The following is a 207690-nucleotide window of genomic DNA, read 5'->3' as shown; positions in this document are numbered from 1 at the left end:
GTTTTGGTTAACATTTGTTGATAAAAGGATAGGCATAAAAATATTTATAAACAGCATTTGAGGTATTAACGTTAAATCTAATCTGGATTATTCCATTTATTATATTAGCTATATCTCTATAAACGATATCGAGATTAAAATATGTGAATAGTTTTAGGTGTTTGCTAATTTTGCTAAGCTTATAGTATTAAATATAATAATTAAGTATATAATGACTATTGGTATCTGAAACAAACAAACACTTTGGTTTAGTGCTCTCGGGTCTGTTTTTATCATAAATAAGCTTTTAGTAAGGTTTTCATCTAATTTGCTAAATATGTCACAAAAGATTCTTTATTTCTCGGTTGTGTGGATGACATTAGTTAGAAAAATTCATATGTTGAAGAGTAATAGGGCACATTTTTAATCGATACCAACTCATCAGTTAAGTCAATAGTAGGGAAAGTTAAGCGTGAAACAGAACAAAATTAAGAAGTAAAAAAGGCAGGGAGTGAAAATTTCCACCCAGTGCTCTGTAACAATATATCTATCCAACAAGTCAAACTGTTTCAAATTTCTTTTTCTATTAATAATCTATTAGAAAAGATTATAGAGTTAAATAAACTTGAAAACTTCAAATAAAATCATATTAAGTGACTTTCCTTATCGTCAATCTAGTTGTCGTAAAGAGAGCAGAAAGTATGATTTTTCGTCTGTAGATAGCGCATTACAGTGAAAATTTTAACTATTAATAGAGACTAATTGAGGAGAAACATTCAGTTTTCCTTATGTTTGTTGCAGCACTTTGAGACATTTATTTGTAATTTTATCATTGTTTTTTTACAACGTTATATTACTTACACACATCTTTAGAGTTGGGTCAGACACTTTTAATTTTTTAGCGTCCGTACACAAATTGATTCTTACATAATTACTAAATTCGTTTTTCTGGCATTCTTTGTTTGTTTGTTTGAATTTAAGCACAGAGATACACAATGGACAAATTGTGCTGTACCTACCGTGGGTATCGAAACGCGGTTTCTCATGTTGTAAGTCTAAAGACTGTGTCACTGAGGGGCTTAGTATATGTCTATAAATTCCAACAACATTGTTCATAAAATAACATCGTGGCGTATTCATAGAATAATTATTGATAAAAATCAGTCAGGTTAATAACTTCTAATACATAGTAAAGCCATTGCGTTTTGGTAACACTACGTTCCAACAATGACTTTTATTGTTCTTAACTTTGTTTTACACAAGCTGGAGTTTATGATGAGATATATCTGGTTTCTTTACGTGTATAGAAATGGTTTTTATATCATGTCACTTAGCAACAAAAGTACAACCGAATATTCTTGTTAGTCTATGTATTGAAAGGATAAAATGAAATGTACAGACGACAAAACTCGAAAAATATTTGTTGATTTCTTGAGTTAGAGTCTCCGTTAATTAAAGGGGTTTATTTTTTATTAAAAACACTGGTGATATAACAGAAAATAGCTTAATTCAGAAATGATTTAAGTTTAAAATTAAATCGATATTTTTCATGCGCTTTACCTTAGGTTTATTTAACTAACACTCACTACACTTGTAAGGTTTTACGGATCTCTTGCATACACACACACACACACCGACACTAAAACCGTAATAGGTAGGCAGTAATAGAAATATTCTATCTGAATAAATGCATTTTGGCTTTTATCACTCCTCCTATTTTGAGAAATCAAGATTGACATGAAACAAACTGGCGTTTATATAGATTAGATAAACTCTTGTTTTCTTATAAAACTTCTGTAGTCTTTAGAGTCTGTTTGGTGTCATCAGATGATAAAGGCTTTTTAATAACAGGTGGATGTTTCTAAATGTTTATGCTATCAGCCAAGTGTGCTTTGTTAGTATATATTAAAATGCATTTCCAAAGTTATGTAGCATTCATGTGTTATGTTTTTTGTACACATATTTCGAAGTAAAGCACGACTTATTTTAATAAATAAAAATATGTTATAAAAACTACATTGTAACTTATATTAAAGTTCACTAGCTATTTTAACTTTTCAGAATTGCATGAGCGTCCAATAAAATTTATATCAAGTTACGACAAAAAGTACACATTTATTTCACATTAATATTCATTAGACTTTATAAATACATTATTTTAGAATTTTCTGAAAAAGAAAACTTGACGTATTGATTATATTTTAATCATACACCTAGGAAGATTTTTACTCGTATCAGATTTGTTACTGATATTCAGCCACTTATCCATTATAAGGGTGACAACTAATTATTAATGTGTCTAAAAACCTATTCTTATATCTTTGACACTTCAAAAGTATTTTCACGGACGCAAAATAGCTTCTTAATGAAAACTCGTTCAAGCACTTGAGTTTTATCATCATACAATGCTATGCTGACCTAAGATCAGTGTTACCATAACAAAGTCGGAAATAAAGATTTGTGGAAAAAGGCTAGGCCACTAGAATAATATATTTTTCTAAAGAAAAAAGGGCAACTTGTTATTTTTACATTTTTTTGACAGAAATTGTTAAGCCAAATAACAAAATATTAAGCTACATCTGACGTGCGTCTAAATCTCGAACGAAATGAAACATGACGTCATACAGCTCAATGGAACCAAGTTTGTGTAATTAAACTAAAACGAATCAAACCTAACCTAACAATTACCAATTATAATCGTCATAAATATAATTATACTTCATATAAATATACTTTAAAATTGACACTGCATCTAACTGCATCACAATGTTTAAAATATAGACAAGTTTCAGCTATGACGTCATGTTCCATTTGTTTGTTTTTTAATTTCGCGCAGAACTCCAAGAAGGCTATCTGCACTAGCCGCCCCTAATTTAGCAGTGTAATACTACAGGAAAGGCAGCTAGTCATCATCCATCCATCACCAACTCTTGGGCTATTCTTTTACCAACAAATAGTGGGATTTACCGTAACATTATATCGCCCCCATCATTGAAAGGGCGAACATGTTTGGTATGACGGGGATTCGAACCCGCGATCCTCGGATTACGAGTCGAGTACCTGAACCACCTGGCCATTTTGTTTCATTTTGTTCGAAATGTAGCCGCTAATCCAGATCTCGCTTTTAAAAGACAGTTGGTATCACTACTCAAGGTTGACCTTATTTCATATGAAAATTGCTAGGCTATCTTACATCTCCAATGACGCATGCGATTTTGAGATGATGCCATATCTATTATCAACCAGTGATGCTACTGTCAAAGTTAATTGAAATTGTATTAACACTTTCACCGCCAGAACGTTTCCTAAACTGAATAAAATCGCCTGACACTAAGCAGAATAAAATATTAAAAGGCCCAATACGCGATAAACGTGTTATAGTAAAGACATATTCTGCTTTTTATTCTGATTTAATGTTATAGTTTTAAGAAAAAATATTAACATTCTAAAATTTCCTCGCGGAACCTCAGATAACTATGGCGTAGTCCATGGGCTCCGCGGAGCATAGTTTGGTAAACCATGGTCTCCTCTATGGCTTTGGTCTTAATATTAAACAAACATTTTTTTTTAAATTCTTTGCCTTTTTTTATTATCAGAAGGACACTGTGCATATATCATGAACATCTTCCAAGAATGGCTACCACGTATTATAGGAGGGAGTGGAAAAATAGTCCAAGGTTAAACACAGAACTATGGTGTAGATGTTTTAAGTCTGACATGTTACCGTGCACACTACATATATATTTTAGTTTGCACTCCACACAAGCCACGCCCATATTTGTTGAACTTTCAACTCTAAAAGGAGGGTAAGGATTACCCATGGCAGATGCAAATAGAGCCATCACTATGGGGGACATGCATAAATAATTCTACGAGAGTTTCTTTACGACGAAGCAAGAAATCCTTCAAACCACACGATTAACGGAGCTGTACGTCGTTCTGTTGTACATTTTCCGTTCCATTTCGTCTTTATTGTCAAAGACTATGAGAGGCCTTACACTTTTGTGACTCGTTAAGAGCCCTTACAGTGCATAATGACGGCCCCGCTCGTATCCGAACATTCTCTGTATTAGAAGTGGCAAATATGAGGCTAAATATTAAAGCACGCATATTCTCGTTCTAAAAACAAAATTAAACAAAGTATTAGCAAAAGCACTGGAAAGTTCAGCAATTTGTATTATGAATAAAAGGTTTATTATGGTTGGGGAAAAAACAAAAGTGGAGAGGTACATTTTGTTGGCACTGACAGGGCACTACCCCTTTGCAATTCCTTCCATCGGGGTGCTGGCCCTTTTGTTAGTAACGTATTCGCAAATGACGTTAAATCATGCTACGTGATTAGATCATAGTATGTTTCTGCTGTTATGGTCATGTGGTGCCATCTGTACTATCTTTAGGATACAAGTGGACACTGAAAGCTAGTTGACTTATTGTTTATAATTTCTTATTTTTCAATAACAAGACACTTATGCTTATCTAATCCCACATAGTTATAACTTATCTGTAGTGTGATTCTCTACTGTTAACTACGAAATGTCAACTCTGGAATTACTAGTTCCAGATTTTATATAATGAAAATGTACATAATTACTTTTGCATAAAATAGTAGTTAAAAGATCAGTTTGTTTCTCAGTGTCAAATATCTGATAATAATAATGAATATCTGATAAATAACAAAAAAGTCCTGCACGTCGTTTACACTCAGTCCCCCAGTGTCAGTGCGGACACAATGCTAGAAACTGGGACTCGATATCCGTGGTGGACAAAGCACAAATATCTCATTGTGTTATTTTTGATTCTGTGCTACTTTAATGCGATTGCATTTTAAAGAGGTTGTGAATGTGAAATGATCTTAGTTTGCAGCCGAAAACGCAGAAATTTGTTTTTTGTTTGTTTTTTAATTTTGTGCAAAGCTACGGGAAGGCTATCTGCACTAGCTATTCCTAATTTAGCAGTATAAGACTAGAGGAAAGGCATCTAGTAATCATCACCCACTGCCACCTCTTGGGCTACTCTTTTACCAACGAATAGTGTGATTGACCCTCACATTATAACGCTCCCAAGGCTGAAAGAGCGAGTCTGTTTGGTGTGACAGGGATTCTAACCCGCGACTCTCAGATCCCGATTCGAGCACCCGAACCACCTGGCCATGGCGATCATAACTCAGAAAATAGCAGCTTATAGATAATTTAAGTAAAAACCAAACACTGGTTATTTTGGGTTTTTTTCCTCTAAAATTGCAAGTAGAACATAAATAATTGTTTATTTTCTTTACCTTACCCAATTTCAAATTGCGTCAAAAAACATAAACAGATAAGGAACTTTGTTCGTATGAAAGATATTGAAAGACGTATGAGGCACTGCAACAAATTCGAGAACGCATAAAATAACCACGAAAAATGTATTTACAGTGATTTCAACAGACGTATAAACCTCACTTTAAATCGTATGGTTGTTGGAAGCTCACACGTGCATCGTAAAAAAAATAATAGCGATGTAGAAGAGAAAAGGATAATTCTGTTAGTAGAAACATCTGGACTTTAGTTTTGAAGAATGACACAGAAATATGGCAGTTGAAGAGAAACTCTAAAGTAATAAACCTTCAGTGGTTTGCACGGAAAAGTTTTGTTGTCAGAGTACAAACACTAGTTGCACGTGCGGATTTCTAGAACAAGAGATAAGGGAATACGCGGTGCCCTCCAATTCGTGCTATTGTCCAGCACATAGAACTGACATAAAGGGCTAACTACCCATGCATCACAGAATAACTTAACAAATGGTTAGACTTTCATTAAAGTGAAACGCAAGCGTATGTATTAGTTCATATTCGGTCCTGTGGAACATTTGTATTTTTAGTACAGAATTTTCTAATAATTAATGCTCGATTTGCAAAATATATACAAAATGTATTTAGGTAATCTATACCTATTTATAGAATGAAATGGTACAATTTTTTCACATTGTCAGTTTTGTTTAAAGGGACATGCACTGCTTTAACGAAACTTAAAATACGTCAAAAAGATTCATCTGTTGTTTCGAGATCCGCTGTAGACAGATGATAGATAGCCCATTGTGTTGCTTTGTGCTTCGCTTCGAACAAACTAACATTTACTAATGCACAGAGAGTTAAGTGTACTTTGTATTACAGGAATGTCTATTCTAATACAGCGACTAATCGTTGTAGTTGTAGACATTTATAGTATGAGCACTGTTTTTAGTTAAATTCTATCCAGACCATTCAACAGCACAATATTACCGCAGCAAAATTTTATCTGGAAGGATAAGTCATTGCCTTTTCCAAGGAAGGATACTTGTATAACGAGAATAACAGAAGATGTAGAGTTAAAAGGACACAAAATTTTGAAGAACGAAAAAAAAAACACTTCAATCTCCTTTCTGAAAAAAAAAAAACTCGAACAGCAGCTTTACTTAAGATGTCGCCTTCTTATCATTAACATTTCATTCACACACCCATCTCTGTATCAAAACATTTTGTTATTAATGTTGAGTTTAATCATGAGGGCCAATACACCATTTATCAACTTGTTACCCCCCCTTTTTTTATGAGGTCATCCCTTAAGTGTGTCTGTTTCGTGTAGTTTCTGCTGCACTGTTACCTTTTTTAAACACATAAAGCAAAATGTGCTTGATGTGCTTCTCGGACACATCCATCTTCATAAAGGTTTATTTGAACTGAAAAAGTGGAGTTGGGTTAGTTTATTTTATTTGTCTGAACATTTTTATACATGTCCTACTATATATTTTAATCGTTAAAGCCTTGTACGACAGAAATGATGATGCACTTTTTGTATTAAGTTTTCGGACATTACTTATGGGATGACCTGATAATTTTCAGCTTTATTAAAGAAAGGATTAAATACAGCTCCACTCAATATTCTGAGATATCGATGTCAGTAGAATTAAGTTGTGATGTCCATCTAACACATAGAAAATTAACACATTTGGAATATCTTTGGTATGTAAGAAGGTTGATGCGTATCTTGTTATGAATGTAACATACAAGTGTTATTCTTTCAATCTTATCATTAATTTCAAATTAAGAAGCTAGTCATACTGTCAGGGCCCACAAGCTTGTAATAAAAATAACTAAAACAAGTACTTTTCCAAGGGGGCCCACCGTTGTCTCATTAAGCCAGTCTCCTCAGTGTAGTTCTGATTCCACAAGTTCTTGTGTCCCAGTGTTCATGTGAAAGTGTTGTCTTCATGTTGAAACCAATCAGTTCAGGCAGTTTTGAAATATCTCCAATCTTTCGAGCCAAATCCTGTCAAGCACTGTAACACTGTTCGCAAACATTCAAGAAATATCTCGTAAAACATCACCTCTAAGTTCAAATCCTTTTATGCCGTATTCAACTGTTAGCTTTCGTATTCTGTCAAGCAATGTTAAATTGTTATCATTTTTAAAGCTTTCAGTGAAGGATGTCACAAATTACCAAACTGACTAAAATTATAGTAGTGTTCACATAACCTTGAAAAAGACGTTAACCGAAACTTTAAGTACAAAAAAAAATAAACATTTATATGAAATTGTTCGTAGTTTCCTCAACTGTTCTAGTCGCATTTTGTCAAGTGTTATTGAATTGTTCCGAAGTTAAAGCATTGCTGAATTATCTTCAGCTGTAAATGTTTTATCAAGTGTTTATTGTTATCATCCATTTAAGTTATCACGTTTCTTCTCTGACGTTTCATTTCGCCTTCACACACTGCGATTATTTGAATATGCTTTACCCTTTTCTAAGAACATCCGATTATTTCACACTGTTCGGCGGTTGCACAATATTACTGTCTCGGAAAAATAGAGCATACTATAAGAGTAGTTGGCTACAGTTAACCCAGAGTCAAAGATAAACATTTGAAACAGTTGCTTCTAGTCCATAACTATCAAACTTACATGACGAAGTGATATTATATTAGATTGTCCTGAAATAAATGTCGCAATTCTCACAATGACATTTAGAAGCTGAATATTGAGTAACTTATCGTTGGTTGGTTGGTTTAATCCAACGTTCGTCGCTTACAAGGTGTCTTAATTGTCTGCTGTTTCAACTCTACTCAGAATAAGTTTCGCAACCTCCAAGGGAGCGTGAACAAAAATGACTTTCGTCTGATTTTCCTCTACGACTTCAAACTTGAACGAAAAGCTACCGAAACTACAGGAACATCAACCAAGCATTCGGCCATGGATCTGTTACTGATCATACAGTTGCGTTGGTTCCAAAGGTTTCGACATGAAGATGAAAGTCCTGAAGACCACGAAGGTTGTGGAAGGAAGCAATTCTTAGATGAAAAGACATTAAAGGAAGCAACTGAGACAGACTCTCGCACAACAGTACGTGAGCTTGCAGAAAAACTAAGCACAAGCAAATCAAACATTGCCAACCACCTGAGTGCGATTGGAAAGACGAAAAACTTGGATAAGTGGATTCCACATGAGCTGACTAGAGATCAACAAAATCTGCGTTATGAGACGACGTTCCAACAATTGAACAAATTGGGAATCGAGGTTCTGCCTCATTCACCTTATTCGCTAGACCTTTCCCCTACAGATTTTCATATTTCAAAAGCATTTTCACAACTTTTTGAACAATAAACGCTTTCAAAACTCGGCAGCTGCAAACGAAGCTTTCTGGGGGTTAATTGACTATAAAAACTCAGATTTCCACAGCAGGGGCATAAACAACATCGGTACACCTTGGCAAAAAGTGTATTGAAGCTAATGGGGCTTACTTTGATTAAGTATGTTATTACAACACTGGTTTATACTTTTTTCCAACTTCGTAGCTCAAAAACCACCTTTATTTCTGGACAACCTGATAACAAGAGCAGTTACGTACACGGCTAAAATAATTAGCCCTTGAAATAAACTATAACTGCGTCACCCTCATCTTGAAAGACTTCTGGTATGTTTTGTGCAGTTGCAGATATCTTAAACTTCGTTTTGTTCAGACGGGTTAACAGTTCTCTTTTAATGGGTTTAATATATTCATGTTGTAATCAGGGAAGGTAAATGCATTAACTACATTTGATGGTTTTTTATAAAGGAATGTGGTCTTTAGATATAAATAAATCTCACAGGCGACAACTAGGCTTAAAAATATATCCAAACTCATGAGTGAGAATATTTCCTACGAAATTTAGTTCTCAACTAATTTTTTTCCTGTTTATGAGAATACATAAATGGTGTTTTGTAATTTCATGTATGGTTTTCTGAAACTTCACTTACAGAAACAACCGTTTGAAAAACAATAGTTGGAAGACTGCAGCTTTTGGAACTGTTTATATTGTAGGTATATAAATAAATCTTTTACAATCTTTCGAAAGCGATAAATCCCTCAACTGCTCGGGTACTTGAACAAAAAAAATCACTGATGAGCATCAACAAAATCAATATTTCAATAGTCACCATGTTTGTAAGAAAGAATGCACTTAAGTGTATTGTATGAAACCAACTCAATTTCAAAATTTTGCAGAACTTTGTAGGAGTTGTATTTTAAAATTCATTGCAACATGTTAACTATTTTGCAAATAAATACAGAACTGTAACTATCACAGACTTTGACAAAGCTTGGAAGATCATAAGCTGTAAACTTCATGGCTTATAACGAAAACGTTCGAGTTTACTACACACAGGTAGTCCATTGTGTAACTTTATGCTTAAAGAATTATTCTATGAAAGCAGAGTACCTATTCGTTTTAAAACATTCTATTACATTTTTATTTTTAAACTGTCATCTTTTATATATCCCCCCCTCACGACAGAAGCTTGTACAAAACTACAGTTCATTTTGCAAGATAACAACTTTGTTGCTCTTTATTTATTCAATGGTTAACTACTGGTGGTGAGGTATACTTGGTGAAAAAAAGGCTTAATTTTGTGGATGTAGAATTATTCTCCAAACTACATCAGTAGAGCACTAACTTCTGAACTACACCTACTGCCATCTACAACTTTCATACATACAAAAAAGTCAGTCTTCCTACCAGCATATCCCCACCATCAACAGCTCCCACTGAAAATTAAAGTAGTAACAACATTACTCCAAATGATAACCTAGCACAGGGTGTTCTCAATCGAGGAGATCATGTGCACCTGCAGTGGACACACAAGGTCTTGACAATTCAAGACATTCTTGAGGCTGGAACATACCATACTACACAGTAGCCCATAGAATGTCACAAGACTCCTAGAACTTACAGCAGAATAGCTGAATGAAACATAACTGCAAGGATTATGTTAATAAATGGACAGATGTCTCGCTCAAAGTGTAAGAAAGAAGAAAAGAGGATCAGGATTAGACAGGATTAAGAGTTTCATCAGCTTCAGGAGGTACTTGGCATGACCAAGGAAATCACAGTCCAGCCTCTTGAACTGAAGAACGAAACGAGATTTTTACTTGACCACAACCAGTGTACATCTACAAGATACTACACACACACACACACACACTTGAGGGATAATTTATTTCATAATATTCACCATATTCTAAGTACGTTTTACATGCAGAATTTGTATACGTTGTAATTAAGGCATATTTCACTGGCACAAGAATTAGATCCAGACATATTGCTGGTTTACAGTTTTGTTTTATGTAGAGTTTAAAGTTAGGAACACCCAGCCTGAAAGTTAAAAGGAAGGAGAAATGTGGTATGTAACATACCAGGAGGACTTTTATTTTTAGTTTAGCAAAATGGATGTTTTCTTCTTGACAAAACAGCACCAATGTGCAATGAACTGTTTTGAACCAGTATTTTATGTGAAGTACTAAATTAACATTATTATTCTGAACCAGTAGAATGTTTAACATCAAACTTTGTTGTCCAAGCCTTAACTAAATAATTAAATATCCTTATTCATTCTTTAACACATTTACTGCTAAATCTCTTGTTAGAGCAGTCATTACACTTACTTATAAAAGGTCAGTAGTGGGAACGTTGCTCATTATCAGTTTTCAAAGTCTCTACCAAACAAGTTTCAAAGAAATTCCTGGGATAAGTGGTAATGTAAATAAAACAATGAATACTAGCAAAACAACTTTCCACAATTACGATACTTTATATTTCAATGTAATTTTAGCTTTATGTTAATGAAAAACCACATTTAAGAATTTTAATAGAACTAATGCTTCACACCACAAGAGAACCATAAAATATTTTTGTAAATATAAAATTATTGCAAAAAGTGATAACATTTCTTTTCTCTCATGAAATAGCTGTTTCTTGTTGCAATATTTATAATCACTTCAAATTCATGAATAACATAGTATAAAAATAAAATGTGAGAAGTGATTTTGTATTTTAATACTTGTATTTCAGTGTAATGTCAACTCTTTCAGTAAACTAGAATACCCATACATTTGGTTTATTAGTAAAGTTGAGTGGTCAACTATGATCATTATGTCTTGAAATAATAAATTCAACAGTTTGAATGATACTGGCTCAGCAATATCATAGATCTGATAAGTTTAATTACAGTAAGTAATGTCCTGTGCTGGAAAATTGTAATCTATTGCTCATCAGACTGTAGAACATTAAATCATGGTAAGACTACAAATACTTATTTACTCATCCTTGTATTAAAAGGAAACTTTGTACAAAATCATTGTGAGGTAATATCACAAATCTACCAGTTGACTGAAAGATGTTTAAGTTCAGAACATCTGATCTTTGTTTTAAAATTACAAAAAAAATACTATCATATTTAATGAAAATTGACTCAATAAATGTTCAAATTCAACAGTAACTCAAATATGAGGGAAAAAACACCTCAGAAATGAGGACTGCAATTGTAAAGGAAAGCTCTACTCAGTTACAATTGAGATGCTATTAACAATGTCACTTTAAGGGTCACTATACATTTCTTTAAATACAGATATTCAACTGGGATAGTCCTTAATTATGCAACTGTCTTTATTAATATACTTTACAGAACTGTTACATCAATAAAATTCCATAATAACAAATGAATGTCAACCCAGAAATTTATTTTCCAAAGCAATGTATGCATGATAAAATAGTATTTCATGCAAAACCAGATGTGTCAAAGCAAAAGCACTGTGTCTTGTAATACAAGAATCTACAAAAAGCCATCCTCAATGTATATGAAATTCAGCTGCCACTACAGAAATTCTTGTTTACTTATTAATATTAAAACAATAAGCTAGTGGATTTAAGTTAAAATTTTTAAAGTTCACTACAGTAATTTTAGAGAATAAGTTATTCAAAATCATACAAGCAAGAAAATACACAGTTAACTTTAACTGAGAGCTGTAGAACACATGACGGCAACACCTCTTTCATAAAAACTGTGCTTATTTTGTCCTTCTGCTGCAGCTAAATCAACAGTGAACAACAGTTCTGCACGAGTGGAGTTTAAATATACAGGCAAGGTGACCTGAAAAAGATGAGTCAAAAGTGTGCTCACTGCCATCCTATTCTCAAAATGTTAGTAAAGTGCAATATTTTATTTTTTAAAAAACAGTTAAGAATACATGATTTAAACACAAGTTTTTAGATAGTATATTAAAACTTAATCCAGCAGATTGGAGACAATTTGCCAAAGTGTTTTATAAAAATCTTCACACACCACAACAGTTATCCTCAAATTACCACAAATAAAAGAATTTCCAAGATGAATCATCATACACCACACAAGATTCTCTTGAAAACTAGATGTACTTCTACCAGATTCCCTAAAATTCTCTTTCAAGAGTAAATAAAGCCAAAATTGAGAGTAAATATTTTTATTTCTTGCTTTTGAAATTCAGGTTATGCCATGTTGTAGACCAGAGTGCATAACTCTTCTTATAATTTGTGGCATGCACAGGTTTTACATATGTTACGATAGCAAAAATTGCAATGTTAAGCATCCCTTAGGTGACATCACTTTAGTGTCTACTAAGTGACTAACATACAATGCACTACTATATAGTGGTATGAGTGGTTAAAAAAAGTGACCAACAACAGCCAGAAAATTGAAGCCATACAATGTGTTTTACAGATTTAAGTGGTGGAAAGCTTTTTTAGGACATTAGGACACAATGAAAATATTCTAACAGCTTACTTTTATGATGTCACAAAAGCATGCAAGTTCAAGAAGTCTTAATACAAAATGAAAATAACCTCATAACCCAAGTACTTTTGAAAGGTGGATTTTTCTTCTTCTGAGATAAAATGATGAAAGGTCCTTTTGAAAATACTTTGGTAAAAGGGTTTTTACCATTTTATGTTCTAGAAATTTACTTTTTACTGCAAAATTTTTCATCCATAAATACAAACCAGAAAGTCACCAACAAAAGATAAACTTCATATTGCTAAAATGAAGCATTAAACAAAATGTTCTTTTCAAAACAAAAATAGTCAAAAGTCCAAAAGCCTATTTTCTCAGAAATAAAAAACAAAGATTAATTCAACTAAGATACTTATAAAACTTTAAAGGCATATTTAAAGAAAATATACATATAAAATAAAATTATTACTAGAGTATACTACATATATTGCATAACAGAAAAGAAAGGATTTAATTTAGAGTTCAACCTTACATTCTACCAACTCCATTCTACATCAGCAATTTGTGAACAAGAAATACTGTTCAATAACACTTCTACATTTCTCTACAAAGTAGCTAAAATTAAGCATTTCATTTCCTTCCTCATAACAATTAAGAGGTAGCATGTTTGAATTGAAGTTATTAAATCAATATTTATTCATTAGGCATGTTCTGAAAAGAAACATTATTAGAAGCAAATTCTATTAAATAATCAGTAAACTGAAACACAGGATAAAAAAAAATAAGTGTAAGTAAATGACTGTACAAGGTAGTAACTATAACAACATGCTTTATTATCTACAGGGTTTTGAGTCAAGTTTACTTCACTGCAGTAACCTAAATTAATTTAATTACATTAACAATGCTATAAACCCATAGATATTGCACACACCTTATCACTACAAGGGGCCTAATGGTATTTATTTTCTGATCAATGCTGTGTGACAAGCCTCAAATAGACAGAACTGACACAGCAGAGGGTACAGCCAATCAAAGAATGCATTAGGCCTCTATGTCACAGATTCTCTTCTCAATTTCATCACTGGTGAAGGAGGAAGAAACGATTGTTTGGTTGTTTGATGTTTTATGGCACAAAGCAACTAAGCTATCTGCATCAAACAACCAGCAAAAAATTAAAAATAAAGTAGGATTATTAAAATTCACGAAAATGAATCATGTTAGAATAAAACAAAGTTCAATTTTTGATTTAAAAACTTAAATAGTGTTAAAAAAGTCAATGGCCTTTAAAAAAACTAAAAACATTTGTAAGGTGGACAGTGATACCATTTCCAATGACACTATCCAGTGTCAGGGGTAAACCTGTGCATGAAACACATCTAAAATGGTGCAATTGTTTAAAGTTGTAACTACAGCACGATAATAAAATGTGGGCTGTTGTGAGGGTCACATAGACCACACATTGGTACATCAGTCCCAGATAAAAGAAAACAATGAGTTAAAAAACTGACCAATGAGTAGTCTAGTTAGGACAACCTCCTCCTTCCAACTCTTGCAGAAACAAAATGGCCAAGTCCAACAGAGGGTTTTATCTGGAAAAGCTTCTTATCACATTGCTTGTTCCAAGTCAACTGCCCAGTAGTGCAGAGTCTAGCCTTGAATATAGGACCATAGTCCTGGTATGGAACAGGCACAACAGTGATAGCACCAGAGCAAACACTTAGCTACAGTGTCAGCAAGCTTGTTTCCATGAATACCCATGTGGCCTGGTATCCAGAAGAACTGGTTAGAAATAGATGATAAAGACAAATGGGCAGTTTTGAATATCAATGAGAACAGGGTGAGAACTAACATGAAGTGATTACAGGGCCAGTAGAGAGATAAGTGAGTCAATATAAATAGTACAATTCATATACTGCTTAGTTTCTATGTGATTCAGGGCATGAAGAATGATATACAGTTCAGCGGTGAACACAGAAACTGTAGAGAGGATTCTGTGTGCAGCCACTGAACCACAACAAACAATGGCAGTGCCCAAAGAGTCATCTGATTTTGAACCATCCATATAAATGGAAAAAGAAGGATGGTTTGAAAGATCTCCAGCAAATAGAAAATGGTAATTCCAATTAGGAGTATCAGCCTTTTTCAGATGACTCAAAGAAATGGTCACACTTGGTAAGAGTAATGAGCCATGGTGGGATGGGCTGATCAGTTGATATGGCAATGTCATCTAAGGACAGACCTAATTCATCTAACTGTGCCTATGTAGGAAGATAAAAACAAACAATAGCAGTTCTTCCATTCTGAAATAAACATGGCCCACTGAGGAAGGAAAACACAACCCCATATGGGATGCTGTGGTAAGGACCAAAGTTTTGAAGCATACAGAAGAAAGAGAAGTGTAGAGGAGGTTCATAAGAATATATCTGGACTGGGGAAGTGGGCAGAGCCAAAGCTCCTGATGAACAGGGTCCAGCACCTCCAAAGCTGAGGTCCACAAACCAATTTCAATTGAATAGAGTATGATATATCTTTAACACAGAACATTGATCCACTCCCTAAGAGGTGGAAGAGAGGACATGGAGGATGTTCACTGCTCTTATACACTCGACTCATAGCTGCTTGATGTGTGGTATAAAGGATAGCTTACGGTCAAAAATAAACCCCAAGAACTTTGTCTCAGGGACCACAGGAAGCACAACTTCACTGACACAGAGTTCAGAATCTAAGTGAATACCTCTGTTGGTGGCAAAAATGCATACAAATTGTTTTGAAATGAGGGAAGTTAAAACCATTTGCTGTGGTCTACATCAGTACACAACTGAGGGAAGTCTGTAGCTGCTGCTCAATAAACCTCATGTTAGACAACTGACACAACTTGCAGAAGTCATTGAAAAAGAGCACATTCAGTGACAGCATTAATCTTTATACTGAAAAGTGTGATACTCAAAACACAGCCCTGAGGGACTCCAAGTTTCTGTAGGAAAGAACAGGAAAATGTCAAATCTACACACTCTTGGAATGCCATGCCCACAAAAACAAAATTAACAAAAATGGGCAAATGGCATGCAACCCATATCAGTGGAAGTCTCACAAAATGCCACACCTCCATGTAGTATCATAAGCCTTCTCAAGGTCAAAGAATACTGACACAAGATGATGTTGAGAAAGGGTTCTCTGATTGACATTTCAAGTTGAATCAGGTGGTCCACGGTTGAGCACTGTCATCAGAATCAACATCAGGTGGGCAAGAGGAAGTTGTTTGATTCGAGGAACCAAACAAGATATTCATTAGCTATCCCTTTCCAAGGTCTAACATAGACAACCCAAAGCAATTGGATGGTAGTTTGAAGGAATCCTGGGATCCTTCCCAGGCTAAGAGAAAAATAGGACAATAAACTGGTGCCATGCACCAGGAAAAACATATTCCTGCCAGATTCAATTAAAAACAACCAGAAGTGTAGCAACAGAAGCAGGAGAGAGATGGCACAGCATTTCATAGAGTACATCATCAGGTCCAACTGATGTACTGTCAGACCAATGAAGAACTAGCTTGAGTTCCACCATTGAAAAGGGCAGTTATAGTCAAAGAGAGAGGAGGTGATTGCTCTGCTAGTCTTTATTGCTAAGAAGGTAGAGAATGAAGCAGAAGTGCCAGATACCCAGCAAAAGCTTTTCCAGGGTCAAGTATCATGAGAGCAGTGAAACAGGGCAAGTTGGCTTGGTCTACCTTCCACCAGGTTGGGTGGCATCAATCATGGCCAGTCTTTCTTAAAATGATAGGAAAATTATTACTGGCATGTGGGTTATTGTCAACCCTACATGAAAAGTGAGAGAACAGTGATAGGGAGCAGATCAAGAGATCAATAGCAGTAAAAGACTAACTTGGTGATAAATATAAGTATAAGAACCAGTATTGAAAAGAAAAAGGTTGTGATCAGAGAGCATATGCTCCATGGAGCAACCCTTTCCCAACCAATATCAGCACTTCAACTAGGATTAAAAATGGAGATGCCAACTGTTCTATGAGCGCATGAAGGTCTGATTGATCATACGTCTCATCAGGAAACAGGTAGAGAGAACAAACAGTGATGTTACGACCCAAGGAAACACGGGTGGCTACAGCCTCCCAGGGTGTGTCGAGTGGCAAAGACAGGGTGGGCACGTGCTGAGCAACCAACAGTGCCACCCCTTCATGCACTCGTCCATTACAGAACTTGTGCTTTCTGTACAAAGAAAACTGCTGAAAGGTGGTGACTGTATTGGCAGGTTTCAGAAATGTTTTCTGTGAGGTAAGGCATACAAGATGATAAGAATCAATCAGTGCTTTGATGTCATCCAGGTTAGAACATAAATAGACAGTTCCACTGTATTGAAGTGGCCATTTTTGTTTATGTGTCAGTAAAGTGGGTGGACAGCCCTTCTATTTTCGACCAAATCTTTTTTCTTTATTTGAGGGAGGTCTATCAATCTCCATGGATCCTGCCATGGCTTGATTGGGCAGGTCTTTGTCATTGAAAGAAGATTCCAGCAACTGAAGATATGAACGAATGATCATTTTGCATCTAGGGGCTGAAGAAAATGTAGCCAATGAAATGCCCATACCCAGAGCCAAAAGAAGTGGATCTGCAGGTTTTGCTGGAATGAATGGTAGGAACAGAGATAGATGTTGACAATGACTGATTAATTTTCTTAACCATAGAAGGCAAAACACTTTTCATATGGTTTGAAAACAATTATTTTGGACACACGGAGAGATCTATCTGCACTCCCACTGTAGCATGGAACAAAGTGAAGTAGCATACATCCAAAATAGAGCGATGGACTGTAGCTGTTGAGCCTCAGGGTAAGAAATGTTGTGAACAATTTTCAAACATTGTATCTCTTTTTTCTTCCACCCACCTGGGGCATGAACGAAAGAAAGATGGGTGAAAGCCACTACAATTAACACAATGAGGGTCTAATTTCACACTCATAGACATCATGGTCCTTGCTACTGCAAGAGCACACATCAAGGAACCAAGACATGATGTCTTTAAGTGACTGAACAGCTGACATTGGAAACACCTGAGAGGGTTCGGAATATATTACCATACCTTGCAATTTAGATAACTTGCCTTGATTGTGACAGGTGGACGCAGTGATGTAAACATCAACATTAGGACACTGATCAGCATCATAATTCCATCTTTGCAAGTGGAGATTTGTCTCACTGCAGAAATTCCTTGTGTGGAGAATTTCTGACTCAGGAATGTTCTTAAAATCCCCCTCAAGAATAACTTCATGACAAATTCAAAATAGCATGGGAAGTAACTTCAATGAGTATGTCCCTAATGGCCATCAATTGCAAGAGGAGTTCACTGTGTTTGAATGAATGTTTCCATCAATATGTCACACGAATGAAGCTTTTTTGACTGACCTAAGAGAGCCAGCAAGCCCCTATAGTCCCTTCTGAATAAAAAAGGGAAACATTTGCCTTAAAGATTTGTCTGAAAGAGAATGTAGTATCAGAAAATGAAGTACAGTAGTTGAAGAGATTGAAGATTGCTGTTCAGAATGTTCAAGAAGAGGTCATTTACCTATGGTCTGTTTTTCACTATTTTATTTTGATTTTTACTTGGGGGGAATCCATAATAAAGGAAAAATATTTTGGTGCCCACTGATCCCACCCACCATGGAGCCCTCTAATGGGACACACTACAATGCCAAACAAGGACACTGCAGCAATACCATGGTTTCATGAGCACTATACCCAAATATTAGCATCAGACACAATGTCCACAACACCCATTGAGAATGTGCAACACTGGTACTTGGTTGACCCTAGTCAAAGTGGGCCAGCTGACTGATCCTAGGAGGGCCACCCCAAAACTGCTCATCTACAGGAATTCAAGGCCAAAGTGGTGCTTAGGGATGGACCCCTCAAGCACCAAGATCCTCTCCTTCCCTTCACTGTTCTATCAGTTTACCTCCTAGGGGAGGTCCTCTCACTGCATGCAGGAATCCATACCAAGGGGAAGAAAAAAAAACTAACACATATATACACAAATGCTTTGTTTCTAGATATGTTTACAAAATGTACACTTTGTAGATTCCTCTAAGATCATTTTACCACAAGAGAAATATATTTCTTGTGCTATTGGTATGGATAATGATATGTTGTATCACTAATTGTCTTTGTAATCTTAAGAGATATACAAATCACTTTACAAATAATAATGACATTTGAGTATAAAGTAAAATACTGACATCTCAGGTTTCAAACTATGGTTATCACATGTAAACTCTTCAAACAGATATATACATGTTTACAAACTTACCATGTTTTTAGAAAACTCTTCTCCAGGTTGGATCCTGATTAAAGAAAACAAAATTTAATTCATTGACTGTGTCAATAGTTACCAAAATACCAGAACACCATTTTTTTTAATAAACAAACTTTAAGGAATATTTATCTGAACAGTTGCACTTAAGTAAAAGAAAATGACAAAAATATGTCTGCAAGAACATTTAAAAATCTAAGTTAGAATCATGCACTGCTCCTTAATATCACACCTTTAGGAAAATACTATAAAAAAATGGATGATATTTGTTGAGAATTGAGTTTACACCATTTAAAAGTGCACTTTTATCTTAGCCCAGATTTCAACACAAAATTATTCCAGTAAATAAAGAAGCTATTTTATAACCATATGATTAAAGAAATAAAAATTTGTTCACTGAACACCCTCAGTTTTCTCCTGCGTGATTATATAATAAAAGAACGTATTCAACTACTCCCATTCTTTAATAACTGATACCTATGTAACACTCCCCCATAAACTGTGTAATTCCTCACTCAACTGAATGAAAATACTGTACACAAAGAAGATACAACTGATGAAACACTGTATTCTAACCTTTACAGGTAAGAATGTAATAAAGTACATTTAATTAGCTATACTCATTACCATATTAATTAATTTTAAGTTTTGCTTCAGGTAGGCAGCTTGTTTTGATTAGAAATTAATAGCTGTTTCAGCCTCATGTACGTGGCTTAAATGGAAGCAGGAATTTTAACTTACTTGAACCAGCGTAGAGTGGTTAAGCAGAGATCAGTGAGGATCGTGGGTGAAAGATGTAGTTTATTATCTATACAGTCTGCTCCTTGGAGTTTCAGCCCTAGGTGTAAAAAGGTATAATTACATCACATGCTAGGAATGCTTCTCCATACATGTCATTAAGTGCTTAACTACCATATATAAAAGCACACACACACACCCCTACACAGAGAGAAAGAGAATTGAAAATAAAATTGCCTCACACTAATTCAAATAAGCACATTACTCAAGAGCACGTCAGAAAATATTAAAATGCAAGTAATTATTACACCAATTCTAATATACATTTGAATAAATGACTTTTCCAATTACAGAGCACCTAATAGCATATGAATTAATAAAATAGTCTAAGCAAACATAACACAAGTTCTACAGCTATTATCTTTAATTAGTGCATTTTGTGTATAAAATGAGTGATTGGACCCAATTTTTCCAAGTTAGGTTTGATTAAAATTTAACTCTTGAAATGCTGCACGGACCTGCATTTAAAAGTATATTTTTTCTTGAGAATGATCTCCAAATAGAGTTAATGAGGAACTTGAATGCTTTTACAGCCATTTTCAGTATCTGGGTACTGCTTTTACACAATTTCACGCAAACCAATTACTTTAGTATTTTATAAATTTAAATAAGTCTTACAAAAATAACATGAATGAAAACATTCATTTGTATGAATATAACTATGGTTGAACCTACCTACAGGTAAGCTGTCTGCATAAACAGGTTCAAAGTTGAACTTACCTACAATACCAAAACTACATTCATCCATCACTAAGTTTTCGTCTTTTTTGTCAATGACCTTCACCTGTCAGAAAACAGAAAAGTTAGTGTTCTAAACTTATATTACTGAAACTCTCTGGCTTCAAAGGTACAGGTAAAAAGCAGAAGTTCAATAGGAAAATAAATGTGCATTGGTCTAACATCTACACATATACTGGCATGAAAATAACCCTATATAAAAAAATATATTCCTATTCTTACAGTCATCCAGTTATAATACACAAGTACAGCACAAGGTACTTTCAGCAGTCTTGCAATCAACCAGTAACAATACACAAGTACAATATAAGGTACTTTCAGTAGTCTTACAATCATACAACAGATAAATATAATAGTGTTAAAATACCACAAGATGATTTTCGTACAACAGGTAAATATAATTTTCTATTCATTTTTCTCTGGTTTTTAACATTGATAGATCAGCTTTACTTTGAACTTCAAAGCCACTCTACCTTCAGTTTTACTTTTTCTTCTTAATTTCAAATTCATAAAATACATTAAGTATTCTGCAATATATTTAAATTTCACTGGGTTTGTGTTGAGAAACCTAGTGACACATTTTAAATTGTAAATTTCATTTCATTCAAAAACTGATGGTTTCAACCTAAATAATTATAAATAATAACAAAGAATACTATCTTTTTGCATATAATACAAACCTCAAGGTCTAATTCTTCAAGTGACCAGCCATTGGCCTGGGAAACATACTGTCTAGTAGCAGTAATATAAGCCTCGGGGTTAAAAAGCCCTCCTAACCACACATGTTGTGCCTGTTAAAATGAATCCAATAATAGTTATCAACATTTCCACTTACAATATCAGTTTTTATTCAGAGGCTTGACTCATGAAATAATAAGTTACAATGTTTACAAATTTCATTAAATGTGTGTATATACACACAAAGGTCGGAACAACAGTGCTCATAGTTTAGATAAAATATATGAAAGAAAAGTTCTTCATCTCAAATAAAAAAAAGCTATTAATGACAATACATAAATGACTCAAACCAGACTGAGATAAAGTCCAAGCAAACCAGATAAAAACACTTCAATTACAAAGAGAATGTTTCATGCTTAGATATGTACATTCAAACTGTTGGAATAACTGATATAAAACACCTTTAAAGTATTTACCCTGATGGGTCATACGTACAGGTGAGTGACATGTACAGATAACTGTTTACACTCACAAAGAACATCCCAAATTGGAAGAATAGTTTTGATATCAAACACCTTAAGCATTTATTCTGCAATAAGTAAAAGTACCTGACCCTAGCAGCAAGAAAAATATTTCATGTACTTTTAAAAATGTTAATTGTGTTGCACTCATGGTTTTACTCTGAGCTACTTATACTGCCCACTGCAAAAAAAATAATTGTTAGGCTTTTCAGTTAAGTCACTCAACAATAACATACAGTAAATCTAAGTTTTTATTCTTTAAATTACATCACATTTTGGAATGTGGATGATAGTGTAATTAATTCCTAACAATTTAGTGTCGAATATCCTGTTTGTGAAATAAAAATATAACATCAACATTACTCATCCCTTTTCTTAATACCATTTCAAAAGTGAATGTTGAGCTTTGTCTGCATGTGCAGCTTTTCAGACAAGAGACAGAGGAACACTTAGATAGACACTACAGTTCACAATATGTATAAGATATTGCTTCTATAACTTCCTGTATTTTATTTTTATACACAGGATGGATAAAACGATATCATACAGTTGGTATATTTTGTATAAAAGAAACTGTTATGTAAGTAACTGAAACCAACTGAATTGTTTGTTTCAGAGTAAGAAACTAGACATTAAAAACTGTGTTCTAAAAGACAACTATCATTACTTTTCTCTCCCATTTGTTAGCTCTCAGATATTCACTCCTAGCTATTCAAGTGTTTCACAATTTATCAAGGACATGTTTTATTTCAAGAACTAGTATGCTGTGTGATCCTAGTCCTTCTACCACATTGTGCTCTAAAGCCAAAAGTATGATATTTTTATATGTGTTATGCCTTAGAATCTATGGAGCACACTAAACCTTACTCTATACCCTCACACACAGATATTTATCTTGGCTGTGTATATACTGCATCCTAATTTTACTTGTGGTTACATAATTATAGATCACATATTAACATACTAAAATTATTGAAGTAGCAAATGTTGGAGGAGCTATAGGATTTACCCCTCACAAGTTCTGAATATTAGATGCCTGTAAAGTATAAGCTGAATGTATGTATATTGTAATAAGGTATGCAGGTGAGAGCATTATTTAAAAAAATACCATGTAAACAGTATTTAGGAATACTAAGAATGAATACACAACTTTAAAAAAGAAAAAGTTATTCTTCCAGGAAATAACCTGTTTCAGTGATTTTAAAACTATGTAGCAAAACCCAAAAGTTATAACTAAACAATAACATGAAATAAGCACTGCTACTGCAGTGAAGAGATTATAGCAACAACTTCACATGAATTTCAACACACAAAACCAACTTTTGCAAAGCAGTTCACACTTACATCTAGCTACCTAGAAACTCCTTACACTACAAGTTTGGCCTGTACTTACAACAATGATAGTTGACAATAAGACAGCATCATTTATATTTCTAACCCTACCTTGAGAGCTGTTGCACCCCCAGTTGTTGAAGCAGCAGATATCTTCTGAAGCAACTTAATACGATCAGAAAAGTCAGTTATCCACTGAATCACAGTGCACTCTGGTGGTACGGTGTACTTTCTCCAGTGTGAGGGTAACATTCCTGTAGATCAAAAACTAACATCACCCACAGATATTTATAATTCAACAAGTGACGATTTATTTATACATGCACATAAAGAAAACAGCAGTATCTTTACCTTTTCTAAATCCAACAATTTAGTTTTTAAAATGTCTTATTTGCCAAATAGGTAACAGTAGTGAGAACAGATAATTTATATAAAAAGAGTAGCTATACCCCATTACAAGTCTATAATCTTTTATCCTGTTCTATACTACAAGCGGTGTAGATAGCCTAGTTGCTTTGTACCATAAAACACCAAACCAACCAACCAAACTGCACAGCTAACTTTACACAACAGAGATGGTGGTAATGAAGTGTAGTGGTAAATGACAATAAAAAATACATAAAAATCACTTTATATAAAATGGTAATAGGAGGAACAGTAAAATACTGTAAAAACCATTTTTCTTTGACAACAATAGACAATAGTAGTTCAATAGGGTTAACAAAAGCAAGACTGTGGATGTTTATTTTTTGTCTACAAAGCCTGCTACTGTGTACACAAACAAGTCTTTAACATACTTAATGTTGTTATAAAAAGTAATTTTAACACCTTTGATATTAACAGTATTTCATATAGATTACTACTCTACTTCAATACTCACTTCTACATTTTTTTTTTTTTTTTGATCAACAAACATTACTGCTGAAAATTTAAGTTCAAGAATTTCCTTATCACTTGTGATAATGCCAAATCATTAGTTCAGGAGAGAATGAAATAAGAACAGTCAAAAGTCTAGAAACTTTGGATGTGAATGGTGAGTATGGATGAATTGAGAAGTATTTATGTTTACAGCTTTGTTTTAAAATTTATTAAATGCATTTTGTTTCATCTAGAAACACTTTTTGATTCATATAGGTCACTAAATAATTGTTACTAAAGTTGTGTTCTATTCCCCCCCATTTATTTAATTACTTATTTATTTTTTGGTTAAAAATAATAGAGGTGGATTATTATAATAATAAGCATACAAACTTCTGGTAACTGATTTTCCTGGTTCTTTTACTTTTTATTCAATCCATATAACATAAATTTGATTACTGACATCAACAAGTTTCTAACAAAGTCACATAAATTAATATATACTGCTCTCAAGGAGAATATACATCTCTTCAGCTTCTTGAATTTAACTTACCCAAACATAAAGAATATTTCCTGTAGAATTCAGTCACATAAGTACTTTTAACTCTAGAAAAGAAGGTTGTAATGCAAATATCTAAAGTCACTTATTGAAGTAATTCGTGATGCGAATTTGTTGACCTCAAGATGATCTAAGAATGTTGAAATATTGTTCTGTACTTTATTTTAATTAAAATTTTAATAACCATACCAGCCATCTTAAGAATATATTTATTACTGAAGTTGAACTAAAGTAATAAATCTATTTTTAAAGTTATTTTTCTTTTGAAAATTTTAATAAAATTACCTTTTGCTAGTTCACTAAGAATGTTACGATGATAATTGGTTTGTTTTTTCTCTCCTTTACAGATGAGAATTACATCTTCCAGATCCTTACGAACGACTTGGAGTAAACTTGCTCCTGCATTAACCTGGCAGACAAGAATGTACTCAAAAATCTTTCAATGGAGAATCTATTTAGACTATCATATAAGTTAGCAGTGCCAAACAAATAATTGAGTTTTTGGTCTAAATGATTTCTCCTACCTGGTTATAAAGTGGAAAAAGTTTTAAATTTTATACCCAAAGCCTTCTTTGATTTGAAGGCAGCCTCAGGGAATGAATCCTAATCATCATCCCAGTGAACTACTGTGTCTATTCTACCTAGTATCCTTGAAACACCAAAAAGATATGGTTCGAGAAACAAGGCAAAATTAAAAATTAACAAAACAAACACACAATACGAAACCTTAAATCAGTGAAGTTGGAATATTACATTTGACTTAATTGCATGTGGTTTCAGGCTATTCAACTGTATATTCCCAAGTTTTAAAACCTATTTAAAGACATGCTTAGAAACTGAACATTGTAAACAATACATATGTTATAACCTTTAAACCAAAAAGAATAGGTTTAGTGGTATTATTTGTTAAAAATATTGAAAGATATCATACACATCTCCTATACAATATAGCTATGAGCCATCTTTGACTGAAATTATTTGATTTTGATTTCACTGTTTACATAAATACAAATTCTCAGGTTTTTGAAGTACAGTGCAAATTTTTAAGATGCTATGAACTTTTTCTATACTGAAATTTCTTAAGTTCTCCACCTCATAATCACTTATTAAAAAAAACAAAAAACACATAATACTGCATGTACTTCTCTCTCAAAGTATCGATACAATGGGTCTTTGATATTTTCAACTGTACGTCTAAGAGTCTGGAGGCTCTGAGGTACTAATCTCAACCAAGTAGAGGCAGAATTGTAGAGAGTACGCATCCATGCTGGACGGCCATCAGCCTCCTTTTTGTTAGCTTCCTCATCATCTGCTGTGTACACTACCTCGTCATCATCTTCAAGCAACTGCATCCGCAAAAGTTTGGAAATCAGGTCCGAACCTGTAAAATAAGCAATAATCACACACAGTAATTCACTGTAAAAATAACATTAATTTCTAATTCAAGACTCATTTCAGTTGCCAATAAAGTTATAAATTACACACATTATTTATAATTATGAATAAATCTAATACAACAATAAAAACGTTTTGCTAAATTTTGTGCAAATCTACTAAAGAACCATTTGCAATTTTGAAGTGATATATTAGAGAAAGCATCTAATCCATACTGTCATCTTACTTTATTCTTTGTCAATGAATAGTAAGATTGACCCTCATATTATTAATGACTTGCAACACATTCAAGAACAGATTTTAATCCCATTAACAGCAGACTGGGAGTTCAGTGCCTTAACCATCATGCCATGCCAGGTGTGACAGAAATATGAGAGAATATATTATAAAGATAAACATATTTTATTAGACTCACCTCGATTAGTCAACAGAACATTCTCTGCATTATTAGGAAGGCCGAGCCAGGATGGAGTCTGGTGGTCTGAAAGACTTTCCACCCAATGAAGGAACTGGTCACGTCTAATATAATGTTGACAAACACAGAAAGACAGCTATTAATACAAGTTCACAAAATAGTGGCTAATTCAACTAAGACAATTAATAAATTCACCCCCCCCAGCCATATACTGCAGCAGTAACTATATTTTCTAACCAACCAGGTATGATTTTATTCTGTATTAACTAGCAATCCCACCATTCACAACTGACATCAAGTACAATACAGTAGTTACACTTTATTGTAATAACAGTAAAGATAAATTGTGCCATTTACAGTTTTAGAAACTCAGAGGATATATATATTTGTACAGGTTATATTAATCAAACTCTTGCTGTGTGAGGGAGTATGAAAGTTTTTAAAAAATCAGGTACTGTCAGGTTACCACTGTGATAGGTTATTCAGGTGGTGTTTGTGTTTAGCTTTACATTACCAATGTTTCAAGCCACCAGAGTACACATCTCATTACGTGCTTCAAGCCATTTGTATTTGACCCAACAGACACTAAATGTAATAACATAACTTTAGAATCATCTCACCGAATTCCTTCAGGCATGGTTATACATTTCTTTAAATCACCATCAATGCCAGACACAAGAGCAAAATCTGGTTCAAAACTATGAGATGTGAATAGTTTCTCTAAGAAGGAATTCAGAAGTCTCTGAAAAATAAAATGAGTGCAGAATATGATTTGTTCAAAAATTTGCAACAAAAATATTTTTTTTTCTATTCTAAAACATGAAAATTTAGTGAAACTAATACCCAAAATAAAACTAATGTCACTGTCTATAAAATTATTTGCTATGAATAATTCTTTTACAGTTAAAAATATGTACTATCAAAACTTAAGTGATATAAAGGTTTCTGTTTGAAATAACAATCTGCAGCTAGTTTCACAACACAACATTAGGTAAAATATATATGAAAAGGAAAAAAAAAAAGAAAAACTCATGAGGAACACTTACTGCAATTATGTGAGTATAATTAGATATAATGTTCTATGAGAAAGTGAAATATTTTAGTAATCAAACATTTTTAAATAATTCAATAGATATTAAATTCCAGTACATGTGACATACACTGCTGTATTAAATATTTGTTCCAGGTTATACACAATGCTAGAGTATTAAAAAATTATATAAAACTACGGTATTTCCTATTTCTGTTTATGATCAAATGTAACATAGAAAATATTGTGAAAATTGTACAGCCTTTAATGAAGCAGAAGGGGAGAAAAGGAGCATTTTGAAATTTTATAAGTAGAAAGTGGTTACTACTTTAAATGTGCACATCTTCCCTGCTCTCTACACTTCATCCACAATAGTAACAATGCTCTCTATACTTCATCAACACATATAAATAAATCCTTGATATTTTCCTGTATGTGAACACCATTGTAAGTTGTAATATCAGTACAATATGTGTCAAGTATTAATGTAAACGTTTTAGCAGTGTTTACTACAGACATAATAATAAATACCACTCAGTTTATGCAGATTAAGAACTTATTCAGTCTGATGAATTTTTCACATCATAGTAATTTGAAAGTGTAAAACATTTATATTTAGTAACATAATAGGGTTGAAGAGTATATGGTAATACAATAACAACAATAACAATTTATAGACATTTTTATATTTTCTTATCAATGGAAAGCATCAGTGATTATTTACAATTGGTCATTAAAGTATGCTAAATGAAACTGGAACACATGTTTTGTATTCACCCAGTAGAAATGATAACTACGTAATTCTCCTGGTAAATCTCTTAAAGACTTGCATTACTCACTTTAACTCTGGAAAAAATGTAAATTTACCTCTTAAAAATATTTAGTATCAACTGTTCTAGCCAAATCTCAGGCTACTGCTAGAATTTATAAAGATGGCTACCTGATCAAAATCATTATCAATTTTCCCACCATAGATACACTGACCAAAGAGAGTGCACAGAGCATTCCATGGAACCTTTTCTGGGGGTAAGTTGGCACGCCCTAAACAAAAACAACAACAGAAATCACACAACTTCTGAACATGAAATATTTATGTATTATTGCACTCCTTACAGATTAATGACTGACACACACCTTAAATATCACAAAAATTAGTTAATTTTTGTATAAAGAATGTCATCAAGCATTTATTTATTCACATTAATTAGAAATACATATCACAGTAGGCTTATGTACAAAACCTGAACCAGAATCCTCAAACAGTTACTAAGGTGTCAAATTGCATTGTTCTAACTATTAAATCAAATACTAATTAAAATGGTAATAAAGAAGATTTAATTGTAATAATATATGTGTAATGCATCTCAACAAGTTCAATATTTTGTAAGTAAAATCTTTTCTTATATTTCCAATAAAATAAACTTAGTTCTGAAGGTTTCTTAGAAAAAAGTGTCTCCATCTACCAATGAATAAGTGTTTAATAATTTTCGTGGTATAATCTGAATTCAAATATGAAACATGTTTTTGACAAACATACAAAACTACAAGAAGATTTGGTAGAATATTTTCACATAAAACAAAACCTCTTTAAGTTTTAAATATTTTTTGTGAATCTTATTTTAACATTCAACTCATCTTAGTGATCTAATCACTGATAAAAACTGTACAAGTTGAAAAGTAGATTACTTTACACTTAACAATTAAGCTTCAAAGTCCTATTGATAAGTGACTTATACTTCGCTATTGATTCATGAGTAATATTTCTTACCATTGCTACAGTTTCAATCCAGGTGTCAAGGGTATCACAAGCCACTCTTAAGTCAGACTCAGTAAATTCATAGTGCTTAGCCCAACCTAAGGGTGAATAACGGAGTCTTTCTTGAACAATAGCATGGAACCAAGCAAGAAGAAAGTAGAGTCTGGCTCGTTCACCAGGAGCCTGGAACAACAAGATGAAAAATACATTTATATTAGTTAGTTACCAACAGATTAACTAACTTTGATCTTTCACAAATGATATCTTCTGTACTATAAAATCATGTGATCGTAAGAAACATTCTAACTGCATACAATCTCTCTCTGACAGCTTCGACTTCAAAAAGTCGAAATTTCATAAATGCTACCTAGTTTTCTTGCAATTCCAGATTCAAACCACCCTGTTTGATAAAGACCTAGTCCTCCTGCTTTGAAGAAGACAACATTACAGATTGCTAAAAGTAAGAACAATTTTAAATTTCAGCTATTTCACAAAATATTTAACTATCATTAAACAGTCTTGTGTAGCTCATTATTTAATTTCTGTGGTACATATTGGTGATTAGAATATATATTAATACTGGAAATAAATGATCTTATAACACCAAAATGTTTTTATTTCATTAAATGTTCAACACTTTGGATTACACTTCTTCACAAGATCCCAATAAAACACAAACTGAAACTAACAGGATAAAGTTAAACCATTTGAAGTTTTGTATTATCAGTTGTGGTTTGTGTTTAACTGAATGCTTGTATGGAAGCTGTAAAGCAAAATGTCAGTTGTCTAATTAAATAAAAACAACATTTTGGTGTTACAAGATCATTTATTTTTAGTATTATGAATTCATGGGTAACAGATGCTATGTCTGAATTTAATACTTTTGTGACTTGCAAAATTTACATACAATTGTGTTCAGGTTTATAGTGTGCAGAACAAAGAACCAGAAAAACAAGATGAAATCTTCTATTTCTTAAACATTAATCTCAAATGTAACAATTTAAAAATATATATTTACTTAGCATAAATAGCCAATGAATTTTTATAGAAAACTAAAAGCCTGAATTTAAAAATGAAATCCAGAAATCAAGTGACTTATCCTGCTCACCAGTAAAAAAGAAAAACAAATCTCACCTTCATCATACGTTGAGCAGGAACCTGGCTGAATGTTCGTAAAAGGTTAGCCTTGATGCCTGGTGGAGGCTCAAACACAAAAACTCTACCTGCTCGAAGAAGGTTGACAGGGATCTTGGGATGGATCTCCAGTGTCAAAAAGAGACGGAAAGCTGGATGGGGTTGGAGTGTGTGAAGTTTCTTCTCTAGCTGCACAAGCCACTGAGGTGCAAGATGAACATTCTTCAACATCACCCACCTGCACACAAAACAATCACAAAGAGATGACATCAATCTGCAAGATGAACATTCTTCAACATTATAAATGAGAGTATTTCAGCATTGCTAACTTGAGAACAAAAGAATATCAAACTAACATTGACAGAATTCTGTATTCTTTCAAGAAAAGCACAAAGTTTTTAAGATTCTACAAATGATTTTATAACCATAAATAATGAAAATGTCTGTATACTCTAACTACAAGGCCATTAAATGTGGCTATGGGAATTTGCTGATATCCTTGTGTGTACATTCGTTTAGCCTCTATTTTGTCATTCATTTATTAAATGACTTAATAACTTTATTAAAGTCATTCGTTTGCCATTATTTTGCCATGGTGAGGTTGTGAATATGGCATAATGACAACTGCTGAAAGCCCTGGCAGTCCTCAGTAAGAGTGACAGCAAGGTGAGGCACTGGAGGAGGAGGGTGGAGTGATGGGCAACTTATGCTTTTCATATCAATTTACTAGCATTTAGCATGTCTAATCACTATTGTTTATTCTACATGCAATTTCCACTTCAACATTATACACAATACCACAAGTGTACAATATCACTTCACGATATACAATTGCACTTTAGTGTGTGAAAGAGAGAGAGAGAACAACAATTAGCTGATTCTTGGACAAGGAATCTGTCAGGTAGATTCACACTATGTTCTCCATGGCCTGGTCCACTTTTCTCAAGAATTTGATACACCACATTGCAAATAAATTTTTTTTTTTTCTCACTTTTGACCAGGTATACCTTATATACATTGGAATGGTAACATCAACCATATGCAAAGAGTTTGTGATACCATTTCAGAGTTTTCTTTTACACTCTACCACTCCAATCTGTGGATCACTTTTGCCAATAAACCTCATGTTTTTTGTATAATGAATCACTGCATCTGGTTTCATCAGAGGTTCCTTAGTTTTAGTCTACTTTGTCACTGTCTTGCATTTCACTGATTGCTGTCACATCATATCTGTCATGCCAGTTCACTACTAACACTTTACCCAACTTTCTTTGCTCACATTCACCATACTGCAAGAATGCAGTAAATTTCGACACACATTTCCATTTTATTTTTCTCGCAGTTCCACACGCACCAATTTCTTGTGCACACGTGAAATTATTCAGGCTTAGTGATGAATACCAATTATCATTCCATAATAAATGCCCTTTTCCCATATACTATGTCTAAGCTTCTTCAACACAGTACTGGAGACTCCAAGAGGGTTATTTTAGGGAGTGTCAATGTCAGTATCTGTATACACAATGACATTTAGGACAATTCTAGTTGTACAACAGCATAAAACAGAAAAGGTTTTATTCCAAGTCAATGGTATTTTGATGATATGTACTACTTTAAACCAAGCACACCTTTGAAAAAAAAATACTAGATTCAACAATCATTAGCTTGTGGAATGAATAAAAGAAATTACTGGATCTTGAAGTTATCACAAAGAACTTCAAGTTTCCATATTTGATCATTTGCAGATGATTGGTTATTGTCAGCTAAGTGTAAAAACCTTAGGAGGAGGAGAAACTGTCCCTGGTCATTTATTTTCCAAATATTTGGATTCCAAAAGATGAGTCAATTTACCAATAATCCTGAAACTTGTTTCTTTACAAGGGGCATCAATAAAAGTAAGCCAAAAATATATACAATTCCTGCACGTGTCTACCCCATCTACAAATGTGGGAATTTCACATTAATATAAAATTATTCACTACACAACTGATATTTTCTGGCTTCTATGGCAATAAATGACAACTCCTGGTCAAAGAAGACATCAAAACAGTTGAGTTCTTTTGCATCATCACCATAAGACCAGTCCTCAATCACACCTGAATGTTGCTTGTCAAAATCAACATCTGGCTGAAAAATGTAACAACCAGTCCACACAAGGAATTCATGGGTAGTCTCAAGTGGAAGAACAGATGCAAGTGTCTCCAACATCCTCCCTTAAAGACTTGTAACCACTAACTGCACCATCATGAACCCAACATTCTCCCTCACCACCCAAGTTCTAATCCTTGTCTTCTAATTCATGGAGTAAAACATCTCTATTCCAGAAAAATCATGGGCATTCAGTTAAAAGGCAAAGTTTTTTCATCCTTTAGTTGTTTGGATGCACAGGTGGTGGTAGGTGCTTGGCATTATGACTGAATCACTGAAATCTTCCTCACTACTACTTATAAATTGTTTTTCTATCTTCTCTTTACAGACACACTTTTTTTTTGCAATACTTTTCCTGACTGCACCACCACTACCATGAGAAGTTTACAGTACAGGCTCACTAATAGAGAAAGAGACACATAAAATATCTCCATGATGTACAAGATGCAATTGAGTCCTTGGAAGAGTGTGGATGAACACAAGAAAACAGGACTTAACATATGGGACTAAGTATAACTGAAACATCTGGCACACAATTGAATTATAGGTGATGAAATTTCAAAGTTCACAAGATGACCATAGCAGCTTTATGAGTTAAACGTAATACTAAGAGTATCAGTGATTTTAATACCTGTAACTACAAGGCTACAATTAAATGTAGTACTAAGATCAAATATTATAATACTTGTAACTATGATGCTACTATTAAATGTAACACTTAAGATTATCAAAAATTGATTTCCAAAATAGTTTTGCCTTAAAACTGTGCATATAACAGTAACAGAAAAAATGCTAACCTGCCAGTCTTAGAGGCAGAATTGATAGCTTTTTCTGCCTGACTAAATCCTTCAGCTGATCCAATAGCAATTGCTGTCATGGTTTTTCCAAGTTCTGCTGAGAGATCATCCACTCTACCACTGGCATCATACCCAGGAACTGAACACATGAGAACTGGAGTGTTGGCTTTAACCTGAAAACATAACATAATCAGGTATTAATGTCTTAACTTCTTTTGTAAGATTGATAGATTAATTACTTTAATGGAATATTCTATATCTTACAAAATGTAATGAGGATTTGATTCTTTTTAAACAGTATTCCTTCATATTTTAACAGAAACTCAACACTTGTTAAATCTAAACTTCAAGTCACATTATTAAAATGTGGTGCATGTAAAATCATGCATGCAAGCACTAAAAATAATGTAACATTACTTTGTTTTCACTGAAGTAACAATTTAGAAAACCAAAGACTTATTACAAAACAATAATTTTAATATTTATTGAAATGTTGCTATGGAAAACTTCAAGTACAGACCACTTAGAAAGAGTAATCATTATTGTACTTAGTATTCAGTTTCAATCTCAAGGTATTTCATTATTTATTTCACCTACTAAGTCAAAGTCACAAGTTTAGTATTAAAATTAGTTGCCAATGTTTTGAAAAGCAACATACAAAGAGTTGTTTTCCTGTCACGGGTAAACTGTTTTCTTCTGAGAAAATAATTTTTTTTATAAATTCAGCTTTAAATATATGCATTGCTTTGATAATTAACTTTACATAATAGGAAAAATGTTTTTCACATGCTGGCCTAGATTACTGACGATAATTATAGAAATAGACATACTGTAATAAAAACTCATTAATTAAATGTGAATACCAACAAGAAGTTAACATGTGAAGAGTAAACAAGTATGGTTATAATGACAAACATATTTAATAATGTTTTGAAACAAATCGAACTAGTAGTGAAAGAAACTATAAAATTGTGAAACATTTAGGTAAAGTTACATCATCAGGTATGTAACCTCATTGAAACTTTCGTATTTGTAATAATGTTTCTTTCACAACCCATTTGAGCCATCTCCAAACTTTATTTTCTATAAAATAGGTTTCTCATCAAATATACTTAATCATAAATTCAAATATTTCAAAACATAACAGTTTTAATATCTATAATTAACTTGACTGTCAAGTGGAAATTAAATAGGAAGCAGATAAAGTTTGTAGCTCTTCTACTTTAGCCAAACCTCATTTTCCACTGCACTAGCAAGATCCAATTCCATTCCTGAAGCCTGAGTAAAAGTGTCTCCCAATACCATAGCTACTACATGTTGGCTCATGGCAATGATTCGGTCTGGTCGAAAGGCCTGAATGACTAAGAGCTGGTACATAGCCAATCCAATGTTAGAAAGAGGCTTGTCTTCCTCCCACAAAATAGGAATGTTTTGTTCTGGCAAGCTAGCTTCTACCCAGTTCACAAAGTCCTTTCATGATGAAGAAGATAAAAACTGTTAGCATAGTCAAGACTCAAAATAAATATGTGAAACAAAACAACATTGAACTATAACACTAAATAAACAAGAGTTGTGGAAAGAAGAATTACTAGTCACAGTTTTAAGGAAAACACATACAGTATATGTAGCCTGTCACAAAACAGGAACATAGAAAAAAGTTTATTAATTAAACATGTCTTGGCCTTATATGTAAAAGAACAAACTGAATTGCATCAACCAACAAAGCACCAAAAATGTGAAGTGATACAAAAATCATGATCATCCAAATTAAGCAGATTCTGAAGATAAAACTAATTTTATGGTCAAAAATAAAATGTTAAAAATTTAATTAATACATTAAACTTTCAACTACAAGACTTTTTTCCATACTAAAGACCTCCTCTCAATTTCTATATGTTCATGGCTTATACATGTTTACACTTGGAGACTGTAAGACTTCGTATATTGGGCAAACTAAACATCTACTAGTTATAGCCAATGAACATGTAGGAGTTACCATAAAAACAAAAAGAATTTGAGTAATCCCTGTGCTTCCTCTATACACCAACACAGAGAAGAAACAGGACATGGACTTATCAAATTTCAACATTCTGAGCAAGGCCAACTCTAACCTAGAATTAAAGAAACCCTTCACATCAAACAACTTTCATCAACACTGAATAACATGTAGTTTTCTTTTAGACTGCACTTTTTAATATATACAGTATTTTTGTTCTTCAGTTTTTTACTTTATACATGTTTGAGTTTTGGTTAAATTATCTTCAATGTAACAATGTATTTGTTATTCACTTAGGATAAATGTAATTGTTTTGTTTTAGGTAACAAAAATGTTATCTGTAGAGTTCCAAAATATTTGTCTGTGTTCCCTTTTGTTACAAATAAACAATAGTATTCATTTCAAATATTGTTATCCTGTTGTATTATACAACTATCCTGCTATAAAAAAAACTAGTGTTAAAAATTTAACGCATAAACATACTTTTCGTGCTTTAAAATAAACCTAAATTACAGATAATCATAGACCTAATATTTTCTTTGTTCCACGAAAGTGATTTCACCTAAGAACTAAATTCTCCGTCCCTTGTTCCATTCAGTCATCTACAAATTAAATTCTCCGTCCCTTGTTCCACAAAAGTGATTTCACTTCAGTCTTATTAGTTAAATGACACAAGCTTGATTTTATTTCTATAGACCCTTCTCTTGACACCTTGTTATCAAAGTCATTGTACACAAATTATGGTCACAGCTTACAAAATTCCACTAGTTTCTCTATCAGTTATGTAAACTGACATATTTAAAATTAATGGATTAACCTTTTACAGGATTTCTAATAGTTCTACAAAACAAACTGCCAATCAACGAAAACAGATATCAACAAGTATACAACAGATGTTGTGGCAAACACTCTGTCAGAGAAATACACAAAAAGTTTTCATTTTTAATGTTCTGTTTATTACACAACTTTGATTTGAAGTTTAACATACTCTAGTTTATAGTCTATAGCTTAATACTGAGCATATAATTATAGCTTAAGCCTTATATTAAGACACACTGATGTAATAATAAACTAACAACTTTTCTTTTAACTTTTCAGTGTATAAATTCAACTTCTGTTTTTATTTTATAAAATATTTAAAAGTAGCAGAGAATGGGATAAATAACAAATGAACTTTTTGAGCAGTTGTTTCAGAAGATCAGTAGCCATCTTAACTTACAGTTGTATGTGATAACCAATCTTGAACTATATTTCTGTGTAATTACTACTGGTATCATTGAAGTTTAACACAACTAATGAATAAAGTAAGTGATTAAAATCAGTTATACAAAGCTTTAGTATCTTTCCCCTTTAACTGCAGCTGGAAAATATACTTTCCAGTACACTGAATGGGTTAAAAATTATGATATTCAGATAAATCTTATTTAGTGTCATTTTCTATGATCACAGGCATCTAGCATCATGGTTATATTTATATTCTTTCCAAGCATAACAGTTGCAAAGTTTGTGTTAAAAGATTATGATAAGGTTTTGTTAATCATATAATAATGTTACATGTACAACCATCCACTCTGGTGCTTGTTTAATTATAATAAATATACCTACGATGGAAATCCTTGATTGTTTTTCACACCCATCCTGATAGTGTTGTCTCCTTTGATTGGCAGTGTTGTGTTATCAGTCCTAATATTATTAGGCCTGCTATTAAAGATATCATGGTCTGAATACAAATGCTAATTCTACTAGGCCTACTACTATTAAAGATACCATAGTCTGAATATGAGTGCTAATTCAACTAGGCCTACTGGTGTTAAAGACATGGTCTGAGTACAAGTCCTAATTCTACAATGCCTACTGCCATTTCATGTTCAAACTATTAACTTAATATTTTATCAGAAAGGTGATAAAAACTCAAACCAAAAGGACTTTGTAAATTTTAGCCAATGCAGTCTCTTAGTGGTAGGTACAATGAAAACATCAAGCATTGACATTCAGGTTAAATAGGTAGCACACAGGATCATTTACTAAAGTAGTAATATTTTTCAAAATGAGACCCAAAATTTGAGCACTTTTGAATAGTTGACTGTTCTTCAGGAGAATAAATAACAGTCAACTATTAGAAAATGCTAGAATTTTAGGTCTCACTTTGAAAATGTTTCAAGTACTGACAATGCTCGTGAACATGAGAAAAGTCTATAACCAATGAATTTTACTAATGCTGTGACCTATGAACACTTACAACAACAGCATCTATCTTCTTCTGTAAGTTTCTGAAAGTTGGTAGTCTAGATAGAGCTGTGGCTCCTTCTAATTGGTCTAAACTCAATCCAGGAACATGAATCGTGGGTTGTCCAGGTAAGATACCTTCTTTTCCTCGTAGGAAATGGTTAAATTCATGTTCAAAGTTTGGCTCACTGTAAATTATAGATATTATAAAACAATACGAAGTGCATAATCTTAGCTAAATAGCTAATCGACTTTCAAATCAGGCTTATAAGAAAATATTCCAAACCATAAAATTTCAGGCAACTTTCTTAGATACAACAATCTTGAAGGAAAAAAGCCAATCAAAACAGTCTTTGAAAAATATGTCAAAAATAAAAACACTAAATTTTTAATTTGGGTTAGAAATTAATGAAACTTATCATGTTAGTGTGTGCAATAATGTGATAGATGAATTAATAATCAACTGTTATATATCTCTTATAAAATTTTCAAATAAAAATAATTATTTCTGCCCTAATTCACTTTACCATAAAGAACAGACCAAAGACCTGAAGAGAGATGTTATGTATGTGTATATTGATAAATAATACAAATTAAAGAGTTCAAGAAATATATCACAGTGCTACTTAATCTAATATGAAACTACACACAAACTTTAAAGTGTTTATATCATTACAATACAAAGTATGTTGAAAGTACACACATCTATTAAGAGCAAAATTATGTTACCTAGAAACACCTCTCAAATGTATTTTACTCAGCAACAAAGCAAACACAAGACGGTCTTGATGGAGCATTCCTTTTGTTACTCGATTGTACACAGTCTGTTCAAAATACAGATATTCTTAAAGGAAACTTTCATTTAATGTATTCATTGCTAATGGAAATAATTAAATGACAATAAGACACATTAAACATTTTATTTACTTTAAGTTTCAGTCATGCCTCTACCACAACTTATTTATGTACAAGTTCTATAAGATATGAACATTAACAAGGAATCGTATTTCTCTTCTCTTTAACCCTTTCGCCGTGGTTGGCGACCTCAGACAACTTGAAGGCTCAAGCAGAGCAGGCATCATCGTCGACAAGATGTAAACAACATACCCTCATGGCTAATTATCATAACCACAAAGACTATCGACAGGCTGCTGCACAAATTGTATACAATTTATAATAAATTATTGTGCTTTACATGGCACTTCGTTGTGTATCAGGGTGTCTTCCTTTATTCCTGTTATTCTTATGTATTGAATTTAACATATATAGTATTGGGTACAATACTTTTGTTGAGTTACTACCGAGATATCATGCTTTTAGTACTGATAAATTAGTTGAAGTATCAAAAATATATATTCAGCGCCGAAAGGGTTAAAGAAATTAAAAACAAAATGTTGCACTAGATACAGTTAAAGTTAAAACAGTAATCAGTAATAAGTATTTTATGTTTACACATTCAAGAAAACAAGATTTAAGGTTACCTGGTAGAAATCTGTTGTCACTATGGACAGTCTAGTACTAGAATCTGACACACCAGTCAGACCTGGGTTGTTGGTCAAAACATCATTATAAATGTCCAGAAAGAAATGCAGGGAGTACTGATATAGGAAGTGGACCTACAAAAATGGATTGAATATGGATACAAGGTGTGAACCTATCAGTGGAATGAATTTGTCTGTAAGACACAAAAGTGTTGAAATACAACAACAACAAAAAATACTATGGAAAAGCTAAAGAAACAAAGCTAAAACTTGACAGACATAGTAAACAAATAAATCAAAACTCTCCGAGCTCAGAAAAAAACTCAGAAAAGGATTGATATGTTCTGCCCTAACAAGACAAAAAACAGAAAAAATAAGGGTTTAAGCTTGAAATAAAACCCATTTTGATGTAGCAGTTAGTATAAAACTGTAAATAAGACAAAATCAGTTGAGCAACAATTATCACACAAAATAGAAAAGAGAATTATGACAAGAGGTTAACCATTTTAATTCTGATATACAAGTTTAGCAAACAAAAAAAATAAAAGGCTTGAATTAAGATTACAAACCAACTGGCAATACACTCTAAATAATCAATTTTCATAGATTTAGTTTGCTTACTAAATTTTGTACAAAGCTATTCAAAACTTACTGCATTAACTATCCCTAATTTTGAGCTGATGGACTAGAGAGGAGGCAGTTTATCAACATCACCCACTGCCAACTCTTGGGCTACACTTTGGTAACAAACATAGGGAATGACTGTTACATGATTCCCCCTATTGCTCAGTGCAATAGCATGTTTTGTAAGGTGATTGAGAGTTGAGCTTCCTGGCCATAAGACCATGCCAGAATCAATCTTTGTAGAAATCAAATTAAAGTGTTATTCTGGTAATTCATTAATTCTTGGTTATTATGAAACAATTTTTTAATGAATTTAACTCAATTTCAAAATCCAAATAAGAAACCATATGATAAAAATAGTTTTATGTATATACTAAATGTCAAGATACCTGGTGCAGGCCTTCCAGAGTAAAATAGATACTACTACAAGCTTGGGACAAAGGCATATACTGCTGTGACACAGTTTCTACTTCAGTCATCACTTGATCTGTCTCTTCCATCTTCCTTGATATTTCTGCTGCCTCATGCTTCAGCTTTTCCAATGTGCTGATTACACTATAATCAGAAATTTTCCATTTATATGAAATACCAATAGAAATCTGATAACGCTGCTTCATTTTCTAACATTCTTTTAATAACTGAAGTTGCATTAGGTGGCAACAAAAACATATCACAATTTTTATTTTATAGTTTTGCTTCTCTGATCATAGAAAACATCTAAATGTTTCTTACCTATCATCATCCAAAATTCGTCCCTTGGCATCATTCAGTGCTTGTAACAAACTCTTCTCTAGTTGTCTTAAACGAACATTGAACTCTCCTACAGAAGATTGCAACAAGTATTAAACAATAATATTTTTCCCCCACTATCTAAGCTATTTTTCAATAAGCTCTTTCTTAGGGAAAGTAAGGTTTAAGATGTGCACACATGTATGTATTACTCAATTACTGAACATTACATGAACTTCTCTGAACAGTCAAAATTCCACTAATCCATTTTACGAACTCTAATGATCATCACATTTTTGAAGAAACATCACTATAGTGGTGCCTCATTAGGTAAATATATAATTAAAGAAATACCTTACTTTTATTTACATGGTCCACCTATAAAAATAAAATATCTTTATCCACTTCCATAGGAATAATTGGTATCTGTTATACATTAATTAGCCTAAAAAATTAATCAGTATTGTGGCTAATTAGGCTGATCACAATTCTCTGTTGATTAGTTAGCACACCTCTTTATTCTGAAGCATATTTAGCTTTCTTAAAATCTTTCTGTACACACTAATTTTTGTAGTACAATAGATACTTGGAAAATAATCAGTTGCAACCATTTAATATCAGGTAATCTAGCCAGACAACTTAAAATTTTATTTTTAAATGTGAAAAACTGTTCAAACTAAATTAATTCTATGATGAAACTTAGTAGAATGGATAGCAACTGCCTGTTGTGGAGACAAGTGTATAGGATGATGTTTCAAAACTTCGTCCTCTACCCTTGTGTCTCCACAACAGGCAGTTGCTGTCCATTCTACAAAGTTTCATCATGAATACTCTGCCTAAACAATTTATCAAAGAACAAATTAATTCTAATCAAATCAACATTTTACACTGTAACCCAAAAATAAACTCAATGCTACATACTAAATTCACTTATCCTATTGCAGTATTTATGACGAATGGCACTATACAACATTGTATTTTTTTTTCCTTTTGTTAATGGTGCAATAGCTTACTGGGGGTAGAAAATCTAACTGTATGGCACCAATTGAATCCAATAACATTTGTATTCCCAACAAAAACGTAAACAAACCTTGAAGTTTCAATAGGTCAGACCTCTTCTCATCAATGTCAGGTCGCTCAGCTTTAAGAACCTAAAATTAACAGAAATTAAATATGACAATGTAGAAACAACTGCACCTTCCAAGTTAATTTTAATACAAGCATATAGCTACATGTTCAAAAAGTAGGAAGTGGGATGTGGGAAATTATTAACAGGAGCAATGAGAAAAGCTGAAACACACAGATGTTCAATTAATATTTAAAAAGTCCATATCATTCTTATAAAATCTTGGTTCAATTACATTTAAATCTTTCAGACTGAAATTGTTCTCTAACATGTGCTTAATAAAAGCACTGCAAAAGCATTTTTTAAATTAAAAAACAAGACCTGCAAACTTATACAGCAATTATATTAGTTAATTTTACCAGGAAAAATAGTAATTTTTACACACGTTTCTCATGTGCCTCTGTAACAAGTTTCTAGACATCTATTAGACTAACAGAGTCATGATGTTGCATGCCTAGAGTATCAAAACATATGACCCAGGCCAAACAAGAGCCTCATCATCTTCAATTACAAATGTTAGTATACTTTGTTAACATATGTTCTAGACACTCTTGATATATTTAAATTCTGCAAAGGTTTACAAAAAAATTCCCTAAAATAATACTTTAATTATATTTGATAACTTGCTTTATTTCAATGTTTTTCAACTGTCACTTGTGCTAAGCTTGTGTAATAAAAATACTTACTTGGTTCAAACACTGACTTTGTAAGCTACTTCGGGTGACAGTAAAGTTAACAAATGTCACTCTGGAACAAATGTCTGGTGGGAACTCAACCTGTAGAGGAAAAAGGAGAGTCCACAAAAAAAACAACCGTGTCCTCACACATACAGATCTTTCAGTGATTGACAAGAGATGTATAAATTCATTTATTACTTAATATTCAATGTACTTTAAATATTTTCAACATGGATAAAAATATTATACAAAATAAAATACTTATATGCAAATCCATGTACAACTTATACAATAAACTGACATTCTAGTCATGATTCTTTATTACTTAAATTTAAAAAATAGAATTTTCAAATGTGTCAAAACATCCAGATTTAGAGTATACGAGGGCTGTTCAAAAAATATGCGGACTGTTTGAATTTGCGGCTCCAGTTGGTTCCAGGGAAATTCGCTTGGTGTCGCTAGGTTCGCACAGATCAGCTGATTACGACGCCATTTCCAGATTGCAGATATCTTCATTTGTGTATTAGCTACGAGGTTTTAAGTGAAGTGCGATTTTTTCGTTTGGCAGATTTCAGAATGAATGACCTGAAGGAGCAACGACTTGCTGTGAAATTTTGTGTTAAACTTGGAAAATCTGCGACTGACTCTTTTGCTGTGCTTAACACGGCTTACGGTGATGTTGCTATGAAGCGTACGGCATGTTTCAAGTGGCATGAACGTTTTAAGGATAGTCGAAAGTCCATTGACGATGATGAGCGTCCTGGGCGTCCTTCCACGTCAACTGGCGACCCACACGTCGACAACATCAACACCCTGGTGCGGGTAAATCGACGTCTGACTGTCAGGGAGCTTGCTGAAGAGTGTGGGATATCAGTTGAATCTTGTAACAAGATTTTGACTGAAAAATTGAAGATGCACTGCATTGCTGCGAAATTTGTGCCCATTCAGCCCTCAGAACTCGTGAGTTTTTGGCCAAACACTCGATCACTGTTCTTCCCCACACCCCCTACTCACCTGACCTGACTCCTTACGATTTTTTCTTGTTTCCCAAACTCAAAAGACCCTTGAAAGGAAAAAGATTTGAGACGATTCCCGAGATTAAGGCAAATGCGACAAAGGAGCTGGAGGACATTACAAAAGAAGCGTACCAGGACTGTTTCAACAAGTGGAAACACCGTTGGGATAAGTGTGTGCGTTGGGGAGGAGAGTACTTTGAAGGGGTCCCAGACCTGTAACTTCTAAATAAAGTACATTTTGTTTTATGACATCAGTCCGCGTATTTTTTGAACAGACCTTGTATATTTAAATGTATGCATTTTTATCAATTTTTTCAAGTTATCCTACAGATATAAAAACAAAACAGAATATTTTTTTCACTCTGACACAATGATTTTAAATTATTTTACAATTAAAATTTAAAACTGTAACATTGGCACTGACTTACAAATCTAGGTGTTCTTTAAATGTTACAAAGAATTTTTTTTTTCAATTACCTTTTGAACAAAAGATCAAATTAATGTTTTTGAATACAAAACCTTTTATCTGTTATCTGCTTTTGGATCTCACAAAGCACCAAAGTTAAGAAATAATACTGATATATTAAAATACAGATTACTTACAGTAGGGTCCCTGGTAGAAAGGAAAATACAGAAAGAGGGAGACAAATCAATGTCCTGGTCACCCAACGTTATCAGCACACGGCCTCCAGTCTTCCTGACCTCTCGGTTTAGGACAGGATTTAAGATGGGATCATAACTCTCTACATCCTATATAAATTGATACAAAATATTTATTGTTAGAAAAGGGAATTTCTTTATAAATGGTTGATTTTATTTTCAAATGAAAATGTGTTTCAGCAGGTACAACTGACCAGTTATATTTTATATTATAATTTTAAAATTGCATAAAACAAAAGCCTTTTATTAACTTTGCCTTTTATTGAAAAAAAAAAAACAACACAAAACAAATGTACAAAAATAGTGGTTAGTTTAACACCTATTTTATACACCAGATGTTAACATAATAAAGCTGAGCACAGTGGTGTGTAAACTTAGGGTAACTTTACTTTCTAAATGTTTTTTATTCCCCAGAGACCCACACTGCTGATACTGTATGTGCCTATGCTAATTGCTCTTGCTATATTACATAGTAGTAGTATCTGTACAGTAGTTTTCAAATTTCTTTATTTCTAACTGTGAGGGGACACACAACTATGACTGTACAAACATACGAGTTACTAAAAGTATGACTCTCCATGTCTCCCCAACACACACAGTTTTCATTAAAGAGGGTATCTTCTTAAGAAACACACATATGTTGAGAAACTATAATTCTGAATTTTGAGATGAAAATATATAAACACAAACAAATGTGCTAAAGAAAATAATCTAATGACAGCTATATTAAGATACCTACCTGAACAAGAAGTGGATTTCCAAAACGCAGAGCACTTTCAAGGTTCTTACGGAAAGAGTCATCTAGAAAACTGTAAAATCACAAAAAAAAAAGTGACATAAGCAGGCATTGATAGCTACATTCAAGGAAATAATACAATGAAAACAGACCATTTGAACTATTAATGTATCAAAACATTACCTTTAGCTTGACTACTTTTAAAATATATTACATTCGTCCCAAGAGTAAAAGTTAATACAGTGGAAACTGTTTAAAACAAATGAGACAATGCAGAGTTAATACAACATCAGTTGATTACAAACATGTAGGATAATGCAACAAGTTTCTTTTTTATGTCAAACTGGACAGGCTGAATTTTTCTAGTCATTTAATTTATCAGACAGCAGTAGTTATTTGTGTTAAAACGATTGCAGAAGAAAGAAAACTTTAACATGTGTTACTTGACTGCTCTGATGATCTTACAGCTACTATGGATATACATCTGAAAATGTTCCAAAATGCTGCAAGGAAAAACATACGAGTTTCAGTTAAGTGGTTTCATTGGGATCTAAAGGAAGGAAACTTATTACAGTTTAAACACTGAAAGCTGGCAGAGCAATGGAAACCAATGGGCTAGAGATAAAACTAAAGATTTTTGTTAAAGTAGTTTAACTTGTTATTGTTGTTTTGTATAATAATGAATATCAGTTCATACAGTAGGTGTGGTGCTGGTTTTCTGAACAATAAAACCACTTTCTCTTTTGTGAAAGATATAGATGTAATTCATCTATACACTGATTGACATATTTTCATTACTACATGCTCTTTGTAAATTAAAAGTGAGTAAATAACAGCTTTTTTTGTATTAAACAATGACAGCTTTAAGAGTAAGTGTTTTTGTTCAAGGAATATACAGAACTGTATTAAATAACAGATGCAATAGTCTACAAGATTTTAGCAGACTGAACTGGAAATAAAAACGTCTAAAATGAATTTGGTATAGTATACTAAAACCTCCTCCTGGCTAATGCAAAGTTCCACAATGTGCAGAAAAGGACTGAACAGAAGGAGGAAAAGTTGTAATTGTAGATCAAGTTTTCACCTGGTTTTGGTAATTTTCTTCTCACGATACTCATTCATAATGTATTCTGTAGCCTGTCCTGATGGATCAATTATTAAAGGATATCGATTGAAACGCTTTAACATGATGGCGTTTTCAGTACACAGATCATCACTAGGTAAGGCATTAGCCTGCCACCGTAATCGTTCGTCAGCACTGGACAGGTACTAAAAGTGGTACAAAGAAATAAATAACAATCTGATTTAATTACAAGACAAGAGTAAAGAAATTTAGCTGTTAAACTAACCAAAAGTTGTTTCAAAAAATGTTTTGGGCACTGCCTTTAAAACTCATAGTTTAACAAAGTATGATATGCGAGTTAGTTTTACTTCATCCCCATTTTAGTTGAATGACTAATAGAGAATCATTTAAAAACCAATCAAACCTCAGTTCGGGCAAGATCTGTTCTGAACTGTATCCCTGCTTGCTGGAGATGAGTACACCAATTGCTGAACAAATTATGTCGGAACTGTTGATCAAAGTAACCTAAAAAATGGTAATTTTCAAATCATACAAGTCATAATAAAAAATGTAAAGAAAAGATCAGAAAAATAGAAAGTATAACTTTATACATATCCATCTGATAAAGAATCACACTTCATTACTAACAAACTAACATGCAACTCACAGAAACAAATTATCATCCGTTTTCAATATAATTCAAATTTTTGTTGTTGCTTAATTTACTTTCGCTTTTAAGATTATCAACAAAACCAACAAAGATCCGACTCTAAAACCTAGCAATTAAAAGGAAAATTACTGCACCTGATCTGAATATAATTAAATTAGAACATTCACTATAAATTAGTTTAGTCAATATTCTCTAGGAACTTTCATTAAGAGGTGACTGGAGTTTTGAAAACTATTCAACCATTCCAGTGAACTAACATATAAAATTCTCAAAATTATAAATTAAATATCACTTAGAAATCTTTTCAGAGAATTACTCTTAAAATTTGTAATAACTATAACTCTGAATGTTTCTACTGTCTAAAATATCACTAATGATTAAAAAAAGAGCGACATCTTAACTATCAACATAAATTTTTAAATTACTTAATTAATGATACATATTAAAATTCATCTTTTCTTAAACAGTTTCCTGCCCAGAAACTGAGCTTTAGAAGAAATGGAAAGCATCCTAACAGCACATCCTTCTTGTACAAGGATTGTTACCTGCTAACAATCTCAGTACAAGGATGTTACTCACTAACAATCTTAGAAAAAAAAAAAAAGGGGTCTTTCAATTAACATCTAAGTCATCATTACATGTTCAACTTAAGAAGAATTTAACTCAATAACTGATGAGCTTATAAAAATATTTACCAGCATAAGCAAGAAATGCTGAAGACAAAAGAACATCTCCTATGATGGTGGCCATCTGGTTTTTAAAGGTTTCACTGGTGGCTTCCCATCGTTCTTTCTCTGAGCTCAAACTTCTCAATAAAGCAATGCTGCGATCAACCTTAGATAATTAATCAAAGTATTAGTTTAACAAAACAATGCTGTGATCAACCTTAGATAATTAACCAAAGTATTAGTTTAACAAAACAATGCTGCGATCAACCTTAGATAATTAACCAAAGTATCAGTTTAACAAAACAATGCTGCGATCAACCTTAGATAATTAACCAAAGTATCAGTTTAACAAAACAATGCTGTGATCAACCTTAGAGAATTAACCAAAGTATCAGTTTAACAAAACAATGCTGTGATCAACCTTAGAGAATTAACCAAAGTATCAGTTTAACAAAACAATGCTGTGATCAACCTTAGAGAATTAACCAAAAATGTTAGTTAAAAAGGGTAATGCCACAATCAGCCTAAGAGAATTACACAAAGTATTAGTTTAGAAAGTCAGTGCTACAGTCAATAACAGAGAATTGATCAAAGTATTAGATGTTTTTGATGTGCATAAATTAAAAAGAAACCTTGGAAGAATTCCACAATAAAAAATGTACAACATTTGTACTTTTGTTTTTATTATTTAACTAAACATTATTACCTGTTAAGAGTTGCAAATGCAATAAGTTCTAAGATGGTCTAATTGAAATTCACATCTGTACAAAATATAAGATTGTTAAATGTGTCTACCTTAGCCTGCACAGAAGCAAGGTCAGACTTGATAGCTTGTGCTTGGCTTACAAGGCTAGCATACTCCTCTTTGTACGAGGCAATACTTTTCTCCAGCTGAGCAATAATGTCATTCATCTCCTTTGCTTTCTGCTTGTTTTCATCAGCTTCTGATTCTAAGCTCTTGAGCTCATTACGTAACGGTTCTACCCGCTTCAGCATGTCAGCATAGCTAATCTGGAGAAAGATGAGAATCATATCCAAGAACAGTTAACCATACAGGACTATATATGAAAGATATTAACAGCATTTTAACAGAGGCAGAGAAAAATATCTGTATTGACCATTAATATATTTTCCAAGTAATACTAGACATATTTATATTGCCTTGTGTGGATCAGTCTTTAAACCAGCTGTTAATGTAACTTACACTTTTCTTGTCCAAACATAAGTACAGATAACCCCATCTCTTTCATTGAAAAGAACATTACCAATGCACTTAAAAACCAAACAATATTTCACAAACACATATGTAGCAATTAGTCATGCTTCTATCTATAAACATGTATAGAATATCAATTTATTAAAAACACAAAACAATGTTAGTAAATTGTACAGGAAACAATGGTTCCATAAAGCATATATTAATCACATGTAATCAAAACAAACCCAGCTCTTTCATCATGCATACTTGTACAGATACCCACACAGACATACAATAAATACAACCCTAATGTGTGATACATATCTGTATCTATCAAGTGCATTACTGTTCCATCACATATACATAAATGAATGTAAAGTACTTACTCTTTATTTACATCTCTGTAGGAAAAAGAGTACTTCATATACATCTACATTTGTGGTATTATTTATTGAAACATATACAACCCACAAATATTTACTTCTGTTCTTACAAGTTTACAATGAAAATAAATACAAGAAAAATATATATATACATAAACAAAATATTTCTTGCTACAACACAGTGATATCACTGCTATCTTACTTGAGCTATAGCCCATTTGACCATTGGTCCACAGGCCAAGCTGGCACGATTGACTTTCTCAAAGTTGTAGTCTGGATTGTTCAGGTATCTTGTTTTCATTTTGTTCCGTATGTCATCTCTGAAATAAAACCAGGAAAAACATTGTGGTAGGTACAGGTAGTGTTAGGTCATCAAAAATATCAGTAACAAAATTGTTATGCTATTTCTTCATTCCACAATTGTAATGTTACTGTGTGAAGAACTCTGACAAATCAAACAGTTCAGTCTACCCATGAATGTTAATTAATTGGTACATAATGTTATACTAACCTATTTCAGCAACTTTGCTTCAATATACATTCTTGTGATTAAAGTCAAAATCTACATAGTTTATTAAAGTAGGATCATAATTATCAAATTTATGAAGATATAGAAATTTGAAAAACTTGGATTTTTTTTATGAAAAATTGTGTAAGAATTATATAACTGGAACATATTATGAATAATATTTTTATTAAATAAAATGTATTTTATGGAAATCACTGATGTAACAAAATCCACTTTCACATTAAATGTAGTTGAATATTTATTTGCAAGTTAGATTACCTGTACCTATGAATCCAGTGAGTAAAACTAATATTTTATGGCATAAATTTAAAGATCAATTTTAATTTTAATATTTCTCCTAAATTTTTTACATTTAATAAAACTGTTAAAGAAATATAAATTTTCAACACCGTTCAAATTATACTTTTACACAAAAATTACCAAAAATCATAAAACTTCAGTATTCAAAATGCTACAATATTCCGTATTCAAATCAAAAGGTAGCTAGTGTAATTCAAAATGTTCAAAGCATCTTTTCTACACAGAGTAATGAAAGAATATTCTAATATTTCATTATATTTTCTGAAAGAAAGTTCAAGTAATATAACATCCTCCTTAAATGACATGCACCAATACTTGCAATTTTAACATTTCTACTTTAATCATGTCTATATCACTGCAAACTGTTCTACATGGGTATTATTAAAAATTTATATGCAATCACGTGAAAATGTTACGTAGATATTTTTAAAAAAGAAAATAAAAGTACAGCTTCTGTACACTGATATAAAAACAAAAGTTTAGCCAAGACCGTGCTGTCACAGGAAATGTCCCAGTGCTGAAAAGCATAAAACACAATAAAATCAACCTTACGAGAGATTTTCACAGGCAAAGTTGACAATGGTGGGGATGAAGTTGTCACGAATGATGACTGCACGAATAGCCTTCCAGTCAGGGGCTGGTTCCCCAAGCAAAAGGCATATAGACTCCAAAGCCATCTTAACGGGTGGTGGAGGGTTGGCCATTGATCGAACCTCCACCAAATGTTGACGCTTGATTCCTTTGACCGCTGTACGTGGGACAAAGTACACTCTAGTACACTTGAACATTTTACATTATTATCTGACCCATGGTACTGAATAATAAGTAAAACATTACAAAAGTTTGTATTCAACAAAAAGTGAAAGAGAAACTAAATAATCATTTTATTGTTTACCTTGATCATTTTAAATTTCAAATCGTTTTTTCAAAATACAAGGTGATTCCATTACAAAATGAAAACATGTTCTCTCTCTCGCTTTCTTGAATAGAAACCTTTTGGTAAAAAATGAAAGGGCTAATTTAAATTAGTGGGAATGGTGAAGGTTTATGCAGCTATGATACCAGACTGTTTTGAATTCTGTGTGCAACTTTGTATTTTGTTCTTTCACAGAAAGGTTTCAGAATATCTAAAGAGCTGTTATTAATTTTGTATAGATATTACACTTATAAAAATAATAAAATAATTTGGAAAGGTCTATTGCTTAATCTATATTTGGAAAATTCTAATTTCAACTCAATGATGCAATCAAATGAACACTGGATTTAGCTTTTCAGAAAAGAAATATTGAATATAAAGTCAATGATATGTAGAGCCTAACAGGAAGGCCAAATAAGCCAACATCGCTTGCTGAAAGCAGCATGAAATGTGTGTTAAATAATTCTCAATTACAGTAGAATTGAATAATCAAAACAGTGTCAGCATCATTTTCCACATAAAACACCCACCAGCTGCATAATACGAATTATTTACAGCTTCTACAATCTTACGTGATATCATCAGTGGAGAAGTTGACAATGGTGTTGATAAAGTTCTCACGTATAATCACTGAACGGATGGCCTTCCAGTCAGATGCTGCCTCACCCAACAACAAACAAATGGATTCTAGAGCAAGTTTTACTGGTGGTGGGGGATTAGCCATTGACCTGACCTCTACCAAGTGTTGCTTCTTGATTGACTTGACAGCTAAGCAAATAACACATAGCACAGCCAAACTCAGAGACATCAAAGCCTTATAAAAATGTTCTCATAATGTAGAACCAAATTAAAATGCAAAAGTAAACAACTGCCATAACTAAAAATAAACAAATTCAACTAAATCATACTTAACATAAAAGAAATTAAAATGTGTGTACAAAAGAATGCAAAAACTAATGAAGATAAATCCAAGCATAAAAGACTCCCTTCACTCTTTCCAGTATAATATGGTTCCAATAATAAACAGGTTAGCTCAATATCTAGTTCTGACAGTATGTTTAAAAAATAACTAAGTTTTTCCCACAGTAACAGTTTCCATTAGATAACAAGTGCCAGGTAAAATAATGATCCCCCACCTGCAAATATCTTCTATTGTCTTAATAATCACAGGAATGGTAGTATTAGAAAGTAAAAATACCTGCTGCTTTTGCCTAATAAAAAAATGGGCTCATATCTTTCTCTATTTCAGGTTTGAATCTGAATTTCAGGATTTTTAGATATACAGAGCCTACTATCACCTGAGACCTTAATTCTTTGTGCTGTGCCAAGAGTTTATCATGATATAGTTCATTATTTCCAAAAGTCTATTGGACTGATAAAACTGTTTACTCCTTATGTCACATTAAAGGATATATTTTCTGCGTTCACTATTCACCAAGAAAAATTTATACAATTTAACCCTTTTGCAACAGGCTGAGTATAATATACAAGAGTTCACACACACATTTGCACATTAAGCATTTATACTATGACTTTAACGCAGTATGTGCATCTTCACAAAATTTGGTAGACGTTTAGTAAAGATTACAAGTATTTTGTACACACACACGAAATCAAATTTTTTAATGAAGAATTTTTACTAAAGATTTGCTTGTGAAAATAGAGTATATATTGTTACAAGTCCAAGTACAAAGTGATTTTTCATGTTATGATTAAAAAACTGTTCTTCTACCCTAAAACCTCAAATATTATTTGTGTAATCTCTAAAAACTCCCGAAGTACATATCAAATGTTTGTTTTCAGTAAGACTTCATATTTTGTCTCTTATTTCTTTAACCCTAACCAAGCAATTTGACAATTTAACCGACCTTGTAATCATCATAAAAATATCAGAAACTAAATATAAATTATGCCTTTCAATTCTTTTTTTCATTCTAGGACTATAAATTATAACAAAAAATTTCAGTTTTATTCTAAATAGTTTAAGACTCTTAATATTATATACTTATAATTTTTATTATATTAACCTACCAGTTGTGATTACTTACATAACTTGCATTGATGAGGCATACATGCACTCATGTCACCATATCCAATAATATAAAAACTGACCTTTAGTCTTTACAAAGTGGCCCTGTCTTGGCTGCATTTTTGTGTACTAATATTTTATGATATACAGTCACATTTCAATTACATGTGTATATAGATTATAACTATTTAGAAATAAGTTATTCAACTTGTTTTTCTTAATATAGAACAATAAATAAAGAAGTCAAGCAAATAATTATATCTTCTATCTACAACCTTTAAATTCAGTTGCTGCTTAATGTAGGTTGCTAAGCCTTTCAAAATTTCGTATATGGAGGATATGAAACAATTTTTTTTTTTTTTTAGGTTTTATAGTAAGATTGAATAACTCAAAAAAAGAATAAAATACTATATTGATACAAAATTCTACTGTAACTAATCAAGCTCAATAACTAAACTGTATGCAAGTCTCAAAAAAAAAATAATGAAATTTTGAGCAGATTAAATACACAATGCACCTCCTCGAAATCTTGGTTCAAAAGAATGAGGCAGCTTTTTAACAGATTAAAGTGGTTCAGAAAACCACTAGGGGTATATTCAAAACTGTCAACTGGTTATTCAAATCATATATTGAAGTAAGTGTGCATAAGGAAGTGCTCCCAAAAATGGAAAGAGTTAAATGGGGCTAAAGTACTTGACTCAGTACATAAACCATATCTCAATAAAATATAAAATACAAGGTTCTTATTTTATATTCGAGCTTGATAATATCAGTAATTAGAATTCCTATCTTGTAAAAAACTACTGAAATAGTATTTTAACATCACAAACATTTAATTTGAACCAGTGCTGATTTCAACATACCATGTGACTCTCAAAAATTGATATTTAGGTGTTCTTTTACTATTTACTTTTAAATTAAGAAGTTATCTAATGTATAATACTAAAATTTGAGTTATAATCTACTATTAGATTCCGAACTTAACATAAATTCATAGAATAGTACTTAAATAAAATTTTGAATGCAAGTCAACAAAAAAACAATGACAAGTCTGACTCCATAAGCTAGAAAACCTGAAAGATTGTTATTGTGCTTCTAAGATGGCTGCAATTAATGGTTTTAACTTCAAGCCAGAAGTTAAAAATTTACTTGTTCAGGAAGACAGGTTTTTATTAAAACTTACACTTATGTTAAGCAATCTAATTTACCTTTCCTCCAAGATATACCTTGTTCTAATCAAAACAATTATTTGAAGAATGACTAAAACTTTCTACCAACTCACTTTCTTATTATTTTGGTACATTTAAGGTTTGAAAGAAAACTACGTTAATACAGAAATTAGTATTCCTCAAAATTTCTCAATTCGAGACCATACTTTTTCAGTCCTTTCTAAAAGTGGCTTAACTTTCATGAAGCACTAACTACCACGACAAAAAGCCTCACAAAAGAAATAAAATAATATTTTGAGGACAATCACACAACAAGCAAGTATGGATGGGTCAAAATAAAAATGTTCTTTCACTCTAGAGCTCCAAAGATGTCACTTCACATCAGAAAAACACTTAAGTTCCAACAATCTTATCATAAACCAGTAAAACCCTTAAACCAAGCATATTTGAAAGGTGAACCTCTTAAAAGCACTTGAACTACAAGGATTTTATAATATTGTTTGTTTAATAATGATTCAGCTTCAAGTATAAACATAAGTTTGTTTGCTTAAAGAATTCCTCATCAATCAAGAATATCAAAATAAAACTACAGACATTAAGTACCAGATCAGTTCAATATTTCTTATTATACTAATAATATGATACTTATATTATTAACAAAAAAGCACTGAAGTAATATAAGTGATGTATATATTAGAAAGTTTCTGAAAACAATACAAATATTATAAAAACATTCCATTTAAAGAAATTTTTAGCCTTTTACATTGCGATCTGTGTAAACACAAAATGAAATAAATAAATCAGCACATTACACCAAACAAAACGTAGTGCACAAAAAAATAAATCGGGGAATAAAAACCAGCTTCCCTAATCCGTTCACATTATTTGAAACAATATCATGGCCTGAATTGGTGGATTAAGTCCATTTTAACAATTCAAGTATTAAACTGGAGAATGTTTGCACAATTAAAAATGAACTTATTATTAAGTGGTCAGAAAATTATATAATAAGTGAAACAGATTCAGCTGACAAGTGAACCAGAACACAACTAAACATCCTCTTCCTTTTCACAATGTTTAATTCATTTTGATATAATTACCTAAATGGGATAGAGAAACTAGAATATACATTATGCAAGATTTTTTTTTTCATATTACTTAGTAAATGTACAGAGTTTTACAAAGTGAAGACAATTAGACCCAAGGTTAACACACAATATATGTTACACATCTTAAACTGTACTAAAAGCTATGTTAGTCTTCTTTGGTTCTTTCTGGCTCCAAGATTTAGATGTTTTAATGTCAACAAGTTGTCACCTTCAGAATTTACACAAGATTTATATTTTAAGTACATGTTTTGTTCAAATTACTTTAATGGTTGAAAAGCTATGAAAAAATAAATACTATTTGGTGCAAGATATTAAAAACCTTTACAAAATCTTTCATTTGTACAAAGCCTAACAAAATTAGTAATTTTTAATTAAAGGGTTTAAATGGTTCCTAGTATATTTGTTATGGGAAGTATACTTATTTTGGATATTCAGGTTTCACAGCACAAAATATACTGCATAATTTGAGAGGAAAAAAAATCACATCATTTAAACAAAATTAAAATATTGGTCTTAATATTATGTTGTCTAAAATGTTAAATATCTTATAAACAACATGATGTCAACATGATTACAAGTACTGCTACTAAAATAGCTTCTCTCAACCAATATGCTTACAAGTTATCCTAAACAAATTTAAATACTTCATTTATTTGGCAGTGATATCCAAAAAATCAATGCATATTAAGGAATAAAATAATTAATAAACATTATCTAGACAAGCAAAGATCAGTGTCAGTATGTAATATATAACATTGGAGAATCTTTGTTTTTAACCTTTATTCAACACTAATAAGACAAAGTAGTTTAAATAACAAGTAAATCATATAACAATTAGTGGCAGTGTTTGTTAACTATATTCTGCTGTATGTTAATCATGTTTATTAATAAAAATTCTAATTGTAAATAAAACAACATATATCCATTCAGGAGATACAGATTACTTCACTTGCATTTATAAAAATGCCTCATACTGAACTCCAGTTTGTGTTAAGTCGAGAATAATTAAAGTATAAACTATATTTTAAAAGCTTGCACATTTTTTCTATAAATTTAACAAAAAATTAAGTTTCTTTTTTCTGTCTACAAAAGTAGGTTATTTATCTAAAAGAATTCCAACAGTTTACAAAATACAAGTTGTTTGTTGATGAGCTGCATAGACTGGGTTTAGCATCTGAAAGGTTATCCATGACACCAAACTGACCAGTAAAGATTTAAAAGTACGTGTCATGCATGTTTCAGTGTTACTAAATATCTTTTGAAAGCATGGAACAAATATGAATTGCAAGTGTTTTATTAGTTAAAAATAATTATTTAGATAGTTCATTCTTTCTAGTAGTTATATGCTCTAAAGATAAACATATATACATAATTACGTCAATTTGAATTCTGCAACAACAAGCTTACTACAATACCTTGCTGAGCTTCAATAACAGCTGGCTCCACTTGTGCTAGGTCCTCCATTACACTAGCTCGCTTCTCTTTTATTACAGCTTCTTGTTTCTGGAGAACAAAACAAACAAAAATAACAACCATCAGACTTATAATAACTACTTCTATACCACATAGTGTTTAATAAAGAAATTAGAAAAAAGAACCTAATTATTCCAATGCTTGTCAAAAACTATAAACAAATGTTTGATGCAGAGCCAAATTTATGTTAGAAAAATACACACACACAAGACGTTAGTGTGTGTATTATATATATACTGTTTAAGTTGCAATTAGTTTACTTTAAGTAACTAAGTTACAGTCCAATGTTTACAGTACATTATTAATGTAGTCCTTGAATCTGATAACTAATTAAACAGAAAAGATTCGACAGACCTTTTATATAAATTATACAAAAATTAATAACTAGGAAGTTTTAAATTATATTCAGATCCTTTACAAAGCATCTAAAATAGTAAAAATCTTAGCAAGTGTACCCAATTTATATAAAAGTAACTAAAACAATTGCTGACTTCCATATGACTGCTAATACTGTACTACAGAAACCAATATAATTCACTCAGAGTTACCAATATCTTCAAACTTTTATACAGATAAATCATTATAAGTGAATTAGAAACACTCAAAATGTTTGGATTATGCTTTTATGATGGTACATTTAGGAAGTGGATTGTTTTTATTGAATTTCGCACAATGCTATACTAGGACAATCTGTGCTAGTCGTCCTCATTTTAGCAGTGAAAGCCTAGAAGGAAGGTAGCTAGTCATCACCACCGACCACTAACTGTTGGACTACTCTTTTTATCAACAAACAGTGAGATTGACTATACATTACAATGCTCCCACAGTTGAAAAAACGAGCATGTTTGGTGCGACAGGGATCAGAATCCACAGCTTGCAGACATAGTTGAGCACCGTATTTAGAAAATGTAACAATATCATGACATATTACCCTTAGAGCATCTTGTATCTCATGAGATTGCATTTTCTTCTTTTCAGCTTCTTGCTGGTCTTTCAACTAGAGGAGAAAAAATATACATTGTTAATAAAAAAAATAAAAATGTTCATTCACAATTTAATATAAAAACAAAATATTGAACTAATAAGTATGGAATGTTTTACATATGCACTTAAGATTGTTTTGCTGTACAGAAACCTGTTCATATCCTATATCTCATTAGTTTACAAAACATTTAATGTAAAAAAGTGAAATAAAAACTTATATTTTATTGTTAGGTTTTATCACAGTTGAAAAACAAGCAACATCAAAAGACAGTCCACACATTTCTCAAAAAAGACCAGCCCTACAATTACAAAAAATAATTGAATGATAAATGTTTATTTTAAAGTATTTTTTCACAAGAAAACTCTGTTCTATTATTCTTAGATTTGGTATTGAAACACTGTATGAAATAGTTTACTAAAAAATAACCTTCAGTTTAATATTAGGTTCTTAGCCTCCTGTTCTTAGTTTTAAGTTTCATGATTTAACTTGTACAACAAGAGTAACTACGCATTTTTCAAATAATTACCATTTCCTTCAGTTTAGCATTAGCAGCCTGGTTCTTGGCTTCCAGTTCCTGACTTTTCAGAGCTAGAGATTTCTGTAGTTCTTCCACTTGCTCAACAGTTTCTCGGATCTTTTGGAGACCTACGTTGAGATGCAACTGTTGTTCTTCCAACTCTGAACGTTTCTCGTTAAAAAGTTTCACCTGAACAAAGAAAATCATGCTTAAATATGTCAAAGAATTAAAACAAGGATGCTATAAATACCACATTTATTGGATACCACAACCTACTAAATGAATAGATTATCTTCAGGTTAAGACTAAATTAACTTCAACACAGCACTTAAGCCTTCAAACTTCAAAATCAGAACTCACATAATGATTGATGAAGTCCAAGTAGTGACGTGGTGTGATTGTAGAGGTATGTCCGCCTCTCTTGACCAGACGAGCATTAGCATGATGTAGAGTTTGGTGAACATATACAAAAGCATTAATGATGGCATCTCTGTGGCCTGGAGGAACAGACAACCCAGGAACAACTACAGGAAAGTAGTCAGGTGCCCTGTACTGTAAAATAAAAAATAAATATTTGTTCAGATTCACAGGAAATTAATTTGATATTCTGTACTGTAGTACTTGTCTAGTTTTACAGAAAAATAACCAAGTGTCTTGTTCTGTAGAAAATAAATACAGTATTTGTACAGCTTACAGCTTCAGATCATGAATTTTTTTTTGGGAAAATATATATTAAATTTCTATTTGAAACATAGTATGTTCATAGTAGTTATTTGTTATTTAGATGTTAAGTAACTTGTATTTCTAGCTTGAGGAGGTTATGAATAGGTCTCAAAACAGTAAAAATCTACATTTAAAAAAAAAACATCACCATATCTTGTTTTAGGTAATTACATAACTAAAATGCTAATTCTCATGTAATACTTTCAAATACGAATGTATAACAAATCACAAAAATCTATGCAAACCCAAAAAATATAAAATGGACTAGTCTTAGAAAATAAGGCATATAAAAAAGGCATTATGTAAAAATTTAAAATTTTTCTCACAGCATTTTATTTTTTGTAATATTGTACTTATATTACACTGTTTTGGATAAAAAATGTTGACAGGAAACCTCAAACAAGCATTATTAAATACACATATTCTAGATACAACAGCTGCATGGAGAGAAACTTCCAAAGTGTATTATGCCAATTTTGGTCTTATATCCCTAAAATCTCTCCAATTAAGTTTCCTGTTCTAAGAGAGAAAAGATTAGTTTATAAAAACACACAACAAACATTACTTACAAAACTCTTGTCCAAATCCAGTTTGGAAGTAAATTCTTTTCCCACCTGGAAGAGGGCACTGTCAGACCAGTCTCCAAACCAGTTCAGTACACACCTACAGGTTAAAAAAACACCAACAACCATTGAATATTGCAGGGAACATTGGATGAAGTAAACTTGAACCTTCATAAACAGTTCATGTTGTCTCAAGAAACAAGACTAACAACATTAATAAATGACATAATAACACCAAATAAATGACATGACACCAAATTTCTTACTTCCTTCATTAACTTAACATTTAATTTTACAACTTCAGGAGTGTTCACTAAAACACTAACCTTGAAGTCCTTAAGAGAAGAGCTGTGTATTCAGTTTAGGGAAAATAAAAAATTTGGTGTTATAAGGTTATTTATTACTACCATTAAAATGTCTCATACTCTAAAATACCTTACAGAAATAAAATCATTTGAATTGTGATTATAAAGAAGTCAAATCCATGCATCGCTGTAGAATTTGTTTTCAAACTTGTGAACTGGCAATGGAAAAGCATAAAAAAGAATAAAACCTAAGATTTAAAGTAAATTTTTTTGTGTGTGTGCTTACATGGAGACTTTGAATCCAAAGGTAATGATTTAAGGGGAAAGGTTTATGGTTAGTATATTGCACTAACAAAAATGGAACATACACATTTTATCTGCAAAAAATACAATAATCTAAAAACAATTAGATAAAAAAAATTTAAAAAATGAAATGAACAAAATATCTTCAAAAAGAAATTAATATTGAATTATTTTTTTATCATCATAATAAAAATGCACTAACTTTTGAATTCAAAGAAATGAAAGTTTCATAATACAGAGTTTTGGATAATTTAATTTTACAATTCATTCTTATAAAAAAAAAATCCAAAATATAATAAATCATTCATGATAAAACTATTAACGTAAAACATTGACTAAGGCTGTAAATCTTTCATGAATAATGCTAAAACTATAAGCTGTGTAATGTTTAAGCATCAGTTTGTTTCATAACTTTCATGTATATCTGGATGAGAACCAATCCTAATTTTGAACTCAGAGAGATAACTAGCAAACAGAAACCACCATCGGTTTTGGAGTACCCTGGTCTAGCCATAGTGGGATGTCATCATATATATTACAATTTACCAACTGCCCTTTCCTCTTTCATTGAGGAAAAGCACGTTTTGGTAACAACTAGCTACAAAGTCTCAGATTCACAGTCCAAGCATGTTAAGCTAAATGTGTTTTCCTTAAAACCAGTAACATTTAGTTGAAACAAAAATAAAACCTATTGTAAACTAGTCTGTATTCTCACAAATACAAAAATAATAAGTGAAAATTCTTTATTAAAGCTTTGCCATCAAAAGGTAAAAATATTGTATAATCCTAACTTTCACAGATCCATCTATAAACACAAACCTGTTGAATAAAGCTGGGGAAGTGGCTGCTCTATCTTTTAAGCCTTCTGAAGAAGGGTTCATAGTGAAAACCACGTGCAGATTACGCATAACCTGTTTCAGAGAAAAACGTTTATTAGCAAAATTAATACAGCAATTTCATCTAAGTACTACATTTACTGGTATAAAATGAAAAATATTATGAATTCAAACATATGCAACTCAATATAAATTAAAACAGTGGTCAAAAAAGTTGAGTATTTTCATTCATACACAGTTCAATAAACACATCTGAATCTGCTTACATGTCAAAACTTCGTTAAACAAGTCCACAAAAAGGAATCACAACACATCCATCATTTCATTTTTACATATAATTATCAATAATTAAGTGTTGTTGGTCTCTTAAAACTTTAAGGCAAACTAATTCTATAACATATTCCAAAATTCTAACTTGCCTACATCACAACTTTAAAGATCTAAACACCACTCACTACTCTGTTCTAAATAATGTTTTTAGGAAATCAATTACAATACCTGACAAATTTGTTTTGAATTCCACACTTAAGTATATTCTACTAGTGGAGACTTGTCATAAGTTATTGCACTTGTAAATACATTTAAAAACAAACCAGTTACAACCTTCTAGAGCTTAACAGAAAAATAACTTTACATGATTTAATTCAGAAAATTCAAAATTAATTGAAAAAGTTCTTTTACATAAAACATAAATTTGTTTCCATACATGTATTTTTATTTTATGTATTATATTTATTCATAAAGCTGCATAATTTAACATCCCAGGGAATAATAAAAAGATAAACTACAACAAACCTGTTGAGTGAACCATTTGTATAGCTCCTCATTGGAGTCCAACATGAGCCCTTCTCTTTGGGATCCCTCCTTACACTGTGTCATCAGGGTAGTAAACTCATCACCCTCAAACAATCCAGGAACTTCTCCATTGGCCAAAAGCGTATTCATTCTTTCCAAGAAACTGGAATCCAGCACGTTGGACTCGTCCAGAATAAAACAAATCTTTTCATCCTGCAAGATAAAAGTTATTAGTTTACCTTTACTTAGAATTATTCTCTATTTTAAAAACATAACAGTGGATGTTAATATTATATACACAATACTGGAAGTACGTCACATTCCACAATCCAAGTTAAAGTTTTAAACAACTAACAGCAATTAAAAATCAAAAAGTACCATTAAACCCAATCTTTCACTGGTATCTAAAATGGGGTCAGTATACAGAAATATGATTAGTTGTCTACACACTGTAATGTAGTATTACACTTTACAACAAATGTTTCTTTTCGTATTAAAGTATCAGACCAACAAACACTTTGCTGTGTTTCAAGTATAATAAGTGAATAAGAATTAATTTTCCAAGGAATTTTTGACTATGCCCATTAAACATCTGCAGAACTAATTAATTCACTACACATGCAAAATATTGTAATAAGCATCCATATAGTCAAGAAAAGAAAAATATTATGCTGGCATCTTTTAACTTTTTGGCGATACCATGTATAATCAGAACACATGCATTAACAAAGTACAATAAGATCTACCCACGTAAAGAAAATTTATTTCAACCCCATGAATGTAGTGTGTAATTTATTTGTGTGTACATACAAACACATTCACACACAATTAGTACTTGATTTAATTCAAGAATTTACAGTGTGCCTAAGAGCAGCTTTAAAGAGCCCAAAAAACACACCTGACTTAATAATTCATGTATCTCATTAATAATGAAATGAAAACAGCACAAACTACACTCACAACAAAATTAAGAAAAAATTAATGTAATCCTTCAGAATCATTCATATGAAAGATGATAGACTAACAAGAAATCTACTGTTGATCACAGGAACTTTATGTTTTGTTGGCATTAAGAAAAAAAAAAAGACTGTACATGTAGGTAGGCAAACTGCATTTATTGTTGTTACAGTATACTAAGAACACATCCATTATGACAAGCACTGGACCACTAGCTGCAACGTAGTGAAACATGTTACAGTTATGCTTGTAACATCTTTTAAATTTTTAGTGAAACTTCCCTCTGACTTCAAGTGCATGTTTCATCAAAATATAAAATTCCTGCAAATTATGTAAAACATTTGAACAAAGTTCTATTAAAGCTTCCAAAACATTTAACACTAAGTAACAATTATAACATCAAGAATGTAAACCACTTTGAAGCTTTTAACTGTTCATCCAAGATTGTTTTTGTTGCATTTTTTCTAATAACAATATTCTAAGTTCCAGTTCTGTTTGTTTAATACATTTCAATCTTTCTTATTTACTCTTAATTGTTTCTGGAGAACAGGTAAAAGGAAACCTCAACAATTGAGTTGCTGTTTCATAGACCTTTGAGGTTAAGGGAACTCTAAACATCCAAAACATAATTGAAAGAGAAAACATTCTAAGTATTTACCTTGCATCCAGACCTTCTTAGTACACTCCTGAGATCTTCATCAAAATCAACAGCGTGGTACTTGTTATGTACCTACATTCAAAATACATTTGTACCTTTTGATTAAAAACACAACTAATTATCCAAAGATGACAAGAGTAAAACAATCTCTATACTTAATAATTCAATAACTGCTTCATGTTTAAAATGAATTATCTATATGAAATATATCAAATATTAGTGAAAATTAATACATTTTGATCAAATTATGTAAACAAAATCATAAGGTAGAACTGCATTAAAAAGGAAAAATCCAAACCTCTGACTAATTATATCAGATTGTCGTAGCTCTAAAAACAATCTGCAACAAAAATATATTAATCAGTGATGAATGCAGGTTGAAACGTTTACAGTATGTTTCTGTCCCATATATTTACTTGAGATGTACCTGCATAACATCTTCATGTTTTTTTTTATATTTACTGGGTTTAAACTATGCTGTATGTTTCTGTTCCTTCATTTAATTGGAATGTACCTACATAGTATGTTTATGTTCCTTATATTTACTTGATACCCTTGGTAGAAAACAACAAAGATAGCCCATTGTGTGTATTTGTGTTTAACAACAAACAACCAAACATAAAGATGTTAAGGTATATGATAATAATAATAATAATAATATTACTTCAAATCAACAAAACCCACAGTATAAACACTTTTCAGGTCCCCACAGTTAATTTAAGCTTTAGCGACTGTAAATCAATTTATCTTGTTTCTACTTAGTCGCTAAAGCTTAAATGATCTGTTTACTGGTTTAATAACTTATTTTTTTAAAATACAGAACAATTTAGTTTCTATTATTCAAAATTTTAAATAAATTGCCAGTCTCACATATGAATTGAAAGAGTAGCAACAGATATCAAATTAAAATTAGGAGAGCAAGATGTGAGATGCTTTGGGCTTGAGCACCCATATCTTGCTCTTCTATATCACCCTTCACTGCCTGTAGACAGTTGTGGGAAGTTGCCTGCTCTCGAGGTAAAGAAAAATGAGTTGAAATCAAAACAAGAAAATAAGGTACTACCATTTAGGTATAACAAGTTGAAAATTTGTCTCTTGAAGTTAGCATTCCAGCCTCCAATACAGTAGAAAGGCACTAACTGATAGCACATAAGACAAATCATACTAGTATGAAGTGTCCCATCCAGTTATCTACAGAAACTAGTATAGCTCCCAACCACCATCCACTTATTAAGTCTACTGTAACTATCATGCTCTAAACAAGCCTTTATGTGCAGCAAGGTGTAAATCCACATAAAGGAGTGCAAAGTTGTTAAATGACTTTATTCACAACTAAAAATAGTTAGAAATTGTAAGTAAAATTTCTCTAATTTTTATTTATTTATATTTGTTTAATACATTCTCATATTTGTCACAGAATATATTAATTTTATTTAAAGTTTCTTTACTAAATCTATTAACTACTAATTTTTGTGTCAGTAAAGCATTGTAATTTATTACAAGTTTTACACTATCTAAATAATTGTGAAGTTATAATGCTTATAACAGAAAGGTATGGTGTATTACTATTAAAAGAGGGTAAAACCATAAATTAGAAAGTCAAAATATTTTCTTTTATGAAAAATATTTACATTAATATCCTTACCAATTATTTTAATTCCTAAATCTAAATGTACTTCTGTATAAGATATTGAAATATTTTCAATTTCTAATTCTGCTGGATAAGTAGTGGTGATAACTTTATTTCAGGATTATTTATACAAATTAAATCATCTATATATCCAAGTAAAATTATCTGGATTTGTGCAGATTTCAGTAAATCTATTCTCATAATAGTAAAGGTAAAAATTTGCCAAAAAGTAGAATAGTTAGTTCCCATTGGAACTCCTGTTACTTGTTTAAAAACCTGTTGTAAATACAGAAACTTAATATATCTTTTATGTTTTTGGAGCTAAATTTTCTTTCTTCCAGTTCTATAAAAGAATAACAGAACTGTTCTATTAATTAATTTAAAACAAAGATTAAATCTTTTAATGGAATTGTAGTGTACAATGTGGTCAAATCAAATGTTTGAATATTATTTATTTGTTCACAATTTTTTTGATATTTTAAAATAGGTTGATTATTTTTTTTATTATTAACAATTAATATTTTACTTAATAAAATTAAGTATGTAATTTATTTAATAATATAGCAGGTTGTTTGATAATTGTTCTTACTGAATTATAAATTTATGTAGTTTCCAACTCTTTGTTAACCTAAGAAGGTTGAAACGCTGTTCTTTATTTTAACAAAACTTTTAATACTCACACCAACTGTCTTTAGATACATTTTTCCTTAAAATGGGCTTCTTGTCATCACGAAATATTTTCTAATTTATTTTCAACATTTAAAGAATTTTACAAATTTTTGCCAGAGAACACATGTGGATATATATTTTAAAACACAACAATGCTGGATAAGTTACTCTTTATGTTTAAGTTTTTGGAGCACCTGGTAATTTGGCACTTTTATCAATCATGACAGCATGTTAAAATTCAACAACACAATTGCAATGTGATAAAGCCATCCAAACAATGCATTGAAGTAAAAAAGAACCAGGGCTGTGGCAATTTTAAATTCAATTTCTTACAATATAGGTCTGAAAACTGGAAGTTCCTTAGAACAAGCTTCATGATACCAAAACCATAATGATGCTTCAAGGTTGTCATTCAAAAATCTAGAACAAATGGGTTTTTCTGAGAATTACCAAATCTCTTTAAACGTTATCATATATTAAACTCTATGATTCAAACTTTGTTGGATGTTTTTTGCCAAGATTGAACTCTTCACCTAATTATTCTGGCTTTTACTGCTGACATTATGTGCCTATATAACTATGACTACCTGCCAGTGATAGCTCAACATAATCAGATGCTTTTGCCTTTGGAGTTATTATGAAATAAAATTTCTATCTGACAGAGATATATACAAGTGTTTGGCAATAAATTTCATCTGTGATCAAAACATAATAAACTCATGTTTCACTTACTGACTGATGCAGTATGTACACACAATGTATCTGTTACAATAATGTTATCAAAGAGTATGTGAAAAAACTGCCCTTTCAAGTGGCTTTTGTGGCCATCTCCTGTTAAATTTATTACTAATAGAAAACCTAAGTTTCATCTGATTGATTGCAGCATAATACATGCTGCATGTGATGGTAGGAATAATGGACAATTAAACTGATGAGAAAAAAATTTTCCCCACAACACAGTGGGAAACTAAATTGATACTTTAATTGCTAAGTTCACTTTTTCTTAACTGTTGACATATTACTCCTTGTTCTGTGCATGTTACATAAAGAAAAATTATTTTGTGGGCTAACAGTATTGTTGAAAGTGTAAGGGATAACACAAAACAGTTGACAAAAAAGAAAGAAAGACACAAGGTGACAATTAAATACTATATTTTTCTATTTTTCTTAACTGTTCTTAATTTATTATTAGAAAAGTGACTAAAAATGTAAAAATTAGAAAATTTTAGACTAGATAGGGTTAAATTAGTTAACATAAATACTTATAATAAATTTTGCCTACTAGATACACTTGCTAAGACTAGCATCTCACAAGTAGCATGAACTTTATGCAACTTAATTAGTGAAAGAGTTTCTTCAAATTACCATGTATTTTGCAACTTTTTATGGCAGAAATTTCAAAAAACATTGTCCGAAAAGCAATAAAGTGTAATTACAACCACCACTAGATTAAGTTAAGAGTGACAAGTGTCAAAAAGTGGACATAACTGCAATCAACAATGACCTCAAGTCTGATTTCAGTGGTCACAGCATGGAACAGAGATTGTCACTCAGGGAGAGTCTACTGTACAATATAAAGGAATGTTTTTATACAATTATTGCTATTAAAAGTTTTCTAAAAAAATAAAATGACAAATTCATACCAATTTTTATTTTCAATAAACATTTAAAAATTTTTTCACACTAGTATCAATTTTGTTGAAGATAGTTTATGTTAAATACAAAATTAATATTCCGTTTGCTTTGAAGTACAAAGATACCCAATAGGCTGTCTGTTCTCTGCCTACAATGTGCCTATCCAGATTCTAGCACTGCATGTCTGTAGACTTACCACTATGCAACTAGAGAACTACAAAATAATCATACCTTTATCTGAAAAACACTAAGTCCATTCATCCAGGCTACAAAACGTGACAAAGTAGTTTTACCTGCACCACTCACACCAATCAGCAACAAGTGACCCTGAAAAAGTGCACCAAGCTATTCAACAGCACTTCACAATGAGTTTAAAGTTAACTTCATTTATACTGCAATCTTAAATTGAACATAGCAAGTGTGAATTAAAAATAAAATTTTAACATTATTTTATGAATAACAAAATACTACTTCTATATCTTGCAATTATCTAATTTTTAATTATTCTGTAAGTTAAATAATTTAGACTTTTCAGGTTCTAGTAAACAATTTACCTGTGGTTGTCTGAAAATTCTGTCAATTCGCAGCACATGGTCTAATACTTCATTAAACAACACCAGTGGTACGTCCAGTTCTTCTTCATAGAAGACCTATCAGACAGTGAAACAAACCAATCAGTAAACAAACGTTTTCATACAATAGAACAATTGCTACATCTTCTGTGAACCTAATAACAATTTTTTTACCAAGACCATGTACAAGAAAATACTAGAATTAGACATTTGATATTTCCAACTAGTTGAAAACAATAATAATGACAATTTGTACCAGATAACTTAAGGCAGGAAAATACACACCGTACAAGATCAATAAAACAACAAATTATACATATGTACATAACAAAATAAAAAGATTCAAATGTTACCTTGAGTCGAGCTTTTACATAGTCTCTGAGTTCTTCACGATCAACTGGTACGTAGTCTTTCGATAACCAATTACTGTAGAGAATAGGTCGACTAAGGGCTGATTCCCTGTCAATGTTTGGGAAATGTTTAAGTCCAACCATGTTAATATTCTCATCGGTCCAAGCTCTCTCTTCATCTTCCACCAATCTGAAATAGTTTGTTTTTAATAACCTGACCAAAACATGCATAAACAAAAGGTTTTGGAAACACAACTCTACCCCATTCCACATCTAACCCTTTTTGCAACAGGTTTAGTACAGTATACAAAAGTTAAGTGTTTATATAATTAACTTTTGATGTAGTATGTGTACCTTCACAAAATTTGTTGGACTTTTAGTAAACATTGGAATTCTTTTGTATACAAAATCAAAATTCATGTTTTTAATGAAGTATTTTGGAGTCTGTTTTACTACTAGTCCAATAGTAAAGTGATTTATATTATGATTAAAAAACTATTCTTCATCACAAAAATCAAACATATGTGTAATCTTCAAAACATTTTTTCTGTTATTTTCTCAACAATAACTATAGATCTGTTGATTTGACTGACCTAATAACCATAAAAAAAATGGGGGTGAATAAATATTTTGTTCTAGAATGACTACAAATTATTACCTGAAAACATGTGTTTAGACTAAATATTTTAAATTTCTTAACATTATACATTTACTGCTTCTACTAGCTGGGGTACCCAAACCCTGAACAGAAATGATCTAAATCAATGATTAATGAAAGGTTATTTTAGGGCATTAAAAGTTGTTTCCTTTATATATAATTAAAAATTGTGAAACTGCAAATCTGAATTATCACCCCATTGCACCCAACACACCTTCATGCCAAATATTGTGAACATCCATTAACAGGGGTGAAGTAGTGGTTAAAAAAATACCCTGTAAAAACAGTCATAAAAACTGTAAAATGCAAAACTGAAAACTTGTGTATTTCCCTATGGACCTAATAAACCTATACACCAATTTTGGTAAAGATCCATCCACACCTGTGAAGTATTTACATGAACATACAACAGACAGTACTATTATATTCATATAGATGGTGCCAGTGCATTAGATCTGCATGCAATGTGTTCATGAGATGTCATATCTGCACTCTGAGAATGGAGAAAAATAAAGTTCTCTGTGACATGAAAAGGAAGCAAAACACGAAGATCTATGTGCCAATAGGATGAAAATTTTCTGAAGTTAGAGGTTGTACATCATGTGATAAAGTTTTTCCGGTATCACTTAAGTAAGAGTTCCATTATAGTATGATTAAATTGACCTTCCACCATCCATGCCCGATTAATATTAGAAAAGTTTCACTGATGTAGCACATGAGCACTCATTACCATATTCAATAATACAAAATTGACCTTCAGTCTCTATAAAGTGACCTGTCTTGGCTGTACTTTAGTAGACTAGTATTTGGTAAAATACAGTCACAATTCATTTATTGTACATTATACATGTATATAGATTATAACTATTTACAAACAAGTTTTTAAACTTATTTTTCAAAAGACAAAAAAGTATATAAATAAGAAGAGGTATGATGAGCTTTGTAACTTTGTTGTTACATACAGATTGCTAAGCCTATTCAAATTTCATACTTTGAGGATGTGAAAATTTTTTTAAAAGGTTTTATGTATACATTCAAATAATTAAAAAATCAAATACCACAGAATTCCACTATAATTTTTCAAGCTTAATAACTAGCCTGTATTTCATCTAAAAAGTATGTAATTTCAAATAGACGAAAGACAACTTAACTGCTTGAAATCATTGTTTGAAAGAACAAGATGGCTTCCTAGCACTTTAAAATGACTAAGAAAGCAACTAGCAGAACATTCTAAGCTAACAACTGGTTATTAATGTCACACTGAGTAAGCAAAAATAAGGTATTTCAAAAAATGGGAAGAGGTGAGCAGTGCCACTGTATTTCATTCAAAAGCCATATCTCAACAAACATAAGACATGAGGTTCTTATTTTATATTATAGCTTATCAATATCTAAATTGAGTTCTTAATTCATATGAAACTACAGACTTTGTATTTGAACATCACAAACAATTTGAAACAATGCTATATTCTGCATAACACGTAACACACACTATCAATATTTTAGGTGTTATTTTAATATTAATTTCTTAATTCAAAAGTAAAGTAGTATATATTATAATTTGAATTATAATCTACGATTTGTTACCAAACTTTTTCACATAAATTCATAAAACAGTAGTTCAATAAAGTTTTGAATCCAAGTCAACAAATGCAATGTCAACCTTTGACCTGTGATCAGTCATGATAAAGTTAATACAGAATACGATAAAAGAAAAAAAGAAAGGTTTTGATGTCCCATATGACTAATAACAGAGTTTGAGCAAGACCATCAGGATACTGAGTGAAAAATTCAACTGGTCTACTAAGATATCTAATAATTCAAGCTGGTGGTATGAATCTTTCACATTCGTATTTGTTAACAAAGAGGAATGGAAGTTGTATGTAAAGCCATGTGTAGTACTTTCTTTTTTTTTTTTATGATTATTGCATTTAATTTTATGGCCTTCATTTTAACATTTTTTTTCCCCACTACTACATTTTGGAGTGCTACAATATCTTAAAATTTCCAATAGTCTTTTAACAAAAGTGGCTGCTTTGTTACATAGAACCACATGTAAAAACAAAAGCAATGTTACACATTACTTTGAATATATTTCCTACATTGATTTTCATCATCACTAATTTTTTCCAAATGTTTTTTTTTAAATTTATGAAAAACATATGAATGCTTGACCTTTGATGAAACATGCATTGTTTAAAAAAAATGTTAAATTCATTTCAGTATGCAAAAACATTCATCATATGTCATCTAATTTTGTAGTACAATAACTACTGCTAATAATAAAAAACTATGGACTGTGGGTAAAGTGTCTGAAAATTAATTATTACTTACTAAGATTAAAAGCTACACAAATTTCCAAAACCATCTACATGTGTGATACAAAAAGAGAGAGAGACTTTATATAAGATTGACGCACTAACCTATCATTTCCATATTATTACAATTCTGTTGATGGATCTTCATCACTGCAATTAAAAGCCTGTCCAAGTTAAAAGCATTGACAAAGTTTACCAAACATCATTCAATAGAAAAACTGATTCTTAATTTAGACATTTTTACCATGTCTCATTTGTAGTCAAAGATTTTCTGCACAATGATTTACAAATCTCTTTAAAAGTTTTTAAAAGCACTTGCAGAGTAAAACAATCAACAAGAAGATCTATTAAGTACCTGTCTTGGAAGAGTCGCAGCCCTTCATGAGCCCACAGTCTCACAAGCCCCTCAACAGGCAGAGTCTCCATAGGTCTAATTGCTTCACATATTCCTCGAACCCAGCGCGTTAGCTCACGAGGACTGTATACGTAATGAGGCTGCATGTCTTGTGTGAATCTCTCCTAAAAACAAGAAAGTATATGTTGCATTATTAAAAGTGTAAATCTTCCATTTTGAAATGCTTCACTTTATGTACACAATTATAACAATATCTAAATGCAAGACTGAAAAAAATTAATAGTTAACTTTTCATAACTGACCATTAAACTTGATACTGGCAAGAATAACATTAATGCAGCTTTAGCCCTAAGCATTAAAATTACATGTAGATATTTTAATGGTTAAAATCACCAAGCATGTTGTTATCAAATTGACCAAAAAGTTAACAGTTGAAATATAAATCTTTCCTTGTTTTGAACAATACAGTGAATTATTTTTGTATACAATTATACATATACAATATCTTTGGTAATTTTCTAAAATTCGAATTAAAGTTTGCTTTAGCACAGCACCAGATTTCTACCAAAAACATTAAAAACTAATTGTTGTACATGGTGTTTAAAAAACAACGATTACTGTGTTAGTAGTAATCGCAACAGAATACTTTCAAACTCAGATGCAACTACAATAAATAATTTAAAAAATCTAGTTTAAAACTAAACTTTTACTCTCTGTTAATGAAATAAACAATTTACAATGAGTTAGTTCTTCTGTCCCAATTATCACAATGCAGTTACATACAAGTTTGAAAAGAAAGATTCATTTCTCACGTATACACCAGTTACAAAACACTAATACTATCCCAAATTCAATAATATGTAATAAGTCAAAACTATTTAGAAGACAAAAAAAAAAGCTAAAATATCTAAGTTTAAACAAGTTAATCACCTGTGACAAGAGATAGAACTCCACCATGGCTGCTGTAAGTGGTTCGGCAAAAGTTCTGAGACTAGGTATGAGCCGTAGCATAGCTCTGTTGAAGGTACCATAAATCTGTTTTAGCGAAGTCTCACCAGGGTAATCCACATACACAACTGGAACATGTCTCAGGAACCTATATTTAAAGCATTAACGTCATACCATAACACCCACAGTCAACACAAGATTTTATAGGCAATATCAAAATGGCTGAACCATTGAGGAAAAAAAAAAACAACACACTATACAGTTATCAAAAGAATCAACACAATTACTAGAAGAATCAGTTTTTTTAATATACAAAAAATAAAACTTCATAAATGTATAAAAGTACTTTTCATTACTTGCTTGTCAACAGAAAATTATTGTAAATATTACCATTTTAATGGTACTTTAACTGTAAAATATCTGACTTCATAGCATTAGATAGAAATTTATATGTTGTAACAGAAACAAATATTTTGAAAAGCAACAATGCACCACTGAAAAAGAATTACATTTTCGTTGAATTTTACTACCATTAGGAAATTAATAAGAAATTAATCAAGCATGGTTTAAATATATTTAACCCTTTAACCACAGATGCTTTCAATGCTCTTGGAATTTTTACGACCCATATGCTGTATTCCACACACATTCAAATGCTGGAGGCAGACTGTACTCTATGTGATGAATCAGCAGTCAACAGTTAAAGAGTGTAAAACAAAGTTCCTATAAAAACAAGTGTGAGTAGATTTTGACAAATGACTCATGAATCTTGATCATTTATGTTACAAAATACTATCAGTGATTTATTGTGTAAACCTGAAAGATAATTTGACACTAAGTGAAAATTACTTGCAGTTTAAAATAACATGAAAATATTTTTAAAGGAGCTGCACAAAAATTGGGTCACTGGGTTATTTCACATTTCAAGAGTTTACAAAAATATATTAGAAAATAAAAAAGAGCATAGTTCAAAACTAATTAGTCTGAATCAAACATATGATAAATAAAGAGAACAAAGAAATAAAAAAGAAACAAACAGTTGGTCAGTGCTAAAATATTTTCCAATGGAAGAAGATTAAATCCACATGTCGTGATTAATTATGAATTACAAAATAACTGGAGGGTGAACAAAAAACTATCACACGTGCATCCAAGTGTCAATCAACTACACTCCAGACAAAAAAAAGGGAATGAAAGAAAAGGTTGATTTTGATCATTTATTCACATACAAGTTTTTGTATCTCGTATTTATGTTAAGGTATAATAATTGTCATTTCTCTTTAGAGCAAAGTTGGAAGAAAACATAAATACTAATGAACTACTGATTCTTACAAAATGGCCATGTATTCAGCAGCAGCTTACAAAAGCTTTCACTGAGAGAAGACTAAGCCAGTGATAAGTTTTTTTTAAATAAACTTTCAGTTTTACAGCATCTGTGATGAATTTAAATAAAAATCAATCTACTATTATATGAGTGTTTTGTGTTGATATTCCTGGTTAATTGCATTGTTAGTTTTTTGTACTAATAAATGTGAGGATGGTCCCACTTATCAAGTTACATCAACTGGTTTGTTTGTTTGTTTTCTGTCAACTGTTGATGACACTTAACCCACTTTTTTGTTGTTAATACTAATGGTAGTACTGCACTAAATAATCTTTTATTTAATTAAATAATGCACCAAAAACACAGAATAACAACATGCAAAGAGCAGACACTGACCCATAACTATCACGATTTGTCTGGTTTTATAATGTCACAAGAGTTATTAAAATTTTTTCTACACTTGTCAATGTATTTTCTGTAGGAATCAAGCTTGAAATTGTAAGTGAAACTGATAATCCCCTTTACAGAAAACATAATACATATTTGTTACTGACAACCCTGAGTTTCTATTGGTTATAAATAATACAGTATAGAACAGAGAAAACTGTTGATAATTTCTGAAAGAGAATGTGACAGATGGGCATGATAAGACAGGCCTGATGCATTTAATTCTATGTTATTACACACCAATGTGGTCCATTTAAAATCAATATACTGATTTGCTTTCAAATAATCCACCTTGAAAGATCAATTTATTAATAACTTTATCTTACAGATCGAACTATGTTGAGAAGGTACAAAATCTGTGTGTTTTAAAGGTTAACTTACTGACCACATGTATGGTGTTCAGTCCCCTATCAGAAATTTAATACATTGTTTGCAATTCTAACATCAATGGAAAACAATTTTGAAAGAAATACTGACTGCAACATGTTTAAACATGCACTTTATTTTTGTAGAATTGTTTGCCTTTGCATAAACATTAATATTTTTTTACTCTGAATTTTATTTGCTTCCAGTTACTTAAGTTAATCTCTAATTTACAGTGCATCATAAAATGGACCCGATTTAACTGTTAGTAAAAATGGAGTTGAAATTAGATGCATTACTAAGTAATAATATTCTTCAAATCATTTTGTTATTTCCACACAAATTATTATTATTTTCATTATTATTACACATGTATTCATTAAAGTTCAGCTTACCATCTTATAGTCTCTAGTAATCACATGTCATTTTGTATCATATTGGTTCAACTGTTGCTTTATAAGTACAGTATTTCCAAACTATCACTGCATATATTCAAAAGTTTATGCTTTTTTGACTTAATGGCATCTATTCTAAAATCTATTGGCCTTTTGTTTGCTTTTATAACAGAGAAAAAGTAGGTCAATAATGCTTATTATCTTTTCTTCAACACTACACAGCATGTGATGAAAAATTATAAAAACAAACATCACAAGAATTATATTATAAATCATTCTGGAGGATATTAAAGGAGAACATTATATTCCTGAAAAATTATTGCTTTCTAGCAAAAACAACTTTATATAAGAATGTAACTAAAAAGAATTGTTAATGGCTAATTCACCTGGTTTTAATAATAACCCACTGATAAGATTTTAAATGTTGTGGATTTCCCAGATTACATAATTAACAAAAGAAAACCCATATGGCATTAGAAAAATATTAAAAACACACAAAGCAGTTTTAATCATTTCATGTGGCTTGATGTCAAATGTGGAATTAAGACTAATTACTGGTTCTAAATGATGAAGCTAATACTTCATGACGAGAAACCCACTTGAAATAAAAATGTATATTAGAAAGGCTGGTATGGATATTTACACTTATTGATAAGGAGAGAACAATGTTTTGGCCTTCCTAGGTCATCTACAGGAAGGTCGAAATATTGTTCTCTCCTTATCAATAAAAGTGTTAATACCCATACCAGCCATTCTGAGATGAAACTAATTGTAAATGTTATTCTTCAATAAGTAATACAGTACATGACTATAAAATAATGTTTTTTCCTACAGTTGTTTTTTTAATGAAGTATATTTAATTTCTTTTTAAGATTTATATATTCATCTAAAATCTGAACAATAGTGTGTGTGTGTGTGTGTGTGTGCGTGCGTGCGTGCGTGCGCGCGATACAGCCACAACAAATGTCCCACTCAGCTTGACCATGAAAATACATAGTTTGCTCAGTTCTGCATGTTTTACAAAAAATACCTACAGCTGGTTCCTCATTAAATAACAATATATTAAATATTCAAAACAGTTTACAGACTACAAAATCTATGAAACAAACTCTTTACCTGTAGGACAAAGGTTTCCTGCCAGGGTCAGTCGGAGGGTTACAGGCTCCTACAAACTGTATTCTTTCTAGTTTCACCCATGAGTGGTCAAAGGTGCGGAAGAAGCCTCCATGCTCTACCAACTGGCGCAAGAAGGAGATGACACGCTGAGTACCTGTGAAGAAAATCATATTCGTATTAATACTGAAACTTAATTTGAAAGGAAAGCTAACTAGAATATATAAGAATTAAGACTTTTGTATTAAGATCACACACACACAAGTATATATAAGTAATGAACCTTCTTTTGTACCAACATATTTAAAATTCAAACTGAGAGCTTACCTTATACATATATATACCCATTTATTATTATTATTTGCCATTAACCTTTGTTCAGATACAAGAGAAAAAATGTTCTAATTCAGTAAATCTGTAGAAAAATCATACATTTCATTAGCTAATTTAATGGCACACTTTTAATTATAATTAGACATACCATATTTGTCCATATCAGGCAAATTGATTTCATCACAGAACAGAACCAACCACTTGCCCAATTGGATTGGAGCCAGAACAACTCCATTTGGTGTTCTTCGGTATTCACAATAATGATCAAATGTTTTCAGAAGCAGTTCTGGAGTAGTAGCACTAGAGAAATTCAGACCTACAACCTAGAATATGAAACAGGTTTTATTACGTTTTGTTAGCAGTACTGACACCTGGAAATTAAGCCTTTAGTTCCCTGCCCAATACAAATTTGGGTGTTTTGCTGTTATCATTGACTGAAGTTATTATAATAAATGCCAAAGACCATTTCTACAAATCACATATCCTGTTTTGATTCAAGATGTATGTAAGAACAGAAAACTTGAAGAAATTCTGGTTTTATAATTTTCCATATTATGAGTTATGTTATAATTATATTATACTGTATAGACAGTAACTTCGAAAAAGTTATATCATACTAGTATAATCATTAACTTTTAAATTTATATTCAATCCTAAAATATTCACAAATCTGTTACTCCAACAGGATTCCAGAGAACTAAGATATTCAAAGTGAGCTGACACAAACCTCCATATCTGGTAAGGATCTCAAAGCACTGAACAGAGTCATTGTCTTTCCTGAGCCTGGTGGTCCACACAAAACCAAGGGTTTATGTTCAGCCAACCAGGTGTAGAGAAGAGATTCATGACGCACCGTGTCCACAGTAGGAACTACAATGTCAGGAGCAGCCACTTTGTGTGTTTCTACTTCAATCTGAGGTACCTTGTTCTGCCAAGGTAACCATTCTCCACTCACTGTCACCTAATCATCAAAAACCATTGTTTCATGACACAATTAACAAATTTGTCTTATTTCACATTAAGTATAAATCAATGATAAATTTCGTAACACACTGTTCTTGTAGAAACTATAAACACAGTTCTTAAAAGGAATAAATAAAATACATTCAAATTATTATTCTTCCAAGGTAGCAATACTTGCACCTGGTTTACATTTTTTTTTTTTTAAATATTTATACTGGAACTCTTTCAAAACTTTTGCCAATTTATTATTAGAAACTTAAGACACCAGTTAGTAAAATCCAGCTGAAGACACCAAAAGGAAATTTTATTTTTTTTATTCCAAGTACTGTTAAATATTTCTAACACTAACAGATTTTTACTTTTAGAATATAAGTTCATCATCAATATGGAAATAAAAAAATTTCCTAACTTTCTTAGAAAACATAAAAGTATCTTAACACAGTTATATTTTTGAACAATAAATTTTAACTTCCAATAAAAAAAATTGCACAATGAGTAATGTTACCTCAAAGTCTATAACTGGCATAGCTGAGTTGGGGGGTAAGGGGATAGTTGTAGTACTACGAATGAAATCCCCCAAGTCGGAGCGAACTTTCAATTTAGCATCTCCAGCAAATGACCAAAGAAGAGTATAAATTAAGCATTTTGGAATGTAACGTTCCAACTGATCTTGCTGCAAGAAAGATAAGAAAACTTTCTCTTTAAATTGCATGTAATATGAGAAGCATTAAGTTTCACCACCTACCTTTTCATATTTTTGAAACTAGGAAGAAACTATGTACACATAAAAAACATTCAACATACAATCACACTTATAATACTTAACCTAAGCAAAATCTACAAAAATTTTAGGTACACCAAGTTTCTTATTTATTTGAACTTCCTTTAATAACTGAGATTAAAACAGGAAAAACAAAGTTCATTAAATAAAATAAAAATAGACTTAGAACTTTGTGAAGCTTTAAAGACTAGGTAGAGATTTCATTTCTCATGTGTTTCCAATAGTTAACTGATAAGGAACAAAAATGTTGCATCACTTTTCTTCAGTGATATTTCATTTCAGTTTTGATTCTACACGAGATATAAATCTATGGAATGATTAAAACCTCATTAAAATTTATAAATTGATAACTCTTAAAATAAATTAATTACATGCATAGTAAAATAAAGCTTCATAGGTAAAAACAGAACATCTCCCTGTTCCAATATCAGTATATAAAATTACATATGGCAGTTTATTGATATGAAGTTATTAATGTCTAACAATAACTCACCTGCATGGGAAAGTCAGGATGAGTATGGTTATAGTTCAGAATATTTCTGCACGACTGGTTAAGCATAGAAAATAATGATCCCAGAGCTCGTAGTCTGGTGAAGTCCATCACATGCTCCTGCCGTCTAGCAAACTCCAGAGCCCTGATTACTAAACCATCAGATGCAAAGTGTGGAGCAAGAATAGCAGCAACATCTCGCTGAACCTGCAATAACAAGGACAAGATGAAGGTTGAGTGACAATCAATATGTAGTTTTATGTTTTACTATTTGTTAATGCTGGTTCGTTTTTAGAACAAATACAGTTATTAATGTACCACTGTGGTTACAGAATAAAATAAATAAATAACACATACAAACACACACAAATACTCATTAAATAAGAGAAAAAGATATATTTAAAATATGTACCTAACAGATTTCTACCTTTCAGGTACAAGCTTAAGCCCTGAAAGTTGGCTAAATTCTACCTTTTAATAAAATATAATAATTCTTTATTCTGCATTAGAAGTATTAAATAAATGAAACTTAAACTCATTGTTTTCAGATATTCTAATGCACATCTTAACTTACATTTAAATGCATGGGGAAAAATATTGTAATCATAATAACCAATTGAACAGCAACTGTGATGATTGACTCCTATGTTTGGTAATAAAAGTACAAACACTCATTAATATTTCACTAGATATAACTTATGAATTTTAATTGTTTGGTCACTCCATATATCAAAGTCTAAGATCAACCTTGTTCTGATGTTTCAGTAATTCATTTAATTTGTCCATTTGCTTAAAAACTTGATTAAAGTAACAAAACTAGATAATACAAACTGTTCACTCTGAGGCAGGAAATATCCTGAGGAAATTCAAATGTGATATATATTTTTAATAAGTTTCATTAAGCTATTACACCTCATTAAGAGTACAAAACACAAAATCCAAAATTTATTATTATTAACAGTAAAATATTTTACCTTTCATTGTGACATAAAATAGTTTTTGTTTTCTACTCTCACTGTAACAGCTCAGTATGCATGAAAAAAATGGTATCTCACCAATTGACTTCTGAAACCTTAAGTTCCTAGATACAAAAACTTCATAGAAACTTAGGCAATTTTTGTAACTTTTGATATTACATTTTCATTTAATGTGTCACAAAGTAAAACTAAAAGGTAAAACAAACTGTCAATTATACATATGTATGCATTTTCAGCAGCTTTCCCAAATGCCAAAAAAAGGAAGAGTAAGAATGATTCCATGAGTTTTATCTGCTTCTTAAAATAGCTGAAGTTTAAACATAGTGACTGAACAGATGAGCTAAATCTTATTTGAGAGTACTACTACAATATATTTGATGCCAATACCAATCAAGCATTCCAAAACCTAGTCTTAAGTTACAATCATGAAGAACAACATCGTTTATTATTTATATTAAAACAGTAAAACACACAATTATATATATGAGATTGAACTCTATGATTATTTCAATCAATGTTTCCTTACTTGAAGTGTAGGAGACAAAACGTCTTCTTTCAGAGTTTCCCCTTCTCTCTTCTTTTTGTAGGTTTGTTCCTCTTCTGCTTCTTCTAAAGGAATATTTCTCAGCCGAGATAAGAAGTTCTCAAAAATCATTTCGGTTGACAAGACATCTTCACTAAACCAAATCATTCCACACCGGGACACTGTTGCCAGGGTTGCAAAACGTAGATCTTGAACTTCAAACATGATCCGGACCTAAAACAACCAATCATTCTGCTAGCAAGTACACATGTACCAAACATTAACCAATCATTCAATCAATTAATGGGTTTATGGTAAACTGCAACAACTTAATAAAAAACAATTACAATTGCCCTTACAAAACAACTATGCCTCCACTGATATCATACTTAATGTACGGATCCCCCACTTATTGGCTTTCACCTCTGAACCATGACTTTCAAATGTTAAATCTAGAACTTGTATGTTGCACATTTTCTACAATTTTGATCAAAATCCATCACATCTCAATACTGTAATCCACAAAATCTGGATGAACAGAAACCACTTTGCTCCACTCTTTTACAGAGGGACATAAAATGATTTATTAAACTTGACTTGAATATCTAAGAAAAGTATAATGAAATCTTCTTCAATTATTATGAAATTTTCTGGATAATTTAAAAAGTTTAATCAGTAAAAATCATTCAATAATCCAGGTAAACAGTATTGAAATTCAATACCTTTGTTTTTTTACTTTTACTTGAAATACATCAAACAAGAAAGAAATACTTGCCCAAACACAATTCTTTTCCATGTGCAATAAAAACTTTCAATATTTGTTTGTTAAATTCACTTCTACAACACAAATTAAGTATTTATCATTCAGTTTTATCATGAAACAATAAGCATACATTTGGTGGAATGCTGAGGCGCTCTCCGTTTGGCAAGGTCAAAAGCTTGTTGTCATCTAACACGCTGTTTAAATTCTCTACCCACTCTGGATCAACATCCCCATCAAAGATGATCCACTGACGTTTGTTGATTTCCCCTCGTACATTGTCTATTATCCTGTGTTTAAAATGCAAATTAAACTTTTTTTTGAAGACTGAATTTGCAACTTGGGTGAAATTAGTTGCTATCAACAGTCAGATTCAGCTAGGAAAATATTACACAAAGAGCTTTTCTACCACCATCCAAAGAACTAAAATTATCATCTGTTTTGTCTTTGTTCATGTAGGGGTTAAAATCTGTCAGAGTATATGCACTACAGAGTTTGTGTTTAAGTTTTCAAGAATCCACTGTTAGTATTATATATTACAGAAACAATCCACTACATTCAATAATTTTGTGCAACTGTAAATATTAAAATTTTAACAGAAGTAGGCCATATACTTTTATTATTATTATTATTAAATCTGCTCTACAAATGTATGTTATCATTTGCTAAGACTTTCATTCCCATTTGCAACATTCATTTGAAACATAAATTCAACTTTAAAACAAGATGAGGCAGAAATTGTAGTTAAATGCAAATTACACAAAGGCCATCAACACTGTGCCCATCACAGGTATTGAAACAATTTTTGGCACAAAGTATAGAGACATACCACTAAGCCACTAGTGGCTGTGAAGCAGAGAGAGAGAAATTGGTATAAAAAGTACATAAATAATAATTGTTTAATATAAAATACAACTTTATAAATGAAAAGGGAAACAAAAGAAAAAATTAAAATATAGCTACCAATCAGCTACTGTCAAAAACCTTATCAATGTTATTTGCTGTGACATAAGATTATTGTACATACTTTCTCAATATGTGGGTGAAAAGACCATCTGTCCATTCACGTGTGTTTGGATCCAGTGTTCCATACAAAGCTTCTTTGGATATGGCCTATAAAATATATATACATACAAAAAACAATTCTTATTACTAAAATATTCTGAAATATCTTAAGATTATAACAATTACAATGAAAAATCAGAATTAATTATATTTTTTTCCCTTAGGTTAGTAATACAAATAGGAAAATGTCTATACAGAAGTTTATTCTTTCACAATCCTACAAACAGGAGAAAAAAAACTTTTACACATTTTGTACTCAAATTTGGTTAATACATTTCTTTATCAACACTTCAATCATAAAATGGATGCAAGTATATACACTTTATTCATTTACCAATGAGATGAATTAACCTTGCAAAATTATTCATTTCAATCAAGTATTTAAACCATACAGTATTATATTAAAAACTCAATACAAATTATATCTATCTCAGACACTGTTTGTTATTGTGCACAGATCTATTTAATAGGCAATTTATGCTGTGCCTGTATTGGACGTCAAAACACTTCTTTTAACGTTACATGCCTTTTGACTTTTTCTGAACTACTTAGAACTTGTCTACTAGTAGTGAAAATGTTGGGAATACAAACCACTAAGTTGGTAAAATCTTTGGATTATGTGACATCATCATCATATTACAAGAATACCATATTATTATAGTTTAAATAGTATCAAGTAGCAGGGAGGTGTTAAGGATATTTGTAAAACACTTGAATCCTTATCAAACCAGGGACTGTCAATGGTTAACCTCAATATTTTTATTTTCATAGTGGAAATTCTTAGCAAATAGTGAAATGTAGGGTCAAATACAAAATATTATATAGTTTTAGGTTGAAAAAATTCACATAATGTGATTTTGTATTTGTATTATTTTTCATGAGTGAACTTTGCAAAATTTTGTTATAAGTTCAAATTACAAGTACTTCATTTGGACTTGTATCCTAAAACTTTTTTTGATGTTGATAAGAAAGGTCCATTTTATATATCCAATCACTTTCAAATTGATTTACATGCAGACATTTATTTAGATACTTTATTTTGGTGACAGCAGAAGTCTCAACTTTTGAATACAAACTGTAAAAAATGATGGCAAAAACTGACCTGTCATCATGGTACAGGAATATTATTGGTCGAAATCAGTTCATGAATATAAAATAATTTCTTTTGAACAAATTATAATCTCCTATATTTATCTTCAATATTTATATAATCTTAATAGTATTTAATTTACTTCAAAACAGAACCATTTTTAGGAATAATCTGTAAAGAGCCTACAAATGGCAGTACATAACAAAATTTATACTTTTTCTTGTTCCTGGGTTATTTCTCAATTACTTATGTCTAAAGTAAATGGAAAAAATCTATTTCTCTCTTCAAACTTTGTTTTTGTGACCTGGGAGAGTACAATGAAAGCATCATGGGACACTACATCTAAGGCCTAATATGTAAAAGTGAATTACATTACAGTTGCAAATCTCAAAAACACTACTCACTTCTAAACATTTTTGTTCATTTTTGTATAACTTTGGTATAAATATGTAAATCTTGATTCATATGTTGTTTTATTCAGACCTTATGTAAATGAAAATGTGCAAACTTACCTGTTTTTACATACAAAATAAGATTTTAAATTTCATTATCCAGGTCACAAAAGCAAAGTTTGAAGGGAATAATGGTCATTTTCTGTGCTTTTACAACATAAGCAATTGAGAAAACATACTATCCAGAAACAAAATTTGTGTTACACAGTAATCATCATGGGGTTTATTCTCAAGCCTTCTTAGCTTGCATATTCTGTTGTTCTTCTCTGCACAAGAAAAGACTTGTCACTTTACTCATTCTACATTATCTTAAATAGTTTACAATTTACTTCATCTAATAGTATTTAATCTTTGCTGTATGTATTTTAAAGAGAGCAACATCAGTAGTTACAATTTCATGCTGTGAGGTCATAATAGGTGTAATAGAGCCTCCTAACAAAATGAAGGAAAAACAAAACCTTGAGAATTGTATTCTGAAAATATAATAGTTTCAGACCATAACATTTGCAATTTTAAAAAAATTGCTTCTCTAAATAGCATTCTGACCAATACATTTCTTGTATCCTATTCAATTGGACAAGCTTGGTTTGGGGCAAAAAACATGTTGCTGGCAATCAATAATGCAGAAATAGTGTGGTTAATATACTATTCTACACTTATCTTATGAGAAAAACCTTAATGGGCTGAATAAAGAACATAATAGTATTAGACTTATTATTTTATGACAATTTCTTGAACATGTTTACTCCATGGATGTGAAGAAATACACATTTGATCATTTTTAATTTATCTTTGTAAAGTATACCAAATAAATGTTAAAAAAAACAATTATAAATTTTAAAATATTTCCAAGAGAAAAAAACTTCAAGTAGTTAGAATTATTGGTTTATTTAAATTGAAGAATATACAATAACATGATACTACCTTTGGATCAATCACATGAGCAACACCTTCAACACCTTCATATCTCTCTAGCGCTTTCAAAAGCACTTTCCATGCCATTGTTTTCCCACTACCACTAGGTCCAACCATCATTAAACCATGGTTTAGTTGGGAGATACGAAACAGCTGAAGAACCTGCAAACATAAAATGATCACTTGTTTTGGTGTTAAGTGATGAAAAAGGAGTTATTAACACATTGTTGCTGCTATGATAAAAACAGAACTCTTAACAACCATATTGAATATATTATATGCCAGTAATCAAAAGCTTCACTTATTCTCATATATCTATCAGTTTTCTAGTTCTACAAATTTTGAAGAAAATCAAAAAATAAGTGGAAAATAAAAATTTTCTTTTGGGAATATTTTCTAGCTATTATTAAAAACACTGATGGCAAAACATGGGAAATAAATTGAAATTACCAAAATATATTTATAAACTAAACAATCCACAGGATTTGTTGATGAAAAAAATCTTCAAACTAAATTTAGTTTATTATCCTATTTTTAAGTGATCAGTGAGATTTTACCAAGGACAAAACACCAAAACATGTAAAATGTCATCCAAAAATTAGTGACGAGTCTAAAATTCCAATACAGACAACAACTTGTTTCTTTTTTATTTAATGACTACATTACATGTTTAAGTGTATATAAATTTTTTCACAAACTTATGAAAATCACCAACCTTTTCCATCCAAGAACCTCCTTGTTCTTCTCCTTCACCACATGCCAAATACATCTCCTGTGACACTTGGATAATCTTCTCCCTCAGACCTTTCATCTCAGCCCTAGTATACTCTATGCCAGGAAACACATCAGACAACAAAGAAAACAGTAGTGGAATATCTTCTGCTACCAATTTTGGAACCATGGTCTCGCACACGCTCTGGATCAAAATCTTAAAACAAGCAAACAGAAATAAGATGAAGATGGGGTAAAATAAAGTTGTTGATTTTTTGTTTTGTTTTTTTATCAATACTACTTTCTTCAGCATATAAAAACAGAATTTAAATAAATAAGCACAAAGCCAAAACAACTAAATACAGTTAGTAACATTACACAACTAAGTGCACTTCGATTTTCAGCCAATGTTTGTTCTATTTTAGAACAAATATTTTCTGAACAGCAAAGAAGTCACTAATAACATCAGAAAGCAGTTTAAAACATACAACAGTGATGTCCAAAAATTACAATTTGTACCTTTTCACAAAAAACAAAACAATTAACCTAGTGTGATGCAAATTATTTAATGACGACACCATTTTATATTTGAAAAGGTTTTTCCTCTGGATTATAATTTATTTATTATTAGAAACTTACTTTGGTTTTATTCTTGTTTTTTCTGATACTTACATCTTGCTCTGGAAGACCTTCTGCAATAGTTCCCTCATCAACTTCTTCTCTTCTCTCTTTCAAGTCATCAATTACTCTTTGGATACGGTCTCTTTTTATGTTTCCAGCACTTACTAGAACATACTTCAGAGCTCTCAAGCCAAAGTCATAATGTGACTGGTCTGACAACTGTTCATCACAAAGTCTGTAACACCAAACTACAGTTAAGGACAGCAACACGACTATTAGAATACAGGTAAAAAACAAGTTTGGGTGGCCATTAATTAATTAGCATTTAAGAATCAAGTAAAATATTTATGTTTACATCACTTAAGAAAAGCTACCAATACTATACTCTGTTTGACATGATTCTCCCTTAGGCTAGGATCAGAATAGGATAATTCTATAGTGTAATACTAGTGTAATTCTATCATTCTAATTGAAGTTCAGAAATATTTAGCATAATGATACAATCCTACTTAATATCCAAAAAGATCACCAAAATAATGATACAACTTTAACAAGGCTCAGATAAACCCAGACACTAAAGCTATGGTCCTCCTTAAGACCTAGAAGGATCCAGATAAAGATGTATTGATTTTATTTTACTATATCACAGAAGGATATAATAAGAATTGTTGTGATCCTAAGCATTAATGGTTCAGACAGATACACACAGCAATGCTAATATTTCATTTAATAAGGCATAGAGTTCACACAGGAAGATACATTTCAAGCCCAAAAGTATCTAAAAAGTAATAAATGAGGCCCAGTTATTACAATTATTAGCCAGCTTATAAATACCATGTATGCCTTAATTTGTCAAGACTTTTCTATACTAATTTTGATAAATAAATTTCATGTAGCTAACTTCTTTTGTAAACTATGAAATAATATATGGTTTATTTTATAAAACTCTTAAAATTAACCCCATCAAGATAATTTATAAATTACATATTGATTTATTCATTATTATCTACTTACAGCTGATAATATTATGTAGTTGAAAGATTACAATAATCAGTTCCCTTCAAGTTCTTCACAGTTATATATATATATATAAAATGTATACATATATATATATACACACACACACACACACACACACACGTGTGTATTACTAGTACCTGCTACCTTCACTCAGAGGTTAGTCCATCTATAAACATAAATCACCTGAAAAATGGCACAATCTTGCTAGCCAGCTTCTCTGCTGAACGAAAACCTTGAGAATACAACATCACTTGGGCAATCAACTGACGATCAGGCTTTGTCATGGCTAGTGAACGGAACAGTTTCTTGAGATTATCTGGAAGATTTGACCGACCAGCATATCCAGGGTTCATAGTTATGAAGATAGCCATGTCAGAGTTCACTCGAACTTGTTTTCCAATAAGTTCCACTGTCAAACCTGTATAAAATAAATACAACATATCCAAAGTTTCTCTTCACATCAAAACAAAAAAAACAACAGAAGAATTTAAAAACATTTCAAAAGATTTTTACAAACCTTTCACACTTAGTTTGCACACATGCACCAAACATTAATCCATCATGCTGTTAGCAAGTACACACATACCAAACATTAATCAATCATTATGCTAGTAAGTACAAGCATACTAAATATTAACCAGTCATTGTGAGTACTAGAACACCTATAAAATGGTTTAAACCTAATTAAAAACAACTTCACTCAAAGCTTTAAATTCTATTTGTATGAACACCATCAGAGTAACCACAATTCCAGTTTTACAACAAATAAAACAAGTGCAGCATTTTATAAATTAATCGCATTTATAGAGATATTTTAGCACTTCTACATTAATAAGTAGTTTTATTAAAATGTTTCAAAATGGAGAATGCATGAAGTAATATACACTATGGTTCAAAGCTATATTAAAGTTACATGTACTGAAATACTTGGAATGCTCTATCATGAAATATAAACATCAACAGGAAATGAATAATACCACCTATGAAACAGAACAAACTGAGATTTTTCAGTTGCTCTGTAAAGAGTCACTTCATTTGTTCACATTTCAATAAGAGGTTATTTTACAAATTACTCATTTTTTTTAAACACAGTCATGGTACAGAATCACATTCAAATTTATTAAACATTTATAACCAATGTGTCAATAACACTAGTATGAGAATGTAAACATTTATAACCAATGTGTCAATAACACTAGTATGAGAATGTAAACATTTATAACCAATGTGTCAATAACACTAGTATGAGAATGTAGTTATTTTTGTTACCCCCCCCCTCCCATCTATAGAAATTCAAGGCCAAAGTGGTGTGCTGGGGTTTGACTCCTCAACCACCAGGATCCTCTCCTCCCCTTCACGGGGCAACATCCATGGCAAACACGTAGGTGGATGTTTAGATCCCGGAGGAGGTAAACTGAAAGAACAGAACCTTCCCAGAGAGGTCTCCTCACCACATACAGGAATCCACAATGAGGGGACTTTTTAAAGACTTTAGAAATCCCAACAAATATTCATTATAAATACTGTATTAATTTTTGTTTTTCAAACATTTATTACCAATGTGTTAATATGCTGTATTAGCATTTTAAACACTATACATCAGTATATAATTACAAGTCAAATTGGCTTGTAATGTTTAATGAAACATGTAAAATTTTGTGGTGATAACATTATTAATTCAGAGCTTTAGTATGTTAAACATCAAAATAAGTTTTCTGTCTTGAAGACCACAACTTTAATATTGTACGAAATTTTGAAGTAAACAAAATGAAAGTTTTATATCACAAATCTTCATAGCTTACAATGGTTCATACCTTCTTTGCTATTCTGCTGGTTTCTCAAAGTTTCCTGTATCATCTGTACCTGCTGAGAGACAGCAGACAACATTCTTTCTTCCAACCTGTTGAACTCGTCAAAACAACCCCAAGCACCAACTTGGCATAACCCAACAAAGATTCGTCCCATGGCCTACAAAACAAAAAAAAATGTTTGCAAAATAACTGCTTAGATTAATAAACCTATAAAAAAACTTATCACAATACATGTATTGCACCTACTGCACATTCAACACCTATAAAAAAACAATTTCATTCTTACCCTAGTGGTTACCTGATTAAACCTGCTATATAAGAGAGAAATCTTATACAAATGCTTGTGTATAATAAAGCCCATCAAAAATGATGGAACAAATACTATCACCTCTACCTCATAGTATACCTAATCTCACATTCTATAAACAACTTAAATTTTTATGAAATCAAGTTTGACCAACAAGTAAAAAAAAGTGTAGTCATGTAAGTAAATTCTATTACGAGCCAATCAAAATTAACATCATTCACGGAATGAATTTGTGGAATATTTATAGAATAATTATTCTTAAATTAGATTAACGACTTCTAATAGATAAAGGCAGTGTGTTTTGGTAACATAACATTCCAACAATGAATTTTATGCCATGTTAATCAACAAAAATTTAATCTAATATTGTTATTAGTCTATGAACTGAAAGTATAAAATAAAATGTATGGATAATAAAATTGGAAGAAAATGTTGATTTCTTAACTTAGAGTTCCTGTTGATTAAACGTTTTTTGTTTTGTTTTTTATTTAAAACATTGGTAATATAATAGAAAATAGCTTAATACAGAAAAAAAATTAAGTTTAATATTTAATCAATATTTTTACTTGATAAATTTTATGCACTTAGCTCTAGGCTAGGTGATACCACCTTTACTTTAGACTTATTATACCAACACTCACTACACTTATCAAGTGTAATGGCTTCCTTGTACCCAATTCACTACAATCATAATGGGTAGACAAAGTTGAACTATTCTATCTAGATAAATGCATCTTGGCTTTCAGGACGACTTTTTTTTGAGAATTTAAGCATGACATGATATACACAGGCTGTTACATTGGCTAGCCTCCCTTCAGTAAATCAAATGATAAAATCACAAGTTAGATAAAGGTACATTTCAAAAAGCAAACAACTTAAAACTCGCTAGTATATCTAAATTATAACATTACAGTAAATTTCATTAATCCAGTAATTTTTGGTTCATTATTAACATTTATTTTGCTTATCTTTTCTTATTTTTGATTGAGAAAGAACAGAAATATAACATACCTGGAAGTCAAATGTCTCATCACAGTTGAACACAAGAACAAATCTTCCTAGTTGGTGTCCTAATGCTTTCACAGATTCTGTTTTCCCTGTACCAGCAGGGCCTAGTGGTATGATACATTTTATGCTTATATTAATTGTAACAAAAAGCATAATAAAAAAATATTTAGAAGAATTGTTATGAAAGTTTGTAGATGTTCAGAGATCAAGAAACCATGCAGAATATTTTTAATAAGACAATTTCTCCAACCTGAATTATTTAGGTTTACACTAGTCTTCACATAATCTTTGGCTACTACAACACTTGTGGGAAATTAAATTCTTTTTGTATATTAACACATTCACATTCTCCCCCCCCCTCACCACCTCTCATATCATTACCCCTTTTCTACTTCATTAGTTTCTGTTAAAGACATTTATCCCAAATACTTTTCTTTTTATTAAATACTGTAATATAAGGATTCTATGTCAGGCAGCTAACTATACTATGGTCCATCAGTTTTTCAAAAGTTAAACCAAAATTTTAATAAAATGTTAGTCATCACAAATTCCAAATAGCACATCATGAAACATCTTTCTCATTCAATGGGTTTATAGTTCTAAATGATATAGATTCTTATTCTAAGTGTATCATTTCACATAAATGAAACCACAAATGTTGCCATTTTCAAGTATATTTTATAGATTTCATTATTTAAAAAAACAATTATGCACACATGTGTGAGAGATAAAAGGGAAGAGATAGAGGAAGAATGTTTGCGTGTTTCGCAAACTGTTTCATGGTTCAATAACAATGATTAAACCATAGTGCTCTTACCAAATGGAGAACCACCCAATCGAGATTCCAGAGCCTGGGTCATGGTCAAATAACAACGATCCGTGAGTGGGGTTTGCACAAGTTTCTCCTGTACTCCAAGATACTCAAAACCATAGTTGAATTTAGCATTAGCCATATGAATCGACAACTGCTGAAGCACATCTGGTTGCCGGGTCAAAATAGAAACGCATTTGACTGAGCCACTCAAAGGACTTAGGACTAATCACTTTTTTCTTTATGAGAGACCTGGTCACATCTCTTTTGTGAACAAATTCAGTTATCTAAAAAACCCAGAAACACCAATAACTTAATAACAGTAACTTGAATAATATTGCTTTTTTTATTAAATGGAAATTCAAATTCCAACAACTCAAAAACTATAAAATGCTACTAAAGCAAATCCATTAAAAAATAAGATAATATTGTACTGTATAATAAACAGAAAATTTATTTCCATGTAATGCAATTTTAGTAATAAACCACCATGCATACACATTATGTATACATGTATCAAAATGTAAAGTGTAAACTTTCAAGTTAAGATAATGTTCATGGTTATCCACAAGTTAAAATTTCATTCCATAAAACATGCATTCCTGGAACAAGAATTTACCAAATGTTCCAGTTTCTTCCTGCGAACTGGAGGCTGTTCCTGGAGTACAGAGTCGGCTAAGATGTTTAATGTTGATTCCACAGCCTGAAGTACATCCTCCAGGGGCTTCAAGTTGTTTTCATTGTTGTTGGCTATGGTTTGAAGACAATTTTCAACATCTTCTGACCATGAAATCTGTGCTGCCAATACAACAGTCTGTGTCTGCAAGCAAGAATGTTTTATTTTTCATAAAGTGATCTACAAGTCTAAAAAAATGTATTTAAAAATAATTAATACTAAAAAAAACAATTTTCATAACTGGTACAAATGTATATTTATGTTTTTCAAAGCAGATTCTATTATCCTGCTTGTGAAACCAAAGAGCAAGCATGAACCATTGATTTATTACAGTAGTGTAATAAATTAAGGAATTAGAAAAAAAAAATCTAAAGTATTCATAAAAGCCTGGATAAGTATCAGTCTGTAACAATAACAACTATTAAAGACAACTTACAACTGTTTTAATACCTTTGCTCCTGCATTGCTCATAAATGAGTGATGTCATTTTACAGTAATGTGCTGCATCACACACATACAAGTGATGAACAATATGAAATTAAATTCATGTTACACAAATGTGATACATGGTACTTTAAATTTGTAAGTGACTATTTAAGTTTGGTTCATAAAGCTTATTAAATTTTGGTTGTGGTTTTAAAATAATGTTTATGCAGAAAAACTTATTTGTATACACAAGTATTATAATACAAAATGTGATTATATACATTTGAATTCAAGTCCTTCTCAAAAAATATATAAATATTTGTTTTTATTTCTTAATTGAGTTATCTATTACAAAAATAAAACATACTTCTTGTTAGAACAAAAACAATGTGAGTGACATGGTTCTGGAAGCAAATGGACTTTCATAAAGATCCACGTCACTCATTTTTAAAAAAAATGAGCAAAAACTATTTATACTTAATAACCGTAAATTTGGCAAAAACAAATTATTAATCAATATAGAAAATGAAGCTGAGCCAAAGCAAAATTCCAAAAATATGACCTAGGGAGTATGTATTAAACTAAAGAACAATAAATTATTTCCCAATGACTGTATAAATCAAAACAAACCTGATATTTGTCCAGCCAACTCATGTAATCTTCTTGTTTAAATGTTCCTTGCTTAAATGGAACAATATCCGAGACAGCAGAAGCTAAGAGCTTAGCCAGTGTCATTCTCATTTCCTTCTCAACTAATGACAACCATTCATTGATCTTTGGATGTTCAGCAATAGACACTGGAGTCAAATATTTAACCTACAAAACACACACACATTAATATTAACCTTAAATGAGGTTGATAGTATATAATGCAACACTATTCTTAAAATAAAATTTTAAAAGAAACATTTTCTTCACAAAAACATCCCACATTCACCAGATCTTTAACAGAGAAATGATGTCTATATAATTTAATTTAACCCTTACCTCTTCTCCCTCTTTGGATGCAATGCCAGTCACCACTGTGTTGTCTTCATTTAGTAAAATGTTGGCAACTCCTGCAAACATTTTCTTGAAGTGCTTCTGAAGCCGTGGAATATTCTTACTGTTACCAATAATTTCAAGCAAGTCTTCATCTCCCACAAAATAGAACCTGAAAACAGCCCCAAAGCTTGTAAGTATCAGGTAAATGCCCAAAATATTTAAAGAAAAATGACAGCAAATAGTAAAGCAGAATAGTTTGTTTGTCATTAAGCACAGACACAATGTTCTCTCTGTGACATATACCTCATGGGTGTTGCAAACTAATTTTTAACATTATAAGTCTTTTGCTTTAAAGCTAAGTCACTTGAGGGTGGAGAGGTTTAGCAGAATAGTCATTTACAACTATCCTTGACATAACTATATTTGTTGAACAAACTGTATTTTGAGATATAATAAGAAAAGTATTAAAATTATAGTATAGTGAAATAATGTGTTAATTAGAATTGTAACAAAATAAAGGAGAACTGGTAACATTCTAATTAATTACATTTTGATGAGTTAATATTAAACTATAATCCAATAAAAATACAGCCAAAATGCAATTAAGAGAAAAAAACTAAAAAGTATTAATAACAAAGCAAATCCCAAAAATCATGAGTAACAATAATACAAAACAAATATCATTAATTAAATAAAACCAGAAAATAATAAATGACACACTAGTAAACTAATAAGTTATAAACATCAGCAAGCATGGCACATCACAGAAATTACATCTGAGGAAAAAAATAACATCTGAAAAAAACAATAGTCTGAATATGTCAAAAGTAAATGTAGCTTAAAATTTAACACTTGAAACTAAAATATGTAGAAAGCAATGAATAAGCAAAGGTCTTACACAATCAGTCTCATAACTGTCACCATACATTTAATCTCTGAAATGCTACAAGTGCAACTTCACAGGTTAGCAATATATATTTGCTTTAAAACCAACATTTTCACTTTTTGACTTTAAACTGTGGTTGACATTGGAGTTTTGCACAATCACATAAAACATTTTGTTTGAGAAATTCACAGAACAAAAAATTGACCATTCATCTTCAATAAACTTAACTACTCTAAAAATGAAGCAAAAAAAAGAAGCTTAATATTCAGAAGAATAGCAACCACACTAAGATCTAGTGTTAACTTCATATTTACATTGAATCACTCCTCCATACTTCATTAAACAAGTATGTTATAAACATAAGAGCTCTCTCTCTCTGGTATGTATCTTGAAAACACTTTACCTTGGGAAGGAAGAACGTTCTCGTTCCAGATACTCTCCAAGAGCTTTCTGTATCTTCCCAAGCAGGTCTGCAAGTCTCTCTAGTGACCTCTGGACACCAGGAATGTTTAGCACATCCATTACGAGTGGTGACTTTGCCACCTTCTTCATGAGTGTCAGAAATTCTGAGCTAATACTACAAGACAGAAATACTCCAGTTAGCACTAAAAGTATAAATAATCATTTGCATCAAAGAATGCCACAGAAGTATGCATCTTGCAACACAGCAGATTTACAGTTTGTTTATTTTGTTGTGAAGCACATACCTACACAATGAGCCACTTGAGCTCTGCCCACCAGAGGTTTATCGAGTCAAGTTCTACTAAACTATTGTGAATAACTAACTTCGTTTTTAGAACTTGTAAGTTGTACCACTCTTAAAGCCACATATAATAATGCTAGATGGCATTAAGTACTAGCAGCATGAATAAAGTAAGAATAATGATTTTGGAGCAATTTATTTAAAATAGTAAAATTACACCGTTGAATAATCAAAATTAAACACTCCACACAAAGATGTTTTTTTTTTTAAATCATAAAACTCAACATTTCAGCTTCCATGTTTCTTAATTACAGTCAAAGGTAATGTTTGAAGTCTGAATTATCAATTATAATTTAAAACAAATCATTACAAACAAACAAAGGTTTAATGAAGTACCAAGTTATGCTTTTGTATCAACATGAAACTACCTTAATTGTTTGAACATGTGAAACAAAATGAGGGTTAAATTAAAAATGAAAATTAATGTATTAAGGATAAACCTATACCTCTATAAATGTTAAAAGAGAGAAGTATGTGTGTGCATGCATGTATATGCATGTGCACACATTATATACACATGCATAAACATTGTAAATATTAATCAAAAATATAAACTACTGCAGGTCAAGAATGGAGTTTTATCTGTTATATTTTGCAAGCTAATGTTTAGTAGTGGCTTTCATTCATGGAGTCTAGATTATATACTACATATGTTTCCATTAAAACATCCAAATACCAGACCACAAGGTTGTTCCAATTTCCTGAGGTTAAGTACATTAAATTACAAGGAACACAAACTTATTAATTCATTTTTTTTTCCAATCACAACAAATCCTTTAAATTTAACCCTGAATTTTCTAATTAGGTTTTTATTCTTTTTTAAATCATTTAGAGCTAACCATTCATTTCCAAAGATATTTGATTTTACATGACAACATTTGAAACCTTTAAGTTTGAAATTAATTTCAATTTTTTTTATTTCCCAGTACAGTTCTCAATTTTACTTTTTTTCCAGCCTTCTTTGTTATTCCCATATCACTACCAGATCTGATTAATTCTCAATACCCTCTCTTGTTATGTACCTTGCAAAATTTATTGTTGTGAAAAGAAAACCTTACCTTTGGAAGCGTGATGTTTCCATAGGAAGAAGAGTCTGGATATCAGCGCTTCCAGTGAATATTCCTTCCAGGTAGACCCACCTACGCTGTACATCAATCCAAACATCAAACAGGGCACTGATTCTGTTTAGCTTGTCTTCCCAAGCTAGAGCATCTTCTTCAAATTCCTGTAAATAGGCCAAGATTTAAAAAAATGTATACTATTCATTTATTAAACTCCTCATACATTATTAACACAAGTCAACTTTTGTTTATAAAAGAAAAATTGTTTTAAATAATTTTTATCAATGAATCAAACAGAAAAATAGACAAAGAATATATCAGAATTACCACTCTTAAAGCCACATATAATAATGCTACATGGCATTAAGTACCAACAGCATGAATAAAGTAAGAATAATGATTTTGGAACAATTTATTTAAAATAGTAAAATTACACCATTCAAAAACACTAAGAATAACATTAAAAAAAATGTTGGCAGATGACATTTCATTCATATGTATGCATTCCTTTACAAACATTCAAGCACCCACAGCAACTGCAAATGTGGTTCACCTGTCCCTATTATAAAAGGGTAATAATTAACTGTTCCTTACCACCTAAGTAGTAATAGGATCACATTATTTGTATATTAAACAATTTCTAACAAACTAACTCCTCTGTATGTACATTTCCCTCTCAAGTACAATAAGGTAACACTGAGTATTAAACACAACTTTCTAACTGCTATGTACGCACTTTTCCCATTTATGTAGCAACAAGTTCACATTGTATTAATATTAAACAACTTTCATAAGCAAGTCTCATCATTCTAACTAATTCTTCTGTATGTACCTTATAATAAGGAGACAACTTCATAGCAGCAACAGAATTGATGTGTTCCTTGACTTTGTTGAACAGGTCATCCCATCCTCTGATTAATCGGCATTTGTTTTGGTAGTTCACGAGATCAAGTTCATAATTTTGCCATGCTTCACGAACCTTTGAAAGAAAAGCCAATACTTTTATATTACTAAGTATTTGAAAATAATTGGTTTTAATATAAATTTTGGTTCATGTTTTACACAATAACAAAATTTATTTTCTAACTTACATTTTTATAAGCTTTAAAACACTTAAATATTTTAATACATTTAAGTGGTTTAAACTCATAAGAACTTTTGATAAGTGTTTAACTTGTCATTAATAAAATAACTTTTAAATATATACTCTGCAAGCTACATAAAGTAATTTTGGGTTCATATTGTAAAACATCTAACCACACCTGTTTTAAGAATTCCTCCAAAGCCATTTCTCCTTGAGCCACCAGAATTACGTCTTTAATGATGGGTTCATTTCTTTGCAGGTCAACATCCCAAACTTGACCCAGAGTTAGGTCTGACAACACCCAGGTGACTCTCAGCTGTTTCATCAGTTGTTTCCAGTGGCGTTCTTTTAGAGCATCTGATTTCAGCTCCACAATTAACATATTTACCTACATTAAACAATCATTTGTAATAGCTGAACCTCAAACAATATAATTATAAATCTGTCATGAAAACAAAAATTCAATAATACTAATCAGAATGCCTGGAAGTTTCTAACTAAGCTAAATTTAACATTACTTATATAACAATCAGACTACATTTTCTATAAACAACAATATTCAGTTTTGATATGTCAAATGGCTGACTTTGGCACTTTAATCAATATCAAAAATAAGTAATATAATTGTTTCATGTTATTCCATTTCGCTAAATTTTCATAATTAGAAACTTGCACTGAAAAGCAATTACCTGACAGTAGATGAAACTTTGTAATGCCACTTTTTATGTTTAAATGAGATCTAAAATAACTCAAATATGATCTGACACACAGTTAACCCTAACTTAATAACCCCTATAAAAGGAAAACATAATATATATAAATGTAATATTTAAAATACTTCAACAGTTAAATAAGGTAAAAACAAAAGACTTAAAATAACAAACCCAGAGCTGTGGTGGTTGACATTTTAATGAACAAAACAAGCCCAACAAAAAAATAAAAAATGCCATATAAATTAAAAGTATTCCCAAATACAGACTACAATGTGCAATATTAAACGTCCTAGGTTTTAAAAGTGACTGCAGAAATAGGACATGCATTGGAATTACCTCCAAAACCCATGTCACCTTTAATATCCCATATTAATATCCTGCACCCTGAAGATACATTTAATTTGTACGGCATTTGTAATTTTGTATTTTTATTTGGGTTTGTTTTTATTTATTAATATTATATATATATATCAGTTTTCTTATTTGTATCCACAGATGAATCTTACTGTTTTATTTTTACATTACATCAAACCAATGAGCTTAATTTATGTTGTTAACATTTTTTGGAGGTTAGATACAGTAGTGTATAAAAACTCAACAGCTGATCAGTACATCCATTTCTACTTTATATGAAAATGAAATACACACTGGCAGTAAAATTTTGATGTAATTGTTCCAATTATGCTATCACTTTTTCAAACTACTAAGGAGAAAACTAACTAACATGACTGTTATACCTTTGTATACCCTTGAAGAAGGCGTTTCACAAACTCATATGATGCATACTGACGAAGACGTGCTGGAAGTTCTTTCAACTGAGCCAGCAAGCCATCCAATTGTTGTCGAAGCTTTAAAAAAAAAAAAAAAAAAAACTTTTGTATAAAACTATACAAGAAACCTCTTAATGTCATTTTTACAACAAACAAAACATTTATAAAGTGAATGCAACTGTATCAATCATATCTATCAACCTTTTTAAATTATATACACAAACAAATCCACTTATATAATTAGGTGATGATTTAACTCATTTATGTCCACTGTTGCTTAAACACTGAAAGAACAATAAAAATTAAGTACAAGGCAACAGGTACATTCACACATTAAAAAGAAATAACAAATAATTTATAACTAGTACCACATACATTTCTGTTTAAATTGTTTGCACTAGCATACAATAGACTATTGTAAACAAAAATATTTCACAGTTTTGTATTTCACTAAACTTGAATTTTATGAAGCACACCTTTCGAGGTTGAACAGATAACCAAGGTTGTTCCTTCATCTGATCTATCTGTTCCCAAATCTTAGATAATTCTAACCAAACACCTTTTAAATCCTGAAGTTCTTCTAATGCTACTTGCAACCTTTCATCACTTGAAGTCTGAACTCCTGTTAATAACAAGAAAATACCTTCTACCTTATTGCATTTTACTCCTGCAAACACATTATAGATTTTTCAATGAAATAGTACCACAAAAACATTATATATAACCAGCCTATAGCAAAACTGATAATTAATTGAATCATGCAAGGTTTATTTAATGTATAGAACAAAAAAATATTTCTTAAATACAAACATAACATATTGGTAAATTATTAAACAAAATACAATCAATACAAATGGCAGTATTAACAAATGTTCTATGTTCTAAGTAAACAAACTAAGGTGTACCAGGTTCTTGTAGCTCCAATGCTTCCTTAGCTTTGACAATGTTGTCTCTGTCTTCCTTCAGTCGACTAAACTTTGTTTCATATATGGCAAGTTGGCTTGTAGCTTCACTAGGTTTCAAGGAGCCCTAGATTAGACATTTCATGAGTTTATGGACAGTGAACTTACAGTAGCTTTATCAATATTGTTTAATGAGAATTTCACTGCTATGAATAATATTTAACAGGATCTTTATCAATATTGTTTACTAGGTTATTGGTTACTATGCATATTATTTATTTGATATTTATCTACTTCAAATACTGTAAATTGGAGGAAGAAAAAATTCTTGAAATTTCAGGGTCAGACACAAGTCTTTCCTTTAAGAAAAGTTGCAAATTACTCAGTTAATTTTCTTATTTTTACCTCAATAGGTTTACTTTTCTCCCAGTCTGTCAATAAGTCCCCAGTACGAGACTCTACAGATTTGTCCTCAGCAACAATTTTCATCTGCAGGCTAGCAACTTGGGTTTGGATGGATGCATCTTTGCGTCGAATGATCTCGTTGAAGGCAGACCACTCTCCTTCAATGTTGTCCACATGCAGCCAGGAGTTAGGGAACTGGAAACGCTGCCTTTCCAGGATTCTCTGTCCTTCTTTGTAGAGCTAAGTGTAATACAAAAAATATTTGTAAATGGAGCAATGTTTAAAGCCTTGATATGAGAGTGACTTCAGTAACAACTAAAACACCAAACACAATGTATTTGATTATAGTGATTGCTATAAAACTATTTAAAAGATTAAACATAACATCAGTACATACATGCCTGAAGGTTCATTGTTAATATATAAATACACTCCTTCTGGTAACAGAGAGCATTGGGCAATTTGCTTAATACAAATGATTACCTATGAACATCAACCAGTGCCATGTAGAATATATGTACAAGAATTACAATTAAGTCAGTTAATGTCATTAAAATAATCAATTAATTAAAATCAGTCTTTCTCATTACTTTTTATTATTCCAATTACCTAAGTTTCAAGTGAGAGTAATCAATTACTTAATTGTTGTATGATAATTGATCAATTAGAAAATTCCACTAACTGCTCAGCTCAAGTGATTGGTGGCAATTCAGCAAGATGCAACTTTTGTTATGTACATTTCTGAGCATCATATATATACACCATCTAATTAAACTTTAGCCAAATCTTAAGAAACCAGTTAAAAACAAATCAAGAAAAATTTTAAAAACAATCCATTTTTACACTCCAGTAATATACAGTTTTACTCTTTGAACGAACTGTATAAGCACAGTTTGGAAGCTAATGACTGTTAGTGCAGTATTACCTCAACATGTTGCTCCCAGCTTTTCATCTTTCTCTTCAAGGACTGAACATATGTGATGAAGGACACAGCATCTGATGTAGTGGCAGTATCAATAGACTGTTGCTCCAGTTCACTGCGGGACTAAAAGTTTAAACACAACAAACTTTAAAATACTAATAATAAGTATGAAATCCAATTTCACATTTGATCCACCACTTTTGACTAAGTCTGACACACTGATCTGGGAAGGGATTTAATCCTTATCAGTAACCCTGGACAAGAACAAACTAAACAAACAAGACTAGCATTCATATAATGGTGTAAATTATACACAGGATCTTTCAACTTGTCCTTTGCTCACAACAGTAGATATATTTATACAGGACTTGTAGCATCAGTAGTGTACATTCTTTAAATTCTGTATAAATAATGGTTCATTGTGGTGGGTAAAATACAACAAAAACCTTGTTAAAAATGTCAGGTTAAATAAATAATAAAAAACAGTAAAAAACCTTTTTTCTAAACTGCTAACTTATTCTGACACTAATTAAAATACTACTCAAACTTTTTATAACAATGAAGTTTCAGCTTGGTTCATAGATTATATATTACACATGCCCAAAAATTAGTGGTTTTGTCCAATTGAAAATAAACTGAAAGAGGAATAAACCAGAAGTCACAAGACTTTCAAAATGTTGTCCTCTATATTAAAGCCACACAAGTAGATAATACAGTCATCAACACATTTATACATGTATTTAAGTAAATAGTATAGTCATCAATATATTTCTGCACATGTTTCTCTGAAAGGTAGTCACCACTAACTTCAAAGTCATTTTAATAAGAATACTCTTATTACATTAGAAGATATTTAAAATTTTCTAGGTTTCAAAATCAATACACCACTAAACTTGGAGAACTATTGTGATTGTGTCGATTGAAATGGCAGTATACATTCAAACTAAAGATTCTAAAACCCTTAATTTTCTGTCAAAATGTTTTCTTTTTCTGTAGATTCAAATCGGAAAATGATATATATAGTTCTGAAGTATATTTAATCCAAGTAAATTTAAATCTCAAAATGCCTTATTGATTATCAACTTAACCATTTCACTTCATAGTGTTTCCCCAGGCAGAACTGAACAGCCACCAAAACTTTCAGATTTTCCAGTGTTGTACACACACTATTAGAAACCCTCTGTTATTTCAATCATTACTTTATTATTATTATTTGTAAACTAGATTGAGTTATTCTCATACAAACTTCAAAACATAATTACTTCATATAATGATGCAATTAAAGATTATGTATGAAGACAATGCCTCAAAAAATGCTTCATTTTGATTTGAACTTAGTCAAACCTATTATCAAATAACTTAGACAGGAGTAATAAGCCTAAATTACTTTGAAATGTACCAATAATTGCAGAGCTAAGCATGCAAGTTCTAAAGATATAAAAAGGTGGTGGTAGCACAGTTTTTCTGACTTTGATGCTCATGTCCACCCTAATACATTACTGAACCGAGAAAAATAGGTTTCATATGGCATGTTAGTGTAACAGTGTTTTTGATACTGTAAAACAAGTTAAAGCAACAGCTGGCAATGCATATGTTACTAATTAGAGGGTAAAATTTTTTGCTTTGTGTAGCTCCTAAGCCTACATTTTCAACTATTAATTAATTCAAAGCTACTCAATGAATATTAACTATGAAACTTATCAGCATTTACAAACTTTATATACATACAACTCATATAAAGTTTACCTTAGACACGTTGGCATGAAACTGGGCCATATTATTTCCTAGAAGAGATCCAAACTTTCCTAAAACTTCTTTGTGCCATGAGTCATACTTCAGAGACACTTTGCTTTGTACCTAGGGTAGTAAAGAATATAAATATATGCATTATGTATTCTACAGACATCATATTACAGGGTACTGCTTTTATTTGCATTCCTCTATACTACTGAGTTCAGATTCACTACATTAAAAATATTTACAATATTAAAACACAATGTGACAGTTTTTAACCCCACAGCAGACAAACTATATTAGATTTATACAGAGCTTGCATCTAACCTGATGTTAATTATTTCAACTGCAGTGCAATAGCTTTTGTGTTTTTTAAAACAGGTAAGACATTTTGGTAGCTTAATCATAATACAAGTAAATCTTTCTTTTACAGATACTCAAAGGGAATATTAACTTTGCTAAAAGCAGTTTTCTATAACAATTTCCTACTGAAAAGCTGGGACTAAAAATTTATACTTACAAAACAATTTTAATGAGAATAAACTGTAGTCCACAGTTTTCAGTAAAATACAGCAAACTGTTAAGAACACCATTGTCTTTAGGTGAAGATATTTACAACAAAAACAAACAAACCTTTGCATAGTCAATTATGATTGGTCCTATCTCTTTGCGTACTTCTGTGGTGTCAAATGTGGTACGTGATTTTCTATATAAACATTACAAAATTTGAATTAATGAACCTTCTAAAACATGCACAATTTTGGTATAAAACATCATAATAAATAGCAGTTTGAGACTTAAATTAGTAAAAACTTACAAACATGAAGTATATATTTCATATAAATAAACAGTATTCAATACTAACATAGAAGCAAAAACCTATTAAGCTTTTTTGATAAATAGTTTTTATTTGATCTTTTTAATTGTCTATTTACCATACAGTTTACAGTTCATTTAAAAGTTGCTGATATTATAACTAATATTTTCACTACCAATTCATGAATACACAACAAACTCTAGCACCTGATTTCCACAAGAGTGTTCATCCAGCAGTTAATTTCTTCACCTAACTTTGAGTAGAGCATATCTGGTTGCAAGTCCCACAATGTTTGGTAACGTAGCCACTCAGCTACATATTCCTGCATCTGTTTGATAGTGTTTTCTACTGCTGAATAGGCTGATTCTAAGATAGCAGCACCATCTGGCATTTTGGTCAGCAGGTTGCGATAGGTTTGGGAAGTCTGTCGTTCTAAACCAACCTACGGATAAGAAAACAAACATTTTGCAGGTTTTTACCTTCAAATCAATATCTACATCAATGCTGGGAACAGCATGATTGACTGTACCTTCATATGTAGTTGGGCAGCAACCAATCAGCAAGTATACAATTTATTTTTATATTACTGAGAGGCAGCAATCCAGTTTATTTGCATTTTATATCCAAATTTATTAACTGTTTCCATATTTATTTCCTAAACTGAATATACACACAAAGTAAAAACTAAATACCCATAACTTCACTTAACCGTGATACTGCAAATAACAAATAATGTACGTTTACAAAATATTCACACATTACAAATATCAAATAGATATCCAACTTGTTCTAAACAGAAGACCAGTGACATCAAAGTAGTTAACAGCCAAAGTTGATAAAACAATCTTACTAATTAATCTGCCAAAGTTACCAATACATTTCCATAGTTGGGCACATCTGCTGTGAGTAGCCAAAAAGGAGCTCAGTACAAGTGTTTAGTTTACCTCTTTATACAACTGAAATTTGTTTGTTTAGGAGATACACTTAAATATTCTAAAAACAAGAAATTTGTACAAAAATTATTAAAACCAGGCAAAGTGACATATAAACAAATCATGAGCTTAAAATACCGAGCATTTTTTTAAAAATACAGATGATAAAAATATTTACAAATTATTTTTAAATTAACTAAACATTAATATTAGTTAAAAATTGAAAATTAAAAGTGATAACACAAAATAATTACAGTAAATTTAAGACAAAAGTCACTGAGGTAAAGGTACCATCTTTTAGGTGCTCAAAACTGGAGAAGGAAATGGGTAAAAACAAAAGAAGGGGTGGAGTGAGAAATATTCTCAAACTTTTGCATTACTTTAAAAATATGTAAACAGCCAACTAGTGTCAGTCAAGGAACCACTGCTGCTAAAACTAGTGAAAAGACCTGTGCTGCAACTTCCTACTGCACTGTCTCAGAAATTGAAAAAAAAAGATTTTATGACAATAATTATAAAGCTGAAAAGCAGATGAAAGATTGCACAATTATTTGACTTCAGTGATCGAGCTAACTGGCCTAAAATAGAGTTATGGGTGTAATAGTAATTGGGTTAAAAGAGATCAGTACATTGGGCATTCTCATGAGCAAGTTATTACACATGGCAATAAGTCTTAGTGCCCTAGCAGTAGTTCCTGAACTTTAAAATACTACATTTCTTGGAAGTTGTGAGGAGCTATTCTCACCTAGAAACAGAAAGTTTCTGCACTTTGTTGAATATCAAACCCAAGAAATAACACCTAAGCAATACCTGTAAAATAACATTCAGAATGAGTTAATTTAATTATGTTGCAACAAGATACAGACTCGTGTGAGAAATCTGGCAAAGAATGCCAAGTATTACCACGTTATGTTCAACTTTTGACACAAGTCACACAGAATACATAATGATTATTCTATTTCTCACCAACCATTAAAACATCCGTGACTAAAGATGGAGAGGTTAATATCAATGAATGTTTTAGGCTCAATTGGAGCTGGTATGAATGACCAAAATTATTTTAAACAAGTTGCACTGCTCCAAGAAGACTTCAATGGCCAAATATACGATGATGAAACCATCATTAAAAACAAAAAAATGAGACTCACAAGAGCTTTTACTGTACTATAAAAATCAAACTGTAGCAATAAGACAGTGACAAATACTAAGTTAAATCTCTTTTAATCCCCAACAGAAGAGGTCCATACTGCTCTGATGTCTATTTCCTGAGACAATAAATATCCATATAGAAGTTACTGAAACAAAGTAATGATTTGAATTAAAAACTATTAAGAAAACCTGGAGTTTTAAATTTGCAATCAGTCTTGTGGTATGAAAGTGTGTGAACAGAACAGCTACAATGTAAATTCAAACTTTTCCTTGATCCACAAAACATTAAGGTGTATTTCTTTAGAAAATTTTGCCCACACAAGCACTGAACCAAGATACTTACCGATTCACTGTGTTGATCTTGACATTAACTCTTCAAATGGTGAGGAATATCAGTGAAAGAGAACAGTGGAATAATACTCACACCAAAAATATACTGGTTTACATGTGTAAGAAAAATATACTAACTATTTCCTAGCATCATAACCACACTGATAATCCTGTATCAACTTTGTTCATCATCATTACCTGTGTAAAAAGATTTTATTTGAGTTTGGAAAATATTCTGTCTAAAATTAACTACTACAAAAAAACAAGACTAGTTGTTTGATTATTGAATTTCATTCAAAGCTACCCCTGAGCTATCTGCACTAACTGTCCTCATTTAGAAGTGAAAGACTAGAGGGCAAAGAATAAGGCAACACCATCTATTGCCAGATCATAGGCTACTCTAATCGACCATCACATTACAATACCACCATGACCAAAAGGTCAAGCATGTTTAGTGATGGGATTTTAACTTGCAGTTGCAGGTCAATGCCCTAACCAACAACTGAAGCAAGAATGAAACTGCACAACAAATGGCTTTGAAATAAACAACTATGAAATCTCATTGAAACCAAACAAGGTAAAATTTCTATATTTGCAAAATTAAACTTGCATGGCATTCCCACATTAACTGTTGATCAAATATTTCCTGAGGCTTTAATAAATATTTGTAACCCTATTTTTGTTTGACAACTGAAGTAAAATTGAAAGGAAGGTAACAACACATGAATACTTGCCAAAGGCAAAGTAGCTATTACTGGGTCTGAAATAGAGAAAAAATAAACCTTATTCTGGTTTAACTAAAAGTAAAGAAACTGTAGCTAGAACCAACCCAATCGTGCATGTTCATAAAGTAGCTTTTCTCACCTATTAAAAAAATAATAATTAAAAATTAGTACTTAGTATTCAAGAAACTTAAAATATTTCCGATTATGATGAAAGAAGTCAGATAACATAACCAAGCTACAGCGTTACCTGATAACGGGTGCTCTGGATCCGAGCTTGAGACAAAACAACATTCTCCCAGGCAAACATCTGCTGAAGGATATTGAAACGAGCTTCTTCGACGCTGGGACTGACATACATAACCTGGTTGGTGATACGTACTTCGTGAATAAGAGTTGCAATCTGAGGATCGCCTCCTGGTTTGTGTGCTGTGGTAGCTGGTGCATCAGTGTCCATAGAGATATCCACTTCCTCTTCTCGTTTCCCTTCTAGAGCTTTGGTCCATGCACTGATGCCAGCTTGGAGTCGAGATGCCAGCTTTTTCTCCACCTATGAAAGAATCACCACGGACAAACCTGGATAAATTTTCTACTTTATTTTATATGAAACTTATACACATTACTGCACATAATACATTCATTTCACTCTCTCTCTCTGTGTGTGTGTGTGTGTGTGTCTGTCTGTCTGCGTCGTGCGTGCGTGTCTGTCTGCATGCGTGTCCATGCACATGAAAGTGTGAGTTTAACTCATATATTTTCTTTTGCTTTCTATATTATTTCACCTATGTACTCTTGATACAATACAAAGTACTGACCTATTTGAAAGTATTAGTTAACAGACTACAACTGTCAAGGAAGTTTCTTGGATGGCACTTCAGGCTGTTAGAGCTGATTTATCAGCCCAAAACATCACACCCAATAAACAGACAGATACAACCTATTAACAATTCTATCAGATATCCTATTCTCTGTCTAAACCTCCTCTCATGCAAGGATTAGGTTAGTTCTGTTTATGTGAATGTGTGTAATTTTACAGTAATTCTCAACTGTACATATGCATGTTTATTGATTTTGTAACTTCTACAATTATTGTGCTTGTAGACTAAAGTCTAAATATTATAATGAAAATGGTGAAGAGTCCTGAGTCCAAGAAACCTAACATGATTTTTGTTGTGTAATAATTGTAGATGTATATGTTGCCAAGACTCTCCCTTCTGTTTCTCTATAGTTTCCTAGCAAGTACTTCAGAAAGACAGTTTTGATACTGGTACATGGGAAAAGTTCAATTCCTACAACTTACCTAACTGTTCAGCCATTCATTGAGTCCAGCAGACCATCATTTCTTTATACAGATATGCAAATGTGAAACAGAGGTAGAATGTAAACATAGAAAGAAATGACTTATCTGTATTTATATGATATTGAAACATAAAAAACAGGAAAAGAAGAAATTCTCATAACCAATCCAAGTTTTTAAACTTTGAAGGACAAAAAATAGCAGAAGGTAAGAAATAACAGAAAAATATAACTAAAGACAAGGTTTTGTTTTTTATGGGTCCTTCCATTTATGTAGATTATAAAAAAACTAGGACATTTCCATCAGGAAGCTGCTCAGATACCCATCTTCTAGCCCTATTATTGATCTACAATGTCTGTTAAAAATTTTAGAGGTATTAATCATTTCTTGAGGTTTGATGACAAGATTTTCATCTTTAAACAGTTCACATGACAACTTTCAGACACACATGGGATGTTTTCCTTGCTAGCTGCCATAAAAAGGTTTTTTTCCAGTAATTGTGTAACAGCAGATGAGCAACAGATGCATTTAAGTAAATGATGCAAGTTCATTTAATACATGCTAAGAAAGTCAGTGGAGTTTGGGCTAAAGATCTGATTTTTGCAAAGCAAAAATTGTTATGCAAATGTATACACTGTAAAAAAAAAAGTCTGGTGAAGACATCCAGAGGATTCTTTGATAAAACACTGTACATAAGTTGTGCACTCAAATAAGGAATACCAAATGCAAATGTAACATCTTTACAAGCATGCCCCTTGATGAAGTACTATTCCTGAGATGACTGATACTTGTGGGGATGCTCTGCCGCAAGCCAGATATTCCTGCTTTGATGAAGGCTTCCAAGAATTGAGAAGTTCACAGTACTGAGTTAAGTTCAAAAATTCAAGAGTAGGCCCTCCCAAAGAAGAGATGATTATTATCCTTCAAAGAAGGATAAAAAAAGCTCCATGACATGTAAATGTCTTGTGTGCAGGGAGCACCGAATCAGTGTTTGTCAGCTGTCTGCAGTGAACACTTTTGTGGAAAAATACTTTGATAATTTTCTGTCCATATTACATAGCAATACAAGATGAAGAAAGAATACTAAAAATTACAGGTTAGAAATATTTGGCTTATTGAAAATACTTTTGTGTTTGTTTTTTCAGATTATAATTGATCAGTTAATAATATATATTTATTTATTGCAAAGAATTTTGTACAATCATATTACAAAAAAAAAAACCACCAATGACCTTTTGGAGCAAGTACAGGTCTTCTAGGTCTGACAACTGGAACACTGTAAAGTACATTAGGACTGTGACAAAGGGTTTTGGGAGCTTTCAAATTTGAATGACCCAATTTATTTCAAAATTGATATTAACATGCCAAAAGCAATAACCTCTAATCATAAATTTTCAAATTCAAGCTCTAATCTGCTCTGAATTAGCATATTAGTTTATATACAAATTGTCATAGGCATATATTACATTATCTGGATCACTCAAAATATGTACCTATGTTTTGGTGTGTAATGATGTTAGGACCACCTAACTGAAGAACAAGGGAATTATTATGACTGTTACAACTGACTGCATGAATGTATTCAAAACCTGAGAAAAGCATATCTATTGTTCTTTTACATAAAGTGTAAAAATTTTTTTCTACAATAATAGTTTCCTGTGTACTTTCATGGATGATTTAAAAACATGTATACATGTACTTGTACATTTTATAGACGTTGCAAGTATCAATTTACAAAATCATGTATTGCTGATGAAAGTTCAACTGCATATAGTATCCGTATGCCAACTTCTAAAATTCTGTACCACTATTTACCTCTTCATCCAACTTGCTGACCCACAAGTGCAAGTTTGAATACTGGTGAAGACTGAGACCATCCACAGCCTTCTGGATTTTGTTTAAGATATCAGCAAAGGTGCTGGCTGAGTAAGCACTTGTTTCCAAAGATCGAACATCAACATCGATTTGTTCCTCAATTGTAAGTAGATCATCCACCTATAATTTAAAAAAAAAAATTTTACATGTAATTAAAATCATCTGAAAACTATACAAGATTCATGTTTAATACAAGCCACACCATGCAAAGGATTTTAAACTATTAGAATGCTTATTTTCATTAATGTGATGAATAATGTAATATCAAATACAAATTTTTATTTCAAAACTTCTCAAAAGAATCACAAAATAAAATATTACCCCAATTCTAAGATTTGTATTTATACACCACAAAGGCATTTTAAATGTTACCTATAGTTGCAACATACCCAAGTTATATCAATTCCACTAATATTATTTAAGTTTGGCACAATATATGTTTGTGTTTCTTTGATTAACATGTGTCAATTTCATGTAATGGTTTTGAATTTATATCGATTTTGTAAATTTATAATGAGCACAAAAATAATATCTAGAAAAACCAACTGCAGTAACTGGGTTTGTAGTATTTACAGTATATTTCACTATTATAGGCACAACCAATAATCATTTTCACAATGTTGTTTTAACTGAAATTTTAATAACTTAAATACCTTATGCTTAATAGTTTTAATTGTCATTAACAAGTTAACAACAGCATGCTTTCACAGGTATAAAATCTATAATAAAAATATCATGTTAACTTAACTACAAATGTTTGTGACATTCCTCCTCAGTTGTCCATTGTAGATTCTAAATTAAAAGCATATATCAACAGTTTGGGCTGAACAATGAGAAAAAAACATTTCCCTGAAAGCTATTTACACAGGAGCACAATACTTTCAAAACTAAATACACATCAAAAGCCAGAAAAGAATTAAAGATCACTGTGATTTACATTTATGAAAAAAATCACACTATTCTAGTGGATTGTTGATAATGTTAATAAGATATTTTCCATCACGACATAGTTAATCACTCATTTCTCATTGAATTTAAAAAAAAAAAAACACCAAAAGCTTGATGTACAAAGAATAATAACTTGCAACAAAATATTTTTATTTAAACTTCTCATTCTATTTTTATTACCAAGTAAAACATTAATGTTGTCATAAAAACACACAAATAAAACTATTCTGTCAGACACATTACTGAAGTACATGGCTAGCATAATTTAGAACTTAATTGTAAAATGCAAACACATTTATATGGTTTGAAAAACAAGTATTTACAAAATAAGCATACTTCAACTATTGTAATCTATTAATTCTTTATAAAATCTGCAGGTTTTACTGTTGCAAGATAAGTTTACAGCCCTCCTAAAAACATGTGCTGAATTATCAGATAATCACATAGATCCAAAATAAGACAGAATTAAGCATATGAAGGGTCACAACTCAATAATTAGAAAAATTTAGATTCATAACAACTCTGCTTTCAATACACTGACAAGAATCAAACTGAAAAGGCTGTTGTTTTTCTGTAACTTCATACATAAAAATGATAGCAATAACAAAATTTTAAATGCTTTAACTTTTCTGGACAAATATGCCCTAAAATTGTTTTTTCTTTAAACACCAGATAATGTGCCACACAGTGTTCATTTTATATCACACTGCAGAGCACTGAGGTGTTCAAAAAACAGATTTTAGGTTAAGACACTATCACCAGTCTGTACAGCTACCAAATATTTAGTTCTTACAAAAAGCTCAACGTAAAATTGTTTACGGTAATATCCTTTTTGATTTCTTATTATCACAGAGCTACAAAATGGTTACCTACACTACGTATACCTTCAGAAATTGAATGCCAGATTTTGAGCCATAAGTCTATTGTTTTAAAATGTCATGTTAAACATACTGCTGGTCCACATTTGAACTTATGTCAGGGAATTTATTAGTTTAAAATAAAATGGAAAAGAAATTTTTTCCTACAATATGTATTTGAGTGAGAATTCTTTGGTTGTAAATGACTAATGCATTAAATTTACTTCCTAAAAATATTAATTTTGCTTAGCTTTGCTTATTTCACTAAAAAAATGAAACTGTTGATCACTTTTTCCCATCACAGAATAAAACAGTTACAGCTTATCTGGAAATTGTCTTAAAATAAATCATAATAGTATTAATTTTAAATCAAGAGATAAATTTTACCTTTTCTTGAAAGTTAGATACAGTTTCTGCCAAACGTTGAACATAGGGATCCAGCCTGTAGGACTCCCAAATTAATCCAATTCCCTGAAAAGTGACATAATCAATCACATTTTTCTCTCCTTTGATTTTTTTGTTAATTAGCATTAAACTACAAATATCTTGCAACACAAAGAAAACAGGAACCAATACATTTCTACAGTCAACATTTTATATATTATACATTACAGATAGATAAAAGTACACAAAATGGAAAAAAAAAATTGATATTTGTTTGACTCCATTGTAAGGAACTAATGCTGCTCAGAAAGCTAGAAGTGTCTGAAGGTATATTACCCAAAAAATAATTTGAAAATTAGAAACTCTGTGGTGCATTCATCTTTCTTCCCCCTCTATTTAACAGATATGACACTTAAATCTTACAGTTATTAAAATTTTAATATTCATTAAAAAGATATATATCTATCTATGTACAATTTAGTAGACCTACTTGAACACTTTATAGAGCAACCACAAAAAGCACAATTATATTAAATTATATCACATATCATGCATACCTCTAATTAATTAGTCGTTTTAGCACAGGCCTACGTAAGCTACATAAGGTAATTCAATGTTCTTTATGCACCTATGAAAGCTGGCAAGATTTTATTAAACATTTTAGGTATTTCATACACAAAGAATAAGATTTTTATAATTATTTCTACAAAAGATCTATTTTGAATTTAATTGAGTTGTCTCGCTCTGGCTTTGTCAAGTGTGACTGCAAGATAATTTTCATGTTAAGATAAATACTTTTTAATTTTGCAGTTTTCAGAATTCATTTGCACAACCTCTAGGACCTCCCATATGAATAATAAAAGTTTACTTTAAAGTAAATATTTTATCTTTCATTTTCTCTACCATAATAGTAACTGTAGCTACAATCATCAGTGTACAATGTAATAATGTTTTTAAATAAAAAATACTAATATGTACATATTTTTGAATTATTTATCAAACACTATTTCATTTGTTATTTTCCTAATTTCACCTCTAACTTTTCACATGCAGGTTATTTTCATTTTTATGGTTTATTTTTATCATTTATTTACCATTTATTACTTATCCCAACACACCACAACATGAGGATACCAGGATATTACAGTACTACTTGCACAGTCATGTAAGCCTTAGGCTAAATGCTGTAATAAATTTTATTGAGGCAAACTATGGGTTATGTTTAAAAAAATTGTTAAACCTTGTAAATATGCACTTTAAAAAATAACTAATATGTAACTCGCTAAAATATAAAAATTAAACCTAAGTATTATTCAAACTACTATCTATCAAGGTATGAAAAATTGAAAAATGCAATGAAGGGTGAAACACTTTATTGCTATAAAAAGTTACTCACACTTGATAACAACTGCTGCTCACCAATTTCAAAATAACCACTGAGAGCTTGTATTTTAGAATAATATCTTTCTGTTGGTTGCAAACATGTATGATAGATAAGTCTAAGATTATAGGTGGACATATCTCCTGTTACAGGATGTCAATTTGTTTCTGGTGTTCAGTAAGTTCAATCAAAGAACATTAAAACAAGCATATGTAATTAAAATAACAAGCATAAACTGTATCTAGACATGCATATACAGTCTAGATCCAGTGTTATTCAACTTGTAGTAACTAAAACAAAAGAACCAGGAACTTGTGTATATCACTTAACAAAACTTAATATTTGAGTGTTTTTAATAGTTACTTTTAAAATAAATGAGTGAGATGATTCAGCTATGTCTTATTCAGTAAAAAGAAATGTTTACTTTCTTGAATGTAACAAGATTTTTAATCAAAATTATATTTTTTAATTTAAATTATTTTTTTCTTGTAATGAACAGATCTTTATTATCAATATTATTCTAAATGCTGTATAGTAAACAAACTGTTTTACATGTGCTTTTTAAAACTTGTGTGTTAATACATCTTTAAGGATCTATACACCTAATGTGATTTTAATCAAAATTCAAGTATTTCTTATAAATTTCATACATCTTATAAATAAATGCTATAAATATCAATAAATTAATTTGCTGGTATGTAAATTTATACCTTTACCAAAAACATTACAATATTTCCCAGTTCATACATATTAATACAGCTTTTAGATTCTCATACTGATCACTAAAACAGATTGCTTAATTATCAAACAGCTTTTTTTTCTACTTGTGTTAGATAAAAAAAAAGAGTTTAGAAAATACCATGATTTTTAAAAGTGTGATAAAACCAAACCTTCCTTACCTCAGCAATTAAATGCTGCACTTCTTTCTTGAGACCAGCAACAAGAAGTGTGATGGAGGGTCTGTCTTCCACCTTAAAAAATAAAATATCTTTAATCTTCATATATTTAAACCACATGTCACTCATGGAAATATGCACTCCCCTATTTCTTTGGACACAGGCTTTATGCACATTAATATTTCTATTAAATATTTTGTTTAATGTATTACTTTTAAGCACATTTACTTAAATGAAATCTAAGAAAGTCACTAAAATTAAAAAAAAAAAATTTGTGACAAAAAATTCCTTTTCTTCTATTAAATTCAATTTATTACATGTAGTCATTCTATGCTCTTTAACACTTTCCATAAAAGTCTCCTCAGACTGAAATAGTGATATCACAGGAAAAATAAAGAGAGAAAAACAGCAATTTTAAATTGTTTTTTTTATAAATTCAGTAATAAAACATTGTGGAGCCGTGATGTGAATTAGAAGTTTAATTATGAAACTAACATACTGGAAATAAAAACATATTTACTTTTGTACACATTAAATATTTACTTAAAAATAAACTGTGCTATAAAAATCACCCACTCTACAAAAATTAAATTTTAAAACTTGCTATTATAATGCTATGCAACTTCTGCAAACTAGATGCATGTTATATGAAATGTTTCAAATAAAATAGCAAATAATAGTTTGAGAAGCTCTTTATGATAAAGCAAGTGTCATCTTTATGGAGCAGAGGTATTAACAGGTTGGAATATGAAAAGCAAAGCTAATGTTAAGCAAAGCTTTGAAATAAATCAGTTTTAGTACTAAAATATTAATTACCTTTGCTACACAATCTGCTCTACTCCTCGCAAGCTTGGAATAAAAATGCTCGTTCCATATATTATCTACACCTAGCTTTTACTACTCACAAGTATCAGCTTGTATAACATGAAATTACTAATACTTCATAAAATTAAGATAAAAGTTCATTTCATATATATTCACTATTCATGTATTTCTTATTTCTACAATGCTTTGCAAGATGTCCCATATTCTGGATGACTATTTTTGCCAGTTAACTTCTGATGTATCATCTCTCATGAACTATTAAAATATTTTGTACTAAATATCTTACTAATAAAGATAATTAATCTCAAGCACAGCTGCTTGCAATTAATGGCTAGAAAAGTGTGTAAATAAACAATATTAAACTAATAAATACAACTGGATTTAGAAATCAAAAGATTAATATATATTCTCAATGTTTTATAATTTTAAAGCAGGAAGACAGTATAACTGAAAACTGTTCCATGAAATAATTAAATACAGTATCATGATAGGCATATTACAGTCTTTAACATACTAATTTCACTCTACATGAAAAATTATGCAATGTTCATTGGACCTACTAGAAACATACAACTAATACTAACTGTGATGTGTATTTGAATGTATATAGATATACAACTTACTCTTAAAATGAAGTTTCTCACACAAATAAAAAAAATGATTTTTCTTGCATCTCACATTTTCAATGGTTTTAGCAACTAAACAAATATCAGGATTTATTCATTAAACACGAATTTATTATAAAACAATGTTTTGCAACATCAAACTTAATGATTTTACGAGTGAATGTTAGAATAACTCATTTAAGTTTACATAATTTTTACATATTCTAAAACAGATAAAATTAAGAAATTTTTTTTAGTAATGTATGAAACAAGAATCAAAAATGCAAATGAAAAACAGTCTTGTCTACATAACTGCTCATGTTAATGAACAGTATTAGTGGGAAAAAAATGTACATTTTTGATAGTTAGAACCTACTGATTCAAGCATTACCTTTTCACAGGTCCGTTCATAACTCCTTACACTTTCTATCAGAGAAATGGCAAAAGGGTAGAGTTGATTTGCTTGATGGGCTTTATTAACTATTGCTAAAGACACACGGAACCCCATCCACCGTAAGTTGCGCACTTCTTTAGAGAGAGTAATTATTTCTGGCAGAAAATTCACACGCAATTTGAGAATGTTTCCTTTACCACTTCGAGCCCGGGTACTGTCAATTGCAAAAATTCGTCCAGAAACTCCTAACTGTCTTTGTTGCACCTGAAAAATATAAAATGTTTTTTGTACTTTTGTTCTGATGGGAACATGTACATTTCCTACCAACAATATGTAACACAAAAGAGAGGAAAACCACAACATATTTACTAAAGACAAGGATCTTTGTTTGTATCTAAAGGTTTTAGTTCTTTTCACTATTTAATCAAGCACAAAGCTACCACCACAGGTGTCATTTTCATGACATCATTTTGGATCGAAAGTGAAACAATATGCAAGTAGGTCAAATGCATGCATGGTGCTGACATCTAGCATTGAAGTTAGGTATTATTGAGAACGAATTAACTTGTCCATGGCGCTGTGTTACTGATTGGCTTGGATGAGTTATTTCATCTACAGCACTGAACAGTATAAACATGTACAAGTTTGATTTTTTTTATACATAAATGTATAGAAGTATTTTGCTGCATAATTCAAACAAGTTTTAAAAAATGCTTGTTTTCCTCAGCTCTTAAGCAACTTTTATAATAATAATAATAATAATGACATTATTAGAGGTAATATTTTTTTAAATTAGTTTTTAAAATAGGCAGTGATGAAAGCAAATTAATATATATATACATGGTTCACTTTTCAAAATATTAGAAAGAATTGTAGAATGTTATACATTAGGATGAAAGTACATAAGTGAAAAAGACATTGTTCAACTTTCATTTTATAGTAATATCACCTAAGACTTAATTTTAAAACCTTGTTAACACCAAACTTCTATTTACCTGTATAACAGTCACAAGTGAGAAATAAAAAGACCTTTACTTTTTCCTTACCATTCTTGACCACTCATCGAAGATTCCCTGCGTGTTGAGCTTTGATCGAAAACTATCAGCATCAGCTTTCAATTTCTGTCCTTCTACATGGTTTTCCCAGCCTTTACCCAGCACATCCTCTACTCTCTTCATGTATACTGACAGCTGTCGATCAATCTAAACGCAAGATCAAGTTTGAGGTTTAACAGGCGGAAACAGAATAACTGTAGATTCTGTGTTGTGTACAATCAGCATATAACTATTATGGAAATTAAATTTAAAAAATGACAAGCATGATCCATTATGCCTATAACTGACCCTTGTTCTGCAAGCTTGTGGTGATTTTTACACCATAGCAGTTAAGTTTCTTGCACTGTATACAAATATCAATTCACAGAAGAAGCCTTGGCTACCACAAGCTCAGTCTTGCCAAGTTCTGATATTTCAAACATATCCTTGATATAAAAGCTTGTAGAAGGTTAAACAAGGACACATTTACACTTCAATTTCAAACATGCAAATGAATAATCATAAAGAAATTATAAAATTAATTAGTCAGGCATGACAATTTTTAAGACTAATGAACATTTACTTTGTTAGCTTGAATGCTATTTTTTATACTACTGTTTGGATTATTTTAACTTTCAGTTAAAGGATATGTAATGTTGAGATGTTTAAGTTTTGTTTTTGTCAAGAAAAAAAGTCATCACAAATTTGTTAATTTCTGCCCCTTTTGTTTAGTCGAAGTATCTAGAACATATTCCTTACATTGTTCACATCACAACTTAGGATTATTTCTGAACAAAGACAATCTCTTACCAGTTCAAGATAGTAAGTATTCAATGTGCGTGCTCTAATATAATAGTATACAATCACTGCGAGAAATTTGTAGAAGTATCCTAGTTTGCATTTGACTTCCAAGCATGCAATAGATAAACATCATTTAGCACACAAGCACTGAATAAGGTATGCATGGTAACAATTTTATTAAAATTTTTTGCTTATATGGATACACAACATTATTGCTTTAACTGGCACTTTTTAAATACTGAGGAAAACAATACTTGTGAAATTACTATATTTAGTTTCTGATGTCAAGTTATAAAAACAAAATTGTATCTGAACTAGCTATAGTATTTTAGATTTAAACCATACAAAAACTAAGTAAAATACTCAACTAACTGAAAGATGTAAACTATGTTAAGAGTGACATCTTAATTTTGAAAGATTCTTTAATAATACAACAAAAATTGCAAATTCCAACTGCAAATAAAAACTCTTAAATCTAACCAAAGTAAAATTTAGTACAGTGTTATTTAATTATAAGCACACATCTGTCATGTTAAAGTGAAGATATTATCTCTTACAATAACTGTATCCTTCAGAAAACGTTTGGAAATTAATATCCACCTGTACAAGCTTTGTACAGAAAAACTATTTTAAATAGTGTGTGTTGAGATACTAGATTCTATAAACAGTCTATATATCATATGTCCAGCCAAATAAATTTCATTTCATTGATGTCTTTGCTGACAACAACATGGCAAAAGAAAAGTAGTATGTTTCCAATTTATCTGCAAACAACTGCTAGTAAAACATTCTGCAACATGTATTCTTATTGTACAATTCTACTATCTTTAAACATATATACAAACTGAGCTAGAAGTCAAAGTAAACCAGTGTTCTACATCTCAGTTATGGCTTATGTTAATGAACAATTAAAATACTTTGAGAGGAGAGAAAAACATTACTTTTATGTTTAACATCATTGTAAAGCTTCTATAGTTCTTCAACAACTATATTTCCTATATTTTCTCAATGACATCATCAAGATTTATAACTGTATATATTTTGCCATATTGCCATATTCTAAAGTTAATAAAGTATTACTCAATCTTCACTTAGAAACCTGTCTAGAAAAGTTAGATTCTACCAGGAACTGCTAGTAACTGTGAACAAACTGGGAATGCTTTTGTTAAAGTCATCATTGCAACATCACCTTTGAAATAGTTGATGAAAGAAATAACAGGATACAATAATATTTAATCATCACATTTCTTCAAGCTAAGTTAAATAATGGTTAAGATGACCTGATGATAACCTAAGAAGGTCAAAACATTGTTTTGTGCTTTAAAATAATTTTTTTTTAACATCCATGTCATTTATATCTACTATAGATTTACTCCAAGTGTATTTCTGAACATTACAAACATACCTGTTTGGCCCATACAATAGAGCCAGCTACTGGAGGAAGGTCTCTAACTTTACTCATCCGACAAGCCTTACTCTGTGGATACTGAACTTTAAATTTCTCATGGAGTGCTTCAATGTCATCTTTCACTCTTTGGATTAATTGTGTCTGATATTCTCTGATGGCTCCCCGGATGTGAGGACGAACAAACAAAGCATTGAAACGAGAAAATATTCTAAACATTTCATTAGCATTCTTTGCAGTTCCCAGTTGGTCACGAAGACGGGCTGTGATTCTTGTCTCAACACGGTCAATACGCTCTTCGTATCTGAAAATTTCATAAATATTAACTAATGGTGTTTTTTTCCCAACTATGTGAGAACTCAATATATCCATAAACATAAAAATTGTTTTAAGAAAATATATATGCTACAGTGTATATTAAATTTACACCAACTGAAGTGACACTTACTATAGCACTGAAAAATTTACAATTGTCTGTACTTCTATTACCTAAAAATTAAATCTTGAAATAAAAGATGAAAAGATTTATCTACTTTAATAAAATACTGTATCATGACATTACCGTTTGATTGCAGCTTCCCAAGCTTCTGTTCCTTCTTTAGATATGTCCAACCCATCTACTTCTTTCACATTTTCATATGCCAAGTTTACTTCCTGCATATAAATAAGTTAATGGCAAAATCCAATTCATAGTAAAATATACAAAGATTAAAAAAAAAACTATTTTCACTTTGGCTATGCAGTTTCTATCATTCTACAAGCTTATGAAAACCAAATCCTTCTCTGAAATACCTTACGATTAAGTTAAACATTTGTATCTCAAAACAGCTGGTATGGGTATTACACCCAAAGTTTTTCAGATACATTCTCGATAAAAGTATTAATACCCAGACCAGCCATTCTGAGATACATGTTTCAGATATATTTTTTCAGTATCCTTCAAGCAAGAGTTCCATCACTTCTTTAGAAATTTAGTCTACTGTGCAAGCATTTCCTACACATGAGAATTATAAATTTTAGCATGTAGGCCTTTCATGTTTATGAAAAATTTCAGACGTAATTTGTGTAACAAAAGCTCCAGTTACAACACAGAAACACCTTCCATACACACAACAAAAGATCCAGTTTCAATATGTGAATAATCTGCATCCATAATAAAAATTGTAGCTGAAACATTGTAGCAGTTATTTCTGATAAGAGTTTCAGTTGCAAAATGAAGGAGTTTATAGAGATAATACAGATGTTCATTTAAGGGGATTAAAACCTGCATTTAAGTAACTGGTTTTAAGCAATAAAAATATAAAAGTAATGGATTTAACAATAAGTGAAACATCATATGCATATGAATCCAGAAGTTGAACTTCATTAGTGGAATGCCTTTATTACTGAATTACTTCATATAACTAAATATAGTACATGAATAACCAAACAGAATATTAACCTCTATAGCATTGACATCAGCAGTGTCAAGAGCAGCAGGTTCACACTTTTGTTCTACTTTATCTTCATTTGGAGTACTGACAGGTTGAGGTGGGCGTTGAGAGATATTTGGCCGCAACACTCTTACAATGACAGTCCTTAACTGCTCATGCTGACGCCGGAACCTAAAGATTTAAAAGTTTAATAATAGAGAACTCAAGCACTATAAACTTCAATGCAAGATAGCAGAGATGCACAAAAAAAATATATGCTTTATGTATTTAGCTAAAAGTAGAACATTTTAGGATGTCTTGTAAATACTTTGAAACAATTAATATATTACTAAATTACTGCTTAGGTACACAACAGATCGGGCCTCAAAATGTTTTTAGCAAAAGTTAAAAAACCAACATTTTTTAGCACAATGCAAGGTAAAATATTTATTAGTACTTACAACTGACTAGTTTTGGAAATACAATAACCATCATCAGGGCTAATATCTACTATTAGCTTAGAACAAATTGAGGTGCAATGAATACGTTGTAGTTGAATATATTGTAAGCTGACACTGTAGATATCAGTCCTGATGATGGTAACTATGTTAATCTATTTAATACAAATATATGCATAAAATCTAAGTTGAGTACATTACCTGTACTTAACACCCGATCATTATTAACTGAACTTGTTTACACAAATCTAATAAGTCAATTGTTTTCCAATTCCTTACTTTCTCATTTGCTCCATACGAGCTTGCAACCTTTTATGTGCCGGGCTCACTCTCCACACCATCTTAAGATGCTCATCTCTTTTCTTTTTGATGATGTCACGCAAGAGTCCTTGAAGCTTATCGTATTCATCATCCCAGGTGGTAAATACATCAAAACAAGCAGTCATCACCTTAATGTTTCATGTCCAAAAAAAAAAAAAATTAAGTAAACTAGCAATAACAAATTCCATAACTTATCATTGGTGTAAAAAACTTCATTATAGAATTTTCAAAGTTTTACTATACAATTATATTGTGCCTTAAAACTAGAGAAATACCAGTGAAAGAACAACAAATAAAATGTAAAAAGGAGTAGAATAAGTTTTTCACTCAATTAGGAGCATTAATCAACTATTTGTAAAGAACATGAGGTATCAAAAATATTTTGTAAAAATAAAAAGTATTAGTAACATTTCAATACACATACATAATTATTTCAAAAGTTTAAAAAATTCTAAAAATTTATAATTCAAACAATAAGCCATCTAACAGGAATCTAATATTTTTGCAAATAATCAAGATTATTTAATATTCTACTGACAAATCAGTAATAACAGCTATAAAATTTCTGCATAAAAAATAAACTAATACCTTTTCAAATTCTTCAAATGGTATGTGCATCAATCTCCTTGTTCCTAGAACCTACAGAAACAACAATTTCATCTTTAAAAGTAGAGAAAAACTATATTATTAATACTGTTAGTACTGAAGTTATAAAACCACATAACGTCACTAACAAAATAAAACACTGAAGTTTTCAGATGACAAATATAATAAACTATTACAAAATCCTACAAATCTGAAAATAGTCTTTTTGAAATGACTTTTAGTGTAACATTTTCTCAGTAACAAAGAAACTGAAAATATGCTAAGAAACAGCTTTTAAAACACTAGTTTATTTTTTCTTTACATTTAAGCAAATAGAGAACATTTCTAACAAAGCCACCATAATAGTAATTAAATGTAAAATCAGCAAGTTACACTAAAGTATTAACAAAAGATTACCAATACATCATCCTTTTGGAGAATAATTTCAGGATTGACAATTTTATAATGATAATAAAATAATTATACAGTACAAAACAAACAAAACAACCTTGTTGCATTAAAAAGTTATTCATGAATAATAAAATTGCAATTATTTTTATATCATTACTTTAACATATAAGAACTGAAATTTATTTTTTCCACAAATTGAAGTTTATAAAATTATTTTAATGTTTATAGGTTTTTAGAAGTAATAGCACTGTATAATAATACCTTCAGCAGTTGGGCCATTAAGTCTCTAGAAATTGCTTCCACTAGTCGTAGTGCTCGTTGGATAGGATATTTGGTGTTTCGGATCTTCCTCAGGTGAGCGAAGATGCCTTGAAGAGCTATACGTATTTTGTCAAGTTCTGTCGCTGCCAATAAATCATTCAGGGGAAAGTCTTTCATGAGAGGATTGTAATCATTGACTGTTGCTAAAGCTTGCTTTAGGCCTAAGGAGAAATTGATTTTTTTCTTAATACACAGCATCTATCCAAAGTGATAATTAATAAAACTATTTACAGAAGCTTTTACAGTGGTTCTGTATTAAGTAAAAGATCTGGAGAATTACGCAATTTAATATAAAAGCTTCATCATAATAATAAGTGCCAACTGAACAAATTTAACATGTTATCAGAATACTTTTCTATACATATCTATAAAATATATTCTACCTTTGTAAGGCCAGTATAATTCAAAGCCAAAACCAATAACTAGCATGAAATAGTTAAAAATAAACAATAAAAACTATGTTGCATGAAGAGCAAGAGTCACCACCAAACTCTGGTCAAGTTTATTTTCAATGGGATCCAGGATCACCTAGGTCTACCCAAGATTAAGAGACCCACCTGAAAAGTCCAGATGGGTCTCAGCTTCCATACTAAAGTGGTTACATTCATTTATAAGGCAACTACTTATTTTTTCTTTGATATAGGTTAACAGTGCTACACATTAAAACACTATAGCAATGCTTCCAAAGTGGATGCTGCATGGCAGTTAACCAGATCAAAATCCTGCAATCATATAACAATAGAAAAAAAAGAGTATGCAAGTCTTAAAATATTAATAATGTATAACACTTCAAATGACTTGTTTTAAAAATTATAATTGTCTCTCTCTTCTTTTGGTTACATCTCAAAGAAGAAACTCAATAACGTACAATAACTACCATACTGAAAAAAAGAAAACCTTCTAAAAATTAACTTTAACTACTAGTGTCCAAGATACGAGTAGCTTCTGATTCATTAAAGTCACTGACAAGTATGTTAAAATTTTAAAACTTTCTTGAAAAGATTGCAATACTAGTTTCTAGTGTAAAAAAATTACAATAAAAATACCAGGAAAGGTTAAGACAAGAATAATATGATAAAACAATTTTAAAATAAAAAACCAATAATATTTTATATGATTCTAACATACAACTAGTACATTCATGTTGGTATAAAAACTGATAAATTTAAAAACACATGGCATTAATGTTTATCTAAACATTAACAAACTCACCAGTAATTTGTGAAGAGAGAACATCATTTAACAACTATAAAAACTATTTTCTGTACATTATCTACATCATTCTGGATCTATAAATGTAACTACAAACTACAGAGGTAACACACAAATGACTACTACACTCGTGGACTTAATTTTGACTCATTCCAGAGTATGTATAAATCCACAATGAACAACCAAATAAACATGTGTGTATGTAAAACAATGGATGATACCTGTATCTGTATCAAAACTGACAGTTGCATGAAACCGTTTTCCCTTCTTCAAAATATCCAGAGTTAATGCCACTTCGATACTCTCTCGTTTTTCTTGAATACGCAGCAAGGCCCTTTCTAGATTCAACCAGAAACTTATTTCCTGCAATGCAGTACCTGATGAGGGATCTCTATCAAGTTTGGTAACCTGCAATTGTAGTATATAATGTTCACTACTCTTCTACCTTCCACATTTTAATACACTCATTTGTCATAGCAAAGTTGCCATATATTTACAGTGTAAAATATTTACTAGTTATAAACCGAATGTTCATATTAATATAACATACAATACGTAGTTACAAGTATCATTAGGCCTATCTTACATACATAGTTTAGCACCAAAAAAAGTTTTATTTTTCTAAACCAGTTTAATATATACACACAAAACATCCACTTTTAACATGTTTTGAGGTTCAAATGTATATGTCTACAAGACTGAGCACTTAAATTTTAATTTGCAAGGTCACAAATAAAGAACAATGTTTTGTTTTTCAGAGGTAGGTTCTTGGTTACAACAACAACAAAACTTCAATACAGATGAATAACTTACAAACATCTATGTATTTTGAGTTCTAAGTTTAAGAAGCCAAGCAAAAATCTGTAAACTTTAACTTCTGGTAGTGGAATTTCAGCATCTACTGGATTTTTATTCAGAAAATATAAACCATTAATGGACTGGGATACAGTTTCCAGTCCACTCTCACACAGTAAGTTTCAAATTGTTCAAACTGTAAAATACTAAAGATACAAGCATTTGAACAAGCTAGTCAATCTAAGGGCAAAGAATGGTTATATTTTTTTACAACACAAAATACCATCTTAAAATTGTAGCATATTTTAGAATCCATTAACGTCACTGAAATTTTATATTCACAGTTTTAGCATGTTCTAGAAGATTTACAATATCACAAAAAATGAAATTTTTCATATTTAATTTGTGTAAATAAAATTACTTCTTTCAGATATTAGAGATAACTTCATTAAATTTATATAAATTTCTATTCAACAGTTGTACTTCAACATTTCCTCCAATAAAAAACACCAAAAAACTTTAAAATTCACTTCCCTTAAATTTACTTTCACATGTAATTTTTATTGCTGTACTACACCTTTGCAAAAAATTATCTTTTAAAACTACTTCAATGTTACATGTACAAATAGCATTAAGAGAAAATTGCAGTATTCACACGTAATTATTTACCTTCTGTATTTCCCGGATCCATCGGTTCACTCCATTTTGCAGCTGATTCAAGAATGTTGAATCTTCTACTTTGTCACCAAAGTCATTAACAGTTGCTTTACGACCTTCATCAGTGCATCTTTTTATTGTTGCAGCAACCACAGGATGGACAGGAAGAGTGATTTCTGGGATATCAATGTTTTGCTGAAGATGAAGCAAACCCATTTCTAGTTCCGCAATCTTTTTCTCCACAGTAGGAGCCATCTTATCTCCATCTCTGAATTTGTATAAAAATATATCAAACAAATATAAAATTTTATGTTAAAGCAACTTCTACTGCAAAAACAAAAATTCTCTTATAGGTCTTTGAAACAATTTTTTTACAATACAGAGAAACAAATGCAACTCAATTTGACATGAAAGTGAACTTCAATCATACTAGGACATTCTATGCTACAGTTTATAGTATAAAACTCACCTCTCTGCCCTACCAGTTTCTCTCACATAAGATTTGAAATAAGGTGCTACAGCACTGCTTACATAGGAGTGCAGAGTTTCATAAGGAGAACTATCATTCAGATTCATAACACGTAACTGTGATGCTATTCTTTTGTCTGCTTCAATAACAGGTGTTTTCTTGATAATGACGATGCTAAGAAAGTAAGTAGACTGTTACAATAAAATACATTTTTTTCAACTGTTACACCAAACTATATTTGTTTTTCCCTAAATTCTCCAAAAATTAATGTACGTTGGTATATATCACTAAAAGTAAATAAATCAGCAAATTCCAAAAACTTAGTATTTTATGGTATAGTGACTACATTACAGGATATACATTAAAACTTAGTGCACATTTATCTTAATCTATTTTTCAAGCTCCTATCATTTTTATACTCAATTTTTGACAACTAAAGTATGAATAAGTTTTTAAAGTATTCATCTGAAATATCTGTTGTTACCTATTGAATTTTGGATTAGTAAAATGAACTTCATCTGAAATGAGGTAAATGATGTTTTCCTTTTCTTCCTCACCTTCCCCACCAGCTTCTCCAACCTCTTCTTCATCTACAAAGCACATTCAATGTTTATAAACACAGTAAAACTATAGAGATGTCATTAACTGTTTATACTGATGATACATATATACATGTTCTTTCCCTGTACTTTTGAATATGATTCACTGATACATTATCAACACTTTTAATTAAAATATATATGAATTACCTCATTTAAAAGTAAATAAAAATAGAACATCCAAACATTACTATAATTACTCAAAGATTACAGGCATGGTGTTCCAAATAATCTAAATATTTACCTTTGATTTTACTTTAGTAAAGCATGAATACAAAAACAGCCACTGATTCAGTATGTATTAAGGAAGAATATACTTTAATTTCTCATAATGTTACAGCAAAACCATATTGGGATATCTGCTGTGTCCACCAAGGGGACAACACCCACATTCAGCACTGCAAGTCTATATACTTAATGCTGTCTCATCAGTGGGCATTTCTCGAAGCACAGTACAGTTAAAAACTTAACAAATCCTTAGGATAAAGACTTAATATCTCCCTACATTTCAAGACAAAAATGAAAGCCTCCACTCTTTTGTAAATCGGACCAATTTCTCAACGTCTTTCTATGCATTAGTAACACTGCTAATATGATGTATAAAAGTTCCCTTGAAGAGACATCTTTCCCTTTTTGTATACTTTATTTCTAACAAGACTTACTTTGATATTCTGTTACTTATTCTAAATGTACCGGATGAGGTACAAATTTCTATATGGTTGGTATCAGAGAAAATATGGCAAAGATAGTTTCAAACCATTTAACTTATTGTTTGTCTCAAAATAAAATGTTAGATATTACACTAAGATTTAAATGAAAACACTCATTTCTTTTTGAAGTATTAATTCAGTTGTTAAAATATCAATCCATTTGACATTAAGAGATTTTATTAAACACTTGCTGGCAAAACCATTTCATTTTTGCTGAACAACTTTGACTTTCATGTTTCATCTCAATATATTAACACAGACCACACTACTCTCATCATTAGTAATTTTCAGATATTAGCAAACTTTTACAAACCTGAAAATGCTTTACTTTCTTTAATACTTCATTTTTTTCACACAGAATAGAGGATTTTAAAAATACTGTTATTTTTAATGGGCTGGTGATCAGTGTCTATTTTATTAATACAAGAAAATCTTTTCAGTGAAATACTTACATCATCTAAGTCTGTGGTTGTGTTAGTTAAGAAGCAGACATTACTAGTAAGGCTCTTTCTCCTTACATTTTAAGTCAACAGACAGCTGGCAGGAGATAAGAGTTGCCATGGCAATTATAGGTCAATTATTCACACTTATGCAACAGGAAAAAATTCTACAAAGAAGTTCTATAAAATTGTCTAATGAAATACAACACAACAGAAATCAACATGAATACCTTCCCTTGATACTCAGGATGTTAGTATGTTACATGAATGATTATGGTTGTATATTTAGGTGAAAGTGGCTTTTCTATAGCAATAAGAGTATACATGCTGAACAATAGGTGATCCAATAAATATATCTGTTACAAAGCAACACAAAATTCCTCTGCACACATGAACAAAGTAGAGAGAGACGTGACCCAAGGGTTCTGAAAAAGATTAAAGACTGAACAGTAGACAAGTACCAAAGGATTGGAAGTTAGCTGATGTAACTCCTCTTTCCAAGTTATGTGAAAAAAATTGTCCAACTAATTGTAGGCCTATTAGTCATACAAGTTGTTATAAATGTTTTAGAAAGTCTGTTAAATGGCTGAAAAGCATCTTTTATCAAAGTTTTGAATTATACTGGATAGTTAACATAGTTTCACTAATACAAAATATTGACTTACAAATCTTTTGACATTCTTTCAAAAGGTTACTTGTTATGTACATGAGGGTAAAGGTATTGTTTGATGTATCTGGATTTTCAGAAACCATCTGATAAATTGCCACATAAAAGGCTTGCAAAGTAAAAATTATATTTATGGATGTGGAGAATAAGTTAGCTAATTGGATAAAAGAGTGGCTGGCTGGATGGAAGAAAGCAAATGTGTCATAAATAGAGTTCAATCAAACTGAATTAATGTCAAAAGTGGGGTACATCAGGGCTAAGTCTTAGGGCTTTTGCTCTTTCCAATTTACATCACTGACATTGATAAAGAAATGGTCAATGAATTACTTAAATTTACTGATTTAATGTCTCAAGTGTTGCTAGCTGTGAGGATTCTGCTGAGATTAGCAAATAAATGGCAGATGGATTTTATTTATAATAAATTCAATATAATGCATATGGATTATCATAATTGGAATAACTTGAATGAGAATTACCATAAAGGTCACACCAGAAAGGGATATTGGTGTAATGGTTGACAGTCTCTTAAGCCATCCTAGCAGTGTGCTGTGGCTAGTGGAATGACAAATAGGATTTTAAGTTGTATAAGAGATTATAATTTTATTGTATAGGTCATTGGTCAGACCACATTTGGAGTGTTGTGCTCAGTCTTGGGCTCCTTACTTCAGAGAAAGAACAATGAATCATTGGAAAAAAATTCAAAATGCTGCCTAAAATAAATGGGTTGTCATACAAGGAGAGAAATCTTTCATTGTTTTTTCTTGAAATAAGAATAGTTAGAGTGGATCTCACTGAGGAGTTTAAGTTAATGGAATTGGTAGTATTAATTCATCATATTTTTTCATATTTAACAGCAAGAATGACAGGACTAAAGGATGCAAATATAAATTTGGCAGAGGAGTCATCTTCAGCTGAGTTTTCTAAGACTGTAATTGGCCTTTTGAATGAGTTGCTTTCAGATGTTGTGGAGACACAAAATTTAAATAATTTTAGTAAAATAAAACTTAACCAATGAGTGATAAGGGCTCACTTTAAAGTTTTATTTATTTTGTTTAATAGTTTAAGTTTAAGAATGGAACAGCCTAAACTGACAAATATGTCTCATATTGTCCCTAAGCATTATGCTATTGTTAAATACACATACAGGGTGAAGAAACATCCCAATTTTACCAGAAAAATTTTTCCCGGTGTCCTGAATGTTCTTGGGACACAAAACATTCTGGTTTTATGACAATACATCAAGCTGTCAATCACAGCAAATCACCAATGTAATAAGCCTACTTGGCTTGTTCATTGTTGTATTATTACTCTCCTAACAGGAAACCCTTTAAAAAGTTTCATTCCTGCATAGTGAAAAATCCAGGTTTCTGCAGGTTTATTTACTAGTAGTACTGTATAGTGACCAAAACATCTGAAATCATATGCACATAAACTTTTACAGAACAAGCTACTGATGCAGCCCTTGTAATTTGAAACAAGTTTGAATTAACAAAACTTTATGTTTTGATAGCACCATAATCAGTCATACAACTGGAATTAAGAAAACCTGCAAATTACCAATGGTTAGAAACACATTATGGTAGACTTATAACACTTATTAAATGCATGTCTATCACCAATAAAAAGTAGTTGAAGTTGTTTCAAAAACAATACCAATGTTAATATACTAAGTTTGTTTGTTTCTGGTTTGTTTTAAATTTCACGCAAAGCTACTCAAGAGCTATCTGCATTAGCTGTCCTTAATTTAGCAGTGCAAGAATAGAGGGAAGGTAGCTAGTTATCACAACCCACCACTGATTATTTGGCTACTCTTTTACCAACAAATTGTTGGATTGACTGTCACATTATAATGCCCTTACAACTGAAAGAGCGAGCATGTTTGGTGTTACAGGGATTTGAACCCGTGGCCCTCAGATTACGATTCGAACACCTTAACCCACCTGGCCATGCCAGGCCAGGGAATTATCTACCAACTTTGAAATTAAATAAAATTTAAATTATTTCAACTTTCTAACAATTACTCTGATTAAGTCTGGTTGCCATTTAAACACATTGTATGTATTTGCTTAGATGATGAACTGTTGTATCTCAGATTGATGGTACAGGTATTAAAACTTTTATTAAAATAGAGAACAATGTTTCGACCTTCTTAGCCACCTTGAGATACATTTTTACTTCAAATGGGTTTCTTATCATCATGATGAAATGTGGGTTCTACTGGACTGAAACTAATAAGCTTGAGGTCATTTACCAAACTATTTTCCTCAAGAATATACAATATACTATCATCTTCAACATTTATTATTATTATTTAGGAATAATGCTAACTAAATATACTGTTAAAGTCTAAGTTTCGCTTCACACCTTTCAAGTATTCATATTCTATTAAAAGTGTGATTTTTGTTATGAAAAAAAAAAACATTGACTTAAGAATTCTTTACTTCCAAAAATTTCCAATGAAGAACTAGACAAGACCAAATGCATTTCATTATTTTGGGTCTGATGATAAAATCTGTGAAAACTTGACTGATGACATCTTAGATACCTATTTTGGAGCTGTTCTTGTTCAATATACAAATTGTGTAGCTCTGTAAAGCAGGAATATCTATACATATCATTAATGATACAGTGGGAAGGATTAATTCTGTAATTTATTTCAAAAGAACCTTAACAGTCATGGTAACTATGCTAAAATGTGAAAATAAAATGTACAAAATGACACTCGGTAAACTAAGACTTGAAAAAGATTTACCAGAGGCACTGAAGTTACAGCAAAAAAATAAAAGGTTAATGGCATGATTGCTGATAAAAGTTTGAACCCTTTGCTAGTCTTTAGTTCTGATGAAATAACTCTGGAGTTATTTCTTTATTACCATTAAGAAAATTAGGAGACCAATCAAGTGTTTATAATCATACATGGACTGAAAGATATAAATTTTAAAAATTAATAACATATGGTATAGTACCATGGACCACAATTGGTCCCACAACACAAAGTATCATCAACATATTCAAGTTCAAGAAAAGGTTAACCTTATAATAACCACATTCACATTAAATGTGTGTGAAATTTAATCATCACACGAATAGTATCCAGCTTAAGCATTACACAAATGTAGGGACAGATTTTAGAAAGTTCAGGTTCTCTTTTCTCTGGAAAAAATGCCTCATTTCAGGTGGTAAAATTAAAAATCACAAATAATCTGGTAGTAAGCATCTTCTGAAAATGTAGAATGAACAATTAAACACATGCACCCGAGTATCAGGTGTGATCAGTTTATACTTCAAAAGCTTAGATTCAGCAGGCATATTTTTCAGACATTTTCTTTCCACAAATGAGGTGTTCCACCATTAGATTGGGAGAGCTTTATTTTAACCAGGTATGATTAGCTGATGGTCTAAAGAGCAAACTTGAAATTATCAATTGGGAAACTTTATTAGGTCTACATGAATATACTGAACTCTACAATTATTTTTAGCAAATTTCATGTAGAATAATATTTATTAAATTTATTTACAATTTAACAGAAGAATATTTCACAATTCCTTACTATAGTGAGTCTGGAAAAGGAATATATTCATATAAAATTTATGTTAATCATATAAAAACATTAATTATGAAGTTTCTTACAAATTATAATAATGCATTGATGCATCAGACTTATTTGTGTTTGATGCTAAAGGAAGTGCCAGAAAGCCAAGAGATCATGTATTTATGCTTTAACATTTAGAAACCCATAACTCTCCATTTAACCGTTTTATTTCTCCAATGTTATGGTAAATCTGCAGAACACGAGTTAATAGATATTTAAGAGATCAGGACTGGCCTTACGATTAATTTAAGGAAGGTTGGGTGTCAAAACATCCTTTCAATATCTTACAATCTACAAACTTTACATCACGCTCAATAACAAAATCCATCAAGTAATTTCATGCTATTTGTATGATTCCGATTCTCCACTTCCGGTGTTTAAATATTAATGATTAAAGGCGAGACTTGTGTGTCTATCTACTGGACTATGTAAAAGCTCCTTTCAATTTCAAAAGGTTGGTCAAATAATCTTCTAAGCAACACGATGTGGTAAAAATAAAACCTTGTTTCATGAAGAAATAATAATTAAACATTTGACGAAAATTACCTTTACTGGAACTTCTCTGTATAAATAAAGCTCTAACTTGGGGATCAGCTATAAATTTTTTCATGCATTCTTGATTTATTTTTTCTGTGAGACTTGTTTCAAGGGCAGGATGAATGATGTCATCGTCTTCTAGCAACACTGGAACAACTCTCTTTATGTATTTCACTAAAACAGGTAATTCCACAACTGTAACAGCTTGAGGTACCGGTGGTTGTTGTGGGCTTCCTCCTTCGCCTCCCGATTCCGACATTTTCGAAAGACTTACTATTCAATAAATTTTAAAATTTGCTTAGTAGAACTTGCTCACACTCATACAACTCAGAGTCGTATGCATATATACTTATACAGACCACATCACCACCTCACATCATAACTCACGTCTACGCCGCCTAATGACTCATTGCAGATAGGTTGAATGCATGATAACACATCCGGGTACCGCAGTGCTGAATGCAATTAGCACGTCCTCTGTTAGCATATAGATTATTAACAATAAATAAAGTATCTAAAAATGTATTCTCAAGACGGCTGACATGGGTATTAAAACTTTAAGTAGAATAAAGTACAGGAAAACGTTTCGACCTTGTTAAGTAATCTTTAGAAGGTCGAAACGTTGTTTTGTACTTTATTCTATTAAAGATCTAATACCCATACCAGTGGTCTTGATAATACTTTTTTATTTCAAGTGGGTTTCTCGTCATCAAGAGTAGCTAAAATTTTCAAACATTCACAAAATCTCTCTCTCTCTCTTTATATATATATACGTATATATATATATTCATAGCATATTTGTGTGTATATATTTGTTTGTTTTTTGAATTTGACGCAAAGCTTCACGGGGGCTATATGCGCTAGCCGTCCCTAATTTAGCAGTGTAAGACTAGAGGAAAAGCAGCTAGTCATCACCACAAAGTGCCAGCTTTTAGGCTACTCTTTTACCAACGAATAGTGGGATTGGCCATTACACTATAACGCCCCACGGCTGAAAGAGTGAGCATGTTTGGTGCGACCGGGATCCGAACCCGCAGATTACCAGTCGAACGCCTTAACCTACCTGACCATGCCAGGCCCTGTGTGTATATGAATCAGCCTTTAAAAACTAAATATGTAAAAACTCCTTTGATTTAAAAACAGAATGGTATGTAATATGCGAAATAAAAATGAAAACTACTGTTAACAAAATAATTTAAATTAAAATCTTTTTTATGATCACACTGCACTTTTATAAACATAATTTCATAAGAGAGAAATTCTTCAAAATATATACATATACAATTAAGCTTACTTGTATAAAGTATGGTTTTCAAAAATATAACAACTTAATAATTCATAATTCTACTGTGGAGGTGTGAAAACATTTTATGTAAAAGCACATGATTTCACACTTTTTATCCGGATGTACATATGTATACGGCTTCTGTATCAATGCTTCAAACCCATAAATGAGGATAGATTTCCTGCCGATAAAGCAGTTTTGACCACTGGTAAAAGCAACCTGCCATATTCACAATCCCATTTACATTAAATCTAATCACAAATACATTAGGTGTAAGAAAAAGGTGAGATCACAAAAAGGACTGAGCGTGCGACTTAAAGTAATGAAGTCAAAATTGGCCGCAATAATGGTGGCTACACTTATAGCACTGATAACACTGTCTAACAAAATTTTTACTTTTTATTGTTCCTGGGCAGAAAGTGTTATTGCCCAATGCTTATGCCTAAAGTTAATGGAGAAGATCTATTTCTCTCTTCAAACTTTGCTTTTGTGAGCTGGATAATGAAATTTTCAAATTCAACCATTTTCTAGAATATTCCAGGTAGATTCGGTGTAAAGTAGCTGATAGAGAATTTTCAAGAACTTTCAAGAATATTGTAGAACCTACAAGGATTTTCAAGAGTAGAATTTTTAGAATTTCCCATAGTGATACATACACAGGGGCTCACCACTCACCTCTTCAGTTTAGTTCTAGCTGCCTAAGTGAACACATAGACCTATCTGATTTTATCAGAGATGGCATCAAAAAGCTGCAAGCATTCTCCAGACGCATTCTGCTGTGTATGTAACCAATGTATCAAGACAAGAGCGAAAAAGTACTGTCAAAATGTGTGAAGCCTGCAAGGAATATTTCGGCATGCCTGTCGGGGATCAAAACAAACACTGGGCACCTCATTTTACCTGCTAGCAATGCAAAAAAATTCTAGAAGGTAAGACGGACAAGGTTTGCTTCTTTGAATAGTAAGATTTTATATTATACAAATTTTATAATTTTTAAAATTCAAATTTCTTCCGATGCACCTCAAAGAGGAAAACAACAGCGTAAAGACCTTGCTAGAAGTCTTGAAGTATGATGAGTATGGCTGGGAGGTTATTGGAGACTTCAAAATGGTGGCATTCCTGAAAGATCTCCAAGGGGACTTTACCAAGTTTCCCTGTTATCTTTGCCTTTGGAACAGCAGGGACACCACAGTGCACTAAAACAGGAAGCACTGGCCACAATGGGCCTAGTTCTCTACGGGGAGGCATAATGTCAAGTGTGAGCTTCTAGTGGACCTCCATAAGGTGTTGTTCCCACCTTTTCTTATTTTCATCTTTCGAAGCTCTACTCAAATAAGTGGTTGAGTCTAACAACACAAAATGTATATTTTTTCTTTATGTCCATTGACCTTAAGATTTTGGCCAGCAGTGTATATATCACTCGTTTGATTAAACCAACACTCCCAGCTTGCTCCTAAAGAACGGTCCACCCTCCGAAAGCACTCAGGTTACAGGATTTCTATCAAGACTTCTTGAACCTACGTGGTTTTCTAACATCATGAAAAGATTTATATTGGGTATTTTCCCATTTTAATGTATTGTAACATTACTTTCATTACATATTTGCCCACTTTGCTATGCTGTAAAGTTACTTCCTTTATATATTTTCCAATTTTGCTGAGTCGTGCATTCAGTTCAATTAAATATTTTCCAATTTTTCTGTATTGTGCATTCAGTTCCATTATATATTTCCCATTTTGCTATTTTGTACATTCAGTTTCATCAGATATTTGACCATTTTAGTATATTATAGATTCATTTCCATTACGTATTTTCCTATTTTCCGATGTTGTACATTCAGTTCCATTACACATTTTCCAGTTTTACTACATTATAAAGTTAGTTTGGTCAGCTTTTGAAACATGCATGGAGTATTACATAGCCAAAAACACATCAGTTTAAAATAACAAAGTAAATAATTTTATCTACGTTTTCCCATATCTCTCAACCTTCTGGTATCCACACTTCAGGTCAGGTGGATTGAGCTTTGTGTTCTAAGAAGGCATTCAAACATCATATCCTTCGTGCAGCTACTGGTAATAAGTTACTTTTCTAAAGAATATAGGTTTTTCAAGCTAGCTTTCAGCTCATCACTATCTTAGAATGGGAATTTTTTGTACTAATCATCATAATAAACAAAATTATTCACTGTGTTGGAACACCTAAGATGGTTTTCCAGGCCAACAAACAAACAAATACTTCGACAAAAGTTCATTTAATATTCACTTCTAAGTGATAATCATAATAACCCTAAACTGTAGATTCCCAGATAAAAACTTCCTCGATTAAAGGAAAGTATGGAGTGAGTGCTGCTGGGAAATTTATCTTTCCCATCCAAAATCTAACCATGATGTTCATATATTTTGCATTACAGCATTCAACAGTGAATAAGCCTCAGCCCGGGCACGGCCAGGTGGTTAGGGCGCTCGACTTCCAATCTGACGGTCGCGGGTTCGAATCCCCGTCCCACTACACATGCTTTTCCTTTCATCCGTAGAGGCGTTATAAAGTGACAATCAATTCCACTATTCGGTGGTAAAAGAATATCTCAAGAGTTGGCGGTGGGGAGTGATGACTAGCTACTTTTACTCCAGTTTTACACTGCTGAATTAGGTATGGATAGTGCAGATAGTTCTCGTATAGCGTGAATGTAGGATTTACACACAAACCATTTTCCAACATCATGGAGTCGAGTGAATCTGTATCTGCCTCAAGATCTATAGAAAACCCAAACCGTTTTTTTTTCTCTATATCGTTACCTCCTCCTCGATCAGCAGTGAATTATAACCTAAGCCATCATTACTACACAGATATCATTTTATACTGGTGTAAGATATTTCATTTGGTTTAAAAACAATAATAAATTAAAGTGGAATGTCATTTCAAAAATATTAATTTTTGAGTGTGTAATTATTGCACCAGTAATCTATGATTAGCATACTAGCAGTAAACAACGTAAAGGTTTTAGTGGTTTTTTTTTCGAAAATTACTATGTTAATGCAGGGAGGATAATATAGATCCATTTTACATACCCATCCACATGTCAAATTAAACCACACAGATACATACATAAAATATATCTAAAAACATTAGAATAAATAATATATATTACAGATTAAACTCTAATAGTCTAATAAATTTAACGTACGTAAGTTGCGCATAAGAATTAATTTAGCGAGATATTTGTGAGGAAGCTGGGTATTACAGGACAGGTGAGGTGATTAATTGTTGTTGCTACGTGTAATAGACAAAATAATAATGCCAGAACTCTTGAAAGTTAAACGATATGTTTACCAGAAAAAAACATTGTGTCATAAAGCGGTTTAAATTTATATTAAAAATGTTGTTTCATCAGTTTTGAAATTATACTTAAAAAGCTTATTTATTTTTATTTAAGCGCAAAACTACACAATGGCAGAGATGCCAACCATTACGATTTTGGTGTATACATTACGACTTATTGCAACTCCCAAATTATTGGCCTGGCATGGCCGAGCACGTAAGGCGTGCGACTCGTAATCCGAGGGTCGCGGGTTCGCGCCCGCGTTGCGCTAAACATGCTCGCCCTCCCAGCCGTGGGGGTGTATAATGTGACGGTCAATCCCACTATTCGTTGGTAAAAGAGTGGCCCAAGAGTTGGCGGTGGGTGGTGATGACTAGTTGCCTTCCCTCTAGTCTTACACTGCTAAATTAGGGACGGCTAGCACAGATAGCCCTCGAGTAGCTTTGTGCGAAATTCCAAAACAAACAAACCCAAATTATTATATATTATATAGGCCTATACAATAAAGTGATAAATTGTTCCCCCAGGGCTTGAAAGAGGTGAAAAGAAAATTTCTAATGAGATACAACTAAATTTTGATAATAAATAAAAAACATAGTCCAAATGGCCACTTGCGATAATCATGTTTGTGCTCGAAATAATAAAAAAATATTTGTATATCCGACGTCTACCAATAGTTTGAGTGCGGTGCTTCTCCATACTGGAAACGTGGGGGAATCCATAGTTACGTCATTAGTGCTTGTCAGCCAATCATCGCTCGCGTAGATGGGTATTTCTCGTTTTTTAAGCGGCATAGAAACACCAATGCGATCGTTCACAAGTTGGAAAAAAGAGGCCTCGTTCACCAGATTGTCTTGTTTCTGGCAAATCTAAAAGGACTAAAACTGTGAATCAAACTGTGGCGCATGGCGGGATAAACGATTGTTCCAAACATACAAAATCGGCATCTTACCAACAAAAGGCTGAGGCAAAGACAAAAACGATGCAGATAACGACATTTATGAGTAAGAATTCAGAATATAAAACCATAAATGCAGAAGTTATGTTCACGCAATTTGTCATTGCTCATAATTTACCCCTAGCTGTAGCCGATCATGCAGGACATCTATTAAGAAAAATGTTCCCAGACTCTGATATAGCGAAAAAATATGGCTGTGCTAGAACAAAAACTACAGCCATTGTACAAATGATGGGTTGTGAAGATGGCAAAATTATTTCAAGCATACTTACAAACAGTGTTTACAGTTTAGCCGCAGATGGATCCACAGACGTGGATGACTCAAAACTGTATCCAGTGGTTGTACGATATCTTGACCCTTTGCTTGGAAAAATTGTTTATTCTCTTTCGACAATGGTGGAATGGAAAGAAGCTTCAATGGGAGAGAATATTTTCAAGCTTTTGGACCGCGAGCTGACAAAGAGGAAAATTCCATGGGAAAACTGTCTTAGTTTTTCTTGAGACAATGCCTAAGTTATGTCTGGTATAGGTAAATGTGTGATGGGACACATCTCAAGACGACAGCCTAGCATTTACTTCATGGGCTGTGCCTGTCACCTCATGAATATTGCTGCCCAGAAAGCTTCCAGACAACTGCCCTGCCCAGTTTCTGATATATTGACAGATATCTACTATTTTCTGGACAAAAGTGCTAGCAGAAAACAACATTTCAAAGAGTTTCAAGGATTGTATGACAAAGAAACAAGAAACATTCTACAAATTGTTAACACAAGATGGCTATCACTTGGGGTGTGCCTCAACAGAATATTGGACATGTGAAAGCCATTGAAGAAGTATTTTCACTGTGAAAAGGAAAAACTAGATTCAAAACGATCTAAACGTGCAGCTCAGTCAGGCAGCAAGACTTTAACAGGCAGAATATCCTCTCACAGTTAAGACACCCTCTCAGACACACAGGGACACAAGACAATAGTCTGCAAAAGCAGACAAAGAAACATTTGATATAACTCAATATATGTTTAGGCAGTCTGACTTTGAACTAAAGAAGAGACAATCAATGAAAAATGATGGAAAAAACGAAAGCTAGCAAGGAAGCAACCAAGAAAAATTATGCGCAGAGCAAGTTAGATAAGTTAACAGTTTTTTTGGACGGCAAAATAAACTTGTTATTTTGTCTTTTTCTTCAGTCTGCAATTCCCTTATTTGAGCAAGCCAATTTGATATTGCAAAGAGAAGAATCTTTCATACACATTATGCATAGAACTCTGATTACACAAGTTAAAAATATACTTGTCAGATACATCAAGCCAGAATATCTTGAAAACAACATCACTGAACTTGACAACAACAATTAATCCTTACACAAATCTGATGAAGCAGTTTCTATTGGAAATGCTGCCAAGGAATACATTGTTAAATATGAAAAGGACCTGGATCTGATCAGATTCTACACCAGTGTCAAAAAATACTACATTTTGCAGCTACAAATTACATGATGAAATATTTCCCTCTAGATGATGAACTTCTGATTCATGCAGAGGTTGCTGATCCAAAACTGAAAGTCGCAAAGATTTCTTTTATCTACACTTCTTCACAGACAGGTATCCTGTCCTTGTCAATACACATGAGTACGACACTATTGACAAGTTGTAAGGGCAATATTTGAACTATCAAATTGATACTTTATCAGAAACTGTCCTTCAATTGAATGTTGACAAGTTTTGGGTTCAGCTGTCTGCAGTTAAGGATGGAAATGGCAACCAGAAGTATGACATTCTGTATAGGGTTATGCTTTGAATTCTTACAATCTTCCATTCTAATGCTGACAGTGAAAGGATATTTAGTTTAGTAACTAAAAACAAAAGCAAGTTCAGACCAAACTTGAGCACCTCGGTTTTGAGCAGTATTATAACACACAAAATGTGTATGCAGTCAAATGGACAATGTTGTTGTAACTCCCAACCATCCAGAGACATTCTCATGAAAGCAAAATCAAAAGCAACAGCTGCAAAAATATTACAATAAGTGTCATAAACATGATATAAACTAGTCCTTACACAAAGGCTTTTTCTGCTTACTGTTTGTGTATGTTCAATTTTGTTTTACCAGTATGTTTGTTACTCTGAACTAAATAAAAGACATAATTTCAAACGAATTTTTTAAAATTTATTTATTAAATACACAAAACACAGTCATAAATGAGCAATCTATAGCAGTAATAATAACAGTTATAATAATAATCAAATAATAATAAACAACTTCGAGACTTTGGTCAGGCCTAGTAGCCGCAAATGATAAAGGGCTCTGTCTACAATCATTACGCTCAGTCATTTGAAATAATTGGCATCTTTGCAATGGGCTATCCGTGCTGTGTCCGCCACAGGTATCGAAACCCGGTTTCTTGCTTTATAAGTCTGCAGTCTCTCTATCGATTGATGGCATTTAAAAGGGGAAGAAAGTTATCGCTAAATAAAAAGGCTACGCATAACTACCTATTGAATTTGAACATGGGAACCAAACAATACAAGGATGGAAGTGGACAGTATTTAAAGGATATCCACCTCTTCTATAACAACACTTTGATTGAAATAACTCGAAAATTGTCCACTCCTTAGATCCATAAAAGGTACTGGGACAGCTTATTTCATCTACCAGATGGCACGGTAAGCTAATTTTGAATATACTGAAGTCTATACACTTTGATTTGTTGTTAAACACAGTTCGCCCCTCAATGACACAATCTGTGGATTTTTAACGCTATAAACCAGGTTTCGGTACTCGTGATAGGCAGAGCAGAGATAGTTTATTTACACAGTTATCTACACTCTGAGCACTATGAGTTTCAGAATTCGATTTTTAGTATGAAACTCTTTGACATTCCTCTGAGAATCGGGGATCGAACTGTGTATGTATTTCAGTGTCGTAGATACTTTGCAATAAAACACTATGAAAAATTTACTTTATTTAATAAATTACGCTAGACAAATATAAATACTAAAATAATTATCGATCAATAAATTTATTTTCCAAATTATTTGGCAAATATCTAGTATTTATCTGTTCCATATAAAAGTTATATTTCATTATTCTTTCAATGTTTCTTTTATCAAAACAGTTGGGTAAAATTTCTTTTCGTCGACAACGAAAACAAACAAACGTCCATTAGTATTAAGTAAACAAATATTGAAACATATTGAACCTATAAAAAATGACAAGAAAGGTTTATGACAGTTCCCAAGATGTTCACCGAGGAGAGGTCTAGAAGTGACCAGTCATGTCATTTTTAACTCCACGTTGAACTTCCGGCCTATCAGAAGACGAGCCAGCTTGCCACTTATAAAGTCATAATTCTTGACTACTTGCTATCTTAATAATGACTTATGGTCATCTAGTAGCCGTGTCCTACTACTGCGATGAAAGACTGTTACTCTTAACTGACTGAAATTTGTGAAGCCTGCTAGAAAACAACTACCACCGTCAGCTCTTGGGCTATTCTAGTGGAACTAGGGGAGTTGAATCATCTCTCTCACGACATCAACCTACAAAGCGTGATTTTGCAACAACGAGCCAAGAAATAGGGACCTTCAAAGTTATAGTCCAGCATAAACTAGTAAAGTCATGATAGATCCAAATTTGAATGTATGCCTTGTCATTGTTTCTTTATTTGTCTTTAAGTGAGGAATTTAACTGTGTGATGTTTAGTTTCGTTGATAGACTTCGGTCGGGTGCAGCCTTTTGTTAACATTCTAGATAATTGATCGAACAGTGAAAGGTTCAAGGCATTATGCTGCTAAACACAATTTCTGGCATGGTGCACTATAAAAGGGGTAATTAATACAGTTATTTGATTCAAATAACCTGGCAAATCACTTTCGGTATGAACAATTGTTCAAAATGATAGCATCCATACCGAAATTTTATACTCAAAAACACTCAAGGTTTGTTTCGTGGTGTTGGATTTCACGCAAAGTTACTTCAAGGTTACCTGCATTTATCATTACTAATTTTACAGTGATAGATTTAGAGCAGGGGCACCAAACGTTTTTCACAGGGGGCCAGATTATTTGGGGAATGAGAAATATGGGCCATATGATCATTACGTTCAATACTCATAAGCTAGAACAAAAGCTCTCTGTAAAAGACTTAACACTAAGTTTAGGATGCAACATTAGTCATGTGGGAATAGCATGAAATACACACATATAATAAAAAAACAAAAGAAATACAACCAACATTTTTATTCACCAAAAAGTTATCAAAGAAGGTGACAGTAGCAAAAACAATTGTCACATCGCACATAGTGAGTACATATCTGAATTTCACTAAGCCGCAAAAAAGTTAGTGAGATTTATGAAATTGGCGTTTGGCGTTCAAAATATCTTCAACGGTTTTGAATTTCTGCATCCAATCATTTGAATTCCTTTTAAATGTTCATCAGTTCATCGACTTCACATACTTCATTTTTGGAAATGCTTGTTCACAGACATAAGTTGTTCCGAACACTGATGCCATACCAGATGCGAACTGCTTCAGCTTTGAAAAATCATCTTCAGGTATGCAGCTGTAAAATTCAATAAGTGGCCCCTCTCTGTGTTTTGCTTTCAACAAGTCATTTCCTTGCAAATCGATGACCTCCAGCTGAAGTTTCACTGGCACAATCAAAAGGATTCTGAAAAAGGAGAATGTCACTTTCGATTCTGTCGAGATCCGAAAATCTCTCTAAAAATGCTTATTTAAATCACCAATAATCTTTTTCTGAAACTCCAGGTTGACATCTTCTGTGATTCCAGCATAAAACTCATTGAAACACTGAAATTGAGAAAGGTTTCTTCCTTCCAAATGTACTTCAAACAATGACAGTTTTCTCCGAAATCCTTTAATGATTCTATAGAGATCACAGACAAGGTTATTCTTCCCCTGAAGTTTCAAGTTCAATTCATTTATGTGGGATGTGATGTCAACCAAAAATGACAACTTTGACAACCAGGTTGGATCCGACAGAAGTGGATCGGCTCTATATTTCTCTTCTCAGCTTATAAAAACGAGACAAGACTTTACCGCAGCTGAGCCACCTCACTGCCTTGTGATAAGGCAAGTCACAGAAATCCGAATCAAATTCTTCAAGAAACGCCTTGAACTGGCGATGATTAAGTGCATGACCCAGAACGAAGTTCACTGCAGAAATGACTGGTTTCAGTACGTAAGAAATATCTAATTTTTTTCCACAGAGTGCTTGCTGATGTATGATGCAGTGTATGAAGTTTGGAAGTTGAAGATCTTCCAACTGTTTCCTGATCAGCCCCACCAGACCCTTTTTTACTCCAGCCATGTTTTTTCCTCTATTAACTGTTACACCTCCAAGCTGTTTCCACTGAAGGTTATAGTTTTGCAAAGTTTTATGCACTTTCATGAAAATGTCTTTTCCAGTTGTTCTTCCGTGCATGCTGCAAACTGTTGCCAACTCTTCAGTGATCTGAAAGTCCAAATTAACTTCGCGAATGAACACGAGAAGTTGTGACGTACTCGAGAGATCAGTAGACTCATCCAGTGCCAGAGAATACCATAGGAAGTTTCTAGCTTTTTGTCGTATCTGTAATGCGATGTTCTCTCCAAGTTCTTCTGCTCTCCGTACAACTGAAGTTGCTGAAAGGCTGATACTTTCAAAGAAATTGGCTTTTTTCAGGACACAACTCATTTGCTGCTTCCATCATACACTCTTTGATGAAGTTGCCGTAAGTAAAAGGTTTTCCTCGCTCTGCCATCCTATACAATATTTTGTAACTTGTACGAGTGACAGATTCATTTTCAGCAAACTTTCTCGTGAAGAGATTCTTTTGAGATTCAAAAACAAGTTTCATGGATTCAAATTTCTCAGAACGGAACTTTCCTGAAAATTTTAAATATGTTGATAGACATTTTGTTTCATAGTGACGCCAAAGATTGTACACTTTCTAAACGGCAACACTTTCGGTTCATATCACACAAGTAACTTTCTGGTTCTTTGTTTCCACAAAGAAGTACTTTTCTCCCCATTCTTCATTGAAAGCACGACACTCAGAGTCCACTTTTCTTCTTTTAAAAGCAGCCATAACGATGTGAGAAAAGTATTGTACTGGTCCAAGAACGCACAAACAAAATATATGGAAACGTACGTTTGCCACGACACTTACCTAAGAACGAGTTACGAAAAGCGCATAACCCGACTACTAACAGAAATGAGCTTGCTGAAGAGGTAACCCTTGGCCGCTGAATTTACAAGACGAGTCGATAGGACGAGGGTTAAGTCTGTACTTATTTTCGAAATCCTAATACTTTCATAGCTACGTGCCTCGATATGAATAAACGGGCAACAAGGACGAAAGAAGAATTGTCCTTTTGGTTAAAAATGTGAGTGACAGCCTTGTTTCTTTTTATCATAATGTCTTGTGTTTGCCAGCTTAAAGCGACCATCGGTGTGATTTATTTTGTTATGGCAGTCGAACATTTGATGAAATGTCACTTTTTTATTTCCAAACAGCTAGCTGCTGGCGGGCCGGACAAAATGACCTCGAGAGCCGTAGTTTGGTGACCCCTGATTTAGAGCAAAGGTAACAAGTCAGCACCACCTACCGCCAGCTCTTCGGCTACTGTTTTACCAAGGGATAGTGGAAGCGGTCGTTACATCATAATACCTCTACAGTTGACAGGATGAGTATGTTCAGTGATAGGATTCAAACCTGAGATCCGCTTGGTCTAACGAAGTCGAATGCAGAGCTTTTGACATTTAGGCTCAAGGAGTGAGATTTGTTAGATGAAAGTGTGCAAGTCACAAGTCAGAGGAAGCGTTACCGACATTTTTCAAGCTTCTTCACTCGTCAAGATGAGTTCTGCTTCTGCCACAATGTATCCGGTCTGTCACTTTATACCATTACACTCATACCTGTCACTTTATAACATTACATTCATACCTGTCACTTTATAACATTACATTGATACGTGTTATCGTTTGATTTGCGACTACAATAAACAAGTCCAATATTAACTAGATTCCAAAACTTCCACCAACATTCGTCATTTTTAAAATTAAGATAAGAAAAAGTTTTTGTGCCTGATCGAACCATTTATTCTATGAATCGTTTCGCTTTTGTCGTGCGTTACTTCGTCTTAAAATTACGTGCTGATAAAAGTTATAAAAATGTGTGAACATGACTGGCTACCTGCTGCGTCCGTTATTAAGCCTTCTGGTTATAAATAATATGCTGTTTGTCTTCCTTTTCGTTTTTAACTGTTTCCTTATTAACATGCTAATAGTTAATTATCATTTTGAACTCTTTGTTTTACCACTAGGATATTATTGGTTTGGTTTTGAATTTTGCGCAAAGCTGCACGATGGCTATTTGCGCTAGCCGTCCCTAATTTAGCAGCGTAAGACTAGAGGGTTTGTTTTGTTTGTTTGTTTTGAATTTCGCACACAGCTACTCGAGGGCTATCTGTGCTAGCTGTCCCTAATTTAGCAGTGTAAGAAAACAGCTAGTCATCACCACCCACCGCCATCTCTTGGGCTACTCTTTTACCAACGAATAGTGAGATTTACCGTCACATTATAACGCCCCGAGGCTGAAAGGGCGAACATGTTTGATGTGATAGGGATGAAAAAAAATATTAATGCACATCGTTTTAGAAACGTATTATTTATAGTTTTTTTTTAAAAGAGGGCTATCAATTCGCTAAAGGTGGTAAATTATCTAAGGTAGCTCTAGCTGATTAATAGGCCATTAATAGTGCTTCGAGTAGACATTTAGGGAGTCAGATCCGGACGTACACCCCTCCTAGATTTACAGAGCTAAACTAGATCTTTATTTCTCACTATAAAAGAACAAAGAAAGAAAAACAATGTCCGTCTGATTTTCGCAAACACAATTGTTCTCGGCTGTTTGTTTTATGGAATTTCGCGCAAAGATACTCGAGTGCTATCTGCGCTAGCCGTCCCTAATTTAAAAGTGTAAGACTAGAGGAAAGGCAGCTAGTCATCACCACCCACCGCCAACTCTTGGGCTACTCTTTTACCAACGAATAGTGGAATTGACCGTAACAGTATAACGCCCCCACGGTTGAAAGGGCGATCATGTTTGGTGCGACCGGGATTTCTCGGCTGTATGAATTACGTTCAACAACCTCATAAACTTACCACTTTTTTTTTTTTACATCTCTTTCTTTTTGTTTTAAAGTGAATGTATACTGCCGCCATCTTCCTTCGATTTACCGTCCCTCTAGTCTCACACTACTAAATTAAGGACGGCTAGGGCAGATAGCCCTCGTGTAGCTTTGCGCGAAATTAAAAAACAAACAAAAAAAAACTGCCGTTCTTTCCCACCCCTTCATGGTTACCTCGAGGTGATTACAAGATCAAAGCAACTGGCATGCAAGGCGGAGATCGTTTGTTGTGCCTCAACATAACCCTTTTATTTGATTAGCGCAGTTCTACGTTGGTCTTTTGGTTATGTCCGTTCGACAGTGTAAAATTGTGAAAGAGAACAACAATTATTTTTATTACACTGTGTAATTATGGAATGATACCTTTTGTGTAGTACTTTTAATGTTACAGTTGGTGAAAGTTAATGTCCTAAATTTATACAATTGATTTTAATCACATGGACAAATTAGCATAAAAACTTCTTCCCTATTTTTAGGTCATTAAGCCTTTTTGCAAACTAATTTTGTGATTTATGAGCTTTGAGCCTAACCAAATACACTCTTTGCTATAATACCAAGATAACCAAATAACAAACAATACTACCGATTCTTATAACTTAAATATTTTCTGAAACACAACTACATTCTTGTCCAGCAGAACCTTCAGGTGCGACAAATTTTCATTGTTCTCTCTATAACAATTGATGTCTGGACATTCTTCTCCAGCTGAACACTTAGCACATTTTTAATTTCTGTCAGATTTTTTGAACAAATACTAACCACTAAAATCTGAACTGTTCGTTTGTTTGTACTGATAGTTTTACTGCATATTTTATTAATTCGTTTTTAAGTTATATCAGTTCGTTTAATATTTTAATGTTACTTCGTTTAATTTTTCTTAGACACAGTCTTGGCCAAAATGTTTGTAAATTTTGTGACAAATAAGATCATTACTATTAAGATAGAATACAAATACATGTATTTTAAACATCTACATGTGAAATTTATATAATGATACAGGATCTATAGGCATCATTAAAGTTAGTTGGAACAGCAAGCAGTTTAATCAAACACCCTGTATAAAGATGGGATTACCATCTGGAGACTTTGTTGGATACGGAAATTTCACAACGTCATTCTGTTGGAGACGATAATCTTGTGCAAGACACGCTTTGAGCAGTAGCATTGTCATCTTGGAATACGAAGTTACTGCCAAATTTTACCCTAGCGTATGGAAAAATATATCGTCTACATGTGACTTCTGTTGGAGGTGCCATTAATGTTTCACTCTAGGGTATAAAGAGTAGTTTTTTCCCATGATGAATAGCTGCCAAAACATGTTCTACACCACCTTCTGTGTATTCCCTGTTTGAAACACGATCTCTCCTCATCTGTATTCCAGGCAAACAACGAACGCGAATCCTATCATGAGCTTTAACAAGCTGTAAATAGGACTTATTTGAAAATATGATATATCACCAATGTCCTAGCCGTAAGTTGGCATGCTATCTGGCTCAAGTAATATAGCAACGGCAGAAAATTTTGGATAAGATCGGTTCCTACTCACTTTTCTTCTGAATGAATGTGTTCACACGAATCCTATTGTAAGGTATTGCAAGACTTCTTTCGACCTTGACATGCTAACCTGATCAAACACAGTCATCTCAGGCAGTAGATTTTCAGCGTCTACCAGTAGACTTTCCTTGAACAACGTTTTCTGTAGTCCAATACCTCTCAAGATTCTGTATACAGTACGCTGGGGTTATCCTACTGTTCTGGTAATGTCCGTTTGTTTCATCCTATTTCTGGACAGTCGAACAATTTAACGCCCTATAACTTTTGACACACAACGATGCATGACCCTGCACTAAGTACAGAGAATCTGTGTGAACAAAACGTTGATCTGTTTCGATTATAACAAAAGCGTACCATGTGATACAAAAGAGGTGTTTTTATATGTGTGTTTGACGAACAAATCCTCAAAACAATTGTTAATACTAGAGCATTTACTCAATAACTATTCTATGCTTGTAGAAAAGATACAGACAAGTATGCAAGCGTTTTGACCAAGACTGTATTAAAGCCACAAGTGATGTTTAGAACAAGCAAAAACGCCACCTTATGGGTAGTTGTTTTGCTAGTTTTTTGCGGGAGGCGCTCTTGTGGCTTTCGTCCAGTTACTTTAGTGTAACAGTCCCTATCAATGGAATAAACGAGCAAACATTTTATTATTCACTAAATAGCTTCTTGATATAAAACATTACGAGTTTTCTTATATACCTCTATTGTAAGTATGACACATTGTCAGGTGATCACGTTCTTGAATTGCCATATATATTATGTGTGGAAGCTTCACTCTGTTTTCATGAGAGACCCAATTGTAATGCAACTTTGTTAGGAACCTCTTTTATTGGTGTTAAACATTTGTGCGATGTTTTATCCATATCGCACATAAAATGTGGGAGGTGTTCTGCAGACAGGTGGACAGTAGCCTTTTATATACACTGCTGGCAAAACCTTAAGGCCAATGAACATAAAGACAAAGTATGCATTTTACGTTGTTAGACTCAACAACTTATTTGAGTAGAGCTTCGAAAGATTACAATAAGAAAAGGGAAAATAAAAATAAAAAACTTTTTTACCATGTAATAGGGAAAATGTGAACACTATGAAATTAGCCAAAATACTAGCTGGTCAAAAGTTTAAAACCATACCAAAAAGAAGTCCTAAACAGGGTAGAAAATGCCCGACAAGAGGTCTCAGTAGTGAGTTGCACGACAGTCATTGCGAATAACTGCAAACATTTGCTTTGACATGGTCGATATAAGCTTTTGCAGAAGGCTGACTGGATTGTTATTCCAAGTGGTGAAGACAGCTTCACGAACATCATGCACTGTTTGGAATTGACGTCCATTTCTACAGACTTCCCTTGCCATCCACCCCCAAACATTTTCAATGAGGTTCAGTTCGGACGAACATGCTGGATGGTCCAAAAGAATCACGTTATTCGCCATGAAAATGTCCTTTGTTCTGCGGGCATTGTGGATTGCAGCGTTGTTCTGCTGAAAGATCCAGTCATTTCCTCACAAGCGAGGGCCTTCAGTCAATAAGGATGCTCTCTCCAACATGCCAATGTAGCCAGCTGCTGTTTGACGTCCCTGTATAACCTGAAGCTCCATTGTTCCATAGAAAGAGAAAGCACCCCAGATCATGATGAAACCTCCTCCACTGTGTCGTGTAGAAAATGTCTCTGGTGGGATATCCTTATCATGCCAGTAACGTTGGAAGCCATCAGGACCATCCAGTTTAAATTTTTTCTGATCAGAGAACAAAACCTTCTTCCACTTTTCTTTGTCCCATGTTTGGTGCTTCTCAGTAAAGTTTAACCGAGCTGTTTCGTGGTGTGGAAGGAGGCGTGACCTTTGAAGACATTTACGGTTTTTAAAGCCTTTCTCTCGTAGATGCAGTGTTATTGATCTTGAGATGCATTCTCAAGGGCCTTCATCTGGTTCGACGATCGGCTGGTGTCTTGCTGGACAACCCCCGTCGAATCCTCCTGCTCAACGCCGGCGAAATCTTCTTAGGCCAACCACTTGAAATTCTCGTTCCGTATCCGTCAGGGTCTTTTAAGAAATTTGCAACAGCAGTTTTACTACGCCCAATCCCACCAGCGATGGCACGTTGAGAGAGACCTTGCTTTTGCAGCTCGACAATTCTGCAACGTTCAAACTCTCAACCTTTCATCCTTTGCCATGTTTTTACACAATGTAACACAGGAGATGTCAGTGAGAGAAGTTTACAACGCTAACGCTTGAACACAAGTGACTAAATTTCGTTATGTGTTTACCGATTAACGCTTCGTATCAGTATGGTCTTAAACATTTGACCAACTACTATTTAGGCTAATTTCATAATGTTCAAGTTTTCCCTATTAAATGCTGAAAAGTTTTTTCAATTTTATTTTCCCTTTTCTTATTTTCATCTTTCGAAGCTCTACTCAAATAAGTGGTTGAGTCTAACAGCGCATAATGCATATTTTTTCTCTATGCTCATTAGCCTTAAGATTTTAGCCAGCAGTAGTATATATATATATATATATATACAGCAGTAAGATCCAATTTAAAGCAATGACTTTTTACAAAATAAGAAACGACTATAGTACCTCAACTGAAGAAAATTTGTTGCAATGAACCTCAAACAATGTTTATAACACATCTCACTTACTAGAGAACATGCACTGCACGTAGAGCTTCATATTTGTTTGTTTTTTTCGTGTGTATATGCAAAACAGCGGCACAGAAGAATAGTTATTTGTATCCACGATGCAAGTTCGTGAATTAGTGTTGGTATAATGGTTTACAACTGCATGTGGGAAGACCCGTCACATTTCAGACCAAATAGAGTTAACAAACGGTACACAAATGTATGTGTATGAAGATCTATCACAGTTCAGGTCAAGTAGATGGCATACAAGTGTATGTGTGTTTGTTTGCTAAATTTCTTGCAAAACTACATAAGGGCTATTTGCGCTAGCCGTCCCTAATTTAGCAGTGTAAGGCTAAAGGGAAGGCAACTTGTCATCACCACCCATCGTCAAATCTTGGACTACTCTTTTTCCAACAAATAATGAGATTGACCGTCAAATCATGACACCCCCACGGCTGAAAGAGCGAGCATATTTTGGGTGGCGGAGATTCAAACCCAAATTTGTGTGTGAAGAGCCGACAGGGTTCAGGCCAAGTAAATGGTACACAAATGCATTTGTGAAGACCCATCGTGCTTTGGACCAAGAAGACGAGTTATAGACTTTTATCTATGTGAAAATCTATTACACGTATCAAATATTTATCATATTCATAAATCTAAATTTTCAAATTTTGTTTTTGTTTTAGAATTTCGCCCAATGCTACTCTAGGGCTATCTGCGCTAGCTGTCCCTAATTTAGCAGTGTAAGAAAACAGCTAGTCATCACCACCCACCGCCATCTCTTGGGCTACTCTTTTACCAACGAATAGTGGGATTGACCTTCACATTATAATGCCCCACGGCTGAAAAGGCGAGCATGCTTAGTGCGACGGGTATGCGAACACGCGACCCGCAGATTACGAGTTGCCCGCCTTAATCCACCTGGCCATGCCGGGCCTTTCAGAAAGTAAGCCAAAACGAGAAACAGAAAAACTTCCATATCATCAAACCGATAAATACATGGAAGCTGAAAAACGTGTTGTTTTAAAGTATTCGGTTGATTTGGAAAGTGATTTTATTATATCCGTAGTATTATATAAACTTATAAAATATACAATATTTTTTTCTTAAGAAACATTATCTTGATATATTCTATATATTGTAAAAGGCTACATTTTACATACAATTGTACAGTAAGAGAATAACGTGTAACGGATTTACCATTATACGTTTATTTTAACACCAACGTTTGTTTGATGCGTGCGACGTATATTGTTAGATGTATATTTGCGCAAGTCCTCCCTATTCTCTAAATTTCTAGAAGATTCTTGAGAGTAAGAATTAACAATATTTGTTTTACGAAACGCTAAAATGTTTTCGAACATTGTTGAAAGTTCAAGAACCTCTCCTTAAACTGTATATAAACTGACGCCATGAGACACACTTAATTTTATTTGCCAGCTACAATCAATGTACTATATGCCTTAGAAGCTATAACTGTGATTAACACTTATTAATCGGAAAACTACAGAATTTCACCAGGAACGTTTATAGATTTCAAATATTACGAACCGTTCAACTTGAGACAATTAACTTCGGATGTTATTATTTCTACGAGGACATTAGATATATATCTTCCCCTGTGAAAAGTAAGTTTGTAAACCTCATGAGGCTAAATAAGAATAGAGCTAGATAGTATTCCTGTCAAGTGAAGAAGCATCTCTGTGTATCAACATAAAAGTAATTTGCTCGTCATGAACCCAGACCATCGATAAAAGTTTCAGTTCTAGACCGGATAGAAAACTCAGTATAGTTTGTAAAACTCTTGTATATGAACCAATATCTTTCAATAACTATTTGTAATAACCGATATAATAAATGGATACAGAAACGTTACAAATGTACAACTTTTCAACAAGTTTTTTTTGTAATAACGTTTCATTCATTACCCATTCAAGCCGTCTCCAAACTTCATTCTACCCTTGGTTTGTTATAGGCCATCGCTGATTCGAAGTTTCAATTGACACTAGAACTACTGGAAAGTAAAATGCTTGATATGTAGCTACTAAAACGTTTGTAATGATGATCGTGACAAACAATTCGCAAATGTTTGTAATTATAGAACTTAAGGGCCTGGCATGGCCAGGTGGTTAAGGCACTCGACTTGTAATCTGAGGGCTACGGGTTCGAATCCCCGCCACACCAAACAGCCGTGGGGGCGTTATAATGTGATGATCAATTCCACTTTCCATTGGTAAAAGAGTAGTCCAAGAGTTGGCGGTGGGTGGAGATGACTAGTTGCTTTCCCTCTAGTCTCACACTGCTAAATTAGGGACGACTAGCGCAGATAGCCCTCGAGTAGCTTTGTGCAAAAGTCAGAGCAAACCAAACCTATAGAGCTTAAAGGATTGTAATGACAAAGCCGAGAAAAAAACGACGCCGAAGATGGCCAAACGGTTAATATATTAAACTGATATGTCCGAGGATTTCGGATTCGAAACAAAGATATACATTAAGGGTAGAAGATATTTCCGGCAACAGTATCTGGTAAATATAAGTTATAAACATGATTTTGTTTTGCTAAAGTTTCACCACGAAATCTTGTAGAATTTAACAAATCTAAATACACACATTAGCAAGATATTCATATACTACGACATTTCAACAAAGATATATGCAACCTAGAATGGATTATTTTCTACGTGAGTGTACGCACAAGATCATTATCGCCTTTAAAGACCAATAGGTGTATAAATTAATTGAATTGAATCATCTCAAGTGTTTTTGTTTTATCAAAATTATCAAATTATAAAATGACACGTTATTTATTTAATTTATTTTCATTAGACATAAATAAATAAAGTATTGCAGAATTTAAGATAACCAAATTATTTACATAATTAATAGAAATATTATCTACACATGAGCGTATGGTAGAAGGATCGAGAGTGCTGTACAGCCAGTAGTTGACCATCGAAAGTGATTTCTTGTTGTTTTTGGTTAAAGCTAATCGAGGTCTATCAGCGCCATTAGTTGCTGATTTTCAAATGAAAGACTAAAGAAAACGCAACTAGTCAACATTACCCACTACCGACTCGCGAACTGCCGTAATTGAATAGTGAGATTTGACCATCACTAGCGCACACACGGAGGCGTCATTTTTTAATTGGTGGTTACGGAGCGCAAACCATGAACTTATTTCCTGTTATTTTCTACATTGTAACGAGATAGAAATACAATGAAATAATGGGGAGCTCCTCCGTCTTAGACGTTCAGTGATAAGTCTGAGGTACAACACCACTAAAAACTGGGTTTTCGATGCTTGCGATGGACACATCACAGATAATCATTGTGTAGTTTCGCGCTTCACAACAAAACAAACAAACAACATAGCATATTATAGAAGTACTCTGAACGAACTACATGTTTCATAGTTTTAAAAATAACGCCTTTCAAAAGCCTCAGGAGTTAACTTTCCCCAAATCCCCAGTAGCACAGTAGTAAGTCTTCAGACTTAGAACGCTAAAAGTAGAGGTTTGATGTTAGTGGTGGGCACAGCATAGATAGCCCGTCCTGTGGCTTTGCGCTTAACAACAAACGAACAAAAAGTTCTCCGTTTCGTTTGTCTATATTGATGAAGGATAACAATATGAGTGTGTGCGTGTGTATATGTTTCTTATAGCAAAGCCACATCGGGCTATCTGCTGGGCCCACCGAAGGAAATCGAACCCCTGATTTTAGCGTTGTAAATCCGTAGACTTACTGCTGTACTAGCGGGAGGCAACAATATGAAAAAGTAACAATCAGTGATGACGAGAAAACCCACTTGTAGAGAAAATATATATGTAAAAACGGCTCGTTTGGGTTGAGAAAATATTTTTATGTTGATGAGCGAACAACATTTCGGTCGAAGCCCACCGCCAACTCTTGGGCTACTCTTTTTCCAACGAATAGTGGAATTGATCACAACATTATAACGCCCCCACGGCTCTTTACGATCTAGATTGCTAGAATTTTACTGCGTATAAGACCATAATTATTACGTTTGAAGAAAATCAATACCTTTTTTCTTTCCTGTTGAGCCCAAAGTTATGTCTATGCTGTGTTCAACGTGGATATCGAAGCCTGATTTTTAATGTTATAGGCCCTCAGAACTTCCGCTAAATTAGTGTGATAGGGAGCAATGCTACTTCTAGCAAATAATTAACGCATATGATGGTATTGAAATGTTACTTGTAACTTTTAATTGTATTACCTTTCAAGCCCCATTTATTCTTCACATCACATTTAATGGGGCCCGGCATGGCCTAGCGCGTAAGGCGTGCGACTCGTAATCCGAGGGTCGCGGGTTCGCGCCCGCGTCGCGCTAAACATGCTCGCCCTCCCAGCCGTGGGGGTGTATAATGTGACCACGATAATATGTTGTAGTCTTTTTATGGGAGGGTCCGAATTCCCGTCGCACCAAACATGCTCACCCCTTTTAGCCGTGGGGGCGTTACAATGTGACAGACAATTCCACTATTCGTTGGTAAAAGAGTAGCCCAAGAGTTGACGTTGGGTGGTAATGACTAGCTGCCTTCCATCTAATGTTACACTGTTAAATTAGGGACGGCTAGCGCAGATAGCCCTTGTGTAACTAGGCGCGAAATCCAAAAAAACAAACAAAAAAACTTTTATGAGAGAGTTATTCATAGATGGATAAACTGCGAATACGTTATAGAATTCTCTTTTTTTCCTCTGGAGAATAGCAAACGTAAATCGATGCTATTAATATTTTGAGGTTTTCTTACGGCAAAATATCACATAGATGAGAAGATTCCTAGCGTATTTTAACTGTTTTCTTTTAACTGGAGAACAATAAAGAGAATTATTAAACTCCTTTTCAGTTCCTTGTTGTCCTTATTCAGCTATATAATGGCATATTACTGTTTCGTAAATATGAATTTAATTACAGTTTTCATACATAATTACCTTTAGGTTTTGTTGGTTTTGAATTCCGTGCAAATCTACACGATGGTTATCTGCGCTAGCCGTCCCTAATTTAACAGTGTAAGACTAGAGGGAAGGCAGGTAGTCATCACCACTCACCGCCAACTCTTGAGCTGCTCTATTAATAACGAATAGTGGAATTGATCATCACTTTATAACGCCCCCACGGGTTTTCGAAAGACAAGCATGTTTGGTGTGACAGTGATTCGAACCCACGACCCTCAGATTACGAGTCGAACGCCCTAACCCACTTAGCCATGCTGGGCCGTACAGTTGGAAGACAAGTTGTACTAAAGGTGTAAAGTGAACTGTAAACATAGTTATTATTCTTAACCCCTACGGAAACTTAAAATTACGTTCCAAAATGCACCAAATGGCAAGTACAAAACAACAAATAATTAACAAATTCGCGGGGAAGATTTTTGGACTCACGTGCTGGAGGTTACGATCTTTCACTTTCTCCTGCGTTGTGCTCTACTCCTTTACCATGGCCCGGCATGGTCAAGCATGTTAAGGCGTGCGACTCGTAATCTGAGGATCGCGGGTTCGCATCCCGGTCGCCCCAAACATGCTCGCCCTCTCAGCCGTGTGGGCGTTATAATGTACGGTCAATCCCACTATTCGTTGGTAAAAGAGTAGCCCAAGAGTTGGTGGTGGGTGGTGATGACTAGCTGCCTTCCCTCTAGTCTTACACTGTAAAATTAGGGACGGTTAGCGCAGATAGCCCTCGAGTAGCTTTGTGCGAAATTCCAAAACAAACAAATAAACTCCTTTTGCGACAAAAGTTAGCTTGCCATTTACGTCAGTATGATAATATATATACCCTTCACCCCTACACAAAACTTTGGCTGCTCATACCTCCAGCACTATACTGCAGTATATAAGACATCTGAACGGTCATTGTTGCTTAAGCTTTCCAAGTATTGGGAAGGTATTGGTTTTTTTTTTTGTTTCTTTATTTTTAAATTAGTATGTAAAGGTAATCAGGCAAGGAAATAACAGTGGAGCTTAAGCATTAGTTGTTTATTTTTAATGAAGACATTTTAACTCAAAGTTTAAACGAACTCCTGAAGATAAAGAAAATTCCAATAAAACATAATGCGGTAAAATTTTGTGTTTGTGTGCATATATATATATATGGCTCACTTGGTATCTAAATTGCAATAAAATTATCTTATTTTCCAATATTTAAAATGATAATTACGAATCTTATTTCGAAAACCTACGCAAAGTTAAATTGCTGAATTGGCGAAGCTTTGGGTTAAAGAATATTTTTGTTTTAAGGCTATTGATCGAAGCTCTCGCTTCTTGATAAGTAGTAGCTGTATGAATGTTCGTTGGTATTTATTATGCTGTATTCGATAAGTATTTTCTAATGGTTTGGCAAAACGATTTCATGGTTGGTATAAATGATTAACTTAATCAGTCTTCTTGATTACGAGAAACTCGCTTGAAATAAAAAAATGTATCTCGGAACGGCTGGTACAGGTATTAACACTTTTACTGACAAGGAGAGAACAACGTTTGGACCTATCTTCCTAGGTCATCTTCAGGTAAAGAAAGAGAAAGTGTTTAAATGCGACCGTAAACGGCACCCATGTCTTTGGACGAGAGTATACATGAGTACCGTATTGTAGGCGGCGTTGCAGGTGGATGTTAGGTTATTAATTAGTATAGTTTTTTTTAATTTCGCGCGAAGCTAATCGAGGGCTATCTGCGCTAGCAATCCCTAATTTAACAGTGTAAGACTAGAGGGAAGGCAGCTAGTCATCACCACCTTTCGCCAACTCTTGGGCTACTCTTTTACCAACGAATAATGGGATTGATCGTTACATTATAACGCCCCCACGGCTGAAAAGGCGAGCATGTTTGGTGCGACGGGGATGCAAACCCGCGACCTTCGGATTACGAGTCGCACACCTTAACCCACCTGGCCATGTTGGGCCAGTATGGGTATAAAAGTTTCTTTACATGGGTTTAATTTTGGTTTTAGTTGCGGTATAAGTAGGGTTTCTTTGATTTTTTTTTTTTGTTGCATTTGTTTATATTTGTTCCCCTACTTAATATCTGGGTGTCTTCTATGGTTATGTTTATTTGATTTGCAGTGATCAAAAATATGTGAATGTGTTTTTGCGTTCTTTCAATCTGGTTTCCATTTTTCTGCTTATTTCTCCAATATAGAAGTCATGGCAGTTGTTCCATTGTATCTTAAATTATACTTTGTGTTCGTCAGTGTAATTTTTACATAGTATGTACTTTAGTATTGTAGCTGGTTTTTAAATAAATTTGGTGTTTACTAGAATGTTTTGCTAAAAGTTTTTTTTTTCAAAATGTTTGTTATTTTTCGCTGATTTCGGGAACATATGGTAGGCAAAGTATAAGCGTTTATTTTGTTGATGCCATCGTCAGTTTCACTGGGTGAGCATAGTTTTGTGGCTGTATTTGTTTATTTTCTTAATATGTTAAGGTTTTGTTTTGTTTCATGGGCTGAGTTTCAGGGAATGTGTGATCCAGTATGGGTGATTTTTTTTTTTTTTGCGGATTTTTGTTTTGAATCGTGTATCAGTTCTAGTGATTGTTGAGGTTAAAAAATGCTGTTTGGTTAGTTTTTCCCTGTTCACAAGTGAACTTAATTGTTATGGTGTATCGAGTTAACGTGATTGGGGGGGGGGGGTGTTCTGTAAATGTGAATCTAGCAACTGTATCATCATCGTACCTGTACCAGTATAGTGGTCGGTGTAAGGCAGAATTGATCGCTTGAAATTCAATCTGTGTCGTAAAAATGTTTGCTAGAACTGGTGACATGGGATTGATTCCCCATACTTAGGCCATTTATTTGTAGGGAGTTTTGGTTAATGAACATAAAGTTAGGGTTTCTAATTGGTTGCTGTGGGTGTGTATCAATGGGTTGGGGTTTTGGATATAAAGTTCTAAAGCTATCTTGCAGGCTTCAGTTGTTGGGACTTTTGTTAAGAGGGAGATTACATCACAACCAGCAACTAAGACTTTGTGATTTAGTTGATTAAGACTATATTTAAAGTTAAAAAGAGTCTTTCAAAAAGGAGCTGGCTGATGTTACGTATTTAGAAAATACACTTACCGAGGTTGTATTTAAGTGATTCACAGGGCGACATTATTGGTCGTGGTGGACAAGGCTTGGGGGCGCTGTATAGTTGTGGTGTGCATGAGTCGGTCTTTGTAGGTAAGAATAAATGTTTTCTGAGGTTGTTTTTTTAATTTGTAGTAGTATTCGTTTCAATTGGTTTCATGTGTTACTTTACCACAAGGTAAAGTATCCAGTTCTAAATCGTTATTACAATTAACGTATCTCCTTAAGGTGACAAAGAGCATGGTACAGGAAGTACACATCATTGATTTAATAAAAGTTGACTACTTGAGGATCTTGTACTGTACACTGAATTTGTGTCCAATGATGGAAGCAACCTTTAATACTAATGTACGATCTTAATGGCTTGTGCAACTTAACCAGTAGGTATTTATTACGGTTGAACACATCACTTAGCATTTGGTCAAGTCTTTTATCACAAGAAGGTGTACATGACGGATCTTGTTGCATGTTTGGGAATATTTTATGGTATTCATTTGCATGAACAATGACGAACCCTTAGGATTTGACTAACAGACTAAAACAATGTTTAGTTAAAAATATTTTGGATCTTTAGTAATATAAAAACTTCTCGTTGGTTAATAATATCTGGCGTGTTCGTCGACTTGTTTCGTTGACTTTTATGGTGAGTTTTGAGGTTTCTGGATAAACTTGCACTTAGGTTATCTTAATGTGAGTTCTGCAGTTATGTGTTGTTTGTCTGTATACTAATAGTGATTCTGATGTACATCTACCCAGAGTATCTGATTTTTCACACCTTGGGTGTTTACAGATTATGGTTTGTGGAGTGTTGAGAGTATATTCACATAAGGTACGTTCTTTAAGTCTGTAGTTTTCACCAGGAGCGTACTTGCTACACATGAATCAATCTAACCGTTACTTATTGTTACAACTGTTGCTCGATGTTTTATGCGAATAATTTTAAGATATTGGGAGTCGTAAAAAAAACTAGTTTGAACTTGTGGTTGATGCTAGGAATACGTATTTTGTAATGCGCGTGTAATAGATGAATGAATGGATGTCTGTCTTTTCATCAGTAGAAAACTATATCTTCATTTATCTCAATGTATTGGAAAAGGTACAAAAATGTATTTTGGCACGTTTTGTAACATTACTGTACTTGTTTATTATACTAAAACTTAAAGAAATGCTAAAGATGTGACTTAACTTCTACAAACATCCCGGTCGCACCAAACATGCTCGCCCTGCCATCCGTGGGGGCGTTATGTTATGATCAATCCCACTATTCGTTGGTAAAAGAGTAGCCCAAGAGTTTGCAAAAGGTGGTGATGACTAGCTGCCTTCCCTCTAGTCTTACACTGCTAAATTAGGGACGGCTAGCGCAGATAGCCTTTGAGAATTTTGCGCAACATTCGAAAACGAACAATTCTACGAACAATTGAAAGGTTTTGGAAAGTGAACAGTTAGTCAGAACTAAGTGATGACTGCATACATGTTTTATAGTTCTTTGTATATGCTACCTTTTAACAGGTAAATTATTAACATTAAATTTACAGATGATCTTCAAGTGAATAATTATTTTAGTTTGAGTTGAATATTATATTTTTGTCGGTTATTTCCCTCTTCTTCTTCCTCCTCCCCCTTAAAAACAAACAAAAAAAAACAACCCTGAGGGTGAAGCAAAGAGAAGATAATTTACAAACATTTAAAGGATGTTTTTTTTTTGTACCCGCAGCTCTGCCAATACTTTAGTTTCTGCTGACACCGCTAGAATATCACTATGTGGAAAATGTGGGTGATTTCGACGATCAAAGTAATAGTGTGTTTAAATGTTATTCAACCCATCCTGGCGAAGGTGAAAAATGCAAAATCAGTAAGTAAGATTTCTATAACAAAACAAAAAATCCTTAACTCCAGAATAGAGAAACTTAGTGGTAGTTTTTGGTTTAATATATTATGAATTTAAAATGTTTTCAATGTAAGGCAGTGAACTTTAACTGAAGACTTTAAAATAAATGATTTTATTCCATTGAAACCACAAAATTAAGTCTATTTCTGGTGTTTTGTCATATCATTTGAAACTTTTGAAGGAATAACGTTATAGCACTTCATACAATTCACCATAATAAAGAAATTTCCTCTTCTCGTTAGGCCGAAGACTTTGTACAACGTACTTAAAGTTAACTGCAATTTAACTTTTGGTTCAGGTAGTTTTTTTTCCAGTCATAAAGCTACAAAAAATCAAAATGCATTCAAGCCATGTGAAAACAAATTCCCTTTTTTATTAAGGGGGAATTTTTGTAAAACTTTGTTTATAGGAGCAAAAATTATAATTAACGAGACTTAAATATCCGAGGTGGACTGAAGGAAAATGACTAAAGCCTTAATTTTGAACAGATACATAAAACTGTTTCGAGTTTCTTATACACATTTAATTGCGTATAGAAAATACTGACATGAGTAAAAGGTGATTTTTATCAAATACTTGCAAGTTACGAGCAACTTTTATGATTACTTTGATTTTTTTTTTAATTCATTTTATTAAACGTTGTTCACTACAAACTCTTTTACGTACAAGGAAAAAGTTTGAACTTTGATTATGGAACTTAAGTTTCCTCTGATATTTCTCAGTTTTAATACTATTTTTATATAAATTGACGTTTTTAAAGTAATATATTTAAGTATAAACAGCTATTCTTGCCCTTACTTTTCACAAATATTTATATAAAACTTAGTTCAGTATATTTGTGAAGATAAAGTATTTATGTACGGTAATTTTCACGGGGGGTTATATCTTAGTTCGTTTTGTTTCGCCTGAAACTAGTCATATTTGCCAAAACATTCGTACGCGTCCAAATTTAGTATTATAGCATATCAAGATGTGACCGGTTTAAATTTGTTAACTTCTATTGTGAATTAGTTTGTACCACTGAACACGTTCGACAGAAGTTTTACAAAACTATTTCTATTTCATGTAACAGTTATATAGTAACAGGGGCGTAGATCCTACGGGGGATGGGAGAATACATCCCCCCTTCATTTTAGGTGAGTGGTATGGTGCATACAATCATCTCCCCCCCCTACAGTTTAGTCTGAATTGTTTTATTGCATCATAGGCCTACAAATTGTTTGTTCTTGTGATTCTCGTTTTCTTACTAAGCAAGTTATATAATTAGGCCTAGATGTAGGCTTTTTCAACAGCCGAAATGTACATCTTTAATATAGGCGTGCTTCTAAGTTTTTCTAATCTAAGCGATAGTTCGAAAGTATCAGTCAGTAGGCCTAAGTATAAATGCAAATATCGTGGCAACAAGATCACTCTGTGACTGAACGTTTACAGCTTTCACGTTCACGTAATCGGAGATTGCCAATTTGCAAATTGAACAGTCCATATAAGTGGTTGCAAACATCATTCCCTCCCTTCCCCCCCTCCCCATCGGGTGTAAAACATCTACGACCCTGTATAGTAAGAATGGCAACAAAAACTGGGGGGGGGGGGGCAGAAATTGTATTCAAGCAAAGAATATAACACAATGACATGTATTTCTGGATTTGGGTTTTATGATTCTCAATTATAAAGGTAGTGAAAAACAAATTCAATTTTTTTTAAATAACATTTTACAGGACTCTGAAAGTTTAACAGATGAAAGTGATGTCCAACACACGATTTTTAACGAAGCTCTGGAAAAGGCTACTCTGGCTGTTGTAAGGCAATATGAACCTCTCCATTCCAAAGCAACTCCGTGGGTAAGTGATGCGCCAGAACACCAGAATTTCACGTGCACAGAGAACAACAGGAATTGAAACGGGAACCCTTGAACCTACCTCCTTACAACCAAAAGGATGAAAGGACTTATAAGGTTCAAAGGGAAATTTCGGATGGTCTTGAATGGCAAAGAGACTCATTAGAGCACTTATATTTGGAAATCCCAACAATTAACAAAGATATTTGGACAAGTTATATTAAAGGATATGACTTTGGAAGCAGAGAAGGCAAGTTTTCAAATTTGTGAGAACAATCCATAACCCTGTATATGTATTCCAAATATTAACTCGCTGTCAGAAATTAGGTGTATTATACCTAAACATTTATTTACTCTTGTTTGTAAACGCAGTTAAGATTATGAACTGCAAAATTACTTTTTATTTCTTTCCCTTTTCCATGCAAGTACATATACATAATAAAATTTCAACAGAAAGGAAAGAGCTAAAGAGTACCGTTTTAACTTGGATGATGTGTTAATGTTTGAAAATTAGTTTGAAATGGGAAAAATTAAATTGATATTAAATTGTTGTCTGAAATTTGATCAAATTCTCTTTTCCTCGGGAAAAGGGAACTAGAAATGGATCTCTCCGATTGTTAAAGATAGCTAATAAATTTATCTCCTAAAGCTTCCACTCCAGTTTTTATAATAACTGTTTGACAAATACAGTAAAGCTTCAAACAACAATTACTGAAACTGTCAAAATAAATTTTAACAAGTTCAAAAATAGGTTTCCCTGTTACTAGTAAGGTTGGCGTTTAGTTGCATGAAGACTGCTGGATATTGATGTCATATAACCAACATTATAAATGCCTTAGTTACCTATAATAAACAATTATCGGATGTAAAGTACAAATGTTGTTTACCAAAACCTTAATGGTTTGTTATAAATGTAAACCAAATTTCACTTTCGTCTTACATTATTCTAAGTGAAACGTCTAATTTTCACCTCTAATGTGCATCGGAATCTATACTGCTTGTTTCTTTTCTGCTGTTCATTTCGGTTTACAGGTTTTTTTTCTTTCAACTGACATTATTGAATATTTCAGTGGATATTACGTCATTGAAATAAATACAGGATTAGTAACGGAGTAATAAGACTTGTTTCTGAAACGGTTAAAACTGCTTCTCAAAACAATGGAACGAGAACTCAGTTTCGGTATTATGCAACAATCTTGTACTTTTTGTTAACGTTCATTTGTGTGCTCCGGAATGGAAAGTATAATGTGACTGATTCATCGATAACCTAATTGTTATTAAAAAAAATTCAAGTTTTTGTTGGTTTTTTTTTTTTTTACTTTTAAGGGGAATACTCCTTGTATTAAAAAAAAAAAAAAAACTAAAATTGCAACAGGTAAAACTATTAATTATACCTCAAAGTCTAATCTTCAGATTTATAACTTTGCTTCTGTCATTTGTGAAAACCAATGATAGTCGTTCGGATGGAAAATATTTCAGGCTCACTGTAATTGTCTTCTCTGTTCACATCTTAAATGATGTAAGAACGTTAATAACCTGGCGTGTTGGCAACACGTATAAATTTTATTCCTGGGGCATCAAAATTTCCAAACTGAGATAACCCTCCCCCATTTTGGATATTTACAGTTGTGCTAACCGTCGTTTCAAAACTTTCACTTTAAATTTAACTTTGCCATAATATTTCAAAATGTTTACATTGGTATGGTTTTTGAAATAGTTAGTGTTTGTGTGATAAACGCAAAACAAATGAACAAAAGTCAAATTTTTTTAATCTAAAAATTATCCACTTTTAGGCTCATCTTTATAGGCTACTTCATACCTGGAGTTTTTCTTTTTAATACATGGAATATAGAAATGTTAAAATATTCACTGTCTCCACTTTCAGACCCGGGTTGTTTATACCTCGCAGAAGGAGCTCTCGATAGTACATTAAAAAATATAACTGTTTCTAATGTTCTTTACACGCTATTTTCTATTGTTCTTTTACTTTTAAGCTTTTTTCTTCTCTATATATGTAATTTTAAGATGTACAGGATAAAGATAACCAACGTTATTGTAAATAATCAATAGTGCATCTCGATGCTATCACTACACTAACCCCACCACGTGGTACTCTGGGAGTCCATAAATGGAGAAGCACCGTATTTCGAAGCAAAGTTATTTTACTTGCAATCAAACGGAATTCATTCAGCGTGTACGAACCTATACCGGCAAGAACACTAAAAATATCTGAAGTATCTACTATTGAAATGGAAGGTAAGGAATCTAGTTGTGCGTAACTTTTACAAACTGTTTTAAACTTCGTGATGACGAGAAACCCACTTAAATTAAAATGTATTCTCAAGACAAATGGTATAGGTATTAATCCCTATTTTAATTAAAGTTAATACCTATAACATCTATCTTGAATGGTTTTTAATTTTATAATTGCTGTAAGTATGACTGTTTTTGAAACATAACACTCAACGCTGACTTTTTGGCTATCCTAAAAAAACAAAAAAAATCTAATTACCACTGACTATTACAATAATACCAGCAGAAACTCGCACAATATTTGTAGTTAAATAAGGATCTTTCTTCCAACAGCACTACTATAAGAATATGATTTCTGAAATTGATATAAATTACAAATGTCAAATAACGAAATATTTTAAGACCACTTGTCTTAAATCTCAAATTTGTAAATTAACACTAGCATGTGTACATCTTTCGGCAAAATTTTGCTCTAACAAAATTAAAGTACACTTAAACCCCATTAGTACATAACGTTAAATCATAGAAAAACAAACTTAACTTGTTAAAAACTATGCTTCTAATTAATGTTCTCGCACAATATCTGCTAAATTGTTTGTTTACATGCGAATTTTATTTGCATCCGTTAAAATAAAATGCGGTACGCGCGCGGATTTTCAGAACGAACAAATATTGAGTGTTATAACATATTTTAAAAATCTTCCAATGTTATCTTTTTTTTCGTAATTCACAAATGTATCTTTGTTAAATCGTCGAGTTACGCCAGAATGTTTTCGAATTTAAAGATACTTAAACTACGTAATAAGTTGACATTAGTGCATAGCTGATACTGTTTTTATAATATTTGATTAAATGCTTTTTATATAACCCCCATTCGTTGTGTGTTTATTTTCTTATCAGGCTATCTGCTGAGCCCACCGAGGGGATTGAACCTCTAATTTTAACGTTGTAAATCCGGAGACACCGCTGTACTAGCTAGGTGCCCCATTCGTAGACTATTAGTTTCTCACCGCCTACTTCTCAAGCTTTTTGCTGTTGTACAATAATGTTTTTCTCTTCAAAGGTATTCTGAAAGATGCACAATTTTTTCATGGGAAAGACTTTGGTCCAGAATATCTCATGATTTCATCACTTGTTTCGAGGACGTGGAGCAAAACAGAACTTGTATTATACAACTTGACTGACACGGATCATCCGGTGAGAAACTGAATTATAAAATCTCTATTTATTTTGACTACTTTATCCGTTTCAGATCTATTAGAAAGTAAGGATTAATAGTATTGCAGAATACGCTAATTTTTTTCATTACTTTTTTTTCCACCTGGGTCAGCTTCTATCAATATTGGGTAGTGTTTAGCAGATTATATAAAATTATAAATTCGGTAGCTTGTTTGATTATACGTGTTTACAGTGGCTTATTTTTCACAATACCAAAAAACTCTTCCTTCCTCAGATATACTATAGTCATTTTAAATCATTAATATCGTTTAACTTGAGACTTCAACATTCACAGTAGCTCTTCGCCGACAAAATCCCAATCTAGTAAAAATCGACATAAGTGTTTGTTAACAACGTAGTGTAATAAAAATGCTTGAGTAATAATGGACCTAAAAACAAAATTCATTAATCTCCTTTGCTCAACAGTTTTAACTGTAGGGCTGAATTTCAGTATCCATTAAAAATAAAATGCAGTATCTTGTAATGTTAAAATGCAGTTTCGCCAGATAACATTTTAAAATGTTTTGTAAGACCAAGGTGCTTACTTGTATTTTACAAAATAATATATTTAAGAGATGCCAAACCTCTAGTTGCGATTTATAATTGACAATAAAACCTTGCAAATAAGGAACAGATAAGCTTGTCATCTGTTAGATGTACTTGCATAATCCGCCCAACTGATTTTAAACGTATAAACTTAAGTCCCACTCCTTTAGACTAGTACTGCTATACACTTTCACGTATTAAATATCCGTTTAAAAATGTCTACACTGCAGATTAGGCCTTACTTTGCTTTTAATAATAATGACATCCTATTAGTATTAGGATCCCAGATCATTCGGAGTCTTGCATTTGTAACTAAATGCTCACGTACAGATACTGTGATTGCATAACCTCTATTCCGATTTTATTAAATATAAGCGTAATAAATGTACAAGTTAATTTTTTTATCTAAGTTTTCATATCAGCGTTATTGTCCACGTTTCAGCAACTGGTAAACGTCTTTCAAATCGACCCAAGATTCGAATATAATAAACTTATAATTGCAGAAGAACGTTTCGTGAGTTTCTTCCTGATTGACACCAGTCGAACTAAGGATAATACAGTAATGTATTTTTTATCACAAGAAAGTAAGTTTTTATCTTATAAATTGATCTACTGTGAAGATCCGTTAATCTCCTTTCCATCTGATTTTAGGGAAATGACTAATTTTACTTCTATAGTAAACTATTTTAATCATATTTATTTCTATTTTTAAACTGTGTACAGTTCAGTAGTATCCAGCTAATGTAATTGTTCTTTTCACAATTTTTTGTCAGTAAATACTGAACTTGATTTACTTTTGTATGTGACTTCCCCCCCCCCATCGAAATATGGTTAACATCTAGCAAGACTCGGGTCTACAGCTTGCCAGATTTAAGAGAAGGATTACTTTAACAGGTATCTTAAATTCAACTTTGAACAACTATGCAAAAAACACGCACAGGGCAGATGAAATACGTGGAGTTGGTAGGTACACTGTTAAATTCTACTTTTACTCGTGAGCTTCTTGTCTAAAATTTAGAAACCCTGACAGAGACAGACCGTTTAAAATATTCCACACCTCGAAATGCTGTATACAGACAGATGTTTTAGAGACGCATCCTCCTGGAGGTGAAAGGAAATTTAATATATCACATCATCCCTTAAGTAATCTCCGATTATAGGTTCAGAAAAAAAAGGATTTCAAATGTTTTTTGTTATTTAATCAATGATGTGCCTTCCATTATTATTAATTACCTCCTACCAACGATTCACAAACTTCTAAATATTATTTCTATGAAATTCTTGGGGTTTGGGGTGAAACGAATGTAGAGAGTAGTTTTGACATCTTTGTGTTTCAAGCTCTTTTCTATCAAGATAGTCCTGCAAACTTCTGAACAGATGATAATCATATGGGGGCAGTTTCCGGAGAATAAGGAGAATTTGGAAGTTTTTCCTAGTCTAGATCTTCAATCTTTGCAGATCTGATCTTTGCTGTAGTCTTTAGTCATGAAAAATGTTTACCAATGATTAAAGCAGACCTCTTCTTTCAGTGCAACAATCAAGTGCTCCAACTGTTGACAATAGAAGTCTGATGTAATCGTTACATTGAGTGGCAGCAACTTAAAGTGGATCACACCAACAATATTCCACCAAACTCTTTTGGGCTATGCTTTAGCCAGCTTACCTGCACTGAGCCATTGTCTGCGGCGCTTAACATTTTTTGGGCAGGTTAGTGACATCAATGACAGTGTGAATGCCCACTCTTGCTCTAAGATTGGCTTCTTTCAAATCATGGTGGACCCATTTTCCAAGTTTTGGTACATTTGCAAGCTGTTGCAGATGACTGAACTGTTGAATGGGTTGAATTAAGCTTCTGCGCTAGTTATTCAACTGTTACAGCACGATCCTCTTCAAGTGTAGCCAGCAGCAAGTCATCATTGAACTCAACAGGGCGACCTGAACGTGGCGCATCACTTAAGCTGTAGTCAGCTGATATGAACTTCTGAAACCACCTTCGACATCTTCTTTCATTGACAGACTCTGCACCATAAACATCTTGAACGTTTCGTGTAGTTCCTGCTGCACTATTACCTTTTTCAAACTCAAAGCATTATATGCCCAATGTACTCCTTAGACACATCCGTCTTCATAAAGGTTTATTTGATTAATGATCTAAAAATGTGGAGTTTGGTTAATGTCTTTTATTTGTCTGAACACTTTTAAACCTGTCATACATATTTTAGTCATTTAAACCTTCTGCAAAGACGGAAATGATAATTCACTTTCTGTATTAAATTTTCGGACATTACTTATGGGATGACCTCATAGATAAAATTGCCACCAACTAACTGCTGATGGAAGGGGAGTAAGTGATACTCATCTACTGAGCAATGAATTAAAACCTAAGATGTCGAATTGGAGATTATTTTTAACTCTGACTGGCATTTATCTTCCATATTTCGAAACTATTACATCCATTCTGTAGACTTAATGTTGAGTGAGACTAAAGTCGGTTGTAACTGCGAAGAAAATTAAATGTATCTATCATAAACGTCTTTTATGAACTTGAACAAACGAAACTATGGCTTTTTATATTTATTTTTTTAAAGGTAGATGTTAAGTTAACAATCATTTGAATCTTGTGTAATTCAGATCTTGGAGTGATTCAGAGAACTCGGGAGGTGTGGAGCTTCGTTTCTGATGTGGTATGTTTCCAGCAAAACTGTGTGTTCGTAAGAGATGCTCCAACAAATGGGGCTATTGTATATCGCATGACTGTTGATCGAACGTCTGGGCAATTCAGCATGCATGAAATACAAAGGTGAGGTCATGCTGTAGCTATGAAGTTTCATTGATAACGATTTCATATTTGCATCTTGTTTTATGTTGTAAATTCTATTCTCTTCGTGGAGAACATTTTGGAATTTATTCCAATCTGATATTTTAATATTACGATTACAATAATAGTTATTTTAAAAATTTAGATTAGCTATTGTAATTTAAGTGAACGCTTAGCCAACTGGACATTCATAGGTAAAATCCTTCTTTGCAGGTAGGATATTAGAATAATAAGGTGGAATCCTCCATAGCCACGGCTGTAACTTAATATAACATCGGTTAATAAATATATCTGAGTCAAGTTTGTATGAGGGGGGGGGAATTCTGAAACATGATGAGCGTTATAACACGGGTAATAAAAGTCATGTGTAAACTTTGCTGCTCAAATATTGAGTTAGAATAATACTTTCGGATTTATCTCTCGTCCTCGGTGCTACTAGTTAAAGTAACATCTCGCAAAGCTACTGAACTGAGCTGTATCTTTTGGTTTAATAATGTTCTTGGTTTATTTGTTCAAAGTTCTTTTCGTTTTTTCGCTCCTTACTGTCAAATTGTATCTTTCTGGTACCATGTTGAACTTTGGATTTCGTTAAGGTGTTCATTCTTAGTTGTTCATTTACTAACACTACTGAAACTAAGCAAACACTTTAAAACCGGATATATTTTTTACAACAGATAATTTCACTGGAAATAGCTTCTCGAATAATTAGAAACAATTTTTATTTACTCTTCCAAAAGAAGTTTACAACGGTGAAGGGCTTGTACAAAACTGAAATTAAGTGTGTTTTGTTCCATCAACACAGACTTAACAAAAACATGTTTACGATTAACTACATATAGACCTGTTTACGTCACAATTATCATCTAAAGATGGTTTTCTGTTTCAGGGTTAAAGAAGTGCGATATGCCGTTGATGTTGAAGTATTTTTATATGCTTCTGCCAGATTAGTAGCTATAGCAACCAGCAAAGATCAATGGATTTTTAAGTGGGAGAAACCTCAACTTGAGTTTTATCAGAAAATAATAGACCTCCATAAAGGTATTGAATGGAAACACGTTCCCACAGGTGTCTGCCATTCGGAGCCGCTATTGGTGCTTAACAGCGAGACTAGTAAGGGAAGCACCCAACTATCAGTCTTCAGGTTTGTCTTCAAAGACCGGTCTTCACTTCTTCCAAAGCTCGAAAGGTTTCAGAAAGGTGATGGTAAGTTTAAGGTATCGCCTAGGGTAATAGATCTGTTTTATAAACGAAGATAATTAAAAGGTAGCCTTCTAATCTGTACTTATCTGCTCGGCTCTTTCTAATGTAGGAAATTCATTCGCCGAGATAGTTAAAAAAGAAAAATGACTTTACTCAATTTAAAACTTTCTAGTTTAGAAACACCTACACGTAATTGATACTTTTACAGCAAACTTTAGATGGTTGTTTAGGCTGTTAGAATTGAATTTATAATACTATAAACAGACAGTACATTTATCACTGAGTGAGCTACTAATAGAAGACCAAGCAAGGCGTAGAGTTCAAGATGTCTGAGTTATGATCAGAAATTGCGTAATTCTTACTGTTCCCACTTAAAGTGCATCACACTTTAAGGAACTTTTTTAGTTTGGGTGAAGTTGACTTGTTGCCTTCCACTTAGCCTTCACCTTTTAAGATTAAAAATTGGTAGCGTAGATACCTCATAGGTCTGCACGAAATCCGGTAATCCAGTTCTGCATATTTAGGAAGTTTCGCGACAACAAACCCTGAAGTTTTTAAACCACCAGATGGTGTATTGGTACAAGCTAAGACGACATGAAAACACCATAATAATTATTAGTAGACACCGCTAAACACCTGTGATCAAATCAATATCTTTCTTTAATGTAACATTAATTTTTGCTTTAATTCAGGATTTCTATTAAAAAATATATATATATAAATTCTAAACCAAAAATATGAAAGTTCTTATATATCCGATAGAGAAATTAACCCTAACTTTATTAGTTAGGGCAAAGCTTCATCGTACTTAATTTTATCAATAAACTTTATCCTAGTGCTTAATACTATTTTAATTTTGGATAATTTTTTTTAACATTTACATCCCTGTAAATAAAAATGTAAGCACATTTTTGACGAGCAAAAACTAAGCGTTATGATAATACGTGTACATTCCTCAAGAAATATGCTTTAACGTTTGAAATGCTATGGTTATTTACAGGTATTCCAATATGTGTGAGTTGGAAAGTGTTTCGTGGTAGTGGACAACACGACGAACAAAAATTTACAGATCTCAACTCTGCTCAGGGAGAATGTGTGCGGGTACCCGCGTGTAAAGCAATAATAAAGTCCTCTGGAGGTTTCTTCCTTTCTTTTGACTACCACTTTCGATATATAGATCGATTATCTCCAGACATATTTTATGCAAAACAAACTGACTCAGGTAGCTTCATGTTTCAAAATCATTACTTTGCATAACCTGTAAACAAATATGAACTCGCTTTGGACTTTAGTGTAACTTAGTCCTTTTACTTGGATTAAGGTAATCATTTAAGCATAATTTTATCTTTAACTTAAATTTAACACTGCACCCAACTCGATACGGTAGTGTTAATATTTCTATTCCTTTAAATACTTACATATACGTACGGAAGAATCTTTGTAAAATTAGTCCGTTGTTAAAGATTAACTTGGGTATCTTATTTCCTTCTCCTTAAAGGAAGTTGTACACTAATTTCTGTTGTGAATTCAGAATGTAATTCAAGAAGGGTGAAGTACGTTAAGACTACTTTAGTGCATATGAGCTTTAAAGTGTATTTTCTATTTCGTAGGTCTCATTCTAAAATCGTCATGTTTTAAATTCATCCTTCCTTTTACACATGCATTCAATAGCCTGATTACATAGAATTTCATGCGTGCGGTAACTCTGCTACTGTTTTATGTATTAGCATAAATACTAATACTCCATCTGCCGTAAAATAAGCGGCAGTTAAACAGCATCGAGGAAACTTCTGACGATTTTTCGTATCTAGGTAATTTTCGATAATATTGTGCACTGTTGCTTGATATACGTGGACGGCATTTGCTATTGACCTATTTGTTCTTGGGTTTTACCCCCATTAAAAGTTGCTACATTTTTTACTTCCCACGACTGGGGTATGACTTAACTCTTTCTGGATAGATCTGTTTCTCAAGGCGATGCATATTTGTATCTCATTAAGTAGGCAAAACATTTGTATACGAAATAAATCTTCAATCTGAAAACACCTACGACTTGGGTGTGTGTGTGTGTGAATGTTTTGTGTCAAAGTCCTATCAATAACAAACTATTCAAGTGACGTCAAACTATTAAAATACAGTTCTGATGCATTCATAACTTTGTCTCGTTATCACATAGCTTGGCTTTTACTATTCAAAACTCTTCTGATATAATTTTCTTAATCCTCTATCGCTTTGAAACATTCCCAAAGATCTAAAATGTATTCAATTATTATTTACACTTTTATGTTTTAGGGTTTACTTGCCACTACGACATTTGGAATTCTCCAGCCAAAAATAGCATGACTTCATTTTTTACTAGAAACTTTGAAATATTAGTGGTGCCTCACGAGAGACATACCATCATGTACAGGTTTTGGTATCACTACAACGAGGTGCCTAATCCAAAAGTTGTGAGCCTTAGTAACATGGAAAAACTTTTCTTTCATCTAAAGGTAATGACTATCATACAATTCGGTCAACTGTTTCAAGAACTAAAGCTATCACGTATAACTAGCTTAAAATAAACTTTGTCGTTTAACTTTTTCGGTGGTTACTCTTTTCTTTTCTAAAACCAAAAGAAACTTAAAAATTGTAACTTCACCACACACACGCACCTTTATTTTACGTGGTTTTAAACAGTTACTATTAGAACATCACGCTATGAACCGCGGACTATGTCAAATTTCTGTTATTGTCCGGAGTTATTTTGCCACTTAATATATTACCTATAATGTAATTAAATTTCGAAAAGACGAAAATAGTTTTAGATTTAAACATCTAAAGTCGGCAAGCAATTAGAAAATTCTAGACCTACAACTACCTTGTGAAATTTCAATCACTTTTCATATTTAAGTTATTAGCAGCGACGTTTGAGAACTATTTTCATACATTCTTCTAAATTTTATCACTGTGTACTAAACCTCTGTAGCTGTAATTTTTTAAACTGTAAAGCTGTGTACACTAGTTTAGTTACAAATGCTAACTGGTCTTTTCATCAGCCACGGTGTGAAGCAGATGAAATTTAATTTTGGGAAGCTTAATATTTTATACTTATTACAGTAGTTTAAGACTAACTAATAAAACTATCTTCAGAGAAAAATAGATGAACAAGAAAAACGAACTCGTGTGATTGAAGAACGCTTGAAAAACTCTGTCCGTCAAAGAGGAAACCAGGTAATTCAAAATCGCGTAGTCTCCAATCACTTCTCTAGCGACGGGTTTTTTGGTGCCTTAATTGGAAACAAACAAACGTTGCAAACAATGACAGATGCATCTTTATTGGCCAAAAACATCGAGGACTTAGAAATTGAAGTAGAAAAGATGTATTCATTACTGGAAGGTAAGTTGTATGGTTGATTTAGTTTAAATGTAACAATCAATGTGAACAATTGATTTTGTAACTTGGTAACTGCGTTAATTCGTAGCAACGCTAAGGTAATTATAAAATGTCTCTTCTATTAATTAATTAGGGCATATACATTGTTTCTCATTTAGATTTCATGGAATTCAAACACATGTAATATTAACGTTTTTAAAAACTCGCTTGTCTGCTTTATTAAATTTTTTTTTAAAGAAAAATATAATCGCATTGTTCATACAAACTAAATGAAAATTGTAAATGCGCTTAAAGACATCGATTAAATATTATCTTACAGACGTCGTCCTAATAAATTCTCAAATCAAAACGCTTATTAAAGGAACCAAAGTTTTCAAAGGGCAGGTTTTATGTGACGGGGTGGAAGGAAGAGAAATAACTCTATATAGGTCAAGAGATATTAATGTTCAGGAAATGTTGGCAGTAGTTACTAGGTAAGTATAACATTTCAGATGTAATAATTAAGAAAACTTTACTTTATCGTTTTTAAATATAAACTTCTTACTTTGTCCTTTTTAAATCAATAGCAGCGGTGCACAACAGCATAAAGCTCCTTCTGCAGCTTTGTCCTTAGCTTCAAAACATCTACTTTTGTAAACGACTCGATTACTTTAGTTTCCACCCCTTAAGTTACTATACCTTTATTTTAAATTGAATAAACATCTACCCTCTTCATTAATAGTACTCTAATGTACGAGTCTTGAAATATGTTTGACAAAAAGCAATATAACCATTGTGTATGATTGGATTAAGCATCTTAATTTTATTTTGAGGGTAATTAATGTCTGTCCTATAGACTAATATTTCGCACTAATTTATAACAAACTCCTAAAACGTAACACTTCTCGCTGTAAATACCGAATTTATATTAAGTACCTTTCCTCAAACGTATGTAATACAAATGTCTTACAATTCCAATTATATGGATTCAATGCATCTTTTCAGAAAAGATCGGGAACCACTACCTGTGCAGGATATATCTTTCACGGGAAGGGTTCATGTTCGAAGAAATGTGAAATTGGGTTGTTGTATAAACAAGATCGCAACACCTGAATTATTCACCACTAACACTGAGCAGCATATCGACGGTAAGTTTCTTAATCTCGTAATACAAACTAAACCTTACCATGTTCATATAATATCTAATGTAATCATTACTTAATTATCTAACAATACTTCAAAGTCAAATAATAACTTCAAGCCTGAGATTGAAATAATACTAACACGTATCGGAACAAAGATAGTACGATAAACATCTACTTTAAAGTATTCCAACATCTTAAAAGTACATTCGCTTACCAATGAAATTCGCGCACATTTCTTGGCTCAAAGTACGAAGCCTCTTAATACTAAACATCTAAGCGCACTAAATCATTTAAACGATTAGCAGAATGTTAAATGTGTTAAGTACAACTTTTCATATTGCAACAAAACCACTAGACGTAGTTGAACCCACGAATGTGCTATGTCCAGGTTCTCATGAAAATGGATCAAAACAGTTGGTAGTCCAGAAAGTTGTTTACAAAAGTAAAATGCAATCCTAACGGAAAGCTGCTCTTAAACCTAAACAAACGCATAAACATAACCATTTCACCGATAAGAAAGGATTAATGTCAATGTAACCATTGGCAAAAAACATCAAACTAATTAGGTATCTAACATACGAAGAACGTGTAACCAAACTGTTAACCCACATGATAAAATTAACCTCATCTTCGAAACTCATCTGAAAAAATCGCTTGTACCTAAAATTATCAAGCCAAGAACTCGCTCTTGTATCCAAAATTTATTGGAGTTATCAACCATATCCCCTCTTTACATAGATGCATGGTAAATGTAATTACTAAATAGATGAAACATTAAGAATTTTGTTTGGGTAAATAATTAAGGCAATAACCCCCAACATCAAGAAAGGCAACGCACAAAAACATACTTCATAATAAAATTGATATACGTGTAGCTTTTTATCTACGCAAACTATGAATAATATTCAAGTATTCGACAACCCATACAAGTAAAATTTTCAAACTACCTTTTATAGGTTCATGTCCAAGGACTTCACTCAGATATATTTATGTACTCTTAGTATGACTCCACTAAAGATAAGGTTCACGGATCTCGTAAACGAATAACGCCCAGTAACACTCAAAATCCAAAATACTTTAAATCCCACACCCAAAACTTTCCATCCAGAAACTTGGATTTGCAGGTTTAGCTTCTGCTAAGTATTTTTACTACAAATCAAACTACCTGAAGAGTGTAAAACTAGTGTTATGAACTTTCTAGTCTCTGGAACAACTCTTAAGTTATTCCAAAAAGGAAAAAAATTAACCCATCAAAACAACGTGATAACCCCGAACATTCCATGAATAATCCTGTACTTGTGTGTAATCTCCGATACTGGAACTCTTAAACTAAGTAGAATAATTCGATATTCCGTCTAGCATACATTTCGAGTAACGTTAAGTGGTTTACCACGTGTTTACTCGTTTTTCTTGTACATTCAAAAGTCCGAAACATTGGAGAAAGGGACCAATAAGTAATGCCTATGTCTGTCTACCATACTTCAATGTCGCAAGAAAAACACCATATTGCAATAATACTAAAATATTCACAATAAAAGCCACGAAGAAATTAAAATACGCCTGTTAGGAACTGGCTATCTTATTTTACAAACGTTCTATAAAGCCCTAACTGGTGCTTTTATCAATTGATAAGACAACTCTGGCCACAGAGGCCCATCAAATCATTGTACCGTGCATTCGTTGTTTATAACTAGTCTGATTTTCAAAACTTAGATTAAAACTGTGTGTTCAAAATAAATGTGATAGATATATCGCCTACTTTCGAACATGCTTGTCTAAAAGGCGCAAGAAGTTTTTCTTTTTAAATTCATCCCGGTTTTCTTGCAGGAACCCTAGAATTTTTGTCGCCGTTTCAGGCTGAGTCCATAGTTTCAGTAAATCGTATCAACGCCGTTCCTCCGACCAATATCGTCTCCCTTCAGGGAAATACTAGGATAACTACCCACAAAACGTTCTCAAAAATTATAGTTAATTCTATCAGTGGTAACAGCATAGATGGCGTTAACGTCACTCAACTTTCGAAATCAACTCTCTTAACTTCGGGTAAACAGACACTAGAATTTTTACGTATTTCTTCACAGTATGTTAAAACCAACGACATAACTTTGTCTGGTAAAATAAACAATATGTTGTTATCTTCGTTGATCGAAGACTTAGCCAGAGTAGATACGCCTACCATAGTTCCAGGTCATAAAATCTTTAAAGAGAACTTTATAATTGATGAGGAGTTAGTAGCACGAGAAATAGACGGCATTGCTTTACCCCGAGATTTGTTGTTGTCTTCTATGGAACAAACTATTTCGGCCAAAAAAGAATTTCTACAGACTGTTATGACCAGTGTCAACGTAACTGGTTACGTTGACCACGTGAGGCTTCCATATGACGTGGCTTCCTTGAGGGGATCGGACTACTTGCAAAATACAATCACATTTAATCAAGGTTTACTTGTGAACCGTGATATACACGTGTACCAGGAAACGGATGGTGTTGATATATCTTGGTTAGAACGACAAGTGAATGAACTTACTAGGCAAAATCTTGGAAAACTTGGCGTGATTATCAACAACTTGGAAGTTCATGGGAGAATTAACGAAGTAGATGTTCAATTTCTTCATCAAAATAGCATCTCTCACGAGGATGAGATAGTTATTTTATCACGAAAGACTTTCACCCAACTGAATATCAAAAAGGTAGAGGTTATTCAGGAACAAATAAGAGGAGTTCATCTGTCGGATTACATGAACGTACATTCGACGCAGGATATCACAGGTATGAGCGCTATCTTATAAGTTAACTTTATGTAGACGTATTTGTTCAATTTCATTGACCTTTACTTATTGTTGAACAATATAGTAATTAACGTATCAAATATAAGGGAGTTTCGAACTTCAACGCCCCCAACCGACAAATGGAAGGGCACGTCCTTAGTTCACACATCCATAATTCAACCTCATTTTATTTGTTTATCAATAATAGTATAGGAACAACACAGTAAGCCTGGGTTAACGTTTCACTGAGATAACTGTTGCGTATGGTTAATACATTAAACTTGTTCTAAAGAAAGTGGGGAGGAGGGAATCTACATAACTGAAAATCTAAGCTTTCAAGAAAATACTACTTTGATTTTCAGAATAAATCTTAAATCAATCTACAATTTTAAATTTTCATTAACAAAAATTACACATTGAATAGTCCTGCATTACACCCACTTTTTAATAAATCAAGTAGACTTGGAAGGCTACTATAGAAGTTTTTGTAACATCTAGTCTTGTATATACAATTAACTTTTTTTAACAAGTTGAATATTATATTTGATTTTCGAATACTTGTCTTAAGTTCTGTTTCGGTTCTTTATAACAAATGTATTTTTTCTTCTTAGGGAACAAGATTTTTCGTGTTCCAGTTAACTTCAGTAATCTAAAATGTCCAGTCGTCGATAATGTCGGACAAGATATTCTGTCTCTTTTTAAATTAAAACCCATTAGTGATGTACATGTAACTGATTTTCTTGTGGTTCATGGCTACATCGATGGAGTAGACATTAATGCATTTGTCATTAAGAACGTTGCTCAAGAAATTGGTGCTCAAAAGACAATTACCACTCTTTATACAAACACCTTAAACGTTCAAGGTGACGTTTTGTCTTTGTCAGGTAAATTTCATGACTCATTCGGCCGGCTGATTAGTAGTGGGATAAGATTATCCGAAGAGGAAACATGGCGTCAGTATGTTATATTTGGTAACAACTTTTTCACCAGTTTCTATGTAGGTGGAACTGTGAACAACGTAGACTTTCAACACTTGGTTGATAATAGGATGTCTCTCTACTTGCCTCAAAACATCAGTGTGCCTATTTACCTCGAATATAGCCCAGGTGGGTGCCTTATCTGTCCACATATTAAGTAAAGGAGGTATTGGGATGCCAATGTTTTAAATTAACAATATATTTTTTTTAAATTCCTCTTCCACACTTCGATAACGAACATTATGGTAAGATTTGTTAGATGTTACACGTTGAATGGTTTATGCCGTACAAAAGTATATCTTGGGTTTAATAGTGTTTAGAGGACGGGGTGAATGTAAAGTAAACAAACTTTAACGATTAAGGCTTATCGTAATGTAGAATTTCTTTTCAGTGAAACTACTATTTACGAAAGGGACAACTATTCAATGTAAAGTCTAAAGTGCGGTTGTACGTTGTAGTTATTTCAGTAACTTGCAAATGGTATAGTTTTGTTCAAAACACTTCCGAATGCACCCCCTAAAAGGACCCTAAAATCGTTCCTACTTTAAACACTTTTGTGCATCTTAAACGGCTACGACATTTCGTTTAGAATGTAATTTATTTTAATAAAAGCTAAATCTGTCTTGAAATATTTATTTTACAGTTGTTAGTTTTGGAGATGTTAACACCTCTTTCGGAATATCTGGAGTCCGTTTACATATAGTGGACGAACTGGTCGTTAAACTGACATCATCTTCTAGAATTGACCACGTCATATTCTTCCGTGACACGCTTGTATGTAATAATGTAAACAGCCAGCTTATCAAAGGTGTAAATCTGCAGGAACTTGTTGAAGATGTGGTGTTTGTGAATGAAGTGAACACAGTGAAAGGACTAACCGTTTTTCATCGTGAGGCTTTAATTCAAGGAAACATTAAGGCTGCTAGAATATCTTATCTTACGATTAACTTGAAAGAATTGTTTAGTGAAGACAATAAGTGGAACATCTTGCTGATTACTTTACCTCAAAACATCACAGGTTGGTATTTATTTCTATATAGGAATGTCTTAGTTAAACATCTTCTAGTTAAACATCTTCTAGTTAACTAAAACATTAACACTTTACCAAATTACTCCATTTTCAGGCTTCTATACTTTTCAAGAGGACGTTTCATGTAAGAACTTTGACGGAGAAGTGTTTATAGGAAAAATAAAACTTGCGGACTTGGCATATGGTGTAATGAAGACGGATAAACCCACTACAGTGAATGATGATCTGATATTCTTGTCAGAAGTTGACGTTGAAACCTTATTTCTACAACATGATATAAACGATATCCCATTAGAGATATTTTCGTCCTTTTTAATATCTCAAGACTGCACCAAAATCCGAGACGTTTCGGAAAACTCCTTAATTCGGGAAATGATTGTTCAGGGTAACTTAAAACTAGAACTCGTGAATGGCGAGAACTTCGCACACTTTATAAACGACGTTGTTGACATATTTGCCTCTCATCAGGTAACTGGATCAAAATCTTTTTAAAAAAACATTACTAAACTGTTTTCACTACATCGCCTGTTTAACGTAAAGTAATCGTTACTCTACTGTTATTAAATATGAATCAAAATAACTAACTGTAAGTATTGCGTTCAAAAGCACTAGCTCCTCCTTGTGGAGACCGGCGACACCATACCAAACAGTTCCTTTACTGATTTGGGTTGTATACTATACTATTAATTCAATGTCTTCAATTCACTTAACGATATTATACAAGTAATAGCGTAGTTAGTGAAATTAGGTGTTTTACCTCGCGTTCCCCATCTGAAGCGCGTCCATTTCTAGGCACTGTATCTACAGAACCCATCCCGCCTTCAATAACCACACGACCCATATCAGCTGTTTTTTTCGCCCTTTTTCCTCCCTTGTTTATAATTAATTAAATTTTCACTGTTTATCCGTTTCCTTCTCCATCATTATCTCTCACCTCTTCACAATTAAGGCTCTCAGCTTTTTAACAAATCAGCGAAGTGAAAGTAATATTCTGAACAGCTGCGGTTATTTGTCCCCAAATAACTTCAAACTAAAATAACTGCTATGGATTTCTATTCTCTGAAGATAGATATTTAATCGTCTTCCGTTAAGTAGGAGAACATAATTCTACCTGATCCTGGTTTGTAAGCGCATAAAATAAACTAATAATTACAATTCATATCACAATTTGCTATTCATGAAATCTAAGTGGCTCCTGTATATATAGCCGGCCTGATGAGCCCTCGTTGTCATATCTAGTGCCAACATGAAACTTTTTTCAAATAGTGTTAGCTTTTTCTTTCGTTGATGTTGGAATTTCCATTACCACTGAACGTTTTCTTTTGTATATTCTCAGTTAAAATGGCTACATTTTTCTAACTATTTATCTTTTAAGTATCTCTCGTCAAAGAAATTTCTCGACAACGTCGTGTTGTATGGGGATATAGAGGTAGCAGGAAACCTTGAAGTGGGGGACACTGTGAGCGACGTGTATATCCTACAGTTGGCCACTGATGCTGTGTACGTGGGTAAAGATGCATTGATACGCGGTAAGTGTACATTTTGTTTAATAGCACAAAACTACACAGTAAGCTATCTGTACCATTCTTACCACAAACATCGAAGTCAAATTTTGTGTTGACCTAATAAAAGGCATCTTTGTTAATTTTTAAATGACTTCAATTTCTTATATTCTTTACTCCGAAAGCAGTTTTGGTTGATCAGTGTTTTAAAGAAAACACACTTCAATGTTTGTCAATGGGCTGCATTTTAAACCGATTATTAAACTTTTTAGATTTCTAAAACTGAACTATTTTTCTTGGAGAACGATATTTATATTGAAATATTCCTTCAATTTCTGGATCTCGATATGTCATTCAGAAACATTGTTTCAAGATTAATATAAATACGTCACAGGAGTATTTCAAAATAATTCGCAAATCGCTAACTTCCACTCAAGTTCACATTCCTGTCTCTTCCCAAAAAGTTCCCTTTCCTCTTCCTACTATTTATCAAATTCGTTTGTTAAACCACACGTTTTAAAGAAATAGTTATTTCTGATTGTAGAAGTCTAGCATTAAAGTTTTGATGAAAGTTAAATCTAAGTTTCTAACATTTAAAACGTAATTTTACTTTTAAAAAAGTAACTTTCACACTATTAACCTTTTTTCGTATATTTGCTTTAGTAGTATTCTTATTTTATTAAAGACACCTTAATCGGACCCTGTTATAGTGACTTTAAATTTAAGGGCCCTCTCCTTTAAATCATCATAGCCTCTATGTATGAAAAAATATAACATCAGACATTAATTTAAATTCTTAATTTTTCAAAGTTTAAATCATGTTTCAAACTATCCTCCGCGGAGTCCTTGGGCTCCGCCATAGTTATTTGTGGCTCTGGGAGGAAATTTACAATGTTAATTTGTTTTTATAAAACTGAATTAAAATGTGCTGTAGAAGAAGTAAAATCTTTTTAATATAACGTTTATCGTGTATTGCCTTTTAATATTCTGCCTAACGCCAGACAGTTTTTTTTATTCAGCACAGGAGAAAGTGTTAATCCATTCTCAACTAACTTCGACAGTAGCATCACTGGTTGATAGATTTGGCATATCAAGATCGCATGCGTCATTGGAGATGCAAGACAGCCTTGTAATTTTCGTATGAAACAACTATCAACCCTGAGCAGTGATGCCAACTGCTTTTGTGTTTTTTTAAAAAGGCCAGATCTGCATTAATGGCTAAATCTTGAACGAAATGAAACACGACGTCATAGCTTAGTTATCCAAATGTGAAACATTGAAATTGAAATTGATACTGCATGTAATTGCATCAAAGTATATTTATATGAAATACAACTATATTTACGGCAACTATAATTGATAAGTTAGGTGAGATTCGTTGAAATTTTAATTAGACAAACTTTGTACCAATGACCTGTATGACATCGTGTTTCATTTTGTTCGAAATTTAGACGGCCATCAGATCTGACTTAAAATTTTGTTATTAGACTTATAATGTCTGTAAAAAATTGTAAAAACAATAGATTGCCCTATTCCATTGGTAAAATATATTCTAGCGTTATTAGTTATTTCTGACTTCGTTATGGTTACACTAATCTTTAGGTCAGCTAGTCGTTGCATGATGATAAAACGCAAATGCTTGAAGGGGTTTTCATTAAGAAGCTGTTTTGTGTTCTTATATCTTTGGAAGTTCAAAGATATAAGAATACTTTTTAGACAAATTAATAATTAGTTGTCACCCTTATAATGGGTAAGTGGCTGAATATCAGTAATAGATTTGATAGAGTAAAAATCTTCTTAGACCTAGGCCTAACACGAATTCATCCGCGTTATCGTCGTGTGCAAGCACTTCAACCCCGGATGATGCAAGAAATATTGAAACAAGAAGAAAAGAAAGTATGATGAAAGTTTTACTGAATATGGTTGTACATGGATAGGTAATAAAGATAGATCTAGTGGGTTGTGTATTGAATGTGGAACAGTGTTGAGTAACAGTAGTTTGCATCCAGCAAAGTTAAAACGACATCTAGAAACCGAACACTCCCAATTAAAAAATCTAACTTCAGAGTATTTCATAAATAAGTGTTTGCAGGTAAATACAAGGAAAAGTACATATCGTTCGTTTGTCTATGAGAACAAAAGTGCTCTTATTTATTCATATCCTGTTACTTGCCGTATTGCAAATGCAGGTGAACATCATACAGCTGCAAAAGATTTGATAGAACCATGCGCAAAAGGTTTACTGTGTGATTAATGAGAAATTTCTTAAACATTAACTCTGCCCCTTTCTGACGAATCGGATTCTCGAAGAATCAAGGATATATCGGCAAATAGCTTAACGGAGTTGAGGCGAATAAAAGGAGTAACTTTTTCGCCTCAGACGATGAATCAAAAGATGTAGGTTATAGGATTTTGCTTGTATTTGTTCATTATATTCACGAAGCTAGTTTAGAAGAAATGCTAAATTGCAAACCTTTACCTACTCAAACAACAGGCGAAGAAATATTTAAATTGCTCGATTTATTTATGGAAAAACATGAGATTCAGTGACAGCTTTGCTCAAGTATTTGCACTAATGGAGCTGCAGCTATCATTGGAAATTTTCAGGCGCAGTGGCACGCATAAAATAAACAAAACCGGACATCGGGAGTATTCACTGCTGTCTTCATCGTCATGCACTTGAAATGAAACGAATGCCAGAAGACTTGAAGTATTGGATGATGTCGTAAAAATAGTTAATTTTGTGAAATCAAAATCACTCAATGCGAGGATCTTTAGTTTACTCTGTAACAATGTGGGAAATTTCCATAAACATTTACTGCTTCATATTAAGTTAAATGGGTTTCTCGGGAAAAAGTGCTTGCTCGATTTTACGAACTGCGTGAGGAAGATGGATTTCTTTTCATCTGAATGCCATTTTGAACTTGCATACAAATTAAAGGACAAATACTGGATACATAAAGTAGCTTAACTTTCGGGCGTATTTGCCCATCTAAATGAAGTGAATGCTATAATGCCGGGTACCAAGGTAACGTACTTCAAAGCTCGGAGTAAAATGGAAACGCTACAACATTAGCTAAAACTTTGGGGTGAGTGTATACTAATGGAAGAATTTGACTGCTTCGAAAATCTCTGGTTTTTTACTTATGAATGAAATTTCCTGAAATGAAGATGCAAAAGTTTTTCTCAGCACATATATAATTTGTGTATAACTACTGCGGAGTATTTCCCTCATTTAGAAATAGAAATTACTGTGAATTCAAAATCCCTTTAACTCTGCAAGTACCAACGATTTGCCTTTTCAAAAGAAAGAACAGCTTATAGAAATTTCAACTGATTACACCCTAAAAACGAAATTTCAGCAGGAAGAAATTACAAAAATTTGGATTGAAATGGCCATGGAATACCCTGCAATAAGTAACAGAGCTTCGAAAAGTTTACGTTTTTCAACAAATCTTTTGAGCAAACATATTCACTTGACACAGCTACAAGTATCAAATTTTGAAACAGGCTAAATATTGAAGATTGGCGCTTACAGGCAACATCCATAACTCCAAATATTGAACTACTTTGAATAAAAGCAACCCCATTCGAGCCACTGATAAATAAGGACACTGTACGTTTTACTAATGTAAATTTTGCAAGCAGAAATTTTTGAACAAGTAATTTTTTTTAAATATTGATATTGTAATATTTATATTTTAGATGCTTGAAGTAAACTATCTGGTGCTAGTTAGTGGCCGATTGTTTCTGTTTTAAGTGTTTTTTATAAAGGTTTCGGAATTTTTCTTGCGTGAAGCTCCGCAGGTATAAAAATTTTGGGAACCCCTGGTCTAACATTAATTTCCTTGTTTTTTTCAGATAAAAAAACATTCAAACACTTCGCTTTAATATCGGAAATTGTACTTTATGGAAAATTGAATTCCATCAAGCTTTCAGACACCATACTCCCTAATGGTACGTTCACAATATTGGTAGTTTCCAAAAATTCTACCTTAATCAAGAGGTTATATTTTCAATATTTTAAAAGTTGCTTTGGTTTTAAACGTATACTTGAACCACTTTAATGTAAATATTCTTTCGACCTAATTTTAAAATATTTGGGTCATAAGAAAGTAATCCTCTTTTTAAGAGGTTCACAGAGTATCCATTAAAAACCTGTTAAGGAAGGTCTGCTAACGATTCTAGACTTGGCGGTTTCTCAGTTTTAAGCTTTGCATGATTCAATAGTTCATGACAGGAAATAACTTGTGTCATAAAGTTACGTGTTTTACATGTAATTAAAGAAAGGACTCGCCAAGACTTGAAGTTCCAGTCTGTGGTCGTGAGGTCAGAGGTGAAAGTTTCCCAAACGGTTAATGGCGTCTCGTTAATAAATGAATGTACTAACACTTGGTTACAGGATAAAGAACCAACACCTCTCAATCTTGTAACTAAGGTAAGCGTGAAAACTGTTGTTAAACACATTGGACTTTAATATTTTAGTGATTTATCATTTGAATTACAAATATTTGAAACGTACGAGCGGTATTCTATTTACTTGTATTTTTCAATTAAATATTTTTAACATAGTAGGTATAGGTTAAACACTTAATGGAATCTATAAAAACTGTCTTCGCATGGACCTAATGAACCTTCATACTTATTTTGGTTTAAGATCCATGTACAGTGCGTATGAACATGCAGATAGCATCATATTTTTATATACAAATATAAGAAACAACTTTTCACGCCCAAAGATAGCCTTTCATTAATCACGGGTACTCAAGCTAGTTAAATGGTTTAGCTTTTCGATTTAGATTCCATTAAATGTAGATCTTATTCAGTAATCTTAAAATTGTAAAATCTCAACCCTTTCTTAAAATAATTTTGTATTTAAACTTGATGCATACCAAATCCCAGTATTACTTTTGTGCGTGACGTATATTCACGAACAAATCAAACTAATATAGACATTAACCATATTGAACTTAGTACATGAATTCCCTCAACGTATTTACTTAGTTGCAAACAGTTGTTTAATCACATTTTTAAGTGAACGTTATAAGATGAATTTTGTGGTAAAATTTAATTTTATGATTGTTTTATAACCCCGTTTTAACTTTTTTTTTCTTTAATATTAACGTGCCTGTCTGTCTCAAATTAGGTATTTCTGTAAATTACGAATGTCAAGTACTTCTTCACTACGGAAGAAAAACTTAATTTTTGAAGTACTTAAGGAAACTTAATAAATATTTTATATTTTGTTTTGTTGTTATATTACTTGAAACAAAACTGTGTACACGAACAAATCAACAATTATAACTTAACCAACATAGTGTACTTATTCACAGGGTACAGTTACATTTCTTGCAAATGTCTCTACTGCAAAACAAAACGAAGTTCCCTTTTCATCGGATACTTCGAAAACATTTACCTTTCACTTCAAAGACTGTTTCAGAGTTAACGGAAACTTGAAAGGTATGTAATTTCTTACTTGACATAAGACTTAGTGGCGCTATCTACAAAACTGATCCAAAATTTATAGACAGTCTGCAAACTTAAAATTAATTAGCATGTTTGCATATTATCTTAATATCAATTCCATCCGGCTATATCGGACTCTACAAATGTGGCGTTCATGAAACCATTAAATTCAGTGTCCTGAGAAAATTGCTTACAATTATTTATATTAACCTTTATCCTTTCTATGTTAAAGGACACTTTTCGGTAAATGTAAAGTTGCATCTTTTAACTCGAAATATTTTGTTTCCAGTATCTGAAGGTAAACCTACTGACATAACGTTAAACGGTCCAACTAACTGAATCTGTGCAATAATTTATATTATGGTAACAAACTATATTATATAAAATGACTTGTATCACCAGACTTAAGTATATAATCCATGAATATATAATTAAGTTATAGGTTATAATATTAATTCTATAATATAAAAATTATAGGAAAGAATATTCCAAAATCTCTCTTCACTAGATTGCGTAAAATGTGCAGTGAACCCGATGATTTCAATACCCGCTCAAAAGAAATTGGAATCGTTTTTTGTTAATCCTAACTACTCCAAAAATATTCCGGAAAAAAAGCTCTGAATTCTAAATTAATACTACAACTCCTAGTGATCTCTCACGGAAACAAACTCTGCTCATGTACCAGACCGCCCCTTATTCTCGCATCCTATACTTATTACAATATTTTAACCACACCCACCCATAATTTCCTACCGTCACGATGCCAATATTAGAAACCGTGTATTATATAATAGCCTTAAAATGCACACCTTAACATGTTATTTTACGCAGCTATCCATATGTTAATGACAATACTTCATATCTGTAGTTCTCGGATTTACCCTCATTTTGTTACTTGGCTGAGTGAATAACTTCACCCAAACCGGAACTAGTAACAAAACTTAGTTTTCATATCCGATTAACATTACCAGATCTCATACGAACTAAAGATAAACAGTAAACGTTTACAATCCACAAACAAGTAAGCTCGGAAAAACATCTTTGATCTGCTTTTGCCTTTTAAGTACGAAACGACTGTTTATGTAGTGATATGTTTTAATGCATGAAGTAAGGGGATAAAAGAAGCTATTTTCCTATGTGTATATTACTTATTACATCATACTTTACAATTACTGGTGAATTACGTGTTTTTGTTCATCACTGAAACAAGTACCACTAGCGAGAAATTTCGCTACACGTTTATCAAGGTAGGTCTACAACTTGCGTAAAATTGAACGTAACTTCTTTTTAACAACGTTACAGTAATATCTCGTGTGTGTACTGATGATAATGTTTAACTAATTAGTGAATTACTTTTAGTGGTAAAACTTTCTTCTAATAAGATTAATCACCGTAAGTTTTAGTTTTTATTAATTCCATTCATTTACCACATACTAACGTAGACGCAACTACTGGATGTAGGCCCTGCATAGCCAGGTGGACTAACATTTAACTCTATATTACTTAGTATGATACCTGGTGGTTACGAAGAAATACATAAAATATTTATAACGAGTTTAGGCGAGAAATAAGTGTCCTCTTGCAACAATGGACATTCTGAAGTATTGAGACTTGCTTGAACCTGAAGATAAATCTTCACTGATACGGGAAAGTTGACTTTTCGATGGCTACGTATTTTTATTTGAATCTTCCTTGGAAAACTCACGAGCCATTAACTACACTAGTAAGCACCACTACCTCTAAGTAGTTCTAATACTTAATTGGCTAATTCGGTCTTAGTCGCGTGTAACGATTGAAGACAAAAACAACCTCCATCACTCACTTGTCCCAACGAGAGTAGGTGACTCTCCTCTTGTATCTATTCTCCCCTGGCCCGGCATGGCCAAGTGTGTTAAGATGTTCGACTCGTAATCCGAGGGTCGCAGGTTCGAACCCGGTCGCACCTTTCAGCCGTGGGGACGTTATAATGTGACGGTCAATCCCACTATTCGTTGGTAAAAGAGTAGCCCAAGAGTTTGTGGTGGGTGGTGATGACGAGCTGCCTTCACTCTAGTCGTACACTGCTAAATTAGAAACGGCTAGCGCAGATAGCCCTCGAGTAGCTTTGTGCGAAATTCACAAACAAACAAACGCTAGCTTCCATTGACCTTGGTAGCGTCAATTCATTACAGGCTTCGTTAATATAACGTGTATATATAATATACGTTAATATAAGCATGCACCATTCTTTTCAGAGTTTAGCGTCAGCTCGCTATAGCTTAAACATACATCGACTAGTTTCTTCGTGTTCTCTGGAGTCCTTATCGCTATATTAGTCATTTTTTTTTTATATACTTTTTCTGTATTATTGTGATACAACTCCTTATTACATACGATCATCCGAGGCATTTAATATATCCAACTGTGCTTCACTATTTAAGTTTATGGACTTAAAACTCGCCTTCATCTCCTTGGACTGATAGAAATGTTATTTAGTTTACAGCAGAAAATATTAAACGTAAATATGCAACTTATGGGTCGATGATTCCTAATAATAGTTTCAATATTAATTATTCATTTGTGGTTGGACGTGATATCTGACCGCTACAGGCCGCTTTCTTCAATCAGAAGTTCAAAGTTAACAAACGACAAATTAAAATCGACCAACCCCAGTATGTTTAACTTCAATACAACATACGTAATTTTCCAACAGTCTAAAGATACCGCTTATAAACTAATGATTAACTGGTTAATTATTCGGATACCTTGTACTTTATCTTGAATTTTATTACAAAGCCTCCAACATCACTTTAGTTACTTGTCTACGCTGAATGTGTCTAACATTTCTAAACTAGCTACCTAAATCGTACCCAATAAACCTCTGCAAATATTTAATTTTCGAATTGTATGTTTTATGATACTAACTAGCGACAACTTCAATAGTGGTTTTTATTGAGCGAGTAATTTATCTTTTCAGGTTTAATAAATAGTATTAACTTGACATTACTAACCTCGGAAGCAGTCCTGTTGGACACTGAACAAGATATCGAAAAAGAGTTTATATTCGTCAGTCCAGTTCAATTCGGATACGAAGTCGCGTGGCTCGAGAAGATCAGCAGGAAGGCTAAAGAAATATCGGATAAAACCTACGAAAATGAGAGGCTGATAGAATACCTGCAGCATCTGGCAGGTATACTTCTAGAATTAACAGTGAGACTGGGAGGTGTGATAGTCTCCTAATCTTAAAACTAAGACTGAAGATAAAATATTAGTTTGGTTCGAATGTAACTTTTCTATAGTCAGGTGTACAGTGTTTTTAAATTTTAAAGTTTTAGGCTGATGCCCTACCACGTGTGTTTCTAACGTGCATGTCGTTCTTGCCACTGAATGTCCTGTCAAAGGCATAATTTTCCTTGTGTATGATTAGTTTTCGTGATATCTAATTTCGAACACCAAGAAGTAGGAAAATGTCTAAATTCAGTTTTAGTCACAAGTGACGTAACCGTTTAAAGAATGGGAAAGGCACACTACCTTCAGGAACTTGGTCTAGTACAGTGATTTATAGAAAGTAGTTACAAAGTGAGGGGAGGAGTTGCTTAACAGGGTATACAGATTTCTGGAATGAGAAACGATGTACAAGGAGCTACTAAAGTGCAGTTCAATCGAGGTGCGTGCTCCCCATAAATTAATAAGATATATAAAATTTGTGTGTAAAACTGGGGGTTATCTTAGGTGTTCCGACACCTCTACGAAGTTAAATTGATGTTTTTTATCTTACCCTTTTCTTAAGGGTTCGTGATGCTCGATTCAGGAATATTTATTTTATGGAAAACGTTTTTCTTCCTAGCTTCACTTTACTACACACATTATCCAACTTGTTTCATTCACTTGGTCAATCTAGTTTATTGGTGGTCGTCTTCCATGCCATATATCTCCATCCATCCAGTAGATGCGCAATGAGGTTGAAAGATGGGCTTTTACTTGTAGGATTAATTCCTTTACTGATACAACAGCCCTTTGTGTAAATGTATACTTAACTTGCTCCTCATCAATAATTATATATTAGTACAAACGTTCAACCGCGAAAGTAATTCATTAACTTCTATAAGTCCAGGTTATAACGTGGTTATTGATAAAGTATTTTCATTACTTGATTTATTTCTTAATATTATATTAAGTAAAACATGCCTATAATGATTTTATTGTATTAATTTGTTTGCATGTTCTGTAGTAGTTCCTGTACGCTGAATCTGAAAGTTGTATCCGTTTTCTCTATTATGTAGAGATTTTTCAGAAATTCTTTGTTTAGGTTTACATAAGTCACCTTTTTATCTTTAGTATTGACAGCCACTAACTATAGATTTCCTCAGACAAATCGTGACACGAGTTTTATTGATTGTTCAATAACCCAAACATGTTTCATTGTGGTAAACGAAATAGTTTTTCCTCATTTTTAAACAATTTTACAATTTTTCATAATCTTTGTAGCAGAGTTATGGGGGGGGGGAAACCGTTGTTAAGAACAAAACATCTTTTCAAAGTTTGAAATTCGCCAACCTGTGGTATTTACATGTTAGCTTTCTTCTTATAACAAAATACCTTAGACTTTCACATTTGAACTATATGTGCTTTATTTGTAGAGTGTTTCACAACTTTAGACTATTGGGTGATGGACACACAATTTCAACATAGGGGAACTAGACTGCAGTCTTTCAACATGGGAAACTTTCTGATAGTAGTAGCTTGGATTTACGATGAAGAATATCGGTTAAGAACGGCCGTGTATTCCTACCGACCGGACAGTACATTGGTTGAATTCAGTAAGTCAATTGTATACGAACGAACTGGTTGAGGCGAGTTGATCAAAGGTATCACAAACCACTTCTATAACAGCACAGTAATATTATAGTATTTTATCCATGCATTTACTCGGTAAAAGTTCTTATTTTTTATGTAACTAAATATCAGTAACCCAAAATATCTTTACTCCTCGAATTTGAGACAACTGAATGAACTTTAACAATAAATGGTTTTATAGGGGGTGGACTTGCTCTTGAGGCTTAAACACAAGTTAATTATCGAAATTTCTTTATCCAACAGAGCTAGTCCACGACGAGTCGCTTCTGTGGTATGTATCAAAACAGCTAGACAGAGAGTACTTGATATCCGTGACCACTACCTCTCTAAGTGAATACCAAACTCGTAAGTATAATTGTTCTACCTAACAGGTTAAGTACAAGATTCGCATATCCAACATCTCACATGCTTGTTTTTGACTACCAGCACATAGTTGTAGGCTTCAGACTGATATCACTGACCACGCTTAGCACTTTTAACTACGGGTGTCATAAGTAACCACAGATCCCTCTACTAGTTTAACAATGTAGGCGATGGGAAGTTACGGAAGAGAAATCTTTAACATAAAGCATACTCATTAAAATAGAATTAACTGTCATTTGCTATAAACTCCTGACAAAATCCAAAGTTGGATAAAATTCGTTCAGTATGTTTGTGTCATTCATATTTTATAACTTTTACTGACTGTCAAATTCGGTAGAAGGTGCTTTATGAAGTTCCTTTACACTTTTCTCTTTGGCAGATGACGGAACCATCGCTGTCTTCAGGCTACGAAGGGATACCATGACACTTGAGTTCCTGTCGGTTCTTAATCAGTACGTCCAAGAAGCGTTAGTTATTGAGGAAGATGGACATCCTTATATGGTGGTCCTTCGGAAAGATGGGACCGTTGGTTTCTATGATGTTCTCTTTGAGGAAGCGAGGCGCCGTGGAGAAGCAGGAGTCTCGGGCACGTAACTACTTGTCTTCGCAGTCCCCACAATTTTGGGAGTGTGACCCAAAAGGAGGCCAGATTTAGTCAAAAAAAAATTATAATTATAACTACAACTATAGGGAAATGTAGGGTGCACGATTACTATTTGTGGGGGGGGGGTAGAGCATCTTTCATAATAATGTTATTGTATCTTCTACTAAGGCAAAATATTTTTGTGTAATATCTTAACTTCATGTTCCTTTTATATTATTCAGTCTTAACCCAACTGCTTTTCTAGGTAACAAAAGTACATCCTTTTAAAACCGTTAGACTAAAGCTTTTTTCTTTCACACGCAACCGAAAATATTTGTTTAACCTGGAGTTGAACGACCTAAGAATTAAATCTATATAAATTGTTATTAAAGCAGTGACGTAGTTTTATTGTTACCTTTTTTGTTTTTATTACAAGTTTAATGAATTGTTTTTATTGTAAACAATTTCCAATTTGTATAATCGATAACTGTAATACAAACAGTCGTATAGAAATTTAAGTGTACTTTGTATTATGAGTTCTACTAAACTCTAGTCTCTGACAAATCGAACAAGATTACAACTTTCAATGTAGAATTGTTTCGAATTACTTTTCTGTGTAAAATCTATGATAAAGTATCTTCGCTTAATGTATATATTCTATTTTAAAGTCATGTATTGGATTCAGAGTTTTCTTCTCTACTTGTAAGTACCACATTTACCCCAAACAGAATAAAATAAAATTGAATCTTTGCTTCCGAAAAAAATGTTAACTAAAACTATAGCGTTAACCTTCCAGGAGTTAAAAGTCTCTTATCCTTCAACGATAAAAACATCACATATTTGGTGGTCAGTGGTGAGAATGGAGTAGAAGTTCTAGTCCTGAACAACGGACTACTCGTCTCCAAACAGTGGATATCTTGTACTACTATAGACTTCTGTTCTTATTTCAAACGCTCGTTTCATCATTATCTGGTCTGCGGACAAAATAATGCCGACTTAAGCAGTGGAGGAATATTGGTAAGTGTTCTTACTGACATTCTCCACAATCCATTGTCGTAAAGTTTCTTATCCTTTCATAAAACTAAATCTCTAGTTTTTGTTTTCAGTGACTATTTTTCTACAGGTTTTCAAAACCAATGATTATGAAGAATTTAAGCTTTGGCAAGTACTTCAGATGCATCTCGTGAAACACTTGACAGTGTTTACATTTGGGTGTGTGCCAGATGTTTTCCTGGTTGTTCTTGACGGACCAACTACCATGGAAAACCATGAACAATGTAATTTGATTGTTTACCACTTGGTGGGTAAGTAGTTTATTTCTTTTTAACAGAAAAACTGTTAAAAAAAAAAAACCTACTGTATCAGTAGGTGTGAACCAACATAAGATCGTAACGTGTTATCGGTATTCGAATGCTTATAACAATAAGATAAATTTTAAACTAAGTTGATCACGGCTTTGTATACAATACTTGGGTCATTCCTCAAATCTTATTCACAGAGAACTTTCACATGTGGTTAACAATACCAATGTATGGAGGTAGTTTCGTTCATACGTTTGAGATGAATGGTCAACAACACTTGGCTGTATGTCGAGACAAGCACGCGCCTATCGTCATACTCGAAGGAGTTAATTCAGGTAAAGTTATTCGATATTAAATTCGGTTAACTTTAAACTGGACTCCTAAAACGTTATTTAACTTAATTTTCATAACACTAGAACAAGTTTTTTTTTTTTTTTTTTTTTTACATTGTGCAGTAGCTGAAAAATAAATTGCGGGAAATAAAGTAAACATGAAAAATTTCTTAATACTTTATCAGTAGAGGGCTCTTGTCTTATTGTCGCACTACTAGTTTTCATTCTACATAAGTAAATGCTAGCATTATTTCAAGTTCTGTCCACTTTTCCTAACAGTTGACTCGCTTAAAACAGATGGTATTCTTGTACACTCTCATTACAGTATATTGGAAATAGAATGCTAGCTAAGTCTAATAGAAAAGTTCACATAAAATCTTCTGTTTGTTTCCCATTGTCAAAGAATTGCAAACCCTTGTATTACTTAATAGGTACTACTCTAGGTACGCATCTTGTTTACTTAAACCAGTGTTTCATTAACTAGGTTGATTAGTTTAGCTTAAGTCCAAGTAACCAGTTTGGTTACTTTTACCCAATATTTAAGGCAAGAATTAGCTCATCTTATTTGTCTTTATTAAAAATTCGTATTTGAAATTAAGAATAAATTAAGGTATTTCTTACGCTTTGGTTTTCATGTCAGTACCAGCACGGTTTGCAATTAATAGTAATAAGAGTATTTATAATTTCAGGTTGTCATGAAGATGGCGGTATTCCAAATGGTGGTAAACTTATACCGTGATTTGTTAGTTACACTTGCAGCCAATAGTAATTCTTCTGTGAATTGTTGCAGGCCCCAGTCAGATGACAAACCATAATCAATTATCTTTATTTACATGCACGTTTTTATATACATTACATTTTATTTCTTTTTACATTTTGAACAAAAATAAGAACTTTGTGCAGCGTTAGCACAAACTCGTTTCGAATATTAGTTTCTTAACAAACTATCTCTCAGTTTGTTGAATTGGCCTGCTATTTATTTTTTATTTCCTACCGTTAAAATTAATTTCGTTATTCTAATAATTAAGCTTGGCAGTCAGTAGCCACTCTCGAAATCGTCTTTCTCATAGTTCTGTGAAAAAAAAAAAAATCACTTTCGTATTATTGGTTTTAACCAGCTGTCTTAGTGTCTTATTTGTACAAGTACTTTTTATTATAAAAAAAACAAACTTTTACGTGGACGAAGGAAGTTTCTTCTAAATTGTGACTATTTTTTTATATTCGTATTAACTTGTTCACGTTTCAGTTTAATTGTTCGGTGTTTCGAGTTGGAGCACTAACCATACTTAACTGTTGTTGTTGTTTGTTAACTTTGCTGGTTGAACTAACAAATTCAAGTACTAGGAATTCTGATAAAACAAAGGTCCATAGTTGCATATTTGCAGAAACTTCTGTATTCGATCATCCAACAATAATTCTTTTTAAATAAGTGTTCTTTATGGTTGACATTTTTAATTGAACATGATCAAAAACTGATTTTTTAATGTTCTTAAATTACCTTTAAGATTTATTTTCAGTTATTTCGTTTAAACATTGTTTATGTAACAATTCTCAGTTGAGTAATCAAAACTATAACTTAAAGGCTACATAAGTGTCGTTAAGCTATCCATTTTCTCATACTATGATTCTTCACATCTAAAGAGTTGTAGGCGTCGCTTTCAACATAAGATTGTATAAATGGTAAACTTATAAAATGTAAGTAATCTACTTCCTAAATTCTAGGTGTTGGTGGAATAAAAGTATATAAAATCGTACGTTAGTCTCTGATTTATATCGGACACAGACAGCAATTTACACAGGTGTATATCATGATGACAGAGAACTTCCTAATTTTATGTTTTTTGTATAAACTCCTTACTAATAGTCATTCACTACTTCCAATATACCAGCCAAAATAGGTATTATACATTAGTCATTTTCTACGAAAGGTAAATGCTGAATCTACACCAGGGAAGATTACAAAACCCTGCACTTCTAATACATTACAAAGAATGTTAGTTTAACTAACACATACGAACTGATCCTAAACTTGAATTAACGACTTTACCAGATTATGAAATATTCTTGTTTTTAATACTACAGATAATTTATCTAGCTGTAATACGTATGTTTAACATCAATGTTTGGGAAATCTCTGCATATATTCACTCTCCATTTCTTAAACCTTGACTTCAAAGAGCTGAATATAGATTCTATCTGTGCAGTGTTACTGCATAACTTAGTTGCCTTGCTCAAATTGCTTTTATTCACTAACAAACCTATTATGCCAGAAGAAAAATGTTAACGTTTCAGATCTGTAAAATAATAAATGGCTTAAGGGATAACTCCAAATTACTACCGTAAGTGTTCAGTCACGTTGTGATGTAATTGAAGCATAATTTTGTTTTGTTTATCTTAAATCTTAAATTATCTTTGTTTAATTCAGTAGAGGCGATTTGCCTAAATGTAAAGACAAGTATTGAACCTCTTCCATTGTAATTGCATCTGAGAATTACCCCTAAATTTGGTTAATTATAGGGAAAACCAGTTCTGGCACTAAATCACTTCGAGCCTAGTTGAACTGAATTGTAGGGCAGATGACTTCCTTAATATGGAAATAATTGTTAATGAGTAACAATGGGGGGGGATACCGGTTACCATAATTTCTTGCATCCAGAAACTGGAAAGTGTGGAGTTCGCCATCCTCAAATCCTGGAATCCTTCAGAAAAGCTGAGTCTACAGAAAGTATCCACAACTTCCTGTTATAACACCTTACCCTACTTTTAGTAGTGTACACTTCTAGGATATAAAGTTGCATATCCAATTTCAAATATTAAACAAGAGTAACTGCAAGTTGTTTGGAAATATCTCATTTCATACTGTTTAGCGTAATTTTCAACTAAAATTGTGAAGAGTTCCTTACATTTATACAGTACAGGAGCGAGATGACTTTCCTACAAACAACACATATATTTTGTAGACCTTTACTAATTACCCAAAGGAATATGTTTGAGTACTCAAAAACTATCCTACAATGAGAATATGGCGAATTTTCCTTCTCTCTCACATCTTGTTAACATAACCTCCATACTACGTTTTTATAAACTTGTAGCAGGTGGCCTAAAAAGATTATGGTTAATTTCGAGGTAGAGCTTAAATAAATACTTTAAGAAGATTACAAATTACTTGTCAACGTAGTTACGATGTGAAGTGAAAAAAATTAAGATTTTAGGGAAAGTAATTTAGAGAAACCGGGTGCAAATAACAAAAAAGTATTTGGAAATTTTGAAGACTTGATAAAACAAACCCGTTCGTTATAAAATTTATTTTCGTTTTAAGATATTTCGTTGCTGAAATTTATTCTTTTGAAAGTTAAGGAAATCTTCTCCTAGAAAAAGATACCACGTTATTTCTCTTTCGGAGATTACTTCTACTAATAATTCGAATTCCTATTTTATTTAATAGGGTCGCGGGTTCGAATCCCCGTCGCACCAAACACACTCGACCTTTCAGCTGTGGGGGCGTTATAATGTGACGACCAATCCCACTATCCTTTGGTAAAAGAGGAACCCAAGAGTTGGCGGTGGGTGGTGATGACTAACTGCCTTCCCTTTAGTCTTACACTGCCAAATTAGGGACGGCTAGCGCAGATAGCCCTCGAGTAGCTTTGCGCGAAATTCAAAACAAACATTTGGCCACCCCAGTGGCTTAGCAGTATATCTGTGGACTTACAACGCTAAAAACCGGGTTTCGATATCCGTAGTGGGCAGAGCACAGATAGCCCATTGCGTAGCTTTGTGCCTAATTCAAAACAACAAAACAATGTTCCAGAATATATTAAAACTTTAAGACGAATATTTTTTTAAGGATTTTAAGTGTCTTGTATCAAAAATGAAGTTTATGTAAGGTTCTGCATGGGTTCTGGAATTCCATAGATATGCCACAGAAAAATAATTTTGCAAAATAATAAATTAATTTTTAAAGCCAATACTGCATGTTATACTACGTGTGGTGTTGGCTTTTGGAAGTTGCAATCACATCCACTTCAGTTAGTTGAAATTGTAATGATGGTACTTAAATGAATTCATATGTAGAAAGTAAAAATTATTATATCTTAAATATAAACTTTTAATCTGGCTAGCTGGAAAATAAAACTAATTGTAGGAACTTCGGTTCTCGGACTTTAAATAAGTTTGTCAGGGCATCATTACGATGCTACGCCAGCTACCCACTAGCGAGTAGTAGTGCCGTGTTGTACAGGCGTGATACATGCGAGTATATGTAAACATTGCGCCTGAGTACCAGTCATGATTTTAATACTCTAAATGTGTAATCATTTATAAAGAATGAAACAACATTCCACGCATTCTCTTGAAGTATTTGCTCTCGAATGTCAAATATATAGTGAGGCTTCATTGTCAAGCTGTATGAGTTACAACGCTTCTTTTGTTCTTCTACAATTAGATGAAAATAGTACTAGAAACATCATTGGTTTTAAATTATGTACTGCAACATACTTTTATAACTAAACTAATACATAGTATGGTCTTTTACACTTATTTTTCTAGCAAAATTGAACAATAAAATCTTGATGTAACATAACTTAAACATTCGAAAGAACTAAATTTACTATAGCAATTATTTACATTTCATGTTTCATTAAAATGGAAGAATACTGGTGTATTTAAACAGTTAAAAATGTGTACATTGTTTTCTTTAAAAAAAAACTGGAATTTAACATACTTTATCAAATCTCGCACTACTTAGTTCATCTATGTTATTAGAATCATAAAATTAGTCGTCTTGCATTAAACACACTTTATATGAAAAAGAAAGTGTTACATATGCAACAAATCTTTATATACAACAATATTAATAATTTCATCAGACTTCAGTTCACTAAAAAAAACAGCACATTCTCATAGAAAACATTAAAATTTGCGATCTACCAAAAATACAAATTTTAGTTATACTTCAAAGGTAAACGTTTGGGACCCATCAAAAAAATACTTTAACATTTAATCTTTATTTAAAGTCAAGTTCGATAATAAAACTTCTACCTTTAAGCAACATTCAGCAACATTACAGTTGTACATGAACTTGTGAACAAACTTAGTCACATTCGAATTTTGTGTTCAAGATTTTGGTGCTAATAAAATGTTATTTCATGATTTACGTAAAAAACACTATTTAGAAACTTGCAGCATTGGAGTAAGTAAACAATAAAAACCTATTTACCTCACAAAAATGAACCAAACCACTTCAGCATCAGGTCATCATGTGCTCTTAGTTACAGAAAATAATTTATATGTACCTTGAATAAATTCCATTGAACTTTACCATTGTTTATGGTGCAAACATATATTTCACCTAAATTCATGCACTTTATGGAGTTGGCAATGTTACATCATTTCACCTGAAAACTGGGAAGTGTCATACAATATAACTAAGATTATATGTTAAAAACAAACCTACACAAATTTATATATCTATTACAAACTCACTTCCTTTGCCCAACATACCTTTTTCTATGATCTTTAAGTACCTCTATCCCTGATAAAATTATTTTTCTTTTGAATAGAAACCATGTCAGTGGAGTGCACATCTGCAGAACAGCATAAAGACAGTCCACGTTATTTTAGAACCATGACAAGAATGATAAACTGCTGTCTCTATTACACAAACTTTACAAATAAATTTCTTATAGAGAATCAACATAAAATAAAATAAAAATTCAGTTGCAGTGATAAAAATGTATAACTTAATTTAATCTTCATTGTATGTTTACTGGCAGAAAATACTTCCCCTGAAATATTTAATGATCAAGACCACTAAAGTCATGTTGCAGCCCCCTCATTCATAAGTACCACTTCAATGTTTTCATTTATCACTAAAAGGACACTTATGTGAAAGTACATTCCATTGTAAATAAATTGGTGTTTAATTCATTATTTTTTATCTACTCTGTATGTTTTGAGACTCAATATTAGACTACTGTAATGAGTTCCACGTTCTACTATGATTAACAAAAAACTATACACAACCATTTTGAAATCCTTTGTTTTCTGGTCACAGTGTACTGGCTATAGTTAAATATTTGAATCAACAATATATGAAATGAGAAATCTTTCTTTAGACTAAAATAGTCTTTACATAGAAAAACAAAAGTCATGTAACAATTGGTAAGACATTTATTTTGCAATTTCAGATGACACAATTGAACTAAAAACTTTCTTTTTCTTTGCAACTAATTTATAAAAAAAATATATATATATATATATATTGTAGCATTTTTTTATTTTCTTTACCAATAGTGAATACACTTCAACAGAACAGTGCACAGAACTTTATGTAAAAATAAATAATTTAATTGTATTGGATTATAAAGATTACTCAACCAAAATACATTTTAAGACCTAAATTTTTCATCACATAAAAATTATCAAGGAAAACCCTTAATGATAACAGCCAGCTTATTGGTTTTTGATAATGACTCAAATAACTAAGAAAAATATTAAATTAACTTAAGGAGAATTGTTTATGCCACATAAAAAAAAAACTGTTACACTGTATGTTGTTATTCTGCCTCAGAAAAGATGAAAATCATACATACAATAAAGCTCACTGTCAGACTGGAAAGTTGATAAAAATCAGATTTATTTTCTGACAAGCACAACCAAAGAAACTTTAAAATACATAGGAAAATCACTTCTGAAATACAAAACACTATTTATCTTGCACTGTGTAAAAAATACAATCATCAATCTGTAAGACATACACAAACCACTTTTACAGAATGTTTCAGCAACCATACATTTTCTATTAACACTTGCTGCTCAACAATTTTAACCAATCCAGTTATTCCATTAACTATGTTACTTTCATTGACATTGAAACAGGATTCAAAACTAAAGTAGGTAGTGAAATAAATAAAAGAAGCTAATTGAATTGCTAATGTAAACACTGTTCAACCTTTCAGAATTAATCTAGGTCCCAGAATCAGTGATCTTTGTTCATTGGTTTCATCTCTGTCAGAAGAAGAAAAATAACTTTATCCTTTGTTTTGTTTTTTCATGAAATATGAAAACTTATTTTTTTTACCTGTTTTTATAAATTGATTATTATAACATGTTTTTCATACACTCTGGAAATGAGATGCTTATAACACTACATAAAAAAAATAAACTCTGTCTCTCTTTCCACGTATATATATATATATCGTTCGATTACACCATCACTCCCAGTTTGACCTTAAAGAAGTAAGGTCCATCTTTTGAAACCACTTGGGTTATAGGGTGTCTATTTCATTTCTCTCAAGACTTCTTAAACCTATATGTTTTTCTAACATCATGAATCATTTGCACACTAACACCAAGTAGCTCTCTTCTTACCAACAATGTTCCTCTCTCACACATTAATACCAAGTAACTCTCTTCTAACCAATGTTTTCTCACAACCTGGTGTATTTACTTGATTGATATCATAAAAAATACATATTTTGTTACACACTCATTATTTAAATAATACCTATTTACTCAAACATAACAGACTATTGTTTTTCTCTCTTCCAATGATGCTATACACATTATATTAAGCTGAAGATGCTACTGTTAAATTACCTAACATTATTTAAAGAATAGTAGTGTTGGGTTTTGTATTATTAAGTTATTCAATTGATGTTCTTAAAATCTTGTACACTACTCCTGGAAATAAGTTGTTGTTTTTTATTCCTGTACCACAGCACTAGGTTTTTAAGATTATCATACAATACTGTCTCATCCAAAACTGCCATTAAACTAACTGTTAGCATTGTCCATCTATTCTAATCCCAGTAACATAAGAGACTGACTAGTAAGATTACTAGATTGCTGATCATAGGCCAATTTGGTCAGTTCTGGAGGGAATACTCAAAAAGAAGAGTGTGTGATTAGATTAGAATTTCCAGACTTGGCAAGAGGAGTAGAAGAAACTGCTGAGAATGGTTCATGTAAGACTGGCACTGTTGTGGCCAAGACTGCTGAAAGTGCTGCAGTGACTAGTGCTGCTAACTGTACTACCTCTCCCCATGCTGTGCTCACTGACTTCATTTGCATCATCTACAGAATGAGATCCACTCTGAACACTGGAGTAGCTAAACTGTGCTACAAAGATGTTCAATAAAAAGTTACTTGTAAAAAAACAACGTGAATTACAACATCTTTAACAAATGTTATATTATTCCAGGTAATCTTTATATTGTGAAAAATAGCACAAAACTACTAGCCAAGTTTTCCATTATAAATGTCAGTTTTTTTAGGTCTGTATAAATGGTTAATCTAAGTTTTCAAACCTATTTCAATGATACAAAATAGGATTTTGAAAGTTATACTGAGCTCTTAATTTACGAAATACATGAAAAAAAATCAGAGAATATACAAGGAAAACTGAATTAATGGTTGCTAAATAATGAATGAATTATACTATTATTATATCAGTTTTTTTTAGTTACAATCAACATACAAAGCAAAAATCTCAAACCTCATCTCACAAAAAATGACATCAGAATCACTCAACAATTTGATATATATAATGATGAGACGTAATACAGTATGAGCACCACAACATTAACATTAGCTAGACTGTGACACCTTGCTTTCCTTCTTCACCTATCTCTCATTCATTAGAATTGCTAAAATGTCACAAAGTAGATCCTACTCATAAAATCATTCAATCAAATATCTTCCTTCATTTATTACCCAACCAGGATTGTGTTTTAGGTGAAAATTATTTCTTGACCAATTATATTACAAGAAGTACAACAACTGTATCTTTTTATAGTGAAGAAGTGTGTGACCAATGGGAAAACTATGCCTTTTCAAGCTTACTATATCAACACATTATTTTCAGTGCAATCATTTTAGTTGTAATACCAGATATACTGTGTGTACTGAGTGTTAAGTGAGCAGTTCACAATTATTGACATTGTGCTTACTTACCTCAAGGTGCACTTTCTGTAATGTTCATATCACAGAAGGTGGAGAACATTCAAAACCATGAGACACATCACTCGGTTATAGTGTACAAACTTCATGATTAATACTTTTTACACACTGACACATCACTAAATTACAGTGCACAAACATGATCATTAATACTTCTTATAAAGTGACACATCACTAAGTTACACTGTACAAACACGGTGATTAACCCCTCCTTACACAGTGACACCTCACTAAGTTACAGTGTACAAACATGATGATTAACACTTCTTTACACAATAACACATCACTAAGTTATGGTGTACAAACATGGTGATTAACCCTTCCTTACACACTGACACATTACTAAGATACAGTGTACAAACATGATGATTAATACTTCCATACACAGTGACACATCACTAAGTTACAGTGTACAAACATGACAATTAACACTTCCTGATGCAATTCTTGATGACATGAAACCCACTTGAAATAAAAATGTATCTCAGAATGGCTGGTATGGGTATTAATACTTTTATTGATAAGCAGATAACAACATTTTGACCTTCCTGCTGCATTCAACCAGATATTAATGGACTCATATAACAAAACATCAATCAGCTCACTCAAAGGGCATAGATTTTTTACACCCGATGGGGAAATGATTTTTGCAACCAGTTACGTGGACTGTTCAATTTGCAAATTGGTAATCTCTGATTACATGAACCTGAAAGCTGTAAACATGCAGTCACAGAGTAATCTTGTTGCCACGATACTTGGATGTATACTTAGACATACTGACTGATATTTACAAAGTTACAAACCATAACTTAGATCGAAAAGCTTAGAAGCACACCTATATTAAAGATGTACATTTCAGCTACTGAAAAAGCCTATATCTAGGCCTAATTATGTAATTTAATTGGTAAGAACACAAAAATCACAAGAAAAAACACACAATTTGTAGGCCTGTGATGCAATAAAACAATTCAACAGACCAAACTGTAGGGAGGGTGATTGTATGCACCATACCCCCCACCTAAAATGAAGGGGGGTATACCCTCCATCCTGCCCAGGATCTACGCCCCTGAACTCACTAATAAGAATGACAATGAAAAGAAGGTCCACCACAACAACTAGATAAATTGAGGTGCCAACAAGAAAAAAATGACAACATGATGGACCACCAACAAACCTTGTAATTAACAGATCCGACCAAAAGTTAAGCAATGAAGAAATGCACCTACTCAACAAGGGACTTAACTTTGCAGTAACACCTAGAAATATTCCATCCATCGAAATAAAAGCCTATTTGGAAGACCTAGCTAGAAGATTGGTGATCCACTCTACACAAACTGAAAACACCAACAAAACACAATTGCCTGAAAGAAGACAACTGCAACAACAATTCCACCAACAACCAACAACCTATCTTTCCATGTTGAACTGAAAACATCTATTTCCCCAAAACACCTCAAAACAGTATCTCAAACAACCTTTTCAAAAAATTTTCACACAAAACTATCAACATAACTTCACAGAAAAGAAAATTTAAAAAACAACCTCAAACAAAAAGATATCAATTCTATAAACAACTTAAAACAAGAGAACAACATCAAAATTCTAAAAGCAGATAAAGACAATGCTATAGTTATAATGAGCATAAATTAAAAAAATGAACATCTTATCAGATACAAACAAATGTAAGCTAATAAACATAAATCCAACAAAAACACATGAAAACCAATTGAAAAGAATACTACTACAAATTAAAAAAACAACCTCAGAAAACATTTATTCTTACCTACAAAGACCAACTCATGCACACCACAACTAAACGGCACCCCCAAGCCTTGTCCACCATGACCAATAATGTCGCCCTGTGAATCATTTAAATACAACCTCGGTAAATGTATAGCATGGGCATTTTCTAAATACATAACATCAGCCAGCTCCTTTTTGAAAGACTCTTTTAACTTTAAATATAGTCTTAATCAACTAAATCACAAAGACTTAGTTGCTAGTTGTGATGTAATCTCCCTCTTAACAAAAATCCCAACAACTGAAGTCTGCAAGATAGCTTTAGAGCTTTATATTCAAAACCCCAACCCATTGATACACACCCCCAGCAACCAATTAGCAACCCTAACTTTATGTTCATTAACCAAAACTACCTACAAATAAATGGCCTAAGTATGGGGAATCCCATGTCACCAGTTTTAGCCAATATGTTTTGACAGATTGAATCTCAAGCAATCAATTCAGCCTTATGCCCACCATTATACTGGTACAGGAATGTTGATGATACAAAAAAACTAACCAAATAGCATTTCTTAACCTCTAGGTCACTAGAACTGATACACAATTCAAAACGGAAATCCACAGAAAAATCACCCATACTGGATTACAAATTCCCTGGAACTCAGCACATGAAACAAAACAAAACAAAACCTTAACATATTAAGAAAATAAACAAACACAGCCACAAAACTATGCTCACCCAATAAAATTAATGTGAAATCAACAAAATAAAACAACTTCATTAACATCAAATAATTTACCCAAAAAACCATGAAACAAATTATACGGAGACATCTAAACCAACAACAAGCAAACAACAGTATATCCCAAAATACAACAAACTACAAAACCCTATACTGCTGCATACCATATCAGCAAAAACATAACCAACATTTGGAAAATACTTGTAACAAAACACAACATTCCATTAAACACTAAATTAATTTAAAAACCAGCTACAAATCTAAATTCCATGCTATGTAAAAACTACACTGACAAACACAACACCAACAAAACTTATAAAATGCAATGAAACAACTGTCATGACTTATGTATTGGAAAAACAAGCAGAAAAATGGAAAGTAGATTCAAAGAACAAAAAAAAAACACCTTCCCATGTTTTTGAACACTGTAAATCAAATAAACACAACATAACCAGAGAAAACACCCAGATATTAAGTAGGGAAATAAATTTAAACAAACACAAAATCAAAGAAGCCCTACTTATACAGTAATTAAAACCAAAATTAAACCAATATAAAGAAACATCTTTATACCTATACTAATTAATAACCTAACATCCAACTGCAACGCCCCCTACAATCCCGTATGCACTTACACTCTTATCCCTAAAACATGTGTCCAGCAATGATCAGTTACAAACTTTCTTTGTTAACCTGAAGATGACCAAGCAAGGTCAAATTGTTGTTCTCTGCTTCTCAATAAAAGTGTTAATACTCCTACCAGCTGTTCTGAGATACACTTCCTTATGCAGTGACACCTCACTAAGTTATAGTGCACAAACATGATGATTAAAATTTCCTTATACAATGACACATAAATAAGTTATAATGTACAAACATGATAATTAACACTTCCTTATGTACTGACACAAAGTTATAGTGTACAAAAGATGATTAACACTTCCTTATGCAGTGAGACATCACCAACCAAATGTTTCAATTTTTATAAGCACACACTATAAATGCATTATTTAAATTCTTGAAAATTCAGCATGAAATTGAATGCCTAAACATTTTCCAGTTTATAAATACATATAGTTTTTTGAAATTATGCACAATGAATGTGTATTATGATAATAAAATAGCAAACTTTTACAATTTTGTTTATGAAGTAGATCTTTAAAATTGAAGTCTTCCTTTACCAAATAATTCCTGTTGGATTGAAGGTGGTAAAAATCAATGTCAATGTATACTAAAAACACAATTATAAATCAATAAAAACTTTAATTATGGGGATATAGGCTATCATAAAGTTTACAACAGTATATCTTGATGGATGTAATTCATAAATATGCTTTAAGAACTAACTGTCACCAAGAATCCATATTTATCAGTGTTTCTACATGTACATGCATGGAAACTATTGAAAATATATAGTATAATGTGATGTAGTGAGATGTGCAAAAATATATACAAAAGAAAAATAACAAAATAAACTCTTAGTTTAATCAATGAAAAGATAGCATGGCAAAAACATCTCTATGGATCCTCAGCTAAGACTTGATAAAAGAACAAGGCATGCATTTATAAAGAGATAATATGAATATTCACAGAAATAAATTAATAAGAATATTTTCTTAAATGGTGTATACCATTAGTTCCAGCATACGAAAGATGGGAATAGTAAACTGCTGTCTGGATATCGTATATGATAATCATGAAAAAGTGTACAGGTTACAATGGTTCTAATACAGATTTTATTAATTAAATATTTCATTATAAAAGTATTAACTATTCTGAGTCTGTTACAAAGCTAAACAGCTGCATTTCTGAAAGTTCCAAAACTAACTGGTCCACCAACAACCTGACACAGTTGTACACTAGTTTTGGCATACAATATGATTGAAAAGGACACCTGTATAGGATAACCAATAGGCTGATCACAAGAAGAGTTTATAATATTTCTTAAGGTTTGTTTGGCATTTTGAATGCCTGCATGTTTAGGGTTACAATTCATCAGATAGACCAATTCTTGCTTCTGTCCTGCTCACAGCCTTCGTACACATTCAAAATTCACCTTCAAGTGTATTATACAAAGAATATCATAATGCAATTGATGTAATTTAAACCATAATATTTTGTTTATATATATATGGAATATTCACATACATACAATCCTCTGTAAATAGAATATTCATTTTATATTAACTTTGCTACATGTGTCTTTCTCTTTTATTCTATCTAATAAAAAGTCTAATGACAAGGAACTGTGTGGCAGGTTTACCTCTGAAATGTTATAACATTAACATAATAAAATATTAAAGAATCAGGTAACTGTGTGACAGGTTTACTTCTGAAATATTCTAACATTAATGTAATAAAAATGTAAATGATAGTTTAAAAAATTAAATAAGTGTTATCTGTTTACACTTTAACCTATTTAGCTATTAACAGCACTTATTAGTTTAGAAATAATTGACAATTACTTCTAGTTTTCTCACTAATGTTAAGAAAAATATACAAGAAAAACTTTTCATGCAAATAGTATTGAACTTTAAGTTAGTATTTGATTTTTAGTTTTAAGCCATTATTTTAAAAATTTTGTTTCATGACATATTAGTAAAAATAGTAAAAATATTTGCTAAAACCTATCCAAAATGTAAACTGTCTTGTAGACTACTACATAAAGATCTACTCTTAAAATATTCTGAAAATCTAACAGTAAATGAGGACTAAGAATATAAAATCATCTCACAAGTAACAAACAACAGAAATGTTTTACATAAACATGATTTTACTATTTGGAATTTCACATGTTTATTAGTTTCTACTGTAGTTACAAAGTGCCTAGCTCAAATTACCTGTAACAGCCTTTTTGTGAATAAAAACCTTTAAATGTAATTGAGTTAGATGTATTCCAAGTGACTATCAATAAATTTGGGCCAAAGGAGAATGTAAATAAGTAATATTCAGTCACATCTACATGAAAATGTTCTTATTGATAATTACAGTATGGATTATAGGAAAATTATATTTCTCATTTCTAACGATTTTACACTCTTATCATGGCAAACATGTTGGGTACATAAAAATACAATTTAACTTTTTAAAAAACAACAACTTATAAATGCATAACATTTTCTTTGTCATTAATACACTCACAAATTAGTAGAAATTAAGTGAAAACTTTGCAATTTTAGGTACACACAAAAAACTTATTTATATATATGTATGTAATTATTCTTACTAAAACTTTATCTATGAATTTATGAAGTCTTGACTGAATGAGTTTACAAATAACACTTTTTCATCTTACAATTTATGGGTCTCTAATATTTTCACAACTG

At 32.4% G+C, this 207690-nt stretch overlaps 2 protein-coding genes across 2 annotated transcripts; one reads left to right on the top strand and one right to left on the bottom strand.

The window, feature by feature from the left end:
* Positions 1–11889: 11889 nt before the first annotated feature.
* Positions 11890–131880, bottom strand: Dhc64C (dynein heavy chain, cytoplasmic). Its single transcript, XM_076504488.1, is given in 91 exon segments — positions 11890–12391; positions 19324–19357; positions 20068–20164; positions 20845–20908; positions 21543–21653; positions 23505–23647; positions 25096–25219; positions 25953–26191; positions 26621–26724; positions 27241–27362; positions 28591–28692; positions 29419–29589; positions 30541–30778; positions 33486–33658; positions 34719–34955; positions 37721–37895; positions 38437–38531; positions 39189–39323; positions 40202–40367; positions 40545–40632; positions 41632–41692; positions 42354–42443; positions 43964–44110; positions 44760–44829; positions 45841–46025; positions 46244–46344; positions 47185–47323; positions 47953–48168; positions 48941–49058; positions 50120–50315; positions 56206–56293; positions 57195–57260; positions 57775–57954; positions 58126–58317; positions 59058–59151; positions 60479–60570; positions 61291–61503; positions 62906–62977; positions 67071–67166; positions 67394–67489; positions 67765–67951; positions 71093–71256; positions 72023–72188; positions 75686–75839; positions 76164–76338; positions 76743–76976; positions 77484–77651; positions 78253–78456; positions 79753–79983; positions 80643–80799; positions 81537–81622; positions 84041–84193; positions 84747–84959; positions 85415–85598; positions 86567–86801; positions 88198–88351; positions 89513–89613; positions 90327–90496; positions 90498–90607; positions 90940–91140; positions 92053–92238; positions 92410–92575; positions 93696–93869; positions 95114–95280; positions 95949–96095; positions 96379–96588; positions 97651–97761; positions 98160–98305; positions 98589–98712; positions 98991–99230; positions 99916–100035; positions 101659–101769; positions 102280–102352; positions 102670–102905; positions 105847–106146; positions 108709–108888; positions 110961–111044; positions 113238–113309; positions 115056–115322; positions 116105–116260; positions 118299–118602; positions 118861–118952; positions 119740–119902; positions 120448–120617; positions 121078–121128; positions 121747–121967; positions 123240–123426; positions 124483–124738; positions 124940–125113; positions 125424–125529; positions 131495–131880. Coding segments are annotated over 91 exon segments (13959 nt in total). The 5' UTR covers positions 131745–131880; the 3' UTR covers positions 11890–12253.
* A 25619-nt stretch (positions 131881–157499) lies between these two features.
* Positions 157500–194674, top strand: LOC143252407 (uncharacterized). The gene is made up of 29 exons (XM_076504487.1): positions 157500–157598; positions 159220–159357; positions 161109–161477; positions 163298–163483; positions 164544–164677; positions 165687–165828; positions 167876–168044; positions 168949–169265; positions 170263–170484; positions 171555–171754; positions 172395–172641; positions 172958–173111; positions 173623–173765; positions 175590–176531; positions 177142–177636; positions 178151–178525; positions 178632–179005; positions 179913–180066; positions 183901–183996; positions 184326–184477; positions 185373–185499; positions 188462–188674; positions 190125–190304; positions 190585–190686; positions 191084–191290; positions 192084–192304; positions 192411–192591; positions 192786–192923; positions 193610–194674. Exons 4-29 carry the CDS (start codon positions 163477–163479, stop codon positions 193657–193659), a joined length of 5742 nt encoding a protein of 1913 aa, XP_076360602.1. The 5' UTR covers positions 157500–157598; positions 159220–159357; positions 161109–161477; positions 163298–163476; the 3' UTR covers positions 193660–194674.
* Positions 194675–207690: the final 13016 nt, after the last annotated feature.

The sequence above is a fragment of the Tachypleus tridentatus genome, chromosome 6, assembly GCF_004210375.1.
Source record: "Tachypleus tridentatus isolate NWPU-2018 chromosome 6, ASM421037v1, whole genome shotgun sequence".
Lineage (NCBI taxonomy): Eukaryota > Metazoa > Arthropoda > Merostomata > Xiphosura > Limulidae > Tachypleus > Tachypleus tridentatus.
Note: the sequence above shows the minus strand (reverse complement) of the source record. Positions and strands in the feature narration are given on the sequence as shown.

Coding starts and splice junctions, on each gene's coding strand:
- LOC143252407 (XM_076504487.1), top strand. Junction 168,045..168,948: donor AGCATGCATGAAATACAAAG/GTGAGGTCATGC, acceptor TTTCTGTTTCAG/GGTTAAAGAAGTGCGATATG. Junction 180,067..183,900: donor TAAAGATGCATTGATACGCG/GTAAGTGTACAT, acceptor TGTTTTTTTCAG/ATAAAAAAACATTCAAACAC.